Here is a 243793-nt window from a genome sequence, read left to right as displayed (position 1 = left end):
AATCCGTATTGCAATTCCAGGCTTTGCGTATTAATTGAGTTCCTTCAGCTTGAGAAATGTTGGACCCGTTCTTCTTTTCCGTTGTCGAACTTCAGGTCTTTGCACATTTCACTAGGAGATGAGAGTATGTAAAAGGCATTGCTACAATAGAATAGAAGTCGTTACTAAACAAAAATATAAAATCGTGATGCCACTGTACCTTGACATAGTCTCCATTGAAGTCCACATACCTCTCAAGGCAGTGTGTCCATCTTTCTCAGCATCACCTGTGCGCTTCACTTTACACCTTCAACATGGCAGTTGAGCATCCACAAGGAGCTCCGATTGTGCTTCTTTTCAGTATTTTTTTTACTTTGGGGACCCATGAAGTCACAAGAGGCAAGATCAAAGCTGTGGGGCGATGGGTGGGGCAAAGTTTTGCAATGAAATTATCTTCGTAGGGCCCTCGTGACCGTCAGAGACCGAACACGGGTGCGTTGCTGGAGTAGAAAACAAACAAATGAAACACAACTCCTTGGTGCAACTTCCTTGGTCCTTTCTGATCAATGCACTTTTCAGTTTTTATAATAATTGAATCTCGAGTTCCGCTCAATGAATGCATCATTTCTTCTGCACGTTGGCAACGGTATCTTCTATGGAGTCATGCTACACCGGTGAATGAAGGGTCTTGAAGGCCTGATTCTATCCACACCATGAAGTTCAGCTGTTCTTGGAGGAGACAGCTCTTCCTCGGTCCTATTTTGAGTGCCTTCCAAACGGAGGGGCTCCTCTGCTGGCATCATATGAGACCGTGCTCTGCTGCGATGTACAGGCTTTCATTGCCCACAAGTCTTTCAGAAGCAGCTGGGCAGATCCGTCTTGCCATTCTCTGTGTGTAAGCCCCCCAGAAACCTGTCCCCTACGGGTGACCCTGCTGACATTTAAAACGCCAGTCACAGAGCTTCCAGCATCACAGCCACATACGTGCCACTGCAGTACGACAAACGGGCGGACAAGCGATGCCGTTCTTCATTCAACCATATTAAACATCTGCAAGGACCACTTGCTATGGTTCCATAGACTCGTGTTTTCAGAGGTGCGACTCCGCTCACAGCCCTGCTCTCCTGGGAGCTTGGATGCACGTGAAGATCCTGTTGCCGTCACTCTTCCGATACTTCGCAAAAGTGGCTTATCTGGTATGTTCTCATTCCTATTTCGGCTAAAAATGGATACTGGTCACTGATGTTCAGCATTTGAGGATAGGGAAAGATCCTAAATGCCTTTCAGGTCATCAGAAAACGAGATAATTTTATTAGCTCTAGTTTCTTTTTCCTTTAAAAACTTCAATATTGTTTTAGCAGTATATATATTTTCATTCGTATGGGCTTGTAAAGTTTTTAAATTTGGGAAGCCACTTGGGTGGATTCTCTTCTGGGGAGCCTTTCACGAACCAGGAGACCGCATCCTCTCAGCCAGCACTCTTCTCAAAAGGAAATGTGGCCCGGGCAAAACATTTCCTCTTCCTCTCAGCCTGGACCGGAGAGCGTCCCTCACCAATTAGATGGGTCCCTGCGGGGCTCAGAACTTTCCACCGGCGCCCAGGTCTCTATGGCGATGCACCCCGCTGCTGGAGCGGAAACGCAGGTGTGCGGGCAGGCGGGAGGCAAAGCAGGCGGTCCGGCTGGAGCGCCCCAGGCCCCAGGCCGAGCCCTGCCGCGCCCTCCGTGCCTCCCCGCCCGTCCTCCAGGCCAGCCTCCAGGCTGGCGACCCCTAGGGCTGCTGCCCCGCCGGGGTCTGGCTCCCTCTGGGCCCCCACTGCCCGCGGGGCACGCTCCGCGTCTTTCCCGCGCCCGCAGAGGCCGCGCCTCGGGTGAAAGGCGTTGGCATTGCGCAGCCCCTTGGCCCCATGCAGCCCTTCAGCATCCCCGTTCAGATCACGCTCCAAGGCGGCCGGAGGCTCCAGGGCAGGTAAGTCTCCTCTGGTCCCGCAGCCTCCGCTTGGCCGGCCGCTTCTCCAGCAAGTGCCCCGCCGGGCTGCAACTTTGCTCGTTGGCTTTTCCCTCTCCGTTTTCTAAACGCTTGGCATCTCGGGCCTTTATAGAAGTCACCACGAGAGTCCTGCCCTGCTCGTGAAGCCTCGTGCGTCACAACGTAAGATGGGTGGTTCGACCCCACCAGCTGTTCTGCTGAACAAAAGGAGGCTGGACCCTTAAAGATGTGCAGCCTACCAAGAAAAGCTTTTGAAACGGGTGAGGGCAACATATATACCAATGGGCTGATACAATGGATGGATGGAGGCATAAAAGCTTTTAGTGCCCGCCAATAAAAATGATTTATTAAAAAAAAGATTTGCAGCCTAGATTATGAGTTGGAACGGAGGATTGTGGGATTTTTTTAAGAGCCCCAGTGTTGCACTGGATAAGTGCGGGACTGCTACCTGCAAGGTCAGTGGTTGGCTGGCAACCCTGCAGGGCAGCCCTGCTCTCTCCTACAGGGTCTCTAAGAGCCAGGATCAATTTAGGCGTGGGTTGCTTTGTATCCTCAGAATGGACCTTCTTGCAGTGCATGCTTAATAAAGTCTTTCTTTTTTAAAAAAAGTATTTCTTGAGGGAATGAAGGAATGCGGAGGTTATCACTGGTCCTAGTGGTGAAGCTTGCTTTGGCCTGGCAGTCACCAGGTCTGGATTCAGACCCTGTTCCACAAGCTGTGAGACTCTGGGCAAAGCATGTCATCTCTGCCTCCTCCCCATCTCTGTGCGCTGGGGAGAGCAATGGTTCCCACACAGCCTTGGCTTCCAGGGAAGGAATCCCAGCTAGAAGCTGTCACAGTTGCTGGCCCATTATCAGCCCACTCGACCCTAACTGTTGTCCATTCCTTAAGAGTGGGGGTGTCGGGCTGTTTTAGGGACCTCTTTTGCTCCCGGAGGAATGCACAGATGAGGGGCCTGGAGGGGGGGTACGCTTACTTTGGGGAGGGGCACATGTCGCCCTGGGATTCCCTCTTTCTAGCTGGAAACTGGGAAGATTTGTTGGCGACTTAAGTGGAGGAGCTAGGAGCCAAGAAGGCAGAAGCATTAAAGATCATAAGGGCGGTCACATCCGCCACTCCCCTTCTGTTTGCAGAGGATGGAGGGAAGGAACTGAGGAAGGAGAGTGAGAAACAGAGGCTTGTGTGGGGTCCGGAGTGGCTCTGAGCGTTTGTTCAGGTCACTTTCAGGGAGACTGGTTCGGAGCCCACCCTACAGCCCCGTGGAGGAAGACCTGACGCTCGACTCCCATAAAGCAAACCCTATGGAGCCATTCGTCTGAATTGGCTGGCTGGGTGGTGATATGTTCTATTTTTGTGTTGTGAGGGTGTGGAGTGGGGGCATGGGGCAGACAGATAAACGCAGAGATGAGGCAGAAGGACTGCTCTCTCGGAAACGGCTTTTGGAAAAGGACAAAAATCAGACCAAAGGCCCACGGACGAAGGGGCCCGGGAACACGTTTCAATGTCCCGTTCATAATATAACTGACCACGTCTAAAAGGGGGGGGGGGGCATGGTCTCCGAAGCGTTTTCCTTTCCGAAAGGCAATTGGACGATGACCCTTCCCTCTCGCTGAATTTGAACGCACTAGGTTGACGTGGCGCTTTCTCGATCGCTAGTTCAAAAGAAGCGAAAGCATTTTGTGATAGAAAACCAATGGTAAATACCACGATCAAAAGCAAGTGGCAGGGAAGCTTGACTCGTCAAACCAAACGTTTAGCAGCGGCACACACCCGTGAAATGAGTGCCGGGTGAACTGCAGCATCTTCTGGGACGCTTCTTGCACACATCACTGTGTGGGCGGGAGGGGCTGCAAGTTCAAGATCTTTGAAACAGAGTTGACCTCAGGCTAAGCCAGCAGGCACAGGTAGCCGTGTGTGTGATGCTAGCTGAGACTCGCCTAGGATGGGAAAGTCACTGAGCTCTGCAAGGTCATAGTCAAGGTCCTGCCTTGACTACAGAGAAAACATCTCAAGGCCACGCAGTGATTAGAAGGAGAAAGAATTGTTGGCAGGAAGGTATAAAAATGCTTTTCCCTCATCTCACTGGCTGCGGAGCCCATTAGCTCATACCCAATTGCTTTGAGGTCTGTGATGAAAGCTGCTTGTAAATACCATCCATTTAATGACAGTTAACGTTTTAAAGTTCCAAGTTAATTACACGAACGTCATGAAACAATATGTGCATAAATTGTTGAATGGGAAACTAATTTGCCATATACACTTTCACCCAAGCCACAATAAAATGTTCAAAACCAAAATAAAACAAAACAAAGAAACAACCCCACAACAACATCAAGTGTAAGCCTTTCGGGAGGGGGGGGGGGAAGCATCCAGAACTGGGAGGCAGAGGTTGCTTCAAAGATACAGGAAAAAAGTATATGTCAGTGACCATCACTGCTTGTTCTGGGTCCAGCATCCTGTTCGGAGCCTCCATCCAGCTGTGTGTGGAGCAAACAACTGTGCACACCACTGACCTGCTTACTTGTCCTCGCTCTGCCCACCCTCACTCGTATTTGAGGCTCTGCAAGAGGGAGAGGGGGAGGCAGGAGCACATCACATCGGGCACAGTGTTGGCAATTTGGACACGGTGCTCTCACCTAGAGAATAGGGACTCCTCCAGCATTAGCTCGGATGGCCCTTCAACGCCGCACCACGTTTCAGGTGCGGTTGAGAGGAGAGTGAATGAAGCCCGGGTGTGTGGTCCCAGTGGACAGTACAGGGCAGGCAAGACCAAGAAGGGAGTGGGAGGAAGCAGGTTGAAAGGGGGAAATGCTCCCTGGGGGTGAGCCCTGGGAGGAGAGAGAGCTTGCCCCTTTGAGCGTGCTCTTTCTGGGCTCAGCAGCCACCACTCAGAGATCAGTCAGACTGGATACTCCTTCCCAGGCTTCAGGAACCGCAGCGGAGCAGCTGCTCTCATGGAGAACCTGGGCTGCAGGTAGGTCTCTGGTGAACAATTCCAAGGCTCTTCTCTTCCCCACCAGTGAAAGGGACACCTTTTCCTGCCTGTGGCCACTGTTGGGGGAGCCTGCCCTGTGTGTGTGTCTCCTGGGTTGAATCTGGTGAACAGCTGTAGCCCCTGCATTCCCAGACACAGACCACAGTTTGAATCCTACTGGGATCTTATGCTTCCTCCACTCACCACTGCTATCAAGTCAATTCTGACTCATGGTAACCCTAAGGCTCTGGGGGCTATAAGTCTTAAGGGCAGCAGGTAGCCTCGTAAACCAAGCAGATCAAGGGCTCTAGCATCTCAGACTTCGGTTCCTTCAGCTGTCCCGAAGAGAATCTTGACTGCTGATCCACTGAGGGGGTCCTGGCTATATGCACAGCTCTGCCGTAGGCCCTAGAGGGAGAAGGAGGAAGAAGGCCTGATGCTTACTTAACAGAGCTTAGGACTCAAGTGCCCATATGCCATTCACCGCCTGCTGGTTCTCTGACCAAGAAGTAGGCCTGTTCCAAATATTTCCTTTATGACCAGGGGCACGCTGAACCTCAGTCTCCCCTCTGTAAAATGAGAGTAAGAAAGAATGCTTCATTACAGGGCTGTTTGTAGTTTCAGAAAACCTGAAACAGCCCAATCAATGGATTACTACTCACCCAACAGAACGATTGCAAAGCATTGTTAATGACATGCAAAAGTGCTTAGGACATGAGCGGTCATTTCTAGAAGTTCTGCTTGAATCTCTTTAATATTGGCTTGGTGCTTGTTATGTTAGATTCATTTTATTTCTTGAAACATATAAAATCTTTTTTTCTGCCCAAAGAGCTGAAGTTTTCATAGATCGGATCCCGTTATCTGTTTTTTGTTTGTTTGTTTTGGTGCCTTCAGAGGTCATTTATTTCTGTGTTTTAGGAGTTTTGAGTGGGAGCACAAGCTGTTTGGAACTTTGTCTATAAGAATCCTTTGAGGATGTTCCCCTAGAGAAGGCATCTCCGCGCTTTGGCGCCAGAGAGCACAATGCACTGGAAACAACAGTAAGCAAAATTCTTAGCTTGAGGTTTTTGTGTTACTCAGGCCTTGTGGATTCTGGCTGCCAACTCTCCTGAGGATCGCCTTAAGGTTATAAAATCTCAGGGGAAGCTTTAATTTTCCTCTCCTAATCACAGTCAAGATTTGAGAAAGGTGTTTTCCGTGTGTGTGTGTGTGTGTGTGTGTGTGTGTTGAATATTTGTAGTTCACCCCTTCATTGTGTCTGGGGCAATGTCAGAAAACCTCCTGAGAAGCCTTTCATTCCTGGATGTAAGGGATAGCTTCTGGTAAACCTCTAGGGTACCTTATGATGCAAAGCAACTAAAGATGCGGTTTTACCTATGAGGGAAGTAAAGGGTATTATGTATTGAAAACCTAAAGAGAATATCCAAACTGCACCATAAGATTAAAATGATCTCCTTAATCAGTCTGTCATATTTGATGTTAAATTATCCGATGTATGGACCTAAATTTTATGAAAACTCTTTTCCCTTCTGTGAATCAGGGGTATCAGACCCGGTGTAATCCAGGATAGGAGAGAGAATTAAAAACAGCATCAGGCCAAAGGCGAGGGTCGGGCACACTTCCTCTCTGCAACCCCCTTTTACCCAATCTGACACCGGTTGTCCCTCCCTTGACACACTCTGCTTCTCTAGTCGACTTGATAGTTCATTGCAGTAGTCTCCCAGAACTCAGACCAAACTCCCATTGTGCCATTGACCAGGGAAATAACTGGTTACACTTGAGAAACAGCATAAATCTGGAAGTAACAGAAACAATTTAGGATACAATTCTTTGCCTAAGACAGCTTCTTCTGGACTATGGCTTCAGGCATATTTCTGCCACTGAACTCTGCTAAGGCCTAGCATTTGCCACTTGCCGAGTGTTACAGCATTTTAGCTTGTTGATAAAACCCTGGAGACACCCCACTCTGCCTGGAACACTTCTACCTAAAGGCACTCAGCTCTTTGCTCCGTGAGTCAGCAAACCCACAACAGCCATCTGCTGGTCCCATGCGGCTGCCTTCTTGCATGGCTGCTCTGTTACTTAGACTGCCTCCTGCGGTGCCGCTCTATTTCGCGAGTCCGGGAGGTTCTCTGGGTTCAGAAGATGAGCTCTGCTCCACTCTTGGCTCTTCTTCTCAACGGTAATGGGGTTGTTTGTCAACTTTTGGCATTGGCTCTTTTTAAGATTACTGGGATGGCCAAACTGACCCATCATTTTGGTGCTACAGGTAACTTATTTGCATAGCCCCACTCAATTATTTTACCAACGTAATAAGACTTTGGCTAAAAGGACCATATAAAACAATTCAGGGAGGGCATAGGATGCCTGGTGGGGCTTAGTCAAAGGCAATGTAGCTGAGAGGAATTACTGAAACCTGAATGAAGGACAAGCATGATAGTGGGACAAGAGGAAAGTAAAAGAAAATAGAGGAAAGAACTAGGAGGCAAAGGTTATTTATAAAGGTCTGAATACAAGCATGTACATATGTAAATATATTTATATATAATGATAGGGATATATAGCTATAAAATGATAGGGAAATTATATATAATGATAGGGAAATTATATATAATGATAGGGAAATTATATATGTAGTATTAAGGTAGCGGATAGACCTTTACTCAAGTATTCCCTCAATACAAGAACACTTTGTTCTAATAATGGCATTCTGTGAAGTTCACCTTCCCTGACACAATCGCTGAAGACAAAATGGGTGCATTAGCAAATAGGTGAAGAAAGCTAATGGTGCCCGGCTATCAAAAGATATAGAATCTGGGGTCTTAAAAGCTTGAAGATAACAAGATGTCATCTAGCTGAGAAGCAATAAAACCCACACGGAAGAAGTACACCCGCCTGTGAATTCATGAGGTGTGGATGGGATCAGGTATCAGGCATCAAACAATACAGAACAACAAATCATATCCATGTGAATGAGGGGAAGAGTGGAGACCCAAAGCCCATCTGTAGACAATTGGACATCCCTTACAGAAGGGCCACAAGGAAGAGATGAGCCAGTTGGGGTGCAGTATAGCAGCAATGCAACATATGACTTTCCTCTAGTTCTTTAATGCTCTCCCCTGTTCCCCCCCCCCCACATGACCTCAATTCTACCTTACAAATTCAGCTAGACCAGAGTCTGTACGCCGGTACAGATAAGAGCTGGAAACAGAGGGAATCCAGGACAGATGCCTCTCCCCCAACCCGGACCAAAAATGAGATTAGCGATACCAGGAGGGTAAGGGGAAGGTGCAGGGAGAAAGGGGGGACTGATCACAGTGATCTACATATAACTCCTCTGAGGGGGACAGACAACAGAAAAGTGGGAGACAGTGGTCAGTATAAGGCATGAAAAAAAAAAAGATAAATTATCAAGGGTTCATGAGGGAGGGAAGGAAGGTGGAGGAGGGGAAAATGAATTGATACCAAGGGCTCAAGTCGAAAGAAAATGTTTTGAGAATGATGATGGTAACATAAGTACAAATGTACTTGACACAATGGATGTATGTATGGATTGTGATAAGAGTTGTAAGAACCCCTAATAAAATGATTTTTAAAAATGATAATAAATAAATTAAAACATCTCAGTGCACTTCACCCTTGGTCCATTGCTTGATGGTGGGATGACCCGGATGAGTATAATACCAATGGGGACCAAAAACCACCAATGGAGAGTCCCTGGTTCCCAAAGTAGTAGCCATCTAGCAATGCCTTTATCTTCCCAGGTTACTACTTCTCATTGTGGACTCCTGGGGCATCCTCTGTGGCCCGATGCGCCCCAGAACTCCCTCCTGAGTCTGAAGACGTTGCTTGTGAGAAAGGGAGCTAGGGAGGGGGAAAGGAAGGATGTGGGTCAAATAGGAAATAACCCCTTCTTGATAGTTTGTACCTGACTTCAAAGATTGTAAGCCTCTTAGGCAGCGAGTTTTTAACCATCTGAACTGCATTTGTTTGGCTTACAGTTTTGCTTAGTATTTGGAAATACTTGTGGGTCTCAAAAGCCTGGCCAGCGGGGAGCAGCAAACCAATGGAAATGATGATAAGGAAGAGCGTGGATGATACACCTGAGAACAGACACACTATGGGGCAATTGGGTGTGTGGAGGTCAGATGCTTAGACATCCTCCCTGGAGGCAGACTGCTGTTTCACCACACCATAGGAGTGGGCCTACTCCCTGCTGCTAGAGACAATGGACTATTTCTCCCTGAAGCTTGCAACCATTAGCTTGGTTCCTGTAGGTAGGGTTTACACCCTAATAATGGTTCCTATGGAGATCCAGAGAACAGATCAAAGTTAAGCTGCCATATTGACTCTAGGACCTGCCCATCTTGTCACATGTGTACCCCAATCCTTCCTCTTCCTATTGCATGTATGTCTGTAGACCACCCCTCTCATTGCTGTATAACCTATAGTGCAGCCCCTTCCTGTGACGTCTGTCTTTACCTGTAATTAGTGGGCTTGCATGCTCCCAAAGGTATGTAGGCCTGGGTTAGCAATAGAGATCTATCTTCCTCTCGCCACCTCACTCACTGTTTTCCCCCTCTCCTCTCCTGTCCTGTTCCCTTTCCCCTTGCTCTCCTACCCTTCCCCCTCTCCACATTTACCACCAAGCAGGGCTGAGGTGAGCAATGTTACCATGAAATGTGTCTGACCCCATTATTGCAATACCTCTTATCTATCATGCCCTTGATGACATATATAGATTGTGTGTGTGTGTGTGTGTATATATATATATATATATATATATATATATATATATATGTAATCTCAACCGTACAATTGTGCTTACTGAACCTGTGATTAGTGGTGAAGGGCTGGCTCCTCCCAACTCATACCACAATTGGGGATCACCTGGGCCATTTTTTCCTTAATGCAGGAATGAGGGTCTTGTGATTTTTGTTTTCTCCCTCCAGATCTAAAGCTAATACTTTAATGGAAATTTCATGGCTTTTAAAGTGTTAGCAACTATTTCCATATATTTTGTGAAACATTCTTCATTATTTTTTCAATTAATAGTTTTATTGGGGGCTTTTGCCATATATATGTTGCTATCATTCTTTTCTAGAAAATTTATTTTGTGTGGTTATGTGCTGATCATTATAATTGGTTCCCCCTTCCTCCTCACCCCACCTTTTCCCTACCCTTCTGGTATCGCTATTCCCCATTGTGTTCCTGGATTTCAGGGGTTGTGAGCTTTTATCTCTTATCTGAACCTGCGTCCGTGCTCAGATGGAGTCCAAAGCGAAAGGCAGCATTGGTGATGATAGTGAGGGGTGAGGAAGCCTCAAGGAACCAGAGAAATCTTGTGTTTCACCGGTGCTTTACTGCACACTGGTTGACTCAGTCCTTCCCTGTGACCCTCAGGTCAGACCTATTTCCACACTTTAAGAGAAGCCAAAGGAAGCCCATCTTTGGGGTGGATCCCTTTCACAAGGTTCCAGCTGGCAACGTTGGTGTTGGACCTCACTGTGGATGGATATCCACCTGGAAAGGATTCATTTGGCCCTTTGCTTGAGCAAGCTTGCACACAAAACAAGAGAGAAGAAATGCAAGGTCCCTCCTGTAGAAGTCTTAGTGGGCAGCGAGGAGGAATAGGGAGGGGTGGAGGTGAAGGTCTCATTACTCTGAGTTGAGTGAGTCACAGGCCAGAAAGCCTTTTAGGTACATACTTGAATATAAAGGAACAAGGAGAATTTTGCTCTTTTAGGGTGCTGTTAACTCTAGATAAATGAGCCCTGGTGATGTAGTGGCTACACGTTGGGCTGCTAACTGCAAGGTCAGCAGTTTGAAACCGCCAGCTGCTCTGTGGGAGAAAGAGGAGGCTTTCTACTCCTGTAAACAGGAGTTATCATCTTGGAAGCCCACCGGGGCAGTTCTATCCAGTGCCGTACGGTTGCTATATGTCGGCAACAATTCTCGATGGTGGTGAGTTTGGATTTAGCTAACTTCAAATATGAACCTTTGGGATGACTCTTTCCATATGGAATTCACAGGAGGTGGTGGAAGTATGTTTTCAGCAGGAACGTGCAATATCCCGGAAATACATCTATGAAGTTCATCCTCTGAACGGTAGACATTTGTAAACTACGTCATTACATAGAACAAGTGGAAGCTGTCATTGCGACTGTTCACGGCTGTCCGCCGGCCCATGCTGAGAACAACCCCATCCACTGGCAACATTGCTGTGCCATCCAGTCTTTTATGGATCTCAACATGGCGATCCAATGAATTCCATTGATTTTTCATGGCAGATCACCAGACATTTTCCACTAGTCCATGATTTTGGAAACTCTGCTGTAACCTGTTCACTATCATGTAAGCCTTCACCGATACACAGGCCGTAACTATGCAGGAGGTGCATTGGCCAGGAATTGAACCTCCACGGCCCCTGATATGAAAACTACTTATAGATGATTCTTCTCACGTCATGGATTAAACAGACCTCTACATTTCCACCTGACAATATTGCTTGATCTTGTTTGTTACTTTCCTTTAAAAACACTTGATAGCACATCATGCTAGATGACTTTTTCACTAAGCTGCAAACGCGAGAGATCAAGGGTTGCTATGAATCTGCTCAAGACCCTCAGATGTGACCCCTCACCCCTATTGGTAAGTGAATGCCCCTCTTCCTTAAGAGCATACTGCAACATCTTTTTAATTTCTTCTGAAGGACTGGTCTTTCTACTTCCGGGAAGAAAAGAAATACAGACCACCATGACGGAGAGCCCCTGGAAGTGCACAAGAAGCTGCCCTCCAGCGCTGGAGAAGACCGAGCCATGCTCCTGGGGTTTGCCATGATGGCACTCTCCGTCCTGATGTTCTTCTTGCTTGGAATAAACATGCTGAAGCCGTTCATGCTCAGGTAAGAGACAGAGGGAGACGATCCAGCGTTTCCCCTTCAAAACAGACACAGGTTCAGTGGTGAAAGATGGGGAAACTTGTTTTTTTCGCTCTAACCTCAGCGCTCCGGACCGTGGTCTGGAGCAGGCAGGAGATAGTCAACCATGCTGCTCAGGGATGGGTGTGGGCAGCCGGATGTGTGTGGGGAACGGGTTTTGTTGTTGATAGGTACCCTGGTGTTGGCCGCAACCCATATGAAACAGAATGGTTGTATTTGAGCTCCTGGTTGTAGCCGCTGTGCCAGTCTATCTCGGTGAGGGTCTTCTTTCCCCTGATCTTCTGTTCGACCAGGCATGATGTCTTTTTCTGTGGACTGGTCTGCCCGGGTACCATGTCCAAAGTATATCCAAAATATATTCCAAGCAGCAGTTTGACTGAACCTTTTATCCAAGACAGAGGTTGGTTCCTTTTGCTGGTGTGTGAGAATTTCGATATTCTTTACCGCCACTGCAATTGAAATGAATCAGCTCTTCTGTTTCCCTTACGAGTTGTCCTGGAGCTTTGGAGCCCCAGGACTGTAGGGGTTACTGATGGGGCTGCTAAACTCGAGGGCAGCAGTATGGAGCCACCAGCCTCTCTGAGGGAGGGAGCCTAGGCTTTCTACTCCTCTAGAGACTTACAGGCTCGGAAACCCGCAAAGGCGGTCCTACTCTGTTCTACAGGGATGCTGTGAGTCAGAATTGACTTGACGGCAGTGAGTTGAGTTTTAGTTCTTTAATTAATTTTAGAGCTTCCTCATGCATGTGAGGCAATGAAACCCCAGGGGGTGGATCAGGAGGCCCTTAGTCCTCCAAGTGACATATTTGTTTTTTGAAATCACTTGAACAAATCCTTGTGCAGCCCATTTTCTCAGTGCAAAACAATATCAGACTTCTGACTGCGGTTTCCAGGGGCAATGATTCTGGAACCAAGTAAAACAAAATCATTGACAACTCCACTCGTTTCCTTGTTTATCAGGATGTTTATTGGTCCAGCTGTGGGATTTTGTGTGTGTTGGAGTTAATCCACATTGAAGGCGGTAGTGGGTATTTTACATCTTCTGCACATCTGGGAAGCAAAGTTGTTAGTGAGCCTTCCTTCGGTGCTGATGTTCCATTTTTCCTCATAGTATCCAGCTTTCCAATTATTTGCTCAACATGCAGATTAAGTATGGTGAAATAATACAATCCTAACACAGCTTTCTTGCTTTTAATCCAGCTGATATCTCCTTGGTCTGGCTAAATGATATCTCTCGCTTTATGTAGATTCCTCACTAACAAAATTAAGTGTTCTGAAAGTCCTGTTTCCCCCTCCCCAATATTATCCAGAGTTTGTTAAGAGTCACATAGTTCAATGTTTTATGAAAGTCTCATTTTTGATTAATTTATATAAAATTTTAATAAATCATTTTATTGGGGGCTCTTACAATCCACATATCAATTGTATCAAGCACACTTGTGTATGTGTTGCCATTATCATTTCTAAAACTTGTTCTTACTACTTCAGCCCTTGGCATCAGCTCCTCTTCCCCCACCCCTCCCTCCCTCAGCCTCCCACCCTAATGAGCCCTTGATAATTTATCAATTATTTTTATTTTCATATTTTGCACTGTCCGCTGTTTCCCTTCACCCACGTTTCTGTTGTTAGTGTGGGGAGCGTGGGTCTATGTTGATGGTGTAATTGGATCCCCTTTCTTCCCGCTGCCCTCATGTATCTCTACTCTCATTATTGGTCCTGGGGAGGTTTATCTGTCCTGGATTCTGTGGTTTGAGAGCTTGTATCTGCACCAGTGTACATGCTCTGGTCTAGCCAGACTTGTAAGATAGAACGGGGATCATTATAGTGGGGGGGGGTAGGGGCAGGTGGAGGAAGCATTAAAAAACTAGGGAAATGTTGTGTTTCAGTGGAAAGTCCCATTTCTTAATGTTGTGCATAAGCATGTTATGATTTACAGTTTAATATCTTTGCACAATCAACAGAGCACAAGCAAACATCTTTCTGATATTCTCTGTTTCAGCCAAGATCTATCCGATGTCAGTAGTGATACTTTTTTTTAAAGCAAAAAAGTTCATTTAATAATTGCCTTAAATATTCTTTCCACATTCTTTTCTGAATCTAGCTTGAATTTCTCCCTGTCTGCATGGGCAGTTTATGACACTGATTCCATATTTCATGTGTCATCATTCTTGCTACCTTTCCTCCTGCCTCCACTCTTCTAAGCCTTTCAAGCAACTGTTTGATTACAGGAGCTCAGCGAATGCCTACAAGTAGTTAGTAAGTTCTTCTGTTTTTCTTTCCTGGCAAGTTTATTTTTTCTTCATGAAAGGCCGTAGATGGCCTGGGTAACTTGTCCCTTTACCCAGTCCCTCCTGGTCCAATTAAATGAGTTTTGTCACAGTTACGGGGAAATCCACGCACCAAATGCTGCTGAAAGGACGTGTTCCTTTTTAAAGTCTTAAGTGTAACTCTGGGCCTGAAAAAAAAGGGAAAGAAATCCTATTCTCTACTGGGCTGCTCCTGAAATCTTCGAGGAAGAGTCAGATCATAGTTCAATAGTTGGTCCGGAATGAAACACAGTTCTAACACCCATAAACAGGCAACAGTGTGAAAATAGTGTTTGAAATACGTCAAATACTGTTTAGATGAGGGTTGAGAAAAGCAATTAATTTGGCGGGAAAGCAGTCCAGTAGGGAAAAGCCTATGATGCCCTGCTAAGGCAAGTGTGTTTAAAAAAATTTATTTTTACCTTATTTTCCAATTTTACTTGCCCAGGTGATTGGCCTATCAAATGGTTTTTATGTGTGAGCATGAGATTATGTTAAACCCCACAGTGGATGCCAAGCTTGTTTTATTAATGAGGCTGGTTAGTCATGGTCCGGCTTCTTAAATGAGAGTGTGGTATGAACCTAGGTAAAGAATGGCTTCTGAACATTCAGAGTTTAGAACCTGCGAGTCATATGTCTCCTCTTGATGGGCCCAGAAAAGAAACTCCAGGCCCCACCTGCTCGTGTATGCGAAGGACAGGAAGAGCGCCCGTCCGATCTAATCCAAAGCACTTCTTCTCCCTCTCATTTTTATCTTTTTGGGGCATGTTCTCTAAATGTATATATATTTATTCTCTCCGAAGTACTCTGAGAGAAGAATCGAACTGCACCGTCATCCGCATACACATCATGGACAACTGGCTGGACTGCGCTTCCACCTGTGGAGTGATGTGCCTTGGGCAGGGGCAGTACCCGTGCCTCCAGGTGTTCGTGAACCTCACCCATTCAGGTCAGAGAGCTCTGCTACATTATAATGACGAGGCACTACAGATCAACGCCAAGGTAATGTGAAGTCCATTGTTAGTAAGGGGTCAGAAGAACAGCAACCCTTCTTTGCCAAGCTGTCTGCTCAGCAGAATGCAGCCCCCCCTCAAGCCATTTCTAATGCTAGAGGTCTTTCCTTGTCGTGAACACCCCACCCCCACCCCCACCAGTGGCCAAAATCAAGACAACGAAGTTAAAAGCATTCTTGAAGGAAAAATTAGGTATAAAGAAAGGAGAAGACTTAGTCCAATGTCACAAGTTCGTGCCTGACATCGACAGGTTGAGCCCCTGAGCAGCTTCACTGGAAGACAGCCTGTTTCTACATCAATGGAAATGTTACACTGTACTGACCATAAGTCAAGACCACACGCCCTGTCTGCTGTCCATTCAGATCCCTAGCCACCCTACAGGACAGAGTAGAACTGCCCCTGTGGGTTTCCGAGGCCACACACATTTACACATTTACCGGAGCAGACAGCCTCATCTTTTTCCTGTGGAGCAACACAACCTCTAACCCACTATGCCACTAGAACCCTTGATGTATGCACAAGCAATTTTTCTAATCAAACAGATCTGAGGATTTATTTAAAACCGTCCGTTTCTTTTTATTAAAAACCCTTTTCTCGTGCTCGCTTCGGCAGCACATATACTAAAATTGGAACGATACAGAGAAGATTAGCATGGCCCCTGCGCAAGGATGACACGCAAAAAAAACAACCCTTTTATTGGGGGCTAATACAACTCTTATCACAATCCATACATACATCAATTGTATAAAGCACACATGTACATTCGTTACCCTTATCATTCTCAAAACATTTGCTCTCCATGTAAACCCCTGGCATCAGCTCTATATTTTTTCCCTCTCCCTGCTACCGCTCCTTCATGAACCTTTGATAATTTATAAATTATTCTGTCCTATCTTTCACTGTCCGACATCTCCCTTCACCCACTTTTCTGTTGTCCGTCCTTCAGGGAGGAGGCTATATGTAGGTCCTTGTAATCAGTTTCCTCTTTCCATCCTACTCTCCCACCACCCTCCCGGTATCACCACTCTCACCACTGGTCCTGAAGGGATCAACCATCCTGTTTCCAGTCCCTATCTGTACCAGCTTACATCCTCTGGTCTAGCTGGATTTGTAAGGTAGAATTGGGATCATGATAGTGGGTGGGGAGGAAGCATTTAGGAACTGGAGGAAAGTTGTATGTTTCATTGTTGCTACACTGCTTTATACAATTGATGTAGGTATGGATTGTGATAATAGTAGTATGAGCCCCCATTAAAATGATTTAAAAAAAAGTTTAAAATTTCATTTTAAAGTAATGTCTTTAGAGGGTTATAGAGTTGTACGTGTAGGAGAAATTTATTTACTTACTGTAGCTTCTATAGATTAAGCATAAGGGTAAAAACTGAATATAACTTATTGTTTCTTATTGTGCTATTTTGAGTGTAACTGCGCATTGTACATATTCAGCTTAAATAAAATCCAAATTTTCCTGTAAAAAAAGGTCAGTTTCACTGTTATTCAGTTGACTTATAGATTTAAAGTTCTCATTCATACCCAATGATAGACTTACATCAGATTCATTGACAAGGCACCTTTTGTTGTCTTGAATTAAAAATTTTTATTTTTTTAATTTTTGAATTAAACATTTCAATGGGATGATTCCTGATCTCTATTTTGCATGTTCTCATTGTTAAGGTCTCAAACATTTCTGTAGGTCCGTGGCACAGTTCCCACATTTTCTCGTGGATATGGTCATACGCCTTCAGCTCTTTTGAAAAATAAAAAACAAAAGCAAAAGTCACCAGTTTCTAGAGGTCTCTTATTCTCCATTGATTTTGACCTTGTAGTACCACAGCCCAGGTAGGTCTGCCTTCTGTGGTCTAGGGCAAAACACTTCAAAGCGCTCTCCTTGAGAGAGAGAGCTAGAGCGAGAGCGAGCGAGCTTGCTACAGGAGATGGAGGCAAAGACATCAGGGCGTTCACTGGTGTTAGAAGCACAAAATTGGACCCAGTACTTATACTTGCTGGATGGATTCACTAGGTTACTGTCCAGGAAGCATATTCACTAGGTTACTGTCCAGGAAGAGGTCCTGAGCCATGGTCCTTAGGCTATACGTTACTGCCTGTTCTGAAAATGGCATCTCGCATCGTGTTCTAAGAATCCCTTCCCATATTCAAGTTTACAACCTGGGAATGACCATTCCGCTCTGCGTCCCCGCTGCCAGCCCTTCCTCGGGAGCAATACAACAGACTCGACTCACCTTCTGAGACTGAACCAGCTGTTGTGGAGTTGGCAATGGCCCAAGCTGTGTCAGAGTAGGATTGTGTTCTGGGTTTTTGATGTTTATTTTTAGAAGCTAAGGACTATTTAGAAGGTGTTTTCACTTTACTTTCTTCCATGGTGGGTGGACTTGACCCTTCCACCTTCTGGTTAGCAGCCAAGCATACTAACTGTTTGCATTAGCCAGGGAGTCCTCTGAGAGGCAAATGCCTCCCTCACAGCTTCGGGCTGAAGCTGCCTCAGAATGAACACTATGCTCAGTTGCTTTGTGTCGGTGACCATCTTTATCTTCCTTTCTCCTCCATATTCCTAGTGCTTTTACACACCGTGTCACGGAGATAGGGATGACTTGCTCAATAGTGCTCTGGATATGAAGGAATTATTCGATCACAAGAATGGGACCCTCTTTCCATGCTTCTACAGCCCAGACAGCCAACCAGAAGATGTGGTTCTCAGAAGAAAGTATGGCCAGATGGTGATCTTCCACTGTTTGTTTTGGCCCTCACTGACTCTGCTGGGCGGCGCCCTGATTGTTGGCATGGTGAGACTGACACAACACCTGTCCTTACTGTGCCAAAAGGACCGCACTACGGTCAGAGAGGAGGTAGGTGACCACATGCCCTTAACAGGAAAGCATCATTTCCAACTATGCGGCGTGAGGAGGAGCAGAGGAAGGCACAGAGAGATCGTGAGATGGTGGCCAAATTGAAGCCTTGTCCTTTAGGTACCCTGTCTGTAGTTGAGGATGGAACTATGCCTGCTCGCGAGTCAATCCTATCGAGGGTCAATAAAAGATACTGTTTTCGTATGGGAAGAAAGTTTTAGGATCTCATGAGCTATTCTATTATCTCAAGGCATTCCTGCAAACGTACCATCTTCCTACTCCAAACCTCTTTCCACGTGAGCTAAAGGAATGATTTTTTCCCCTTTCTCTTCTCACCTGAACTGAGAAAACAAGTTCCGGGGAGTTTCTCTGCTAATTTTAGCTCTCACTAGAATCCGTCCACCTGGGAGTAAATGGTGAGGGCATCCTCCCCATGGAGTGATCACCCACCCCAGCCCAACTCTTAACAACACAGTTCACATGAGAGCATTTCTCATTGAAAACAAAAACAACGCCTTCATGAAGAACAGTTTTACCTACATGGAGATAAAAATCTGCTGATCACTTAAGAAAAGGCAGTCCTGCCGTTATCTATCATAATTCATTCTTTCTTCACGATTCATAATGGAAGAAAGCCGTTGCCTAGAAAAACCATTAAGTTTAGTTATTTACATTTAACCTTGCCACGCACCATGTAATTTTTCTTTTGCAACATTTTTTCCCCTGGTTCATTATGCTTTTCACAAACTCACTTGTTCGTTTTGCATGTTCTGGCAGGGGTGGGAGCGATGCCACACAGTTAAGTGGGGGGATCAGTGCTGGGTATCAACCTTCGTCTCAGGTCATCCACCTGGTAGGAAAGTCCCATGTAGATAGTCAGCAACTCTCTGTACTTTAATGAATGAACCAACCACAGTTATTAAATCCTGAATGTCACAAGACCCTCTCAAAAGAGTGTTCTGGGTTACGCCGCACGTGTGAGCTGAAGACAGTCTGTTGTGACTTCCAGTGTGCCTTGCAGTGTCTTCACAATTTTACTAAAACAATCTTAAAAGCACAGATAAGAGGATGAAATTTCTCCAGCAATTTCTTCTATCTAGGAACCAGTTTTTGATTCTAAGCTGGCTTATTGCTAACGAACAATTCAAGTCACAAATGACAGAATAAAAGGAACCAAACAGAGCAGTCTTGGCTTGACTCCTGCACCGTGCTGGTGTTTCTCCTTTCCATTGTGGGAGGGAGAGGGGGCGTTTCTCTGAGTATGACTGACTTACTTAGAGTTGTGGGCCATGCCACCTTTTAGATAGAGCTTCTTTGGCCAATCAGCTACGCTGTCCGAGCCTCTCCTCACGAGACTGTAAAGGCTGAGGGAAGGTCTGTGAAGCCCCTGGCTTCTTTGCTGGCACATGGAGAGGTACACCCGAGTATTGTTAGTTCTCTCATGGAGACCCTATGCACCAGAGATGGAACACTGCTCTGGCCTCCTTCCTTACAATCGTTCAGTTTGAGCTCACCGTTGCAGCCATGATGGGAATCCAATGCATTGGGGGACTGCCTCTCTATTTTACCAGGCATTGTCCTTTTGCACAGACTGGTCTCTGTTGATGGTATATCCAAAATATGCGAGGTGACAAAAACACTTGTGCTCCGCTTCAATAGTCAGTCAGCAGTCTACCTTTCTTTGGCATCTACACCCTGATGGTTTCGTGGGTTACACGTTAGACTGCTCCCGGCAAGGTCAGCAGTTTGAATCCAGCAGCCACCCCTCCAGAGAAGGATGAAGTGGCCCGCTCCTATGAAGATGCATCGCCGTGGAAACTGGATGGAGTAGTTCTGTTCTGCCCTATAGGGCCACTGTGAGACCGAATCAACTTGATGGCAGTGGTTTTGGTTGGCTAAATGTGATTAACATTTTACGGCCCAGAACCTGCTGTTGAAAAGGTGGTCAATATCTTTTAAACCAAAGATTAAAAAAAAGTATAAATACACATTTTAAATTATGCTGCACAATTGAGATTCTGAAGTTTTCTTGTTTGCTGTCCATCTATGATGCTTAATTCTTGGGATTCTCCCCATCCCCCAACCACTTAAAAATGACTAAATTGAAAACATCAAGTTTGCGTTTGAATTACTATTGCTTTCCACTCAGACAGCCTCTGCTTGGTTCATCTGAGGAAAGAGACACATTATGCTTGGAGAACAAGGTCACTTTAGAACATTATTAACCCAAACCACTTGGCAAATAAACACAATTTAAGCAATGATTTGCTTAATTGCTCAGAAGATGCCCATGTGTTGCTAATCAAAGGAAGTCCAGTCACCTCTCTCAAGGTTTCTGGAGGGAATACAGCCCCTGTTTGTTAGGCCTGGTTCACTGCTGGGTTTCAGTCTTCGACTGATTTAAAAGCAAATGTATACACGAGGGGGGCTTCAAAAAGCCCAGTGAAAAAAAGATTTAAAAGATAATTTCCCTACACACCTTTCGAAGGCCCCTTATTTCTAAATGAAACAACAAGCCTATATAAACTTGCAATTTTTATGTTTAAAGAAAGTTAGTATTTAAATAGACATACTTCTCTAGTATTTATCATTGTATCAGGGCACAAAAATCAGCTTCTGTGAAATAGCTTCAGGTTTTCAATCAAGTCTTCTTGATCATTAGTGGTAAGAACTCCAGGGAAGCTACATTTTCAATATTAGTAACATTAGTAACCCTGATTTGCTTTAAAGTATTCAGAAGAAATGGCAAAACAGAATGATTTTTTTTGTTTAAAAGTAGTAGTATCATAGGTTCTCAGCTGTTTGGCTATGATCAAGTGTAAAAGTAGTAGTACACTATATATAAAAATAAACATGATGTTACAGACTGCAAAGTTAAAGAAAAGCAGACATTGACAGTTTCTGGTGAGCAGACAGTATAAGTACCAGTCACAGGCCAAGAACAGTAAGACTGGCAAGAAGTTTAAGTTTAGTGACACTGATTATTCTACATTCTTAATACAATAACACATGCATCTCAAGTACAATAACACATGCTGTGTCAAGTACTTTTTGGGCCCTAATTGAAAGAACATTAAAAAAACCCCAATTTTGTTGTAACTAGTGAAGTATACCACAGGATTTCAAGTTAATTGAATGACAAAATAGAAAGAAATAGATGTGCTACAATAAGAGGGGCGGGTGCTCTTTTTGGAAGCTTCCACAGCCAGCTTCTGATGTTCCGAGTTGTCTTCTGGAAATGTCACGTTCCCCTCAGATATTAACTGTGTTTACGTTATGCTCCAAGAGGCTATCCTTTTAGATTTTACACAGCCCAAACCTCACCCAGGGCTGATGACACTGAACGCACTAACTACACTGAAACGCATGTTCCACAGCCAGACACATGTCAAGAAACCAGATGAAGGTCAAGCTATTCGATCATTTTAAAGAATTTACACGAACATTTACGGAGAGCTTCTTCTTATGAATAATCATGACATTTGGAAATTCATACTGAAATTAAGGGATTTAGTCTTATTGAAGGTTTGAAGAAAATGTCGAATATAGATTGTTGCCTTTCTAACCCCAGAGGTACAAAAAAACAAGGAAACCCCACTGCCACTGAGTCGATTCCTAGTCAGAGTGACCCTATAGGGCAGGGCAGAACTGTCCCTGTGGGTTGCTGAGACAAATCCTTTACAGTAGAAGGTACGTTGGCGGTTCTGAACTGCTGACGTTGAGGTTAGTAGCCCAACTTGTCACCACTACACCATCAGGGATGAACACAAGGAATTACTTTGAAATTTACATTAGTTGTAGCATAACCACACAATTATTTTAGTGAGAGATTAAATGAAGTTTGGATAAATTCAGAGATCTTAGTAGGTTTACCAAATGCATTAGAATCATTTGTGTATGCACCAACATGAAGAACGAAGTCTCCTGTTGGAAGTGGAGATCTAGGTAGTCTGAATACAAAATGGATGGATATAATCCCCTTACCTGCACCTCTCTAAAACTCTCATCGGAGGTTGTATAACAATCGAGTCAGGACATTTTCTGTGGCTCACACTGGTCATCTTATGCTGAGTAGTTTGGCTGGAATAGTAACAAAACCAAGCAAAAGGAAGTGTTGCACAAATAGAAACAAAGTGAATTGTTTGATTGGAATATGCTTATTTAAAGATTAATATCCCAACTTGGGAAATTCCCAAGTGAATTTCTATATTCATCTGAATTTTTGAAACTCAATGTTTACACCTTTAATAAAAAATGTTTGATTATGGAAATACCCAGCACTATGTATACAAACTGATACATGCAAAAAATATACACATACAAAATGCATTAATAATGAGGGAGGAAAAAAAACCTCACAAAATTCATTTTAAACATTAGACTCAAGACCTGGCACCAGGGTCTTTTTCAAATGGCTATCACAATTAAATTTTAGCCAAAATATTATACTGTTTCCAAAGACATTTAAAAACAAAAGGAGCCAATTCTGACTATAAGTCTACAGTGCAGTGGTCCGCATTTTAATGTTCAAGCCGAAATTGTGACTAAAAATCTGTTCCCCTCCCACCCTGCCGCCCTCTCTTAACTGGTTTCTTATCACCAAGACTTTCTGAGGTAGAGTCGCCAGCCCAGTTTCATCAGGACTATTGATGGATGCACTGAGCTAATCCTCTAACCGTCGCAGGAGGTGAAAATAGTTTTCAAGAAAAAAAGGCTTCCCAAGTCATGGCACAAAAGATGTTTATAATTTTTATATAATAATTAAAAAAATAAAAATGACTGTGCATTAAAAAGAAAAACACAAAGACCAAAACAGCCCAGCTGTATTGTTCTGCCACCAAGAATTATCTTTAGGATTTGTCAGTGGTGACGTTTGTAGGTCTGCCTGCAAACCCCAGCTTGAGGGAGCTCCTTATCATGGGATGCACAACCGACTGGACGTTTAGCCTTCTCCTCTCCAGGGCCCTCATCTGAGCAGGATACGAAGAGCTGAATCCACTCACACCACCTTGCCCTCTTCTGCCCCTTCCACAGTCCTCTCTTCTCAGAAACGCCTGAAGTGCAAAAGTTGTCTTTAAATAGTGTAAGCACCACAGTCTATCAATACCAAAATATTGTTTTTAAACGGAAACATTTTAGTGATATCTTGGACTTTTTTTTTTAAGTGGGTCTGAGTGTGTGGGTCCATCCCAGTTTTGTAGGTTTCTGGGTATAAAAACAAAAGGAACTTCTTATAGGCAGAGGTCAGCATGCTGGTTTTAAGGTGATGATGGAAATGACATTATTTCTCCAGAGAGCTGGTATGCATGGATTATTGGTCAGAATAGGAGTTAGATGGATTTCCACAATCCCTAAGAGACACATCCACGTTTGTGCATTGAGAAATTTCCATGGTGCTGTTGAGATAGACAGGCTGCTTATACTTTTTTTTTTTAATGAGGCCAATTCATTCAATGGTTGCTGAAAAAAGGGAAATGGATGGATTGTATTTTAGCCTATGTGAAAATTCTCAAGCCATTAAAAATAATCTCCAAGAGGGTATCTGCATTCTAATCAAGTCATTGTTTTCCTGATTAATAAAAACTACACTGTACACAAAATACTTTATCAGCAGCTGTTTTCATCAAAAACAAACCTCCCCCAATAATCAGTTTCACAGTTGAAAAAGTTACACATTAAAATATTTTACAATTCATTATATTTCACCAGGTCCCCGTTTCCTAATGGGCTTATAATATAAAGCAGATTAGAAGGGGAAAACCTCAAAGTTGATTATTTCGATACTAAGTTTTACAGAGGACAGTAAGAACCCAGAGGAAGCTTAGGTTCTATGGTAAAACCACAACCACCATTCCTTTAAAAATCCAATTAAAAACATTTTCTTTAAAAAAAAACCAACCAAAAATAAAAACAAATTCCACAATACGATGAACAGATTTCAAATGAACAGCAGTCTAAAAATCTTCAAAATTAATGTTTTTCTGTAGCAGAAGAAATGGTAAACAGCCAGAGCATGATTTAACAGTTGATTATCTCTTGCTATAATGTGTTTACAATTCTTGTTTCTTTTAAACCTGCTCTCCTTTTTCCCCTCTATCAAAATAATCCCTGAAGGAAATATTTCTTGAAGATATAATGACTTTTTGGAGCCAATAATCAGCTACACCACATAAAAGGAGAAGGGTGGCTGGTCACAGAAATGGCCCAACCCGAGGATGATTGGTCCTGCTAACTCAAGTACCGGAAGCAGCTATGTTATCACTGCCTGACACAGATAGACCCTAGTCGAGCTGTGCAGCACATAGTTCATGTTCTGGTTCCTTGCTTCTTGTGTGTCTTTCCATTTTTAATGCTGTTTGCTTAAACTTAGCTTCGGTTTATTTAAAACTCATGTTGCTTTCAGATTATTTAACCCATATTCATTAGAGAATTTGTTGATGCTTCCTCAAACAGAATTTGGCTGTCATAACTAACACTTGAAAAAATTAAATGTACATTATGAAATGTTATGTGGCTTAGAGTTTTAATGGAGACGTCCCAGGGGCAAACAAACAAACAAACAAACAAACAAACAAACAAACAAGCAAGCAATCTGGACTGATGTGAAAAACACACACTTTTCTAAGTTTTATGCAAGGAGACTCAAAGCTTTTTTTCAGTGTTCAATAAAACCCAGATCTCTGTGAAGTCTTTAGTTTCCACCAGCAAAGCTTTAGATTTCGCCGAGTTTTCTTTCCTCGAACCAATCCCTGATAGAAAAAAGACTGGGATATTAGTATATTTTAGCTACCTACATCTAAAAGATAAAAAACATTAATTATTAAGTTTCAATAAGCTATTAAGATGTCTGTACCTGCAAAACACTCTATCTGGTTTCCTGCTAAAACAGAGCTTAAAAATTTCTGAACTCTTCCAAAGACAGTTTACAGATATAAATTTCCCTAATTTTCAGATTTATTTTTCTTGTTGGCAACATTATGTACATGCTTTAGTGACAAACCTAAGGCTCCAATAAGTATGCCCTTTAAGGGTTCTAAAAGAGCCAAATATTATTAGAAGTATTTGTATTAGAGTCCCTTGTTCCTTATTCAAGACTTCTACTATAGGCCACTAATTTCATAAATGGATATTTTAAAAGTGATACTGTACCTAGAGAATACGATATGGGTTCTTTATAAAGTTGCCCTCCAGTAATATGACTAAGGTAGAAAACTCTAGGTAAGTTATTGCACATTGCATGGTGGGGCACCTGGACACTTGCTAAAGCTAGTCCCCAGGGCATGAAGCACTCATTCCAAATACTAATAAAGTAACAGATTTCTATAGTCATGACTAACATTAGCCCTACAGCTTGGCTTAATGTTTTCCACAATGTTTAAGATTGTGTCCTGTGTTCAAAGGCAAGGTAATACAAGTGGAGAGTGAGCTCGAAGCACAGAGAAATGAGACATCATCCTAAAATGCTATACAATGCTTTATCATTGAGACATGGATAGATTGCTTAAAAGGTTAAAAAAAGTTCTTGGTTTATATTCCCCCATGTTATACAGTATTATTCATGAGTATACCTCAGTAGAGGGCTTTAAGCAATCAGGCAGACAGTTTAATTCACTTCATATGATTCAGCCATCCTCAGCTCTGGAAGAGGAGCTAATGTGACAACACAAAGGAGGGAAAGGAACAGATGGCGCGTAGTCTGCTTTCCTTATGCAGTTAGGTAGCTAGTGGTCACTGGTATGAATGGCACAGAGCCAGAGTCTCACTCTCAGACTGAAAATTGATCGTGGTGTTATGAACAAGAAATTTGGGGCTCAAAATAATGCATGAAATAATAATGGGACAGATCATGTAAATAAAGAATATATATTACTGATAGTTTCTATAATATAAATAGCCTTTTATAAAAAAAATAATCTTTTTAATAACATTAATACTCACTTCTATTTTCTGGATAACATGCATGAAAAATGAATTCAGTTCAATTGCAAAAGTAGGAAATAAAGAAAATCAACTTACGGTGACTACTGTACAATTCTGGAGCAAGAACTATTCCTGCTCCTTCTCTGTGACTTTTTCTTTTGTTTGTTTGTTTTGGGGTGAGGCCCAGAATTTCTCTGGGAAGTAAGAGCAGATGCTTGTAAACGCTGTCCAATAAAAAGTGCCTGCAAACACCTTAGAGCAGGTCTCATTTGTGACTGCTTCCAATACTCTGCGGTTAAGACCCCAAATCATTAAAAGGCGTATTTTATGAAAAAGGAAACACTTTCTAGTGAAACCTTATGAGTTTCTTCCACACCGAGTATTTTGCTTCATTAAACGAGGAGTAAACTAAAAAACAAAAAAAAACCCACTTCAAATTATAAATCCAACAGCCATGGAAAAATGATTTTCCATTCTTTTCCAATTGTATGTAATCTGACATCAATCTTCCGTTTACTTAGACCTAGTGTATTAACTGACTGTTGCATTCACATTAAAATATAGAACGTATGCAGGACAAAAAAGAACATCATTCTTTTTCCTTCTCCATCATTTCTATATATTTTGGGGATCTTTTTTGTTTTGCTTTGTTTTTTAAAAAAGGATACAAACAATTTTCAAAGTTTACCTTTTTGGACTTAAGGCATTACATAAAATTGCGCATTATTCTAAAGCTTAATTTTGAAATCAACTAGTTTAGTGCTATCAAACCCTGTTTGCGTTTACATTATTTAAATTAGATAGTATTTTATTTTTGTTCTTGTTGTAACTTGTAATGGGTCATGGATTGTGCAATTCCTATGCAGCCAGTCTTTGCCTGCTGACGGTTTTTAACAGTGCAGCGTAGACTCCAGCAACTGGACCTCAGTTTCTCAGTTCTCACTTCAGTTCAAAGCATGCTGCTTAATTGTGTGGAAGATCCAATCCATTTTTGTTGTCCAGCCGCCATGATGTGCGTCATTCATTTGTTTCATGAAGTATTCCAAAGCCTCCTGCTCAGTTTTATCCAAGGCTAGGGTCTTTCGGATGTATGCAATATCATCAAAGGACTGTAGTTCTGGCATTCCAGAGCCAAGCATCATTGAGAAGAGGTTTATGAAGAGATTGGCATGCTGCCGAATAGCTAGATAAGCTTTGTAACACATCTCCTGAAACCTGTCAGTAAGAAAAACAGTCGAGTCAGAAATGGAGCAAATGGGCCTTCTTACCTGTAGGTCTGTGCACAACAGTTACAACTCCAGAGAGGTCTTTGATAAACTTATATGAAAAACCAAACCAAACCCTTCTCTTCTGTCCTTGCCAACCACTTTCTATTCCCTTTACTTCACTAGAATGCGAGCCCCACGCAGAGAGGGTGCACTGCCAGAACAAGGCCTGGGACATTAGAACAATGCCTGGGACATTACTATTTGCTAAATGCCAGATGGGCTCAAACTAAAACCTTAGGGGTTTATGCTAGGAATGAGTTATAGATGAACTGACTTTTATAAAAGACTTTCTTCTCTCTTTTCCCCAGTACTTTAAGGTTGAAGATAGTCCTGATACACCAGAAGGTGGCAAGAATAATTATATCTAAGCATGGCAATTAATGTAGACCAATTTTTCTCATCTTCTACGACTAAACAAGGTTGTGGTAAGCACTATATATTATTGCCAACACGGAGAAGGTTGAAAACCGATTTAAGACGCAGAAGAAATAACTGTTGATGTATTCGGAAGTTTAAGGATCACTTCCCTGAGGCCTTAACTCAATACATTAAACTGACTTCCACTTCTATTTTCCATCATAGCATTAAACAAATAAACAACCTATTCAGTTTGTGCTAAAACGGTAATATGACACCTATTATTTTAAAATAGATGAAAAAGACCACGTGTTTTGGAGAGAGTAGAATTTTCGTCTGTGCGTTTGGATTTCTTAACATTTACCTTTCAAATTCTCTTGTTTTTGTGCATTCTTGGGCTCCTTTACTGATGACTATCAAGAAATCCTGTGTTAAAACAAACGGTACACGCTCTCGTTTGTAGCCAAATTTTTTCTTTTTGTGATCCAAAAAGTGTCCAAAATCTATATGAAACAGCTTTCAAAGATAAGAAATTATTACAGTTTAATGTATGCAGAAATGTAATACCCTGAATTGCTAGCTTTCATTTACTTACTGCCACTAAGTGGCTAGGGGTAGAAATGCCCTTGGGTTTCTGAGGTTGTTAACTCTATGGGAGCAGAAAGTTTCACTTTTCTCCCAAGGAGTGGTTGGTGGTTTTGAACAGCGCGAGGCATAACCCACTACACTACAAGGGCTCCTTAAATTTAGTTAGGAACACCATAGTAAAAAAGGAAGTTTTTATTACTTGTCCATCATCTTTAACCATGATGTTACTATTGTGACGATCTCCAATTCCCAGAATGAAGGTGGCGACACAATATCCAGCACACGAACGAGTAAACAAGTCAATGGCTGCATCATATCTACAGAGAACAACAAATACCCATGAGTCGCACAGAGGCAGGCACACAGCGATCCAGCCCACATCAGGGATAGACGATCGAAGTTTCTATCTTAACAATGGAAACAATGACATCGAGGGAAGGAAATGCTCATATTCATCAGATCTAAGGAACCCTAAAACCCCGAAGTTTTGAAGGGTTTCTAAGGAAGAAATTTCTAGATCTTCAACCAAAGCATACTTCTCATTATAATAAAAAATCACCGTCATTAAAAAATGTTTAAAAATAATCAAATAATAAATTATAATTGGCATTTTCCCCTAAGACAAACAATGAATAAACACATTTAGATATATATTATGAATGAGCATGGTTTTTAAAAAATGATAAGCAATTCTGAACATTTAAACACAATAATCTCAAGTATTTCAAAGACTGAAGATACCTTTTCCTAATATAAATAAAATTGTTGTCGTCTTTGGTCTAATTATGAAAAACCAATACAACCACTAAAAAAGCGGTCTAAGAAAAGCCTAGGCAACCCCGGGAAGAAATGCAAGCTCACATCTCTCCTTTGTTCTTGTCTCTGAGCCACTGGTGCAGCGTGTGGCTGTTGAACTGGAGCGCGCCTTTCAGGCCTCCTTTGCACTGAATCTGCATGATAGTGTGAGAATTTCTCACCACCTCAATAAGTCCCACACAGTCACCAATGGACAGACAACCATAAGGCAACATCCTGAAAAAACGAGCAAGACATTTACAATTAATTGAATGCCCTTTACAATAGTAAACACTTTAGTCTGATAAATATCACTTTAAAGAAAATCATAGTGGTAAGTGGAATTTGTTAGACATTGATGATTTTTAAAATACTGGTGAATTTAAAGAAGTTAAATTGACATCTAACAACTGGGCGTCTACTGGAGTCCAGCCGTTCTGGAGCTTTTGAGCTCTGCATCCCTTTCCATTCTTACAATTATTGAGGACTCTGAGAACTTTTGTTTATGCAATCATACATATTGCTATGAGAAATCAAAACAGAGTATAAAAATGTTAGGTATTTTAAAAATGTTAGGTATTTCTTGATTCATTTAAGAATAAAATAATTAATATAAACAATGTATTTTAATATATGAAACACAACATGTATTTTCCAAAACAAAAAATACCTAAGTGAGTAGGGTGACATTCCTATTTCTTTAAATGTCTTAATTTTCTGCTGGATTCTCATACCTGTTTCTGAATAAATCTAATGAGATCTTTAAAATGTATGAAGAAAACCCATCCTCACACAGGTGTGTAGTTGGAGAAGGGGGCCATGTGTAGATAATGTTTCTTTGGTACTTCAGGCACTCCTCAGATTATGAATGACATCTGTTCCCCCAAGTGTCTTTCAGTTGAATTTGTATGTAAGTTGAAACAGGTACATATGGTTCCTATTGAACTTTACCTTACTGCAAGGAAGAGATTTGGTGACTAGAGGGTTAAGCATGAAGCTTAAGAAGGTCAGTTGCTGATGCTTTAAAATATCCACATATGTCAGGCAGGTGATTGTGAAGGAAGAACTTGTTGAGAGTTGGAGCTGGGCGAATCAAGCCAAAGTGAAGGCCTATTTACATAAGGGCAGGTCTGAGTTGTGCGTTAAGTCAAAACTGGGCTACTGCCTGTATTCCAAAACTTGATAAATAAGCTGTAATATGAATTCTGAAATATACTGATAATTTTTCACACTGTTAGATTAAAATACATCATCTGCCTTGCCTTGAAATAGATCTTTGATTCATACATGGCTTTATAACACATTGTGCTGGCCATGTGAAAGATTATTTCACTGAGTTCAGATCTTTGAAATGCTGATACTTTTTCTTATGCTACATTAAAAAACCACAACTGTTAATATTACCACCAATCCCATTCGGGAAGTCTCTAAGTTTGGGAAAACCGCTATGCTTAGTGCGACTGATATATTTTTTTAATTTTTGAGATTCTAATTTTTGCTTAAAAAATTCAAATTTTAGGAACCGATTACAAGGATCTATATGTGACCTCCTCCCTGGGGGACGGACAACAGAAAAGTGGGTGAAAGGAGACGTCGGACAGGGCAAGATATGACAATATAAGTTATAAATTATCAAGCCTTCATGAGGGAGAGGGGAGCGGGGAGGGAGGGGAAAAATTAGGACCTGATGCCAGGGGCTTAAGTGGAGAGCAAATGTTTTGAGAATGATAAGGGCAATGAATGTACAAATGTGCTTTACACAATTGATGTGTGTATGGATGGTGATAAGAGTTGTATGAGCCCCTAATAAAACGATTTAAAAAAAAAAAGTTCAAATTTTATCACCGGCAACAAAAACTGAAGTACTCCTGAAAGATAGAGGTTTAGAGAACAAAAACGAAGTCTGCCAAATACGCATGCATAAATCAGTATGACTTGTCCGTTAGTTGTCCCTGAAGTGCGTGAGGAGTCCCGTGAGGAAGCAGCTGGCCGAGTGCACGACTCAGGTGCTCGCCCGAATGCCCCCGGCAGTGAGGGTTGCCATGTGTGGAGGAAAGGTAGGACTTTGGTATGTAGCAGGCTATTTCCATCAGCGAACAGAGCATCACAAAGACAATGTAATTAAGGGAAGCACGTGAGGATTGAGAGATCATGGAGCCAAAAAAAAAAAAAAAGGCATCTAATATCCCAATTGGCATAAACATACTCAACAGATAGATTTTCGTGTTTTGCTACCCCCATTGGCTACTGTCCATTCCTTCCACCTTTCATTTCCTTTTTAAGTTCCAGAAAGAATAATAATCTGTACTTATTGTCATTTTCTCATGCCACTCCTTGCAGGCTACCAGTCAACTTCATTTTATTTTTCCCATTCCCCATCACTTATTTAGCACTTACTATGTGCCAAGTGTTTTGTAAGTTACTAGCTAGCCCAGTTACTGGGAGGTCAATTCTAACTCATGGCGAGCGCCTAGGTGTTAGAGCAGTGTGGCCCTCGTGTGGGTTCCCCTGAATTCAGTTCTTTCTTGTTGAGTGTACACAGCAGCACACCTAACACCGATTCAAATACGTCTACATATACGTCTCCGGAGACTGGCTCCCTTCCTCAAGCTGTGCAATCTGCCTCACGCACCCTTCCCTGCCGCCCCTCCTCTGCAACATCAACTCTCGGCCTTGCAACGTTCCTATCTAATCTTCTGAGTTGCTGTGGTCAATTTTGATCCTATATAAGGAGGTTCTAAAACAGCATAATGCTCAAGGCAGATATTCCTTACAAGTTAAAACTAAACCACGGCTAGATTTTAAGAAAATCCCACGGGATATTTTTGGTTTAAGGCTTAGAAATGAGTTTAAGACAATAGTTTCAGAGGTCCATCTAGCCTGTATGGCTCCAGAAAGTCTGGATTCTTTGAGAATTTTCCATTTTGTTGTGCATTAATTTTAAAGTTAACCATGAATCACCTAAAGGCTTTTTCATAACCCTTAAGCACTTAAACACCACCCCTCACGCACCTGACACTATAGATACCTCTGTGAATCTCTCTGCCTCTCCGGTTCTGCTAACTTCAACTTCATTGATCATTTATTTATAGAACCTGCACCTGATAAATGGAGGAACTTCTTAAAGCTGTACTTCTGCAATTTGTTTTTAAGATAAATTAAAAATTTTTATGATCATCAAATATACTCATACTTTAAAGAATCAATTGTCCTAATCCTACAGGGCTTCTTGTTATAAAAAGCAAGCATTTTGTAATAAACCTACATCGGAGTTTTGTCAAGAATAAATAAAAATACCACTGAGAATTTATTTATGGACATTTAGAAAGTACCGTATATACTCAAGTATAAGCCAACCCCACTATCAACTGAAGTACTCAATTTTACCACAAAACTGCATAAAAATATGCTAAAAACTTGGTGTATACACGAGTATGTACAGTATTCTAATATTTACAATGATCTTGCTTATCTTTAGACATTTTACAAAAGTCATTAATTTACAATTCAATACTGTTAATTACTAGGATCAACTCTAGTCTTTTCTTTAGGCTTCCTAGCTTTTTACTCCTTTCTCTTCTCTACTCTACTCCCACGGAGGGTGATGGTGGTTAGTAGCATGAGGGGCTCAGAAAACACAGTAAGTCACTTTAAAAAGGAAAGTTCATTCATATATAGCATTAACTGCCTTTGAGAAGTAGCAGGAATTAAAGCAAAGAATCAGGAGCTAAAATTCTGCAGTCAATGAGTTACTTTTGTGATCTAGCAAACTACTTGAAATGCCTACCCCAGATCAAAGTCACTGCCATGGAGTCAGTTCTGATGCACAGTGACCCCAGAGGGCAGGCAGAACTGTCCTGTGGGTTTTTGAGGCAGTAAATCTTTATGCAAGTAGAAAGTCTCCTCTTTCACCAGAAGAATGGCTGGCGGTTTCGAACTGCTGACCTGTGGCCAACAGCCCAGCTAATAACCCACTATACCACCAAATTTCTTATTTCAGAAAACACAACATCAATGCCTCCCACCACCCAGATACGGAGCTGATTCTGATTCATGGTGGCCCCACGTGTGTCAAACCAGAACTGTGCTTCATAGGCTTTCAATAGCGCACTGTTTGTAGTAAGTAGATTATTGGACCTTTCTTACGACTCTCCAATCTTCTGGTTAGTAGCTGAGCACATATATGTTATTGATACACTTTTTACATACGAGCTACGTTTAGACATGCAAGTAAACCTCTTGTCTGGTGTCAGCTCCAGAAGAATCTTATACCAGTTACTGACAACAGCAACGGCACTTTCAGCTGGGGTTGTCTTTGACCGAGCAGGTCTAGATTTGTAGAGAGAAGGGAACTCTGGCACAAAACAATGACTAGGGTAAGATGAAAAGGTGACAGAAAACAGAGATCATGCTGATGACAGTGAGAGGCCGGGTGGAAATCAACAGATGGGCAAAGAAACCCTTTGTATTAGTCAATCTCACTCCAAAATTGATTCAAGATTAGAGGATTTACAAAGTTTTAGAACTAGGAAATTTGTATTATGAAGGAAATGCTTTTTAAGAACGCTAAGCCCCAAATGGATATAGGCTTTTTTATCTTTATGCTCTGTTCCTACTGCTGAGGCTCCAGAGACAGCTGCAGTACCTTCTGGTTTACTAGGGAGAGTGCTTACCTCAATCTCATCAGCTACCCCAAACCAAGTAAGAGGTGCACAAATCAAAGTACACCTGCAAAGTTAACTGTTACTACCATTGCATGCACTTTATGGATGTGTGTCTTTATGTGCTTCCAATCGCGTGCTTTTTCAGAATGTTAATGTTCAACACACCATGCTGCCTTGTTGGCTACCTACCGAAGATCAAGACCTTGATTTTGCCAGATATTTTCCATTATGCGAATAATTTGAAGTGTTAACATATCTTGCCGCAAATCTGAAATTAAAGCAGTATGTATTACCATTCAATGGCACAAATGAAAACCTGGGTAAGATGTCATCACAGTATTTTTAAACGGCAACCAGAGCTATACTTAACTCTTCAAAATTATCTACATAAAAAAGCCCTCGCCTCATTCCTTAACCTATTTCTAAAGTGTCTGCACAAGAACTTCTGAATAACAATGCAACAAAAAGCTAGTTGAGATTTCACATAATTAATTAAAAATTTCAAGTACTGGTTTTTCCAAATCCTTAAATACGAGTATGCATTTGTACTGAAAACAAATCAACAGAATCTGTCATTTCTTCAGAGCCCTTTCTCCAGATTATTTATGACTGTCTATTACAGGGTTCTTGGCAGACTTCATGTTTTCCCTTGTACCATCATCATGATTTTCATCTGGTAGCTTTGTGTTTCGTGCACCCCGTGCCCTGTTAGAGTGAAACTTCTAAGAAGGGAGGAGTTTGCTCTGATAGCCACCACCCCAGGGCCTACCACTCTGAACTACTATGGAATGCATAACACATACATATTTTACAGGTTAATACATCTGTGTGCTGTTATACATTGTCACATGTGCATTCCTTAAATGGTTTTCAACCATGGTCTTCATGGTTCATAAATAGCCTGTACAGAAAGGGACAGCTAAATTCATGCATCATGAGTTCATGAATACTTCTCCTTACCATCTCCATTTTTAAAGATGATCTCGTTGTTCTGAAACAGCAACTCTGACATGATGTCTGGGTTCTCCCAATTCAACCACAGTGGCCTTTTTGCCGAGGACATAATTCGACACTCTTCAAGCCTTTAGAATAGTTTAAAACTTTACTAGGCATTCGGTTTGGTTACTTTTTTTTTCTATCAATTATATTTTAAGATAATAAAAAGCATAGATTTCTGAAGTGATTCAAATTAAAAGCTTTCTAAATTTATATTTTATGAATTAATTTTTCAGTAAGTACAGAAAAATTAAATGAGTTTTAGAGTTTTTTCATATAATGGCAGTTGAATTATAAACAAATATTGGACATATTTTCTTTATAGCTATTACAGTCCATTTTTATCCTCTAATACGAGGTATTCTGCTACAGAGCATTTCAAATCCAAGTATTAAAATAGAAACAAACTCAGTTGAAATACAAGCAGTTCTGAAATTAAGATAATTTTTCTACTCTGACAGAGTAGAATAAAAGGAAGTATATATAATCAAACCATCTAGTTATTATAGGTATTTTGACTTTTCTTGAGGTTTTGTACAGAAAGGGTGCTTATTTAAATACTTCCACAAAACTTCCCATAGAGTCCCGTACCTGAGATTTCCGAGTTGGTGAGCAGGGTTCAGAGGTGAGAGAAAGCCCTGCAGAGCATCCATGAAATCGGGTCGCCTCATTTGCTCAACTAAAAACTTCATTTGTACCTGATAAAGAAATCAAACCAAGGTTCAAATCGGATTCCATGAAAGGTAAAACGAATTACGAGTCTCAGGTACACACCAGAACCTGGACCAACAGTACACACAAGCGCAGTCCTGTGCTCTCCGAATCCATATGCTGGATCAGCGGTGGGAATGCGGAGGGTGCTGTAAAGGAGAGGGTATGGTAACGCAGGACAAGAGGCAAGAGTGGCAGCACCTGGCGCCGCAGAAGCAGGGCTGCGGCTCTAGAGCAGGGGTAGGTCAACAGCGGCCTGCAATCAAGTTGTACTGGCGCACAGCCATGCTGGGTAACTGACATTACTGCCCCTGATCCTGGAGGACAGCCACGCCAGCACACTGGACGTTGTTGCCCAGCATTGCTTCTGGTGCTGTAGTAGAACTGAGAGCGGACAGAGACCACATAGCCGGTAAAGTCTCAAGTAGTTATCATCGAGCCTGTAAGAAGTTGCTCGGCCTGCTCTAGAGGAAAGGCTAAAGAGGCAGCATCTTAGTGTCAGGGCAGTATATTTAGCCTTCTGGGTATAGCCTGTTTTTAGCCTCTGTCGGGTATAAAAGAGGTCTAGTGAGGATTAAGGAAACCAGAGAAGGGCTGGTTAACAAACCTTGGTTACACTGTATTACACACTATGCCCAGGTTCTAGTCTGAGAGAAAAACTGGAGAGGAAAAAAAAAATCAGTTAGAGAGATTGAGCAAATAACACTGTTTGTATTGACATGCTTACTTCACCTATTCTAGGCAACTGAAATCTCAAACAGTTTACTGAACACGGTGAAGGGACTGAAGGAAGGGTAATATGAAAAACCAAACTCCCTGCCAGCGAGTTGTTTGATGCCTTTGACCCTCCAGTGCAGAGCAGAACTGCCTTGTAGGTTTCCATGGCAGCAGTGCGCCACATCTCTCCCCCTTAAATGGCCAACAGCTTCAAACTGCCTACCTCTTGGCTAGCAGCACAGTGCTTTACCCGCTACACCACTAGGGCTTCACCAAGGAAGGATAAAGAGGAGGGAAAGTTCAGGAGTAGGCATTTATATTTACATTTTATTTCCTACTCCTCAGTTAAATTAATCTTGCAGATTTTAGCTAGACTGAGTAGACTAGTACTATATAGATATACTATGTGACTATGAGTTCATTTTAAATTTAGAAACACAACAATGAGTTACTTTTTAGCCATTTTCAGTGTCACTATGAGGCACATGGAGCTCAGGCTGCTTATCTCAAGGTCACCAGTTTGAAATCACCAGCCACTCCAAGGGAGAAAGATGAGGCTTTCTACTCCTCTAAAGAGTTACACTTTCGGAAACCCACAGGAGCAGTTCTACTCTGTTTTATAGGGTTGTAGTGAGACATTTTTTATTTGATGGCAGTGAGGTTGAGTTTACTAAAAGATATGACACAGAACAAGGAAAGTTTACTTGAAAAAGCATATGGCCCTCTGAGATACAAAGGAAGGGAAGGAGGAGGGAACTGACATGTACTGGCCACCACTTATGCTCCAAGGGAGCCGTGGTGGCCCTTCTGAGCAGGCGTGGGACTCCTAACTACAAGGACAGCGGTTCAAACCCACCAGTTGTTCTACAGGAGAGAGATGAGGTGGTCTGCTGCCAAAAACATTTACAGTCTCAGAAATCCATCGAGGGTTTCTATGAGTCAGAATCAACTCAATGGCAGGTCTTTGAAAAAAAATTATTTTGGCCCATGTTTCAGGGTCTGAATAGGTGTTTCACAGCTCTCATATAATTTAATTCTCACAAAAGTCCTGTGAAGAAAGTATAGTTCCCATTTTACAGATGAGGAAAATGAACTTTAAAGCCTAAATAATATGACGAACAGTGCACAGCTGCAATGAAGTGCGGATCTAAATTGTAACCTGCTTGATACCAAGGATCATAATCGGCATACAAGGGGTACTAGAATAAACAAACTCGATGTTTATTTGCTTTTTGATGTGAGGGGCATAGTGCATTTGGAGTTCGTTCCATTAGGTCAGACTGTTAGTCAAGCTTTCTATTCAGAGGTTCTGAAAAGACCGCGTAACAGTGTGTGAAAAGGCCTGATTTGTGGCAGACAGGGAACTGTTTTTGCCACCACAACAAAGCATTTGCTCACACAGCCTTCTCAGTGTACCAGTTTTTGGCAAAAACAGCATGCCTCTCTTGTCCCACACACCTGACTCACCTGACCTCGTTACATGTGAATTTTTTCCCCACGAATGAAGAGGGACATGAAAAGACTGATTTGATGACAGAAGAGGTGAAGAAAAAACACAAGGTGTTTGGTGTTGTTTGGCGCTGTCAGCCATCCAAACAGATGAGTTGGAAAAATGTTTCCAAGAAGGTAATTACAGATTTGACAAATGTACTAAGTGTAATGGAGAGGACTTTGAAGGTGATAAAGTCGTTTGGTAAAAAAATTTAAATAGCTTTGAAAAAAATTGTTTTTTGGGGGGCCCCCTCGTATATACCCCGAATTCCCAAACCACCCTGTTGCCATGGCAATAACAAACGAAGGGGAAATACACTGATAAAGTCTGCAGTGAATCCCGTCTAGCCACAGACCAGGGCCGAGAACAGACTCGCCATCGTGCTGAATACACTGAAAAGTGCTTTATTACAGATGCAGTTAGGTTACCATTTGATCTCCCTTTTGATCCATTTTAAATTTGTTCTAGTTTTAAATATTTTCTCCTTCCTTTTCAATTGAAGTTTTAATGTCCTACTTCATTATTGTTGTCAGTTTTGTTAAAAAATATTTTTCTGTATATGTAATCTAGGACAGGCAAATCTACTGAAACAGTCATTGGATTAATGGTTCTTGGAGTTAAGGCAGGGGAGGTCGGGAGGAAACCGGGGAGCCGATAAGGAGGAGTACAAGAACAATGAAGTGATTGTTCTCAAACTCACTGTGGTGCTGTCTACCCAACACTTCTCGATATGACTGACCCGCTGCACTATATGACAGATCCAATATGCCAATAAAACTGTTAAAAAAACAAACGAGCATATGAAAACAAACTAACAAGTCACACACCTTTTGTGTTTCATCCTTCTTCTCCTGCTTGAGGATGTCTGTTAAGTTAATGAGCTTCTCCATAGCCTCGACTTGTCTGTTCAGGTGCTTCAAGTACATTCCACAGGCACGACAATAGGACTCCAGAAGCAGGCCAAACCTCTGACTTACTGTTTTATTGTGCATCTCAGATCTAAAACAAGATTATAAAATGTTTTAAATATGTATGATATACATACGAAATATAGATATATGTTACATGTATTTGGGTATTGGGTGCCCCAGGGTGCTATGCTGGTGGGTGTCATTGAGTCCATTCAGACTGAGAGGGACCCCATCTGACAGAGCAGAACTGTGCACCACAGGGTTTTCTTGAAAGCAGACAGCTAGGCCTTCTCCCCCCTGGCTGGTCAGGTGGGTATGAACCAGTAACCTTTTGGTTGGCGGCGAAGCACTTATCTGTTCTGCCACCAGGACACACTCGGGTGCTCGCTCTCTAATACATTATAAAAGGTCTTGAATGAATATGGTCATAATATTTTTTAAACAAAACCCATCTTCATGTGTGATTAATGTTATAATCGGTCTGACAATAAGAAATTAAGTTAACATTTGGAAGCAAAACAATCAAGAGATTCAGATAGTTCCTGAAAATGTACATTTAACTAATTTTTTCAGTTTATTTACAACTACTTTTCACTCATTAATTTAGGCCTAAGATATATAAACATGGAAACGGGAAAATGAAGCACAACAATGGTAAGGAGCTAGCTAGCAAAGGTTCATATTTGACTGAAACCCACAGGGGGCACTATGAGTCAGCACTGACTGGATGGCAGGGAGATTATATGTGCCCTTTTCTGCACTGTCTCTAAATTTAAGTGATTAAAAATGCAGCTTTCAGGTTCTATTTCTGACTTAACACTTAATAGTGTTCCGAATTCTTTATTTGGGAATCTTTTCAATCCACACACACAGTGAAATCTATTGCAGCATGACTCTGGACACAGTAAATTCTACTTTGTTTAAAGTAGCATAAGCTGCTAAAATTATTCCTGCTTTTGTTTACACATAAAATTCAAGTTTGAATTCCAAAGAAGAAAGTTGAGGTGAAGCTTATAAAATGCAATATTGTAGGAAGTCAAAATGTATTGCTAGGGTTACAGTCTAGATCTGCACTGATTTATTTAAACAAAATGTGTTTTAACGTGTCTGTGTGATCCACTGATGGCTAAGAACAAGTTCTCTCAGTAATAACACTTGTCTTAGTCTCAGAGGGGTACGTTTAGAAAAAAAAGGCACAACCAAATCAGTAACTTCCAAGAGTATCTACTTGGCCAGGTAATTCAAGGCAGCGAGGTCAGCTCAGGTTATAAAAAAACCCAACTCACTGCCAGTGAGTCGATGCTGACTCATTAACAACCCCACACGAGAGGGCAGAACTGTTCCTTTGAGTTTCCAAGACTGCAATTCTTACAGGAGTATAAAGCCCCTTCTTTTCCCTGTGGAGCAGCTGGTGGTTCCACACTGCTCACCTTCCAAATAACGCCCCAGTGCGTAACTACTATGCTACCAGGGCCTCCAGAAGGTTATAAAAACTGTTTTAGGCATACCAAAAAAGTCTTTTTGTGAATTAGGTAAAGGTTTACAGAGTAGACGATCAATTTTACATTAAACAATTCATACACCTTTTATTTTAACCCATCCATTGCAATCCCCTCGATGTAACATTACGCATGCCACTTCTTCGCTGTGCTTTCTGTTTCTCCCATTCTCCATTAGTTCCAAGCCCCTGGCTTTTGTCTTTGGGTAAATGCTGCTCTTTTGATCTGATGGGGTGTGGTAGTTATATAATCTGTTGTCAATTTGAGACTTAGGAGTGAAGGGGTGGAGTTTAGCCTGTCAATCAAGTTGCAGCGTGATGACCTCATGTGGAGGTGCTAAGGAGATAATAGCTCATGGGAGGTAGGACGGCTCACTCCCTAGGAGACATTCCTGTTGAGAAGATACATGGAGCTACGCTAGAGCCCTGGAGTTGGAAGAGCCACATGGAGACCCCTGTCAGCGCTGAGATGCTCCCACTGCCACTGGATCCAGAAGACTTTCCACCCACTGGCCTGTGATCTTCCTGCATTTGGCATCATTGCATGTGTTGTATGAGTCTGCAGAGGAAATTATAGATTGGTATCGGACATATGGGCCAATATTGGACTTAGGGACTTGTTCTGCACAGGTTGGGATGTTTTCTCAATACTCAACTGTCCTTGTATATAAAGCTTTTTTGTATACACTATGAGTCTCCCTGGATTTGTTTCTCTCGTCTACCCGTACTGACACATGGGGGTATTATAACATGGCCATGGGTTCAGTTCAAGACCTAAAGGGTGACGAAGGAGTCGTTGTCTTGGTGGTCCCACCTGTTGCTCTCTCTTTCATGATTTTGAATTTTGTTCCACATTTTTCTCCCACTCTTCCCAAGATCTTCTAATGTGATCTGTTTCAAAGTAGTTAGTTGGTATTGGAACCTGGATCCCACCTAGTTCTTCCCAAAGGGGTAATCCTGATAGATTTCTTTCCTCCAAAGGACAGGACCCACATGAGGGCTTAATATGAAGTGCTGGGAAAATTGAAAACTGCAGTGGTGAGAAAAAGGGAAGTTGTTCCAAGGAATTTCTTTCCATTATTACGATGCACTTGGCACATTCTTTCAGGGTAACAGGGGCTGTCCGAGGAAAATTTTGCTGGGAAACCTTATCCCATCTCCCCTACAGTCTTGATTTTTCCCTTTAGATTTTCTATTCCCAGCACTCAAAGAGCATACCCAAACTGCCATTTTGACCCTGTGTCAATTAAAGAGCACAGAGTAACTCGGAAGGGTTTGAGAAATGGGAACACTGCTTAAGAAGTGAACAGAGCCAGAGGGAGGGGAGGTCAAGAAGCTATAACCTCACAATTTGATATTTTTGTTGCCTAAATGCCTCTATGATTTTGGAGCAATATTTTTGGTAGCAATGTCTTACATCTGGGAAACTTTTTCAGTTAACAAAATCCAAAAGTACATATGTAACATGTGCTTACACATATAACACATGGTATTTACATATACAACACATTGTAATATAACATGTTATGCTGAATATACATACACACAATTTACAGAGTAACTATGTTAACATAAAATTTAATGGGAAAGTAATTTGACTTACTTCAAATGCCAAAAGAAAAAGTGCCCAATCCTTTGATTAGTCAAAGCTTTCTTAAGTAAAAACCTCACAAGCAGGTTATCCAAATATTGCTCATATTTTAGGACCTACGTGATTGAAAAATAAAACAATTTCACATAAATCAGGCAATGTGTTTGCAGCGCTGGAGTTAAAGTACATTTTCAGAGCGTAAATACTTCTTGAAATAAAATGGATTTTTCTTTTGCGTGAATTAAACACAGCATCAGTTAATACAGTGAGTGAATTTTGGAGGTAGCATGGATTTAGAATACAACTTTGCTATTTTACCTGCACTAGCTGAATCAGGTACTGAGAAAGCTTGTCATCTGTTAAATATTTTTCCAAACAGCGCACAGCGAAACCTCGCACCATGGGGTCTGGGTAATTACAGTCCAGCAGTTCCATGGCCTGCTCAGGTTTGATGGGAGGCCAGTCTTTCACCAAGCAGTACATCTGCATGTGGACAAGCACAGTTACTAGACTGGACATGCAAAGACAGTTTTCAATGACTCCTCTAAAACACTGCCGAAACTCAGCATTAATTTAAATAAAGACCCATTATTAACAGTGCTTAAAATAGTCCGTTTGGAATAATTTTATCTACGGAAGCAGCAGGAATGATACTTCCACTGTATTACCTTTATTAATGAATTCAAAACATAGTCTCTTTCATCTCTTATGTTTTTACAGAGTTTCTGATAAAAAAAGATTTTAGGTGAGACCATATTTGCCTAATAGTTACTCAGTAATATCAAGCATACATTTACCTGGGCTACTTCATCTCTAGAATTCCATTTAACAGACAGGAGCAATTTGGGCAGGATTTCAGGGATAGTTACACAATAGTGTCTGCATGGGAAAGGCAAAATAAAACACATTCTTGATGTTATTCAAAAGGCCTAGATTTCTAAATCTCCAATTACACAATCTTTGTGAAGTTCTAGATATTTTAAAAATCATTCTTACCGTGACTAGCTTTCTTAAACCATCAGAAGAAGTCTGCATTTAATTTTATAGATATTTACATATATAAAGGTACTTCAAAAATTTTGTGGGAAATGGAATTAAACTTTCCTTTTGAACTTCTTGAGACCCTCCTCATACACACTCAGACACAGACATAATAGCTAGGAAGTCCCCAATACTACTAGAAGCCAGGTAGTTAGTGGGGGAAAAAAGGTTGACAGTTCAGCAAAATTATAAATATATTTTATAGCATTCTTTATACAGCTCATATTATTTAATTATTTATGCAACATGAACCCTAAGAAGTATCACTAGATCATTTCTGGTAGCTAGACACAATTTATGTTTTTAACGGGCTCTCTGCAGAAATGCACTGCAATGGCTTTCTTAGGTGTCCTAGTGGACATCGACCAAATAGCAGGTTCACTCATTGTACTATTATTACTCTACGGAAACTTAAGGAAGAGAGTAAAACGAAAAGGAACTCCTGAAAATTATAACACTGCAATATCGAGACCACAGGTCAGCAAACCTTTGAGATGGAAGATCCAATCCGTCCCTCACAACAATTTAAAAATTATTCGAGAGCCCTAACAGATTTTTACAAATGAGTGAAATCACCAATATCTGAATAATACCCTCTAAATTTTTTCAATTTTACTTCAGAGCCACATGTACACACCAAAAGAGCCACATCTGGCCCATGAGCCGCCGTTGGCTGACCTCTGAACTAGACCAACTAAATCACAATTACTTTGATCTAAAACTGTAGGTTATTGGTGAGGGGTGGGGAAAAGCGAAGGGGATCTTATATTAAAAAAGCAATTCCTAAAGATGTCTTAGGGAATTTTTAAGGCGCAAGATAAGTATACCAGGTAGCGTGCTTTTCTAGAAATATTAATATATCTCCTAGTTTTTAAAAAAGATAATGTTTATACAACAATTACCAAAGATGTAAATTATGTTCTATTTACTCATATACTTATGGGGATAACATGGCAGGACCAGACACAGTCGGCTCTTTTTTTTGTAAGACAAGAAAGGACAGAGAATTCGCATCTTACACTTACCTATGGCTCCACAGAAAATCTTTTTCTTGCTCAGTGATTTCAGATAGAGGATCTCGTGTACAAATTGCTCGAAGCTGTTCTTTATCATTTTCTCTTAATTCATTGTCTCTAGCTAGTCTGTTACTCTGCAAAATAAAATAATTTCTTTATCCTATTTCCCCCCCGGATTCATGAGTGATCTATCAAAAAATAATCTTTTTAAAAAAAACATTTTATTAGGGACTCATACAACTCATCACAATCCACACATATACATACATCAATTGTATAAAGCACATCTGTACATTCTTTGCCCTAATCATTTTCTTTTTTTTTCCTACTCTTTTCTTTTTTTTTAACATTTTATTAGGGGTTCATACAACTCTTATCACAATCCATATATACACATACATCAATTAAAAATAATCTTTTTAATAACATTTGTATTGCTTAATTTTGAGAGAGTGTAATCTCATTGTAAAACTTTATTCTCAAGGACAGGAAAGCTCCAATTTAAGACAGCATTTGTACAATAAATCCAGTAAGTTTGGTCTTGGTTAATCTCATCATTGGTTAATTAGGGTAGTAATTTCCAAGGTGAGTCAGGGATAAGGCACTAGATACACTAGAGGTTAGTCATGAGCAACTTCTCTTCTTGATGCAGTCCCTTCCTATTACCCTACTAATTTGCTATTGTGCTAGAATAAGAGAGTAAAATAATAAAAAGCACACTCTTTCATGTTCTGCAAACATAATTACTGTTAATACTTTCAATTTTTAAAAGCAAAACCATTTATGAGAAAAAGGGAAGAAACTCATTAAAACACTGTATACTGAATATTAGAAAACTAATTTTATATCATTTTAAATAATAGATTTATTGACTTAAATAGAGGTATCTCAAACTCAAACCAAACTTGCTGCCATCAAATCAATTTTGACTCAAAGCGACCCCATAGGACAGAGTAGAATTGCTCCTGTGGGTTTCCGAGATGGCAATTCTTTATGGGAGTAGAAAGCCTTATCATTCTGCTACAAGGGGCTAGTGGTTTTGACCTGCTGGCCTTGAGAGTAGTCGTCCAAAGGGTAACCACTACACTATCTGGGCTCCAAATAGAAATATACTAGTTCTATTGTGAGTGGGGAGCAGTTAAGGATGCATTATGCAAAACAAGTAACTCTTTAGAATGGGTCATACAGATTTCTGAAGACTGGAAGTGAAATCAGAGCCCTGCTGGTGCAATGGCTGGGCGCTCAGCTGTTCACGCTCGTGTTGGTGGTCTGAAGTCATGCGGGAGCCGTGTGTGTGAAGGAGATGGAGCTCTGTTTGCACAAAGATGGCCGTCTCGGAAGCCCGAAGGACTAGTTCTACTGTCACCGGGGCTGCTATGATTTGGATTGATTGGATGGCATCTCAAACAAGAACAAAATAAAAATCAAACTGTCATGTTTCTTAGTTTTATATGCTGTCAATTTAACCAAAAGCAAAAAGAAATTTTACTGGCTCATAGTAACTCGGGAAGTATTTATTAAGCATACATAGTGTGCTTATTCTACTCTTGTTGGCACCGTAAGATGGCAGAGAGAATCTCTGTTCTAGGGGGACAGCAAGTAAACACTCTGAAAATACCAGATAGTTGATATGAGTAATCAGGGTGATGTGGCAGAGTAGGAGTAAATGGCTACTCTAGAATGGGTGTTTGCACATGTCCTCTCTCAGAAGGTCACATCTATGTGGTTTCTAAATAACAGGAAGGGACCATCCACACTAAGATCAGGGGAAAGGGCTATTTCAGCGGAGGACAACAGTTCAAGGGCTCTGAGGGGGAGTGTGCAGTGTGAAAGAGGAACAGGAAAAAGGGCAGTGAGACTGAAGCTCAGGAGACAATGGAGTGAAGTGCCAGGAGGTGGTATTCAGAGCATGTAAAATTTGCAGGTCAGAGTTAAAAAAGTTTTATTTTTAGGGAAAGCTATTTATAAGAGGAATGCCATGAGTTGACTTGTTTCATAAAGATTATTTTGGCTGCTTGGGGGAAGGAGGAAGACCTGTGAAAAGGCAATGGCAATAATCCAGGAAAGAGATAACAAATACTTAACCCTCTGTGTACCAGGAAGTGATAGCTAAATAGTTAATGCTGTTTATCATTTTTGGGTCAATGGACTTTTCTATATTATTTTGTTACCTTATACTTTTATAATCCTGGAATACGGATTCTAGGTTCTAAGTATATATTATTGCTTCTAGTTTATCATTACTTCTGGCTTTCTATATATTTGCATTGCCAACAAGCAATACTTTAGAAGACACTGGTGGCTCATGATTTCTTTGAAGAGAGAACGGGCCCCTTTTTTGCTTGATAACTGTAAAACAGTTCTCTTTTAGCACTTACAGACACTAAACGGAATGATGAACCTATGAGTTTCTTCTAGTCACCTTTGCATTTTGTCATAAAACAGTACAAGGCAAAGTCCTGCCTGTGAATATCCTATTTCCTTAGAACTAGACTCGTGAGTTTGAGAAAATTCACCTAGGATATTACTACTTTCTATTTCACTTATGATCAATTTCATCACTGCATTTAAAGAACCTTTAAAGGCATTAAAGAAGGAGAACCTTTAGTATGTCTGGTGAAATTTTGGTTGTCACAGGTTAGGGTGGCTGCTGGTGATGCTATTGGTACCTATTGAGTTGAGGGTATGGATGCTGTTAAGCACTGAAAATGCACAACACAGGCTCTATAAAGAGAATTACTTGCCACCACTCCACCTCCCTCCACCCACACTTAAGAAAAAGGTCAATAGTGCTGAGACTGAGAAACTCTGCTCTAGAAGTGCTGGCATCTCTTTCTATTAATATTATGATTTGTATAATACTGTATATACTCGAGTATAAGCTGACCAGAACATCAGCTGAGGCACCTAATTTTACCACAAAAACTGCATAAAATATGTGCCGAAACATCTATTGGTTTTCTTCCCTTTGGCATTATGGGTGGAAATGAGACATCCTGAATTCTCAACTGTTTCCAATGAAAGCCAAGAGAAAACAATGATCCTAGTCTTCCTTTGTATCTCTGGAAAGATACTGTAATATAGAGAAAAATGCAATTAAGAAAGCTGTGAATGCATGAAGTTCCTAAGTGCAGTGTTCCAGGCTGTATCTGGGTGCTGCTACATTACTGTTGATCTTGTTTCTGGGGATGGCTTATTTTAGGGTCTCTTGGCCCCTCTGTTCATTGGCTAAACTATCTGTCATCTCCAACCAGGCCAAAGAAAAAGCAATACATTTGGAAACAAGGAGAAAGAGATACCAAAGAGTAACAATATCCCTTTTCCTTAACACTGACACCTTTGCCCTTAAAAAGTAAGGAAGAATTAATAGCCTTTAGGCCCAGTTATATTGTGGTTACAAGGTTATGGCCCAGTTAACCAGATCAATGATTCAAATTACAAACATACTCTTTTCTGGACGTCTGCACTATCATGCAAAGATTTTGCCATTTCCTCTACCTCCAAGTTCGACTTTTCAGTATATGAAAAAGATTAATAATAATAGATATACTGTAGTCTCAACTTCAAAGATACTGTCTCAGAGATGTATTTTCTGAATCCCAACATATATTAATTTGGCCTTTCCCTTCTGATCCTCAGTTAGTCTCTCCAGGTACATGTTTGTCTCTTTCATTCATGACGTCTACTGTGATTTATAATCCTACTATGCGCTTTAACCTGTTTAATGTCTATTTTTACCAATACATTACAAACGTACGATAGATTTGCTTTTCCACAACTCTATTAGCTAATGTGTCTCACAATGCGTTATATACAGTTAGCATTCAATAAGTATTTGTTAAGTGAATGAGGGAAGGCTAGGACCCTGAGTAAATTATTAAGAGTTAAAACCACAGTGACTGATACTCCTAGAGAACTGTCAAACAATGCCTCACTGTCCAGGAGCCCCTAGTATCTCTACCAGCTTACTGAACATACACCAAACCGTTCTAGTACAAAGAGTCTGTATCTAAATGCCCTGATGAGGGCTAATACATAAGAAAACTCAGGGATCTGCCTTACCAGTCCTGCATGGGAGTAATTAAAGCCTGCTTCTCGGGACACAGACCAGTTGGCATGCTCTTCAATCACAGACATATCTGGAAACTTTACCACACTGCTGAACCAGTCAAACTCCAATTCTAAGCATGGAGTTTCCTATGAGAAGGAAAAGACGTTACCATATATATTGTGCTTGATTATCAAAAAAGGGAAATGTTCTCATTTATGTCAAAAAACATTTTGAAATAAAAACTTACTTTATTTGGGTTTGACCCAGTAACACCAATAGGGTTCAGTAAATCTTCTAATCCATGAGGTACTGGCCAAAGATTCAGAGCCATTTTCCCAGATACGAGAGTATCTGTGTAATCAAACAGGTTTATATTTCCCCAGGCCAATGGACAGTGTTCCTAAAAACCAGAGAAAAATATTCACTCCGTGGCATCAAATGATAAACAAAGTATTTCACAACATGTACTTCCCTAGAGAGAAGAATTCAACAACCCACTCTTTCTATAGTAATTTGACTATGGTATCTATAAACGGTCATCCTAATTTCTCAAAGTACAAACATGTTCTTTCCTCTTTTTCATTAGAAATCACATGTATTTTTATGTGTAAGTTGGAAAGCATGCATGACACACATTTGTATGCAAACACATAACAGATATTTGCTTGTGGTATTTTTATATTTAAAGAACTGGATTACTGTGAACTCAGAACTCTCTCATCATAAATAAACTGGCCTTCTCTCAGATAATCTGTAATGCACATATTTATTAAACCCCCAAAATACTTGATTTGTAAGCTTTTGTTTTAAATAGAGAAAAATAATTTTTGTTTTTGAAGAAAAATTTAACCCACAGAATCATGGGACTTTGAGAAGTTGCATGCTCCCTTCTGGAATCTTTACCTCCTTCGCGCCCTTGCGGCCTTTGACCGAACAAATGGAAAGGCAAAGCCGAGCAGCCCGCGGAAGATCAGGAATGTAAATGTCATAATTCAGCCATTCATTCCACCTATGGAAAAGTTCAAAGACAAAGAATTTATATATAAAAAAGGCTCTATCTAGATATGTAGACAATTCATATAAAGAAATAAAAACCTCAAGGAAAAACCAAACCAAAATAAAACAGGCAAGAGACTGAAAGGAACAGGCCGTTCACAATGCATATTCAAGTGGAGGCCAGAAATAAAGAGACAATGCTATTTGTTTGTCATCTAGGAAGCACCAACCAAAATCTCAAAAGAAACCCCAGACACAGGAGAGGGGCTATAGTTAGAAAGACAGGATGGGACCAAAGGGCGGGGAGCAAAAGGACGGTGCATACATGTCAGTGCTGGTGTCATTTGTTAACAACTCATTTGGAAAGTAGAATTTACTAAAACCACCAACTCTAATTTCTATATTTTAAGAGGAATGGCCAGAGTGCTTCTCAGGGCAAGGATGGCAAGACTTTTTCTGGCATACTGTGGACATGGTATCACGAGACATTAGTCCCTGGAGAAGGACCTCATGCTTGGTAAATCTGAGGGGCAGCAACAGAGAGGGCGGCCTCACAGAGCTAGTGTGACACAGTGGCGGCCACAATGGGTGTGAGCATAAAGGCAACGTGAGCATGGCTCAGGGCTTGGCAGCGTTTTGCTGTGTTGTGTTAGGGTTGCCATGGGTCAAACTGACTTGATGGCATCGAATGAACCTAGCTCTAACTACAAACAGAGTCCCAGAAATGTGCATAATGATACATGGGATAGTCACAGCAGAATTACTTACAATATCTGCAAACTGGAAATAACCAACACATCCAATAGTAGACTAAAGAATAGGATAGTAGACTAAAGAATAGGATACCAATGATAATAAGGATACCAATGATAATAGGATACCAATGATAATAAACAGCAGTTATTTACAACATGGTTGAATCGTATCAACAGGAGCTAGGCACAAAAGACTCCTATTGCTTTAATCTAGGTATAAAATATTCCAAACCAGGTAAAACAATTATTGCTACAAGTCAGGATATTGGTTATTTTGGGGGAAAAGAAAAAGTTAATGGATTGGGAAAGGGCTTTAGGAGCAATGATAATGTTCTGTCTTTACTAACACGGGGGTTTATATATAGGTCCTCACTTTGTGAAAGCTCACTGCGCTGTACAATTGTAATCTGTATACTTTTTATACATTTGTACTATATCTCAAGAGAAATTTCTTAAAAGGAAAATAATAAAGAGACATAAGAGAAAATGAGAATTTGTATTGATTACAATTAATTACTTTGATATATTATATAATTTTATTTAGAAGAAACAATTAAGCCAGAAAGTACACAGAATGAAAGAAAAACTACTTCAGACGAGCCAGTCAGGGTGCAGTAGAGCACTGATGAAACATACTTTTCCTCTAGTTCTTTAATGCTTCCTCCCCCCACTATCATGACCTCAATTCTACCTTACCAATCTGACTAGACCAGAGCATGTACACAGGTACAGATCAGAGTTGGCAACACAAGGAATCCAGGACAGATAAACGAACCCCTTAGGACCAATAATGAGAATAGAGACACCAGGAGGATAAGGAGCAGGTGAGAGAAAGGAGGAATCGATCGCAAGGATCGACATATAAGCCCCTCTCAGGGGGACGGACAACCAAAAAGTGAGTCAAGGGAGACAGAGGACGATGTAAGATATGAAAATAATAATCTACAATCTATCATGAGGGTGGGAGAGTGGGGCAGGGAGGGAAAATAACACAAGGAGCTGCTATTAAGGGCTCAAGTAAAAAGAAAATGCTTTGAAAATGAGAATGACAACATATGTAAAAATGTGCTTGACACTGGATGAATGTACGGACTGTGATAAGAGCTGCAAGAGCCCCCAATAAAAGTATTTAATAAATAAAAAAGTTTTAAAAGAATGAAAAACTACTTCACAGCGTGCAAAATAATGATGTTCATAATTAGGAAAAAGTTACTACAAAAGAGACACAAAGAAGTTATCCACAGCCCCCAATAAAATGATTTAAAAAAAAAGAAATTATCCACAATTTTATGGCACATTCCCTTCACCTTTACTGAATACTACATGTGAAATAATGTCTATATTTGGTATATGATTTGTAACGAGAAAAACAGTGTTTATTTGTGAAATACATCGTAGTAACCGTCAAGATTAATGACTCCTAAGTCATACTGCGTGCAGTAGTCTGAAGGTTTCACTGAATGTCTGAGCACCCCCCCATCCCTATTTCCTCATTTGGGAAATGGGCTAGCAGCTACACCTACCTTCATGAGGTTATTGTGAAGAGTAAATGATATAACATCAGTAAAGTGATTAGCTATAATTAACTTGGAAAACTTTTCAAATACCTTCTTAATAATTCTCTTCTATTCTTTGACTATGAACAGAATGAGACTAAATTAACAATAAAATGGTCTAATAATTCCATTTTGAACTTGCCAAACTAAGGTATAAATTTGATTGGTAAAATAAATTCTATTTACCCTAATAAAATGTAAAAAAAGAAAAGAGGAGAAAAAAATGATTAGGGCAAAAAAAATTCTATTTAATCTCTCATCTTTGCCTGACTATAGGCAAAGATTATAGGCAAAGATAGCATTAATTCTAAAGGTAATAACAACGGATGTTAAAGAAATGTTGGGAGGAAAAAAATGCTGAGGTGTCAGGGTGCAATGTATCACCGATGAAGAATACAGCTTTCCCCCAGATCCTAAATGCTCCCTCCCCACAACTACCATGATCCGAATTCTACCTTACAAGTCTGGATAGAGCAGAGGATGTACACTGGTGCAGATAGGAGCTGGAGGCACAGGGAATCCAGGGTGGATGATACCTTCAGGACCAGGGGTGTGAGGGGTGATACTGGGAGGGTAGAGGGTGAGTGGGTTGGAAAGACGGAACGGAATACAAGGATCTCTACATGTGACCTCCTCCCTGGGGGAAGGACAACAGAAAAGGGGGTGAAGGGAGATGCCGGACAGGGCAAGATATGACAAAATAATAATTTATAAATTATCAAGGGCTCATGAGGGAGGGGGGAGCGAGGAGGGAGGGGTAAAAAGAGGATTTGATACAAAGGGCTTAAGTGGAGAGCAAATGCTTTGAAAATGATGAGGGCAAAGAATGTACAGATGTGCTTTATCCAATTGATGTATGTATGGATTGTGATAAGAGTTGTATGAGTCCCTAATAAAAAAATGCTGTGGCACTTTAAGTCCACTGTGATTTAAGAAAAATTAAAGATATCTATTCTAACATGCCTAGGACTATTTACTATTACTAAATCTTTAGAATTGCTCATCATTCACAGAATATATTCTATATGTTCAAATAAATTTTAGTTTAGTAGTCCAGTTGTTTAATACTCTGTTAACAAAGCATGCTTCTCTCTTCTTCTAAAGTCCATCCTTGGTTACAAATAGTACACTCATTCTGATTTGGGAAGATAAACTAGTAATATTTAATAAGAAACCATCAGTATATTGGATTTACTTAGCATGTAGGGGGAAAAAAGCATATGGAACAAATACTTAGAATCAGCAATAATTTGTTCAAGCTACTATAAAAGCTCTGGATTAATTTCTCTCATTTTTTTTTGCTTTTGTAAACACATAAAATAAAAAAAACCCTTTACTTAACAGTTTCAAGGAATACTACCTAAGATACTCATGTTTTAGACTAAGAGGATTCCTGAAAGAAAAAGAAACCCTTCCTAAATATATGCTTTAAATGCCAACATTCAAATCATAATAAATTAGCTTGCTTTTAATGTAAAGCTAAGTTTATTTTTGGTACTTGAAACACCTAGGATAAGTCTACTTAATACTATTTTGGAATTTTTGCTTTGGGCCTGTTGAACTCCTTGTCTTAATGTGCTTACAGTAGTCCCTAAATTTGTAAACACCATGAGTGTTGCTTTTCTATTCCCTCCCATAATTACCTCTTTCTTCACAACCTGACAGACAGGCAGTATGCTTCAAGAAATAAACTCACGTTGCTTTAACAAAGATTTTGGAGTTGTATGTTGCCATAGCATAATTTGTATCCTGAAGTACTTTCTGGTTCATGAAGGATGGGGAATTCTCCCTTCATTTTCGGTTTCATCTCATTCACTGTAATCCTCAACGTAATATCATGGATTTCCTCCCTGGTTCCACTCCTTTCTTTCCTAACCCTTCTGAACTTTGTCCTTGGGTAATTGCTGCCCTTTTGATCTCAAATGATTGATGAGTCTAAGGTGTGCATATGCCCCAGGGTTATTGTTCCCCTATACAGACCTATTATTTAGCTGGAAATTGAGCCTGCATGGGTGACTGAGGGCTTTGGTTTCAGGAGCTCACCAGTCTCTGTCTCACAAGTGTGCCTGGGCTCTAACACTCCCTCCCTTCTTCTTGATTAAGGAGGGCTGCTGCCTCTTTGAACGTTACTCAGGTTCTAGAAGGGGTGGTTCCTACTAGCCACTTAATCCTAACATCTACATTAAAAAAAATAGATTTTTCAAGTACTCAGTCTAAATTCATGATGAGATTTAGTCCCTTAGTTTTACTGCTGTTCTCTTAATCTTTAATCTTTGATACCAATATGAGTTTCTTTAAAATATTATTTCTATTATATTCGTAAGACTGACTCTTATTCCCAAATGACTTTATAGAAAAAGACAAAGAAATGGCAAGATAGCCAGCTGTTAGATTATACGACCTTAAATCTCATTATATCTAGTTGATAATAACTTAAAAATATCCTCAGTAATATTTTCCCTCACAAATAAACTGATTTGTTCCTAAATGGCACAATGAACGTCATAATGACCTCTTCTTGGGATGGATTCGAAGGAAATCGCCTGGGAGGATTTGGAGTAGTTTGCTACACCTCACTTTTCCATGCAAATGAACCGAAGGTAAGAAAAGAATAAAACCCTAGGCTTATGGATCCAATATGCTGAACTGTCAGCAATGAACTTCAACCATCTTCCGTCCTTGACACAAAGGAAAGGAAGTGTCAAAAGGATCTTTCTGATACAGTCTGAAATAGAATGAATGAAGTGATCCTGTGATTGACATTCACTGGACAGAAAGTTCTTACATTTATCTGTCAGGTAATTTATATGATTTAAGTAATAAACTATATTACTTTTGCTATTATTTTGTCAAATACTAAAATGCCCTTTAAAACGACAATGCCACATATTTTCTTACCTGGGATTAGAGCAAGGTACTCTTTGAGTGTTTACATTGTCACATAAGGGTTCTCCTCCATGGTAGATACCTGTTCGAACATAGATCTAAAGGGGAAAAAAAAAGTACAAATGCAAACTCTATGGGCAGCTCTACTCTGTCCTAGAGGGTCACAATGAGAAAAAGTCTACTCAATGACAATCAAACGTAACCGGTGATATACGTGCAGGCACGCACACACTCAGACAAATACAGACACATAAGCACACGCATAATGCGACAATGAACCAAATACCAAGCAATGTAAAATGTAACTGATATGTATGAGGGAACCAATTAAGTTTTGGTAGTAGGCACGTCCGCTTTCCTGTTCTTCATATAAGCATCGAGCCCTCATGGACTAGAGGGCACGTACTGGGCTGCTAGCTAGCAAGGTGGGCAGTACCTGCTCCGAGGGAGAAAGATGGGGCTGTCTCTATGTGTAAAGGCTTAAAGTCTTAGAACACCTAGGGAACAGATCTACTCTGCTTTATAGGGTTGATCTGCGTTGTAATTGCCTCCATGGCAGTTGGTTGGTTTTTGTCACACATATAATTGGGTAATACTGATGTAAGCTTCTTCAATAAAATTTACTGGCAAATTAATTCATTCAGAAGAATGGGGTCATCAGACTGCTAGAGGTTAATATAGGCTCACAGACTTTCTCTCCTAAAACCTTGTAGGACAGATAATGAAGAATCCCACAAATATAATAATCTTTCTGTACAAAGCACAGAAGTATTCACAGGTAGGATAAATAAAGACTATAAAAAAAGCCCAAACTTCAAGGTGGGTCATATTTTGATGCCAAATTAATTCTCTAAAATTTTTGGTTTTAAAAGCTTAACACCATGGATAATTGAATTATTATATTAGAATTACAGGCATCAGAATTATGAATGAAGACATATGAGTTATGTAGAAGTTGAAGTATACAGAAACCCGAATAGAATTAATTATGTATTTATTTATACTTTCAGAGATTTGGGTGTTTTTCTAGCCATCTGAAAACACCATGCTGTAGGTCAATAGATTATCACTATTGTTCAATAAAAAGGCCTATATATGTTTTGATGCATTAGCATTTGACCTTACCTTGTCAATATCTCGAATATTTACATTCACATAGGTTGCACAAAGAATTTTTATTCTTAGTGCACTATTGATAACCCAAAGGGATTTTGTCGATGTTTCCCCATTCATATACGGTGTAGCTGTGGAAATCCGTCGGGAATAAGATGGCATTGTAAAACAGTCCATTGGCAGCTGGGAGTAGAGGCTTTCTTTAGCCATCAGCATCAAATTAGGCATCCTTCCAAGCATTATACAGCTTCGTATATACTGTAGGAGAGCAAAGAAGGAGGGAAAAGCAATTCCCTGTAAGGCTAGTCATTTAAAAGCAATATGTAGGAGGATAGGAGAGAATTTACACACTCAGTTAACAAAAAATCAAACATTGTAAATCAAACCATGTTTCATAACACTTGCTACATTTATACCATCTAAAGTATTACCATTTGGGAATAAGGTTCAGCACAGGATCAAACAAGTATTTATGAATTCAAATTATATATATGTAAAAAAAAGTTATGGTCAATCTATAGTTCAACTCTTAAAGGGAAATAAATAGGAAACCAGAATTAAAACAAGGAGCAGAGGAAACACATTATAACAACTGCTTTTGTTGAATGAAAAACAGTATTTCATAAGTGCCTATCAAAATCAATTTGATGGCAGTGAGTTTGGTTGCTTTTGCTTTTTTTTTTTTTTTTGGTCATTAGATTCTATTAAGTTATATTGATGTCCAGTTCCCAAATTGCTGCTTTTTGATGAAAGTATCTCCTGATTTATTAAAAACTAAAACACAACAGAAAAACCACAAAGAGTAGACAGGTTAAGTCATGGATATATTATCATTGGTCTGAATTTTGAAATGGCAGTTAAGACAGTTTCGATGTTAAGTGTTACTATGCACATATTACAATTGTCTTTCTTAGTCATAATTTCCTACTACAGCATTAAAAATCGAAAGATAATTATTTTGCACAATGCTTGTCTCAGATCTAAAATAATGCTTGATACATATATAATAGTTCTTAAATTATTTATTTAATAAATAAATATAAACAGTAAGACAGTATGAATAGTACATTTTAATAATTACAGAATAGATTTTTTTAAAAGGTCTATTTTAATTACATTCCCATGCCATTGCTTATGAGGGGAGAAAAATCAGGAAACAATCCATGTTTGGGGGGCAGTGTAGTAGCCAAGGAGTCCCAGTAGCACAATGGTTAAAGCATGTGGCAGCTAACTGAATGGTTAGTGCTTTGAATAGACTAGTCCTGTGTCAGTCTGCTTCTGTAAAGATTATGCCTTGGAAACCCAATGGGGCTGTTCTACTTGATCTCAGAAGGTTCCATGAGTAGGAATCAACTCCACAACCACAGGGTTTTGGCAACTGCCAACATACTCAGTCTCTCCAATTAAATAACTGACAAAATAACTTTTAAAATGTTGCTCAGTAATATTGATTATTTAGATTTCAAAAAGTATGCCCTAAAATATGAATACTGTTCCTAGTGTGACTACTTTTTAAATTTAAAATTATTATTGTTAAAAAGTGTTACTTACCTTATACTGACTCAGAGGATATTTTTCTAGGAAGTATTCATCACATCCACATACTTTTAAAATATACTTCCCCTGATATTCTAAAACACAGAGCTTTAATTGCTCAGATGACAGCAACATACTGCGAGTTTTTTTCCTGATTGCTTCGGCAATCACCTGTTCCGGCACACAGTCATGGCTGATTTTCAGCGTATACTTCTGCTTATCATTGTTTGGAGAAACGATTACCCAAATCACCACTATGATTTGCCCTAAAACAGAAAAACATTATTAGACGCAATCGCTACAAATATTTTAGGTTTTAAGGGAGAAATTTTCATTGGTCATTACTCAAGCCACAATGAGTCATAAATGACTTATCATCAACATAATTGACTCTCAGTAAATATGAGGTAGGAGCAGGATTTTCAATGTGTACTGTATAACAATCCCCCTAAGTAGTGGGCCACCAGCTCCTCAAACCAAGTGAATCTACATTCTAAGCTGCAGAGTACGTTTCAAGGGTGCAGCTCTGTGAAGTGAAGGCTCTAGGGTATCAAAGACTCAACAGTGGGGAAGTGCAATTGAACATTCCATTAACAGATGGGTCACAAGGAAGAGACAAGCCAGTCAACTTTCCTCTACTTCTTTAATGCTCCCTCACCCCCTCCAATCATGATCCCAATTCTACCTTACAAATCCAGCTAGAGCAGGGCATATTTACAGGTACAGATAAGAGCTGGAAACAGGGAATCCAGGACAGATAAACCCCTCGGGATCAATAATGGGAGTAGCGATACCAGGAGGGGAAGGGGAAGGTGAGGGGAGAAAGGAGGAACCGATCACAATGATTTACATATAACCTCCTCTTTGGGGGACGGACAACAGAAAAGTGGGTGAAGGGGAAACTGGTCAGTGTAAGACATGAAACTAATAATAACAATTTATAAATTATCAAGGGTTCATGAGGAAGGGGAAAAATGAGAAGCGGATACCAAGGGCTCAAGTAGAAAGAAAATGTTTTGAAAATGATTGCAACACATGTACAAATGTGCTTGACACGATACATGTATGTATGGATTGTGGCAAGAGCTGCAGGAGCCCCCAATAAAATGATTAAAAAGAAAAAAAAAAGACACATGGAGATCTCTAAGGCACTGGGAAGCAGAAGTTGAAGAGGCAAGACCTTCCTCCAGAGCTGACAGTGAAACAAAGAGTTTCTCTCAATTCAGTGCTCTAAATTTGGGCAACTTTTAGCTTCCTAAATGGTGAGAAAATAAACTTCCACTTGTTAAAGTTAAAAAAAAAGACTCAACATTGCCTAATGGGAAGGAGTTTCCAGTAAGTATGGGAAGTAAGGGAAGAATCAAGAGACCGATAGAAAGATGCTGAATTGGAATCACTGAGAGAGGGAGGAACAAATGAGAGGAAATTGATTTTATAACTTTCTTTTTTAAGACTAGTCATACTAATTGGTACACAAAAAGATGGTGGAAACAGAAGGATCAAAACTAACCTTGAGTGGTCCACCATCATGCAACACAGAATACACTCTTTTAAAAATTATCAGATTACTATGATCACACTTAATTATTGTATTTAATATTAAGAAAGCTATTTATCTTTTCATCATATATAACATATAACAAGAATGTATACCATTTCCTCCCAATTCATAAAATGTTTCAATTAAAAAAAGTTTTTCTTTTAAAGGAGAACATTTCGTAAGAGGGAGAAAGACAACAAACACAGGCCAAGGACACATCATCCGATGGGGGAGGCCATTCACATGCGGCTAAAATCTCACCCCTCAATTTTATTTTTGTTTTTATTTATGAAATAATAATCCATTTCTACACCTGTTGGTATCCTAGAGAAGTCGGCTCTTTAGTTTTAGTCTAAGATAACAATTCACCAAGGTTATCAGTACTGTGTGCACAAAGCTCATTCAGTCAGTATTTGCTGAATGCAAGCTGCCATCAAGAAGCTTATTACTTCCCAGCGAAATAGCGTGGGTACAAGAATACAGGCACAGGAAGAATTATTTCATTGCTGTAAGCTATTGTACATTGATCATTTTCTTACCTTTGTCTAATTTATTATATATGTGCTTTGGCAATTCTGGTGAAGATTCTACATTTGGAGGGTAGACATACATTGCTCTACTATGAGGAGAATTAAGATCTCTAAGATCCACAGCTTCTTTACAAACATTCAGAATATTTCTTCGGAAGTCCTGTACTTCTGGATCTTTAACCATGTCAAATTCACACACTGGCATGCCGATGGCAAAACCTTAAAAGTATACATATGAAGAATACAAGTCTATTAAATACATAGTATGAACATGTTTTTTATAAATTGTATATTTGGTAGAACTGGGAGGACATAACAGAATAAAAAGGTTAATAAAAATATATGTACTAATGACCACATAGTATGAGTTGACAAGGACCCAAATAGGTTTAAAACAGAACATGTTCTGAAGCTGCGAAAGGCAGCCAATATTATATATAGCAATTATATTTTAAAGAATAAGCGTGTGATATAACATACTTAATTCATCCTTATAAATGCTAGTTCTTCCATTCAAGTACTAACCAGGCCCGACCCTACTTAGCTTTCGAGATCACACGAGATCAGGCACGTTCAGGGTGGTAGGCCGTAGACTAAATGAAACTTCTTAAAGAAAACCTTATAGAATAATATAACAGTGTTAGCCAAACTTTTATAGAATAATCTGATAATAATAGCTCCAGCTTTATAGAATAACAGGAAGGAGTTAGCCAAGAGGTCAAACTTGGGGAGCTGTATAATGATTTGTATCAAAGCTTTTTAAAAAAGAAAGTTTGCAAACAGCACAAAAATGTTTTGGTACTAAGACTAACAGTGAAGTTCTATATTTGTCTCATTTTATATAAGATTTCAAATAGGATAATGCCAATTAGGTGAAATTATATCATACCAATTTCTCGATTGAGGATCTTTTCTTCACGGTTTCCTACTGGTTCAATTACTTTTAAAAAGGGTTGAAAAAGCCGAAGGTCACAAAGCCGTCTTGTTTCATCAAAAAATTCTTCCTTTTCTGCTTCTTGGGTAACACTTACGAAAATGTAAGAAGATTCATCCTGAAGAAGTTGATGGAGAGGATATTTTCTTGCTTCTTTAAATAGTTCATGCTTTATAGTTATTAATGTAGCCTCACGGAGGCATTCTAAAGTCACTATCATTCCATTTGGTAGTAGACATTCTACTAAGATTCTCGGGGGCATCAAGTGGATGCCCCACAGCTCTCCTGATGACGGCCTTGGGGGCATTGTTCTTCTGATTGCGCACAGTTTGACACATAAACCTACTTCAAGGAGTTAGCTGTGCGGCCGTCCCAAAGCAGACACCTACGTCCAAGAAGGAAAGGATTTGTTAAAGGAAACACAACTCTTAAGACATTTATGGCATTGCTAAAACATTCTTTTTCTGTAGCTTGAGTTGATTAGGTTAAGTAGTCATAAATTCATACTGTTGCCCCGAATTAATCTATTAAAAATTCATTCTGAAGGGGAAACTAGAAAAACTACTTGTTTCAATTAAATTTAATAAAGTTCACTTAATTGTATTAATAATAAAAGCCAGGTTACACATCAAGACAGATCCAAGGCTATGTGATGAATGAAAGCTAAGTTCTAATTCAAACCAACCTTCCCACCATATATCACCTTTATCATTCTCTTACATTTTTGGAGGAACAGAATTAAAGTTCTAGAGCAGTGGTTATTGACTTTCCTAAGGCCGCGACCCTTTAATATAGTTCCTCATGTTGTGGTGACCCCCAACCATAAAATTATTTTCGTTGCTGCTTCATCACTGTAATTTTGCTCTTGTTATGAATCGGGCGACCCATGTGTAAAGGTCGTTCGACCCCCAAAGGGGTTGCGACCCACAGGTTGAGAACTGCTGTTCTAGAGGCTCTTTGAGATCATGAAGTCCCTTGAATAAAGTAAAGCCTAAACAAGTCAGATGTTTGTCCTTGCCCGATCTGCCTCCCCGACTTTTGTCTACCACACAATACTGAGAAATGTCATGGTTTAGTCTGTTTTTCTTTTGTAAACTGATCTTTGTAATTCCTCTCTCCCGCAGCCATATCACGGTGATTATCTCAGACTATTCTTAGAAAATGGTTTAGGTATGTATTCACAATTACATAAAGCATCATCAGTACTTTTTTTTAAAAGTATAGTGATAAATTTGAAGTGACCTATTCACTTTCTCAATAACCCAGAACTAATACTTCTGATTGTAATTAATGGATCTATACACAAATGGGACCCACAACCAATTCAATCAAATCACTTGTCAACACTTGGAACTAGTAAGTACTATTATAAGTTAAAGATTGTACTGCTAATTATGAGGTCAGCAGTTTGAAACCACCAGTTGCTCGCTAGGAGAAAGAGGAGACTTTCTATGCCCATAAAGAGTTACAGTCTCTGAAACCCCTAAGGCACTTCTACAGCGCTAGAAAAGTCACCATGAATCAAAACTGATTCGAGCAGTAGGTTTGGTTTTGGTGACATCTTTAGACTTCAATAATCTTAGGAGTTTGTTCAGAAGACACTGTCAAAACTAACTGCTATGAGTTGCATTGTATCACCTTTAAAATAGTTTTAGGTAATCTAGGTGATACAAATGATTAAGCATTGGAATTGCAATGAAAGGCTGGTGCTTCAAACCCACCTCGAGGCACCTCAGAATTAAGACATGAGGATCTACTCCAGAAAGGTCAGTTTTGAAGTCCTATGGAGTAGTTCTACTCTGCACACTTGGTGGCCGTTGAGTCAGAGGTGATTCCGTGGCAATCCAAAACAACAACATAGACGGGAGAAAGACAAGGCTTCCTACTCCCATAAAGATTTACAGTCTCGGAAACCCAGAAGGGCAGTTCTACCCACCCTGTCTTAAAGGTTTGCCACGGAATTGACTGGAGGGTAGGAAGTGAGTTTTGAGTGACACCAGGAAACCTGGTGTTGTAGTGGATTAAGCACTTGGGGGGGGGGGTTTAAGGCAAGGCTGGCAGTTCAAACCCATCAGCTGCTTCTGGGAAAATGAAGTAGTGGTCCGCTTCTGTAACAACATCAGCCTTGGAAACCCTAGGGTCCTATGAGTTGGAGGTGACTTGACAACAAGTTTCCAAACAGCCAGCCAGACAGGCAGTCCACCAGGTGAAGTGGAACATGAGCCAAGGATCTGCACTTCTGGCAATGCTACCAGAAACCGAAGAGACCAAGAAAGCCCTGCCCCTGGAGTGAGATGCCTTGCATTCAGATACCCAGCTTCTAGAACCGTGAGAGAATAACTTTCCATCTTGAAATCACCCACTTGTACATTTTGTTGTGGCAACACTAGGGAAGTAAAAATAAACACAAGTTTATTTTTTGTTATTTACATTCCTATCTTCTTTTATTCAGTAATCTAAACTATAACGGTACAAGGAAAGACAAATTGGGACATATGAAAAACACAAACAGTTAAGCTATACAAATCAATCAAGACCACCCAGACATCTACCTATCTGTAATACTTTGCTTATACTCAAAACTTACTGTGCACTGACTTCAGGAATATATTAGGTGTTGGGAATATAATGGGAAAAAAAGATGTGGCCCAGGCTCCCTTACAGGACTTTGAAAGGTGAAGAGTGAATATGATGGTGGGAGTTGGGCAAGCTAATTAAACTTCGAATGACAAAACCAGATAAAAGCTTCATAGGAAATTGCCAGGTGCTGCAAAACCACATGACGATCCCCGGTGTGCTCAGCGGCACTGTGCTCCACAGGCCTTCATGACCGGCTTTCAAGGCAGACTGCCAGGCCTTATTTCCAAGGAGCCCCTGGGTGAGTTTTAACCACCCATCTTGAGCTTAGCTCAACACTTAGGTATTTGTGCTACCCAGGGGTTGGACTCGACCTCAAAAGCCCACATTGTGGGGTCACCAAATTCAAAGCAGATGATTGCGAAATGGCTTCCCGTGGCAGGGGACACAGAAACGGAGTCCTAGGAGGAGCAGGGGTTGAACAAATAAGAGGTGAGGATGTGAAGGCTCTATCACAGAAACTTGCCATCCCTGACTTTTCTATCTTTCACTCTGCAAGTCAACTATCAACAGATTTTGTTACAGCTACCTCTGAAATCTGTCATCACTCTCTCACCACCACACTTGGCACCTTGAGACAGGCCACCACTCACTCAAGTCTAGAACACTGCAAAGGCTTGTGTTTTCCTTGCCTCTAGGTTTGCTTCCTACAACCCATGGTCCATGTGGTAGCCAGTGGCTCAATCTGATGAGCCACGTCAGCTGCATCAGTCCTCAGTGGTGTAAGCACCTACTGCACATGCTGCAAGGCAGCTGGGCACGAAGGTGGCGAGGAGAAAGAACATCAGAGATCTCCAGCCTTCCAGCCATTTTTAGAACTACAGAAATTAATTGTAAGAGATGGAAGAGTGTAAGAAAATGGTTTATGACTTGAAAATATTTTTGTTCAAGTTTACAAAAGAGATCCAATGAAGTTCTAGAAGTTTCAATGTAATTATCCTGTTTTCCACACTCTGAAAAGAAAATTTACTGGTTAGTCAAAAGCCTAGATGGAGCAACCATTGTGCATAATTACAGGAGCAACGTCATCTTACAACAAATAAATGTGAAGAATGCAAGGGAAGTGCCAAATGACTACCTTTAAAGGATGACTCGCCTGTTTAAAAAGTTCAAATGAAAACAAAACCCAAACCGCAAGCCACACCAAAACAGCAGCTGTGTTTATGGTTTTCTTTGTTGAATGGTGCTGTGTGAATAAAAGCCGGCACAAGGCTAATTTCTAGAATGTGAAGATAACTAATATCTCTACTTTTGTACTGGATCATTCTGACTGTAGCTACCACGTGGCACTTTTGCTCTCTGACCTTAATACTCAAGAGCTGGATCCCTGGAACCTGCCAAGCTGGCAAACTTGTAGTCAGCTTCTCTGCGAGCACTCACTGCCCCCAGAGGCCTCTCAATAATTTTCTAGAATGAGTCACAAAACTCATGGAAATGATGACATATTACAGTCACCCATTTGTTACAACCAGAAAGGGTAGAATTGAGGAGAATGCCAGGCAAGGTCAGGAGCATACTGTGCATGGAGCTCCCCCCTTTTTACAGGGACCAGTCACAGCTTCCCTCTGCCTGCATGATGCTCTCACCAGTGCAGGACGCCCAAAGAGGGAGGTCTAGGTCCAGGTTTGCTGTCATTGGGATTTAAATGAGTATTCATGCCTGGAGCCTAATACATAGTTATGATGCATGAATGATTGCATCATGCTCTCTCCTCTTTCCGGGAACACATGGGGTCTGGCTATTTCAGAAGGAAAAGGAGCGCTTGAATTGCTTGGACTATTTTCAGACACCAGGGACAAAAAGTCAAATTCAGTTCTTTGTCTCACACGCACTAACAGCATAACTATGTTATGGAACCAAAGAGGTAACTATTTTATAAAATAAATGTCAATCCAGAGTGCCATATATTTTTTGTGAGTTTAGCAGGAGAGGAATCTAGCTCAAAAGACAGACTAGAGCTTTTATTCTTTATAACATAGTCTTCTGGACCCTAAGTGGTATAGTGAGTAGATGTGGGCTGCTAAGCACAAGGTCAGCAGTTGGAAAGCACAAGCTGCTCTGGAGGAGAAGAGACTTTCTACTGAGCTAAATAGTTATAGTCTTGGAAACCTATTGAGTCGGAATTGACTCAATGGCAGTGATGGCATAGTAACTTTATGGGCAACCTACTTACCCAATAAACATTCAAGACCCCCTTCTCCTAAGGACAATAAATGTAATTAATCCCAGTTATAGAATGCTTCTCACTCACTGCCATCTAGTCGATGCTAACTCGGCGATCCCCTGTAGGTGTCTGAGACTATAACTCAGTGGGTCTCAACTTTGCTAATGCCGTGGCGCTTTAATACAGTTCTCCTCATGTTGTGTGACCCCCATCATAAAATTATTTTCATTGCTACTTCATCACTGTAATTTTGCTCCTGCTATGAATCGGGAGACCCCTGTGAAAGGTTGTTCGTCCTCCAAAGGGGTCGTGACCCACAGGTTGAGAACTGCTGTAACTGGTCCTTCTCCTGAGGAGTTGCTGGTGGTTTCAAACTGCTGACCATGCGGATAACAGCCCGACTTGTCACCACTACCACCAGGGAGTGTACAAAATGCTTAGAGGTGTTGAAAGGCAGGCCCGGATGGATTTTCAAGTTAGTAATATGCAGCAGAGAGAGGATGGTATTACCTTATTATTTGTCTGATAGTTTTACTTGCCTCATCCTGTACCCCAGAGCTCACATAAACAGGTGTGGAAGAGGTAAATGGAGCTAATCTCTACTATTTAGTCTGCATCATGCCCTTCAGGAGGGCAGTGCCCTTTTGGGGTCTACCTTACTCTTTTGGGGTCTTGGGGGAGTGAGTCTGTCCAAAACTGTTTTATTTGCTTAACTTCTGTCCAAAAGGTTAGTGACCAAGCCAGTCAGAGGTGATGGTGAGGATGGCCCAAGGTTGGGTGGTTTTCGTTCTATTGTACACAGGGTTGCTGCTATCAGGCGGCCCTGACTTGACAGCACCTGACATCAAGAGTGGCACTAGATGGAGGTGGGGAAAGGGGCTTAGTTCTTTTACAAAGGGAGCTTCATACAGGAAAGAAGAAGTTTCAGGAAGCAGCGCCAGCTTCGAGTACTAATGCTGGAAGGCAGTTCAGTACCCGCTAGCAGACAAGATGGGGCTGGCAGGAAGTGGCTCTGGTGCTGCTCCTTCACCACACCTCCAGCTCAGCCTCCTGAGTCCCCAGGCTCCTCCGGGAAAGGGGCTACTATCAGCAGCTTAGGCATGAGGAACCTCTGCCGTCTCCCCCACACCTACCTTCCTTCCTTCCTTTGATTTTAAGAAGTTCCTGCTAGTGCCAGGTTCTATGCAATGTATGCTCCCAAGCAAAGGTAAGTATGTTGCATTCCCTTCCCTTATTGAGGAATTCACAGTTTACCGAGGAAAGAAAGACACAGGAACAACTTCAGCAATGCTTACTTACACAAGACAGAATGTGAACTATGGAGAAATCTCAAGAAGTTCCTGACTGCTGGTGGCGGGGTGGTGGTTAGGAAAGGCTTCAGAGAGGTGAAGTTTAAACAGAATATTACTGGTTAGCAGTCATTTGGAGACAGGGATTAGAGTGGAGGAGGGCGAACTAGAATGCAAGATTGAGTGTGCAAAGTCACAGACCATGAAAGAACGCAGTCCTGTTGCCAGCGGTACAAGTTGTTTTTTATTACTTGAGTCCAAAGTGCACACGGATAGGTGAGGTGTGTGACTCGGCAGGAGGGATTCAGCCATACTAAGGTGCTAAGAGTTCTACACTGTACACAGAAAGTAAAAGAAGTCTCTGAAGTACATTCTCTCAGATTTTTATAAGTCCTTTAAAATGTTGTTTTTCAAATTTAAGACATAATCCAATAAAATAAAATATAGGAAACAATAAAACAATTAAACTAAGATGTAATAACTATATCCTTAATTCCCATTTAGAGAAAAATCCCTAAATTAAGAAATCAGTATGCAAAATTTTAAATAAAAGGGTCTTTAGAATATAGTTAAAAATGAATGCATATAAAGATGACAGAATTATTCAAATTTAAGTATATATTTTCAGTGAAGTCATATAAAATGCAATAAAAAGAAGCCCAACTCAATGCCAATAACTGGTGTCAATTCATAGTGACCCCATCTCTCTGTCGCTGAGTCGACTGTGACTCACTGTGACCTAAAGAACAGTGGGGTGCTGCTGCTCCTGTGGGTTTCCAAGACTGTAACCCTTTCTAAAAAATCATTTTATTGGGGGCTCTTACAACTCTTATAACAATCCATTGTGTCGAGGACATTTGTACATATGTGGCCATCATATTTTCAAAAACATTTTCTACTTGAGTCCTTGGTATGAACTCATTTTTTCCCTTCCTCCCTCCCCCTCCTTCCTTCATGAATCCTTGATAATTTATAAATTATTATTATTTTCATATCTTATACCAACCGCTGTTCTCCCTTCACCCATGTTTCTGGTGTTCGTCCCTCTCTCCCCCGGTTATACATCGATCATTGTGACTGACGTATAACCATTGCCTCTTTCTCTCCCCACCTTGTCTCTACCCTTGTGGAATCGCTGCTACCATTATTATTCCTGAGGGCTTTATCTGTCCTGCATTCCTTGTGTTGAGAGCTCTTATCTATACCAGTGTTCATGCTCTGGTCTAGCCAGATTTGTAAGGTAGAATTGGGGTGATGATAGCAGTGGGGAGGAAGTATTAAAGAACTAGAGTAATAGTTCTCAACCTGTGGGTTGTGACCCCTTTCCTGGGGGTCGCTCAATTTATAACAGTAGCAAAATTACAGTTATGAATTAGAAACGAAAATGACTGATTGGAGGGTCATTACAACATGAGGAACTGTGTTAAAGGGTCGAGGCATTAGGAAGGTTGAGAACCAATGAACTAGAGGAATGTTATATGTTTAATTGGTGCTACATTGCATCCTGGCTGGCTTACCCATTCCTTGTGACCTTCTGCGTGGAGATGTCCAATTGCCTACAGATGGGTTTTGGGTCTCCACTCCGCTCCCCCACCCCCACCCTCCCCAATTCATATTGATATGTTTGTTCTAGGTCTTCTGATGCTTGAGACATGATCCCATCGACACCTCATGATCACAAAGGCTGGTGTGCTTCTTCCAGGTGGACTTTGTTGTGTCTCAGCTAGATGGTTGCTTGTTTATCTTCAAGCCTTTAAGACCCCAGCCACTTTTATCTTTTGATAGCTGGGCACCATCAGCTTTCTTCACATTTGCTTATGCACACATTTTGTCTTCAGCGATTGTGTTGGGAAGGTCAGCATAACAGAATGCCGGGTTATTAGAAAAAAGTGTTCTTGCATTGAGGTAGTACTTGCATAGATCTATGTCCCTATTATTATATAAATATATTTATATCTATGTGACTGTATTTATACCTCTATAATATCCTTTGCCTCCTAGTGCTTTCCTCCATTTCCTTTTACTTTCCTCCTTTCCCACTATCATGTTTGACTTTCACTCAGCTCTCAGTAATCCCTCTTGGCTATAATGCACTTGATCAAGCTCCACCATGCATTCTAAGCCCTCTTCACCATAGATTTTAGATCACTTGTTGTTCCCTTGTTCCTGGGTTTGTTGGCTTCCCCTCTCCTTTTCTCTACCTCCCCCTTCCTATGTCCCCCCAGAATCCTGTTGTTTTCTCCCCGGGATTGTTTATCCAGTCTTTCTTATATAGACAGACATGAACAAACAAAAACAAAAGCCTATGAATAGTTCCAGGTCTGTGTGTTGACCTTTATGAATGTGTTTTCCTATCGAGTTTGTCCCTAAAGTCTATTATTGGGATTCCTTGGGGACTTAATAATATGGCAGTAGAACACCTTATCTTTCCCCCCACAGACTGGCTGGCGGTTTTGAACTGCTGACCTTTCACTGAGCAGCCAGATGCATAACCACTATACCAGCAAGCCTCCTAGGGACTCCATAGAAGGGGGATTAATCACTATATGAAATTTAAAAACTCATTTCTGTAATTTATAGCTTTGAGGTCACAGATTGAAAAGTGTATTTACACAAGATATGACAAAACAACGATGTATAAATTACCAAGGGCATATGAGGGAGGGGGGAATGGGGAGGGAGGAGGGGAAAAAAAAGAGGACCTGATGCAAGGGGCTTAAGTGGAGAGCAAATGCCTTGAGAATGATTGGGGCAGGGAATGTATGGATGTGCTTTATACAATTGATGTATGTATATGTATGGATTGTGGTAAGAGTTGTATGAGTCCCTAATAAAATGTAAAAGAAGAAAAGAGAGAAAAAAAAAAAAGGATTTCAACTAGGCTTAAATTTTCAAAAGAAATGAGTTAAATTGATTAAAATCACCACAAGCTCAATAGTTTGCAACTGTAGATGTAAAAAAAAAAAAAAGAAAAGTGTATTTACTAAAAATGAAGCAATTTAGTAAGAGCCAGGGAATCATGAGTAGGGACCCACTTGACAGCAGGTAGCAACATACACATTTCAGAGAATACAAGCAGCCTATTTTAGCGTCTGCCATAGCTACTGGAGGTGATGAGATTTGAGTTTAGAATAATAGGATTAGTTAAACATATTGACAAATCATGAATACCCACAATTCTTAGTCCTCCAAGTGACATCTTTGCTTTTTAATCATTAGCGAGTCCCTGCCCAAGCAGGAAATACAATGCAGCATGTTTGGTTTTTTAACTGCTGCTTGTATGCATATGCATGGGTGTTCATTGTAGATCCAAGTAAAAAAAATTCTTGACACTTTCCATTGTTTTCCCTGTTTGTCACGGCATTTCTTACTGAATTGTGAGACTTTTTTGGTATTAGAATTACTTGATATTAATTGGAGAATTTTCTAAATACGTACGAATGAATCATTCTCAAGCCTGTCAATGCAATCACTGGGGAGAAGGGCTGGTATTAATGTAAAAGACAGTGAATTTTACCTTTTAAGATAACAAAGTATTTTAGTCATAATATAAGTAGATACTTGTGATGGGAGTTCAGTACATGATGAAACTTTGGGGAGCACTTTTATTAAAGTACTCTTTAAAAACTGTTACTCTTAAAATCTTTTTAATAATAACTTTCATCAGTTTTGTCTTCTTTCTCACTCCATATAATAGAAAGTTATGGGAACCTTCCTTACGCCTTTTTAACCTCCAATTCAACCACAACGCAAGCAAGAATGATTACTGTCACCTTCTCTGCCATTTCTGGATGTGCTAATTTTCATCCCAAACGGTGGCAACCAAAATGTAAAATCTAGTACAATACTCCGGAGTCAATATTACCAAAGCAGAGTACAGAAAAGGAGGACTTGATGATTCTTGAAAACAAGAATTATGATTCTCTATAAACATGATCTACCACTGCAGACTTGTTCTGATTTGAATTTCTGTTTCACTCTAGTTTCAATTTTAGAAGTAAAAACCCAACATTATTACAACCGCAATGGAAAGCATCAAGAACTGGAAAGCTCACACCTCAAACACATGTAATATGCTAAAATAAGCAACTTGGATTTTCTGGGTATCTATGTTCCACAACTGCTTCTCCAGTCCTCTGCCATCCGAGTGATTAACTGCAAACGGGGCTGTTGTGATACACATGATTTTCAGGAGAACATTTGTCAGGAGTTTCTTCCTAGACGGTGTTGTGTCAGTCTGGACACTACCGAAACACAGTCAGCACAATAACCAGCAAGCCTTCACTGACAGACAGGTGCTGATGACACATGATGTATGCTTACGGGAACTGAACCGGGGTCTCCCACATGGAAGGTGATAATTCTACCACTAAACTAGCAAGGACCCTAATTCCACAAATACAGAAGCTGTATAAATGTTTGCTGAATGATTCACGATATGCATATACTGATTTTTCTTGAATATATTAACCAATGTGATGGTTTAGATATGTTAGTGAAACAAGTCAACAATTAAAAAAAATGGCATATAGTTCTGTAGCTGTTACATCTTTTTATTTCCTTGTCATCTAAGATAATTTGTTTCTTTTACTTTTACATTTCAAAATGAATCTTAAGTTCAGTCTGATTTAGAATTAAAAAAACCCCACAGAAATACCACAATTAAAATTTGAGTTGCTAATTCTATGGTCTGATTACTCTCCTTGAGAGCTACTTTAAATACTTCTAGAGTTAATTATTCCCTTTCGTAATGTTATCACACTCTCTTCTACTTGGTTCTATGACCGTACTTTAACACAATCTTTATTAAAATGATCTGTTACCCGTGTTTGCCTTCCTGAATTGTGAACACTTCCAGGAAAGGGTCCACTTGTTTCTTTAGCCACGACAGTGTGGAGCACAGAGGAAGCAGAAAATGAAAGTACTGAAATTCTACCAGAGAACACGTAAGAAGGGCCCCGGCAGAGACAGGGAGCAGGGGGAAGAGCAGGCAAGAGATGGATGACTGGAAAGGTAACATCACAAGCACTCAGAGACCAGTTGGATTTGAGGAGCGAAAAACATAATCTTAAACTGCACTGTCGCGGAGATGCATGGGAAGCAAATGCCTTGCAGGGCACTTTTCTGAGCCCCTGTTGGGGCCTCTGAAATGTTCTTCCTGTAGGAGTCACTGAGCTGTTGTTGGAGTCAGTCCAAAGGGACAACTGTAATGCACGCTAGCTCTGAAAGGATGCACATTATCCATTTCTTTCAAAAGCTGTCCTTCACTGACCATGGGAAAACAGATTGAACTCATGATTTTTGTGAGACAGAGAGAACTTTATAGCTTCAGGGTAGAAAATCAAGTTCTTGTAACAAGTATGTAAAAAATGAAAATTCTATCAGTAGGGCTGTAATTCATTCTATTATCCTAGTGCTTATGAAAGGTGTTATGAAAATATATTTCAGATATTTAATGAATTATGATGGCATTGTTAGGTAAGCGTTAGACTGGTAACCATGAGATCAATGGTTCAAACTCATCAGCCACTCCAGGGGACAGAGAGAAGACAATCTGCTCCAGTAAAGATTTATAATCTCAGAAACTCGGGATTGGTTTTTGGTGTTTATGTAGGACACAGTTTCCTAACATGAGGTCCATGGATGGGCTCAGCAAGTACTGCTGTTAGGTGCCTTCGGGTTGGCACCTAATTCATGGTGACTCCTTGTGGTACATAACATCAAATAATCATTCCAAAGAAGGTCTAAGTCACCGATATCTACAACAGTGTAGGATTTTGATTATCAGTAAATGTGTACCAGGACCTTTATAAGTTGGGTTAAAAGGATTCAAAAGAACAGAAAGCAGGAATGTAACACTATCCACAATAGCCCCCCAAAAAGAAACAACCTAAATGTCCATCAAGATATAAGTGGATTAACAAAATGTAGTACATGCGTACAGTGGAATATTATTCATCTTATAAAGAGAAATGAAGTTCTGATACATGCCATGACATGGATGATGCTTAAAGATCATGTAAAGTGAAATAAAATAGCCATATAATAGGATTACTCTTACACAAAATATCTAGAATAAGCAAGATTTTGAGGCTAAAGCTTACTAGTTAGTGGTTGCCAGGCAAGGAACGTAGGGGTGGGAAGAAGGGAAAGGGGACTCATGGCTTAGGGGACAATGAATTTTTGTTAAGAGTGATCAAGAAATTTGGAAATAGATAATGGTGATGGTTGAACAATACAGATGCTATTGAATTGCATATTTAAAGACTGTTGGAATGGCAAATATTTTTATTATTTATCTATTTACTATTTTGTTACATATATTTATTTATCTAGATCTTACTCATTATATGCCATTAATTAAAAATTCTCTACTGTTTACTTTTTAAATTTTATTAAAATATTTTAATCATCCCCCGAGAAGAATTTGTTTCAAAGGACAACATTGATGCTGCAGCTCCAGGAGATGGACATATCCTATCAGAGCACACGAGAGCAGATGAAGGGGGAGGAGGAGAGAGTGGAATACAGCCTGGCCCACCAGGCCGTGGGGATGATGTTCCTGAGTAGAGCAGCCAGTCCACAGAGAGAACAACATGGCTGACCCCACTATGAGACATGATGCCACTCAGTGACTAAGGGCGATACAGGGGACAGCACCAGAGACACAGGGTGGGAATTGGACCTGACCTGATCCCACCACACCGAGGCAAAGCACTGGGGGAGTGCAGTGGGACATCAAGGGAATGTAGTGGCAAGGTCCCCAGGGAATGCTGAAAGTGGACTTTGGGGCCAGGGCGTGGTGTCCCAACAGACTGGACTGGAAAACACTCCTAAGGGCCAACAAACGATCCTTGAACTAACTACAAGCTTTTCTTTTGTGAAGTGTTTTGTTTTGTTGTCAGTGGTTTGTTTTTGTTGTCTGGTTGTATACTGTTGCTTTGTTTTCCTCTGTCTTGTTTTCGTGCATGTTAGTGTCTCCAAAGGTCTGTCTGAATAGGACAGGCTGGATGAACTACCTGGAGGAAAAACAATGGGACCGACAGTTCCAGGGGGACTTGGGGCGGTGGGGGGGGGGGGAGGCATGGGGTTAAGGAAGTGGTGTTAACAAACACAGGGACAAGGGAACAACATGGGACCCAAAATGGTAGTGAGAGGGGAGTGGCAGGCCTGGTGGGGAATGATCAAGGGTAAGGTTGCGTAGAGAAGAAGTATAGCTGTAGACCAGGTGGGGACGGAGCATGGTAGTAGGTCAGGAGGAAAGTCAAGGGAGATGGAGGAAAGAGCTAGGAGTCAAGGGGCATTTATGGAGGTCTAGACAAAGACATGTTCATGCAAATATGTATATGAGTATGGGGAAATAGATCTATGTGTCTATGTTTATAGGTTTAGTTTTAAGGTGGCAGAAGGACCTTGGGCCTCTACTCGAGCACTCCCTCAATGCATGGATACATTCTTTTATTAAATTGGCACTCTATGATGCTCATCCTCCCGACACAACTGCTGAAGCCAAAGCGGGTGAACAAGTAAATGTGGTGAAGAAAGCTGATGGTGCCCGGCTATCAAAAGAGATCGTGTCTGGGGTCTTAAAGGCTTGAAGATAAACAAGTGGCCATCTAGCTCAGAAGCAACAAAGCCCACATGGAAGAACATACCAGCCTGTGTGATCGCGTGGTCCCGAAGGGATCAGTTACCAGGCATCAAAGAACAAAAAATCATATCATTGGCTGCACACCTCCATGATACGATCGCCGAAGACAAATGGGTGCATAAGCAAATGTGGCGAAGAAAGCTGATGGTGCCCGGCTATCGAAAGAGATAGTGTCTGGGGTCTTAAAGGCTTGAAGGTGAACAAGCGGCCATCTAGCTCAGAAGCAATAAAGCCCACATGGAAGAAGCACACCAGCCGGTGCGATCACGAGGTGCCAAAGGTACCAGGTGTAAGGCATCATGCAAAAAAAAAAAGAATATATATATACCCCATAGTGAATGAAGGGGGAAGTGCAGAGTGGAGACCCAAGGCCCATTTGTCGGCCACTGGAGATCCCCTCATAGAGGGGTTTAGGAGAGGAGATGGGTCAGTCAGGGTGCGATGTAGTACCGATGAAGAACACAGCTTTCCCCCAGATCCTGGATGCTTCCTCCCCCCAACTACCATGATCCGAATTCTACCTTGCAGGACTGGATAGGGCAGAGGTTGTACACTGGTGCATATGGGAGCTGGAGGCACAGGGAATCTAGGGTGGACGATACCTTCAGCACCAGGGGTGTGAGGGAGATGCTGGGAGAGTGGAGGGTGAGTGGCTTGGAAAGGGGGAACTGATTACAAGGATCCACATGTAACCTCCTCCCTGGAAGATGGACGGCAGAGAAGGGGGGGAAGGGAGACTCTGGATAGGGCAAGATATGACAAAATAACAATCTGTGGATTATCAAGGGCTCATAAGGGAGGGGGCAGCGGGAAGGGAGGGGAAAAAAAGAGAACCTGATGCAAAGGGCATAAGTGAGAGCAAATGCTTTGAAAATGATTAGGGCAAAGAATGTACGGATGTGCTTTATACAACTGATGTATGTATATGTATGGATTGTGATAAGAGTTGTATGAGCCCCTAATAAAATGTAAAAAATTAAAAAAAATGATTAGGGCAAAGAATGTACAGATGTGCTTTATACAATTGATGTATGTATTGTATGTATTGTGATAAGAGTTATATGAGCCCCTAATAAAATGTTTTAAAAATATTTTAATCATTTTATTAGGGGCTCACACAACTCTTATCACAATCCATACATACATTAAAACTCTATATTTTATATATAAAGTAACCACTATGATTTTTGATACTGTGTGAGAAGATAAAATTTCTTAAAATTTAAGTTTAAAAAAAAGCTGATGATTAATAGATGAGGGTGAAGATTAAAGGGATAGACCTATGAGAAAAGATATATGCAGTTAAAAAGTACAAAAATACAAGAACTGTTTCATGATATGATAAAATTTAGTAAGACGTAAATTATTCGGCAGTGTTAAAAGAATTTTCCAGTAAATATTTCTTCTCATCTTTGAGAGGGAATAAGGCAGACTGTCGTCACAGCATCACACAAAACAAGCAGAAGGCAGGCAGAAGTAAACTGTAAAGTAGGCTAATCTAGAAACAGTATTAATTTTTTTTGACAACATAATAGTATTTGGTAAATTTTAATTTTCAAATGTAAAGTGGGTTATGAACTAGGCCTGTTGCTGTCTTTTAGTCAAATTTGTACAGAAATTAAAACACTTAGCAGCTAACATCAGTTAGTCAAAGGTTTGTCTTAAAAAACAAACTCCACTGCTGTCCACTTGGCTCTGACTCATACTGACCCTATGTAGGGCTACCGAGGATGTAAATCCTTATGGGTGCAGAAGGCCTCATCTTTCTCCCACAGAGCAGCTGGTAGATTCAAACTGCTGCCTTTGTGGTTAATAATCAACATGGAACCCATTTAGCTACCAAAGCATATACTATACAATGTACTTTTCTATGCATAAATTACACCAACAATAATAAAAGTAACAATACTTTTATAAGCCATCACAAAATTGTGCCCATTTGTTTTGAAGCATTTTATGTACTTCCAGTTTTTAAATGTAATAGGCTTTATGGAAGTTGGTTTGTGTGATGTAGAGAATTATTTATTATGCCTCTTTTAGCCATACAGTTTGTTACTCCCACCAAAAGACCTTTTTCCTGCTGGGTCTGGGTGAGAAGGTGGGGGAAAGATCCTGACTGAATTTATGACTCACCTGTGAGTGATGGTTAACAAGGTTGTGGTTGCCCTTCAGAAACAGGAGGGGGCAATTTCACTACCAGTGAAAAGTAAGTACCAAGAGTAGAGCACATCCCTTGGACCCTAATATACCTGTGTGATGAATCTCCTTGATTTAGTAGACAGGTCTGCATAAGGGAAGCGGCAGAAGAGCAGCAACACAGAAGTAGGAGCCAGCAGATGAGGCAGAGTGCTAAAATTCACAGCCCACAGAACAAGAAGAGCCGAGTAGTTTGGGGCAGAGGCTTGGTTTGTGGAGTGTGGTATCTCCGGGCACTTAATTGGGGAGCTGGGCTTGGTGACGCACAGAGCTACAACTGAGTGCCTTCAGGTTATGTATTGGCAATCCTAAGGGAGTTTGTAACAATGCCTGAGCAGGGGAGAAGGCAGGCCAAGAGATCGAGGTCCAGAAAGAGGCCTGTGTGGGACATGGTATAGAAGATATTGTCCTGACTGAACAACTGTTTCCTGATCATTTCTCATCTGAATTGTCACTTGTCAACTTCCCTTGTATGCCTAATGATCATGAACATGATCTGTGAGTTCTGTGCAGCTATTCCAGTGAATTAAAGAACCCCCTGGGAAAAAATACAAATTACTGTGGGACAGGCAATATCAGTAAGGGAAGATAGATGGTGAAGGCAAGTCTGGCCTCTACCTTGTGGCAATCAGCCTTGGGCACTGGATGAGGTCAGGTGTGGTTCCCATGCATTGCCATAGCTATAACTGGTGGTTGTACCAGAAGTTCATCAAAACTTGGTGAGTGCCTGTAAAGGTCTGAAACAACGACTATTACTTTAAATAAAAAGTGTACCAATATTTTGCCTTGTTTTTTTTACTGAAAGAATACCTTTGCTATAATTTTGATTCCTCTTTACTAACCAGCCTGTGCAGTCACATGGTAAAATAGGTGGACAGAACTCACAGGGGCACTTCTACCCTGCCCTAGAGGATAGTGATGAGTCAGCATCGATTCAATGGCAGTGAGTTTGGATTGTTTTGGTTCATCATCCTCAGCTCCACTGAGCACACTGTGAACTATGCAATTCTCAAGACTTTTTAGGATCAAGCTCATATTAAGATATTTTACTTATTTGCAAAAGATGAGTAAAAATAATTACCACCTTATTGTTATAAATACAGTCTTTAGCTTGGAGCACAGAATACATTCAATCAGGGCTTTCTTTACATTATCTAGAGGAGTTCTGGTGCCTTATGTGTTAGACTGCTAACTACAAAGTCATAGTTCAAAATCAACAGCCAGAGGAAGATGAGGCTTTAAACTCCTGTAAAGAGTTACTGTCTCAGAAAATCCCAAGGGTAGTTCTACCCTTCCCTATAAGGTTGGAATGAACTTGATGGCAGTGAGCTTGGTTTCATTTATTTTTATTGTCTACTGGATCAATTCGATCAAGACCCATGTCTAGGAAGGGGCTAGAATCTTAAGATTTCAGGGTTGCTGTAAAGCAATGTTATTTTGTAAGATCTATATTCATGAAGACACTTGTTTGGTGAAGCAGTATTAAAAAGATAGTAGATCCTGCTACGTAGAGCTTTGTGAGACTAATTTCTTAAAAAGGGAAATTAGATACTGTATGTGTGGGATAACTTTTGAATTAGAATAAAGGTTCTTTAGACAAATATTACAACTTAGTATCTTTTCATATAAAGAGAAAAACGATCATAAGGTATTTACGATTGGGGAGCTGTATCAACATTGAAAGGCTAAGGGTATAATTCACCAAAGCAGTGAAAATAGAAGCCTGATTATACACTCGATTGCCTCACTGATAATTTAACCACTATGAGATCAATGAAAAGACCAATTGCAACCAGGACACTGGGTCTACAGTAAAGGAAATGTAAAATGTGGAGGGGCTCTTGAAGTGTTACCGCAATTTCCTGCTAAGCAAAAATTCCAGTTCCCAAGGAACACAAAGAGTAAAGGTCCTGAAAGTTTAACCTTTTAAAAGGAGTAGTTTATAACTAAACCTATTACTGATAACCAGTGGGGTGGGGTTGTAGGTGTGGGGAACACACCTTGTTCTTGGCAACTCCCCTTCACAAATAAGACTTCATACCTCAAGTACCCCAGGAAAAAGATGGCTATTATTTAGGATTTCAAGGATGACACCAATCATGCTTGTTCTTTTCTTGATGGATGGATTCATTTCATAAAAATGTTCTATGAAGTTGGTATTAAAACCAACTGTAAGTACCCCCTTTGTCTTTCAGATGGTTGGGGGATTCACAAAAAATAACTTCACTCTTCCTTGCCATAGTGAAGCTAACATCATTCTGGACTTAGCTGACATACAAAATAATTGTTTCCTCGCTGCTAGTGATTTAAAGAGAAATTAAGAAGAGACAAAAAGAGCTCATCATCCTGAACCAAGGAGGATGAATTCATTAAAGCATTTAAGAACATCTAGATTCAACACTTTGGTTAAATGTTGGCTATTTATAAAAATAACTGTAGCTAGTTCACTTGACTTGAGTCTTCTAAGGATTTGTAATAAACAAGTTGAAGGCAAGATGTTTCCATAAGTCACCAGGAATGTGAACTTTCCCTTAAGTTTATCAAATGGTTTTTATTTGTATGGTTCTTTCTGATACAGCTAAGGTCACCATCATCTTTTCAGTGGCTTTGAATACTTCAAAAGTCTTCTTTCAGCTACTAAGGGTGAAGGTGGGTAACCTGTCAGAAAATATTTTCTTCACACACGATATCCTTCATAGTGTGTGTTCCCCACTCCAATAAGACTGTGGGACAACTTATTTCCTTTGGTTGGGATGAAAACATAATTCAGTCACTCTTTAGACTATATAGGTAAATACAATGTCTGCTGGGTGGTACCCTGTGAATGTTCATGTATTACAATTTGCCTGCATCCTGCTGGTCAACTTTATAATGTCTTGATAAAGGGGAGAAATGGAGACATATATACAAACCTGGTATTGCCATCATAAACAAAGAGAAACTTGGGGGTCAATCACAGGTTTTTCAGCAGAACCAGTTGCTCTATCTTCCTTTCACAGAACGGGCAATTTATACCCATAGGGGAAAAAAATCCAAAAAACCAAAATAAAAGATTTTCAGAGTCTCATCTGTTCCAGTAAGCAGGAATCTAGGAACTTTGATTGTAGGTTACAGTAGATGCAAAATGTATTCACCTTGAAACAAATTTGAGGGCGCTAATAAATGAGAAAGAAAAATTGAAACTACGCCCATACATACATCACACAAGGTCTCCTTGTTTTCATTTTTGGCCAACTCAACATTTCAAACTTGCTGGATTTATCTGTTACTACCTGTCCGAGGCCAAACATGTGGAGGTAGAGGGGGATAATCAGAGACCGATCACAGAGCTCCCTCATGGTTCACTGCAGATTTCCCCATTTCTGGGGGGGTGGGGGGGCAGTTTCATAAAACTGTAGGTCGGGTATCTGTGACTTTATCTACCGGCAGGTACAGAGAATGAGCAAGGCAGATCACCACATATCATTGCCCAAATTGTCGGTTGCAAGGAAAATATTTTCACAATTGGATGACAAGGTCTGAACTGTGCTGCAGTGTGGCTGTGGCGGTGATTCTGCCAGTACTGACAGGCTAAGGAGGAGGAGTAAATAGATTCCACCGATTTGTTTTTACAACAGGAAATCACCCTGGTGGGAAGTGAATCAGATAAAAATATTCTCTTAAAAATATGAAGAACTTCTTAAATATGTGTCAAGCCTGCACAGAGACCACATTAGTGCCAGTCCAACTTTAGTAGTATGCGGCGTGGAAACAGGCATTATCCAAGAAACTTTCATGATTAAGCCTCAATGTAATAAAGTGGGCATGAAAAATATGTTCATATACAATCAGGATTAGTTCAGGCACTAGAAAAATCTCTCTCAAGAAGTAGTTAGTATCCTCGTTATCACATTAATATTTAGGTCCCTGGCATTTTGATCTAGTTTTTTTTTAACCTGTCCTTGTTAACACTCCTTTGCTCTAATGTCATATAGTCTTAGCTTATGTCCTGAACCTTAGTTCATTTCTTAGAGGCCATTATGATTTCTTAAAGCTGTCTTACATCTTAAACCATGATCACTGGCACTATTACAAAAAGACACAAAATAAAGAATCACAGTAGATACTTAGGATAATCACTTAATACTCAACTTGGTCATTTCACATGCCAAATTGAACGGTCAAGCTGTTTTCCTTCAATTTTACATAAGTTAGTCAAGTAAACCATCAAGAGCTATGTGCAAAAATGATCCGGTTCCCACAATATGCTATAATCCCATGACTACATGACATATATATGTGTGTGTATACATATGTATATATACGTATATATGATTTATTCAGTGAGCACTGCCTGTTTATTTACAGATACCAATCCACTTCAAAAGTGCTATCACAATATTGGAAAAGATATGGACGAGAGCAGAAACCCAATTTTTACAATCTACTTTTCAATAATAAAGACTATACAGTAGCATTACATTTTGATGTAATTATTTGCCTCATTTTCTGATAATAATAGAATACTCTTGTTTTACATTAGTCATGGTGAAAATTCCATTTCAAATGTTATTGGCCAACTTAAATAGAGATTTATTGTCCTACCATACTTGACTTCTGGTAAAAGCTACTTCTCTAAAGGACAATTTTACGTAGGAAAGTTGATTGTTTAGCAAACAAAGGAATGAAGAGCTCTCAGAAGAGCAATCAGAGAGGGTGGCTTAATTTCAGCACCAGTGCTGTGAAGCAGTCCTCCCTATGATCGCAATAATAAAGGGGAGTCATGGAAGCACAGATTTTTTTTAAAAATCATCTTTTTTTCCAGTATAATATGGGCAAAGTACTTTATGCATCTTTATTAAAGTCATTAAATTGTCTATTATCCAAACAACTGCTTCACACACTTTGAGTTATTAGTTGACATTTACTGAAATTAAAAAGTTACAAAGATATAAGACAGTCTGAAAAAGGATTGGACTCTAGAGTAAAATTTGAAGCCTCCAAAAGGAAGTAGAGAGGTGTCCCATGAAAGGGAAAGAGTGCAAGGCTTAAAGAACTTGATAAAGAGAGGTCATAGGTTATACAGAGAGTGTACAAGACATGAGTACAGTAAGAGGCTTTGTGCATGTCTCCCAAATTGGCAATTACAGGGGTAGACTATGTGGATGTGGTGAAAATTCAGGGTGGGAACATGTATATGAAAATTTGGAGTGAATCATATTCCAACAATTATTTCTTAAACTATAAGATGTCTTGGTGGGTCCTCCTCAATTGAATGTGTCTCAACTTGGCTGGGCCATGATTCTCAGCATGTGGTTATTCTCCATTTTGTGACCTGATGCAATTATCCTATGTGTTCCAAATCCTAATATCTATGTTAATGCTATTCATAAGCTTTTCAGTGGCTAATTCTTCAGAAGTGGGCAGCCTATTCCTTCTTTGAGTCTGTTCTTGGTCTGGAAGCTCTGCTGAAACCTGTTCACTATGGGTGGAACTGGCTGGTATTTGAAATTCCAGTGACATGCTTCCACACAAGCCAGCACAGAACAAGCTGACAGAAATGTGGTGGTAAAGTAGAGGAGCAGCGAAAAATAGGAAGACAAGATGGATGAACACAATGGCTACAACAGTGGGCTCAAAGATAACAATTATAGGGATTATACATAGGATCATTATAGGTTTGCAAAGACACAGGGCATCTAACTCAGCAACATGAAGCTAAGAAGGCGGGGTGTAAGGCAGTTATGTTAATCAAGCAGGATACAATTTACAGGGTTAGTTTATATCTTGAGTCAATCTCTTTTGAGATATCAAAGTGGTTAAACAAATGAGAAGATATCAGATTGCCACCAAGAAAGAGAAGGTAGACATGGAGGAGGTCCCTGCACTGAGAATCTCTCAGGTCCAAGTCTGACACCAAGACACATAGAGGAATTAAAGGAACAGAAGGCCCACAAATGCTGACCCAGAACAGACCCTCTGAGTTCATACTTGTAGCTAGGAGAATAAATTTATTTGTTAAAATCATCAATTTGTGATATTTGTTATAGTCTCACTAGATAATCTTACATTTAGACTGGAAGTAGGATACAAACTTTCAGCTTTCTCTAGCTCAGATTCACAATCTCAATTATTTGACAGTTGCTCTGTATGATCATAATTTGTTAATCTCATACCAATTTCAATAACATAAGGAGAAAGCAAATGTCAACACTGGAAGTGAGATATTTACCTTCTAGCAAGACTTCTATAAAACTGATGTTTTTTAAAAGATGAAAGTCTGTCTGCTGCATGATTCATAAAATTGCAAAAACTAGTTTATTAGTATTTAAAAATACATACTTTCACTTCTGGCATCAGCCAATTAAAACTTGTGTTTGGTTCCTTTGCTACAGTTGAGGTGACAATATTAGTGTTCTTATCCATCATTAGTCAACTCATAACAGTATCATTAACATCATGCTCCAAATAATTGAGCTGTCTTTAGGACAGCACTTTCGTTTCCACAAAAGCAAGATCCTGAGAAGAACGAGTCATATTATACCCAAGGCAAACCGTAAATAAATAAACTTACTTTGGTCACAACATGAAACTTATTACTGAAACCAGCGATTTAGCTTATAAATTCCTTTTCTGAATAAAAGGAACAGAATGTTTCTTTTCTCTATTCAAACACGCCAAAGCTGTCCATCTGTCTGCTCTCCATATCTGGTGAATGGTGGCAGGAAAACCACCTCAGGTTCAGCTATTTTCAGTACTGCTCTTTTGTTCTTCTGTCCTGTCAGGGTGGCATTTTTTCCCAGGGGACGGACACACACACACACACACACACACACACACACACACACACACCCTCTCCTTCACAACCTGAGCATCTCTTCCAAAGTCATTGCTACTTTTGTTGCATAGAAAACACCCTAAAAATGTAACCGAGAAGTACTGTAACCCAAATGAAGGCTGAGCATTATAGTGGGACAAGAGGAAAGTAAAAGGAAATAAAGGGAAGAACTAGGAGGCAAAGGGCATTTATAGAGGTCTAAATAAAGGTATGTATATGTGAAAAGTATTTATATATGAGGATGGGGAAATAGATTTATGTGCATATATTTATAGGTTTAGTATTAAGGCAGCAGATGGGCATTGGGCCTCCACTCAAGCACTCCCTCAATGCAAGAATACTTTGTTTTATTAAACTGGCATTCCATGATGCTCACCTTCCCAACACGATCGCAGAAGAAAAAGCCCGGCTATCAAAAGAGATAGTGTCTAGGGTCTTAAAGACTTGAAGGTAAACAAGCAGCCATCTAGCTGAGAAACAAAGTCCACATGGAAGAAGCACACCAGCCTGTGTGATCAAGAGGTGTCAAAGGGATCAGTTATCAGGCACCAAAGAACAAAAAAATCATATCATTGTGTGTTCACCTTTCAGATACGATCGCTGAAGACAAATGGGTGCATACGCAAATGTGGCGCAGGAAGCTGATGGTGCCCAGCTATTAAAAGATATAGCGTCTGGGGTCTTAAAGGCTTGAAGGTATACAAGTGGCCATCTAGCTCTGAAGTAACAAAGCCCACACGGAAGAAGCACACCAGCCTGTGTGATCACAATGTGCCGAAGGGATCAGGTATCAGGCATCATCAGAACAAAAAATCCTATCATTAGGAATGAGGGGGAGTATGGAGTGAGGACCCAAAGCCCATGTGTAGGCAATTGGACATGTGGAAGGGTCACAGGGAGGAGACAAGCCAGTCAGGGTGCAGAGTAGCAACGAAGAAACATACAATTTTCCTCTAGTTCCTAAATGCTACCTCCTCCCCCACTATTATGATCCCAATTCTACTTCACAAATCTGGCTAGACCAGAAGATGTACACTGGTACAGATAGGAACTGGAAACATAGGAAATCCAGGATGGATGATCCCTTCAGGACCAGTGGTGAGAGTGGCCATACAGGGAGGGAGTAGGGAAGATGGGGTATAGAGGGGCAACCGATTATAAGGATCTACATATAACCTCCTCCCTGGGGGATGGACAACAGAAAAGTTGATGAAGGGAGACATTAAACAGTGTAAGATATGACAAGATAATAATTTATAAATTATCAAGGGTTCATGAAGGACAGGGGAGCAAGGAGGGAGGGGGGAAAATGAGGAGCTGATGCCAGGGGCTTACGTGGAAAGTAAATGTTTTGAGGATGAGGGTAACGGATGTACAAATGTGCTTTACACAATTGATGTATAGCTGGATTGTGATAGGAGTTGTATGAGCCCCTAATAAAATGATTAAAGAAAACACCCTAAAAGTAGATATTGACTTCCATGATATTACATTTTATAAAGTGATATTTTATATCTCACTTTAAAATATAAGTATCTTCATATGTTAAAAGGCAGAAGTCATACAAGTAAGAAATCCTTTCTGTTATCACTAATTTTATGAAAGCCCTAAAATTTTTCCTTAATAAAGTCAAAGTAATCTTCACGTGATACTCTATAATATCCTTTAACTCATGTGGGAAACTAAGAACCAGGAAGAAAGTGTATGTGGATAAATTCTCTATGCTCATGTTAGGAGTCTGGGAGGCCGAGACTCCCTTGGAGGGAGGCCTTCATGTTAGTGGGTGGAGATTCATCCCTGTTACATTCTCCTAAGTAAAAGTTGTTCCCTGGATGTCCCCCATAATAATGCCAATCTTAAAGTGCTGCTTGCAAGCACATGACTGCTACTATACACACTTGAAGTGCCGGGTGTAAGAAACTAGCAGTTCTAATGAAAGGATGCATTATAAAAAGAACTGGGGGGGGGGGGGGGAGGAGAATGTGTGTGTGTGTGTGTGTGTGTGTGTGTGTGTGTGTGTGAAAAGGCCAGAGATCTAACCTTATGAATTCATAATCTATAGGGTATAATGTAATTTAAGAAATGTGTAATAGGCATGTTTAAAGGAGCAATACTTAAAGCATGAAAAGGATTCCTGACAGGTACAGAATGAGAAGTCTCTGGGTGGTGCAACAGTGGTTAATATGCTCGGCTAACTGAATGACTGGAGGCTTACGCCCACTCAGAGATACCTAAGAAGAAAGGTCTGGCAATCTACTTTTGAAAAGCCAGCCGATAAGGTGATCCTGAGTCCCAACCAACTCATTGGTTTATGGAGGAGAATGGCACAGCAGGTTCAGAGAGTAGTATGAACAAATACAGAAAGCCCTGCCAGCACACAGTATTCCATTTCTCTCCATCCCAATTCTTTATCCATAATGCTACCAGAACTAGCTATTCAAAGCACACATCTAATCCCATCACCATGCAGCTGAAATAATAGGAATCTCTAAAGTACAGAGTGTAGCTTAGACAGAAACCCTCACCAACCACTCATATTCCGTCCTTATCCTTTATTTCCCACACTTCAAGCTCTAGTTTAACTGCATCCATCTTTTCCCTTTACAGTTTTCTTTGCCTTTGTAAGCAGGGCCCATGATCTTTCTGCTACCTCTATTCTCATTCACTGCCATTTCAATCACATCATGCTTTAAATTCAGCTCACAACTTCTTGCTTGGGAAATTGAGCTTATCTGTGGAACTTCACTGGAAAAGGCCCTTTGGAAGTTTACACTCCCATGTTGTTCACCCCTTTCTCCTTTTCCATTTGCTGCTTGCGCTTTGTATTCTTTACCAGACTAAGTCATCGCTTGCAGGACTAAATTTATGCCAAATCCCGTGAGAGCTTCCAGTGCTCAAAACTGGGAGATAGGCCTAACGTTATAAGAACCCGTCCAACCATTCTCCGAATTGGTTGCCGGTCTTGCATAACCATCAGCAACAACTGAGAGCTCCACTTGCACTGTCCTCACAACTGTCTTGCAGGACCAGTGTTTTTAACTTTAGCTATTCCAGTGGGCATGAAGTGGCTTCAATTCACATTTACCAATGACAAAAGAAATCTTTTCATGTGCTCACCGATCATTTGTATATCTTCTATCAAATGTCTGTCTGAGTCTTTAGCCAATTTTTATATTAGGTGCTAATTTTTAAAAAAGAAATATTGATTTGCGAGGTTTTTTGTATATGGGGTTAAGTAAAAAAGTAATGCTACGAAAAATTATACAAATCTTTATCAAACATATCAAAATGTGAGGCTATGATTTTGTGAAACATCCTCAATATAGATAACACATTTCTGAAGACAGTGTTTCTAACCCTGAAGAAGTCTGAGCTTTTCAATGAACACATCAAAATTGCAGTTTTGGCATCCTTCAGGAACTTAAATCATGCTCCTTTTAAGTGTTCAGTGTCGTCCGGTGGGGGCGGGGAGGCAGCAATCTGAAGAGGCAAGATCAAGGCTGTAGGGTAGACGGGGTAAGGTTTCCAAATGATAGTCGATGAAACAGCCTTTGCTAGCCTTGAAGAATGAGCAGGTGCACTGCTGGAAAGGACAAAATTCCCATGGGCAACACTTCTGGCCTTTTTCTAACCAACGTGGTTTCCAGTTTTCTTACAACTTATTCCTAACGTGCTCCCGTGATTGTTATCAAGATGATCCCTTGGGCATCCTGAAAAAACAGCTTCTCTGCCCTTCTGCATCATCAGCATAAGCCGTGTCTCCCAGATGGTATGGAAGAACGTAGTCCCTCTGTGGGTGGCCGTGAGGATAAAAAGGAGTATGGTCATGGCACATGAGGGCCCAGCGGAACACGCCAAGTTAGCAAGTGCTGCAGGGGTGAGACTGGGGGAGATACTTCCCTGGGACTCTCTTGTTTTGATGGCGTCTTTTATTTTTTAAAGGCTCCCTAAAGAGAGTAGGGTTCCATTTCATATATGTATAGTTTATTCCAAACAATGTGCTGAAACATGACTCTGCAATCAGTGGATGGCTGCAGATTAAATAAAAGTCAAAGATTTTATTCTGGCAAAAAGACCATAAGGTAAATTGAAAGACCATTGAAGATGCACAAAGACATAGTTACCACACATGCACAAGACTAAAATTTTGTTGTAATTTACAAATAACTCAGGTAAACCAGAAGAAAAAAATGAACAAAAGAGGGTATAAATACACAGGTTTTTGAAAAAGATACATAAATGACCAACAAACTTAATAAAATCATAACTTAAGATACACAAATCTAAACAACGATACACAGCCATTTTCCCCTAGTAGACTGATGGTGTAGTAGTTATGCCTTGGGTTGCTAACTATAACAGCAGCAGTTTGAAGCCATCAGTTGCTTTGCAGTTGAAAGATAAAGTTTTCTACTCCCGGAAAGAGTGCCAGTCTTGGAAACCCATAGGGGCAGTTTCTATCCTGTCCTATAATCCACTCGATGGCAGTGAATGAGACTGAAAAACAAACTAACAAAAACAAGCTTGAAGAAAACCCGTTACTGCAAAGATAGTACTCTCAGGTTGTTCATGGGAAGATCATACATATGACAGTACAGTTCAAAATTTATAATGCATATATTCTCAGACTAGGCAATGCCATTACTGGTCATTTATCAAATGGATCTGAACTTACCCCTCAATTGTCAACAATCTCATCAGATGAAAATTCGCATTTATAATAGTAAAAACATCTACTCTATGACTATTTTGAACATAAATCATGTATGTCTGGCAGTGAAATGCTGAGGTATGAGGCAAGAGTAACAAGACTGTGATGGCTATGATCATGTGTCATCTTGGCGGAGCCAGGATTTTCACTAGCTTAGCAGTTATGCAATTTGACAGGTAAAAAGAAATTTGACCACAGGCAAAGTAAAAGACCGCTGGAGAAGTACATAGATATAATCACTACACATACGCACAAGACTAAAATTTTGTTGTCATTTATAAATAATGCTGGTAAATCAAAAGAAAAGATGAACAAAAGGGGGTATAAATCACATAGTTGGGGGAAAAGAAATATAACTGACCAACAAACTTAACAAAATCATAATTTTAAGATTTACAAATCTAAAAAATGTCATATTTGTGATATGTACATAGTTGTGAATGATAAATGACCTAGTAAGCCTCCATTTTTTAATCTGATGTGTTCATCTTCCATTTTTGTATGTTTATTTCCTCACAATACCCTCATCATATTGATAAGTAAGGAGATGGTGTATTTGTAAAAAATTGCCAAAAGGGCTAAAGGACATTCATTTCAGCAATGTCCATGAAAGCAGAACCCCAGAAAATCCAAAGTATTTTCCAACAGGGGAATAAGAAAGTTAATTACAGTAAAGCACGACATAGAACACTATAATTGTGTCTACATGAATGATATAGATTTGGATGTACTACTATGAAAAGACTGTTAAGATAAGAGTAAGGGTGTCTTAAAAATAAACATGATTTCAACATTCAACAAAGAACAAAAAAATCATATCGTTGTGTGTCCACCTTCCTGATACGATCGCTCAAGACAAATGTGGTGAAGAAAGCTGATGGTGCCCGGCTATTAAAAGATATAGTATCTGGGGTCTTGAAAGGCTTAAAGATAAACAAGCGGCTAACTAGCTCAGAAGCAACAAAGCCCACATGGAAGAAGCACACCAACCTGTGTGACCATGAGGTGTCCAAAGGATCAGGTAGCAGGCATCAAAGACAAAAAAATCTTATCATTGTAAATGAGGAGGAGGGCAGAGTGGAGACCCAAAGCCCAGCTGTAGGTAACAGGACACCCCCTTACAGAAGGGTCACAGGGAGGAGCCGAGCCAGTCAGGGTGCAGTGTAGCAATGATGAAACATACAACTTTCCTCTAAATTTTAAATGCTTTCTCCCTCCCACTATCATGATCCCAATTCCACCTTACAAACCTGGCTAGACCAGAGGATGTACACTGGTACAGATAGGAACTGGAAACACAGGGAATTCAGGAAAGATGATCCCTTCAGGACCAGTGGTGAGAGTGGCAATACTGGGAGGGTGGGGTAGAAAGTGGGAACCGATTACAAGGATCTACATATAACCTCATCTCTGGGGGATGGACAACAGAAAAGTAGGTGAAGGGAGATGTTGGGCAGTATAGGACAAGACCAAATAACAGTTTATAAACTATCAAGGGTTTATGAGGGAGGGGGAGCAGGGAGGAAGGGGGGGAAATGAGGAGCTGATACCAAGGGCTTAAGTGGAGAGCAAGTATTTTGAGAATGATGAGGGCAACGAATGTACAAATGTGGTTGACACAATTGATGTATGTATGGATTGTGATAAGAGTTGTATGAGCCCCTAATAAAGTGATTATAAATAAATAAAGGACTTTGCACTCCTAATGTACTTCTGAAAAAAACAGAATGTGAAATGGAAAATGCCTTCTTTGATGAAATTAGAGGACTTTTATAACCTTGAATTATAATATATAAAGAGAGAGGGTGAGGAGAGAAAACCCTCAGTAGAGGTGAAAAGCATAAGTGATAAGAAGTAAACCAATGGAGACAGCTGTAACAATGGAAGATGCAGGAGATGAGTCAGTCAGGGTGCAACGTAGCACGGATGAAGAATACAGCTTTCCCCCAGTTCCTAAATGCTTCCTCCCCCCATCCACTACCATGATCCGAATTCTACCTTGCAAGTCTGGATAGAGCAGAGGTTGGACACTGGTGCAGATAGGAGCTGAAGGCACAGGGAATCCAGGCTGGATGATACCTTCAGGACCAGGGGTGTGAGGGGCGATACTGGGAGAGTAGAGGGTGAGTGGGTTGGAAAGAGGGAACCAATTACAAGGATCTACATGTGACCTCCTCCCTGGGGGACGGACAACAGAAAAGGGGTGAAGGGAGACGCCGGATAGGGCAAGATATGACAACAAAATAATAATTTATAAATTATCAAGGGCTCATGAGGGAGGGGAGAGCGGGGAGGGAGGGGAAAAAGAGGACCTGATGCAAAGGGCTTAAGTGGAGAGCAAATGCTTTGGAAATGATGAGGGCAATGAATGTACAAATGTGCTTTATACAATTGATGTATGTATATGTATGGATTGTAATAAGAGCTGTATGAGTCCCTAGTAAAATGTTTTTTAAAAAAAGAAGTAAACCAATGGAGACTGCTGTAACAGTGGAAGATGCAGAACTGGGATATAACCAAAACAGTGAGAGTATCTGAAAATTTGTTAATTAGAATTCTAGGTCTCCTCAGTCTTTTTAACGCTATAGTATAATGTATACTTTCAGGCAAAAAGCGAAACCTCAGGAAGTTATGGGACTTAAAGCATCAGACACAGATGTAGAGAAAAGAAAAGTTCTAAGTAAAATCAGGGGGTGATGGGAACGCTGACTGAGAACCAAGGGAGTCCTGGTGGAACAAGGGTTCAGTGCTGGGCTGCTCAATGAAGTCAGGGCTTGGAGTGCACTAGCTCTCCTTGGTAGAAAGATGATGCAGTCTGCTTCTATAAGATTTACAGCCTAGTGTTAGGGTTAGGGTTAGGAAAAAAAAAAGATTTACAGCCTTGGCACCTCTAGGTTACAGTCTTCCCTACAGGGTTGCCATGAGTTGACGTAGTGAGTTAATGAAAGTCAACACTCCTTTATTCAGTACAGCTCTAAAACAGGGGTGGGTAACATTTTTCTGCCAAGGGCCCTTTGGATATTTATAATATCGAATATTTATAACATTTAATTTATATTTGATTAATGCAATGTCTAGGAGTCCTGGTGGCATTTATATCCTTTAAAGCAGGGGTGTTCAATACGTTGATAGTACTCTACTAGTCGATCGCAAGTGTAGTGTGGGTACATCGCATGGCATTAAAAAAATAGACTTAAGCCTATCATCAATCCCATCACTTAATTGATATGTACTGCAGTCAATCAGATATAACCTTAGGTATCAAATACATGTGGAAACAACTGCACCAAGTGCAGCAAAACTGACAATCTAAGTTATTACCAATTTTTAGACCTTCTTTTTTTTCCCTCTTAAACGTAAGAAAGGGTATTAAAATAAGTAGGGAGCTGGACCAAGTAAAAAGACAAAAACATATCACTTTCATATGGAATGGGAGATTTTGACACTACATTCAGCTGAAGTCCAGAGCGCATGAACAGTTCTGGAACTTACTTATAGAGAAAGCACCCAAACATGAGAAAATATGCTACCTCCTTGACTACATTATTCAGCTCTACTTATTTCTGTGAGTCATCCTTTCCCCACATAAAGATTATTATGTCCAAGTCTGTTCCACCATGACTGATGATCATTTGGAAGTGTGCTTGAGGCTGGCTGTCAGCAGCTACTGTTCGGACTATGCATCCCTGGCTCATTCCATTCAGTGCAAGACATCAGAGTGAACTCAGGTAATGACAAAAAATGTACATAGTTAACTGTGTTGTTATACAAACTCATCCAGCTATACAAGGTACATGAACATACACTGTACATATAAAGAATTCTCAATGCATTTCTGACTAAATGAAAATAAATATATGCTTTGCATTTTTGTAGTTGGTAGATCATTTTGACTCGATCATTTTATAAGTAGCTCACATGCTGAGAAAGTGTGAGCAGCCCTGCTGTAAAGAATTGCAGAAATAGGAAGACTGAAGAAGAATCAATACATTTGAATTATGGTCTGGGTAAAAAAAATCCTGAAAGTATTATGGATTGACAAAAGGACAAACTTCTTGGAAGAAGTACAGCCAGAATGGTACATACATAGAAGTAAGGATGGTGAATTTCATCCCACGTACTTGGCGCACGTTGTCAAGCTAGACCAGTCCATGCGAAAGGACATCATACTAGGTAAATTCACGGAGCAGTGGAAAAAGAAGAAGCTCTTTGACAAGATGGACTGACACAGTGGCTGCACTGAGGAGCTCCAACATGAGAACAGAGTGAGGATGGCCCAGGACCGGGCGGCGTTACTTTTTATTGTCTTTAGGGTGTCTAGGAGTTGAAACTGACTTGAGGGCACCTAACACAACAACAATGAGTTACAGTCTCAGAAACCCATACAGACAGTTCTACTTTGCCCTATTTAGTTGCTTTGAGTCAGAATTGGCTCCATGGTAGTGAGTTTGTTTTGAATGTGATGGCCGGAAAGGCTTTTCTTTGGTGCGATGTGTGATGTTAGCAGGTATTAGTGATTTTGTGGACCTTACATCTCCCTAGGGATAGATTTCCCCCCCTTGTTCTAGAACTTAAGTATCCCCAAACAGATGATAATTTTCTCCATAAAGAACTCAACTGATTACCCTAAAAATCCTCCAAAAAACAAACAAAAGCCCACTTCTATTGAATCAAAATATGCTTGATACAATTAATGTAGGGATTGTTACAAGAGCTGTAAGAACCCCCCAATAAAATGATTTATAAGAAAAATTCTGATTGCCCTAGAAAAAGGTAATGACATCTACGGTTTCCTACTGCACACCCCAACAACAGAGTTGTGTCCTCAAGCTTAGACCTTCCAATCAGCATTCAATTAATGTTTTGCAAGTATGAGTGGTAACTAAGGATCATTAAAGATAGAGACCCAAACAAAACAGGATTGCTGAGGTAATAGAAATGATAGGAGAGAAAAAAGGCAAACTGTAATTAATACAATCAAAGATAAAATACTGTATCCTTAAGAAGAGAAACAATTAGGAAAATAAAGAGAATTAGAGCTAAAAAATCAATAAAAATATGATTAAAAGTCAAGGTACTTTTTCAGAAAGCCGATGAGATAATAGGAAACAAGGGTGAAAAATGGAAAAAGGAATCCAAGAGGTCTAATCTGTGATGAATGGCAGTTCAGGGACGAGAAAACAGTTGAAAATAAAGAGGATAAACTATCAAAAAGAGAAGAAACTTCCCCCAAATGGGAAGATACAAGTTTAGATACTACTGAGTACTCAGCAAATAAATGAAAATGATGTACCACTATAAAATTTCAGAAAGACAGGCATGAATCAAATAATCAACTCTAGAAATAGCAGAAAGGGGCGAAAGATCAGGAAACAGAATGGCAATGGGCCTCTAAATAGCAAATCTGAAAGCAAGATATTACAGTAATGTATTAAGTTTTTTGAGCAAAAATGATTTTCAACTTAGAATTATTTACTTATCTAAAATAATTACAGGAACGCAGAAGTCTCTGGATGGCACAATTAATGTGCTTGGTTGCTAACTAACAACTGGAGGTTCAATCCATACATAGGCGCCTTGGTAGAAAGGCTTTGTTATCTACTTCCAAAAAAGTTAAGTATTGGAAAATCTATAAAGCACACCTGGTACTCCAACAAACATGGGTTACCTTAAAGTTGAAACTGGTTCCTTTTAAAGGAGAATGTAACATATTCAGGTTTGAAAAATCTAAAATAATGACCTCCAGCTACCCCTCCCAGGAAACCACTAGAGCAGTGGTTCTCAATCTTCCTAATACTGCAACCCTTTAATACAATTCCTCATGTTGTGGTGACACCCAACCATAACATTATTTTCATTGCTACTTCATAACTGCAATTTTGCTATTGTTATGAATCGGGTGACCCCTGTGAAAGGGTCCTTTGACCCCTCCCAAAGGGGTTGTGACTCACAGGTTGAGAACTGATGCACTAGGAGGGGATATGCTCCTGTAAAACGAGGGAGTAATGACAAAATAACGAGGTATAAATTACCAAGGGCACATGAGGGAGGGGGGAAAGGGGAGGGAGGGGAAAAAAAAAGAGGACCTGATGCAAGGGGCTTAAGTGGAGAGCAAATGCCTTGAGAATGAATGGGGCAGGGAATGTATGGATGTGCTTTATACAATTGATGTATGTATATGTATGGATGGTGATAAGAGTTGTATGAGTCCCTAATAAAATGTAAAAAAAGAAAAGAGGAGAAAAAAATGATTAGGGCAAAGACTGTACAGATGTGCTTTATACAACTGATGTATGGATATGTATGAACTATGATAAGAATTGTATGTGCCCCTAATAAATTGTTAAAATTAAAAAAAAAAAACGAGGGAGTAAAACTATGCACACATAGGGTATAGGAAATCAGGGGTTTACACAGGAAGCAGGTGTAGGGAATTCCCAGGAGAAGAAAAAAGAGGTGACAGGACAACAGCTGTGAACAGACCCAAAGAGCAGTGGAGATTGAATGGGAAAGACTGTAGACTATAGGACAGAAGTCTTAGGAAATAATGGAACTACTTATGGCACAGGTAATACTGAAGACAGACTGAAGCCTGTGGGAAGACAGATTCAAATGCAAAGATAACGAAGCCAAACATTTTAAATGATAAAATTAGAAAAATATGTTTTAAGAGGAAACATTATACCACCATGCACTACTTATTATTGAACAGTATTATTATTTCATAATATCAATACAGTCATAATGAAGACCCTACATGTAGATTTAACTATGTTAATTAAATGTATCAGGATGATGAGATCAAAGGAAAGAAGATATAAGCCTTAAAATGACGTAAGAGGAAATTATTGGTAATGTCAAATATTGGTGAGCCCTTTATTATAATAAAATTTAAAATACAGTTAACGATCAGTGAAAATAAGCACTACTCCCAAGAGATAGAATACTTTAATAGCTACAACACTGAGCTCAAACATACCAGTGATCATGAAGATGGCAAAGAATCGGTGACGTTACATTCTATTATACATAAGGCGTATCATGATTCAACAGCAGTCCGACAGCAGCTAACAATACCATTAACATGGACTTTTCTACAACAGAGTCCGTTAACTGACACAATAAGGAGATAAGTACCAGAAGCAGCAGCTAAAGCAGTGAAAGTGAATTCTCTAAAGAATGACATGGGACAAAAGAAGAATGGGGTGCAGCAGAGGAGGAATTTCCTATACCCGTCTCTATTAATCTTTCAGAAATAATTTTAAGCTACATTAATCTATTGTTTTTATTTCAGTTTATTTCACCTATAACAAAATCTAGTTAGACAAATTTTGGTAAATGTATAAAGTTTTGAAAATGAACAGCATAATCAACTTTTAAAACAATTCCCTAAAAGTTGTTTTCTCTTTGTATTCAATTACCTACTCCTACCTTAGGTGCTGGGTAGCTACTACTGTAGTTTCTGTCGCTATAATTTTGTATATTCTAGAATTTCACACAAGTAGAAATATATAGTATGTAATCTTTTGCATCTGGTTTATTTTTTTAGCATGGTGCTTTTAGCACTTATGTTTTGGTCTAGGGTCAACTTTAAATAAATTTGGGGGTTTAGTGTGAGGGTAAGGTTAAGGATCTTTGTTTTCACCCATCAGCATTATTGTTTGAAAGGTACTATTCTTTGCTCACTGAATTAACTTGTTATCTTGCCAAAAATCAATCACCATATTAAATGAGGTTCTATTTCTAGATTTCTAAGTATTACATTTATCTATACTGTCCTTATACCAATCCATTCCTATTTTGATTTTTATAACTTTATAGCAAGTCTCAGGAACCCTGGTGGCATAGCGGTTATGAGTTGGACTGCTAACCGTAAGGTCAGTAGTTTGAAACCACCAGTTGCTCTGCGGGAGAAAGATGGGCTTTCTACTCAGAAACTTACAGAATTGCAAACTCACAGGGGTAGTTCTACTTTGTCCTATAGGCTTGTTATGAGTCAGAATAGAGTTAGTCAACTCATGGAAGAGTTCTGGTGGTGTGGTGGGTTATGCATTGTGCTGGTAACTGAAAGAGCATAAGTTCAAAACCACCAGCCACTCTGTGGGAGAAAGATAAGGCTTTCTGCTTGGAGGACTTACGGTCTTGGAAACCCACAGAAGATTTTAAGGCTAGAATACTGTGTTAAATGTAGAACACCTAGTAGAATTTCTGTGCTACAGTTGGGGCTTTCTACTCTTGTAGAGTGACACTCTGTGAGTCAGGATTGACTCAATGGCAGTGATAGCAAGTCTCAAAGGTGTTAAGTCCCTGTATTTTCTTCTTCTTAAAAAACACACAACATTTTATTGAGGGCACTTACAGCTCTTATAACATTCCATACATCAATTGTATCAAGCATATTTGGACGTATGTTGCCATCATCATTTCCAAAACATTTTCTACTTGAGCCCTTGGCATAAGTTCCCTCCCCCCTCACATACCCTTGACCAATTGTATATTGTTATTTCATATCTTACACTGTCCCATGCCTCCCTTTACCCACATTTCTGTTATTTATCCTCTCTGGCGGTATTGGTGGTGGCTATAAATCCAATCTTGTGGTGGGTTCCCACTTTCTCACCTTTCCTGACCATTCCCCTCCCCTCATGATATCACTATTCCCATTACTGTTCCTGAGGGGTTTATCTTTCCTGAATTCCACTTGTTGAGAGCTCTTATCTGTACCAATGTGTGTTCTTTGGTCCAGATTTGTAAGTTAGAACTGGGTCATGGTAGTTGGGGGAGGAAGTATTCAGGAGCTAGAGGAGTGATGTGTGACTTGTTGGTGCTATACTGCACATTGGTTGAATCATCCCTTTGTTATACCACTTCTGGGGGGGGGATATCCAATTATCTACAGATGGGCTTTGGGCTTCCACTTCATATTTTATTCTTTAAAACATTTAAAATTATGTTATAATTTGATGATTTGTATTTAATGTTCAAAACCAGCTTAGGAATTTCTATGAAAAATCTGTAGGATTTTTATTGATTCTACAGATACATTTTGTGTGAATTGTTATTCGAACAATTTCAGCCTCCCAATTCACAAACATGGAGAATTTGTCAATTAAGGTCTTTGCTGTGTTTTTTTTTTTTTGGTCAGCAATACAAATATTTTTTGGTATAGACACCTTGTATGTCCTTTGTTAAGAAATGTAACTACATCAGAAACAAAAATTTCTACATAAATAGGGAAAATACCATAAGCAAATGCAAAAAATTAACTTGGAAAGATTATTATTTGCTCCTATGACTGAAAATAATCAAATTCCTACTATATAGATGAAACAACTCAACAGAAAAATGGACAAAAGAGTATGAATTGAGAGTTCATAGAAAAAGAATCGTACACAGACAACATATTGAAATTTTCTCACCTTTACTTGTAATAAAAATGCCAATTAGTCCCTGGCTGGAGTGAATGGTTAAGCACTCTACTACTAGACAAAAGTTGGAAGTTTGAGCCCACCCAAAGTCACTGCAGAAGTGAGGCCCAACCATCTGCTTCAGAAAAACCTGAAACCAAAACACAAAACCGAAAATGAAAATACCATACCCATTACCATCAAGTAAATTCCAAATACTAGCAATTCTAAAAGACACCGAACTGCCCCATTGAGTTTCGAAGGCTTTGATCTTTATGGAAGTAGACGGCCATATCTTACTCCAATGGCATCCATGGTGGGTTTGAACCACCAATGTTTTGACTAGTAGCCACTGTGTCAAAGCCACTGTGACAACCTTGAGAACCTTCTGGAACAGTTCTATGTACACACAGGGTCTCTGTGAGTCAGAAACACCACCAAACCTTATTAAAAAGTTTAACTACACAAGAACTGTAAAAATATCAAAATATCAATCACATGACATAACATTTCACCTACCAGATTTCTAGAGAAAAAACAAAAATTGCTAGAACAAAAAGCAAAAAGACCTAGAAATTGAAAACAAGGGTAAAAATATAAAAGGATCCAAGAGGCCCAACAACCAAACAGAAGAAAGTAGAGAAAAATAAAAGATATAAAGTAAGTAAAAGAAGAATATGTCTGAACTAGAGACATTTATATGTTTAAATTAAATGAGGCGATAGAACAGAATAAGTGTAAAAAATACCCCCCAAAAATGTTACCAGCAAAAAATGAGAAATATGAAAGGTTTCATAAGGAGGGGGAAACAACTGATAACATGGAAAATTTTAACAATGGTTTAATAGGCAACTTGTAATCAGGCACACCAAGTAATGAAAAACTACACAGTAATTAAAGTCTGATGTAAAATAATGACTCGTATTTCTATACTCAACCCAAATAGCGTGTGTAACGAAAATATAAAGTGTGAAGGGCTGCAAGATGTTTGTGGAAAAATGGAATGAAAAGATAATGGAATGTCGTATTTCCAGTTCTTTAAATTCTTTTAAGTGTTATTTCCCATAAGCTAATTCTGAGGCAGTTAACTGAGTATTTCAGTCAACCAAATGGAGGGATCAAAAAAGGGAAAGCATACTAGAAATTGTAGAACTGACCTAGTGCTCAAAAGAAATTTAAATACCTAAGTTAGAGAGAGAAAAAAAGTCACGCCGATAATTAATCCCTTAATCAAGCACAGGAATAAGTGTCCAATTTAGAGGAAGACTTCTGTGTGGCCCAAATAAAAACATATTTAAGAAAAAGAAAATAAATTTTAAGCAGCAGATAAAGGAACTACGAAGTTAGGTAGTGTTAATGACATTTATTTATTTTCAAAATGGGAAAAATACGGTAATTGGCAACTTTGGGAAACAAACAAACAAAAACATAATAAAAATCATGCTCAAAATATGAAGCAAAACATGGCACAATTTTGAGTTTTTGGTAGAGTGCTTGAAAGGGAAGCTATGTGACCTGAATGCTGAGTAGTCTCTATGTGGTTCATGATATTGAACATTCAGAGAAAGACATCTAATTCTAGCACTTTAAAACAAAGATTTGACCTTTTGTAGCTTGTATTAGAAAATAGCCTGAGTCATTAAATGCTCGAAGACATTCTGAAATAGCCAGGCAAGTTGAGGCTGCATTGGACCCACACCTAACAACACACTTCAGGAAGAGAGGGAGCATGTGATTGAGTGGATCGGTATTACTGTGTAGTATGCTTCCACTAATACACTCATTGAAGTCCCGATGATTAGAAGACTGGCCCTTCGTTAGTGTTCGCTCTCCTCGGGGCTTCTGGGACTCGTGAGTACATCCAGCAGAGGGAAAGGTGTGGAATGGGGCAATGAAAGCCTCTTGGAGCGCTTGTTCCCAGAACCTTATAAAAAAATGAGTAAATATAATGTTCGGTAATAATTTCTTTGAAATTTGAGAGCTTGGGAACTGGAGATCACAGAAAGGCTGAAGAGGCAGTTGAAGAATGTAAGAGTTCTTCTAGTGCATGGCTGAGTCCTAAGGAGTGGTGGTGATTGGTAGGTGCCTTCAAGTTTGTTCTGACTCCTAGCAAACCTGTGCACTAAAGAATGAACCCTGCTCAGTCTGCATCATTCTCACAACTGTTCTTGTTTGATCCCACTGTTGCAGCCAGTGGATCAATCCATCTTGTCATCAGCATTCTTTTTTTTTGCACAATGTCCTTCTCAAGGGACTGGTTTCTACTGACAGTATGTACAAAGTACATGAGGGACAAAGTCTCACCATCCTTGCCTCTAAGAAGTATTCTGGGTGTATTTTTTCCAAGACATATTTTTTGTTTCATTTGGTAATCTGTGGAGTTTGCATATCCTTTGCAACACCAAAATTCAAATGCATAGATTCTTCTGCCATCTTCCTTATTCAGTGTCAACATTCACATGTATATGAAGTGACAGGCACTTCATGGTCCTCAAAATAACTTCTTTGCTTTTGAACACTTTCAGGAGGTCTTATGCAATAGATTTACTTAATGTAGCATTGTTTGATCTCCTGACTGCTGTTTCCATTTATACTGATTATGGATCCAAGCAAGATGAAATCCTTGACAACTTCATTCTTTTTTCTCTGATCCTAATGACCAATAATCTATTGATTTTGGTTTTCTGGTTAGCATATGAGACCTGGTGGTGTAGTGATTACACATTGGGGTGAGGTCCGTAGGTCAGCAATTCAAAACCCTCAGTGGAGAAAGATGAGGATTTCTATTCCCATAAATAGTTACTGTCTCAGAAACTCACAAGTATAGCTCTACCCTTCCCTACAGGGTTGCTACAAGTCTGCATCAACTTGATGGCAGTAAGTTTGGTTTGTTGTTAGTGTATAATTAAGTAAACAAATAAGTATTTGAAAAAAATATAGTATTAGGGTTACAGAAAGGCTTATTAACAACATGAAATATTCAGAAGACAAAAGCTTACATGCTGAAAGTGAGGATGACTTGAAGCACTTGCTGATGAAAATCAAAGACTAAAGCATTCACTGTGGATTGTTGTAACTCAATGTAAAGAAAACAAAAATTCTTACAACTGAACCAATCGATAGCATTATGAGAGAAAAAAGACTGAAATTATCAAGGAATTAAATTTTCTTGGATCTACAATCAGTGCTCATGGAAGCAGCAGTCATGAAATCTGCTTTCACAAGACCTCTTTAAATTGCAAAAGTCAGGCTATTTTCAATCACCTCATATGCACGAGAAAGCAAGACAGTGAATAAATAAGACCACAGGGGAATTGATACATGTGGATTATGGAGTTGGAAAAGAACACTGAAAGTACCATGGAATGTCAAAATAATAAATTTATCTCGGAAGAAGTACAATTACAATGCTCCTTGTGAGTATGACAACACTTCACTACATACTTTGGACATGTTATCAAGAGACCTGTTCCTGCGTTGGGCCTCCACTCAAGTACTCCCTCAATGCAAGAATACTTTATTCTATTAAATTGGCATTCTATTATGCTCACCTTCCTGACACAACCGCTGAAGACAAAGCGGGTGAATAAGCATATGTGGTGAAGAAAGCTGATGGTGCCCAGCTATCAAAAGATATAGCGTCTGGGGTCTTAAAGGCTTGAAGGTAAACAAGAGGGCATCTAGCTGAGAAGCAACAAAGCCCACATGGAAGAAGCACACCAGCCTGTGTGATCACAAGATGCCGAAGGGAGCAGTTATCAGGCATCAAAGAACAAAAAATCATATCATTGTGTGCTCATCTCCATGATATGATTGCTGAAGACAAATGGGTGCATAAGCAAATGTGGCGAAGAAAGCTGATGGTGGCCAGCTATCAAAAGATAAAGCAACTTGGGGTCTTAAAGGCTTGAAGGTAAACAAGTGGCCATCTAGCTCCGAAGCAACAAAGCCCACATAGAAGAAGCACATTAGCCTGTGCGATCACGAGTTGTAGAAGGGATCAGGTATCAGGCATCATCAGAACAAAAAAATCTTATCATAGTGAATGAGGGGAGGGAGGAATGCGGAGTGGAGACCCAAAGCCCATTTGTAGGCCACTAGATATCCCCTTATACTATCATGATCCCAGTTCTACCTTGGAAGTCTGGCTAGACCAGAGGATGTACACTGGTACAGATAGGAACTGGAAACACCAGGAATCCAGGGCGGATGATCACTTCAGGACCAGTGGTGTGAGTGGCGATACTGGGACAGTAGAGGGAGCGTGAGTTGTAAAGGGGGAACTGATTACAAGGATCTACATGTGACCTCCTCCCTGGGGGACGGACAACATACAAATGGGTGAAGGGAGACATTGGACAGGTCAAGATATGACAAAACAATAATTTATAAATTATAAAGGGTGCATGAGGAATGGGGAAGCGGGGAGGGAGGGGAAAAATGAGGGCCTGATGCCAGGGGCTTAAGTGGAGAGAAAATGTTTTGAGAATAATGAGGGCAATGAATGTACAAAAGTGCTTTACACAACTGATATATGTATGGGTTGTGGTAAGAGTTGTATGAGCCCCTAATAAAATGATTTTAAAAAAATCAGATCAGTGGAAGCAGATTGAAAAAATAAGAGACCTGTCACTGGAAGAGGAAGTTCTGCTTGGTAAAGTAGAGTGTTGGGTAAAAGAAAGGCACTATATTAGAAAGCTGTAACAATGGACTCAAACATAAGAACAATTGTGAGGATGGCATAGCTTCACGCAGTGTTACGTTCTGTCGTATATAGTCATTATGAGTCGTAGCCAACTCTATGGCACCTCACACACACACATGCACACAGATAAGGAGGCCAGTCTGAAGTACAGGGAGTTGTTGAGATGCCCGAACCTATGGCTAGCTCTTTGGCGACCTATCTGCCCAGGGATGTATTGACTTGACTCAGGATGACCTAACATTGGATAGTTAGGGTCAGAATGACAATTACCATGAAAATGGCTAGAGGAGAGGATGGGAAATGTGAGGTGAGGCGGATTGGATCCACTTCCAGCTGGAAATTGATTCATGCTGACCTTAGCTAGCAGTTAGTTATAAACAAGGGGAGGGAGACGAGCGGGGAGTAAAAAAATGCCACTTTAGTTGTGGAATGTCACAATTTTACATAATCATCATAATATAAACATAGCCAGCTTCAACCATTAAAACCTATCAAAAGCCAAAGCATCAGAGTATTAAACTACATCCGGTTGCAGAACAGAATTTGACTATTATCACTGATAACAATGTAAAAGCAATTGCATATCAAACGCATCGTAGAAGGGTAAGAAGTCTAGTGAAATGGGCTAACCAGCACTCTCTGCTAACCAAGAGATTCTGCTCCAGGAAGAAAGAGGAGGTTGCCTGCTCCTGTCAAGAGTGACAGCCTCCACAGCTCACAGGGGCAGTTCTGTTCTGTCCTGAAGGGCCCCTATGAGTCAGAATCAACTTGACAGCAATAGTTTTTGTGTTTTTTGGAGAGAGAGAGAGAGAGAGAAAGAGAGAGAGAGAGAGAGAGAGAGAGTGTAAGAGTGAATGAAGAGGTAAAACAAAGTAGTAGTTATTATTTAAGATAACAGAGAATCAGGAATATAACCAAAAGTTGATGTGGTAAGAAAAGCACATAGATTTGAGTATGCTGAAAGTAGAACTCAAAAGTCACTGTCAAGGAGTCGACTGCATACCGAGGGACCGTACAGGAGAGAGCAGAACTGCCCTCATGATTTTCTAAGACAGAAAGCTTCATCTGTCTCTTGTTGAGTGGCTGAACTGCTTGGGTTTGAACTGCTGAGCCTGTGATGAGGGGCCCAACAAGTAACACTCTGCCACCACACTGTGACACCACAGTACAAGAAAAACTAAAGAGAGGGATAAGAGAAGGATGGCACGAGACTGGTTAAACACACTAACAAAATTAAGAGACAGCAGGAAGTTTCAAAAATGGAATTAGCAAATAATCAAATTTACTTTAACAGTCTTCAAAACCAGTGACTATTACTAGACAAAATTCTTCATGTATCAAACATATCAATTATTTATAAGGTACATATTTTAGCTTAATATCAAGGGTTATTATTATATGTCTTTCATAAAAATCTTTTGACACATGTCTGAAGGCCACTATTTGGAAATCTTTATAAGATATAACACTTTTTCAAATGTTTCAAGTATTTCTAAGTACGGTACCCTAATTTCCATTTTCTTGGTTTCAGTTCCAGAAAAAGTATTGGCAGAAAGAGCAAAAAGCTGACAGCTGTGTATATGGATATTACCCGATGACTGTAATTATCGAAAATGTTTCTTTTAAAAGAACAGTTGCTACTAAATATTTCATCGCTAACATTTGGTTTAAACCAGAGCTGCATGTATTCGATGGCATACTAGATCTGAACTTTGCAGCTGGCCTCTGATTTCCATCAACACTTGAAGACTGAAGTTCACAGCAAAGTTAAACACACAGAAATTTTAGAAATCAAACTTTTAAAAGAGATATTCTGCAAACTCACTTGAATATGGATACATATATAGCTTTTTGCCTTACTTCCTTCAGGAAAAAAAGTTTCCTACATAAATGTCAGCGCAATGTAGTTAAGCAAGTATTTGTGGACCAGCACATTAGGTGCTACACTACAGATCCTGCCAGGGATACAAATTAGCACCACAAAGCAAGATACTGAAGGTTGGATCTGACTGAGGGACAAAGAACCTAATAAGCAGCTCTTATTCTGGAGGAATAGGTACTATTACTTAAAAATCCTAATACACCCAAACTTACTGCCATCGAGTAGATTCCAACTCATTTTCCCACAAGAAAGTAAATCCTCACAGGAATATAAAGCCTCATTTAGCTCCTGTGGAGCGGATGGTGGATTTGAATTGCTGTCCTTTTGGTTAGCAGCCCCACTCGTAATTACTATGCCATCAGGACTGGAAATATAGTCATGTACAAAAGAATGAGAAAGACAAGAAAAAAATCTACCCCAAATTATTATTACCACTTTCTTAGAGTTTCCCCTACCCTATCTTTGGTTTATTTGTTTTATAATAATTGGGTTCATGTAGTATAAAAAACTTTCTATCTTGCTTTTTCATTCAAAAACATTTCCTCAAATAACTGTGCATTCTTTATAAATACTTTTTCTATGACAACATATTTCCATGGGAATAAAGCATGTTTATATGTTGAATACCTGTCCTTGGAAATCTTGGGAGTTGTTATGGTTCTTAGTGACCCCATGTGACCCAGCAGAATTGCCCCATAATTTCCTAGATTGCAATCTTTATAGGAGCAGATGACCAGCGCTGCCAGAGAGGTTCACAGCCCCCACTTTTCAGTTAGAACCCAAGCACTGCACCACTAGGATGACCTTATGGAACACTGAAACTGTTGATACTTTCCAATATCGCGCATAATGCCACATATGGAATTATTAAGTCAAAGGTATGTTCATTTAAAGGCATGGTCAATTTGCTTTCCAAAATAGTTGAAATGATTTAGACGACTAGTAGAAATATGTGAGCATATTCTATTTATGGTACCTTTACCACTACCAGCAACAGCAGTATCAAAAAGACCTCCCGTTAACTTGAAAAGTAAAAATGTATCATGTATCTTTGATTACCTGTCAGGGCAAAAAATATTTCCCGACATGCTTGCATTTTGTCTTTGGTGAGTCTGTATCCTCAAGTCCTCTGCTCATTTATTTACACAGGTCTTGGTGCTTCAAGGTTCTAAGTAAGAGTCTAAACTAATGAATGTTTATTCCCTTATGGAGTACTTGCAGTTCTTTAAAGTTTGGAAAGTATTTCCCCATCCAGATAAATATCTTTAAAAACTGAAATTAGCCAAAAGTATTTATTCTTTGCCATTTTCCTATCCAAATTTCCTGGTATAAATATTGATAGATAGCACGAGTGATTCGAAGGGAGAAACCACCTCCAAAATACTTAACACTTCAATCATTTTTACTGGGCAAACAAGCTTTTCATTTTTCCTCTGACTTTTGATGACCCCTGTATCACACCTAACATTTCTATAGACCAGTGCTTGTCTCTGGGCTCTCTATCCTCTTTCATTGGTTTTACTGCCTGCATGTATGCCGGTATCCAACAATTTTACTGTGATTTTATAGTCTGAGGGGCCTCAGAAAGTAAGAGGGAAAACTTCATTCTGCTTCAATCCCACTTTTATTGAACTTTTTGAAGCGTTCTTGTAGGTCTAGTATTTAGACCAGTGAGCTATAGGACTCACTGTGCTTTTCCAGCTATAAGCTATCTCGCTTGTAGGTAACAAAGAGATAAAAAAGTTAACTGTTGCCTTCTCAAACCCATTAAAAAAAACTGAAATGTGCAAAACCTGTAAATTCATTTGAGAAAAATTGGTATTTGTAATTGATGGACTTCCCACTCAAAAACTTGATATCCTTTATTCTCCCTTTCCTGCTTAAATTTTCTGTTACTATTATAGATGGAGCATTGCTGAAAGGGTGTAGCGCTTAGTTGTTAATTACAGGGTCCGAGGAAGAAAGATATGGCCATGTGCTTCCATAAGGACTGTAATATTGGAAAACTATGGGGCAATTCTACTCTGTCCTATAGCGTTGCTATGAATAAGGGCCAATTCGATGGCAATAGTTTGTTTATGGTAATTCAGCAGCATATTTTTCAGTACTCATCTTTTTAATTCACATCTTATTATATTGGTCAGAAAATCCAGCACAGTTATATAATGTAGCAAAGTGGGTCTTCATGTTTTTCATAATGCTTACTTTCCCAGGATTTCACCTTTATTATTTTAGCTCTCAGTTTGGTAAACTTGTTAAAGAAATTTCTCTCCATCCTTGGTTTAAGAGACAACAGGAAATCATCAATGCCTTTCCACATTTACTGATAAAATCTTCATTACCCTAGTACTTTAATATTAAGCCATCTATGCATTCTTATAATAAATCCGACTTGGCAATCCTGTAAAGGAGTCTGCGGGTATAGTTGTTAAGTGCTTGGCTGAGGACCCAAAAGGTCAGTGGTTCAAATCCACCAGCCACTTCATGGGAAAAGGATGTGGCAATTTGCTTCTGTAAAGAGTAGAGCCAAGGAAATTAATTTCTAAAGGGTCATTCTATTTTGTCCTATTGGGGCACTATGAGTCAGAATCCACTGAGAGCAATGAGTTTTTTTCTGTTTCGGGTGATACGAACTGTTAATGTGCTCAGTTGCAAAATGGAAGGTTGGAAGTTGGAGTCTACCCAAAGAAACCTTGGAAGGTCTGGCAATCTACTTCTGAGAATAAGCCATTACAAATTCCATGGAGCACAATTGTACTCTGACACATGGGGCAGCTAAGATGCAGAGCTGACTTGATGGAAACAGTTTTTCTTTTAATCATGAAAAACTTGATTTGCTGTTGAATTATTTTTACTACCACGTTATTTAGAGTTGTTACTATCTCATTTGAGTCTACATTCTTAAAGTTTGTTTGCATAAATTGAATTCTGGATTATCTGGTTCTGACCTCAAATGACAAGCAACTGTCCCCTTTCAACTGTATTAACCTCTTCCCTGCAATGTATGGCAGTCCATTCTTCTTAAAAAAAAAAATTGATCTGGTAGTCATGACATATGCTGACCATTATGGAGGGAACACTTTCCTCTTTACAAAGATCTAAAGGAAGTAGTACCTCATACAGCAGATCAGACAGGGCAGTCATTAATTGGGTGCTTTTAAGTAGGGGATAAATATTACGTAAGAAAATGAGAGTAACACATAGATTTGCCCTCTTACTTACATTTTCTATCTTCTAACCTTTCTATTTCTGTAGGTGGAGGGGTCTTCAGAAATCTCAATGTATTCATAAAAGAAACTGCCCAGTATAGTTGTTTCTTATAGCAAATACCCAAGTATGTAAATGAACAGATACGACTCACAGGGCAAGGTATTGTGAGACGGTTGTGTTTTCTAATAATCTATTTTTCTACAGTTTTGCCATGAGTTAAATGCAATCCACTTAGGGATTGAAGCAGATTATTCAAAAGTACTTTTAAACTGTCTTAGAACTATTGTACTGAGATTCTCTTTAAACCTTGAACCAAAACTCTCCTGAACAAAACAGCATGTAAGCGTTCACATACACAGACATACACAGAGGTCATCCATTAGATTGGTATTTTACTAAAAATCAACTAACCAACCAAACAGCGAACAAACAAAAAACAACAACAGATGTATGACTCTAAAAGGTAAACATTTAATTCAAAATAGAGTTAAGGATATGAGGGGAACAAGGGAACGTACTCACTCATTGACATCTAGTGAATTGTGACTCAGACGGACCCTATAATGGGTAGAACTCTTCTTTGAGTTTATGAGACTGTAAATCTTTATAGGAGCAGAAAGTTTTCTCTCTCTCTGAGGCTGGTGGGTTTAAATTGCTGACCTTGTGCTTAGCAATCCAACAACACACAATCTACTACACTATCAGGGTCCCTTGCAAGGAAAATAGACTATAGGAAATGGAGCAAGTAGAACACACAGTGAGAGTGTTGACACTATGCAAAATATATTTAATGCCATGATCAATGTGTATGGAAATTGTCAATGGGGAACCATAACATTTCCCTTGACATTTCTCTGAAACCACCAGAGTACTATGTAAATTAGCTTGTACCTTATCATTTTTGCATGAAGACACAATGCATACAGTAAGAACACAGAAAACTTCTATAAGCAATATATCAATTATATGTGGCATTGAAAAATGCATGACTTCAAGAGTGTCTATATGTATCAGAGAGAACAGATTTGCTGTGGCCATCTTTGCTGGTCATCTTAAAGGCAAACATATTTGCTCAGCAAGTCTTGAAACAGCAATTTTTCTTTTGGAACAAATTGCTATTTCTTTGAGCACAAGAGACTTGCCATTAGAGGCTATGTTGTATGTGTATTAGACGTTTGCACACTAAGATCATACTGAGCATAGTGAGATCCCCTTAGCTAGGCAGTGAGATGGGTTCAGGGGAAAGGAAATTCTATCTTTAAGCTCATGGTTTGAAGGTAAACTCAGTAAATGGGACATGATTGCAATCTTCAAATTACTATTTTGCTGTGTTTTGAATTTTGTCTGAGTCCATAGTAGTTGAATTCATGGAAATTAAATGGGATGAGATTTACAGGACAGATTAGATGTGGAACTTCTGTTTCTAATTTGTGAAATGATAAGATTAAATGTGTACTACAGCGTTGTGGGGGGATCAAGAAAAAGCCTACCATATCCCCTTGCTAGTGACAGCAAAGCACACTAGGAAATAGTGAGCACACAATAAACAAAAGCCACTTTCTCCCTCCCCCAGATTCAATCTTAAAGTGCAGTTTGAGGCAGCTCAAAATATACATACTTATGTGTACATTTAGAAAACCCAGGAAACTTGTAGTTGGTTCTTTCTGATACTATTTTAAATTAAATAGTTATGTAAACTTAAATGTTGGGTTAGTCATAGATTCTTGGTCAGTACTAGAATAGTCTACTGCCAGACTATTTTACCATGCACACCATGGCAATGGATAAGCAGACTACCTCTGTGTAGTTCTACATTCTGAAAGAAAGCCTAACAGTAGGGTTAGGGTTAGGATAATATAAAAAGAAAAATAAAACGCCTAACAGAAATGATTCTCTAAATAAAAGTACAAATAAAAATAATTTGATCAATTAAACCAAAATATATAGACACCTTTTGGGACAAACTCTTCAAAATTAACAACACTGTGTAGTTTGAAAAATGTATGTGGATATTATCACTATTAATCCGAATTATAAGCTGTAGACCCTGTGATCATCATTTTTAGAAGAACAAGTTACCTTGTGTGTCTATCAAGTACATCTTAGCCAAAAGTACTAATAGGTAAGGAAACTAACTTATATACAAAGAAACAAAATTTAATTGAAAAAGTCCCATAAACTCTTAATTCCAATCAATTTAAATATGAAGGAATGGTCTCCCTTAAATTAAACACTGATAGTACTGAAAACGGGTAGATAACGCCATATAAAGTTGCCAAATAGCTACATTAATGATTAAAGGCAAAGACTTAAGTATTGAACTGCTTAAACACCTGGTTACTTTCCTAACTGTTACACAAATTACTTATAAAATTCACACTATGTTCAGTGAGAATAAACTATGTTACAAACAGAATGCTAGACAAGAGTTAAATATTGTTTCAATAAAGGCTGCAAAACAGGTAGAATGCACAATGAGTTATTAGCAGTTTCAAAGACAACATGAGAATTCCATGAAGGAGCTCCTAAAAGTCCATGGAAAAGCCACTGACTTTTCTTTTATTCCATTTGCCACAACCTTTTGAAGCCCCTTATGTATAAAAGTGATGGACTAGGGACTAGAGGACAATGCGAAGTAACTACTATCTGTACAACTAGAAGCCCTGGTGGTGCAGTAGCTACGAGTTGGACTGATAACTGCGGGGCTAGCAGTTCAAAACTACTAGTTGCTCCAAGGGTAGACGAGGCATTCTACTTCCGCAAATAATTACAGTTTTGGAAATCCATGAGTTGGAATCAACTCCATGGCAATGAGTTTGTTTGTTTTTATTGTCTTTATTAGGTGAAGAAAGACAGGGAACAGAATAGTTTGTGGCACAAACAAGTACTACTTTACTGGTAGAAATGCTCTTAAAATATCTGTAAAGATATTCTGAGATTCCAGGGGACAGGGGAAATCAATCAGCAGGAGGCTCTGACTAGTTCCAGAAAATGTATATTCATTTACTTCACACTTTCTGTCTGTCCATTATTCCCATATTCCTATTAAACTAAATTTCCATATAATAATTTCTCTGATGACTGGGCACCCAACCAATCAAATTCCAATTCTAAGAGTTAGAATGAAACTTAGAAAGTTGTTATAACACAAAAAGCGAGCAACAATGCAAAGAACTGATAACTACTACAAACTTGTTAGAATCAAATCTCTTTGTTCCCTGTCCAGAGATTAGATCCTTTAGTCCATCAGGAAAAACAGAGTACAGCATTGTTTTTGTTCTCAAGGAGCTCACAGATATTTCTTTGGGCTTTATTTTCCACATTAATTAAGTTACTAATTAATTAATAAATTTTATATTTAAAAGCATTTTATTGGGGGCTCATACAATTCTTATCACAATCCATCCATACATACATACATACATTGTGTCAAGCACATTTGTACATTTGTTGCCAGCATCATTCTCAAAACATTTTTCTACTTGAGCCCTTAATATCGACTTCGTTTCCCCCTCCCTCCCCACTACCTCATGAACCCTCCGTAATTCATAAATTATTATTTGCTCATGTTACACTGTCCGACATCTCCCCTCGCCCACTTCTCTGCTGTCCATCCCCCAGGGAGGAGGCTATATGTAGATTCTTGTAATTGGTTCCCCTTTCCACCCCACATTCCCTCCACCCTCCAGGCATCGCCACTCTCACCACTGGTCCTGAAGGGGTCATCTGTCCTGGATTCCCTTGTTTCCAGTTGCTATCTGTACCAATGTACCTCCTCTGGTCTAGCCAGATTTGTAAGGTAGACTTGGGATCATGATAGTGGGGGTCGGGGGGGGGAAGGAAAGAAAGCATTTAGGAACAAGAGGAAAGTTATATGCTTCATCGTTGCTACCCTGCACCCTGACTGGCTCATCTCCTCTCTACAACCCTTCTGTAAGGAGGTGTCCAGTTGCCTACTGATGGGCTTTGAGTCTCCACTCTGCACTCACCATCATTTACAATGATATGATTTTTTTTGTTCTTTGATGTTGATACCTGATCCCTTCGACAGCTCATGGTTACAAGGGCTGGAGTACTTCTTCTCTTTGGGCTTTATTATGTGCTAAGTGCCGTTCTAAATGCTTTAATGTAGTACTTAATCCTCAGAAACACATTATGATGTAGGTAATAATCTTTATGAGTGAAGAAATCTGCATTAACCATGGACTACTTAACCCAGACAGGTTAATTTGTCCAACATTATATATAAAACTAATAATTTCAAAAATCTAACTCCAGAGCACATGCATTTAACCATGATGGCATCTGAATCTAAGTTAAAAAGATAAAAATGTGACGCTATTGTCAACATATCCTCCAGCTAGGTCTATATATTTCTGAAGTCAGGAATGTCATTTCTCTAATCCTTCCACAAAGACTCTGTGCTCTTTGATTTACACCATGTCAAAGTGGCAGCTGTGGCATCTCGGGGAACTCAAATCATAGTCCTTTGCCATGTTCTTTGAGTTTTAGGGAACAAAAACTCTTTCTCAATGGGAAAGATCAGGGCTGTAGCACAGATAGGGTAAGGTTTCCCAACAACATTCTTGAAGGACAGCCCTTGCTACCCTTGAAGAACGAGTAGGTACGTTGCATAATAGAGACAATTTTCCGCCGGTAATTTTCCTGGTCTTTATCTTAGCACTGCAGTTTTCAATTTTCCAAAAATGTCTTCTAAGCCTCTGTAACCATCCAGTATCCTTCTAGATAATCTATCAAGATTACCCCAAACAGTTGCTATAACCTTCTGAATAGATCTCTCTACCACTATTAACTTATTAACTGGCCCAGTGGATTCCTTCCAAAGTCACTGTTGGATCAAAAAACGTTTTTCTTTTAAGGACACCAAATGAGACTAACACAAGGGTATTACTGAACTTGTCTGCAGCCATCCACTGACTAGAGACATGCGTAAACACGTTTGATTGGAATAAACCTGTGCATATATTCACTGGAGTACTAGCAGCAATACTTTAGGCTTACCTTCATAGAGTTAAGAGAAGGAAGGTAAAACTAAGGGAGGCCAAGAACACTAACCATATTTTCCCCATCACGTCAAGCACATTTGTAGCCATCATTTTCAAAACATTTTCTGTCTACTTGAGCCCTAGATATAAACTCTTCATTTCCTCCCCCATCCCCGCCCCCCACAAATGCTTGATATTTTATAAAGCATTATTTTGTCAAGTCTTACACTGTCTGACATCTCTCTTTAACCACCTTTCTATTATCCGTCCCCCAGAAAGGGAGTTATATGTAGATCCTTGTGATCGGTTCCCCCTTTCTAACCCACCTGACCCTTACCCTCCTGATATCGCTACTCTCATTATTGGTCCTGAGGGGTTTATCTGTCCTGGATTCCCTTGTTTCCAGTTCTTATCTGTACCAGTGTACATCCTCTAGTCTAGCCAGATTTGTAAGGTAAATTGGGATCATGATAGCAGGAAGGGAGGAAGCATTAAAGAACATGGGGAAAGTTGTATGTTCATCATGGCTACTTTGCAACCTGACTGGCTCATCTCCTCCCCACGACCCTTCTGTAAGGAAATGTCCAGTTGTCTACAGATGGGCTTTGGATTCCCATTCTGCACTCCCTCATTCACAATGGTAAGAATTTTTGTTCTTTGATGCCTGCTACCTGATTCCATCGACACCTTGCAATCACACAGGCTGGTGTGCTTCTTCCATGTGGGCTTTGTTGCTTCTCAGCTAGATGCCCACTTGTTTATCTTTGAGCCTTTAAGACCCCAGATGCTATATCTTTTGATAGCCAGGCACCATCAGCTTTCTTCACCACATTTGCTTATGCACCCATTTGTCTTCAGGGATCTTGTTGGAAAGGCGAGCATCATGGAATGTCAATTTAAATTTAATAGAAGAAAGTGTTCTTGCATTGAGGGAGTACTTGAGTAGAGGCCCAATGTCCATCTTATACCTTAATACTAAACCTATACATATATGCACATCAACATATTTCCCCATTATCATACATAAATATATTTACATATGTACATGCCTGTATTTACACCTCTGTAAATGCTTTTGTCTCCTGGCTCCTTTCACTTTTCTCTTGTTCCACTATCATGCTCAGCCTTCATTCGGGTTTCAGTTATTCCTCTCGGTTACATTGCCCTTGATCAAGCCGTACCAGGCCTCCTACACCCTCCTCACCATCGATTTTGGATTACTGGTTGTTCCCTTTTCCCTGGGTTTGTTAACACCCACTTCCTTTCCCCCGCCTCTCCCTCGTCCATGCCCCCTGGAACAGCCAGTCTGGTTGTTTTCTCCTCCAGATTGTTTATCCCACCTATCTTATCTAGATAGACCTGCAGAGATAATAATATGCACAGAAAACAAGACAGGGCAAAACAAAGCAACAGAAGAAAACAAAACAACAACAAAAAAACAATGACAAAAAAAGTCTGTAAATAGTTTAACGTCTGTTTTTTCATTTAGGGGTGTTTTCCAGTTGAATCTGATGGGTGCCATGCCCTGTTCCCAAAGTCTATTTTTGGTATTCCCTTGGGACTTCCTGGCTCTGCTCCCCTTGTTGCTCTGTTGCACACCCTTAGTATTTTGGCTTGGTGTGGTGGGGTCGGATTGGGCACAATTCCAACATTGTGTCTCCAGTGTTGTCCCCTGTAGGGCTATGGGTTAGTGGGGGATGTTGTGTCTTGTAGTGGGGCCGGCCACATGGTCCTCTCTGTGCATTGTCTGCTCTGAGCAGGGATATCGTCCTCAAGGCTTGGTGGGCCAGGATGTGCTCCACTCTCTTCCTCCCCCTTCATTTGCTCCCGTGTGCTCTGATCATACATGTCCCTCTCCATGAGCTGTAGCTTCAGTGCTGTCCTCTGAAGTAAATTCTTCTGGGGGGTGAGGGAGGCTGTCTAGGTAGTTGGGATTGGGGCTGGCCCCTCACACTAACCATATTTTGTGGACTTTCTAAGACTATTTAATCCTGTTGTTAGATTACTAGCCCCAATTTTCTTTGGGGGAAAAAACATTTTTTTAACAATTTATTGGGGCTCATACAATTCTTATCATAGTTCATACATATACATACATCAATTGTATAAAGCACATCTGTACAGTCTTTGCCCTAATCATTTTTTTCTCCTCTTTTCTTTTTTTACATTTTATTAGGGACTCATACAACTCTTATCACAATCCATACATATACATACATCAATTGTATAAAGCACATCCATACATTCCCTGCCCCAATCATTCTCAAAGCATTTGCTCTCCACTTACGCCCCTTGCATCAGGTCCTCTTTTTTTTTTGGAAAAAACATTTTTTAGGAGGAATGTACTAATTTATGTCATCTGTTTACTCAGATACAACCAGTACTTTTAACTGTGCCTTAAAAGCTGTACAATAGATCCATTTTACTGCACATTAGTCGTGTCAGTGAGTATCACATGGCTGTAAAAAGAACTGGGTGATGGCCTGAATTATACATACATAATCAATGGTATTAAAAGTAATTTTGTAGGGGATATTGAGCTTTATGTTAATGGTGGTCAAACAATGTGGATTAGGATATCAATAATGGTTATATAACAAAGAATATAATCCATGGCTCTGAATTATAATACATGTATAATTCACAGACGGGCCACAAGGAAGGAATGATATATTCAGGGTGCAGTATAGTACTGATACAACAGAATGGGAAAATGTTTTGCTTTTTATATTTTTCCATAATTAAAAAATACACTAATAACAATGAGTACAAGGAAGAAGAAATATTCTAAAATTGACTGTGATAATGACTGTGCAACTCCTCTTGACATGAATGAACCATTGAATTGTATGATATGTGGATTAACTGCCAATAAAACTGTTTTAAAAGATAAAAATAAAAGTGATTTGGGGGAAGCTTTAAGCCAACTGGTCATTTCTAGAAAGTGAAGAAAAAAACAACCAGTCAGTTTTGCTAGAAAATGACTAATATGAGGGGCCTTCAAAAAGTTCCTGGTAAAACAGATAATGGAACTGTCCCAGGAACTCTGTACAGCCTCTTAGATTTGAAACTGCTTGTAGCATCAAAAAGAGATAGAAGGTTCTTTTATTTTTATTTTATCATCTGTTGGGAGTTCTTTCAAATACTATAGCAATCTATAATTGAATTAGATCAAGCACAATTGTACGATTACTGCCACTATCATTGTCAAAACATTTTTCTTTTTGACCTTTGATATCAGCCCTCCTTTATCTACTTTCTCCTTCAGCTACCCCTAAGAACCTTTATTGCTATATTATATATCATTATTATTTATTTTATTTTGCTGTATCTTACACCATTCAATGTATCTGTTCACCTACAATTGCTTATTCATTCCCCTTGAATGGGGTTATCCAGCCATCATTGCTATTGGTGGAATCATTGCTCCCATTACTATTTCTGAAGGGTTTATCCATCTTGGATTTCATGTATCAGTACTATACTGCACCCTGGATATATCATTCCTTCTGTGAGGGACTGTCCAATTATTTTACAGGTGGGTTTTGGGTGTCTACTTTGTGTATGTTCATTCCCGTCAATTTGATTGTTTTTAAAAAAAATTTTGACACCTATTCCTGTTGACACCTCATGATCACAGACTGGTGTGCTTCTTCCACATAGGCTTTGTTGCTTCCCTGCTAGACTGTCACTCGTTTAACTACAAGCCTTTAAGACCCTAGATCTTGGTTCTCAACCTATGGGTTGCAACTCCTTTGGGTGTTGACCAACCCTTTCATAGGGGTGGCAGATTCATGACAATAGCAAAATTACCGTTATGAAGTAGCAATGAAAATAATGGTTATGGTTGGGGGGTCACAACATGAGGAACTGTAGTAAAGGGTTGTGGCTTTAGGAAGGTTGTGAACCACTGCGGGCCTAGATGCTTGTGGTAGGTACATAATCTGGTGTCAATTTGAGAGGATTATGAGTGAAGGGGTAGAGTCTGGCCTGTCAATCAAGATATAACTCTTTGTGTGGGCATGACCTTCTCCTGAGAATTCGGGGAATTCTGGTGTTTCCTCTTTGGAGGCGGGAAACAGTCTCTCACTCTGCAAGACATTCCCCCGAGAAGAAGCCACATAGATTTACCCTGATGTAGCCCTGGAAGCTGGAGAAGCCACGTGGAGACCCCAACGCCAGTGGATCCAAAGATTTTCTACCCACTGGCTTGTAATTGTCCTGCATTTGGCATCATTGCATGTGTTTCATGATTCTGAAGAGGACTTTATAGATTGGTATTTGACATATGTGCTTGGACTGGACTGGGCTGGGATATTTTCTCAATATTTAACTATTCTTGCATATAAACCTCTTTCTTATACACATATAAATTTCTATGGATTTGTTTCTCTAGTCTACCTGGACTAACACAATGCAATATCTTTTAATACCTGGGGGTTTTTTAAACCAAATTTTCTTATGAACCCATTTTGTCTTCAGTGGTTGTGTTGGAAATGTGAGTATCATAGAGTACTACATTGATTGAACAAATCATTTTTGTATTGTGGTAAGATTTAAGTAGAGGCCCAAAGTCCATCTAGAAACTGCTTTTAAAAAGCTATGTTTGGCTTTTAAATGTATATATAGTTAGGAAAAAGGAACAAAAATATCATTCATAAATACATTAAGATACTTTAAGATATCAGGATTTCAACATCAAGTAGTAATAGCAGGCAGATTTTAAGAAAATATTTTCATAGGGATACCTTTCAAAATACTAGCACAATGAATATTATAAGTATAAAAATGTTAATTTAAAATGTGATTCTTTACTGTCTCTGCAGTCTGATATAAAATTGGAGTTTACAGTAATATCTAATTTGCACTTTTTCTCCTACAATCTTTCCCATTAATGCTGCTTTATATCTGATGATGTGTCCATAAATCTCTATCTTAGAATGACAGTTGATTTAGGAGGAAAAAAACAACTCCACGCCACTTTTAACATGCTAAAATGCTAATCTCCTAAGTTAAAAGACACAATTCATTCACTTTTAGGCAGTTGTTTCAAACGCAATAGAACTTACAGGTCTACACTTGTACTATGTCCATCAGAAAAAACACTTGGAAAAACATGTTCTCTCCAAGAAAAGCCACAGAAATTTGCTTAGCTTGTTGAAAAATGAGTACAGACACAAAATAACGCTGAATAATGCTCATTACCTGGGCAGCTTGTTGGCTAAAAATATTTAAGAGCTGATGGTGAGTAAATTAAATTAACATTAATAGGAACAACAAATCAACAAGATACAGTATCACGGCTTTCTGATATATTTGTCTGTACAATTGAGGGCAGACTTTTAAAAAAGATGTATATTGTGCTGGAATTATGCTTCTAAGATTAGGCCATATTCCCTGGGAACCATCTACTGGGATGGGTTACCAAGAGAAATTATGGAACAAACTTTCCTAGAAGTTCTTAAGTCAGGATGGTGACCAGTGTCTGCTGGCCTTCATTCTTATGGCAACGGGTTTACAATGGATGGGCTACTCTGAGTGCCTGGCAGTCACTGAACTGCTCTCAGTGCCTGTACCCAAAAAGGCCACGGCTGGAGTATGGATGACTCTCAGTATGTTCACTATAATTTCAGACGGAAAGGAAAAATCACTTCATTCCATTCTTTTCCAAAGTCAGCTTTTTTTATGCCACAGAATGTCTCATAAGCATGCGTACATTTTTAAAGAGGCAGATGAATTAACTTTCATTCTGAAACCTTTGGCAGTAGACTAAAAATTGGGAAAGAAAGACAACAAACTGCACCTTCTCTAGGGAATGTCTTCCTTACTCTTCGCTAAAATCAGGAAGACTTTTAAATGCCGGACAGCTCACAGAAATTTGAAATTGTAAGGACCCTTAATTTTTTTCAGGAGAACATACCATCTCTGAGAGATGAACTACTTGATGGAAAACCAAATTTCTCGATTCCCAAAGCAAATGTTCTCTTCACTAAGGCACATACCTCTGCTAAATCTATTAACCTTTGTTTAGAATATCTCTAAACTTTAAAAGAAATATGCAACAAATTAAACGTAAGAGAAAAATGTTACTCACATACCTCAGATCTAACTCGGCTAATAAGGCTGGCAAATAGCAATTCACAGAGCGCAGATACAAGAAAGGACACAAACGGCCTCCTGCAACTCAAAAACCTATGTTTAAAATTCACAGAATTGCCTACACTTACGCAGTACTTTAAATTTAGAAAACGTATCTCTCCATTGAGGTTTATTGATTCCTCGATTCCTGATAGTACAGTGGGTTATGTTGGGCTATTAACCATGAGGTCAGCAGTTCAAACTACCAGTCATCCCTTGGGAGAAAGAAGAGGTGGTCTGTGCCTGTTAAGAGCCACGGCCTTGGGAACCTGAGAGAATAGTTCTACAATGCCCTATGGGGTCACTCGGAGTTGGAAATGACTCGGTGGCAATGCAGGTTTAGCTTGGTTTTCGTGACTTAGGTAAGAGCTATGATCAGAACAGAAAGAGCCCATCATTCTGCTGTAGTATTAAAAATGTTACAACACTGATTTCCTTGGCTTCCATTACACAAAATACTTAAAATCTGGAGTATACCTGGTAAGTACGGTCTGTAATTATTCTTGCTGAATTTATTTTATCTCACATTTATTTCAAATGGCAGTGCTGGCCCTGATACAAAGAGGGCGCTGCAAAAAATGCAATCACACACCAAAGATACTAAATCATACTCTCTTACAAGTACAATTTGGATACATTTTCAAACTCCTAAAAAATATAAAGGAAAAAAGCACTTGTCAGACCAAATATTAAAACATGAGGAGCTCTCATGCCACTATGGGGACTGATACCCATAGGTTGGTGGTTTAAATCCACCGGCTGCTCTGTGAGAGAATGCTGATACTGCTACTGTAGAGATTGACAGCCCTCCATGAGTCAGAATCTACTTGATGGCAGTGAGTTTTGGTTTTGCTTTATATTCTTGTATTAAACATATATGCAAGATAATAATTTGTATCTATTTTTTTCTAAAGCCGTTTTTATGCAATTTGGCCTCATATGAATTATCTCATCAAATTATACGAGTTACTTAGGAAAAAACACCAAACCAAACCAAGTGCTATTGAGTACATTCTGACTCAAGAGTGACCTATATAGGGTTTCAGAAACTGTAATTCTTTGGGGAGCCGACAGTCTCATCATTCTTGTCCAGGACGAACGGTGGCTTTGAACTCCACACTTGGTTAGCAAGCAGTCCAGTGCTTATCCCTTCTGCATCCTTGACTCTACATTAACAGAGTAGCAGTTAGGATTGGAAATTAGTTCGTTCAGAACGAGAATTCACTTCAAGAAATGTTAAACTTGAAACAAAAGACACCTAGCTCTAAGTCATCATTTTTATTTCAAACATACAGGGGTTTTTGTTGTTGTCGTTGTTAAATTGGAGGAGTTGCTGTTAATTTCCTGAACTGCACAGAGGAGAAGAGAACGAATACCTAAACATTCCTTAATCAGCAGATTCACACAAAAGATTGTGAATAAGGTAAATAGCAAATATCAATGATTTGAGAAAGCTCAAATTACAAAAGTTACCTGACGCTGAATCAGTGGCATCTTCAGGACTGGTGTCACCCAGTGGGGTCAGTAACTTATGTTGACACCCAAACAGGGAGAGGACACAAACTCCCCACCTACATGGGTGGAGGGTGGCCCCACCCTAACCTGCCCCAACACAGGGTAAGGTGACATACAGCATTCCAGCCCCCCACCTCCCAGCTTCTCCCCTCTCCCACTGGCCAAGGTGAAGCCACTCCTTTCTCACCAATAGATATCACACATTGGGTGGCCAGTGAAACCAAGTCTAATGGGGCTCTGCCTTAGTGGCCTCATCCTCTGTGATGCTAGCTTGCATTCCCACTGCTGGGGACCCTGTGACCTTTGCAAGTCACCCCCTCTGACAGTTTTGGGAGTTCATTTTGCATCCTTCTACCCCCTAAACAATCTTTAAATGACGGAAATCTCTAGCCTTCAAATTGGATGCTCAGGCTTCCCTGTGTACTTGTGCCAAGTTTCTCTTTCACCTCGGAGCCTTTCTGTGAAGGAGCCCTGGTGTCTGAGGGGCAAGGTCCAACGGTCTGAGCCCACCACTGCTCTGCGGGAGAAAGCTGAGGATTCCCGTTCCCATAAAATCTTACCTTTTCAGAAGCCCACAGGAGCCGTTCTATTCTGTCCACAGGGTTACTAGGAGTCGAATCTACTCGATGGCAACAGGTTTCTTTCGGTAACACTTAGGTTTATCGTATCCATGGGTTTTAATTTTTTACTATATGTGCTTTCCAAAAAGGGTCACCTACTTATATAGAATTCACTTTCCATATAAACTTTGGGAGAAACACACGTAAATCAAGCTGATTTATACCAAAATAAGACTGGTCATCAAAATACGTCGGCAGAACAACAGTATCCCCTTATGTGTGGTTACTTTTGATATTATCAACTTAATAAGACTAAGATAACTGTGTTGGTGCTAACTCATTTTGACCCTACAAGGCACTGGAGAACTGTTCCTTAGAGTTTCCAAACAATATTTATAGGAGCATGTGGCCTCATTTTCCTCTTACAAAGCAGCTGGTGGGTTTGACCCACCACCCTTGCAATCAGTTCAGTGTTTATTCCACAGCACCATAAGACCCAGACATCAATGTGTCTGCTAATTTGACATTGAAAATATTTGTTATGCCTATCTTCTGAAATTTTTACTGACCAGAAATATATCATATAGCACTTGGAAATTACCATGTAGTTACTCCTGAATTTCATGGCTTGATGAACAGTTTTCTTAGTAATCCTTGGTTTGTTCCCCATACCCCAAAATGGTCCAGTTTGATGTTACTACATTTTATTTATTTAAAAAAAATAATTTTATTGAGGGCTCATACAACTCTTATCACAACACATCCATCCATCCATTGTGTCAAGCACATTTGTTGCCATCATCACTTTCAAAACATTTTCTTTCTACTTGAGCCCTTGGTATTAGCTACTCATTTCCCTCCTTGTTTCCCCACCCTCCTTCCTTCATGAACCCTTGATCATTTATAAATTATTATTTTTTCATGTTTTACACTGACCGATGTCTCCCTTCACCCACTTTTCTGTCATCCATCCTCCTGGGGGAGGGTTATACTGCATTTTAAAACATAGTGCAAGGTCATCATTTAAAACTGTTCACTCCCCTACCATCCGTATACATAGTAATAGCTTGGCACTCAGCTGTCATAGTCCAGACTTCTGGAAATAATCATTTCCAAAGCAGTTTGAGCAATACTTGGGTGTTTAACATTGGATTGGAGTTCTAAGAAAATGAAACCAAATAAGAACCCCAATAAAGTGATCTTTTAGTAGAAAACAAACAAACAAAACAACCCTGCAAGGTTGACGGTTCAAACCCACAAGATGCTCTGAGGGAGAAAGATGAGGCTATCTGCTCCCCAAATGAAGCCCTATAAAGCATAGGTATGCGTTGTAATCGACTCAATGGCCATGGGTATTTATATTAAAAGTGTTTGTCAGACATTTAAAAAAAAAGTCCCAGTGGTTTTTGGTACTCAGTAACACCTGGAAGTCCCTGGTGTTGCAGTGGGTTACGTGTTAGGTTGCTAACTGCAAAGTCGGTGGTTTGAAAACACCAGTACCTCCATGGGAGAAAGATGAGGCTTTGTACTTCTATAAAGAATCAGTCTGGAAAGCCCACCAGGGCAGTTCCACTCTGTCCCACAGAATCACTATGAGTCAGAATCGACTCCATAGCAGTGAGGGAGTCACGCCAGGGGAGCAGTCACCAGGGTAGAAAACAGAACCTGCAAACACTTTGTTATTGAGGCGGAGACCACTCGTGAGGTCCACTGCCCTCTACAGATAAAGGAAGGGACATTTATTACACACCTGACTCAGGAGAGGAACTGTCTTGGACACACAGTGCCTCATTTAACCCAGCGACAACTGTCCAAAGTCATCCTGACAGTAAGTATAATAGCCTAGTTTTGAAGCAAGGAGTGTCATATTTCAAAGCCATTGTTTCTATTACTCACAGGCTCTTCAGGCTAGACTACTTGGTTAAATGCAGAACATCCAGTAGAATTCCTATGTTCCAGATGAGGAAGTTGATAGAGATTTGAGATGGAGACTTGTCCAAGGACACAAGAGGACTGATAAAAGTGGGCTTTGAATTCAAAACTCCTGTCTTCCACTGCAGTGCTGCAGTTATTGTCTTCACTTCTCCCTTTGTGTATGCGCATGCTTTGGAGTGGGGCGCCACTATTGACATAATCTATATAATCCCAACTGCTTCTAAATAAAATTCACATGCCTGGCATTTTCAAGGATCAAAAATATTTACTTTCACAAAAATAAAGAAATGTGCTTATGGAATATCCCACATTGTAAAGGACTCTGTCTCTGCGACCCAAATATGTACCGGACCCTCAGTACTGCGAACAGTTTGTGTTTGACTGCTACCATCTGGGCTGGGCGCTCAAATGTACCCATTACCGCCATGGAAGAAAGGCCTGGATATCTGCTTCTGTAAACTCACAGCCAAGAAACAACTGTGGGGCAGTTTTACTATGTAACAGAGTCGCTGTATGTTGGAATAGACTGGAAGGCAATGCTGTGTTTGTTTTTAAATTATGCCGAGTTGAAATCCGTGGGTGGTGTAAATGGTTAATGGACTCAGCTGCTAATCAAAAGGTATAGGTTCAAGTCCATCTGCAGGTGCCTGGAAGAGAGGCCTGGCCATCAGCTTCCAAAAAAGGAGCCACTGAAAACCCTTTTGGAGTACAGTTCCACTCTGACACACAAGGTCTGATCACTAAGGGTCAGACCTGACTTGACAGCAACTAGTCCTGGTACTGTGCTTGACACTGAATGCAGTGGCATATAATTCAGAAGGAGGCACCATCTTCACGAAATTTCCATCCTGATAGATGATACAGATAAATAAGTAGACAAGTGATCACAATATGGCGAGGATAAAGCTGTGACAGTAGAAGTACAAGGTGCCAAAAGAACAAGCAGCAGCAACTAAATTAATCTAGACTTTTCAAAGAAGTCACCTGAAAAATGAGAAGTCAGCTAAAGGGTACAGAGTGGACAAATGATCACCAGGAAACAGGATCTGCAGAGTCCATACAAGACCATGTAAATGCCAGGATGGATGCTGGAGGAGGAAGGAGAAATGAACCTAGAGAGACAAGGCATGGGCCAAATCACACAGTTCAATTAAAAGGCAGGACTTATAATTTGGTTTATTAGAATTACTTGGCAAATTTTCAAACAAAAGAATTATCTGGGGCCCCATCTCAGATCAATTAAGTTGGAATCTCTGGAGATGGCACTGATATTTTTGCAAGCTCTCTAGATGATTCAGGACTTAAAAACCACATTTAAGCAATATAAGAAATTAAATGTACACATTCATTATGGGAAAGGGTAATCATAAGTAATTAAACCTCTCTGGGCCTCAGTGTCTTTATCTGTTCAATAAGCTTACACAAATAAGATTAGAGGCAGCATAGTATGGTGAAAAGAGTCAGAAAACCTTGGTGTTGTCAATGAGTCTGTCACCTGCCACCTGTGTGACATGAGATTAGAATGCCATTTCTCAGGAACAGTAATATTGTCCTGTCTACAGGGTTAATATGGACCCCAAGACAAATGCTTTAAAAACCATCAAAAACACTTCCAAACAGACTAGTAAATGGGCTAATGGGTTATAAACTATGACATTCCAAAACTTCTAGGCTTCTAAAGTTGTACAATTTTAGGATCACAAATATACTCCCTGGAGATGAATACTTTTATGTTTAAGAAGCACATCTCTTTTAAAGAATTCCTCCTCCTTGGAACTCAAAACATAAAAATAACAGATCTGTTTAAGCTGTTCTAGTTGCCAAAGAGTCCAAATGGGATTATATTAGCTCTTTTCAAATACACAGGTCAACAGGGAAAATGCCCTTTAAAAGATAATCATTGTTTGAAGATCTTTATTCAGGAAAGGGCATTAACAAGAAATAAGCCACACCTAAAGTAAACGGTTTATAAGAAAAAATGATATATTATTATGTAAGTATTTTATTTACAAGTTTAGCTCTTTTTTCCCCTACTTGTAAGGGATGGAGAGGACCTTATCCTGACAGGAAGGAAGCTTTGCCTCTAGGACGGTTCCATTCACAGAACCAGGCATCTTCCCACTCTTTAGGGCTCCTTGGACTTAGACCTAGTCCATGAGAATGTTCACTTCAATGCAGCTTCCCCCCAGTTTCATTATAGTATTTGTGTTTAGTGACATCTATAATGCTATGCACAATATACTTAAAAATTTTTAGCTATGTAAGCACACTTCTGTATGCATATGCGCCTTTTTTTTAATCCTTTGACTAGAACCAATATGAATGCCTTGCAAACTTTATAAATCAATGAAAATAAATTATTGAAGTAGGGTTCATTTATTTTCCATGCCATTATTATAATGAATGTTTCTTTCAATCACCTATTATATAATTGTAAAGGAAAGCACTCTACTTTGCAATGATGAGAAAAGTCCAGGGAAATAACTTCTACTCAAGGAAGTTCGGGGCGGAATTTTGGTCTTTTAACCCAAAACATGAGATGAAAACACTTAAAACACACCAACAAAACGATTGACCCTCTTCAGATAATTTTGGCTGATGACAGTCACAACAGATAATCTGATCATGAAAAATTTCCAGAGCATGTAATGTGTAGGGAGGGGCTGCTGATTTCAATTAGAATACGATTCTTTAAAAAAAAAAATCTCAAAACTTGAATAGGTGGGCGTACCAGTATATTCTTAGACTGCAATTGTATCAGGGGCTCATTAATAAAACAAAGTGTTCTGATTTATCCGAATTAAATTAATGACTTATTTCAACTCAAGCAATTTCCAGGGCTTTTACTTATTAACACCCGCACCAGTACATAAACACATGTCGTATGGTGCAGTGTAGGCAAACAGTCCGAGAACCTAATTTCTAAGCAGGAAAACATGCGACTAACTTTGCCCGCAATGGTTCAGCAGTGGCAGTAGAAATCAGTCGGCTCAAGGTACGTGGAACGCCCAAATGCTCTGTGGGGATCTCCGGACCCCACCAACTACGGTTCAACACATCGCCCTGCAAACCCCTCTTCTGTATTTGCACAAAGGCGCAGTGCTGGAATGAAGAAGCTTCACTGGGACGAAATCACAACTCCACTTCGCCAAATGCGCAGGCTGTTTTCCACAAAGCCCCCTCTGGTTGCGCTCGCCGAGCCCTTGATACATGTAAACAGCGCCTCGATCATTGCCATATAAGAAAACGGCGCTTTCGCTTTCAAAGTCGGCGAACGGGGTTAGTGAAGCCACCATGATCACTGGTCTTCGGCACCCTAAAGCAAATCCCTGCCAGCCGCGCGGTCAAAACAGCAAAGCTGAACGTCTGGCGTTGACACGGCCCAATCTTGGGGCACGTTCCCTACCTTTCCAAGTCACTGAGTAGCTAGGAGACACGCATCACATAATAGACTCACTAAAGACACCGCTCACGCCGGACCGCGTCTCGGGTCTATGAATGAAAGACCCGACACGTTTGATTGTCTCGGCGAAGAGGAAAAAACAACCTCCAGAGGAAGGGTGGGAGGGGAGCGGGGTGGGGAGCGGCTTTCCTTCCCTGCTACCCCTGCCGGGCGATTTAAACCCCGTCTCGGGCCAGCGCAGGGCCGCGGAGCTGGCGGGGCCCAAGCCTGCGGGCGTGACAGCCCCGCTCCCAGAACTCGCGGCGCCGCCACCGGCTTCCAGCGCCCGAGGTGCTCGCCGCGCCCGCTCGGGTGGGCGTGCGGGTGGGTGCGGGCCACCAGGTTGTCGCTCCGGGGCAGGGGCCCAGGGAGCACTTGCTCAGCCCCATCCCCAAAACACCGAGGGAGGAAGGAAATGGGGAGCGCGGCGCGGCGCGGCGGCAGTCCGGCGGAGAAAGCAGAGGGCGAGGCGAACCTCCGGCTCCGCAGCCCGGAGAGGTCAGCGGCCGGCAGCCCAGCGAGAGGCGAGCGCGGTCCAGTCGAGCGCGGGCGGACGCCCGGCAGCCCCCGCCCCAAACGGCTGGCGCGCCCGGGCGTCCCCGGCACCTACCCCATCCCCGTCCCCGTCCCCATCCCCATCCCCGCCGCGCCCGCCCCGACCCGACCCGACCCTGCCGCGCGGTACTCACGCTCGCGGCTCCTCAGGCTCCGCGGCTCGAACCGCATCGGGTCCCAGCCCCGCGGGCGGCGGCGGCGCTGAGGGAGAGGAGAGCGGGCGGCCCGGCCCCCGCCTCCCGGCCCCTCTCCCCCGCCGCTCCGGAGCTGCCCGGCCGGGCCCGAGCCCTGCCTGGCCGGCGGCCCCAGTCCTAGCGGCCGCGGCGGCTGCAGCCCAAGACCTCAGCGGCCGCGGCGGCGGCACCGGAACTGCTGCTTTCCCCTGCTTACTCCCTCTCCTCGCCGGCCCCCGCCACACGCCCCCGCCCCGTCTCTTTCTCGGTCGCCCCTGTTTTTTTTTTCCTTTTGTTTCCAGAATAAACTTTATTGGTCTCTTTTTCCGCTCACATCGTGTAAACAAACAACGAACTCTTCCCCACCCCCTCGGCTCCCCCCCGCCCCCTCCCGTTGGCAGAAGAGGGTAGGAGCTGAAGAGGGGCGGAGCTTCGTATTGCCCCGGAAGCAGATGTGCGGAGCGGAAGTGAATTTTCAGAGCCGAAGGGGGAGAGTGGGCAAGCTAGGCAACAGAGTGCCAGTGCGCTTGCGCTTTGTTTTTCCGCCCGAAGTTGGGTGGTGTAGCATCGTTTCTGAAGGCTCGGGTCAATGCTGTAGTGAGGATGTTGCGTTTCATTTTAGGACGACGTGTGTGCCATATATTTGCTGATACGAACAGCAGGCGGGCCAGGGTAGAGATCTACGAAAGCATATTCGGAGCAAGTTCATTCACTGATGCCCTTAGATTCAGAAACGATCATCTTTGAAGCCCTACGGACCCGGACGCAGCGGTCGGTGGCTAATCAGAAGTGGTGATGAATTTTAAAATGAAAGTCCTTTGCAAAGCGTTTCTGCGCGACCTTCTGCCAACATTTGTGTAAGGTGTAGCGGGTGACGAAGGCAGAGTCCACTGTCATAGTCTTTGGCAGTCCTTTGACCTACTGTGTGGAGGGAGTCTTGTTGATAGAACTTTTGGGAATCAGCTTGCAGGATTTCAAAACTGACTATTCAGACGAGCCTTTTGTTGGTTTTATTTTCCGAGAAGGATTCCCCGAGACAACAGAAAAGCCACCTTAGCTATACATTACATTCAAGGTTCTGGTTTGTTTTTGTTTGTTTGTTCTCGTTTTTGTCACAGAAGTCTCTTTTTGCTTTACAATAGTAGTGGGATCTGCTGTCATTTGACGCTACCACCGAAAAGGATCCGGTGCCCAGCGTCTACTCCCCCTTGTGGTATTTAATTGTATTGAAAAAGCACAGTACTAGTGAGAAGTTTGAGAGGCAAGTTCTCCAGTATCCATTCCACCTTGAATTTTAAAGGGACACACTCGAGAGATGCAGTCCTACTTGTCATCCGGAGCAAAACCCCTCGCCAATAGCCAGTCTTTCACGTTACTGTATTTTTGTATAGTTCTGCGTTTTCGGTTTCTTTCTTTTCTTTAAAACTCTGGTTTTCATTTCATGTTTCAGGAGTCTGGGTTTGTATATATTTTTGCTTCACGCCATATTTACAGCAGTTTCAGAATGCTGTGCTACTTCAGAGTTGTTCGTTGCTATGCATTCCAGTGCATGGTGACTGCATGTGTGCAGAATTGAGCTGCTCCCTAGGGCTGCCCAGGCTGTGATGTTAGCCAGGCCTGTCTTCCAACGTGCCTGTCAGTGGATTTGAAACTACGTTGGCGACTAGTCTAACGCTTCATCTTGAGTAACCTAAGGATTCCACTCCAGAGTAGAGAATTAAACAGAGAAGAAGAGCATTGAATCGCTCATTCACTCTCATTCAATTGTGACTCATGGTGATCCTATAGGACAGGTAGAACTGCTCCTATGGGTTTCTGAAACTGTAAATTTTTACTGGAGCATAAATATCTCATCTTCCTCCTGAAGGGTGGCTTGTAAACTACCGGGCCTCCATGACTCCAATTAAAGGGCTAAGTCAAAGGTTCACTTTCAGATAGCATGTTCCAAACTATAAATAGATAGTCTTTGTTGGAGGGGAAAAATACATGCTAGAGGTTTTTCCCCTTCAAATATTAATTTTTTTAAAAAGAAGACTTTTTTTGTTAAATGATATTCTTCCTTTAAGAAAATATGTCTCTGAACATGATACTATTAATCTGTGCAGTGTAGCATTAATTGCCTTACTCAAAGTTGATATCGTTGGTATATTTTATGATCATTGACCTATTAAGTGTCTTATCTTACTTTCGATGGTGTTTGCAATATTAGGTAGTGTTTAAAGTGTGTTGGATGATAAAACTTGTTATCCACAGACCTGTGATTAAAAGAAGAATATTTTAAGGAAGAGTGTAAATTCTCTGACCTTAAATCAAACAATAAATAGAAAACTTCAGAATTAAACATTTGCATCTGAAAATACCTAAAGCCAGGAGGTGAACTAAACAATGCCAAACTGTGGTTCCATTCCAACACAGTTTAATTAGGATGGCAGACACTTGCATTTCAGATATATTTTGGTAGAAAATAAAGATAACTAATATTCAGTGCACACTGCTTACCACACCACACTCTCATAGCACTTAGGTTACTGCTGAGCTTTGAAGTCATTTGGAAGCAAGAATCACCTTAATTATGTAGCAACCATCTGCTTGGTTTAAGACACACGCTACCCTGATGGAAAATCAAACTCACTGCCATCAAGTTGATGTCAACTCTTGGTGATCTTCTAGGACAGCGTAGAACTGCCTCTGTGAATTTCCAAGACTATAACTTTTTATAGGTTTAAAAAGTCCTCTCTTTCCCCTGAGGAGCTGCTGGTGGTTTTGAACAGCTGACCTTGTGGTTAGCAGTCCAGTGCAAAGCCAGTATACTACCAGGGCTCCTTTAAAGTAACAAAGATGGGATTGCATTCACATGCATGTTATGCACTGTCCAGTTCATTCTAGTAGATAGGAACCCTATATGACAGAGTGCAATTGCCTCTATACTAATGAAAATAAGAAAAAATAAGCATCTGCAAATATAATGAAATAATCAGGAAGTGTAATGTATGAAGTATGAATCTAGGCACATGGGAAGTTATCAAAAAACGAAAATCAAGTGCTTGAAGATAGATATCATGGACATTAGTGAACTGAAATGGATTGACAATGACCATTTCGAATCAGACAGTCATATGACCTACTATGTGAGAGTCACATTCATGGTTAAAAAGAATATTTAAAATTTATCCTGAAGCACAATAATGTCAGTGATACGATAATATCCACCTGCCTACAAGGAAGACCTATTAATATTTTTCAAATTCACCCACCAACTACGAATGCAAAATATGAAGAAATTGAAGAATTTTACCAATATCTACAGTCTGAAATAAATCAAGTATGCAATCAAAATACATTTATAACTACTGGTGATTGGAATGTTAAAGTTGGAAACAAACAGTAAGGATCAGTAGTTAGGAAATATGTCCTTAGTAATAGAAATGGCACCAGGGATCCCATGATAGAAATTTGTTAGAGTAACTTTTTCAACAACCTAAACAGCTACTACACATGTATACGTCCCCAGATGGAGTACCGATCAAAATTGATGTCATCGGTGGAAGGACATCAGGAAGAAGCTCAATATGATCAGACAGAACAAGGCTGGCGACAACTGTAGAGCAGGTCATCAATTTCTCCTTTGCAAATTCAAGATGAAATGGAAGGAAATGTAAACAACACACAAGGGCCAAAGTATGATTTAGAGTATATTGCACCAGAGTTTAGAGACCATCTCAAGAATAGGTTTGATACATTGAGCACTAATGACTAAAGACGATAAATTATGAGATGATATCAAGGATATCATATAATGAGAAAGCAAAGCATCATTAAAAAGATGGGAAATACAAAAAAAGTGTAAGAAGAAACTCTGAAACTTGTTCTTGAACATACAGTAGCTAAAGCAAATGGAAGAAACAATAAAGAGCTAAACCGATGATTTCAAAGGGTGGCTTAAGAAGGCTGAGGTAGTTTATTGTGCCAGCCTGGCCAATAAACACATGTGGGATTTATGAAGGGTGGAGAGATACATGGCTCGGTGAGCCTTGCCTTTCTTGTCTCTTGCTCTTTGATCATTGGACCAGTGTGGGGCTGCCTTGCTTGTTCTGTGCCTCAATTTGCAAGCTGCACTCTCTGTGGGACACCTAACCTGTGGACTGTGTTGCTGTAATTTGAGGTTCCTTCAAGACCTACTTTGCCACACAATTGGAATTTACATCTCTTGAGCTGGGGACTGACTGTTGGTGACCTGGCCGTTGGTGATCTGGCTGACTGTTGGTGACCTGCTTTGTGGTTTCTTGCCTGTGCTGGGATAGCCTGAATCTCTCTACAGATGACTACCTGGCAGCCCTCAAGACTTGAAGGATTATCAGTGTCTCACAACTTTCTCATGGGAGTGAGTTGCACTGAGCCATTTGTACTGCTTTATAATTTAACTGTTCATTTCTTGTGTTATCTATATATCTGTATAAGTATATATATAAAATTATTAGCCATCTGGTTTTGTCTCTTTAGAGAACCCTGTCTAACACATTTTGGTACCAGGAGTTGGGTGTTGAAGTAGCATTGCTAGTGTTAAAATTAATCAGGCTGGAGAGCCAATTTAAGAAGCCCCTATTTATGATTTTATTTCTCTAGAAGCACTCCTGGTACCCAAATGTACCAAATTAAGCATTATAATGAAATGTATAAAGAGCTGGAGTTAGAGAATCAAAAGGAAAAACACATTTGACATTCCTCAAGCAGCAAGAATTGATGAAAAAATCTGAATATTGTTTTGCAGTATTTAAAGATTCTAGGGGCAAAGTTAGCCGTGGTGGGGCAGTGGAATCAGCATTCGACTGCTAGCCTCAAGGTCAGTGGTTGAAACCCACCAGTTCCTCTGTGAGAGAATGACGAGGCTGTCTGCTTCCCTTAACATGTACAGTCAATGGCAGTGGATTTGATTTGGTTTGGGATAGAAAAATTTTAAATGATTCAAGAAGCATCAAAAGAGAATGGAAGTAATATACTGAGTCACAATACCAAAAAGAATTGTACAACATCCAAACATTTCAGGAGGTAACCTAAGAACCAATGGTTTTGAAGGAAGAAGTATAAGCTAGATTGAAGACATTGGCAACAAAACAAAACAAAAACAAAAACCAAACAAACAAACAAACAAAGAACAAGGCCCCAGGCTTATACAGAATATATAATGAAAACTTTCAACAAACTGATGCAGCTCTGGAGGCACTGATAAGTCTATGGCAAGAAATTTGGAAGACAGCTACCTGATTAACCACCTGGAAGAGATTCATATTTTGTGTCTGTTTCAAAGAAAGCTGACTTAACAGGATTGAAAAATTGATTAATTGGTATCATTAATATAATGTTGTTGTTAGGTGTCATCAAGTCAGTTCCAACACATAGTGCCCGTATGCAGAACAGAATGAACTAATGCCCAGTCTTACACCATCCTCCCCATTGTTCCTGTGTTTGAGCCCATTGTTGCAGACACTGTCAATCCATTTTGCTGAGGGCCTTTCTCTTTTTCTCTGCCTCTCTGCTATACAAAGCACAAAGTCCTTCTTCAGGGACAGGTCTCACCTGACAACATATCTCTCCTGACAACATTTCCCGATAACAATTTTGCTGAAGATAATTCAAAATGCGTGCAGCATTATACTGCCAAGAACTGCCAGAAATTCAAGACTGAATTCAGAGGAGAACTTGGAATGAGGGATACCATGACTGATGTCAGATGGATGTTGTCTGAAAGCAAAGAATACCAAAGAGGCATTTAATTGTTTTAGTGATTATGCAAACTGTGCATATCATAAGAAATTATGGCTATCATTTCAGAGAATGGGAATACCACAACACCTAACAGTGCTTATGTAGAAGCTGTACTCAGACCAAAAGACAGTTGCTCAAACATAAGATTTGGATAGAATGTGGTTTAAAGTCAGGAAACGTGCATCATGATTGTATCATTTCACTACACTTATCCAATCTGTGCCTCGAGCAAATAATCCAAGGAGCTGGACTATGAAATAATCCAAGGAGCTGGACTATGTGAAGAACACAGCCTCAGAATTGGAGGAAGACTCATTTACAACTTATGATATACAGATGACACAACCTTCCTTACTGATAGTAAAGAAGACTTAAAGCATTTACTGACGAAGATAAAAGATTACAGCTTTCAGTATGGATTACACCTCAACATAAAGAAAACAAAACAAAATCTCACAATTGGGCCAATTAGCAGTACCAGGATAAACCGGCAAATATTGAAGTTGTTAAGGATTTCATTTTACTCAGATCCAGATTAAACATCTGTCAACACAAGTCAAACAATGTTTTGCACTGGGAACTCTTCCGAAGACCTCTTGGCTGTTGTTATGTGCTAGCAGGTCAGCTCTGACTCATAGCGATCCTATTTACAACAAAATGAAAAACATTCCCACAACTGTTATATTTGAGCCCAATGCAATAGATCTTTTTATTTCATGAGTACTGCTTCCCTGAGCATTGGTTGTGGATCCAAGCAAAATGAAATCCTTGACAACTTCTATTTTTTCTGTTTATCATGTTTTGTTATTAGAATAGTCGTGGGGTTTTGTTTTGTTGTTTACATTGAGGTAATACATAGTGAAGGCCCCCTTTCCTTGAGAAATTGTTACATTCCCTTAGCTCTTTGCATGTTGAGCAATTTTGGGTAGAATATTGGATTGCAGCCTTCAGTATGGATTACAAGTCAATGTAAAGAAAACCAAAATCCTCACATCTGAACCAGTAGGAATCATCATGTTCAATGGAATAAAGATGGATATAGTCAAGGACTTCATCTTGTTTGGATCTGCAATCAATGCTCATGGAAGCAGTAGTCAAGAGATCAAAAGACCCGTTGCATTAGATAAATAGACAGCACGATACCTCTTTAAATTCGTGATGAAAAGCAAGAAAGTTACTTTGAGGACTAAAGTGTGCCTGAACCAAGCCCTGATACGCTACATCACCTCAGATGCATGTAAAAGTTGGACATTGAATAAAGAAGACTGAAGAAAAAATGATGCATTTGAACTATGGTGTTGGTGAAGAACATTGAAAGTACGATAGATTGCCAAAAGAACAAACACCTGTCTTGGAAAAAGTATAAGCAGAATTCTCCTTATAAGTTAATTGAGGATGGTGAGACTTTGTCATTTAAAGCTACCAGGAGAAACCATGATATCAGGAGAAGCCTGTCCCTGAATAAGGGAATCATGCTTGCTAAAGTGGAGGGACAGTGAAAAATTGGGAGGCCCTTGATGAGCTGGATTGACACAGTGGCTATGACAATGGCCTCCAACATAAGCCCAATTGTGAGACTGGCACAGGATGGGGCAGTGTTTCACTCTTTGTACATGGGGTCGATATGAGTCAGAAATGAATAGACGGCACTAACAAGAACTAACGTTTTTCTTCACTCAGAAAATGCTGTATTTATCCAGAATAATTTTTCATGTAAATGGATCTGTTTCTATTCCAATTTTCATTTCTTTTTTGGTTCATTAATGTCTATGTAACTTAATAGTATTTGTACTATCGTCCCTTTGTTATTTTGATGTATGACAAATCAGATTCTGTTTACAACTATTTTCTTCAAAAACATATTGACTGGAGTTCTAGGTAATCTTAAATTCAGAAAAGGACAAGTATAAATAATAAGATAGCAAACACCCATAACCCTACCACCCAGAGTTAATAATTATTTCAACTGTAAGTGAAATCTATTGTTTTACATAAATTAAGTAAGCCATCACACGTGAAACTGAAGTGTCAATTTTCTACCCACTCAAATCCCATTCTCATCCTCTCTTCCCTAGAACCAATCACAATGTTAATTTATTTTCCTTCCCTACTTTTCTCTGCCTTTTTCATTCTTTTGTCCACTTTTATCTAGTAGCAAGAAATAGTATTACTATTTTAAAATAATTTAAAATATAGTATCATATGATACATTTACTTTTAGAGACTTTTTTCACTCCGCATTTCCTTTTTAAAAATATATCCCTAGTGGCACAGTGGCTATGATTTGGGCTGTAAACTGCAAGGTCAGCAGTTCAATACCATCAGCCACCCTGGGTGAGAAAGACGGGACTTTCTACTCCTGTAAAAAATTATCATTTCAGACACTCACAGGGGCAATTGTACCCTGTTCTATAGGGTGGTTATGAGTTGTCATTAACTTGATGGCAGTGAGTTGAGGCTTTTTGGTTTTATTTTCATTTTTTGTCCTTGTCAATAAATGTTGATCTAGTTTGTTTAACTATTGGGCACATTTCCCCCTTCACTGTCTGTATTCATTTGACTTCCACCAAGTCTTTGAAACCGTCAGCGTGAAAATTGCCAGGTCTGAAGTCCTCTAACTTTGTAAGAGGGACGATCAAGATCAACATAAACCCGAAGTTGATTCCTATGGGATGGCTGCCAGACATAGCTCCTTTTACCCATTCTGACACCAGTTGACTCTCCCATTACACGCTCTACTTCTCTCTGGTACTTGGTAATTTGTTACAGTGGTCACAGAGAATCCACAAACATGATTATGGGGTTTGTTAGGGAAGTAATAGATTACAAGAATCCCGGGTTGCACTGGAGACACAGTGTGGGAATTGCACCGGATCTGACCCCACCACATGGAGGCAAAACACTAAGGGCATGCAACTAAGGAGCAGAGCAACGAAGTCCCCAGGGAATACCAAAATTAGACTTTGGGGTCAGGGTTGGCACCCTGTCAGACTAGACCAGAAAACACTCCTAAAGGTCAACAAGTAGACCTTGAACTTTTACAGGCTTTTCTCTCTCTTTTTTTGTGATTGGTTTTTGTTGTTTTGTTTTCTTTTTCTCTGTCTTGTTTTTTGTGCATATTTTTATCTCTGCAAGTCTATCTAGATAAGATAGGTGGTATAAACAATCTGGAGGAGAAAACCTGGGACCAACGGTTCCAGGTGACATGGGAGAGGGGAAGGCAGGGGAAAGGAAGTAGGTGTTAACAAACCCAGGGACTAGTGATCTAAAATTGATGGCCTGGAGGGTGTAGGAGGGTTGTTAGAGCTTGATCAAGGGCAATGTAACGAAGAGGAATTACTGAAACCCAAATGAAAGCTAAGCAGGTTAGTGGGATAAGAGTAAAGTAAAAGGAAACAGAGGAAAGAAGTAGGAGGCAAAAGGCATTTAAAGAGGTCTAAATACAGTTATGTACATATGTAAATATATTTATATATTATAATAGGGGAATAGATCTGTGTGTATATATTTACAAGTTTAGTATTAAGGTATCAGATGGACATTGGGCCTCTACTCAAGTACTCCCTCAATGCAAGAATACTTTGTTCTATTAAACAGGCATTCCATGATGCTCACTTTCCCAAGATGATCACTGAAGACAAAGTGGGTGCATAAACAAATGTGGTAAAGAAAGCTGATGGTGCCCAGCTATCAAAAGACCTGGGGTCTTAAAGGCTTGAAGATAAACAAGTGGTCATCTAGCTCAGGTAACCCACCAACCACTTGGTGTGAGAAAAGACCTGGCTACCTGCTCCCGTAAAGATTTCATCCTAAAAAACTGCATGGGCCAGTTCTATTTTGTTGTATAAAGTCATTGTGAGTTGTAATTCACTATGAATTACAATTAATTTGATAGCACTGTATTAGGCCAGGTTGACTAGAGAAACAAATTCACTGACACTCATAAATGTATAAGAAAGAGTTTTATATCCAGGAGTAATTGTATATCGAGAAATCCTAGCTCAGTCCAACTCATGTCCATAAGTCCAATACTAGTCTATAAGTCTCACAATCATCCATAATTCCCTCTTCAGACTCATGCAGCCACATGCAGGAAGGTCACAGGCCAGTGGGTGTAAAGTCCTGTAGACCCAATGGTAGTGGAAGCATCACAGGTCTCTGGCAGGTCACAGCATGGCTCATAAACAGGAAGGTGAAGGCAGAGAGGTGAGGTTCCCAGGACCCACCTTATGAGAAAGTCATGCCCACAAGGAAGTACCACCAGGCTGTGACCTGATTGACAGGGTAAACTCTACCTCTACACTTCTATATCTTTAAGTTGACACAAAATTGTGTTCCTACCACAGGCACACACCACCACCACCAATGAGGCCAGGGAATTATTACAAAGAGTAAATGAGGTAAGGTACTCTTAACAGTTCCAGATATGGTGTTCTATTTCTTTCTCCTCTTATCCTTTCCCTTCAATTCCCTTTTGTATTGTATGATCATAATTTTTTAATATGTCTTGCAGGGATTTCTAGAATTTTGCAGTTTTGTAAATATTATTCATCTTTCATATCAAACGTAAGCTATCAGTATATATTTAATTAAATAAATCATTTTATTGGAGGTTTTTACATATACTATAAGAAATCATCTATCTGTTATCATAACTGGACATACACAATTATTGGCCTCAACAATTTCTAAGCATTATCTTTCTTCTTGAGCTCTTTGATATCAGCTCCTCTTTTTTTCCCCTCCACCCCCCACTTGTTAATACATATCTTACACTGCCCATTCTATCTTTCACCTTCTGTGGCAGTTACATAATCTGTCAACTTGGGAAGGGGTGAAGTCTAGCCTGTCAATCAGGTCTCAACCAATGAGGCCTCTGTGTTAGCATGGCCTTCTCCTGAGGATTCTGGGAACTCCTGTCTTCCTCTGTGGAGGTGGGGGACACACACTCTCTGCTTTGTCTTCCTTCTGAGAAGACACATGGAGATGTGCTGTTGGAACCAGAGCCCTGTACCTGGAGGAGCTACGTGAAGATCCACACCAGCACTGAGAAGCTCCCACTGCCTCTGGATCCACAAAACTTTCCACTGGCCTGCGATCTTCCTACATTGGACATCATTAAATGTGCTGCATGAGCATGAAGAGAAATTTATAGACTGGTATCACACATATGGGCTAATATCAGACATCTGGACTTGATCTGGCTGGGTTGTTTTCTCAATATACAATTATTCTTTTATATAAAACTCTTTCTTATACATATAAGTGTCTATGAAACTGTTTCTCTAACCAACCTGGATTAACACATTATGGTACCTTGGGAGTGGGGTACTAGAGAAACAAATCATGAAGATGGTGTGTGGATGCTTGTTTGACCTCTGCCTCATTGTAGTGTTTCTTCTTTGGTTAGCCAGAGGTCAGATATGTCCATGCAGTTCACTGGGTTGTTTTCTCAAAAGAATATGGAAAGCTAAACTTGTCCTTGGTTATTCGTGTTTGAAATGGCAAAAATGAATGTAATTGATGTGTATTTTGAACTCAGGGGATGAAATCCTCTTTTCAATTTCTCAGAGACAATGCTACTTAGTGAAAATGGCTGACAGAAGGTCAAAATGGCTTACAGAACACCTGGCCCTAGCTTGATTCAGTCAGAGGCCTAAGGCAATTTTTGTATCAATAGAAAAGTTTAGGTAAGGATTAGGAGAAGATAGATAAGGCTTGAACTTGACTGTTTTAAAAATTCACTTTAGGATCTGACTGTACTAAGTTTATATTGTTTTCTTCTGCTTATTGTTATTGATATAATGATTGATAGAAATTATTTTTGGGGAGTATGAAAGTAGAGAGTTGGTAAGCCCACTTACCCCAGCCATTAATTTGAATATTTAATTGGCTTAGGACACGCCTGCAAAGAAGGCTCTGAAAAACTGAGCCCCACCCAGTGTCTTCAGTGCTCAGGACATTCAATGGTGAAGAGACTTGCCTACAAGGCTGTTGATAGACAGAAAAAGGAACTCTTTGGCATTTTGAATTTTGAACTAGTGGTTTGTGCTGGAAGTTGGAAAAAATCTGGAGCCCTGAAGAAACTCCTTTCTAGGACTGAACTTTAAAAGGAGCCTGTGGGCAGGTTGAAATGCTTGTTAGGTGAGCACCTGGACCCACTTGGTGAGTGAAAGTGGGATAAATGCAGCAATAAAGAGACGGGTTGAGTCTGGCCACTGACAGCCATGGACCTGGTTCACAGGGACTAGAGGAGAAGATGAGAGTGGGTTCACTGGTCTCAGGTTCATGACTTAGCACAAGGGGTCAAGAGTTGTTGAGAATTTGTGATGTGACCATGATCTAAAGGCATTCAATGAGCACTCTGGTGAAGCTAAGCGAGGCAGCCCAGATTGAGTTGACCAGAACTGGACCAGATGGAGGAATTTTTGAGCCTGTGAACTGGTGCATATTGTTACTGACTTTATGGATGGCCTGTCCTGATTAGACTTTGCTTATGGATGCGGACTTCACAAGGTTCCAACTGGAAAGAAGATTCTTCACATCAAAGAATAGAATTGTCTCCTCAGAGCACTGCATTGATATAAAGGGGCAGTATAGAAATTGGATACCCAAAATTGCTGGACAAAGGCATGAAGTGGTTGGCTTACACACTTTCATAGTGGGGGAATATATTCATAGGATTAAGGTGTAGGTGTTACTTAACTACAATTGTTAGGCATAGAATATTGCTGTGTTGTTCACTCATAGAATATTATGTTTAAATGGAGCTGGCACATATTGAATTGTATGCTTTTTAGTTTTATCCATTTCATTACAGACATGATTTTATTATTGTTTTGATAAAAATTATGTATGCCTAAAGAGTTGTATAAAATTGTCAAGTTGACAAGGGGTGGTCTGTGGCAGTTATATAATCTGTCAACTTGCGAAGGAGTGGAGTCTAACCTGTCAATCAAGTCACAGCCAATGAGGCCTCTGTGTTAGCATGGTCTTCTCCTGAGCATTCTGGGAAGTCCTGTTTTCCTCCCTGGAGGTGGGGAACACACACTCTCTGCTTCATCTTCCTTCTGACAAGACACATGGAGATGTGCTGTTGGAGCCAGAGCCCTAGAGCTGGAGGAGCCACATGGAGATCCACACCAGAGCTGAGATGCTTCCAGTGCCACTGGATCCACAAGACTTTCTACCCACTTGTCTGTGATCTTCCTGCATTGGACATAATTGCATGTGCTGTGTGAGTCTGAATAGAAATTTATAGACTGGTATTGGACATATGGACTAATATCAGATTTATGGACTTGCTCTGGACTGGTCTGGGATGTTTACTCAATATACAATAGCTCTTCTATTTAAAGCTCTTCTTATACATATATGAGTGTCTATGAAATTACTTCTCTAGTCTACCTGGACTAGCACACCTACTATTCTGCTATTCTTCCCCTAAGGGAGGTTATTCTGCCATCATTGCTATCCATTCCTCCTTCCTCCCTCCTCCCCCTTCCCTTCCCTTATCTTCCTGGAATTGTTGCTCCCATTACTTTTTCTGAAGGGCTTTGTCTTTCCTGAATTCCATATATTGAAAGCTCTAACCTGTACAGTGGCCCAGTGGGAATTCTGAGATTGGACTGAGATCATAACAGTGGGAGGAGGAAGGATTAAACAACTAGAGGAGTGTTGTCAACACCTATATCTCTAGGTCATAACTAAACCTCTAACATAGAAGCCCAATTTTGTGTCACACACTTAATAACTCAACAAGCTTTACAGAAGGCCACTGTATGTCAGAAACTGCGTCAGCACAAACTATGACATGCTTCTTATTGGCTTTGGAGAAGGTAGTCAAATACTATACATCATGGAATTACACACAACAATAATTCTCAGATTGCTGTAGGGACCTAGAACAGGAGATTCTGATATGTTTAGATGGTCACAGGAAGCTTGACAAAAGAAAAAGTTTTGTAAAGGAGTGTGTGTGTGTGTGTGTGTGTGTGTGTGTGACAGAGACACACACACAAACACAGAGAGAGAGAGAGAGAGAGAGGAGTTGTGGGCATTGTTCTTTTATAGAGAATAACATGAAAAACTATAGTGATAAGACATAGGATATGGCTGGAGAGTAGTGAACACCTGAGTGTAAACACTACATATAATTTTTTAATTAAAAATTTTAAAATTATTTTTACATATTATAATTATGAGTAAACCCTGCAACTTCAAAGATAAAAAGCATGGTCCTTGCCTGCACAAATCTGCTGTAGAATCTGAAAATTCTAAAATCATTGTAATGATATGCTCAGAACCCTTTGTTATAGTATAAATATTTGTTCAAAAATTTATTAAATCTATTCATTTGTTGAACAAAGGAATACTTGAATGCTAAATCTTTAAAAATGTTGAGGGGCCCGCCAAATAGAGAGTCTCCCCCCCACCCCATGTGCTACCATAATTTCTCTGCTCACTCAAGCGCTTCTTTTTATTTGGCCCTTCTAATTGCTTGCTGCCATCTAGTGTAATAAAACTGATGTTCTGTAGTTTGTAATTAAAAGGACCCTTGAATTTTAAATTTCAAATTTTTTGATGAAAGTATGCACAGCAAATGATACATGGTTTCAACATGCAAAACTCTTTGGTGTTGTTTACATTCTTCAAATTGTGTTGCTGTCCTAGCTGCCCCTTTTCAAAGTATTCCACCCAAGCTTCTCATCCATCTTTCCGAGATCCTACTCTCCATTTGATCCCACATAGACACGTCTTTGAGAGAGCCCGTTGCTGAAGGCAGATATCCTTTATTAAGCAAACTAAACTAGGGTTGGTTCAAAGCAGACTTCTAGGAAAAAATTTTGGTTTCAGGTTATTGATGATCTCAGAACAATAGTTTTGAGTGCTCCTCCATCCTCAATGGCTCCAGAAGGTCTGGATTCTATTGCTAATTTGAAATTGTGTTCCTTCCCCATTATAGCTGAAGGGGCATTAAATTATTTATTGTGGACCTTCTAGTCAAAACCTCTACTCGAATGCCATAAATCTTGTCTGCGAGTTCTGTGTAGACATTGCAATGGATATTAGAACCCAGAAAAGTGAAATAGAGAACACTAATTTAGGAATGAGGAGCCCTGGTGGTGTAGTGATTACACGTTGTGCTGCGATCCACAAGGTCAGCAGTTCAAAACTACCAGTCACTCCACAGCCGGGCGATGAGACTTCCTACTCCTGTAAAGAGTTACAGTCTTAGGAACACACAGCAACAGTTCAATCCTGCCCTATAGGGTCAGTGAGGTGACATCAACTTAATGGCAGTGAGTTATCTTAATGTAGGATGCAATATAATAGTATGAATAAAGACTCAAGACTAAATCCTATGGACAAAGTTATGTCAATGAAAGAAACTGGTACAAAATTCAAGAAAATATGACTCATAAAATATAAAACCCAAAAACTTCTGCAATGCAGTATTTAATGAGATAAGGTGTAACTTCAAAGACCCACTGTCTACTGTGCTTACCTGCTAAAAGTTTATTGATGTTTTCCTTCGTGATGGTAAAATCAGGTAGGTCATATTTTAAATGAAGTGCTTTCATAAAATTCAAAATGAGGTTTATACATATATCTTAATGAGTAAGTATAAGAAAGTTTTCTTTAATTATTCTATATTTATATGTTCATTGCTTTTGAGTTGTGACCCAATGAAATGCAGCATAGAACTATACCATAGGATTTCCAAGCTTTCAGGAGCAGATTGTCAGGCCTGACTTTTAAGGCACCTCTTAGGTGGATTTGATCCACCAACCTATGGGCTAACAGTCAAGTGTTTAATGATTTTCACCATGCAGGTGGCCTGTAAACTTACATATAGTTATATGAGGGGGTACCCACCCCCCTGAAAAAAAAAACATTTTTTTCTAAGCTATGTATTTAAATTTTTTTATAAAAGAACATTATTCTTTTTACAAAAGAACTGTCAAAGTGCTCTCCATTACAATTAATGCATTTGTCAAATCTGTGATTTCCCTCTTGGAAACATTTTTCAAACTGTCTGGATGGCGACAGCGCCTCCCTCATTTTTCTCACCTCTTCTATGTCATCATATTACTGCCCTTTCATTTTCTCTTCATTTGAAGAAACAAAAAGAAGTCGCACAGAGTGAAGTCAGGTGAGTAAGGTGCGTGGGGCAAGAGAGACATGCTGTTTTTAGCCCCAAACTGGTGCACTGCGAGCCTGCACGAGCAGGTGCCTTGTTGTGGTGGCAAAAAGAATCCCTCATCTGCCACAAATCAAGCCCACACTTTATGCAATCTCTTCAGAACCTCTAAATAGAAAGCTTGATTAATAATCTGACCTGGTGGAATGAATTCCAAATGCACTACAAGTTGACATTTTTGTCCATTCAGAAAGTTGACAGACTTCTATCCAGAATGAGGTGTGTCATCAATTGGCATTTCACTTTTAAAAAAAGTCATTTTATTGGGACTCTCACAGCTCTTACAACAATCCATACATGCATTGTGGCAAGCACATTTGTACATACTTTGCCATCATCCTTTAAATATTTTTTCTTTCTACTTGAGCCCTTGGTATCAGTTCCTTGTTTTATCCCTCCCTCCTCAACCCTCCTTACCTTATGAGCCCTTGATAAATTACAAATTATCATTATTTTCATATCGTACACCTTCTGTTGTCTCCTTTCATGCATGTTTCTATTGTTCGTCACTCTGGTTGTGTGTGTGTGGGTTATACATCGATCATTGCAATTGGTTCCCCCTGTCTCCCCCCACCCTCTTCCTACCCTCATGGTATCATTACTCCCAATATTGTTCCTGAGGGGTTTATCTGTCTTGAATCCTGTGTGTTGAGAGCTCTGAACATGCTCCGGTCTATACCAGTGTGCACGCTCTCATCTTACTGGATTTGTAAGCTAGAACTAGGATTATGATAGTGGCAGGGAGGAAGCACTAAAGAAGTAGAGAAATGTTGGATGTTTTGTCAATGCTACTCTGCATCCTGGTTGGCTCATCCCTTCCCTGTGACCCTTCTGTGAACCTTTTTTGAAATGAGAAAACCACTCATACGCTTGAGTTTTTCCCTTAGTGTTGTCCTTGCAAACTATGTTCAACATCACAACAGTTTCTGGGGCATTTTCCTGAGCAGGAAACAAAAGTTCACAGCCCACACACTGTTCTCCTAAGTTAGGCAACACACACACACACACACACACACACACACACACACACCCCAAAACAAAACAAAAAACCCTGAGGTTTGAGCAAAACTGCTTTCATGAAAAATTAACTCTAAAAAGAAAAATTAACTCTGACCAGAAAGAACTTTCCTAGGCAATGCCACTGGGTACACTAAGTCAGAGTGAGTTGCTGGATGCTTGCCTGAGGTCCCCCCCTTTTATTGGGGGAAGTTTTACCCTTTGTATTACTTGTGGAAACTAAAACCCCTCCTTTGTATGAATAAAGTACTGTTTTCTATAATAGCTTATTAAAGTTATTCTTACTATTATCTTATAAGTAAGATTTTAAATGGAATGAACAGATTTGGGGTTAATCTGAAGAAGAAAGAACTCCTTTAAAAATGAGGCAATTTTACTTCATGTCAGGTAACAGCAAGGCGTCCCTTAAACTTACAAGGGAAATAAAAGTTATATGTCAGCGTGAGAGTTTGTCAGTGTTTAGAAACCTTCCCAGGAGCTTGTTTTATGGAGAAGAAGATTCAAGCAGTTCAGCATGCTTTCTTTTTCTTCCTTTATACCCCTATATGTTATATAAAACCCCCCATTTATTTAATGCTAGTAATCTCCCACTTTTAAAAAGAGAACTCACAGATTGGTACATTTTGGGGGTTGTGGTGTAATAGCACACCGTACAAGAGACTAATCTCTAAAGTTTATAGAAAACAGAAACACTTCAAAAAGAAAAAGACAACCCAATTTAAAGATGTGCAGAGGACACGAATAGCCAGCCACTTCACCAAAGATGTCCAGATGGCCAACAAACATACAAAGAAATGCTTAAAATCATTAGCCATTACAGAAACATTATTAAAACAATAATGAGATATCATCGCATCCCTGTACTAAGAGCAAAGTTCACAGACACAGAAAATAACAAATGTTGGAGAGGATGAAACCCTCATCCATTGTTGGTGGGAATGTGAAAGGGTGCAACCACCGTAGGAATAGTATGGTGCGTCCTCCTAAAGTTGGAAATAGAAATACCACATGGCCCAATAATGCTTCTTCTGGACACAGATTCCATTAGAGAAACAAGAGTTGCAGCACAGATAGATCATTGGTGCTTGATTCAACAGCAAAAAGATGAAACCCACCTGAGTGTTTATCAATGGAAGAATGGACAAATAAACTTTTGTTCATACACATAATGGAATACTGTTTGCTCTTATGACAGTCAACCGTATCTTCCATATTCTGCACCAACACCATTCAAATACAGGTGTTCTAATTGTCCAACTTTCCTATACATCTGAGGTGATTGAAAACATCATAGTTTTGGTCAGACATACCTCAGTTCTCAAAGAGACCCCATTACTCTTCAATACTACAGAGCTCTTGCACAAATACGTTGTCTTCTTGACTGCTTCTTCCAAAAGCATTGATTGTGGATCCAAGAACAATGAAATTCTTGACAAACCATTCTTATCTCTGTTAATTGTGATATAATGAAACATTACACAATGTTAAAGAATAATGATCAATCTGAAAAACACTTCATATAGATGCACCCAGAGGGCACTATACTGAATGAAATTAGTTAATCACTGAAGGAAAAATATGAAGCTACTATTGTGAAAATTTGAGAAAAGGTTTTTACACTAAAAGAAACATCTTGGATGGTGGTCAGGGAGGGAGGGTAGCCACTAGCTAGAGAGTAGACAAGTGTTCACTTAGGAGTAGGGGAAGGCTATATATAATAGCAGAGAGGTTAATAAAAATCATGAATGCAAGGGAAAACCTTAGGGGGTCTTGCAAGAGCTAAATGCAATATAGACGGACACTTTTATATACACAATCCTGCAATAACAAAGAAGACTTGGAATTTAAGTAGACTTGGAATTTCAGAGCACTTCAGTGCAAAACGTGTACATCGACCAAGCTGCAGTCATTTTAAACAGAATGAAGGAATACTGCATGCTTTGAAATCGAGAAAGGTTTATCCCATCTACCTTATCTAGATAGACCTGCAGAGATAATAATATACACACAAAAACAAGACAGAGCAAATCAAAGCAACAAAATAAAAGAAAACAACAGCAGCAACACAACAAGAAAAAAAAACAATGACACAGAAAAGAAAAACCTGTAAATAGTTCAAGGTCTGTTTGTTGACCATTAGGAGTGTTTTCTGGCTGAATCTGATGGGGTGCCACGCCCTGGCCCCAAAGTCTATTTTTGGTATTCCTTGGGGACTTCTGTTGCTCTATTCTCCTTGCTGTTTTGTTGCATGCCCTTAGTGTTTTGCCTCTGTATTGTGGGGTCAGATCGGGTGCAATTTCCCCACTGTGTCTCCAGTGTTGTCCACTGTAGGGGTATGGGTCAGGAAGGGATGTCGTGTCTTGTAGTGGGGCCTGCCATATGATCTTCTCTGTGCATTAGCTGCTCTGAGCAGGGATATAGACCTCAAGGCTTGGTGGGCCAAGATGTGCTCCACTCTCTGTTCCTCCCTCTTCATTTGCTCCTGTGTGCTCTGATCAGACATGTCCTTCTCCCTGAGCTGTATCTTCAATGCTTTCCTCTGAAGCAAATCATTCTGGGTGGAGGCGGCTGTGTAGGTAGTTGGGATTGGGGCCAGCCCCTCAGATTTCTCTATTGGCTCCCTGCTTCACAATCTGGAGGAAAAAACAACAGGCCTGACAGTTCCGGAGGTGGGGGGTTGGAGGTGGTGGGGACATGGGTGAAGGAGAGGTGGGGAAAAGGAAGTGGGTGTTAACAAACCCAGGGACAAGGGAACAACAAGTGATTCAAAATCGTGATTCAAAAAAGTGATTCAAAATGGTGAGGAGGCTGTAGGTGGCCAAGAGGAATTACTGAAACCCAAATGAAGGCTGAACATGATAGTGGTACCAGAGGAAAGTAAAAGGAAATAGAGGAAAGAACTAGGAGGCCAAGGGCGTTTATAGAGGTCTACATACAAGCATGTACATATGTAAATATATTTATGGTGATAGGGAAATAGATCTATGTGTATACATTTATAGGTTTAGTATTAAGGTAGCAGATGGACATTGGGCTTCTACTCAAGTACTCCCTCAATGCAAGAACACTTTGTTCTATTAACCTGGGATTCCTTGATGCTCACCTTCCCGACACGATCGCTGAAGACAAAGTGGACGCATAAGCAAATGTGGTGAAGAAAGCTGATGGTACCTGGCTATCAAAAGATATAGCATCTGGAGTCTTAACGGCTTGAAAATAAACAAGCAGCCATCTAGCTGAGAAGCAGCAAAGCCCACATGGAAGAAGCACACCAGCCTGTGTGATCATGAGGTATTGATGGGATTAGGTGTTAGGCATCAAAGAACAAAAAATCATATCATTGTGAATGAGGGTGAGTATGAAGTGCAGACCCAAAGCCCATGTGAAGGCAACTGGACATCCCCTTACAGAAAGAAGGGTTGCAGGGAGGAGATGAGCCAGTCAGGGTGCAGTAGAGCACTGATGAAACCTACAACTTTTCTCTAGTTCTTTAATGCTTCCTCCAACCCCCCACTCCTCATGATCCCAATTCTACCTTATAAATCTGTTTAGATCAGAGGATGTACACTGGTACAGAAGAGCTGGAAACACGGGGAATAGAGGACAGATAACTCACCCCCCCCGCCGGACCAATAATGAGAGTAGTGATACCAGGAAGGGAAAGAAGTTGGGGGTAGAAAGGGAGAAGTGATCACAAGGATCTACATATAACCCCCTTCTTGGAGGACGGATAACAGAAAAGTGGGTGAAAGGAGACATTGGACAGTGTAAGACATGGCAAAATAATAATAATGTATAAATTATCAAGGGTTCGTGAGAGAAGGGGGTGGGAGAGGAAAAATGAGGAGCTGATAACAAGGGCTCAAGTAGAAAGAAAGTGTTTTAGAATGCTGATGGTAACAAATGTACAAATGTGCTTGACACAATGGATGTATTTATGGACTGTGATGAGTTTTGCGGCCCCCAATAAAATGATTTTAAAAAGAAAAGAAAACAAAGCAAAACCAACGCCCCTCCAAAAACATATATCATCCTCTAATACTATCTCACTAAATACAATCATATCACTAAATAAAATCTCAACTTAAAAAAATCAAGAAAGGTATGTGTCAAGGTTGTTTTTTTCAACACACTCATTGAATTTGTATACTGAGCACATAATCCAAGAAGCTGGACTATATGAAAAAGGAAGTGGCAGCAAGATGGGAAGAGGCTTGTTGATAATCTAATGCAGATGACACAAGTTGCTTGCTTAAAGCAAGGAGGATTTGAAGCACTTAGCCTAGTCTCCAGTATGTATTGCAACTAGATGTAAAGAAAACTCAACTATTCACAACTGGACTAATAGAAAACAGCATGATAAGTGAAGAAAAGATTGAAGTTGTCAAAGATTTAATTTTGCTTGATTCCACAAACAATGTTCATGGAAGATGGAGTTATGAAGCCAAACAATGTATTACACTAGGAAAATCTTTTGCACAAGTCCTCTTTAAAGTGTTGGAGGACAATGATGTCACTTTGAAGATTAAGGTGCACCTGACCCAAGCCATTGTATTTTCAATTGCCTCATATACAGGTGAAAGCTGGACAATGAATAAGGAAGATTAGAAATGAATTTGGTTCATATATTTGATTTATGATGCTGGTAAAGAACAATGAAAGTACTGTGGACTGCCAGAAGAACCAACAAATCTTGGAAGATGTACATACATAATGCTCCATGGATATAAATAGGTTTAACAGAGGTTATTTCTAAATGTGTGTTTACCTCTGCTGCTCATATATCCATAATGTGGTAGAGCCTCGGGGGAGCACACTCACGAAAGCTTAGACATACCAAACTCCTTGAGGGAAAGAGTCATGGAGCCATGATCTGAGGGACACCAAGGTCAATTGGCATAATACCGTCTCCAAAAACAATGGAAATGGCAGTCTTAAGAACTCATGGTTCTTAAGGTTCAACTAAGGTTGAACTAAGTAAGGTTCAACTATTGATTTTTCCCCATGTGGAGTAAAATGTAGAGAAGAAAGTTGAAGGCACATTTAAACAATTAGTTCAATGACCTAATGGGCCCCATTGACCTCAGTTTTTATGACTCTGAGACCAGAAGAACCAGATGGTGCCCAGTTACCACTACCAATGACTCTAAAATGTTTCACATAAGAAAGTCCTGGACAAAGTGGTAGAAAAGTTTAGTAAAAAAATTATTTAAAAAATACCAGGCTTACTGTTCATTTAGAGACTGGTGGGCTCCCTGTGAATATGCCTCGTATCCATTCTTCAGTTTTGTAATTACTCACCTTCATGGCTAAGTTCTGAGCCAAATCATAGACAGAAGCTATTTAATTCTTAGAAAAATCAACCATTTGAGGTATAACGAGCAGCACTTACCCAAAGATACATTTCAGAAGGGATAGGAAAGAGGGAGGAAAAGAATTGGGAAACAGATAGGAAGTGGAATAAGTGAGTGATATTATAGGGGCTGCAATCATGACAAGATTTTTATGAATTTTTGAATGGAAAACTGATTTGTTCAGTAAACCTTGACTTAATTCATAATAAAAGAGCATATATATATGTGTATATATCTCAAAAGGGAAGTGTAAACATTCAGTGCTAGTGGGAATGTTGAGTGTGTCAATGTGTTGAGAAGACAATTTATAAAGTTTATTAAAAGCTTAAAAAGTCTTTATTCCTGGAAATTCCAGGATGATGGCGACTGAGAGACTCCAGAGAGACTCCACAGAAATCAGCTCGGGAGAGTTACTAAGAGGGAAATTCCACACTGCCAGGTCACAAGAAGAGCATCATAAAGATAAGTAGGCACAGATCCACTAGGTTTTGGGGAGCTAGGGGCTTTTGGCTTACCACAGTGGAGGCTGGCTAGGATTTGACCTTAGCTCCGCCACTGTCTCAGCCGAAGCTGGGATCATTTGGAGCTGGCACAGGGACTTTATCTCAACACAGTCACAGCTTGCTGCCACCTCGGGGCAGGGATTAAACCCCTCCAGCTCCATGGTCATGATCGGGTCTCAGCTATACTGTTACTTTTGTTTCCCTCTCTTCTCTCTGTCCCCACACAGTCTCAGCAGGTTTTTTTTTTTCTTTTCCTCTTCCCTTTACTCTTACATGCCACTGTCGACTTCTAGAACACTCGCCTTATCCTAGGGCATTTACGCCTGCTCTCTACCCAGCTGGGAGAGATCCACCCTCTGCAGCATAACCTGAGGTCCGAGAAAACCCATCCACCCCCACCAGGGGATATCCTGCCCAACTAATACCAGAGGAAATCCCACCCACGTTCCTCTGGTAGAAATTCTTCCCCCCTGCCCTCTGCAGTGCTTAACATGTGGCTGGGGAAATCCCACCCATTTCTTTTGGGGGAAAACCTACCTGCATGACTGAGGGAGCTTCTTCCTGCTCATGACTTAAGGCAACTGGGAAAACAATTGTCAATGTTCCACACTGCTGTGGGATCCTCTGCCCAACCTCCGCAGTGATCTACCTGACCATGGAAATTCTGTCCACCATTCCCAGTGCTCTACACCATAGCGGGCTACCCAACAGCCTTCAGTGGCACTCCCATTGTAGTAGGTACCCCTGCATGCCCTCTGTGCACCCCAAGCTGCTGTGGGTCACACCATCATGGCTTCTTGTGAGACCAGTACAGCACCAGCCTTGTGGGTCCACAACTACCCAACCAGTGTCCCCTGAGAGGACCATCCAACTTGCCCTCCAAATAACAGAATACTGTTGACTAGGAAAGAGAAAGGCCACAGGAGAATAAAGTGGTAGACAAATTCCATAGAGAAATTAGCTGCAGGAATATGAAGAAGCATTCCTATGAATCTCCCAGAGAGAGCCAGTGTTCTTCGACTCCCTGGAAAATGATACCTGGCTCCTCTAAAACAACACAACACAAACAGCAATCAGCCCCAAAAATCTCAATGAAAAAAATAGGAGAAACAAATGGCAATGGCAAGAGAAGTCCTGAACCTAACAATGTGCATAGAAGCAGACATCGATCTGCCACAGAAAGAAATTTTCAGAATGCTGCTTTGAGTCATAGAGGATATGAGGGAAATAGTATAGAAAAAGGATTAAATGATAGTGGAGATAAAGACCATATACCAAAGGGAAATACAAGAGCTTAGGGAGGAGAAAACAAAAACCAATAGCAGACTCACGGACTTTGCCAATTGTCTGGAGGAGGCGGAGAACTGTACTAGTGACCTTGAGGACAGCCAAGCAGATTTTTTAAAAAGCCAACAAAAATCTAATAAGCTCATCAGAGAAGCTGAAAAAAAAAAGATTTATGTCTGATGCTATGAAGAGGAACAACATCAGAATAATTGGATTACTGGAGGAAGACACAACAAAGAAGTCATCTGCAACAATAGTGAGAATTCTTGGAGGAAAAATTCCCCAGCTTAATGAATGAAAACAAGGCAACCATTCAGGAGGCTGAAAGAACACCAGCTAGACTGAACTCCCAAGAAGATTTTCACCAAGGCACATAATAGTTAAACTATCCAACTTTGAAGAAAAGGAGAAAATCATGAGCAGCTAGGGAAAAACAAGCAATCACAGATAAAGGTTCCCAAATAAGAATATGCTCAGACATATCAGTGGACAATATGTAGAAGAGAAAAGCGTGGAGTAACATATTCCAAAAATTGAAGAATACTCTACCCAGCCCAATTATCTAACAAGATAGAGGGAAAAGTAAGAATCTTTCCAGACAAGGGAAAAACTCAAAGAATACGTTAGAAGTAACCCAGCCCTACAAAAATCCTTGCTGACCTAGTATGGGAAGAAGAGCACTCATCAAACATAAATTATAGACCGGCACATGGAACAACCCTTCCCAGAGGGCAACAAAAAGAAAGCAGACCCCAAGATAGCATTGGCTTTAGGGTGGAAAGAAGTCAAGAATGAAACACACACACACACACACACACACACACACACGCAATAAAGGGAAGTAGGAAAATACCCAACACAAAAGGTATAAGATGACATCACAGAGTCCTTAGATGGAGATAATAACTCTGAATATCAATGGACTGAACTTAGGCATTAAAAGACTGAGGCTAGCGGACTGGCTTAGGAAACACAACCCATCAATCTCAGCCTACAGGAGACACATCTCAAGACTACAGACAAAAGTATGCTGAGAATCAAAGACTGGAGACAAGTACACCAAGCAAATAGCAATTCAAAAAAATCAAGTTGTATTCCTAATCTCAGATAAAAAAGACCTCAAAGTGCAAACCATAAAAAGAGATAAGGAAGGACACTATGTAATGCTGAAGGGAATGGTAGGCAAAGAACCCCTAAGCATTGTAAACATATATTCCCTGAATGAGAAACCCGCTGAATATGTCAACCAAACACATCAAAAGGTGAAAAAAGAAATCACAGTCTCAACAATTATAATAGGTGACTTTAATATACGGCTCATTGAAAAGATAGATCACAGGGAAAGAAACTCAACAGGGAGGCTACAGATATAAATACTACAATTAGACAATTTGATCTGATGGATATTTGCAAAGCTCTTCATCCAAAGACAAAAAAATTCATCTTCTTTTTAAGTCCACATGATACATATGCAAAGATAGACCACATGCTGGGGCATAAGGTGAATCTGCATAAATTTAAGCACATTGATATAGTATAGACCTCTCTCTCTAATCACTGTCCCATAAGGCTGTTAATCAACAAAAGGAAGATGAAGAAAACAAAAACAAACAATTGGAGGATGAATAACACTCTCTTGCAAAAGGAGTATCTACTGGCCCAGATCAGAGATGAAATTAGGAAATTTCTAGAAACCAATGAGAATGAGAACACGACATACCAGAACTTATGGGACACAGTGAATGTATAGCAGAGGAAGTTTCATAGCAATACATGCACACAAGGAACAGGAAGAGAGACTTATGATTGATATGCTGGCACAAAATTTACTGCAACTGGAGCAGAGTCAACAGGACAATCCTACTAATAGCAAAAGAAAAGACATAATAAGAATCAAGGTTGAGATTCAGAAGACGGAAAATAAGAAAACTATGGAAAATATTAATGCTGCTGAAAGTTGGTTCTTTGAAAGTATAAATAGAATAGAAAGACTACTGGCAAACCTGAACAAAGAAAGGAGGGAACAAATTTCAATAGCAAGGATGAGGGATGAAAGAGAGGACATTACAACATACCCTAATGAATTCAAAAGGATAATTACACAGTACTACGAAGTACTGTACTCCAATGAATTCAACAACTTGGAAGACAGGGACAAATTCTTGGGAAAACAATCCCTTCCTAGACTATCCCTGATGGATGTCAAAAATCTCAACAGACCCATAGCAACAGAAGAAACAGACAAAGTTATCAAGGGATTACCAAGAAAAAAATCCCTTGGGCCAGATGGTTTCACAGGCGAATTCTACCAAGCATTCAGGGAAGAACTGAAACCAATCCTACAGAAACTCTTCCAGAACATAGAACAAGATGGCAAACTCCTGAACTCCTTCTATGAAGCTAGTATAACTCTGATACCAAAACCGGGCAAGGATCCCCACAAGAATCGGGAACTATAGACCAATATCCCTAATGAACACCGATGCAAAAATCCTTAACAAAATATTGGCCAATAGAATACAAAAGTATATAAAACAAATAATTTACCATGACCAAGTGGGGGTATAGGAGGCTTGGTAGGGCTTGATCAAAGGCAATTTAACAGAAAGGAATTGCTGAAACTCAAATGAAGGCTGAGCTTGATAGTGGGACAAGAGAAAAGCAATAGGAAATAAGTAGGGCAAAGGACATTTATAGAAGTCTAAATAAACATTGTACATACCTAAATATATTTATATATGATGATGGGAAATAGATCTGTGTGTATATATATATATATATATATATGTTTAGTACTGTGGTAGCAGATGGACATTGGGCTTCCACCCAAGTACTCCCTCAATGAAAGAACACTTTCTTCTATGAACTGGCATTCCATGATGCACACCTTCCCAACAGGATTGCTAAAGACAAAGCAGGTGAATAAGCAAATGTGGTGAAGCAAGCTAATGGTGCCCAGCTATCAAAATATATAGCGTCTGGGGTCTTAAAGGCTTGAAGAGAAACAAGCAGCCATCTAGCAGGGAAGCAACAAAGCCCACATGGAAGAAGCACACCAGCCTGTGTGATCATGAGGTATCGAACAGATCAGGTATCAGGCAACAAAGAACAAAAAATCATATCATGGTGTATGAGGGGGAGCACAGAGTCGGTACCCAAAACCCATCTGTAGGCAACTGGATATCCCCTTATGGAAGAAGGGTAGCACAGAGGAGGGTGCAGGGTAGCAACGATGAAGCATACAACTTTCCTCTAGTTCTTTAATAAATCCTCCCCCCTACTATCATGATCCCAGTTCTACCTTATAAATCTGGCTAGATCAGAGGATGTACACTGGTACAGATAGCAACTGAAAACAGGGAATCCAGGACAGAGGAATATCTCAGGACCAGTGGTGAGAGTTGTGATATTGGGAGGCTTGAGGGTAGGTGGGGTAGAAAAGGGGAACCGATCACAAGGATTGCCCTATTTTTCCCCTACCTGGGGGACAGACAACAGAAAAGTGGGTGAAGCGAGACATTGGACTGTGTATGATATGAACAAATATTAATAATTTAGAAATTATCAAGGGTTCATGAGGAGGGGAAAAAACAAGGAGCTGATACCAAGGGCTCAAGTAGAAAGCAAATGTTTTGAGAATGGTGATGGCAACAAATGTACAAATGTGCTCAACACAATGGAGTAATGTATGGATTGTGATAAGAGCTGTATGAGCCCCCATTAAAGTGTTTTTAAGAAAAAGTCTTTATTCGCCTTCTCTAGTAATTTCATGATCTAACGACTCATTCATAATAATTAAACCAATCTGAACTTCAGATCGAACTGTAAGAGCAAAGATTAATATCACTGGACTGGTTTTAATCTTTTGTGAAATATTGGAAAAAATCCTTAACGAAAAGTGAATGTGTAAATTAGACTAAGTGCATTGACTGAAAGATGGAGTCATTAAAAGTGACACTTCCTAAGATAATATATTGAAAATTCTTATGATATAAGTGAAAATCTATACACATACAACATAAATTCAGTTCCACTGAAGATGTACATTCTTGAATCATTTTATTACAAATTGTGTGAAAGTTTACAGAGCAGATAATTCTTTTACATTCAATGATTCATACACATTTTATTTCATCTCTTTCATTGCCTTCCCCCGAGTAGAATCATCCATACTGTGTGCTCCTTGTGTTTCCTGTCTATATTTTTATATCCTTCCTAACTCTTCTGAACTGTGTCTTTAAGTAAATATTGCCCTTTTGATCCCAAATGGCTGATTATTCTAAGGAGTGTATACCTCCCTGGTGTTTTTGTTTCTCTTACAGACTTACCTATTATTTGGGTGAACACTGAGCCACATATTTGAATTCAGTTCTAGACTTGAAGGTGTGACCAAGGCCTATTGGCTTTAGGGTTCCACTACTCTCTATTGAACTGGCACATTTTATCTTTTTTGTTTGTAATTTTGAGTCTTGTTTTACATCTTCCTCCTACTCTACCAAGACCATCTAATATGATACCTTGCAAAGCAGTTGGTAGTGAATCTGGTCACCATGTAGTTCTTCTGGTCTCTGGGTTGTGGAGATGGACATTCGTGTGGTCCATTCATCCATTGGATCATTAGATCTTGCATTTCCATCACTCTTATTTCCTTTGAACCAATGGTTGCACCTTAAATGACTCTTCACAATCTTTTAAGATCCCAACCACTAATCAAAGTTGGATATAGATTTTTGTGGACTGTGTTATGCCAATGGATATTGATGTCCTTCAAGATTCTGCCTCTGAGCCCTCAGGCCAAGTGACTCATTCACCCAAGGGACCTTATTATGTCCTGGAAAATTTCATAATCTTTCCCCCTGTTTGCTCCATTATATCATGGATAAAGTTGTAGCAAAGGTAAGTAATACTCATGCACAAATATCCTCTGTCAAGTATATATCTACATTCCCAGTCTCCTTCCCACACCCACATAGTTCATGTCTATCCATGCATCTCCCCTGTCTATGCATCACCATTACTGCAGGATTGTGTATATGACCTGCATTGCCTTTAACTCTGCACTCCTCCCCGTGTCACCCCCACTTCCATAACTCTCTATCCTCTTCCCTCCTATTGGTTATTGCCTTCCCCTTCACTAGCTAACACCAAAGTCACTGCTATCAGGTTGATTCTTGACTTACGGTGACCCTTACGATGGAGTAGAGTGGCTCCTTTGGGTGTGCAAGACTTTAAATATTTATAGGAGTAGACGAGCTCTCCCATGGGTAGTTGGTGGGTTTGAACCACTGCCCTTATGGAGAGCAATTCAATGTATAACCCACTACTGCATTAGAGCTCCTCCCCTTCAGTGGGGTTCTTGACATTACTTGACTTCTCCATTGGGAACTTCTTCTCTATTCTCTAACAATACTAGTCCACTCGTCCTTCCATTTACTTTTTAATTTTCTTCATTACAAATTGATATCCCTGGTTGCCTATTTTTATTTTACCCTTCGATATCCCTAGTTGCCTAATTGTTGGTTTGTTTTACTTTGGCTACGTCTATTCCTTGGGTAACTTTGAGGTGGTGGTGTCATCTATGCTCCTTTCAGGTTCTTGCCTGTTGTTGTCGGTTCTCTGTCCATTTACTGTTTCTTGTAAGATTGGGTTTTACAAATTCCTTTTAATTTGGGGAAAATTTTGCGAGTGTGTGGATCTTGGTTGGCAACATTTTTCCTTCAAAGTTTTGTATGTTATTACGTTGCCTGCATGTTTTCTGCGGAGAAGTCAGAGCTTAGTCTTTCTGATTCTCCTTTGTAGATACCTTTCAGTTTTTCTGAGCCACTTTCAGAATTCATTTCTTGTCTTTGATTTTGTAAAGTTTGATTACGATATGCCTTAGTGATTTTCTCTTGGGATCTATCCTGGTGAGGGTTCATTCAACTTCTTGAAGGATATCGTCTTCCATTCACAATATTCAGGAATTTTTCTCCCAACAGCCCTTCTACAGTTTTCTCCATCCTTTTTGCAGTCTTTTCATGTTTTTGAATTCCAACCACACATAAGTTATTCCTCTTGCCTGTATCTCACAGACTTCTTATTAGACTTATTTGATATTTGTGTATTTTTCATTTATTTCATAAGTTTGTTTTTATAGTATTTTCCTGACTTCTAAAGTATTTTCTGTGTTTTCCTTGATGTCACCTGCAATTTTCTTAATATTTCTCTCAAGCTATTGAAAGTACCTAATTACCATTCTTTTAAATATCTTATCAGAAAATTTAATGTTATTTCTTCCCCATCTGGGCTTATGGCTCTGTATTTTGCCTGTGTGTTTCAGCCATTCCAGTTTCTTTGTGTGAACTGAAATTGCCTTTTGTTTCTGAGACCTTGCGGTGATGCTCTAATTTTATTTAATTGATGATTGTTTGTTGTTATGTTCTTTGTAAGCATTCACGATCAGTATCCTGGTGGGTGTGAGAGAAAATAAGTGAGTGTACAATTCTCTGATCACTATTTGTGTAGCACAGTTGAGGGTGTGTTGGCTGCTGTCTATTGATGATCAAGGGTACAGGAGTGGGTGGTGGCCCTAGTCCACTCAGTAGGGTTGCAGGAGGTCTGGGTGTGACTGGGCCATGTGCGTACAGTTGTTGTTTCCTACTAGGCAGTACAAGAGAAGAAAACAAAACAAAAGCAAAGATAAAACAATAAAGGAAAAAACCCCAAGTGGGCAAAAGTACAGAAGTAGGCAAATAACAAGAAAACATCATTCCCTGCCCCCACCCCTTGACTTATAGTGACAATGAGAAATCCAGGTGGCATAGTGATTATACTTCGGGCTTCAGTAGCAGTTCAAAACCACCGACCTCTCCCCAAGAGAAAGAAGAGGCATTCTATACCTGTGTTAGTTTGGGTACCTTAGAGAAACAAATCCACAGAAACTCATATGTATAAGAGAGAATTTCATATAAAGGATAAGTGCACAACAAGAAAACATCCCAACCCAGTGCTGCCCAAGACCACAAGTTCAACAATTGCCCATACATCCAACACCAATTCACAAAATCCACACAAAACACACCCAATGATGCCGACTGCAGGAGGAAAGCCAAGTCAGTAAATGTGGAAGCATCTCAGCACTGGCAGGGGTCTCCACACAACTGCTCCAGCACCCAGGGCTGCATCTGGGTTGGTCCATGTGGCTTCTCCTCAGGGATGTCTTGCAGGAAGTGAGCCTTACAAGCTGAAGCAGAGAACTGGCTAACGCAGCTGCACCCTGGTCTGACCATCAGAAAGCAAGAGATCCAAGAACTAGAAAGGTAAGGCTTACTGAGCATTTATCCCTCCGCCTTTCAATTAACCTCACGTGTGCTTATCGGCCAGGTTGGCACAATAAACTAACTACCTCAACTCTCATAAACAGTTACAGTCTTGGAAATTCACAGGGACAGTTCTACCCTGTCCTATAGCGTCACTATGGGTTGGCATCGGCTCAATGGCAATGAGTTTTTTTTACTGTTGTTGTTGTTATTTTGAGATAGTGACTCCACGTACGATGGAATGAAACACTGCCTGTCCCGGCACTATCCTCAGAACCTTCTTTATGTTTGAGTCCATTGTGGCTCTGTCAATTCCTTTCATTAGGGGTCTGTTTCATTTTTATTGACATAGACCGAACAAGGCTTTCAGGAGTACCATTTGCTGCTGGAGCATGATTCAAAAGGAGAAGAAATAGTAGCAAAAGACCAGCAAAAACAGATTGTAGAATGTATGAAGAATCTAGGGAAATTGGAAGTTGTTATGAATCTAGGGAAATTGGAAGTTGTTAACAGTTAACAAGGACTACATAAAGACTGCTATCCTGAGCTGAAATGAACTGGTAGTGGTCGTTGTGGGTTCAACAATCCTATGGCTTTTTAGGACAGGAGTGACAAATGAAGAGGAATGGCATTGCATTCATCATTAATAAGATTATTTCAAGATCTGTCTTGAATCGTAATGCTGCATGTGATAAGATAATGTCTATATGACTATAAAGAACACCAGTTAGTACAAGTATTAGTCAAATTTACACCTCAGCCACTAAAGCAAGTGATGAAGAAACTGAAGAATTCTACAAATCTCTTTAGTCTGACATTGATAAAGCATGAAATCAAGATACATTAATAATTACTGGTGATTGGATTGAAGTTGGACATCCTTAGGGGAGGAAACTTTAGCCCATTGAAACCTCGTTCCTTTTCTGTATTCACGTTCCAGTGAAATTACTTTTCCTGACCTTTTGAAAAGAAAGGTGGTTTAGAATACCTTTCTCACTGCAGAATCTGTAATCCCTTCTTCAATCTCCTCATGTAGTATTAAAAAAAGTAGAGTCTTACTTTCTGAGTTCTCTTGACTCTTCCCAATCTTCTATTTTGCACATCTTCTTTTTATCTATATATTCTATTTTTAGGTTTGTTTCCTCTGTTTGTGGAAGGATTTAGAGTTTTGAGTTCTAATAATTTATGGGCCTAACCTATTTCAGTCTCTTCAGAACTTTCCAGGTACCCATTGTCCAATGTGCTCTTGCTGGGTGTAAACTTCCTCTAGTTTTGTTCTCATTTCAATTACTGTTCTGAGATTGATTGAGATTTCAAGTGAGTTCCTGATAGCTACAGATATGTGCTGGTCTGGGGGCTGCCCTCTTGCTTCTCTTTATTTTCTCCTGCACAGTGGCTGATGCCCCACAAATTTTGCAGCTTTTAATAGCATGTCCCTACTTCCATTTATAATTTTAGGTTGTGGCGATGTGTAAGACTGTGTTGACTAGAGAAACAAATCCAGGGACACTCATCTATGTGTACGAGAGAGAGCTTTATATCAAATAACAATTTCACATTGAGAACACATCCCAGCTCAGTCTAGATTGAGACCCATACGTCTGATATTAGTCCGTATGTCTGATACTAGTCTATAAATTCCTCTTCAGATTCATGTTACCACTCACAATGATGGTGATGCAGGAAGATCACAGGCCAGTAGAAGCATGACAGGGTTGTGTCCCCAGGTCTCTTCCCCATGGCTTCCTATAATCTTTTTGGGATATGTGTTGGTGGTGTTGTCTATAGCTGTCTACCTTCTTGGAAGCACACTGAAATAAAGACCTGGTGATCTTTTGAAAAATCAGCCACTGAACACCATACGGAGCACAATTTTACTCTGAGAGAATTGGGGTCTCTCTGCTTGACGCCACAGCAATGGGTACCAACAATACTGTTACTTAACCCTTTTTTGCAATCAAGGAAATTTAGGGATGTTAAAAAATGAAGCCATAGCTATTTCTATTTCCCCACTCTGTCTCCATATTTTATTTTCAGGTAAAAAAATTAAACTGTCATTAAAATATCTGAGATTATTTTGTTTAACTTGATATTTGTGTGGTGTTTTAGATTTTAAAGGGAAGGAAAGAGTGATTTGGGTTGAAAATCAGAGGTTAGTGGCCAAAGACAAAATACTCTGAGTGCCTTCTCTCATGCTTGCAAGTAAAGAAGCAGCTCTAGTGGATGCCATGGGTCAGGGTCTGAGCGTGAGAGACAAGGATGTTGATCACAAAGGATAAAGCCCATTTCTGTGAAAATGGGATCAGACCAGATAAACCACATAGTCTGTGGATACGGAGTAGTAGTTCTCTCCTTTTTGACTTTGGGTAGAGCATGAAGTTGATCATATTCTGTAAGGTCACATTATGGGGGGTTAATAGACCTTAATTGCCAAATCACTGAGAACTTTCCTGGTCCAATTAAGTTGACCTAAAAGTTCACTATCATAATACTCATTGCTATGTGATTTACCTATGAAAACAGTAGTGTTCCTTTCCACTGACTTTGGATTTGGGTATATGAATGGCTTTGGTCAATGGAATGTGCGTGGACTTGTCAGGCTGCATTGGAGAAACTCTTGGAGGCTTTGCAGGCACCTACCAGCCCTTTCGGTCTTCCCTCCATGAGAATGGTTAAGATTCCATGCAGGGATTGTTTCTACATTCTGAACCCTAGACTGAGAAACCTATGGAGCAGAACCTCAGCTGACGCACAGTATTTAATACTCGCTTACATTTAGGAGGCTATGAGTAAGAAGTCAGGACACTCACTTTCAGGGAAGGCTTTCTGATGACTGTGGGAAAAGGATTTTGTCCTTTTACAGTTTCAATTCCTCAGTGACTTGCTGATTTCCATGCGGCCTGCATCTTCTCCAGGTTGTCTCCTCTTTCTTCTAGACCTGCTCTGCTCCTTTTCTGTCTTAAAAAACGAGTGGTTGAAGACACACACTATACTGATTGACCTTAGACTCAATACTGTGACTTTTTTCGTTCTAAAGGCAGAAGATGTAATTTTTCTTATGGGGTCTCATTAACCGAACAAAACCCTGTTCCCAAACAGGATATCATCATCACATGTATAGAAGTTATACACTCTGTTACGTACTCATCTTACATACCTGGGACATACTGTCAGGAGAGACCGGTCCCTGGAAAAGGACTTCATGGTTGGTAGAGGGACAGCCACAAAGAGGAGGCCCTCAAGGACATGAATTAACTCAGTGGCTCAAACACAAGAACACTTGTGAGGATAGCATAGGACCAGGAAGTGTTAGGTTGTACAGCACATATGTTGAGGAGACACAATTCAATCCACAGCATTAGATCTCTCTTAAGTGATTACAGTACAATATGTTTTAAGTGTGCCCTCAAAGGTACAGAGAACGGACTTCATTAAAGAAGAGGCTTCAAAGGAAATGTAGAGTGGGCGAAAGGGCATTACAAGTTCAAGATAAAGACCGAACTAAACCCAGAGGCAGGGGACTGAGAAGCATGAATGGGCCCCAGTGAGTACACATGGTTTAATGCTTGGAGGATGGGTAGAAAGTTGGTCTGGACAGGGCCAAGTGGTGGTCGTGGTAAAGAAGGCACAGGAAAAGGAGAGGGAAGGGGCTTTCAGCAGCATTACTTTTAAAAAAAAAAATTGTGGTCATATAAGATTTTGACAATGAGTAAGGAAGACTGAGAAGAATGAATGCCTTTGAATTGTGGCATTGGCGGAAAGTATTGGACTGTGAGTTGCCAGCAGGACAAACAAATCTGTCTTGGAAGTCGTACAGTCAGAATGCTCTTTAGAAGCGAGGATGTCGACTTCGCCTAGTCATGTACATTGATCGGATGTATCGGGGGACCACCAGGCTGGGTAAAGTAGGAGGACATCGGGAGAAGGACACTGGCTGGTAAAAGTAGATCAACAAAGAAGGGGAAGGCTCTCAGAGATGGATCGATGTTGGCTGCAAGTATGGGTTCAAATATAACAAAAATTTGTGAGGATGGCACAGGACCTGCTCGTGTTTCGTTCTGATTATGTGTATGTTTATGTATGTATATGTATGTCACTACGAGTCCAAATCGAACCCAGAGCACCTAGCAACGCCATCTCCTTTCACTGTATCGCAAGGAAGAGGGCAGGAGCGCTTGTATGGACAGGATTGTGTGAGATGGAAGACGACTAAACAGGCAACCTTGCTCTTTCCCCTCTATCCTGGGGTAAGGATGGCAACAAGGTGCAGCGTGTCGTGTGCAGTTTTAAGGTCCTGTGGCAGCAGGTTAAAGAATCCTGGGCATTTGCGCAATTCCACCCAACCACCATAGCCGGCCACCGGCAAACGAAGGCGGAGTGGCAATGAAAAGATGGGGCGCCCCTGACAAGGAATCCAAGTTGCGAGAGCTTTCTCGGCGCTCCGGCCGTGGACCCGCGCCCAGGGTTCAGGATGCCTTTGGGCGCGCGGCCTCGGTTCCGCCCGCCGGCTGCACACCAGCGCGCCGCTCACCGTCGCGCGGCCGGGATGCGGGAGCCCCGCCGCCCCGGGCCTGCTCGGCCGGCACATGCGCAGTGGTGACGCCGTCCCGGCGCCCAGTCTCCTCCTTCTCCGCCGCCGCCGCGGCCGCCGCCTCCCGGTGCCGCAGTCACTTCCTGCAGCTGTTTCCTCCGCTGGGGCCGGCGCTGACTTTTGACAGTCGGTCCTTGGCCGCGGAGGGGCTCGGCGGAGGCCAGCCGCGAAAGTTGCGCACGGAGAGGCGGAGCCGAGCCGGCCGAGCGGCCGCGGAGCCGGCGGCGGGGGCCCGGGCGGCCGCGGGGCCGAGCCTCCCGGCGCGTCCCGGGGTTCCGGTGAGTGCGGGCGGGCGGCGGGACGAGCCCCGGAGCGCCGGGCACCGGCGGCTCCCTCGGAGGCTGCCCTTCCACCTGCCCTGCACGCGAGGGGCTCGCGCCGCGTCGGTGTGTTTGTTTGGGCCCCGCCTTTCACGTGTACCCTTTGGGTCGCGGCTGCCGGCTGCTGCCCGGGCCCCGCGGGAGGCGGCGATCCCATCTTCCTCGAGGGCATCCTGAGGGGGCTGGAGGGTGTGTGTGTGTGTGTGTGTGTGTGTGTGTGTGTGTGTGTGTGTGTGTGTGTGTGTGTGTGTGTGTGTGTGTGTGTATGTGTGTGTGTGTGTGCGCGCGCGCCTGTCTCTGCACACTCATCTTCGGAATGCAAAGTGTCTCTTCGGAATGCAAAGTGTCTGGGGGCGATGCCGAACTAGAGGGAGTAGAGGGACTCAAATCGGGACAACGTTCCCGAGCATCCGAAGCCGTCAGGGCCGAGGTGGGCAAACGTCTGCCAGTTCACCCAGGCCTCTTCTCCCCCCAGGCTCTGGCGTTCTTTCGCATTCTTCCTTATATGATAAACCTGGTCGCCGCCGATCCTCGCAGTCCCCCCATCCCACTCGCTGTGTTCTGAGGATCGCTGAGTAATGCGCACCGAATGCCCAGGGAGAGACGGAGGGGCCGGTGTGCTGCTCCTTTCTTCTGATCTCTCTCCTCCAAATGAGAATGTAATTGCCTTTGATACTGTATGGCAAAGTAGGCCCCAGTCCAATCAGGGCAATTAAATGTGCTTTGGCATTTAATTCTTTAAGCAGGGTGCATGTTGAAGCTCTGATTCCCCCCTCAATCTCTTCCTTAAGCACCATCAACCCTTCATTTCTGGGATCAAGTAGAACGGCTTTTAAGATGAGTAATATTTGTTTACATCAACCTTCCATCTGTGCAGGTGCTGAACAAATTAAGCAGTCCACCATTCATGTAGCCTATGAAGCCTTGCTTTTATTTTTCTAGATTCATATTTCATGCTAGTTTAAGGTCATTTTTGTTGTAAGCCAAGTGATAAAAAATATATTTGTGATGTATAGGTTTTTTTGTTGGCATTACTATTTTGACTGCTGGATCTACCAGCATAAATCAGTTTTGAATACCTAGCTATTTTCTACAGCTTATGCAGATAAAATGATAATTCAGTGGCTCTCTCCATTGAATTGGGAGGGTGTGTACGTTGGTACCCCTGTGCTTTGAGAATGGCTTTTATTTTTATGGAAACTTGTGGCCTACACTCGGGGAGACACATCACGGGATTTCCTCAAGTCGGAGTGAGCTGGCAAAAAACAAGTTCAGACATGTCTCGGCAATTGGTGGCAGTTGATTTTTCTCTTTCCATTGCTCGTATCTTTCATGTAGATACTTTGCACCTTTGTTTACCTTCTCGTTCCTGAACTAACAGCACGTTTGGAGGAGCTTTGCATCAGTATGGCCTAGGACAGGTGTCATGTGGCCCTTCAACAGTGTGAATTATTATAATTAGTTAAACGTTTTTTTGTGTGTTAAGTGGTCTTTGTCTCCTTAGTTTCTCTGTCACCATGCTCACCTCAGCCTTTGCCTTCTGGGTATGTTGGCTTGGTTGAATTGAGTTGCATGATTATAGAGAACCTGACTTTTTAATTGTTCCAGATTTATGTTTCTTTACCATCATGTTCTCAGAGATATGGGCAGCATACTTCTGCTTATGAGTCAACTGATATTATTGTTTTTCTCAGTATGACGATCAGTTAATACCACGGTCATAACTGCATTGGTTTCCCTTTGCAAGGGTTTCCTCTGCTTCCCTGCCCCCACCCCTGATCCCGAATCTAGTATAAAAGCCATTACTTGAGAGTACTTCAGAGTGTACCTCGTTGATTGAAGCAAATCTCTTACTGCTTTAAAAAATGTACACATTTCCATTGCGGGTGGAAAATTTCAGCTGAACATTTTAGCAGCTTGAAATAGCCACAAACTATTGACCAAGAAAAGAGGTTTTAATAATGTTGAAAGATTGGGAGAATGGTGGATTTTGTAAGAAGCATTTCAATTTGGGTGAATTAGCATCTTGGGAACTGAAATTGTGTCCTGTGGTTCATTTTGAGATGCTCATGGTTAGAAGATGCCATCTGGGTAGGAGGCAGGAGAGTTCATGCATAAAGATGAAAGAGGGAGTAGAACATCTTGCCTCCTTTCTGAGGGAACCAGATTAGGCGCCATCCGTTTTTTAATAAAAAGGAGCAAGGAAATAACCTCAAGACGGGGGTGGCATTTTGTTGGCACTGATGGTCAAGTGATCCGTTACCTTGTTACTCATTTACTTGGTAATTTGTATCTGCTGGTGTGCATGTGGGCCCACAGATAATTTGCATCTAGAGGCAGAAAAAATCTTGTTCCTTTACAAGGGACTCATAAATACTATCTAAGGCTGTGTAATGCAGAGTCCTAAAATCAAGGCTCTGCAGGGAGCAGGTTGAATAGGGTCTGAGGTGGAGAAGACAGGCCTGGTGACAGGAGGCTGTACCTCTCAGAAGTAGCTCATCGATCTCCATGGAGGCACATGGGTGAGGCATTGCCCAATCCTCCCTCTAGCAAGAGAAGCCAGAAGTCTCTCAATTTTTAATGCTGTCAACTAATTCAATTTGAAACAGTGAAAGCAAACCAGAACATCATATATTACAAGTAGCCCTTCTGTGGCTGCGTATGGCCCGTGGGCCATCTGTTTGTCATCTCCGCTGCAAAGAATCCTTTGTCCGAGTAGTTAAATATTATTAGTTGATGAGAAGGAACATTTTCATTTATTTCCTGCATCTTTCAACTCTGGGTTAGTTTTTCCTAGAGCGCCTTGAAATTTTTAGTTAATCCTGTAACCCCTTTAAGCATCCTGAGAGATGTGACTCTTTCATTTCATTCTTTTTGGCCGTAATTGGGACAGAAAGACTAGTTTAGATGGAGAAGAGACAATGGCGAAGAGTCTTAGTAGTTGATGCTGTTTTTGCCTGTGCCTGATTAACATGAACAGAGTGTGAATGTAAGTGTGCCCGAGGAAAGGGGTCTGAATGAGGTGACCTTTGATGTCCATTTCAGCCACGTGAGTTTTAGATTTAATTAGCCCCGATGCAAAGCTATTAATGTTCTGGGGCCGGAGGGACAGCAGTTGGAGCTGGGCCAACCAAAATAAAGCCAAACCTAGAAAGCCTTTCTCAGTGTAAGGACAGTTGGGTCCACCTGGACTAAGAGTGAAAGTCTGCTAGGTGAGATGAACGAGAAAGATGCCATAAGGATGGGTGTGGAGAAGGAAAAAAAGGGGCCCAGTGGGCAGTCTTAACACATTGTGTTGCTAAGTCTGAAGGCACTTGTTTGAAAGCGAGTCTTCTTTCTTTTGTTGCTACAGATCGGAAGACTTCTCACTGTGCACTGGATTATGCCCCAGGCGTTCCAACCTAATGATCCTCCTGCAACACTCCGGGCTTCCTACACCTAAGCGATCCTCATCGTCTCTTCCTATGTCAGTGGCCACCAGGTCGACAGGAACCTTGCAGCTTCCGCCACAGAAGAGTTTTGGGCAGGAGGCTTCCTTGCCTCTGCCCGGGGAAGCAGAGTTACCGAAGGGAGGGGATCCAGACTCTGCCCTGGAGGAGCTCTGTAAGCCCCTGTACTGCAAGCTCTGCAATGTCACCTTGAACTCCGCGCAGCAAGCCCAGGCGCACTATCAGGTAAGAAAAGCACTCAGTTAATGCAGGAAACCTTTCAGGGCCGAACTCCATTTGTTCCCCCAGATATGACTGAGTGTGTCTGGACTAGCCAGTGTCGCTTGGTGAAGAACTTAGTACTTGTTTGCTTGACAAAAGCACCATGTTTCCATTTTAAAAGAAGCCAACACTTTTTATGGAATGGGTTCTCAAAGAACCTCCTACACTTCCCTGTGTGGCATTCGGTACATTACCAATCCCAGTGGCAAATCGGAATCACCTAAGCGGCTCTTCAAAACTGTGATCCCAAGAATAGACATTTGGAACATGATGTTCCAAACTCATTTCAGTGTCAAAAGTGGTTGGAAGTTAGCCTTATAAATACTACCGTCCATCTACATGGTTTATATCAGTTCAAGGGAATCACCTTGCATCAATTTTCCACTTTCCCTTTCCTGGTCTCTAACTCTTCCTCCATAGCCTATCACGGTTATAGAAAACGCAGGTCTTTCTCTGTAGTGAAAATAAAATAACCTGAGGCCACTGAACCCTCTCTCATTCATAGTCAGCACACTCTTTCTTTTAGTCCCCCGGTATGAGCTGATGTTTATTTGTAAGAAATAAGGCTTTAATTTCCATGTAAAACAACTAGATGGAATGATTCTTTTAATGAATGTTATTGTCTAAGGACAAATGGAAATTTTGACTGGAAAGAGAGAGCACCTTATCTTTCTTCCTCTTCTTCTTTACATTCTAGAATGTTGTTTATAAAATTACTCACTTTTCTTTTTGCTGAGAAGAGGTCTGAGCAAAGAGGGCAAATTCTGCGGGGCCATCTCTGATTTTGACTGTATCCTCTGCATATTTCTGAGGGTGAAACACCCCAAGTCAGTATGATAGAAAGTTGACTGTACCAAGGTAATTTCTTCCAATGTGTCACGATGGCTCCATTGGGTGCAAGTCTTCCCTCTGCCCCATCCCGAAGACTCAGTGGCCATCCATCAGAAGTACTCTGATGAGGCACTGGAGCTTAGGGAAGAGCATTCTATGTTGCTAGCTGAGAGGCACCTTGTTTGGGGTCCTGTTTCACCCTGGGGAACAGAGAATTGAGTTGGTTGTTTCGCTCATCATTGGTTCACGCAGGCCCCCTTCTGGTTTTATTCTGCCTGCTTTTCTTTTCCCCATCCCCTCTCCGATTCTTTCCTCTTTTGCCTCCTCCTAGCCACCGTGGTTTGCTCTACGGTCTTCCCTCGCCTCTCGTTCATCTGGACTGTTAGGATGATGCATGGCATATCCACGGCACAGGGATAGCTTCCCTCTTCATGTTATTCCTTCAGGATGCGTAGCTCTAGAGCCTCGCATTCACTTTGAAAAATCCGACCCATGCTCTAAACTTTTGAGATGGAGCTGAATAAAGGCCATAGTACAGCATGACAATCCCAAACCTGCTTTTGTGCTAGACACACATATAATTACCTTTTAAAGAAAAGCCGCTTACTGTTATGAGGAAAGAGTCTTTTTGGGCAATATGTGCTTTCAACAGGCAGGTGCAACACGCAGGATTGTTTGTTTGTTTTGTGTTCCCCTGCCCCCTCCTGATGCCAGTTTGTGACTGTAGGCAGTGATGGATGCTTGGTGAGAATTCATTTGGATGCAAGGTCATTGGATGATAAGGCTAAAGTGGATAAGAAACAGAATCTGGGTTCATTTAGCCTTTTTTTCTCTTTTATGGTACATTTTTGTATTTGTTCTACATTTATGAGTTAAGCTTAGTAATTCAGTCTAATTCCAGTTCCCCCAGTGATACAGTCAATTGTAACATATTAGAAAATACAAGAAATGGGAAGTAATATTTAGATAAAAATCCTTGATAGTCAGAATTTTAAGCAGTAAAGCTGGAGGGGAAAGGCAACCTGTTCTACTCTGATTAGCAGAAATTCTAATCTGCCAGCGGGGCAATTCAAGTAGGCGGAAAGCGGGGTAGAGATAGGGGCAAGAAGAAACATCGAGAGGACATTAAGGGAGTAGCATCTAATGGAAAATGAGAAGTTTGTGAACAATAAAGTTTGTTTCTAAGTGTTTAGGAGCTAAGGTGTGAATGAGACGGATGCGATTGGTGACTCTTAAAGAGGGAGAAGGTTCCTACCTGGAACCAATGTAATTCATGTATCAAAATACAGAGCCATCTCATCAAGGTAGCATAGAAGAAAGCTCAACTTGGCAGTGACATAGGGATTTCACCAAAACGGATGCTATTAAGATGAGCGAACGTGTCAAAAGACCGGTTCAGAATAATAAATAATGAGAACATGAAGGATGACCTAGACTTGGATGAACCAATGAAACAAGCCAGCATAAAAACATTGCTCTCAGAACTGTGTCAGCGTCTCCACGGAGGATACCTAAATAGACAGAGAAAAAGAAGGGAGGCCTACCTGGCATAAGGACTAGGCAGAATGACAATGATTGTAAACTGATGATCTGGGATTAAGGAATGATGAATACATATGTTCGATTGCACCTCTACAAACCCCCTTTTATTATTTTTAAGGCAGTGTAAGCCACGGCTGCATTTTTCTCCCTTCTTTTCAGCTTCAGTAAGGTAGCCTGCTTACAGGCTGTGAACACATTCACAGGAAATGATAACTCACTGTGATTACAGGACTGAAAACTCTCTAGTCAGTGGGTGCCATTGTTGAAGTCTGAAAGTTTCAAGTTGCCAAGGGCATTACAAACCACCTCCACCCCAGTCTGAGCAGACTCGTGTTCCAGTATTCTAGGCCACTCAGGGAAACTGCTCAGTAGATACATGCTTTCAACCCACTACCACCCTTCCCGGACATCCCTCGGATCCTAAGCCAGGTCTGCTGCAGAAATAATCCACACATACCTCAGGGTTTGTTTTATCCCCGGGACTTGGACATCTAAGACAGACGGATCCACTCCAAAATACTCTCTGCTGGTGTTTTATTTTGAATGAGGTTATTTTTGCAGTCTCAAAATTATGGCTTTGGTTGTAGTTTAATTTATAATAAAAACTTGGGAGGAAAACGGTGTCTTCGTTTGATTAAATTCAACGTGTGAGCTTTGTAGGTTACAGCGCAGAAGCCTGCCCTGGAGTATCAATGGATGGCTATTTCAGCAACAAAAACATATAGAGGGAGAACCACTTTGGGGTAGGTTATTAACGTTAAAAAAAGTACAAAACATGGATACATTTTGCTAAGGCAACCACGGTTGAAAGTTGATCAATTTGTGAATTTGCATATCCATTTGGAAAAGAACTAGTTCCTTCAGCACACATTTATAATTGTTCCTTAGCTGCATTTTTATATTTGTGAGGTGGTTAAGTAGAACGAGAACCAGAACCAAGAAGGAAAAGCAACTCTAGAGTGATGGTGCTGGGCTTGGTGGTATTAATTCACAGTGCAGAGCATGTCGGTAAGCGTTATCCCAACATTTAAAGTATTGATTTTAGCACACATACATTGGTTTGACGGCAGGATCAGCAACTCTAATTTCATCTAATTCTTTTTCAAAAGTCTCCCATTGCAGTGTGTCATAAACAGAGAAAGAACACCAAAGAAAACCAATTTGAAAAATGGTCCAGTGCTCTTCGAATTGAGTGTGGTGCGATGCCACCCAGCTGGCTTCTGATTCATGGAGACACCATGCCCAGTGGCCTGAAACATTGCTGGGTCTCATGCCATCTCACGACCAGTTGCAGAGCTGACTGTGGTGACCCACAGGGCTTTCGTTGCTTGGTTTTTGAAAGTAAAGTGCCAGGCCTTTCTTTATAGCCCTGGCTGGAAAGTTCTGCTGAAATGTGCTGGGTATGCCAGCAACATAAAAGCACTCACAAGTCTCCACTGGCCGATGAATGGTGCTGCGCACAAGGTGCATGCTTCATAAAATAAACTGGGTACTCCTCTTGGAAGGCAAGAGTTCTACCACTACCTCCCTCCCCCCCGCAACCACGGCTTCACCAAATTTAGCACTGCCTAGTATGCTTCAGACATTGTGTACTTCGTAATCAGGTGGATTTAGACTGTACTCTGGGTCTGCCACTTGTGATTTGGGATAAGATGCTTAACCTTTCTTAACGCAGCATCTGTGGAAAATTGGGATAATTATATCTTCTTTGTAGGATTGAAAGAATTGTATATGCCATTTTAATAAACGTCAGTCAATTTAAATACATTACTGAAAAGTGCTTGTACCTCAAATAGCAAAAGCTGATTTCATCTAGTAGTTTTAGAAGGATGTAAATTAACCAGGTAGGTAGACAACTTATTGCTATTAATTTTATAGCTACTAATTTGCTATAGGACCTTGTATAAATGCATATGATTTTGCCCTTTTCAATCAAAGCTGGCATAAATTCTCTGAGGATACCTTCCCAAATCCAGATGCCAAGTTATCAGCTACTATATATACCCTCCCAGGAAAGGATTGGAGTACTGGACAGAATGGGAGGAAAATGTGGACTAAAACTGAAATCATAAAAAAGACCAGATTTACTAGTTGTTTAGAGATTGTTGGAACTCCTGAGACTACAGCCTGGAATTCAGGTGCTGAAGTCACTCCTATGGGTAAATTTTCAGTCAGACAACATGAGGGTCTGTAAGGTAAATAATATAACATTGGGAGGTAGTCTCTCCTTAGAGTAATCAAGCAGGCATGATCAAAAGGGCAGTGTATGCCTGAAAACCAAGTTCAAAAGGGAGGAATGTCTAGGAAAGAAGGAAGAATGGAAATGGGAAAAAACACATGGTAGAAATGGTAGGGACTGCAATCAGTGAAGCAAAACGTGTGGGAATGTTGACTGGGCGCCTCATTTGCTCTGTAAACCTTCACCCAAGTCCCCAGTATATAGATTTAAAAAAGATTAAGATAAAACCTGATCCTGTAGATTGTAACCTACTTATGATGAGGTGAAATTTCTTGGTATGACTCTTCTATCCTTATCTTTATAACTCCTGCCAAATGACTGGGTAAGCCCATGCAAGTAAGGTGATTGAAACACTAAGCGATCAGTCAGTTTTGTGTCTCTACCGGGTATGTAAGCTCAGCATCTTAGAAACGGGGAGAAATAACACAGTGAGCAACAGGAAAGAAGAGCCACCAGTGGAGCTCACTGGAGATACCTGGTTGAAATGATGGAGGCAGCAGGGGTCCAGAGGCCTCAACCCTGAAATCATGAGACAGAGCAGAGGAGCCTCATGAGCCAGCAGGCCGAGCAGCAGGCTTCCTAGCCCACAGAGCAAGGCTGAGGTCAAGTGAGCGTATGACTGAGAGGCTGAGGACCAGAGAGACCTGCATGCCAGCATGAATTAGAAGAGATGTTATAGATAAAAGAACTGTGTTCTTGTAGCTTTCCTATTAAGTCCCATCATTGAGTATTATCTATGAGTTCCATATGGCCATTGCCATGAATTCCCAAACTCAACAGAGAAGTAGGGTGTCATAGGGTGTCAGAACAGGGTAAAGGAAGGTAGAGGCATGTCTAATCTCTGCCTCATAGGCATCATTCTTGCACACGAGTGGAGTTGGCTTCTTCTCTTTGATGCTGTTGCTGGAGGAGGTTGGGTGTGGATCCCAAATTGTTCACTCACTAGCTCCTGAACATTATAAAGAACCTATTTCTGTCTAGTCAGTTCCAACTCATAGTTACCTTCTAGAGCATAGTAGAACTGCTCCACTGGATTTCTCAAACTAAATCTATTTATTAGATTTATTTACTTTTTATATTTACTATAGAAAGATAGCCTCATCTTTCTCCTATGTACTGGTGGATGGATTTGAATCCGTAGCCTTACAGTTAGTTAGCTCAGGGTTGAATCCACTGCAATACAAGGTCTCTGTCAATGTCATAGAGGTAAGCATTTAGAACGCATAGATCCCAACATGGAGGATGATTGTGTACTACTGAGAATCATAGGCCAGACAAGGTGGCAGATATTTTTGAAGGGACACAATTCGAACTATAAAAAATGAGAAATTCATTTTTTGAGCTCTTGTGGATCTAAAATTATCTGCATTTTTAAACTTCATTTGATTAATCATTTACTTCAGTTCTAGGTTGAAATTATTTTCCCTCAGGACATGATTGGTTATACTCACTTATTTTTGGTAACCCAGTGTCACTAAAGAGAAATCTGACGGTGTTTCTTACTCTTTTGGGGGTGACCTGCTTTTAATTTTGGGTTTTTTTCCTGCTCTGGAGGTTTTTTGGCTCTCTTCTTTACCCTTGCTATCTAAAATTGAACAGTGATGGATGCGTCTAGGTCTGAGTGTTTTTCATTTGCCCTGGTCACCACTAGGAAAGCCTTTCAGTTTATACACTCCTGCGCCTCTTAGCTCTGGGGGTCTTTCTTTGATATTTTTCTTTGATGATGCTACGCTATATTTTCTTTGTCTCTCTTTCTGGAAATCCTATTAGCCTTATCCCAGACCTGCTGGATTGATATCTGATAATTCTTTTCTCATCTCTCTTTCATCATTCTTTTATTTTCATTTCCAAAAGGCGTTCTTGATTTCTAACCCTCTATTGGGTTTTAAAGCTTTTGACAGTTGCATTTAAAATCTTCACAATCTCTGGGTTTTAGAGAAGCTACCCACAGAGCATCTGTTTTACAGGGGTCTTTGTCACGTAGCCAATTCTAGCCCTGTGCATGAGAGAACGGATCTTCCCTTAGAGTTTCACAGGCTGTAATCTTTATGTGAGCAGGCTTCTGCATCTTTTCTCCTGTACATGTTGGGTGAGATCAAACCTCTGACCTTTCCGTTAGTAGCAGACTACTTAACCATTGCCCCACCAGGGCTTCTTAGGGAACTGGTTAAGAGTAGGACCCCGTGGACTGTAGAGTCAGACAGATTGTGTTCAAATTGTAGTCTCCTTTTCACACTGCCAACACATTGATGAAACACACTCTATAGGGTGGTGTAGAACTAAGTCATAGGTTTCCCAGGTAGGATTTCTTTAGAGAAGCAGACTGCTAGGTTTTTCTCCCATGGAGCTGCTCGTGGTTTGGACCTTTCACTTATCACAGTGGTTCTCAACCTTCCCAATGCTACGACCCTTTCATACAGTTCCTTGTGTGGTGGTGACCCCCGACCATAAAATAATTTTCGTTGCTCCTTCATCACAGTCATTTTGCTACTGTGATGCATCAGGCGACCCCTGTGAAAGGGTCGTTCGACTCCTAAAGGGGTCGCGACCCACAGGCTGAGAACTGCTGACTCAGCAGCCGAGGGTTGATCACCTGTACCACTAGGACTCCCTGTAGCCCTACTTCTCACTCCAAACCCGATTCTGACTCATGAAGCCTCCTTGTGTATCAGAGCAGAGCGATGGCCCATAGGGTTTGTGTGGCTGCTCTTTTGGAAGTAAATTGCTAGACTTTTTATTTTTTTATGAGCCACCTTTGAAGGGACTCAAAATGCTGCCTTTTCATTTAGCAGCTAACTCCTTAACTGCTTGCACCAGCCAGGGTCCCCTACTCCTGCCTGATTGTAGGATATGGGAAACATTTCCTACCTTCTCTGTGCCTTCTGAGGATGATGACAAGGAGAGGCATGGGGGAAGATACGCACGAGAGAAGCTGTGTAAGGTGTTTAGCACCGTCCCTGGCACCTGAGAGTCTTTAATACTGCTGAAGGGTCCCGGGCTGTGTGGAAGCCTGGGGCCTGCAGTCTCCAACTCTGGCACTGACTCATGGCTTTGAAGAAGGTTATTTTTTATGGTTTTAAAATTTATTTTTTTAGTTTAAATATTTCTAGATTCAGTAAACAGTTCCAACCTCAATGAAAGAATTTCTTTATACCTTGCACCCAGATTCCCCAAATGTTAATGTTTTTATTAAGTACAATACAATGATCAAAATCAAGAAACGAAGACTGATAAAGTTATCTGACATACAGATGTTTTTTATTTTCCCAGCTGTCCACTGATGCCCTTTTTCTAGTTTCCTGGATTCTACTCCAGATGAAATGTTGCAAGTAATCATGGAGATTCATCTAGATAATGCAAACTAGGTGCCATGGAATCTATTCTGACTCGCAGCCTTACAGGACAGGGCAAAACTGCCTCGACGGCTTCTGAGAGTGTAACTCTTTATGAGAGTAGAAAGCTTCGTCTTCTCCCTTCATCTGCATAGTTCCTTAGTTTTTTGCCTGCCTGTTACAATCGTGCCTCTCTCTGTCTCTCTCTCTCTCCCTGTCTCTCCATCCCTCCATCTCTCTCCCTCCTCCTCTCTCCTCTCCCTTCCTCCCTCCTTTCCTTCCTTTTCATAATCTTAAGATTTTCAAACAGTTGTCATAAAAGTGATGTTGTATTCTCAGTGCACGTCATGATCTGATATGTCATATGCTGGTGCTGTTAGGTCTGATCGCTCGATTAAGATGACTCCTCCAATATTCTCCTTTGTAACATTACTATATTTATTTCCTTTTGAGTTTAAAAAGTATTATATGGAGAGATATTTTGAAACTCTCTGACTCTGAGTATTAAATTTCTTTTCGTAGTTCAATTCAATGATTTTAGCGTGTATTGATGATTCTCGCCTGCAATACTTATTACTGTAGTGTTTACTAAAAGGTGATTTTTCTCTTTCAATTATTCTTCCTGTGTTTATTAGCTGGAGTTCTACTTTAAGGAATGACTTTCCTCTTTCTCATATTTATTTATGTGTTCAGTTGTTTATTTATATCCCTATGGTGTGGATTTATTCAATTATATCACTATAGATTTATAGATTCTTATTTTATTGTAGGATAATTGTCTATTATTATTATTATTATTATGTATTTGATGTTTATATTGTCCCAGATTTGGTAAGCTCCTTCTTCGACCTGTCTCCATTATTGGTATTGCATCTTTTTTTTTTTTTAAGTTTCCAGCAACATAAATTATTCCAAGCGCCTCTTGTACTTTTCCCATGCCCATTAGTTCCTTAAGGAGGTTGACTTCTTTTACTGAAGAATAGAATTTAGAGCCCAAGTTATGAGTGAGAATTAATTTCTTTGGTAGGAGGATGCCATTGGTTCTAGACCTTCTCACTGAGCAGAATTAGTTTATACACGCACACACATATCTTACTGGTTTTGCTTTTTTTCTAAGTCTGCAAAGCGTTAACATAGTTTCAACAAAATCATTTGTTTTTTTAAAAAGATAGTAAGAGAAGTTGTCAGACTCCACGATCCCTTGTAGTGTGTTCTCATTTCTCCAAGTCCCTGAATTGTTATTTAATATTTTACTCTATGGTTCAACAGTTTTTAATGGTATTCCAGCTCTTTGGAATCAATGAGCTGATGATACATTCCTCTTTTATTACACTTTTCTTGATTGCAATATTTACCAGTTATAATATATAACATTTGACTATTCATATTTGATCTTCGTATCTGCCTTTGACTTGATATTAGATAGGCAGTTATGGAAACGCCCTGAGATTTTTTTTGTGCGTGTGTCACTCCTCTGTTGGCTGAAGCTTGTCCTGTGGCGGGTTCTTCAAGAAGGACCCACGGCCAGTGCATTAATTCTGACTCACAGAGACCTTATATTGGGTTTCCGAGGTTTCATATATCTTTACAGAGACAGCAGCCTCATCTTTCTCTCATGAAGCTGCTGATGGGCTTGAACTGCCAACTGTGTGGTTGACATCACATTTACCTGTCAACACCACTAGGTTTTTAAAAGAAATTCCTAAGTTCCTGTATGTTTGAAACCATACCAAGCCCTTGGGCTCTCTTACAATCCTTGATGGTTTAGAACACTGCTTGTCACCTACATGCTCCAAGGAGTGTCAATCACCACCGTTAGTTTTATGGATACAAAAACTAAACCATAGCCACAGTTGCCAGTCGGTTCTGACTCAATGACCTTATTTAGAGTTTGTGAGACTGTACTTATTTTTCTCTCAAGAATTTTATTGACATATAATTTGCATGTCATACAATTCAGTAGTTCAGTCACATCAGCAAAAGTTGTACAATCATCACCACAAGCAGTTTTAGAGCAATTGTCTTCATTCTTAAGCTCATCCTTATTAACTCCCCGTTCTCCCCCCCCACCTCCCCTGGCACACCCCCAAGGAACCGATAATCTAGGTACTGTCTCTACAGATTTACCTATCCTGGATTTCACACTAAGAAAAACATCAAAAAACAGAACTAGCAAGAATAACAAAATGAAACACAAAATCTCAATTGAAAAGAGAGCATAAAATATTAAAAACTAGAATAACTGAAAATGAATCATAAGGTAGATCAAATGATAAGGTGCTAAAGTTTAACCTAACTATATTGCAGCAACCCACTTCAATGCGTTGTGCATGTTAGCCAGGCAATGCACATCCTGGTCCATGGTGGGGCTGTGACTTTTTTTCAAAACCATTTTATTGGGAGTTAATACAGATATCATTCCATCATTCCATCACATCAAGCAGTATCATACAATTGCTACCACAATCAGTTTACAAACATTCCTTTCTTTGCTGAACTACTTGACAGCGACTCCCCTTTATTCCCTATGGGAGCAGGCGGCCTCATTTCTCTCCTGAGGAGGGGCTGGTAGGCTTGACTTGCTGACCTTGTCATTGGCAGCCAAATGCTTAAAAGACCATCTTATTAAAAGACCATTTTATTGGGGGCTCTTTCAACACTTATCACAATCCATACATCAATTGTATCAGGCATATTTATACATATGTTGCCGTCATTCTTGTCTAGACAATTACTTTCTGTTGAGCCCTTGGTATCAGATCCGCTTTCCCCCTCCCAACCCCCCACACTCGTGATCCCTTGATAGATTGTAAATTATTATTATTTTCATATCGCACACTGACTGCTGTCACCCTTCCCCCATGGTTTCTGTTGTTCTTCCCCTTGGAGGGTGTGTGTGTTGTGTGTTGATCATTATGATTGGTTCCCCCTTCCTTCCCTCATTCTCCCCACCCCCCCAACCTTCTCCCTACCCTTCTGGTATTGCTATTTCCATTCCTGCGCCTGGATTGCATGTGTTGTGAGCTCTTATCTCTTATCTATACCTGTGCACATGCTCCAGTTTAGTCCGAAGTGAGAGCCAGCACTGGGGTCATGATAGTGGAGGGTGAGGAAGCCTCAAGGAACCAGAGGGATATTATGTGTTTCACTGGTGCTTTTGTGCACCCTGGTTGGCTCATCCCTTCCCTGTGACCCCTTTGTGGGGGAATGTTCCATTGTCTACAGATGGGCTTTGTGTCTCTGCTCTGACCCACCTCATTCTCAACAATATGTTTTTGTTTGTTTGTTAAGGGTCTTCTGATGCCTGTTACCTGGTCCCGATGACACCTCATGATCACACAGGCTGGTGTGCTTCTTCCATGTGGGCTTGCTGTTTCTCTGCTGGATGGCTGCTTGTTTCACTTTAAGCCTTTAAGACTCCAGATGCTATATCTTGTAATAGCTGGGGACCATGTACCTTTTTAAAACAAAATCATTTTATTGGGGGCTCATACAACTCTTATCACAATCCATACACCCATCCATGGTGTCAAACTCATTTATACATTTGTTCCCATCATCATTCTCAAAACATTTTCTTTATACTTGAGCCCTTGGTTTCAGTTCCTCATTTTTACTCCTCCCCCATAAACCCTTGATAATTTATAAATTATTATTTTTTCATGTCTTACGATAACCAATGTCGCATTTCACCCACTTTTCTGTTGTCTGTCCCCCAGGGAGGGGGTTATATATACATCATTGTGATCGGTTCCCTCTTTCTCCTGCCTTTCCTTTGCCCTCCTGGTATCGCCACGCTTATTATCAGTCCTGGGGAGGTCATCTGTCCTGGATTCCCTGTGTTTCCAGCTCTGATATGTACCCATGTACATCCTCTGGTCTAGCCGGATTTGTAAGGTAGAATTGGGATCATGATAGTGGGGTGGGGTGGAGGGCATTAAAGAACTAGAGGAAAGTTGTATGTTTCTTCAGTGCTATACTGCACCCTGACTCCATCCACCTAATACAAAGAGCACCTTTATTTGCCATCCAGTGTAAATGCTAAAACTATGAATTCAATTGAATTCCCTGTTTAGCCTTCTCTTATGTTTCCAGATATAATCACTGTACTGAGTTGATATTTTTCTTGTGTCTTTTGTGTACTTTTGCTATATATGTCTTTCCCTATTTATTATGTTTTAAAACCTTTTATGGGAGTTTCTTGGTGACCCAGTTGGGTAAGCACTCAGAGGTGCCTTGAAATGAATGCTTAGTGATTGGAGCCTCTGAAGCATCAGGTTGGAAGCTCTTGTGCTTTGCACAGCAGGTTTGCTAGGGCAAGGATCATGCAAAGACAAGGGCGACCGGTCTTTTACTTTGTATTCCTTTTAGTCAACATTTTGTCTGGACAGCCCTTCATGTTCCCAGATGTGACCCTATTTAACCTTACGATTATGTAGTTTTATATCGACGTTATTGAACAGTGTCACTCATGTCACATATAAGTAAAGTTTTTCTGAATGAAATTAAAATAATGGCTATAGCAGGATATTTATAGGGAACTTCCATCAGTTCAAGCTGGATTCAGAAGATATGAATCAGGGGAATCATGGCAGATACTAGCTGGATCTTGGCTGAACACAGAGAATACCAGAAAGATGCTTCCCTGTGTTTTGACTCTTTGTGCAAAGGCATTTGACTGTGTAGAACATAACAAACTGTGGGGAGAACTGGAATTCCAGAACGCCTCGTTGTGCTCACGTGAAACCTGGACGTAGACCAAAAGGCAGTTTTTCAAGCAGAATAAGAGGCATGGTTTGAAATCAGGAAAACTGTGTGTCAGGGTTGTATTTTTCACCATACTTAGTCCTTCTGTCTGCTGAGTAAATAATTCAAGAAGTAAATAATATGAAGAAGAACATGGCATTGGGATTGTAGGGAGACTCATTAACAACCTGTGATATGCAAATATCACTACCTTGCGTGCTGAAACTGAAGAAGTCTAGAAACTCTTATTAATGGCAACCAAAGATTTCAGTATAGACGACACCTCAACATACTGAAAACAAAAATCCTCCCAAGTGGCCCAATACAAAGGACCATGATAAGCAGAGACTGGCGTGGACAAGAATTTTATTTTACTTGGATACACAATCAACTCCTGTTTTAAAACAGGAAATACCTTGTTTTAAGCTTCTTTGATACCACCCTGGCCTGTTCACCTTAGTTCATAGTTACTGTAATTTCCTGTAGCTACATCTTCCATGACATGTTCAACATTGTACTATTCTGGAACTTTGTCTTGGCTTTCATCTCTGTCTTCACTTTGTCTGGGTAATCTTATCTAGTTCCAAGGCTTAAATACCATGGACATACTGATAAGTCCTTAGATTCAATCTCTAGCCTGCCCTCCTCCTGCATTGATTTTATCGTCTTCCGGAACTCTAAAGCTCTCTGAATTACCATGGCCAAAGGGATCTCTCGACTGCCAGCTTTTTTCTGTTGCACACTTGGATTTTCCCCCCTTTAGACTTCAGCTCACATTTCTCTGAGGATCCTTGTCCACCACCCTTGCGTTGCTGACCATCTTCATCCGCGTTCTCAGATGCATCTAGGGAGATTTTTACTTCTAGAAAATGGCACATGCAGCTGTAAGGACATGCTTCAGGCAAATGTGGTTCTTGCCACTGCAAGTGAGAAATAATGGTAACTTAGAATACCATGCCATCTATAAAGTCCATGGAGTGAAGTGGACATTGGAGTGAAGGTTGACAGGACTTGCTGATGTATTGGATGCATATAAGTATAATGGTGGAAGACACTTTGGCTATTTTTGTCTTCAGTAATTGGTGCATGGTGGTACCATGTGGACTGACATGTGGATGACCCATTTTGAGTGATGAGAAAGTTTTTTGGAAAGGGCTGAAAAGTTTTGTTTTCGATATGCTAATTTGGAGATACCTCTTAGATTTCAAAGTGTGGATGTCACGAAGGCAGATGCATAAATGGTTTTGAAGGTCAGGGGTGGAGATCTTCCCAGGGGTTCTCCAAAGATTATATTTTAAGTCTTCAAGACTGGGCAAGAATGTTTTAGAATACTGATCCTTTATACCATATTTGACATATCAGCCCAGGGAGTACCATCTTGATGCACTAAGTCAATAATAACTTATAGAAAACATGATGAGAAATGCAAGTTCATCTTCATCAATGTTTCCAGTGCCTCCTGAAACCACCAGGCGGTGGTAAAAAGGCCTGTGCTTTGCATTTGGAAAATCTGGCTCAGACTGTGGCTCTACTCCTTAGTCCGCTGGAGGTGGCTTGGGCCAGTTTTCCACACTTTCTGAATTGCAGTTTCTCTGCTGTTGCACATGGATACTATTAGAATATTCCTCATACCCGATTCTTTTTGTGAGCAGCAAATGAGCAAATGCATATGAAAGTCCTGTGGAAAAAAAGTTATTCTACAAGAATTATTTCTGTAAATATAATTGGAGTATCCATTTCATTATTGATTTATAGAATGAAGCAGAATGTCATGAAATTTGTAGTTAGACATTGGCTTATGAATAGAAACAAATTGAGAAAAGACATATATAATTGGAAAATGTACTTTCCCATAAGCATATAGAAAATTAATTTCTTCTGGCTTAATTCTCTTATTGCTCTCAGATAAATTTAATCATTTGGTTGGAACCAGAGAGTAGACTTTTTTATTTTAAGATATAGAGTAATTTCTCCTGTAACCTTTTTTTTTCTTAGCAAATAAGAAAGTTTCCCATTTAACAATTTTTTTTGGTTCATAGCAAATACTTTTTTTCTTTTAACATTTTATTAGGGACTCATACAACTCTTATCACAATCCATACATATATCAATTGTATAAAGCACATCTGTACATTCTTTGCCCTCATCATTCTCAAAACATTTGTTCTCCACTTAAGTCCTTTGCATCAAGTCCTCTTTTATCCCCTCCCTCCCCGCTCACCCCCTCCCCAATAATTTATAAATTATTATTTTGTCATATCTTGCCCTGTCCGACATCTCCCTTCACCCACTTTTCTGTTGTCCTCCCAGGGAGGAGGTCACATGTAGATCCTTGTAATCGGTTCCCCCTTTCCAACCCACTCACCCTCTACTCTCCCAGTATCGCCCCTCACACCCCTGGTCCTGAAGGTATCATCCACCCTGGATTCCCTGTGCCTCCAGCTCCTGTATGCACCAGTATACCATTTAACAATTTTTATATAAATTGTTTGATGACATTTCTTCCAGTTTTTATGATGTGTCAGTATTCTCATGAGTTCCATTTTGTTAGTGTGTTTCCATTGATCAAGCATGCCTGGCCCTCCTTTCTTCTCATCTTTCCTTTTGGGTAAATGTTGATGGTTTGATCTTCTATAGTTGATTTTTAAGGGAGCATATTCTTCACAGGTAGTATTATTTATATTTTTAGGTTTTTTTTTTTTTGGATAAAAGTGACCTCCCGGAATAACTTCAATTCCAAGTTCAAAGACTATCGTAGGGCAATAGCCTTGAGGTCCTTCAGTTTCTGGTGTATCTGACCCTTTTTGTTGTTAGGTGCTGTTCAGTCAGCTCCTACTAATAGTGACCCTATGGACAAGAAGAAAGCATTGCTCAGTCCTGTGCCAGCCTCATACTTGCTGCTATGTTTGAGCCCCTGTGGCCATTACCTTTCATTGTGGACCTTTTTCTCTTTTTGCTGACTGTCTACTTTTCCAAGCACAATGACCCTTTCCGGGGTGTAGGCCCACCTGCTAACATGTGCCATCTATATGAAATGAGGCTTGCCAGCCTTGATTCTAGGGAGCATTCTGGCTGTACTTCTTCCCAAACACATTTGTTTTTCTAATAGTCCATGGTAATTTCAATACTCGTCTCCAGGATCATAATTCAAATGCATCGATTGCTGTCTAGTTTTCCTTATTTGTGGTCCAGCTCTCACATGCATAGGAGGCAATGGAAAATACCCTGGCTTTGGTCAGGCACACCTTAGCCCTCAAAGTGACATCTTTGCTTTTTAACACTATTAAGGAGGTTTTTTTGTAGCAGATTTGCTACATTGTGTGATTTCTCGACTCCTGCTTCCATGAGTGTTAGTTGTAGAATCAAGTAAAATTGAATCCTTGTCAAAGTCAGCATTTTCTCTAGTTACCATGATGTCATTTATTGACTGTAAGGAATTTTGTTCTTTTGATGTTGAGCATTAATTCATAATGAAGCAATAGCCTCTGATCTTCACCAGTAAGTAATTCACTTTCAGCTAACAAGGTTGATTTATGTGCATATCATAAGTCTATTCTTGAGTTGTTCTTTAAGTTCAAGTGAGGTGTACTCAAGGTTGTACTTTATCTTTTGTGGACTAATTTAATTTTCTTTAACTTCAGCTTGAACTTGTGTGTGAAGAATTGATGGCCTGTTCTATAGTCAGCCCCTACCTAGACTTGCTCTAACTTATGATATTGAACTTCTTCATATCTCTTTCCCCAGATGGAGTCAGTTTGATTCCTGTTTTTTTTAAATCCAGTGATGTCCATGTGCATAATTGCCTTTCATGTAGTTGAACAAGTTATTTACATTGTATAGGTGCTTGGTCTTGCAAAATTCTAGCCTGTGATCTCAGGCTTCACTTCTGTTACTGCGGCTGTATTTTCCAACTACTGACTCTTCCTCTGGGTTTCCAACTTTTCAATCCCAATCATCAGTGATTACCAATATATCTTGATGATATGTTTGGTCAATTTCATACTATATAATTTGTAATAAATTTCATCTTTGGCATTAGTGGTTGGTGCATAAATTTGAATAATAGTCATAGTAATTGGTCTTTCTTTTAGGTATGTGGATATAATCTCATCACTGATAGAGCTGTACTTCAGGATAGATCTTCTTTTTTTTTTCCTTTTTTTTCTCTCTTATTAGTGAGAGAGTGAGTGAATTAGTGAGAGTAAGTGAGTGAATTAGTGAGAGAGTTTGAGTGAGTGAATTAGTGAGTGAGTGAATTAGTGAGAGTGAGTGAGTGAATTAGTGAGAGAGAGTGAGTGGTTGAATTAGTGAGAGAGTGAGTGAGTGAGTTTGAGAGAGTGAGAGAGTGAGTGGGTGAGTGAGTGTGAGAGAGAGAGTGAGTGGGTGAGTGAGTGAGAGTGAGTGAGTGGGTGAGTGAGTGAGAGTGAGAGAGAGACTGAGAGAGTGAGTGGGTGAGACAGTGAGTGAATTAGTGAGAGTGAGTGAGTGAATTAGTGAGAGAGTGAGTGAGTGTGAGAGAGTGAGAGAGTGAGTGAATGTCCAGGATAGATCTTAAAATGTTCTTCTTAGTGGTGAATGTAACACTGTTCTTCAATTTGTCGTGTCTAGCATTGTAGATCATATGATTATCCAATTATAATGGTCATATCAGTCTTTTTCAGATTGCTAATGCTTAGAATACTCATCTTTGTGTGGACCACTTCACTTTTTACAACTTAAAATTTCCTAGATTCATATTTCATATCCATTTCACATTGTGATTATTAATGGCTGTTTGCAGCTGTTTCTTTTTAATTTGCGTTATACCATATCAGCAAAAGAAGGTTCTAAAAGCCTTACTCCATCCATCTTATATGGTCAACTCTACTTTGAGGAAGTACCTCTGCTGCAGTCATCTTTCAGGTATCTCCTTTTCAACCTCAGGCACTCCTTTTCTGGCACGATTGCAGGCAGTGTTCCACCGCTATTCATAGGTTTTAATTGGTCATCTATTTAAAGTAAAGAAGTAGACTAATAGGATTTTCTTCATAATATGTCTTAGTCTGGAAGCATGTGAATTATGGTGCAAGGAATATTGAAAATACGATGGACTGCCTGAAGAATAAACAAATGGGAAGAAGTACACCAGAATTCTCATTAGAAGCATGGATGGTGAGACTTCATCGCACATACTTTGGATATGTTATGAGGAGACCCCAATCCTTGGAAAAGGATATGATGTTTGATACAGTGGAGGGTCATCAAAAAGGAGGAAGACTGTCGAGGGGATAGAGTGTCACAGCGGCTGCAAACACAGGCACAAACATAGTAACAATTATGAGGATGGCATAAGACTAGGCAGTGTGGAGTTCTCTAGCATAAAGGGTTGATAGGAGTCAGAAATGACTTGATGCCATCTAACAATAGCAACAGTGGCTAATGATCATGTATTTGTTGGCTACCCGAGTATCCTCTTTGGTGAATTGCTTGCTCATGTCTTTTTCTGATTGTTTTGTGAGTTATAGAAGTTTCTGTATATTTTAGGAATTGGAACCTTAGCAGATATGTTGTGAACAAATTTCCTAGTCTGGAGATTCTTTTTTTATTCTTTTGGTAAAGTCTTTTGAGTGTAAGCACTTATTTTTAGGAGGCTCCAGTTACTTAATTTATCTTTAGTTATTTGTGCATTTTTTAAGTTGTGTTTGAGAGACCATTTCTTTAAAAAATTAGATACCCTCACTTAGTTAAAGAATATCGAAAGTGCTATGGACTGCCAGAAGAACACCGGAATCTGTCTTGGAGGAAGTACAAGAATGCTTCTTTTTTTTTCTTTCTCAGCTTCCTCCGGGGTATGCTTTTCCTGTGAGTCTGGTGTGCCAAGGGTACTGCCAACCCTGGACGTGGCTGAGACCGCAGATAAGGATGCTTCTAAGAAACTAGGATGGCAACTAGGAAGACATACTTTGAACATGTTTTCACGAGAGATGAGTCTCTAGAAAAGGACATTATGCTTAGTGAAGTGAAGGGTTAATGAAAGAGGAAGATATGGATTGATGCGGCAGGTGAAACATTGAGCTGAAACAGAGCAGGAATCGTGAGACTGGCATAGGACCAGGTATTATTACTTGTTGTACATGAGTTGGAATCAACTGGATTGCACCAAGCAGCAGGAACAACAGCCATTTTGCTCCACATTGTTCTAGGAAGTTAGTAGTTGTAGCTTTAACATTTGAATCCTTGATCCATTTTTTTTTTGTGTGTGTAGAGTGTGAGCTATGGATCCTGTTTAACTTTTCTGCAAATAGATATCCAGTTTGTTTCAACCGTTTGTTGGGAAAGACAGTGTGTTAGTCTGGGTACTTTGGAGAAACAAATCCACAGAAACTCATGTATAAGAGAGTTTTATATAAAGGTTAAGTGCACTTCAGGAAAACATTCCAACCCAGTGCTGCCCAAGCCCACAAGTCCAACATTAACCTATATGTCCAACACCAATCCACGAAGTCCTCCTCCGTCTCACAAAACAGACGCAATGATGCTGACTGCAGGAAGAAAGCTGAATCAGTGAATGTGTAAGCATTTCGGTGCTGGCAGGGTTCTCCACATGGTTGCTCCAGCACCCAGGGCTGCACTGGGGTAGGTTCATGTGTCTTCTCCTTGGGGATGTCTTGCAGGAAGTGAGCCTTACCAGCTGAAGCAGGGAACTGGCTAAGGCAGCTGCACCCTGGTCCGACCATCACAAAGCAAGAGACCTGAGAACTAGAAAGGCGAGGCTCAGCCAAGCCATTTATCTCTTCGCTCTTCATTTAACCCCATATGTGTTTATCTGCCAGGTTGGCACAATAAACTTTAACTAACTCAGACGGTTTCTTCCCCATTGAACAGACTGACTCATTGTTGAAGATCAGCTGCCTGTAGATAGTTGGATTTATCTTTTGGTACAAAATTCTATTTAATTAGTCTGACTTGGTCATTGAATTATTACTAAACTGCTTTGATTACTCTGGCTATGTAGCAAATTTTGAGATTGGGAAGTAGGAGAACTCCTATTTTTGTTTAGTAATGCCGTAGCTTTTTAGAGTTGCTATATATATTTGGACATTAGTTTTTCCTTTTCATTGAGAAAATTGGGATATGGATGATGAGTATTGGATTATGACTATTGAATTTGGATTATTATATCTATAGGTTGCTTGGGTGTCACAATACTAAGTCTTCCAGTTCATGAGTTTGGAATGTTTTTCCATTTTTGGGGGGTAGTGTTTTATAGTTTTCATTGTATATATCTTTTAAATCCCTGGTCTGGTTTATTCCTAGGTATTTTATCCTTTGAGGACTGTTGTAAATGGTATATATTCTTATTTTTCTTGTTGGAATTCTTTGTTAGAGAAACCCAACTGATTTTTGTGAGTTGATCTTACATCCTGCCACTTGGATGAATCCTTCTCTTCGTCTCATCTATGGATTTGTTAGTGGGGGAGCTCAGGTGGTGAGGTGGTCATGAATTGAGTGGACCTACCAGTGGCAAAATTGGCAGTTTGAAATCACCAGCTGTCCCATGGGAGAAAGATGAGGATTTCGACTCCCTTAAAAAGTTAGTCTTCTCCTCCCTGAGACCGTTCTGTAAGGGAATGGCCAGTGGGCTACAAATGGGCTTTGGGTCTCCACTCCGCACCCCCCCCCCCATTCACTATGGTAAGAATTTTTGTTCTTATGATACCTGATACCTGATCCCTTGACACCTTGTGATTGCACAGGCTGATGTGCTTCTTCCATGTGGGCTTTGTTGCTTCTGAGCTAGATGGCCGCTTATGAGAGAGGCGGTACTGGGAGGGTGGAGGGAGGGTGAGTTGGAAAGGGGGAACCGATTATGAGGATCTACGTATAACCTCCTCCCTGGGGGACAGACATCAGAAAAGTGGGTGAAGGGAGACGTCGGACAGTGCAAGATATTAAAAAATAATTTATTAATTATCAAGGGTTCATGAGGAAGCGGGAAGTAGGGAGGGTGGGGGAAAATGAGGAGCTGATGCCAGGCGCTTAAGTGGAGAGCAAATGTTTTGAGAATGATAAGGGTAATGAATGTACAAATGTGCTTTACACAATTGATATATGTATGGATTGTGATGAGTTGGATGAGCCCCCAATAAAATGATTTTTTAAGAAATTACAGTCTTAAAATGGGTTCATAAGCAAATGTGGCAAAGAAAGCTGATGGCGACAGCCTATCAAAAGGTGTAGCAGTTGGTGTAAGACATGGAAACTCTCCAAAATAATTTATAAATTATGAAGGGGACATGCAGAGGGAGGGTGGGGGAGGGAGAAAAAAATGAGGATCTGATACCAAGGGCTCAGGCAGGAACAGAAATGAGCTGATACCAAGAGCTCAAGTATAAAAAAAATGTTTTGAAAAAGATAATGACAACATATGTACAAATATGTTTGACACAATGGATATATGTATAAATTGTGATAAGAGCTATAAGAGCCCCCAATAAAATAAAATTTTTAAAATATGTAGCTTCTTAAAGGAGTCTTAAAGGATTCAAGATAAACAAGCGGCCATCTTGCTGAGAAGCAACACCGCCCACATGGAAGAAGCACACTGGCCTGTGTGATCCTGAGGTGTTGGTGGGATCAGGTATCAGGCATCAAAGACTCAGAACAAAAAATCAGGTCGATGTGAATGAGGGGGAGGGCAGAGTGGAGACCTAAAGCCTATCTGTAGACAACTGGACATCCCCTCACAGAAGGGTCACAAGGATGAGATGAGCCAGTCAGGGTGCATGCAGTATCGCACCAATGAAACATGTAACTTTCCTCTAATTCTTTAATGCTTTCTACAGCCTTCCCCCCACCCTCCAGCCCACCACCATTATGACCTCAGTTCTACCTTACAAATCCGGATAGACCAGAGCATGTACACTGGTACAGATAAGAGCTTGCAACACATGGAATCCAGGACATATAAACCCCTCAGGACCAATAATGATAGTAGTAATGCCAGGAGGTGGGGGTAAGGTAGGGGGAGAAAGGAGGAACGGATCACAATGATTGACATATAACCACCACTCCTCAGGGGAATGAACAACAGAAAAGTGGGTAAAGGGAGACAGTGATCAGTGTAAGTCATGAAAAAATAATTATAAATTATCAAGGGTTCATGAGGAAGGGAGGGGGGAGAGGGAAGGAAAAACAAAAAGAGGTGCTGATACTAAGGGCTCAAGTAGAAAGAAAATATTTTGAAAATGATGATGGCAACAAATGTACAAATGTACTTGACACAGTGGATGTGTGGTATATACTCGAGTATAAACTAACCCAAGTATCAGCCAAGGCACCTACTTTTACCACAAAAACTGCATAAAAACGTGCTGAAAAACTCGGATTAAATATGAGTATATACGGTAGGTATGGATTGTGAAAAGAGCTGTAAGAGCCCCAATAAAATTATTTAAAAAAAAGTTAACAGTTTTCCTAAATCTACAGGGGCAGTTCTAGCTTATGCTATGGGGGTCGCTGTGAGCCAGAATTCATTGAGTGGCAGTGAGTTCTTTTTTTATTAGTAAATTTCTTATGGCGTTTCTAGTATTTCTTCTGTTTAGGATTGCGCCACCTGTTCACAGGACTACCGTATATACTCGAGTATGAGCCAACCCGAATATCAGCCAAGGCACCTAATTTTACCACAAAACCTGCATTAAAAATGTGTTGAAGAACTCGGCTTATACACGAGTATGTACGGTAGTTTTACTTCTTCCTTTCCAGTGTGGATGCCTTTCTTTCTCTCCCTTTCTTGTCCTATTGCTCTGGCTCATACAACGCTGAATAAAAGTGGTGATAATAGGCAGCCTTGTCTCATTCCTCTGCTCAAGAGGAATTCACGCAATATTTTCCCATTGACAATAAATTGACTTTTGATTTTACATGTATACCCTTAGTTATGTTAAGGAATGTTTCTTCTAGTCTTACTTTGCTGGGAGTTTTTCATTGGGAAATGGTATTGGCTTTTTTAGGCACCAGTTGAAATACTCATACAATTTTCTTTTGATTTATTTGTATGCTGAGTTATATTGGTGTGCTTTCTAATGTTGAACTACTTTTGCAACTTTGGTATAAATCTCATGTGATAATGATGTATGATTGCTTGTATGTCGTTGAGTTTTGAGGCAAGAATTTGTTTAGAATTTTTGCATTTATATTCATGAGAAATATGGCTTTTTAATTTTTAAAAATGCCTTTACCAGGTGTTGGTTTGAGGGCTTTGCTGGCTTCATACCATGAATTAGGGAGCATTCTTCTCCTTTCTATGTTCTAGAATAGTTTGACTAGAATTGGAGTCATCTCTTCTCTGAATTATAGACGGCAGAATTCTCCAGTAAAGCTGTCTGGGCTGAGACTTATTGTTTTAGTTGAGAAACACACACTTAAAAGAGAAGAAAAGTAATGAAATCTAGCTAGTGGTCTGTACGCCCAGTGCTGAGACTATCTGAAAGAATAAAATTATTTAATCTTGTTTTTATTTTTAAAGTCATTACATTAACTCAATTTGACAAAATGTTCTTGTGCTCACTCATTTTATTTCACTTCTAGGGTAAAAATCATGGTAAGAAACTCCGAAATTACTATGCAGCGAACAGTTGCCCGCCTCCTGCCAGAATGAGCAGTGCTGTGGAGTCCTCGGCTACTCCAGTTGTGCCAGTCCCTCCGCAGGTGAGAAACGTGGCATGAGGACTTGACATGTTGAACTGTGCCAGAAACCACAGCTGAGTAGCAGGGCAAATGGCATGAGGGTGGAAGGCCAGGTATTCGTAGACTGCCCTAAATGCCCTGCAGGGTAGACTTGGGCAAATGCTTTTGGACCACTGGTCTACTTGGCACTTCTGTGCGTCTTGAGATTTCTCGTTGACTTCAGTTGTGATACACGAAGTGATGAAATAAATATTGCTTTGTTACTGTCATCTTTAGTGTATGCATATCTCAAAATTCTAGGTTAAAGGACCCTAAATGTTCAGGGGAAGCCCTAGATTAAAAGAGACACTTGAAAGCATTTGTTTATTGTAATTTACTGCATTTATATTTGCCTTCTAGTTGCAAGATTAGTTTCAATTTGCCTCTTACCTCTACACAGAGAGACTACATACACTCTCTCTAGATTTCGCTATGAGGAAATTCTCTGGAGAGCTGCCTTCCTTTAGCTCTTTGGATGGCTTAGGGATGTATTCCTATAGTTTAGTAGCCTCTGGATATGGGCCTTACTCCTTAAACTTTTTGAATTATTATATATTGATAAAAATATAAATCTCATAAATAATAGTAGCTACCTATGATAGGCATTCTACTAAATATTTTTCCCGTACTAGTTTATTTGGGGCTGGGAATATGCTAAAGTGAGGAAAGTATTTACTTCAGGCAGAAAATTTAAAGGAGCGCCTAAAGCTCAGTTGTCAAGATAAAGAATATCTTACTGCAATATGTTAAGACATCAAAATTAATGTAAAATTCTATGGTGAGCAAAATACCAATGTTTTAGATAAGCCCAGGGGAAGTATTACCGAGTTTCTTATGCCCCAGATTTCAATGTGACTTGGCAGGGCGTTATTATCGATCCTGTCTCTATTTAAAATGTTGCCTTTTTGTTCATTTGGGTTTTATTTTTTCCAGTTAGATTTTATTTCAGAAAATATTCTAGTAAAGCCTGTAGTTCTACCGAAATAGTATTCCTCTTGGGGTGCTGGTTTTGGGTGCTTCCTTAAATGTGCCAGCAGTGAATGCCTCACTTGTCTTCCTCTAGTCCCAGGTAGAATGTTCACGAACTTTAGTGTGTTACCAAACCCAAACCCAAAGTGCTGCTGTTGAGTTTATTGTGACTCTTAGTGACCTTGTAGGCCAGAGTAGACCTGACCCATTTGGTGACAAAGCAGGTTATGTGTTGGGTTGCTAACAGCAAGGTCAGCAGTTCGAAACCATCAGCTGCTGCAGAGGAGAAAGGTGAGGCTTTTTACTCTCCTGAAGAGCTACAGTCTTAGAAACTCACAGGGGCAGTTGTACCCTGTCTTGTAGGGTTACTGTGAGTTGGCATCAACTTGACAGATTTTTTGTTGTTATTGTTTTTTAGGTTTAATTGAAATAGACTGTGACATCCTACTCCTGTGGAACATTGGATAGTTTCAGATGCCAACCTTTGAGTGAGCAGCAGAGTTCTTAACCATTGTGCCACCAAAACTCCTTTTAGAAGCTTAGGGCCTTTCTAAGGAGCCCTAGTAGTACAATGGTTAAGCGATTAGCTGTTTAGTGAAGGGTCAGTAGTTCAAAACCAGCAGCATCTCCTTGGGAGAAAAGCCCTAGCGATCTGCAAAAATATCTCAGCATAGGAAACCCTGTGGGGCAGTTCTCTGTCCCACGGGCTTGGCATGAGTTGGGATCCACTCGACAACACACAACAGCAACCACAGGACTTTATGGCACTGCAGCTAGTGACGTAGCAGACTGGTACAACTTGGGCTTCTTAGTGGTTCACATAAATAAAGTCACTTGTCCGTGGAGTTTACACATCGTGGTAAGGGGTGGAGCATGGATTTCTTTTGACCCCAGCTCATCAGCACCATGGTATAACTTTACTTAATGTCAGTTACCGGTTCTTAAAGTGTGGCTAGCAATACTGGGGGCTCCGGCATCCTCGTGCATCCCAGAGGAATGAGTTATGCTTTCATCAGAAGTGTTAGTGTCAGAGGGTGGGATGATGTTCAGAGACACCTTCTGGCTGGCAAATGATCACATGACTAGTTCCTGAAGGTGACGCTGGCTAGGATTTGATGGCTGGCCCCTTTTGGGGATTGCTTGCAGTTTACTTTGCCTTCCTGAGCAAACTGCCTAAACTGATGCACAGCATAGCCCTTTGTGATTTTAAAAGGCAACTACCCTTCCCCCCCCAGCCATCAATCTTCCCTACCAGGTATAACAGTTCTACTTCCTTCACCTGTTCCCGACAGACTGTGCTTTCCAGATTCTTATCACTCCGGGGTGGTGCTGAGGCATCTTGGGAGGTAGACCTTCTGGGAGTCCAGCCATAGAAACTCCTGCGGTGCCAGTTCTCTGCTCTGCGTGGGGTTGCCGTGAGTCAGAGTTGGCTCAACAGCAACAAGTTGTCACAGGCATCCTGTCCTCTGGCCAGTCTAGTTTGTCATTTGCATAACGAATCCAATGGTATTTTAGTACCTACGAGCTGCCAAAGAAGCTCTGGCAGGGTAGGGGATTCCATGTTGGGCTGCCAACCGCAAGTTCAGCAGTTCGGGCCCCCAGCTGCGGTGAGGCCGTCTGTTCCTTCAAAGATTTACAGCCTCAGAGACTGTAGGGCTCAGGTCTGCTCTATCCTGCGAGTCAGAATCAACTCCATGGCAGTGGCTTTCTGAGATTTATCTTCCAGCATTGAGTCAGGTGTCCTTTAGCATATTAGTCCCCAACCTGAATACAATTGCCTGACGCTGCCAGTTATTTCCCCCTGATTCTATTCTCTCTCTCTCTAGCTGGTTTGTGACTCATTGAAAGGTAGGGATGTGTTTAAGTTCAAATGATTAAATATGGGTTAAATATAAAAGCAAACAAATATACTTCTGTCTATTTCTTCTAGGCTAGGCTCACTCAAACTCAGTGCCATCAAGTTGATGCTGACTCCCAGCCACCCTGTAAGACAGGGTAGAATGGTTCTCTGCATTTCTGACACAATAACACGGAGAAAGCCCAGTCTTTCTCCCCCAGACGTGGGTTAGCAGCCCCACTCATAACCGCGAAGCCACCAGGGCTCCTCTGGACTAGGGAACAAGCTTAAAAAATGGTAGACATTCAGTAAATGTTTGTTCATGTCTTGGGGGCGGTGGGTGATTTTACTATTTCAGGGAGCTCCTGGTGGCACAGTGGGATATACACTGAGCTGTGAACCACAAGGCCACCAATTCGAACCCACCGATTGCTCTGCAGGAGAGAGTTGATAGGCGTCTACCCTTGTCAAAGTTTATAGTCTCAAACTCACAGGGGCGATTCTACTCTGGCCTGTCCCATCACTACAAGTCAGAATGGGCTGAATGGCAGTGAGTTTGCTTTACAATATTTTGCCATTTTTGCTCATTCTAGTGATATTATTTTAAGCATCACGTCCACTAGCCTTAATCTTCTATGATGGGGTTTTAAAACTCACTTTCTCATTTCCTTAATGGCAATAGCCGTCAAAACCATGACCATTTGCTAGCCCATGGTGATTATAATGCAGAACCATAATGAAATGCCTCTCAGGGAATTAGTTCCTTTGCTTAGAAAGCTCCGTGTTTGTGGTCATACCACGTTCTGTGATTATTTTTCAGCTCTTAGAAGGAACTTTGAGGGGGAGCCGGGGACATAGCTCCACATTTTAAAACTCTGTTTCTGCTTGTGTCTTTGATGTCAGATGGGCTCCTTTCAGCCGGGAGGCCGAGTGATCCTGGCCACCGAGAAGGATTACTGTAAGCTCTGCGACGCGTCCTTCAGTTCCCCGGCGGTGGCCCAGGCGCACTACCAAGGGAAGAATCACGCCAAGAGGCTCCGGCTGGCAGAAGCTCAGAGTAACTCGTTCTTGTAGGTATTGCTGTTTTCTCTGAGGCCAACGTGTTGTGTGAGCCTGACTGTCTTTAAAGGAACACAGTTGAAAGGGATCTTTGTTGAAAAGTCTCATTCTTTTACCATGCTTTTTCCTTAGGGACTCCTCGGAGGCGGGTCAGCGAAGAGCCCGGAAAGAAGGAAGTGAATATAAGATGATGTCTAATAGGAGAAACACACACACAGTACAGAACAATTCAGGTATCTTGTGTTGTCCCCAGTCCCTGGCCGGGTGCTGTACACGGTCTCCTTTATTTTTATTTCCTGTAACGGTAACAGATCGCCATGAGAATTTGGGGTTGGCCATTGTTTTGCTGAGATTGGCCTGGTTACTTTGCGGGCCGGTGTTCCTTTCCAGCTTCCCATGTGCTGTATTATTTACGTAGTTTGGCTGAAAAACGATACTCTCTCTTTTAGGGCTCCTTATCACCGTCCCTTTGTTTTGGTATTTGCCAGATGAAACATACATAATGCTTTGAAAGAAGGGGATATTCTGCTTAAAGTTGGACCACATTGAATTCTCACGGGGGCAGGGTGGTGGCGGCGGTGGCATGGGAACAGATAATTGCAACATGCTTTTAACTAAGGCAACTAGGAATGACCTGGGGAGGTTTTTTTCAACATATGCATGCCTGAACTGGGCCTAAATATATATATATATATATATATAACATATATATAGTGTATATATAATGTGTTTTTAAAAATTATTTTATTGGGGCTAATACAACTCATCACAACCCATCCATCCATCATGTGTCAAGCACATATGTACATTTGTTGCCCTCATCATTCTCAAAACATTTGCTTTCTACTTGAGCCCTTGGTATCATATGTATGTTTTAAAATTCTTCCTCCTTGACCCTGTATGTCTCAACCATTCACAACCATGAGTTCAGGGCTGTGTTTTCTACTCTTTTCTGGTTGTTTGCAGGAGGATCGAGCAGTTCTCCCTCTACAGATTTACAGGTTCACTCCCTGCCTGCCCCCAGCTTCCCTTGAGTACAAGCACACCCCCATGGATGATATGCATGTAAAAAGTAAAACAAAGAAATAAAAAAAGTGATTTGAAAAGGCATGAGAAGCATTAAAAAAAGATGCATGTGGGGAGCCTGTTGAAAACAATATAATTAAGGAGAAGCCTAAAAATGATAAGTAATTATAATTTATAATTCACATTTAACAGATGTGAATTTATTAAAATCCCAATTAAAAGTCAAATTTTCAGATTGGCTAAAAGAAATTCAGATAGAATGAAAGAGGTTGGGAGAGCTGGCTAATATCAGATTGAAGACGTACTAGGAGAGAAGGCACTGTTGAGAGCAGAGAGGGGAAGATTCAACAAGTAACAATTTTAAAGTGTATGCTCTAAATTTAAAGGAAAAAAGGTTTCAAAGTTATAAAAAGCAAAAATTAGTAGAACTGTATAGGATTATGTAGACAAATCTATCACCAAGTTGGGAAATTTCAAGATCTCTTTTCATTAATATGGACCAAGTTTAAAAAAAGTGACATTTTGAATAATACAATTAACAAAAATTACAAATATATTAGGGAGCATCAAAAATTCATGGAAAAATGGAATGAAAGATACTGGACGTTTTTCTATGAAATTTTTGAGCCCTTGTGTATTTATTCATAATATACGAGTGTTCCCAATAGCACCTAGCCATACATGTAAGTATATGTGGTACACTTACAAAAACTGTATTAGTAATAAAGCGAGTCTCAATAAATCTCAAATTATTGAAGCATATAGACCAGCGGTTCTCAACCTGTGTGTCACAACCCCTTTGGGGGTTGAACGACCCTTTCACAGGGCTAGCCCAATTCATAACAGTAGCAAAATTACAGTTATGATGTAGCAACAAAAATAATTTTATGGTCGTGGAGCACCACAACACGAGGAACTAAAATAAAGGGTCGTGGTATTAGGAAGGTTGAGAACCACTGGTCTAGACCCAGTTTTTTGAGTTGAGTTAAAGGAGACATTAGTAGTAAAAGCAGGAAACATCAACAAGGTATCCATTTGTTTGGAAATCTCAAAACCTTCTAAGTAACTCACAAGTCATAGAAGAAACCATATTGAAAATGAAAAGCTCTTTGAGCTGAACAGTAATAAAAATACTACATCAGAACTTCTAGATGCATGAGAAACAGTATGGTGAGAAATTCTAATAATACTTACTGCTGTATTAGAAAAGCAGAAAAGAAATTCTCTTGAGTCTCACTTTATGAAGTCGTTTATGTAAAAAGAAATAATGTTATCCAGAATTCCAATATTTTTGAATGTATCCTCCCAATCTCATTACATGTATAGTATTTCTTGATAATATAAATGGAATTATGTTTTGATAGGCTTATTGTATTAAGTAGCACTTTTAAATCAGATTTCCATGCAATTGAAGACTTTTCAATAGCATTAGTTTTTGTAACTGTTTCCGGTTGCAGTCACTATTATATTTTCTGTAACCCTATTTTCTCCCTCCGCTTTCCACCCTCCCTATTTTTGCTATAATAGTTCTTTTTGAAATCGAGATCCTCGCTAGTCCCTCTCTGTGCTGAAACCCTCGATATTTCTTTGGGATAATTTTAGAGAGAGAATTTTTTTGTGTGTGGGGGGGTGGGCTAAAGGATTACCATAGTGGAAATAATGTGTTCATGTTTAAGATTCATAGTTATCAAGGGTCTGGGGTTTAACTTAAAGGAGCTTTTCTGACAGTAGTGTTGGAGGGTTCATTCTTGTCCTTTTAGATTGAACCTCTATAAAGTTCCGATTGAAATTCACTCGCATCATTTTAAAGATGGCACCTGTGAGTTTCGAATGAGACATGCAGGCGGGTAATTAGAGTGACAGATTCCGACGGTAATTGGTCCAGCCCACTGTGCATTGAGGAGTGTTTTGAAGTGTGTATACATCCTTTTCTCCCTTGCCTTGGCAGGGCCGTACTTCAACCCCCGCTCTCGGCAGAGGATCCCACGTGATTTGGCCATGTGTGTTACTCCCAGCGGCCAGTTTTACTGCTCCATGTGTAACGTTGGGGCTGGCGAAGAGATGGAATTCCGGCAGCATTTGGAGAGCAAACAGCATAAAAGCAAGGTGTCTGAACAGCGGTACCGGAATGAGATGGAGAACCTGGGATACGTATAGTGATTGTCATGCTCTGATCAAGCAGCTTGACCTGCCTGTTGTTTGTTTACCTTCTGTCAACCTGCCTTGCTTTGTGGTCCTTTTGATATGAGTACATTCCTCTGCTTCACGTGAATTTGTGTACCCTGCAGTGGTGCCACAAGATGTCAAAGCTGGGGGGGGCGGGAGGAAAAGAGCGTGTTTCCCAGGTCATAATGCTTCTCCAGTACCGTTGAGTTGAGCTCTTCCTCCGCATGTGGCCTAACTGTCCCATCGGAAGTAACTGTTAACTTGGACCAAGTTCTGGGAGCTGACCACGCAGAGCTTTAGCAGTTTAGAAGTTTCATCTTCCAAAATGTTTTTAGATTTCAGTTTTCAAGTAAAGACCTTTATTGGGTTTTTAGCCCGTGTGACAGTGGATCTATGTAAGCAGAGGTTTGCGTGTCCCCAGGGCTCAGGGGAACCATCTTGGCGCATCCTCAGTGGGAGAGCCTTTCACCCGGTATTTCCCCCTTTACCTGTGTTCTCAGCTATTGAGATGTGGGGTTGCTTTTCTTGTGTGTTTTCTTCCCAAAGGCTCAGCTCCATTTCCAGGTGTGAATTTCACACATTTAAATGCAACCTTTCCCCCCCTTCATTTTTTTCCCTCGTCACTTGATGAAATCAGGCGGTCCATTAAACTTATTTCTTGTCACAGCCGTGCTGTGGGTCCCCCCCCCCTGCTTTTGAATATCTAATGAGTATAAAATGGATGATTTTTTTTCCTTTTAGATGATTTTTTTAAAGCATCTGTTTTCTGTCTGGTTTTTGGAGCTGCTCAAATGCATTTGATTTTTTGACTGAATGTGATTTCTTTGTTACTGGTGACATGCTCATTCTGTAGGATGGGCTTAATTCTTAAGGTCAGATCTCCTCTTGATACTTCATTTTGGCAGATTTTTAAGTTAAGATAATCCTTACACTTAAAAGCTTTTCTTTTCTACCATGTAGTGGCTATTCTGAAAATAAAACTACTACTATGGGATTTAAACATTTCAAAAAATTAATCAAATTCCAGTATCATCCTTTCCAGAATAAAGTATAGGAGCTGGTTTTAGGAGCAGTTTTATTCTTTATGATAAAAGAAATCTTCAAAGGATTTAGTGAAGATGCTGAGAATATATTACAGATGACTTTGGCATCTAAAAATAATAGCTATTATTTTTATTTTTTCTTTAAAAGCAAGCTGTAGAATATGTCTAAATTGACCATTTGAGTGCTCAGTGGACTTCCCTGGCCTGTGTTCTGTCTCGTTACGATGTTCTATTTCACCTGGCTGAGATTGGTGCTTGTTCATACATCTTTTGACAGACCACGGTCATCAGGAAATTTATCTTGAGCATTATCTTTCACTCCAGTAAATCCACATTTGATTGCTTGTATTACTCAGTAAAAATAAACTATCATTTTTTCTGAGAATTTTATAGGGAAAAAAGTAGGGACAACAAAAATTATAATCATATCCTTTCCCAAATACGTTTGAACAATTTAGAGCCCTATTTAAAGACGACTTTGGCTTCGACCCTCGGGTAGAGTGTCACGTTGAGGGTCTTCTGCTGAAGTGGCGGTTTCCTAAAAAGCCCAATTCTTCATGGAAAGATGTTTTTCTCCACGGTACTGAAAATGAAATCGAGTGCCGTGAGAGTTATCCTGAACCTGTGACTCCTAGTAAACTCAGAGTCCCAGAGGGGGTAAAAATGAACAGAAAACAAAAAGAACAGCGTTTTGCTTTGCTTTATTTTTAAAGTATCTACAAACTACAGCTGATTGGTTTATGGCAGATTAGGCTTTATCGGATTGCTCAGTAGGGTACTTGTGTGCTGTTAAGTATAATTTTGAGTAGTTTTAATATGATGGTGCTGGCCACTCATTTCTATGATTATTTAAAATGTTCATCTTCTGTCTTTATGCATAGAAATATTTAGACATATAGATGATGTCCCAAGAGAATTGTGTTGATTCCTTATTTTTTTCCAGAAACAGAAAGGATTGTGATTTTCAATTTATGTTTTACAAAAGTGGCATTCATCTCACTTTGTTTTCCCTTTGCAAATAAAGTTAATGGACAGGCTTCTCCCTATTTTCTGCATGGAATGGTCTTACGTGCATACAAAATTAGTTGGTCTGGAGGGCTTGATTTTTCCCCAGGCCTTGTGTATTCAGGTTTCCCAGTGCCCTTAATGGACGTTATGAATGCTTAAGTGCATTTTCTTTTAAAGAAAGAAGTTAGATTTATAGTGTGATTTCTTACTTGTTAGGGGTTGTTTTTGCACTAAAAAAGAGCGATGTGTTTGTTTTATATGACACTTTAGATGCCATATTGCCTACTATAACTCAGTTTGCCCTCTCATTTGCAAACTCTAAAAAGTACATCAGTAACCTCCATGATCATATGTAGAAGTTACATGCACATGTAAAACAGACAAAAATCACAGGTCTTTGTGACAGTTGTGTTTCGGGTTTTTCCCTTGCACTATTGTCTTGTGTTTCGTAACTTAACCAGAAGATGAAAGAAGTTGCCAGGCAGAAGATGCCTAGATGAAGCATCTCTGCGTGGTACACTATCTCATACTCATGCATTCCTGATAAGTAGTGTATTTTCTCCCCATTAAGCAGGTGACTGTCGCTACTGCCGTCAGTGATCCGTGGTCTCCATCGATTTTTGTGACGTCCAGTCAGATTTGTAACGTGCTTTAGGATTTGCAACCCATGCTCCCTGGGAATGGTGTTAGTATCTTTTCGTATGCTTTATACTTGGATGGACAGAGGCCTGAACAATAGAAAACTTTTAGTCAGAAACTGCAAATATTTCAAATAATAAGAATTTAAAGACAAGGTCATAGCATCCAAATCTCTTTTCTCTGTGACTATCTTTGTGTAAATTGTCATTCAAAAGCATTGTTGGAAGATTGCAGAAACTCTTTGAAGGTAGTCAGGCCAAGAAGTCATAAGGGGAAAGTTCTATATTCCAATTAAAAATTGGATTGCATATGCCTTCAAAGTGTTTGTCGTCGTTGCTTTTAAGTTGCAAATCTGAATGTTCCATATAATCCTTTTGACTCAAAGCTGACGAGAAAATACTTTGTTGGTCTTGTCTTTGTATGTCATGTGCTGCAACTTGTACATAAGTGCATGTTCTTTACTATGTTTGTCTGCTTGTCTCTTATTGCACTGAATTCTGTAAGGTGAATGGTTTTTTTATATGATTCATTTTGAAAAAGTTCCTCCCCTAACTCTTCCCCCCAATTTTCCCTTGTTTGTTAGTAAATTTAGAATGGTTGAAACTCTGAATGAAGAATCATGGCCATCTGATTTCATTCCTGTGTTCCTTAAACTTAGATAGCTAAAGGGAAGCATAGCACCATCTCCTCTGGTTTTTACTAACTTGTTCTACTGAGCTCCTATTGTGTACTTGTAATTCTACAGTAGGTAGGTTCTGAGGGAATTCGTGTCCACTTCACTCCTGAATTGACCGAGACTGGAAGCAGGGGCAGTCTGACGACTGCCTAGTGACCTGTGTCAGATGAGTCTTGCTTATGTTTGGGAAGACACAGAACTGTTTTGCATAGTATTCTCAGCAAAGAGGCCCCGGAATTGTGGATTTGGAACCTGATCTATTTTGTTTCCTCAAAGTTATAACCTGGGGAGACACATATGAAGGACAGTAGCACTTCTCTGGAAGTAAATTGAAGAATGTTCTGTTAGTGTAGGCAAATGTTCCATGTGGAAGGAAGCTTTGGAACAAAATATTTAAAATATTTTTTTTATCAGTCAAATCATTGTTCAGGAGTTTCGTATATAGTGAAAAATATACTTTGTTGGAGGAACTCCACCATTGTGAGCTCTTGCTATCTGTCTAGCTGAATGAACAATTAGTTGTGTAAATAGCTTCTCATAAGACATTTCTACTGATCGCTCTTGGACTTACTCTGCCCATTACGGATGGGGGTGGGAGGGGAACCATTTGCAAACCCCCTGTCTGGGTAGATACCAAAAAAGTACTGGCTTGTGGTCCCATGTGACCTGGTCTCCGTTAAGCCCAGAATATGAGTGCCTTTAGCAAGTGTTAGCATTTCACAGAGAGAAGACACGACAGAATTTTGCCATTCATTAGTCACAATTCATATAATAAGAGTTTGTAAACAGCAAAGGTCTTTGTGAATTATGTGTTCTAACCTTGTTTATTTAACTACAGTCTCAATGTGATATTGAGTAAAACTGTTATACTTATTGATCAGGAACTTGTACCCCCTGTAAACGAACCCAGTTGTCTCAGGCTGCCAACAATCATTGATTATTTTTTACTTTGTTCTGTGTTGCACTTGCAGACAGTGAGTGGGGTACGCTGGACTGGGGAGAGCTCAGGACTGTTGCTTGGAAAAGCTCTATGCCAGTGGTCTTTTAAAAGGATGTAGGTTCTGCAGAGAGGCAAGAATTATGCATTTGCAAATGAAATCCGTGAAGAGACTATTTAAGGATGTAAATTACATTAGTTTATTTCTACATCCTTTCAGGATCAAATTATTGTCTGCTTTTTTTGGTTGCTGATAGCAGGTTTTCAATAACCAAAGGCATGCTGAAATTAAAAGAAAAATTAATGTTGAGGTCATATAGATATTGATTTTGGGAGGCACGTTTGTCCCAGTTAGAGTTTAGTGGTAGAGGATTGGTGGGGGGAGCCTCTTTTTCCAGCTTCATGCAGTTATATGGCTTCCCTGCCAGGCAATAGGAATACTACACTTGGGATAGCAGCTGTCTAAAAACTGAGAGGCTGAAATGTTAGTGGGGAGTATATGTTCCACAGATCATGAAAAGGTTAACAAGGCACCTTCAGAAATGAGGTCTTTTAGAGAAAAAAAATTGGCCAATTTCAATTAATTTACAAGTCTAAACTGAGTACTTTGAGCCTTGAAAACATAATGCTAAATTAATTTCACTATGGGAATGTTGATATTCTCTTATGAAAAATTTCAACATACCTCTGAGTTGGAAAATGTTTACAATTTACTCAACATATAATTTATACCACTAATATCTGCTATACTTGGATTTTCTATCCCTCCTTGTAATCACCTGTTAATCCATTGTTTTAAAGCAACAAACATCAACCCTTTCATTGTAAATTCTCCTTAAATACTTTAGCATGGTGTCATTAATGAGGTTTAATATTTGTTTAAATATTAATATCATTTTGAAAATAGTATTTTGATGTTGATCACCTGAGCCTATTAGCACATTAATCTTCTGCGGACTTTAGTCTTCCAGTGTCTGTTTTGTTTTTGCTTCGAGGGTAAAACAATGCCTTTTCAAAGTGGTGTTTTGTAGTCTGCTTAATTGTCATACATTTAAAAGTTTCAAGATTAGAATGTTTTCTTTTTTTTTTAGAATGTTTTCTTTACCTCTTCTTCTGAAGTTGTAGTTTCGATGAACTGTGCAGCTTCTTTAAAAACAAAACACAGTTGCAAATTACTTATTGGGATTGATTAAGAGCTTATAGCTCATTTTAATTGATTGCTGCTGCTTTTCCTTAGCCGATCTACTGGGCAAGAGAAAATGGTCAAAAGTCAGAACTATGACTATTAATTTATATAAAGCCGGTGAATTCTTGAAGATGTTTATCACCTGTGCTTCCCTAGCCATGACGAGCAGGATCACAAATGATTGTACTGTATAATGAGTTGTTGGTGTTGTGAGGTCACTTAGTGACCTTCTTTAGCTTGAGTATGATCCAGAGGTTAAAATATAGATGTGCTCGAATTTTTATGTTTGCGTTCCGTGGACCGAATCTGAAGAATCTCAGTGGCTTGCTGGTGATTCAGCGGATAAGTGAGAATTGAAATTTAAATGCTGCTAACTCATCGTCTTTGATTTGTTTGATAACTGAAATCACGGAATACTTCCTTTGGGCCTATAAGAGGACCACATGCACTTTTGCTAATTAGAATTTTGTTTTAGATATTTCATGGCTCTTTAAACTTAACGATTTTCTCATAGTTAAAATCGATGCTAATTGCACCTGATGCAATTGCTAACACGTTCGTTCCTTGCACTGTGGAATACCCATGCATAATGGAGGTTTGATCAGGTTTCTGTTCACACGTAGATGACCTTCATGATTCACTTACAACTTTCTATGTAAGTGCTTACGTGACCCCCTCACTAGTGAAAACCACTGTTCTCTAAGCACTGATTACATGTGTATTCTTTACAGGATATATTTTTTTTTAAGGAAAAGTAACCCACGTGTGAAGATAGATGCTGGTAACCTAGGGCCAAGCACAGTAAAGCAGTTTATTTCTCTTCTGCAAGAGCAGCACTGTCTTTAGCGTGGCTGGTCTCTGTTTTGTGTTCTCCTGATATGTGGGTACCTTTCTGTGCTTTCGTAAATCGGCGTGTCGTTCTGTAAGACTGTCATGTTGATTCCGCATTCATTGGTGTGCACCTGGCGATATCTTTGGCCATAGCCATTCCATTTGGGGATGGTGTGTCTGCTTTGAGATGCCTTACTTCAGGATGCCAGGCTTTTCTTTCCAGCTCTCCACGCGTTTGCTAGAGCAGTGCGTTCATTGCCTCTCCTGGATGTATACTCCCGATCCAGAAACAAAACCGCCCTTGCTTTCCTTGTTAAACTTGCTTTATTGCGCAGTTGCTGCTTTAAAGTATAGCATACAATTGTGGAAAACCCAGGGAGACTTTAGAGTCCGCCCTTTAAAAGCATGACATAGTTACTAAGCTGCTTTTGCGGTTTCTTCAGAACAGCTTCTCTGGGGAAGTAGATGGCGGCAATACATGACTAGGATGCCAGCCTGGATGAAATTGGTGTTTTCCTAAAATTTCCCTTACATGTCTCACAGGGGTCTAAGATCTGTGTGTGCTACTGGGACCAAATGCCAGTCACCACTGTGGAAAACTGCTTGGGTTCTGGGTCTGTAGAAATGACAAAAAGTGTCGTGGGATTAAAACCAATCAACTGTGAATTGTGAAATTGAAACTGCTTCTTTAAGTTTTCTTTCTTTCTTTTTTTTAGCATATTGAATATAAAAATTAGAAAGTTATTTAAAATTCACTGCTTATGTTGATGGCTCCTTTTGGCTGTGTATCCTCACTTCTGTACTGATTTCTGATAAAGGCTTGATGTTACTGTAACAAGCATTTTGTGTTCAATTTAATAAAACAGTTTCTGAGTCTAGTCCACACATTGTTTGGGTTTTAATTGGAAATCATGGGAACAAGGTACATTGTTGGCCCTGAGCAGTGTTCTTTTCACAGTCGAGGACTGGGGTCCCATTCATCAGTTTGCACATAATCTGCTTGAATTTTGGAAACTCCTACAGAATAGACCATCAGCTCTTAGGCTTGCTCCTACCTTCGTTACTGGAGCTAGCCTGAGACAAGAGGGTGTTCTCAATTTTTTAGCTCTATTTTAAATGTCTATCTTCCCTTCATATTCTTAGAAAAGTTGGATTAAGCTGCTACTTTCGGAAACACACACACACACACACACAGAAAGGCATGGGATTATCCTCTTTAATCTTTGGGGTCTTGCACCCATAAAACATTCTGACGCACAGGATCAATTTGTATGTGCAATTGGACTGTGGTCTCTTAGCACTGTCGTTTAGTGTGTATTTTTGGTTTTGAACACTCACTTTTAAAAGTGGATTATAGGCCTGGAGGTTGCTGTTATGTTATGGTCATACACCTACTGTCGGGGGGTAGGGGGTGGGGGGAAGGGAGGACGTTCTTTTGTGTCTGCAGAAAAAAATGTTTCTGAAGGAAGAAAATCAATCATTTAAATTTGTCAGTAGGCCGTGAAATATTTGAATCATCACACACATTTTATTAAATCACCTCCTGAAGATTTTTTAGCTTAATGGAAAGACATGTTAATGGATATCTCAAAAAGTCTTAAGCTACTAGGGCTTCTCAGCTGGCTCTCCTCAGGCGGGTCTGAGGCTTACTCATTTGCTGAAAAATCTAATCAAGATCCACCCCTGGGTGTTATCCTTTGAAATGGCCTGAATGTAAAAGATTATAATGAAGGTTTCTCATCTATGATGAATGAGATAAGATTGAAACAGATCTCTTTGTGATGAGCCTTAAGATTTTTGTGATCTGAGTGGAGACTTAATCCACTGAGTTTTGTTCCTGTTTGTGGGATATGATAACTGTTGAAATTTGGGAACTTATAAAAAGAAGAAAGTCAAGTGTTTTATAATGTAAATATTAAGCAATAGGAATTTTATCATGACAAAAAATCCATGAAAGACATTTCATTCCTATATGTGTGCATTTGTGTATGAGGGAGAATATAGAGGGGGCAGGTGGAATACAGAAAGAAATATGTTTCAGGTGATGGAATACTAGTAATGAAGGATGGCCAAAGGAACAGATGTAGACTTGCCCCTGGAAGAAATAAGTTCCGCCATAGGCAGTATATAATGTCTGCTTGGTCTTTAGTAAATTCTTCAGTGCGTCCTTAGAGTTTCAAGTGTGTTCTGGCCAGCAGCTGACCCTCAAGACCGAAACCGGATGTCTTTCAGAATAGTTTCCATGTATAATCTTTGCCAATGCCAGCGGCTAGGTTATGGACTTTGACCAAAGGTATCTAGTGCCACCCAGTGGACTCTCTAAATCTAACAGTTGGCAGTTTGGTAGGTGAGTTTGAAGCAGAATCTGACCAAAAATCAAACTTTGCGGGCCTACGTTTTTATTCATGAGTGAAACAAAGGTGGATAGCATGTCTTTAAGAGAGATTGAGAAGTGCATTCATTTATAATGTCAGGTGCTAAAAAAATGGCAGAGTTGAGAAAGTGGGCATGAGGAGGAATCTGCTTGTAAATACAGGAAACATGAGAACAGGGACCCTGGGATGGCCGGGTTTTATGGGTCTTGCTAGTTTTCTGCCTTTCCAAGTATTGTCTTAACCACTTGTCTGTTGCTCTCTATTGATGAAAAGTATTTGAATTTTCCTTCGTTGGCATGCTCCCATCTTACACAGGTGCTGGCTTGTATATCCAAGTGTGTGTTTAGGTACTTCGCATGTACACATAACGACATCACTGTGGCGTGCTGCTTCATAAATCTGCTTCGTTTTAAAACCCATCATCCTTCCATCTGTGGACAGTTGAGCAACCAGAATGACGGCACTGAGATAAAATAAAGGTCAACGAAAACCCTAAACAGGAGAGAAAAGATTAGAACGTTATTTTATTAAAGGAGACTTTTGAAAATTAAAAACAAAACTATCCACAAGGGCAGATGTTACCAAACACACGTGAATCACATTGATACTAAAAAGGAAGGCAAACTGAAAAATACTAGCAATTTCCAACCATAATTCATATTGGTCCTTGGGTAACACAAATGACAAATCTCAACTGCTACCCTAATTGTTGGAAGAGAGGTCTGATTCTATACTTCTGAAAAAGCAGTCACTGAAAAGCATATGGATCACCGGCTTACATGGACATGTGGGATTGCTGAGAATCAGAGGCCGCGCAAGAGCAGCAAGCGGTAGACGGCAGGAGTTAAGGACTGCTACAAAATGAGTGGAACTTCTCTGACACAGAAGTCTCCAAAGGTGAGGCTGGGGTTTCTCAGCACATCCTCCGTCCGGGTGAGCCTATACACTCAGTGTTTGCATTTCTCTCATTCTTCCCCCAAGGGTTCTGTTGTCTTTGACTTACATCATGTCAAAACACTCAAATGGGGTTCCTTTTCCATTTATTTTTTGATTTTGGAAAACAAAAACGTCTGAAGGGAGCAAGATCAGGGCTGTGGGGCTGATGGGGTAAGATAGCCCAGCGAAATTGTCTTAGGAGGGCTCCATTCCCATAAAAGAATAAGCAGGTGCTATTTCAAGAGAGGGAAAAAAAATCCTTCACACAATTTTACCGACCTTTTTCTTGTCAAGGCAGTTTTCCATTTTTTTAAACCTTAATAGTAAGACCAAGTGACTTTCTTTGAGAAAATGTGTCAACATTACCCCGTGGGAATTTTAAAAAGCACTTGGCCCAGTTGAATCTCTCAGAAGCCACCTCTTTAGCTGAGTGATGCTTTCTGGATTGTATTGGTAAATTCAAGGCATATCCTCAGTTATAGTTTATTCCATAAAATTGCCTACAGTAGCTTTGTTCTTGCTTGAAGCGCTGATAGGGAAGATTTGCTCTTTTATCTTCATTCAGTGCCAGTGACCCCTGCCACAGTAATTCGTTTGAAAGGTTCCCAATGAGGTGGAAGTTACAGACATGTGCCCAGTGTCTGACTTTCCAAAAATGACTATTGCTGTTGTTGTTGGCCTTGGAGTTGGTTCCCACCCACAGCAGCCTTATGCACAACACAATGAAGCACTGACTGGCCTGGACCCAACTGTTCCCCAGTTTGAGCTCAATGTTGCAGCCATTGTATCAATCCATCTCGTTGAGGGCCTTCCTCTTTTTTGCTGCCCCTTTACAGTACCAAACATAACACGAGACCACAAACATAAAACGTTAGGCCACTCCTTTCTTCATGAGTCCAGTCCCTCAGTTTCCTCCCTCATGTCCCTGGGTTTGCAATTCACTGCAATGTTTCACAGAACTCATGAATCAGATTCACAAAGATAGATGATGCTGTTGTGTGGAGACTGGCAAATTTTAATTCCAAAGTTCGCATGTCTGGGAGTCTCCTCATTCACTCAAAAATGAGTGGATAACTCATAAGGCTGCAGAAACTGGTGAATTAGATCAAGCCTAGGCTGCAGGCTCAAGTCTCAAAACTTGAAGGACACGCAGGGGCTAGTCAGAATCAGGGTCCAGAGCAAGAGAGTGAACTTTTTCAAAATTGCTATGCTCAGGTAAAGGTGAGTGCCCACGTCCTAGATCGGTGGTTATTTTAGGAGGCAAGTGGCTTCTAATTGGTGTTTATCACTGGCGACTCATCATTAGTCTTCTGTGAATGCTCAGTGAAGAAGTAGGGCCACCAAGTACTCCCTCAACACAAGGGCACTTTGTTCTACGAACCTGGCATTCCATGATGCTCACCTTCCCAAAGCGATCGCTGAAGACAAAGCAGATGCATAAGCAAATGTGGTGAAGAAAGCTGATGGTGCCTGGCCATCAAAAGAGATAGTGTCTGGGGTCTTAAAGGCTTGAAGATAAACAAACAGCCATCTAGCTCAGATGCAAGAAAGCCCACATGGAAGAAGCACACCAGCCTGTGTGGTCATGAGGTGTCGATAGGATCAGGTTTCAAGCATCAAAGAACAAAAAGTTATATCATTGTGAATGAGGGGATGTGCAGAGTGGAGACCCAAAGCCCATCTGTAGGCACATGGATGTCCCCTTGCAGAAGGGACGTGGGGACGAGACAAGCCAGTCAGGGCACAGTATAGCACTGATGAACCATACAACTTTCCTCTAGTTCTTTAATGCTCCCCCCACGTCCCCCCCCACTATCATGACCTACTTCTACCTTACAAATCTGGTTACCCCAGAGCACGTACACTGGTACAGACAAGAGCCGGAAACATAGGGAATCCAGGGCAGATAACTCCTCAGAACCAAAATTGGGAGTAGCCATACCAGGAGGGGAAGGTGAAGTTGTGGGAAGATATGGGGAACTGATCACCTATAATCCCCTCCCAGAGGGATAGACAATAGAAAAGTGGGTGGAGGGAGACACTGGTCAGTGTAAGACATGAAAAAAAAATCTATACGTGATCGAGGGTTCGTGAGGGAGGGAGGGGAAAATGAGCTGATACCAAGGGCTCAAGTGGGAGGGAAATGTTTTGAGAATGATGATGGCAACAAATGTGCAAATGTGCTTGACACAATATATGTATTACGGTGATAAGAGCTGTATGAGCCTCCAATAAAATGATTTATTTTTTTTAAAAAGTAGGGCCATCACAATGATGACATCTTGCCCACATCCTTGACTTTGATGGAGGTGTGGTTTTTGTCTTCTGACATCACAAAGTTCGGTAGAGGACGTGGTCACTTCTGTGCATCGTTAGGCAGGCTAGGTCTAATTTCAACCAGCCTCGTGACCCCAGCACCCTGCTTTTCGTAATGAAGCTGGCAGCTGAAGGTTCACTTATTAACGGGACAGCTGAAATCAGATAACTATTTTCTTAGCACAGATATCAAGCACAGTGTCTACACTGCAAACTGGATCCTCAAGGAAACAAAGGGTACTTACTTGTGTCACATCCTCTAATAAATTGAGGACTCAGATCTATTCTACCTTAAGGCTGTCTCCTTAGTGTGAATAGATAACTCACTACAAAATGGAACTGAAACCATAGCTGTAGAGGCTAGAATTGATCATATATCACCAAATAGAAGTCTGTGGCTAGAAGGCTCATGTTAAGTAAGTAGCTATATCGTGGCATTCTTCAAGACAAAAGCTTGCGAAGGCTAAGATGCTTGCTTAAAATTGAAAATACTGAGCCATGGGAGATCCCAACTTCAGTAGCTATTGCAACAGTGGTATTTTGGCTTCTTCTTCCAATCGATTCCTAACTCCAGCCACACATTCTTCATTCCTTGAGGTTGACGATCTTCCCTCTCTTACTTCATCTTTGAGGTTTTCCCAACATTCCTTAAAATTCTTGACCCAGGTAAAATTTGCTCTTTTATGTCGGACAGAATTCCTCTGAATTGTTTGCAAAACTTAAAATGTTTGGTAAGATGTCCACTGCGGTTTTATTACAAATTTGATATGAACCCTGACCTCAAAATATTTTTTTCCTATGGCATAAACAGTAACTTTTTTTTAAGGCACTCTGAGATTAAAGCAAGTGTATTTCTTTAAAAAAAATCATTTTATTTGGGGCTCTTACAGCTTTTATCACAATCCATGCATCCATTGTGTCAAGCACTTTTGTACATATGTTGCCATCATCATTTTCAAAATATTTTCTTTCTACTTGAGCCCTTGGTATCAGCTCTTCACTTTCCCCCTCCCTCATGAACCCTTGATAAATTATTATTATTTTCATATTGTACATCATCGCTGTCTTTCTTCACCCACTTTTCTGTTGTTCATCCCCCTGGAGGGTGGTGGTGGTGAATATATGTCGATCATTGTGATTGGTTCCCCTCCCCCCACAGTCCCCCTACCTTCATGGTATGACTACTCTCATTATTAGTCTTTAGGGGGTTATCTGTCGTGGATTCCCTGTATTTTGAGCTCTCATCTGTACCTGTGTACGTGTTCTGGTCTTGCTGGATTTGTAAGATAGAATTGGCGTCATGATAGTGGGGCCGGGGGAGGAAGCATTAAAGAATTAGAGGAAATTTATATGTTTAGTTTGGTGCTATACTGCACCCTGACTGGCAGGCCTCTTCCTAAAACAATTGTATTTCTGAAGCACTTGTCTACAACCACCCATTGAGTGCAGCGACATGTTTAAACACATTTTGTTTGGAATAAACCTATGCATGTGTGAATTGCAGCCCTGGTAGAAAAAATTGTGGACTCACACTTGTGTGTTGAGAAAGAAGATAGTGTGTTCTTTAATAGGCTAGCAACACAGAGGGTGACATATTTTTAAAGGCCATCTTTTACTTATTGTTTTAAATATTGAGAAAAAGGACACACTGAGGTAGCTGGTCCCAGCTCTTTAATATATGTGTTCGTGGCTTCACCATTTGTGGTTAGACACCATGGAGTCACTTGACCTTTTAGAAATTCAATTTCTTAGAATTGAGATATTAGGTGTGAGATCCAGTTCCTTCTTTTCATCTGTTCCCTTGGCATAAATGGTTCAGAGAATTAATCTTTAAAAATTATTTTTAATGCAAAAGCTTTGAACGTACACTATGAAATCCATGATCCCCGACCTCCTTCTCCAGAAGAACCCTCAGTTATCAGCTTCTGGGAATGTTTTATGCACTGTTCATAGCCTTGGTTTACTTTGTGACTTCTGTGTCTTGGCAACTATTTTATGTTTACACACATGGACCTATTTAGTTTCATTAGACTGTGTACTGTTCTCTTGTATATTTTTCTAATGTTCTTTTGTTGTTCCTATTGATGGAAATATAGCATCATCATTTAACAACTTAAATTCTTTAAAATGATGTACTATTTATATAGTCAAATTATGAAGATTATTCACAAATGCACACCTGCTTATCAGTTCACTCCTCAGTATAACCGAATCTTAACATTTTCGCTCCATTTTACTCAAATAATTTACAAATAAACAAAAAATTACATTTCAACGGGAGCTTGCTGTATGCTCTTTCCCAATTCGAAACCCTCCTCTCTCTGGATAAACCTGCATTCTTGGACACGTTGTTAGATGCTGTCCAGTTGGCTCGGGCTCATAGCGACCCTGTGGATAGCAGGAAGAAACACTGCCCAATCCTGTGCCGTCGCACAATTGTTATGTTTGAGCTCACTGTGTCAATGCAGCCATTGTGTTAATGCATATCTTTGATGGTCATCTTCTCTTATCCAGAGTATGTGAGGCTAAGTCTTGGCATCTTTACTTCCAAGGAGTATTTTGGCTGTACAGCTGTGTTAGTCTGGGTAGACTAGAGAAATAAAACCCACAGAAACTCATATGTATACAAGAGAGAGTTTTATGTAAAGGGTAAGTGTACATTAAGAAAGCATCCCAACCCAGTGCTGCCCAAGCCCGTAAGTCCAACATTAGCCCATATGTCCGACACCGATCTCCAAACTCCTCCCAAACCTCACAAAACACACACCATGATGCTGAAAGCAGGAGGAAAGTTGAATCAATGAATGTGTAAGCATCTCAGCGCTGGCAGGGGTCTCCATTCGGCTGCTCTAGCACCCAGGGCTATATCGGGGCAGGTCCATGTGGCTTCTCCTCAGGTATGTCTCATAGGAAGTGAGCCTTGCCAGCTGAAGCAGGGAACTGGATAAGGCAGCTGCACTCTGGTCTGACCACCAGAGAGCAAGAGAGCTGAGAACTCAAAAGGCGAGGCTCACTGAGCTATTTAGCTCTCAGCCCTTCAATTAATCCCACATGTGTTGATTGGCCAGGTTGGCACAATCAACTTTAGCTATCTCAACAGTCAAGATAGATTTGTTTATTCTTCTCATAGTCTTTGGTACTTTCGATATTTTTTGCCAACACCGTAATTCAAATTTATCAATTTTTGTTTGGTCTTTCTTATTCATTGTCCGAATTTCTCATGTATATAAGGGTATTGAAAATTACATATCTTGGATCAAATGTATGTTAGTCCTCATAGTGATATCTTTGGTATTTAACACTTTAAAGAGGTTTTGTGCAGATTTGCACAAGGCAATATCTGATTTGATTTTTTGATTGCTACTTTCTTGAGCACGGATTGTGGATCTAACAAAAACGAAATCTTTGACAACTTCAATCGTTACTTAATTTATCATAATGTTGTCTATTAGTTCAGTTGGAAGGATATTGGTTTTCTTTATGTTGAGTTGCAATCCACACTGGTCTATAGTCTTTGATTTTTTCCCCACTGCTTCTTTTCCCCATAGGGTAGTTTATTTTATTGTTATTATTTTAAAAATAATTTTATTGGGAAGTCTTACAGCTCTTATCACAATCCATACATCCATTGTGTCAAGCACATTTGTACAAATGTTGCTATCATCTTTAAAGCATTTTCTTTCTACTTGAGCTCTTGTTATCAGCTCATCTGATTTTAATCAGCAAATGCTTTGAATCACTCTTGCTTTCAGCAGGCAAGAGTGTGTCACCTGGATGTTAACAAATCTCCTTTCTTCAGAACTATTTGTCCTTGATCATATGCTCCCTCTTGAAATGACTAGATCTTCTTAGTACCGTGACTTGGTGTATTCCTGCCATTAAAAAAAAAAAGCTTCTTGCGTAATTCAATATTTTGCCCATAGAATATTTCAGTATTTCAACTCGAGGCTTGAATTATTTCTTTAGTTCTTTTAGTTTAAGATATAGTAAGCATATTCTTCCTCTTTTAGCTTTTTTAACTCTACATCTTTGCACATTTAATTATAATATTTTACTTTGTCTTCTTGAAATTCCTGTGAAATTTTCTATTTAACTCTTTTATGCCATCATTTCTTCCATTTGCTTTAGCTGCACATTTAAGAGAATGTTCTGAGTCTCTTCTAAAGCCCACTTTGATTTTTTTTCTTCCTTCCTGCTTCTTTAGTGACCTTGTGCTTTCTTCCTGAATGATGCTCTTGATGTCCTCCCACAGCTCATCAGGTCTTCTGTCATTGGTGCTTAATGCATCAAATCTGTTCTTCCGATGTTCTTGAAATTCAGTTGGGATAGACTCAAGGTCATATTTTTGCATCTTATAGACTTGCTTTCATTTTCTTCAGCTACAACCTGAATTTACATGTGAGCAATTAATGGCCCGGTGCACAGTCAGCTGGCCTGGTTTTTGCTGCTGATATTGAGTTTCTCCATCATCGCTTTCCACGGATTTAGTCAATTTGATTTCTGCATTCCATCTGGAGAAATCCATAGCTATAGTTGCATATTGTGTTGTTGAAAAAAGGTATTGTGATGGCGAAGTTGTTGATCTTGCAAAAATCTAGCATGTGATCTCCAGTTTTGTTTCTATCACCAAGATCGTACTTTTCAACGATTTTTCCTTCCTTTTAATTTCCAACTTCTGCTTTCCAATTGCCAATGATTATCAATGCATCTTGATTGCATGTTTGATCAATTGCAGACTGAGGATGTTGGTAGAACTCTTCAATTTCTGCATCACTAGCTTCAGTGGTTGGTGAATAAATTTGAATAATAGCTGTATTGACTGGATTTTCTTGTATGCAGAGAGATATTATCCTATCACAGACAGCACTGTACTGCAAGATAAATTTTGAAGTGCTTTTTAAAAAAAAACAGTTTGATCTTATTTGGTTATAAAAATTATACAAAGATTCTAGAGAAGATTATGCTAATCAAATGAACAATATTTATTCTGTTTTCTAGGATTATAGGTGATTTAGATGACTTTCATTTATTCTCTATTTTGTAAAAATTTAAAAAACAGTTTTGTTGACATATAATTCCCATATCATAAAATTCAACCGTTTAAACATATTGAAATAGTTCTGCAAGCATCATCACCATGATTTTAGAGCATTTCATTCTTTCTTATACTTGTTGGTAGTACTTCCTCCTTCCCCCTACATCCCTTGCCATGCTCCAAGAAACTATTACTAAAGTTACTGTCTTTAGATTGATCTATTTTATATTTCTTTTAAAAAATAGTTCTATTGGCATACACATCACATATTGTACAATTAAATCATTTAATTGTTATTAAAAAGTTTTGTGCAATCAGCTCTACAATCAGTTTCAGAACATTTTCTTCTCCTACTTGTCAGTCTTCTACGTCCCCTGACCTCTCACACCGTGCCCCTATGTCATTATTAATGCGGTGTCTGTCTCTATAGATGTACTTATCCTGGATTGCATATACAGGAAAATTACTCAAAACATAAACAGAAGGAAATAAATAAAACCACCAACAAAGACAAAACAAAAAAGAGACAAACTTCAATAGAAAACTAAGCAGAAAATATTAAAAACTGAAAAGAAATGGGCCAAAAGGGAGCTCCAATGGCAAGGTGTTACTTTTTAACCCTATCTACATGTGCCAGAATCGACTTTACAGTGCTGTCCGTCTGACAGCAAGGGCACTCATTTTCTGGGCTGTGTTCAGAGGGGACTCACAGTAGGCTTAATCCATGTGGGGATGCTGCAAATGGATTTTGGGTTTCCACCATCATCCATAGCTTTCTGCAAACCGGGTGTTCAGAATTTAAGCCCTGATAATGTTCCCTTCAGTTTTGGACTTTATTATTTACAATCTTTCATCACTCAGATTTGTGTGAGTCTTCCATGTGGACTTAGTTGACACCTTACTTAGGGGGCTGCTTGTTGGAAGACAAAACTTTAAGACCCAGATACTATTTTTTTTCCCCAATGGCTGGGCACCATCTGGTTTCTTTAGCGCATTTATGGGTGACATAGCAGACATATCTTCAGTGATCTCTTCAAGAGGATGAGTACCGAGTAGGGCCAGTCATAATAACTCATTATTCTTAGATTGGGGCTTGAACTAAGTGTGAGCCCAAATCCACTTATATATATCTATGTCTCATATATGTCTCTGGTTCACTTTAGAGATATCATGATCATCATCCTCCTGGGACATAAGGTCATTCTATTGATAATGTAAATTTAGCCTGGTATAGAATTTAAAACACTTTTGGGAGGAGGAATTATACATATGCAGGCCAGAAACTAGGTACTTACTACATCACCTTGGGACTGGTTAAAAATGCAGCCCTCCCCTCTCACCCCACTCCAGACCTCCTGAATTAGCTCCTATCATTCACTCGATTACTAAAGTGCTTACTAAAGTTTGAAGGACACTACTCAGGGGGACTGGTTCTCAGTGTTAGCAGGACATCAAGCTCCAAAGATAAAAATTAAGAAAAAAATGTATGTGTTGGTCCCACTCTCAGAGTTCTGATTTACTCACTCGATGGAGTGCGTGCTCCTCTAGAGATTTAAGAAAGCCCCTGAGAGGATTCTAATCAATAACTAAAATTGTCATTAATATTTAGGTCAAAACATAGTGATGGCAAGGGTATTCATTTCCTGGTGCCCGTGGTGTGTGTGGTAGGTTTTTGCCAGAATGTTTTTTTTTTCATTTGCACAAGTATTTATAGACCAATTCTTCCCGTAAGAACTGGGTAGGAGATGTCCTATTGTCTACAGGTTTGGGGTCTGTGCTCTGACCCTACTCGTTCTCAACAATAGGTTTTTGTTGTTGTTTTGGGTCTTCTGATGCCTGCTACAAGGGGTCACAGGGAAGGGATGCGTCAACCAGGGTGCAGTAGAACACCGATGAAATGCAATATTCCTCTGGCTCCTTGAGGCTTGCTCACCTCTCACTCTCATGACCCCAGTCCTGCCTTTCAGTTCTGACTACACTGGAACAGATGCACTGGTAGAGATAAGGGCTCATGACACACGGAATCCATGTCAGATAAACCCCTCAAGAACAGTAATGGGAGTAGTGATGCCAGGAGGGTAGGAGGAAGGTGTGGGGAGGAGGAGAGGATGGGGAACAGATTGCAATGATCAACGTATTACTTACCTACCAACCCACCCCACCCCCCGGCGGATGAACAACAGAAATCATGGATGAAGGGAGACAGCGGTCAGTGCAAGATATGAAAATAATGATAATTTATAATTTATCAAGCATTCACAAGGAAAAGGGGTGGGGGAAAGAGGAGCTGATATCAAGGCCTCAAACAAAAAGTAAATATTTAGAAAATGATGATGGCAATATATGTACAAATATGCTTGATGAAATTGATATATGGATTGTTATAAGAGCCCTAAGAGCACCCAATAAAAATGATTAAAAAAGAAAACCGCAATAGGCAGATAGATTACAGTGGGAAGAATCACTCTTTACATGGCCTTTCTCGCCTGGCCTTGGAACTTGCCACAAATGGTTAGGTGGGTCATGCACACAAGGTGCTTGTGACCCACCAAGGGGCAGTACAACTTTCTCACTGCAAAGAAGGTGCAGGCCACGTTGTGATTGTGTAAGGGACCCTAATAAGGTATAAGGAACCCTAATGAGGGAATTGGTTAGTTTTCCCACCCTGCTAGGCATAACATGAGCCCTCCCAGAGGTGGTAAAGGAGACCTCACTATGGCTGCGTTCCTGTGCTGAGAACCCTGTCGGTCCAGGAGGGGGGAGCGAGAGAGAGAGAGAGAGAGAGAGAGAGAGAGAGAGAGAGAGAGAGAGAGAGAGAGAGAGAGAGAGAGAGAGAGAGAGAGAGAGAGAGAGAGAGAGAGAGAGAGAGAGAGAGAGAGAGAGAGGTGGCAGCGGAAGCAGGAGCCTGGCAGGAGTTGCGGCATGTCCTCCGGAGCCAGGGACAAGAGAGCAGAGGACTTCGGAGCTGTACTTTGAGCAGGAGGCCGACTGGCACAGAAGGACGCCTCCGGGCCCATCAGTGGAGCAGACAAGCCTTGCGGCACTGGCCCAAGCAGGATGGAGGTCAGGTTGGCCACGGAGGCTGAGAGGCAGGGAGGCTGAGGGGCAGGGACAGAGCGACATCTCCCCATGTCCCAACTCCACCTCAGTCTTCCCACAATCAGTATTATTAGCACAATACGTATCTCTTGCAAGCATTTTCTACAGGTTTCTAAATGTAGGCGGTGGAAAAGAATAAGGGCTTCAAAAAGTCCGTGGGAAAGTTTTATTACCTTTTTATTCCACTTTTGGAAGCCCTCTTGTATAGGTTTTACATTGAACTTGAGGGAAAAGGCCCTGAGGTGGCACAAGTGGTTTGTGCTCAACTGCTGACATACAAGTTGGTGATTTTAACCTCCACTGTGGCAACGGGGAAGCAAGGCCTGGAAATTGGCTTATAGTAGGAGATCACAGTGCAGCAGGCTGCTCTGCACCGTTGGCAACTGCCATGAGCCAGGGCTGGTAAATGGAGCATAGTCTCAGAGCTTTTGACTTTGACTGTCAATAGTGTTCCTTATTTAATCATATTTTCTCACTTCTCACCCTTCCGGATTTGCTCTAAATTCTTCCATGTGTTGTTACAGCTATGCATTTATTCACACAAGACACAGCTTTAAAATATAGTACGTCTGTATCCGAGTTATATTTCAAAAGGCCGACAGCAACTCCTTAGTTATCGCCAGCACTGGAGCGATAAAACGGCAAGGACTCCGCCTTCCCTGGGGGTGAGAAAAGTGTCTCGATTTGTGCATTTGGATTCCCTCTCCACAAGTCCTGTACCACAGCTAACCTTTCCGTCAGTCGCCCGGGGTGTTTTCATTTGAGGAGAGTGATGCTCTTCTTCCTCGGCTCCTTTGACGCACCTTTGCAGGGGGCATGATGGACTCTGTTCCTTAGGAGTTCTCTGCAAGAGCTGGCAGTGCGGTGTGGGCAGATGGGCCTGTGTTATCATCAAGGCCTTCGGGCATTTTCAGAGTGCTCTGCAGCTGTGCTACTAGATGGGCATTATCCGAATGGTTATTGTCTAATGCCATTATCCATTTCCCCAACACGCCTCGCTGCCAAGTCCTTCCTGGTGGATCACGGGATGGGAGAAGGGGCAGCTTGCTGCTTCTTCGCGTGTGATCGCCATTTTACCACTTGGTAGCTGGGGAAGAAAACGAGCTCAGCTGGGGGCTCAAGGACTTTTCAAAGTCACCACCAATTAGGAAAAGTGGCCTGTGCTCGATTTCAAGATAGAATGGGATGGTGACTCACAATTGTCCTACTGCACGAGGCTGCTCCCTAGAATTCATGGGCCGAGGAGCCAAAGTCAAGGTGATAGGCTTTTTCGTCATTTATATATTTCTTATTGATTGCATGTTTATTTTTCCTGGCTTTTTTGGTCTCACTTTTTGACCTGTCAGGAGCTCTGATTCTTCTTTTTTTTTCATATCTTTAGAATGCCTCTCTTCCTTTGTACTATTGTAATTGTTGCTCTTTGGTACTGGTCTGTGTGACCTTGGTGGTGTGAGTGGACTGGATGTGCAGAGGATTTAGTGGAGGGGCTGCCTGATGTTGAGTGGTACATGCTGGCGATCAGGCTCCCTTCGCAGCTTTTGTGGGATCATGGGGTTCTTCCAGGTCGGTGCTAAGAAGGCATCCACTGGAGAGCAGAATAGGGCAGGCAGGACATCTCTGTAGTCGCTGTCAGGCAGTGCTACCAAAATAAATGGGCATAGGATCTCTGTACATGCACAGAGGGACATCTAAGTAGCAGGTGAGGGGCCCAGTGCATGTGTCTTCAGGAACTCTCTGGGTGTGGAACCTATGAAGCGGTGGCTATGTGGACATCGGGGGAGGACATTAGGATTACCTGCTTGTCCTTGGGCAGAGGGACAGATAGTGACAGATGGTGTTCTGCTTTACTCTGGCTTTGGCTGTATAGCGTCTCTCACTCATCTTGCTACAGCTGTGAAGTTGCTTTTCTGTGTTTCTGTTCGGAGCGTGGTGATGGCTGTGTGTCAATATGTTCATGTGCCAGGATGGCTATCCCAGTGCCTAGGATCCGCAGTTCTTCTCATTCGCGATTCTCCTTCCGTTTCTCCTTCCATTCATTGTTCAGTATCATTCCTCATCCTTCCCTTTGATGCTTCAGGTTCCAAGATGGTCATCTACAGCCTTTTCTCTGGGTGTATTGGGTCTTTCCTGTAGGAGGCTGGTGTGCAGTGTCTGACCATGCTGCCATTTTGGGCGGGTCCACCACAAAACTGACCAATTTGAAGAAATAGAATATCTGCAGATAAGATCTGGTTGAGACATTATTTTGCTTCATAACTTTCACTGGTTCCCTGTTGCCTAACATTTAAATTATAATGTCATAAAATTAAATGTATGCCTTTCTTTTAAGCAGAGATCACAAACTAGCTATATAAATTAGGCCTGCTGATGTAGTTTGTCCAACTGCATGTTGCTTTAGAAAAATTAGAAAATTTCTACCAAGAAATCAAAATCAGACATTTGGATTTCTGGCCACACTGGCCATTTTTTTTACACAAATCAGATGTAAATTAGCGACTCACCTCTTTGGATGGGAATGGGCTTGCCCCTTTATTGCATTCTACTCTGTTAAATCCCTCTAGAACTACTTTTAAAATACAGTGCTGTTGCTGTTGCCATGTGGGGATCTTATTTTCTACCCCATTTGGAGCCAAACTCATTGGTAGTGTGAAGGTATTAATAGCATATGAGACAAACCCTTGATTAACTTAAGATCCAGTTGTGGAACAATCAAAACCACAAACTTAAAGCCACCAGGTTGATTCCCACTGACGGCGGCCCTCTAGGACAGGGTAGAACAGTTCTTGTGGGTTTCGGAGACTGTAACTCTTTAAGAGGAGTAGAAAGCCTCATCCTTTGCCCCTTGATGTACTAGAGCTTCTTTTGCGGCAGGTGAAGTATTGTGAGGTACACACTATCCATGTCTTCAGAGTCTTCAGTGAAACTGAGCTGTGGTTTCCCACAGATCCACCATTAATCAGATCCATCATTCATCCTTGGTATGATGATCTTCAATTTGCATACTAGAAAACGTAGTCACAGAGAGGTTAAGGAATTTGCCCAGATCCCAGAGCTGATAGGTAGGCAAGGTGACAGGTAGTCGGGGTCATCATTTCGTATACATTTTATATGAATTTATGCCAAGGCTCAAAATACAGTTAGGGCTGCAGTTATAGTCTGTAGCCTACCACAAACCAAGGGGTTTTAGACTCTCATACAGGTTGTATTTTGATCATGAAATGCATCTCCCACTTGAGTATCTATCCTCTTATGGAATGTTAAGATTAGAAGAAATCTTGAGTAGATACAAACTCCTGAATAGACATTTGTCCAGATTCAAGAAGGCGATGACCTCATTGAAGCCTGAATAAGTGAGAGTCTAGAAATCTGATATGGATTTAATTTTGTCTGCCAAAGAGGTATATTGAAGTCTTAATCCTTGTACCCATGGACGTGACCCTGTTTGAAAGTGTTTTTTTTAAAGCTATTAAGAGATTGGTGGTGCAGTGGTTTGTGATCTGCTGCTAATTTAGGGTTTTGCCCCCCCCCCACACCTTTTTGGTTATGATCTAGGTGAAAGTATACATAGCAAATCAGTTTTCCACTTACCATTTCATACCCATTTTGTTGGATGACATTGACTGCAATTCCCCAGAACACAGCAGCCCTTCTCCCATTTCTCCCTTGTGTCTCCTATTTTCATTAGTCTTTCTTCCCTCTCCCTTCCTTTCTTTGCGTCTTTGCTCCCTCTTGGACCTTGAACAGGTGGTTGTTATAAATGATGTAAACCCCCCTAGTGTTCTTGTTATAAAATAAGTGATGGACAAGTGGTAAGACTTCCCTGTCAAAGGCAGAAAGCGCGAGAGACCCAGAAAAACAAGCCAATTCCAGCAAGCTCCACTGAGTTTCACGATATTACCCTGGAGAAGCCCAGCCTTTCAGAAGGACTGATACCTGTCCTGATTTCAAAGATCTTTCATGGAGATTATTCTCCCTATTCTACATGTCCTTGGATCAGAAGACAGGCGCTAATGTGGAGGTAGCTCTAGCTCAATGTAAATATATATTTTAAAGTGTTTCCTTTTAAATTAGCATTCCACAGTGTAAGTTTGCTTTTGTCACGACATTTGGGACACTGTGTTTTTTAGGTCAAAGGGGGCAGGAGCTTGCTGAATAGATGGCTACATCTCTAAAACTGTTGGCAAGACTGCGAACCTATGGCCACTTATTAGTTCTGTCTTCAGAAGACATACAGGGTCAAAGACCGTCGGGAACTTCCAGTTTCTCTCATTAAGTCTTGGTATGACTTTGGTGGTGTCAGTTGGGACTATTCAAACATCTACTCATAGAGCACTGGTTACAGGATTGTGTGTATAACAGCGTTTGCTTCTGCTGTCTTTAACTCTTACAAACCTCCTAGTGGCTTTCCCTGCTTTCATCTCCCCACCAAGCCCCTAGCTCCTTCTTAGTATGTATTGCCTTTCTCTGCCCCCAAGTTAACAATTGCCTACCTTCTAGCCCATGACTCCCCCTCCCTTCTATCCCTCCCATCACTGGTAGCCAAAAAAGATTGTGTTATTATTATTTTTTTTACAGTGAAAATCTGTTTTTGCCCTCTAGGTTTCCTCATTCTGGGAGGTGCTATACAGATTCATCATTGTAGTGTCAGGCATGAAAAAATAATAATAATTGATAAATTATCAAGGAATCATGAGGGAGGGAGGGCGGGGGAGGGAGGAAAATATGAGGAGCTGATACCAAGGACTCAAATAGAAAGAAAATGTTTTGAGAATGATGATGGCAACAAAGTTACAAATGTGCTTGACACAATGGATAGATGCATGGATTGTGATAAGAGCTGTACAAGCCCCCAATAAAATGATCACAAAAAATATTGTGTCGTGTTCCCTGTGGGTATGTACCACAGTTTATTATCTATTATTCCACTGGTGGGAATTTAGGTTGTTTCCATATTTTTGGTATTTTGAATAATGCTGCAATGAATGTGGGTATGCATGGATCTGTCGTATAATGGCTCTTCTTTATCGGGATCTATACCAAGTAGAGGGATTGCTGGGTCATATGGAGCTTCTCTGCTCAGTGTTGTGGAGGCATCCCACACTGTATTCCAGAGGGCTTGCAGCATCTCCCCACCTCTAATGTATGAGAGCTCCAGTCTCTCCACACCCCCACCAGCATTTGTTGTTAAATTATTTTTTAAACTTTGCTATTTTTGCTGGAACAAACTGGTATCTTATTGTTGTTTTGATTGACATCTCTTTAATGACTAATGATGTGAGCCGTAATATATATATTTGCCTCAGGAATAGGTGAAATATCTGCTTATGTCTCCTGGCCAATCCAATTACTGTACATATTTGAGTATATAAGCCAACCTGACTATCAGGGGAAGCACCTAATTTTACACAAAACTGCATAAAAATGTGCTGAAAAATTTAGCTTATACACGAGTCTATACGGTGCTGCTTCTATAGATTTACCTATCCTCTATTCCATATACAGCAAAACATTAAACAAACTAATAAAAGAGCAAATAAGAATAAGAAAGCAAAACAGAAAAGGAAGCAGAAAAGACTAAAAAGTACAACAAATGTAAGTGGATCATAAGGGAGTTCAAATGATAGGGTGAGAAATTTTTACTTAGCTGCATCTGCAACAATCCACTTTCTAGTACATTCTGCATGATAGCAAGGCCGTTCACACCCCTGGCCCATGGCCAGAGAGCACTCAGCGGGGGCTTAATCCATGGGTATTGCCCCTTCACTTTTAAAAAAAAGAACTGAAACAGCTTTCTAATGGGTCAAAAGGGAGATCAAATGATAAGATACTATGCTTTTGACACACCTATGTTTGCCATGATTGACTTCACACTGCTCCCTGACTGCTAACAAGGCTATCCAAATCCATCAACTATAATTGGGATTCACTGAAGGTTTAATCTGTGTGGACCATGTAAAGGGATTTGGGGCTTCCACTGCGAGACTATAAATCTTTATAGGAGCAGGTCTCTCACTCACAGTTATCCAGGTGTTGCAGACTCGAAGTGATCCTGTAGGACAGGGTAGAACTACCCTCTGGGTTTCTGAGACTATAACTCTTTACAGGAATAGAAAGCCCTGTATTTCTCAAGTGGAAAGGCTAGTGGTTTCAAACTACTGACTTTGCAGTTAGCAGCTTAATGTATAACCACGACTACATCAGGGATCCTTCAGGAGCATATTGCCTCAGCTTTTTCCTGCAGAGCAGCTAGTAGGTTCGAACTGCTGACCTAAGAGTTAGGAACCCAATGCTTCTCTTACAGCTCCACCAGAGTTCCACCAATGAAAGGAGAGTGAAGAAAACAGAAGACTCGGGTGGACAATGAGTTTAATAGATTTATGAACTATGTGTTCTTATTGATGCCATATTGTTTTTATATAGGTCTTCAGATGATGCCAGGCTAGCACCACCACTCTAAAAGGGATCACATTAGAAAACTGCATAGAGTGGGCGAAGAAGATGGAGCAAAACTTAAAATTGAACAAAAAGAGAACCCAGGTACTGGTCATAGAGAGAGTAATAGAACCCCTGAGAACATTATGGCTCTTGATCATTCTTCAGGTTTGAAAATGGACTCATTTTTATGGCTCAATTTTTTAGCCAAACAATAGACAGGATTATAGATGAAACAATTTCACCAGGGAGGTAGGCATGTCTTAAAATAATCAGCTGTTTGAGATAGAATGGGAAGCATTTACCCATGAGCAAAATTCAAATGGGAAAAGAAAGGAGGAGGGATGGTTACAGGAAGCACTGGAAGAAGTGGGATAAGTGATGGTAAGTGTAGGAATTGCAATGGATGAGTGTGTGAAATGCTAAATGTAAAATTGATCTGCTTTGTAAAGCCTCACCCAGTACACAATAAAACCTTTTTTTAAAAAGAATAAAAAAGGTATTTCCTTAGCGTTGAATATGATGAAAGGACACTTTCATGGACCAATTATTTACCACTCTGACTTTTTCGTTGATGTCATGTGTTCTTATTGATGGAATATAAGCTGAAGAAAGGAGCATTTCTGAAATTTTATTGTGAAATACGGGTTGTGACACTAACACGCGCACTTTAGGGCAGCGTTATAGGAGACAGTCTTGTTACTCTGAGCTCGAGATTAAATTATATGAGTCCTGTATGTCCCTCTGGACAGAGGATATAGGATTAGTGGAACACCTGTATCCCTCTGGAGTCTGCATGGCCTTATAGTTCTGTTAGGTAGCCAGAATAGGGACCAACCAGGGTGTCTACTGGGCATGCTCCAAATTCAGGCTCTGAGCCAGGAAGGGGAAGTACACCTGGGGGGGGGGGCTCGATACACCTGAATTGGCCCAATCTAGGCCAGTTGGGCTTAATTCAGCCAATGGGGTCAACCAGCACCATCGACCCAGCGGAAGACCCTAAAAAAGGCTCAAACTTTGAGACCACCCTCTGACCTCTTTTCCAGATGCTCCTCTGGCTGGTCTGCAGGGGTTTCTCTGGCCTCCGCTTTCCACAGGTGGGTGTGAAGTGCCCTGTGGGTGCCTGTGTAAAACCTGAAACTTCTATCCTTTTTTAAAAACCCACTTGGATCACAAACCAGGTTTGAGCTGAATTCTTTCTTGTGCGAAGCCAAGGACCGAGGTGTTTTCCATCAGAGTCACCTCACAGTTCCTTGTATAGGTACATACAATTCAGGGTGCCTGCAAATACAACATTTGTGTGGACAAAGAACTTTTAAACAATACACAGGCACCTTGGAAGATACTTAATAAGGCTTATCTCCCAGTAAAAAAATTCTAGAAAGATAAAAAGAAAAGTTTTGCGAAATCACACCTCTAGGACGCATCACCTCATTCAATCCCCTGCAGAAACAGAAATATGTGACAACCACCATTTCTTCTGTTTCAAACAGTTTGACAGGTTCCCCAGACATTGTCAGTGGAAAAACAGCTCCCCAATCACCTCAGGCCCCACCAAACCAAACCCCCTAACATAGAATTGACTCTGACCCAGCGTGACTGTGGAGGCTAGGGTAACATAGAACTGCTCTTTAGGGCTTCCGAGACTGTAAATCGTCCCAGGAGCAGACAGCCTGATCTTTTCCTGAGGAGTGTTTGAACTGCTGACCTAGTGGTAAACAGCCCAGCGCTTTGCCCACTGTGTTGGACAGGGTTCTCTAGAGAGACAAACCAGATTGCTAGTAATTATGTATAAATATATTTATAAAGATAGATATATAATACAAGAAACGAACCATTAAATTATGTACAGATAGATAATACAAGAAATTAACAGTTAAATTATAAAGCAGTGAGACACTGGCTGTCCTTTAAGGCTTGAGAGCCGCCAGTTGCCGGTCCCTTTCTGTAGAGAGAGTTGGGCTATATATACCCAGGCAGCAAACAGCAAGGCAGGTCACCAACTGTCATCAATTGTCGGTTCCCAGCTCCAGAGACAAACATTCCAATCGTGTGGGCTTAAAGGGACCTCAACTTACAGTGACACAGTCCACAGGCTAGGCATCGCACGGATAGTGTACCCCTTTAAACTGAGGCACAGAACAAGCAAGGCGAGGCTCACTGAGCCATTTATCCCTCCGCCCTTCAGTTAATCCTGCTTGTGTTTATCAGCCAGGCGGGCACAATAAACTATCGCACCCACTATGACATCTGGGTTCCTACAATCTATCCCATCAGGGTGAAATACAGGTTACAGAAAGGATTTAAAGAAAGCAATGTGTTTTGATTCCGGTAAAGGCGTATGGTCTCATGTAAGGTCAGAATTACTGTCTGTAGTTGAAGGAGTTGAAATGAGGTTGTGCAGAGTAACAAAGATGAGAGGGAGCTGGTGCTGCAGAAAATAACGATTCTTTCTCAAAAGACCCCAGGGGCTCTTGGGAAAAGCAAAAGAAGCAGTTTAGAATCAAGGAGGAAAGAATCAATCAATTCAATTTAAAACTAAATAACACCTTCTTTATTCTTCAGTGTTAGCACCGAGCTTCTGCTGGAAATTTGCTTTGCTCTAAAATGGCCTCATTTTCCCTTTGAATTTGCATTTCCTTCCTTCCCAGATGCAACTGGCAATGGCCCAGTGACAGCTTCACTGAAACAATTGTGCTCTGGCACCTCCATTTGGACCATGGAATTGTCCTTTTACAATTCTTCTTGCATATTTTGTCAAATTTTGCATATTGCACTCCAAGGTTCTGCCAACAAAGCACAGGAAGTTTGTGTTTTCCTCCTGGGTTTACTGGCTTTCCAGCATCTGGAATCAAGCTCTGGGAAAGCACTAACACGTTAGCAATTTGGAATTGTGTTCAGGCTTCTGGGAAATGGATATATATTTTTAAAAATCAAACCAAAACCAAACTGAGCAACAAGAAGACTTGGACACAATTTTCAAATGTAGGGTGAGCTCATTCATTCACCCAGGGAGATCAGGCACATAGCCACACCTTCCAAGGTTAATTTTGCTTTCTGCTCAGCCAGGACCAGGGCGTGCTGTTACACAGAGAGTGGAATGGGGACCTTTGAACTGGCGAAGAGGAACTTCCACTAGGTAAGGAGGTATTGCAATGGCTGGAGGTCAATAAGTGCTTTTGGATGGTAAAATACCACTGTGCTTGCAGTTGAATGGGAAATTCTCCAAAGTGATACTGTTCCAAAAGACTTGCATTAACCTTCCTGAAACAGAAGAGGGCATCTTACCATGCCTTATGGTACAATTTCTTTTTTAAGAATGAAAAGGAATCTGGCCTTTGAATGAAAATACAGGCCTTTCCTTTTCTCAACGAGTGAATGAAAATGTTTAGTAATGTTATCAAGCTTAAATATGAATAAAAGTGCGGTATTCAGTTTCTATTTAAATGAAAAAATTTTTGCATGTTACTATACAAAGCTATCATAGGCTTTATTGTAACAAAACCCACTGTCACAGTCAATTCCAACTCATAATCCACTACCCACTTCCACTGAGCTGATCCTGGTTCATATAGACACTGTATAGGGTTTCAGGCAATGAATCTTTATGGGAGCACATAGCTTTATTTTTCTCCCGAGGAGTGGTTGGTGGATTTGAACTGATTACCTTGTGGTTGGTAGTTCAATACTTCAGTGTCAGTATTGTCGTATAAAGCGCTCATTTTATATTATAAAACCAAGAATATTATATTATAAAGTATAATATTTTATATTATAAAACCATTTTATATTATAAAACCTAGACTCACTGCCATTGAGTTGGTCCTGACTCGGTGCAACCCTATGGAACAGATTGGAACTGTTCCTGGGGGTTTCTGAGCCTACACAGCTTAAAAAAATTAGTTAAAAAATAGTAATATTGGCATATAATTCATAAGCTATACAATTTAATTGTTCAACTGTATTGATAAGAATTCTGCAATCCAAGGGCTAGACCAAGTTCAGGGATACATATGTTGGCCAACTAAAAAGGAAGAGAAAAAAAAATGGATAGCGGTAGAACAGGGCACTAACCTAACCAAGGGGAGGGTATTGTTTCTATCTCCACAGGGAAAGAGGGACCAGACGTCAACCTAGTGCTCCAAGATGTGAATGCAACATGCCGGCATGGAGTAGGGAACTAGTAGAGTGGTCTGAGGGGTCGGCCCCAATCCCAACTACAAGGACAGCTGCCCCTCCGCCCAGAAGAATTTACTTCAGAGGACAGCACTGAAGCTACAAATCAGGGAGAGGGACAGGTCTGATCAGAGCACAAAGGAGCAAATGAAGGGAGAGGAAGAGAGAGTGGAACACATCCTGGCCCACCAAACCTTGAGGAAGATATCCCTGCTCAGAACAGCCAATGCACAGAGAGGCCCCACTACAAGACACAACATTCCTCATTGATCCATAACCCTACGGGGGACAACACTGGAGACACAGTGTGGCCATGTCACCTGATCTAACCTCACCATACTGATGCAAAAAACCAAGGGCGTGCAACAAAACAGCAAGGGGAGCAGAGCAAGGATGTCCAGAGGGAATACCAAAAATAGACTGGGGCCAGATCATGGCACCCTATTAGACTTGACCAGAAAACACTCCTAAAGGTCAACAAACAGACCTTGAACTATTTACAGGCTTTTCTTTTTTGGGGGTCATTTTTTGTTGCTGTTGTGTTGTTTTGCTCTGTCTTGTTTTTGTGCATATTATTATCTCTACAAGTCTATCTAAATAAGATAGGCAGAATAAACAATCTGGAGGAGAAAACAATGGGACTGATGGTTCCAGGATGGGGTTGGGCATGGGAGAGGGGGAGGTGGGGGAAAGGAAGTGGTTAGCAAACTCAGGGACAGGGAACAACAAATGATTGAAATTCAGTGGCGAGGAGGGTGTAGTAGGCTTGGTAGGGCATGATCAAGGGCAATGTAACAGAGAGGAATTACTGAAACTCAAATGAAGGCTGAGCATGATAGTGGGACAAGAGGAAAGTAAATAGAAATAGAGGAAAGAATTAGGAGGCAAAGGGCATTTATAGAGTTCTAAATACAGGTATGTACATATGTAAATATATGTATCTATGAGGATGGGGAAATAGAACTATGTGCATATATTTATAGGTTAATATTAAGGTAGCAGATGGATAGTGGACCTCCACTCAATCACTCCCTCAATGGAAAGACATTTTGGTCTATTAAACTGGCATTGCATGATACCTTCCCAACACGATTGCTGAAGACAAAGTGGGTGCATAAGCAAATGTGGTGAAGAAAGCTGATGGCGCCCGGCTATCAAGAGATAGAATGCCTGGGGTCTTTAGATAAACAAGTGGCCATCTAGCTAGAAGATAAACAAGTGGCCATCTAGCTGAGAAGCAACAAAGCCCACATGAATGAAGCACACCAGCCTGTGTGATCATGATGTGCCAAAGGGATCAGGTATCAGGCATCAAAGAAAAAAAAATTATTTCATTGTTAATGAGGGTGAGTGTGGCATGGAGACTCAAATCCCATCTGTAGGCAACTGGACATCCCATTACAGAAGAGTTATGGGGAAGAGACAAGCCAGTCAGGGTGCAGTGTAGCAACGATGAAACATACAACTTTCCTCTACTTCTTTAATGCTGCCCCCACACCCCCCACCCCACACACTATCATGATCAGAATTCTACCTTACAAATCTGGCTAGACCAAAGGATGTACACTGGGACAGATAAGAGCTCACAACTCAGGGACTCCAGGACAGATAAACCCCTCAGGACCAGTGGTGAGAGTGGGGATACTGGTAGGGTAGAGGGAAGGTGGGGTAGAATTGGGGAACTGATGACAAGGATCTACATATAACCCCTCCCTGGGGGATGGGCAACAGAAAAGTGGGTGAAGGGAGACATCTGACAGTGTAAGATATGACAAAATAATAATAATATATAAACTAAAAAAAAATAATAATATATAAACTATAAAGGGTTAATAAGGGAGGGAGGGTGGTGGAGGGAGGGGAAAATGAGCTGATACTAAGGACTCAAGTAGAAAGCAAATGTTTTGGGAATGATGATGGCAACAAATGTACCAATGTGCTTGACACAATGGATGGATGGATGGATTGTGATTAGAGTTGTATGAGCCCCAATACAATGATTTTTTAAAAAGTGGATCAGAAAATAAACAAAAAAGAGTTGTGCAATCATCGCTATAATCAATTTTGAAATATTGTCTTCTCGTATTCATTGTTGTTAGCTCCCAGTGCTCCCCAACTTTCCCAGTCATATCACTAAGTAATAACTAATCCAGTTACTATCTTTATAAATTTACTTACCCTAGATTTCACATACAGAAAATCATACAAAACATACACAGGAAGCAAGCAAACTAACAAAACCTAACAACACCACCAACAACAAAACACAATGGAGAAAAACCTCAATTGAAAGATAGTAAAAAATATTAAAAATTGAAACAACTTAAAAGTGGGTCAAACATGAGGTCAAGTGATAAAATGTTACATTTTAACCCAACTATATCTTCCATAATGGAATTTAAATGCTCTATATCTTCTAGCAAGGTTATTTACATGCCTAGACTATGGTCACAGAGGATGCGACAGAGGCTTGACCTATATGGGGGACCCTGAAAATGGATTTGGGCTTCCATTGTTGTTCATAGCCTTCTGTAACTTGGGTAAATTCAGAATTTAAGCTCTGATACTATCCACTCCTTCAGATTTTGATTTATTTTTTACAATCCTTGGGTCACACAGGCTGGTGTGCTTCTCCCATGTGGATTTTGCTGATGCCTTATTTAGATGGCTGTTTGTTTGAAGACAAGCTTATAAGACCCCAAATTCTCTTCTTTCTGATAGCCGACACCATCTGGCTTCCTCACCGTACTTTACTATATCACCCATATCTTCAGTGATCTCTTCATGAAGAGGAGTGTTTAGTAGGGCCATGTCACAAGACTAATTGTTCTTATTCTGGGGCTTGAATTAAGTGTGAGCCCCCAATCTATTTGTATATCTATGCTTTATATATGTCTCTATTTCACTTTAGAGATACCACGATCATTTTGTGATAGAGAAAAGTATCAATCTTCTCCCTGGGACATATCGCATTATTAATTTAGCCAGTGGTATAGCTTTTAAAATACAATTGAGAAAAGGAAATTATACGTGTATAGGCCAGCTTTCAGATAGAAATACATGAGTTGTTGACTTGTACAGATTAAACATTGAATGAGTAGACACTAGGGTAAAACTTTCTATTACACTCATTCAGAAAAGCAGAACCATGTCTACCAGAGTACTATATGTCTTTCATTATAAAGAAAGTAGAACATTAAAATTGTGAATATATGGTAGTCTCGGGCCACTATTTATTGGGGAAAACTCAAAAATATCTGAATCAAAGTCCAAATACTACTAATTCCATGACCTTGGGATATGAGTCGCCTGCTGCTTCCCACACTAGGGTGTTTCAGTCTTAACTCCAAGGGCGTATATTAGTTCCTTATGTGCTACAGGTGAGGCTGAGGTAAAGACAAGTCCCTTAGTGGGGTTTTCACATCCATTCCTCCCAGTGTGGACTATGAAGGATGTGTGTATCTTAAGAGGACAGAATCTAAAGTCCCAGTAGTCTGTAGCATACGGCCTGGGTCACCAAGGGCTGGATAGAAACACGTTCAAAACTGTCCAATTGGGACAGAGTACCTGGCTTATTCTCCCCTTGGACTCTGTTTAAGAACAATTTAGCATCCTTTCCTGAAGGGAAGTTGCTGCGTGCGGTTTACCCAGCAGCTGAAGTGTAATCACCATCTCCTAGACATCCATTCACCTCTTCCCCTGCCCTTACTTGAATTTCCAGTAAGTTTCGCTTATCATTCTTACAGCTGTGTCTGTTGGTTTGGAGCGACCTTAGCATGATTTGTATGGCAGAAACTGAGTCATCTTTTCTTTTTCTCCCATCTTGAAAACCTGACTCCAGCTGAGGTGAGGTCTGCTCCGGCGAAATGGTTTTTCAGATGTACATATAAAGCGGGTGATAGATGGCTCACGGGCACTAGGCGGTTTCTCTGCCTTGTTGCTTGGGAGACAGGATTAGAAGATTACATGGCCCGAGAGCAGAAGACTGCGTTCATTTTGGTGTTTATCCATCTAGTAGTGGGCTCCTACAGTGTTTGTCCTTTTGACTAACTTCACTCTGCCTCACGTTTTTCAGGTTTCATGGTTTCCTTGCTGAATTTTTAGGGATGTGTAGTATTCAGTTGTGTGCATGTACTGAATTTTTAAATCCATTTTTCTGCTGGTGGGCATTTGGGCTGTGTCCAGCTTATTGCTGTCATGAACTGTGCTGCAATGAGCCTGGAAGAACATATGTACATTCGCGTTCTTGCTCTTCTTTGGGGTATATGCCCAGCAGAGGGGTTGCTGGGCTAGATGGTATTTAGTTAGCATTCTATTGTGAGGTTTCCCAAGTGGGTAATACCTTGATTCTTGGCTTCTCATGAGAAAGAATTTACACTGCAGCCTGTTTGTAATCCAAGTGGGTTATTATGAAGGGAGGGAGATGTTTCAGGTTTTACAGTCTCAAAAGGCACGCTATTTCAGGGAAGCGTGCCAGGCTGCGCAGAAGCCACCTGAGCAACCTCGGGGAACTGCGCACACACCTACGCTGAACTGAGGCCAGAGAGAGCACGACATGGCACGAACAGGTACTAGGGGGCGGGGAGTGGGGGAGGTTTGGTAAGAGAGAAGAGGAGTCCCCTTTGACCTGGCACTAACTGGGAGCAGGGTAAAAAGAGGACAGCCTTCCCGCCGCCAGGGTATTTCAAACCTTTGGCTGGGGAGGCGTGGTGGAAGGCATTGGTTGAAAGGGTTGGCCCATTAGCTGAATTAAGCCCACCTGGGTCTAGTTTGGGCTGCCTAGGTGTACCGCCCACCTGGCTGGGGGCTTGAATTGGAGCATGCTCAGTTAAGGGGTCCTCAGAGTTGCCAATGGTCGCCTGATTCCTTCACACAGGTAGGTCCCGTTGTGGAGGACTTCGCAGGCCTGGGAAGGATAGCCCCTGTCCTTGTCTCTAGCTGCCTCACACTATTACTTTCCACAAGGGTTGTACATATTTACAAGGCCTCAATGGAGAGTAAATGTTTTGAAAAGAATGATGGAATATATGTACTTATGTGTCGGATACAGTTGATTTATGGATTGTGACGAGTGGTGGGAGCGCTGAATAAAATGATCTAAAAAATAAAAAAGGGTTTAAAGAGTTATGTTGTTGCCCTTGTTTTAGCTGTTGGAGAATGTGGCAGTTTCACACTCCGCTGTCAATTTGAGTATTAGAGTGAATGGGGTGGCGTTTAGCCTTTCAATCAGGCTGCAGCTTGATGACCTCATTTGGAGGCACTTAGGAGATAAATAGCTTGCTGGAGGCAGGAGACAAGCTCATTCCCTGGGAAGCATGCTTGCTGAGAAACAACATGGAGCTACCCTGATGCATCGAGAGCCCTGGGAGCTGGAGGAGCCATGTGGAGACCCACTACAGCGCTGAGAGGATTCTACCGCCACTGGATCCACAAGACTTGCCACTCACTGCCCTGTGATCTTCCTGAATTTGGTGTCATTGCTTGGGTGCGTGAGACTGAAAAAGAATTTATGGACTAGTTGTGATATATGGGGTATATCAGACTGGCCTGGGATGTTTTCTCAATACTAATTGCTCTTGTATATGAAGTTCTTACACACATATGAGTGACTTTGAATTTGTTTCTCTAGGCTACCCAGACTAACAGAGGAGTTAGGTGAAGGTACTGATTTTGGATTTCTCCTTGTTCAAGTCGACGTTGATGGCTGTGACCTGTGCTCTGCTAGCTGCTTTTGCCGTGTCCCAAAGGTTTGGTGTGTTCTGTTACTGTTCTCATTAGTTTCAAGGAATCTCTTAATTTCATCAATTATTTGATCTATTAGTCAATAGTTTTTAAGTAATATGTTGTTCAGGTTCTATGTGTTTGGTTTTTGTTTCTGTTCTTTCTATGGTTGATCTCCAGTTTTATTATGTTGGGATCTTAGAAAATAGATCATAAGATCTCAGTGTTTTTTAATTTGTCGAGGCTTTCTTTGTGCCCTGAAATGTGATCTATTCTAGAATACATACCGTATGCAATGCAGAAGACAGTGTAGTGTGTTGTTAGGTGAAGTGCTCCGTATATGTCTAGGAGGTCGAGCTGGTTGAATGTGCTGTTTAGTTCTTCTGTTTATTGAGTTTCTTTCCTGAAGCTGTTTTTACTTGAGAGTGGTGTGCTGATGTCTCCTACTATTTATTGCTGAGTTGCTTATTCTGTGAGAATTTGATGTGTTTTGAGGGTCTTTTGGGTATCTATATGTTTATTAAGGTTATATGTTTTTGGTGTATTGTTCCTTTAATCACTATGTAGTATCATTTCTTGTCTCTCCTTATTCACCTTGAAGTCTATTTTTAATTATTATAAAAATCATTTTCTTGGGGGCTTGTACAACTCTTATCACAATCCATCCATACATCCATTGTGTTAAGTACATTTGTCCAATTATTGCCATCATCATTCTGAAAACTTTTTTTTAAGTCAAAAGAGATTGGAAATGAGAGTTTATGTGTTTATGTTTTTATATTTCACAGTAAATCTAAATTTTCTTGTATAAAACTGTTTTCTAATATTATATTGTGTTTTTTGTTTTAAAAAATAATTTTATTGGGGGCTCATACAACTCTCATCACAATCCATCCATCCATCCATCCATCCATCCATCCATTCATCCATCCATCCATCTATCCATTGTGTCAGCACATTTGTACATATGTTGCCATCATCATTTTCAAAGCATTTTCTTTCTACTTGACCCCTTGGTATCAGCTCCTCATTTTTCCTCTCCCTTCCCCATCCCCCCTCATGAACCCTTGATAATTTATAAATTATTGTTATTTTTTTCATGTCTTGCACTGTCTGATGTCTCTCTGATGTTACCCACTTGTCTGTTGTCCATCCCCCTTGGAGGGGGTTATAGTTGATCATTGTGATAGGTTCCCCTTTTCTCCCCCCATGTTCCCCTTCCCCTCCTGGTATGGCTACTCTCAATATTGGTTCTGAGAAGTTTATCTGTCCTGTATTGCCCGTGTTGCTAGCTCTTATCTGTGCCCATGTACACGCTTTGGTCTAGCCAGATATGTAAGGTACAATTAGGGCCATGATAATGAAGGGGAGGAAGCGTTAAAGAACCAGAGGAAAGCTGTCTGTTTCATTGGTGCTACACTGCTCTTGACTTGCTGGTCTTCTCCCCACCGTGACCCTTGTATAAGAGATGTCCAATTGCTTACAGATTGGCTTTGGGTCTCCACTCCACATTCCCCCTCATTCATAATGATATGTTTTTTTTGTTCTGTGTCTTTGATGCCTGATACCTGATACCATCAACACCTCCTGATCACACAGGCTGGTGTGCTTCTTCCATGTGGGCTTTGTTGCTTCTCAGCTAGATGGCCACTTGTTTATCTTTAAAACCCCAGACACTACATCTTTTGATAATTAGGAACCATCAGCTTTCTTCACCACATTTGCATTTGCACCCAGTTTGTCTTCAGCAATCGTGTCAGGAAGGTGAACAACTCAGAATGCCGAATTGTTAAAACAAAATGTTTTTACGTTGAGGGAGTACTTGAGTGGAGGCCCAATGTCCATCTGCTTCCTTAATACTAAATATATAAATATATTCACATAGCTCTATTTCTCCATCATCATATATAAATATATTTACATATGTACCTGACTTATTTAGATATCTATAAATGCTCTTTGCCTCCTAGTTTTTTCCTCTATTTCCTTTTACTTACTTTCCTCTGGTCCCACTATCATGCCGAGCCTTCACTTGGGTCTCAATAATTCCTCTCGGTTACATTTTCCTTGATCAAGTCCTACCAGACATCCTGCACCCTCCTCACCATTGATTTTCAGTCACTTGTTCCTTTGTCCCTCTGTTTGTTAATACCACTTCCTTTTCCCCCACTTCTCCGTCTCTCATGCCCCGCCCCCCAACTGTCATCCCATTGTTCTCACTTCCAGCTTGTTTATCCCACCTATCCCATCCAGATACACATGCAGAGACAAAAATATGCACAAACAAAAGACTGAGCAAAACAAAGAAAGAGTAGAAAATAAAACAATAGCTACAATAACAACAAAAAAGCCAAAGACAAACAAAGAAAATCCTATAAATAGTTCAAGGTCTAGTTGTTGTCCTTTATGAGTGTTTTCCAGTCGAGTGGGATGGGGCGCCATACCCGTTCCCCACAGTCTATTTTAAGTGTTCCCTGAGGACTTCATTGCTCTGCTCCCCTTGCTGTTCTGTTGCACATCCCCAGCTTCTTGCTATTCAGTGTGGTGGGGTCATGGAAGGCTCAGTTCCCGCCTTGTGTCTCCAGTGCTGTCCCCCGTTGTGCTATGGGACAGCGAGAAATGTCATGTCTCGTGGTGGGGCTGGCCCTATGGTCCTCTCTGTGCATTGGCTGCTCTGAGCAGAAATATTGTCCGTAGGGCTTGGTGGGCCAGGATGTGCATCACTCTTTTTCCCTCCCCGCTCGTTTGCTCCTGTGTGCTCTGATCGGACATGTCCCTCTCCTTGAGCTATAGTTTCAGTGCTGTCCTCTGAAATGAATTCTTCTGGGGGGAGGAGGTTAGTTGGTAATGGGGCTGGCTCCTTAGGCCTCTCTATTGGTTCCCTGCTTCATGCCAGTGTGTTGCATTCTTGTCTTGGAGCACCGGATTGAAGTCTGGTTCCTCTTTCCCTGTGGAGATATAAAAACACCCTTCCCTTGAGTGCGTTAGTGCCCTGTTCTCCTGGCTACCCATGTCTTTTTTTTTTCTCCGCTCCTTTTTAGGTGACTACCATATGTATACCTGGGTTTAGTCTGGCCCCTTCCATATTACCTGGAACTTACCCTAGGGGCGTATGTATGCAATATTTTCTTCCTGATGCCCCTTTTGGATTTTTTGAGCGTACTTCAGTGGACTCATGTAGTACTTGTCCTTTTGTGCTTGGCTTACTTAGCCAAGGATAATTTCCTCCAGTTCTTCCCATATGGCGATGTGTTTCATGCATTCATCACTGCTTTTTAGTGATGCATAATACTCCATTGTATGTATGTACCATGGTTTTTTAATCCATTCTTCTGCTGATGTAAATTTGAATCATTTTCAACTCCTTACAATTGTGAACTGTGCCGCGATGAACACTGGACTACCGATGTCTGGCCACCATGGTTTGTTTCTTATCTCTTCTGCTTATATGCCCAGAAGGGGGATTGCTGGATCATATGGTAGCTCAATTTCCATCTGTTTTAGATATCGACAAAACTATTTCCACAATGGCTATACATACCTACATGTTCACCAGCAGTGGACAAGAGTTCCAATCTTTCCATAGCCCCTCCAACATTTGTTACCTTCTGATTTTTTGAATTGGATTATCTTTGAGGGTGTTAGGTGGTATTTCATAGTTGTTTTAATTTGAATTTCTATTATGGCTAGAGATCCGAAACTTTTTTTCGTATATTTATTGACCATTTGGATTTCTTCACTTCCTCAGTGGACAATTTTTTTTCTTGTTGTATGTTAGCAGAGTTTGTAGATTTTAGTAATAAAGCCTTTTTCTGATGTGTCATTTAAAGATGTTTTCCCATTCTGTGGTCTCCCTTATTACTCTCTTGGTGAATTCTCTTGATGTACGCAAGTGCTTTATCTTTAGTATATCTCACTTGTCAATTTGTGCCTCCTCTGTGTTTGTGTCCTTCCCTATTTCTGATAGTCTATGTACTCCCTGAATCAAAGTTCTCAAATTTGTTCCAATTCTCTCATTGATAGTCCTAATAGTTTGGGTTTTACCTCTGGGTCTGTGATCCACCTTGAGTTTATTCTTGTGCTTGGGGTGAGGTAAAGGTCTTGTTTAATTTTTCTGCAGATGTGTATCCATGCACCATGTATTTAAGAGGGCATCCGCTTCCCATTTAATATTTTTTGGGTCCTTATTGAAGATCAGTTGTCTGTATGCTGATGCTTTATTTCTGGGTGTTCAATCCTTTTCCATTGGTCTGAATATCTGTCATTATACCCCTACCACACTGTTTTGACCACTGTGGCTGTATAGTAGGTGTTAAGGTCAGGTAAAGCAAGCTCTTCAACTTTGTCCTTCTTGAGAAGTTCTGTGCTGATTCTGGGTTTCTTCCCTCTCCATATGAAGTTGTCAATCTGTTTTGCCAATTCCTTGAAGAAAGATGTTGGTATTTGGATCAGGATAGCATTGAACTTATAAACTGCCTTGGGTAGAACTTACATATTTACTATATTGAATCTTCTGATCCCTGAGCATGGGATGTCCTTCCACTTGTTGAAGTCACCTTTGGTTTCTTTTAACAGTGTCTTGTAGTGTTCCTTATACAGATCTTTTGTTCTTTTAGTCAGGTATATCCCTAGATATTTCATTTTGTGTTTGGCTATTGTCAATTGATCCCCTCTTCTTTGGCCTTGTCCGATATGTATAGTAGTTTGATAGACTTCTGTTTGTTGATCTTGTAACCTGCCACTCTGCCATAATCCTCTATTGTTTCCAGTACTCCTCTTGTGGAATTTTTGGGATTTTCCATATATAAAATCATATCACCTGCAAATAATGATAGTTTCACTTCTTCCTTCCCCAGATGAATACCTTTGATGTCTTTTCTTTGCCTTAACTGTTAGCTAGAACCTCCAGCATGATGTTAAGTAGGAGTGGGGACAAGGGACATCCTTGTCTACTCCCCTTTTTCAGAAAAATTGATCTAATCTTTTCTCCATTGACTACCATTTTGGCTGTTGGTTTTTCATCTAAAGCTTGAATTATATTGAGGAATTTTTCTTCCATTCCTGTCGTCTTGAGTGTCTTAAACAGGATTTGCTGGTAGATGTTGTTAAATGCTTTTTCTGCATTTATCAATATTAGCACATGATTCTTATAATTTTTTTTTCATTTCAATGTGGTGAATAATAATAATGGTCTTTTGCATGTTCAACCATCCCTGCATCCCTGGTATGAATCCCACTTGGTCATGGTGAATTATTTTTTTATATATACTTTTATATTCTGTTGTCCAGTATTTTGTTAAGGATTTTTGCATTGATGTTCATTAGAGAAATTGATCTGTAGTTCTTGATTCTTGTGGGATCCTGGCCTGATCTAGGTATCAGAGTTATACTAGCTTCATAGAAAGAATTTGGGAGTTTGCCATCTTCTTCTATGTTCTGGAAGAGTTTTTGCAGGATGTTAGTTCTTCCTTGAATGCTTGATAGAATTCTCCTGTAAAGCCATCTGATCCAGGGGAGTTTTTTTTTTTTTTTTTTTTTTGCTGGCAATCCCTTGATAACCTTGTCTATTTCATCTATTGATATGGGTCTGTTGAGATTTTTGATGTCCATCAGGGATAGTCTAGGGAGGGATTGTTTTTCCAAGAATTTGTCCATGTCTTCCAAGTGTTTGACTTCTTTGAGTACAGTCCTTCAGAGTACTGTGTAATTATACTTTTGATCTCACTAGGGTCTGTTGTAATGTGCCCTCTTTCATCCCTTATGCTTGCATTGAAATTTGTTCCTTCCTTTCTTTGGTTAATTTCACAAGCTGTCTGTTGATTCTGTTTATCCTTTGGAGAACCAATTTTTAACAGCATTATTTTTTCCTACAATTTTCTTATTTTCCCTGTCCTGATTCTCAGCCCCAATTTCTTATTATGTCTTTTCTTTTGCTATTAGTGGGATTGTCTTGTTGACTCTGTTCTAGTTACTATAAATTTTGTGCCAGTGTATCCGCCATAAGTTTCTCTTCCTTTCTCAGGTGTGTATGTATTGCTATGAAACTTCCTCTGATAAATGCCTTTGTGGTGTCCCATAAGTTTTGGAATGTCATGTGCTCATTCTCATTGATTTCTAAAAATTTCCCAATTTCATATCTGATCTGGGACAGTACACACTCCTTTTGCAATAGAGAGTTATTCATCCTCCAATTGTTTGTCATTGTTTTCTTAGTCTTTCTTTTTCTTTTTTTGATTTCCAGCTTTATGGCAGAGTGGTCAGAGTGAGAAGTCTGTATATCAATGTGCTGAAATTTATGCAGATTCAATTTATGCCCTAGCATGTGGTCTATGTTTGAATATGTGCCGTGAGGTCTGAAAAGACTGTGAATTCCATCACTATTTTGGACATTGTGCATTTATCTGGTAATCTAATTATTCTGATGTTCATTCTCATAGCATCAGACATACCTCTGATGTTTTCTTCAGCTTCTTCAATGGGCTTGTTAGATTTTATCCCACATTGATTAAATTCTGCTTGCGAGTCCTCTAAGCCATGGTGCAGTTCTCTGTCTCCTCCATTCACTGGGGAAAGTCTGTGAATTTGTTATTAGTTTTTGTTATCTCACCCCTTAGCTCTTGTATTTCCCTTTGGTGCATGGCCTTTATCTCCTCTATCATTTCACCCCTTTTCTGTAATGCTTCCCACATGTCCTGTATGACTCTAAGCAGCATTCTGTAGATTTCTTTCTGTGGGAGGTCACCGTCTGCCTTTTCTATAACTGCCGTTAGGTCCTGGCAGTCCTCTGGCATAGGATTTTGTTTCTCTTGTTGAAACCGTGGAAGAAGCTTGCTGTTTTTTGTCGATTTATTGGAACTAGGTGCCATTTTCCCAGGTGTCTCAGAGCCCTAGGCTCGCTCATCGGGAGGTTGGTGTTGGTGTTCCTGTAGGCTGCCTATAGCCAACTGCCTTGAGAGGTTGTGTTTCACCTTTGTCCTGCTGAGGTGTCCCTCTCGCCTTGGCCTATGCTTTGTTCTCCAGCCACCCTCAGTTCTCCTTAGGAAAGTATTGGCTGGAGTACAGGGGAGCATATTTCTTGGATGGGTTGGGGATTGGGTGATCTGTTCCTGGCTAGGGGCACTTCCCATAGGTAGGCAGGTGGGAGGGAGAGCATACTACTTCTGTTAGCATATAGATCCACTGCTCAGAGCACAGAGGGGGGTGGGGATTGATTAGGGAAAAGGGAGAATACAGTAGACAAACCCCAAAGTTTTGGGTCCCTATGCCACAGCTGCAGAAGCTTCTGCCAGAATTATGTCCAACACCTGGCAGGCCCAGTACATTGTGGCAGGATGTGAACCTCTGTGTGTGGGGGTGGGGGTGGAGGTGAGGGGCTGCTTCTGGGTCTGTAGGAGCACCGAGATGGGGCAGGGACCTCTGGGTGGAGACCTCTGGGTATGTGTGATGGTCTGGTTGGTGGATCTGCATGGATCACCAAGGCAGGGCAGAAGCCTCTGCCATATGCCTGGCTGTCTTATGGGGTGTACTGGCTGGTGGGTCTGTGCAGAGCTCTGAGGCAGGGCTGAAGCCTCTGCTGTACACTTGGTTGGCCTGTGGCACCAGTAGAGGCAGAGAGGGTACCCTGAGCACCATGAACGGAGTACCTGTTGAGCCTGAGATCACAGGTGTCTGCAGGGTGTGCAGGCGAAGGGGTCGAAGTTAGCTTCTGGTCCAGAGAAGTGTCTTGAGTTGTCTTGGGAATCAACAGACAGACTTGATACCCCTATTCAGCCCCCAAGTCTCCCCACTTACCCATCTCCACAGAGCTCCAGTCGTGAGCTGTCTATCTGGTCACCATCTTGGTCAAAAATTTCTCCCTAGTAGGCAACATTTCAGTGGATCTTGTCTTCTAATTCAGTTTTCTAGTCTTTCTCTATTGATTGGTGCATTTAACATAAATTTGTCCATTGACATAAAATATCACTATTAATATATTCAGGTTTGCTGCTGTCATTTTGCTGTGTTTGTATTTGATTTCTCTTCCCACTATTTTTTTAATAGGGGAAGTTTATTGGCATCTTTGTTCCTCTTCTATACCTGTGTTGTTTTTCGTACTACTTCCATTGTCTTGGTTTCTGGGTGCTGTTGTATTGTGTGATGCTCTCAGGTTTGTGTGCTGCTGTTGATTCTTTACCCATTGTGAGTTCATTAGTATTCTTTTGGTAATGCTGGTCTTGATTTTTGGAATTCTTTAGAGTTTTTTGTTGTTGTTGGCTGGACATAACTTTATTTTTCCCTCATATGTGAGGAATAATTTTGTTGAATATAGGATCCTTGGTTGGCAGTTTTTTCTTTCAGAATTATAAATATCACTTTATTTTCTTTTTATGTACATAGTTTCTGATGAGAAGTCTGAGTTTATCCTTATTGTAATTTGTTTTTTGATAAATGACTAGTTCTCTTTTCTCTGTCTGCCCCAAAGATTCTTCCTTACTTTGAAATCAGAGTCTGATTGTGCTCGTCTGGGTCGACTAGAGAAATAAATTCATGGACACGTATATGTGTATAAGGAAGAGGTTTATAGACAGGAGTAATTGAATATTGAGAAAACATCCCAGCCCAGATCAAGTCCATATGTCTGATATTAGCCCATATGTCTGATATCAATCTAAATTTCTCTTCAGACTCACACAACACATGTGGTAACGCCAAATGCAGGAAGCTCACAGTCAGTGGGTGGTAAGTCTTGCGGATCCACTGGCCGTGGAAGTATCTCGGCACTGGCATGAGTTTCTACGTGGCTCCTTCAGCTCCAGGGCTCTAGGGTAGCTACAGGTATCTTCTCAACAGGGATACCTTGCAGGGAAGTGAGCATGTGTGCCAATCCCAGCAAGCTATTTATCTCCCTAGCACCTCCAAATGATGTTACCAACTTGCGACCTGTTTGACAGGCTAAACTCCACCCCTTCACTCATAAATCTCAAGTTGACAACAGATTATGTAACCACCACACTAATTATGAAATTTCATGATCCTTTCCTTTTGGGGTCTATCCTATTTGGGGTCCTCTCGGCTTCTTGAATAGCTATTTTCCCCTCCTTGGTGATGCAGGGGACATTTTCTTCTGTGGTATTATGTACTATTTTCTTTTGTTTTTTCTTGCTCTGTGATCTTGATGAGATGTAGGTTGCTTCTCTTGATAGTGCCCTACATAATTATCAAGCTTTCTTCTGATGCCATTGTTTTTTAGTTGCTTTAAAAAAATCATTTTATTGGGGCTCACACATTTCTTATCAGAATTCATACAAACATTCATTGTGTCATTTGTACCTATGTTGCCATCATAATTTTCAAGGTTGATTATTTCTGTCATTGATTGTAGTCAGAGTGTTTGCTTTCTAGGTCTCTGATTTGATTTTACTTTTATTCCATTTTCCCCTCAGATCTTTGGTTATCTCATTGTTTACTTTTTGGGAGTCATTTTGGTATAAGGTTTTAGTTTTCATTTCTTCCTTTGTTCTCATGAGTGTTCTTCCTATCTGTTGAAGGAACCTAAACGCCATTCTCCTTAATTGTGTTTCTGCTAGTTAGAGGGTCTCTTTTCCAGAGTACTTCATTGCGTTTGGGTGGTTTTAGGTTTGTAGTGTTCGGGTTTATTTGTTTGTTTTTAGTTTACCGTGTGTGATTGCTTTTTCAATGGCATTGTGGTGCAGGAATTAATGGTGTGTGAGCTACTGGGTTGGGCAGGGGTAATTGCCTGTCTAGTGTCATGAGAGAGGTCGAATGGGAGCCAGAAAACATATGGTGATGAAATGGAGGAAAAAGCGAGAGAGATGTATAAGTATGGAGAGTGGCAGGAAGTTGGGGTGGAGGGAGAGAATAAAATAAAAGTAATCAAAGTAATAATAATAATAATAATAAGTGGCCTCCTGAATAGGTCAGCCGATTTGTAAAAATATTTGGAAACTATGTTTTAAGAGAGATAGCCATATTTAATAGGTTTCATGGACATATATTTCATGACAAAAGAGAGAGCAGAAATAGATAATAGTTGGATCAGGAGAAAACTGTAAGCAAATATTCAGACAAGAAGAATATATGTCTATAAATGTTTAGGAGAATAAGTATAATTAAAGAAGAAAAATGGAAAAGAAAAAGAGATAAGGGAAGAAGATTAAAAACTAAAGAAAAAGACAAGGACAAAAAGAAGGACAACATATTGTGGATGTGCAGAGAAGAGGAGACACATGAGCGACAATAGACTGGAATGGGGCTTGGGTACGCGTGCTCGAGTTTTGTGCTATGACTGTGTGAATGTGGGCAGGTTTGTGCACCCTGATGGAAACGAAACACAACAAAACAAAAACCCTTGTGTGGGTGGATATTCCCCAATATACAGGCCTGCCTATTTTTGCCTGGAGGAAGTCTGTATTCCTGGTGGTGGGTGAAGGCAGAAGGTGTGCACCAGAAGAGGAAGTGAGAGAAAATTATTTAAAATATTGTAATAGAACAAAAGTGAATAAAATAAAGTGAAAATTAAGACCACCTGTAGATGAGGTGTGTTCATGTGTGCTGAGTGGGGTGATGGAACTATATTGGGTGGGAGGGTGCCAGAAAATAAACTGAGAATGAGGAAGGGGGGGAAAAGGGCAAAATATATAGCTTGGGCACTGAGAAAGTTGGCATCAAACTGCCCACATGGTCTGCTATCCACACAGAGTCTCTAGAGGGCAGCAAGGTAAGAGGTTTGGCTGCCTACATTGCCACAGGTCCGGGAAACATGGGCAGTTCCAGGGAAGTTCTGGGTGCCCAGAAACAGCTCATGCTACTGGAGACTGCATCTTTATGGGAGTAGGCAGCCTCATCTTTCTCCCATTGGAGATGCTGGTCCTTTTAAACTGCTGACCTTATTGTTAACAACCCAAAACATAACCTACTAAGTCACTCGGGTTTTAAATACAATGCACCCAACTTTTAAACAAAGTCCCGCCATGACCATAATATTCACCGTGAACTAGGTAACCAGCTCATTCTGCAAACTGATCTTATTTCATTACACGAGATAGTTGAGGTTTTAGTCAAAATGGAATCTTTCTTAAGGATCCTATAATTATATGCAAAATGTTGTGTTTATACCTTTTAAAGGTTATTTGTAACTTTCATCTTAGGCTCTATGCCCTTGTCCAAATTAAAACCCCAGGACATTTCCATATGCTATTTCTATTTTGCACTAATTATTTCTTTACTTTAAATATGTAGTTAGCTCTGCAGAGTCAGCATCAGTTCATGGTGACCCTATTGACAACAGAATTACATGATGCCAGGTCCCATGTCAACCTCATAATTGCCGGCCTATGCAAGTCTATTGTTGCGGGTGCTG

At 40.6% G+C, this 243793-nt stretch overlaps 3 protein-coding genes, 1 non-coding gene and 1 pseudogene across 6 annotated transcripts; 3 read left to right on the top strand and 2 right to left on the bottom strand.

The window, feature by feature from the left end:
• Positions 1-1885: 1885 nt before the first annotated feature.
• On the top strand, positions 1886-18170 carry KCNMB3 (potassium calcium-activated channel subfamily M regulatory beta subunit 3). The gene is made up of 4 exons (XM_075556063.1): positions 1886-1947; positions 11656-11847; positions 14992-15190; positions 17775-18170. Exons 1-4 carry the CDS (start codon positions 1886-1888, stop codon positions 18168-18170), a joined length of 849 nt encoding a protein of 282 aa, XP_075412178.1.
• On the top strand, positions 15798-15898 carry LOC142455702 (U6 spliceosomal RNA; annotated as a pseudogene).
• A 5495-nt stretch (positions 18171-23665) lies between the features above and the next one.
• On the bottom strand, positions 23666-125740 carry PIK3CA (phosphatidylinositol-4,5-bisphosphate 3-kinase catalytic subunit alpha). 3 transcript variants are annotated; one of them, XR_012785710.1, is made up of 22 exons: positions 125482-125739; positions 59483-59912; positions 58603-58812; positions 56539-56789; positions 55000-55245; positions 53887-53972; positions 48585-48690; positions 47929-48081; positions 47693-47827; positions 43640-43764; positions 42371-42452; positions 41892-42056; positions 41586-41689; positions 38401-38572; positions 35245-35351; positions 34618-34739; positions 33847-33925; positions 29060-29230; positions 28398-28515; positions 27975-28126; positions 26082-27200; positions 23666-24814 (listed from the first exon to the last, which is right to left on the bottom strand). XR_012785710.1 is itself a non-coding variant. In XM_075556062.1 (21 exons), the coding sequence occupies exons 2-21, from the start codon at positions 59832-59834 to the stop codon at positions 26930-26932; spliced, it is 3117 nt and encodes a 1038-aa protein (XP_075412177.1). In that variant the 5' UTR covers positions 59835-59912; positions 125482-125740; the 3' UTR covers positions 23666-26929. The 3 variants fall into 3 exon arrangements, 2 of the variants coding, with proteins under 2 accessions (XP_075412177.1, XP_075412176.1); XM_075556062.1 differs by having other exon boundaries at positions 23666-27200; positions 27975-28036; positions 125482-125740; XM_075556061.1 differs by having other exon boundaries at positions 23666-27200.
• Positions 125741-161590: 35850 nt separating this feature from the next.
• Positions 161591-203222, top strand: ZMAT3 (zinc finger matrin-type 3). Its single transcript, XM_075556060.1, has 6 exons — positions 161591-161815; positions 165210-165531; positions 188830-188949; positions 192677-192843; positions 192965-193065; positions 195807-203222. Exons 2-6 carry the CDS (start codon positions 165262-165264, stop codon positions 196013-196015), a joined length of 867 nt encoding a protein of 288 aa, XP_075412175.1. The 5' UTR covers positions 161591-161815; positions 165210-165261; the 3' UTR covers positions 196016-203222.
• LOC142455809 (small Cajal body-specific RNA 13) lies at positions 183915-184155 on the bottom strand. Its single transcript, XR_012785934.1, has one exon.
• Positions 203223-243793: the final 40571 nt, after the last annotated feature.

This window comes from Tenrec ecaudatus, chromosome 8, assembly GCF_050624435.1.
Source record: "Tenrec ecaudatus isolate mTenEca1 chromosome 8, mTenEca1.hap1, whole genome shotgun sequence".
Classification (NCBI taxonomy): Eukaryota; Metazoa; Chordata; class Mammalia; order Afrosoricida; family Tenrecidae; genus Tenrec; species Tenrec ecaudatus.
The sequence above is the reverse complement of the archived record's forward strand: the minus strand, read 5'-3'. Positions and strand labels throughout refer to the sequence as shown.

Bases quoted from the DNA above. Each gene is read 5' to 3' on its own strand.
- ZMAT3 (XM_075556060.1), top strand. From the start codon at position 165,262: ATGATCCTCCTGCAACACTCCGGGCTTCCTACACCTAAGCGATCCTCA. The intron at 165,532-188,829 runs GTAAGAAAAGCA...TTTCACTTCTAG, and splicing joins AAGCCCAGGCGCACTATCAG to GGTAAAAATCATGGTAAGAA. The intron at 193,066-195,806 runs GTATCTTGTGTT...TTGCCTTGGCAG, and splicing joins CACAGTACAGAACAATTCAG to GGCCGTACTTCAACCCCCGC.
- PIK3CA (XM_075556061.1), bottom strand. From the start codon at position 59,834: ATGCCCCCAAGGCCGTCATCAGGAGAGCTGTGGGGCATCCACTTGATG. The intron at 42,453-43,639 runs GTAAGTGTAAGA...TTTCCCATGCAG, and splicing joins GATTTTCTGTGGAGCCATAG to ACACTATTGTGTAACTATCC. The intron at 28,516-29,059 runs GTGAGCTTGCAT...TGTTCTCTGTAG, and splicing joins GACAAGAACAAAGGAGAGAT to ATATGATGCAGCCATTGACT.
- KCNMB3 (XM_075556063.1), top strand. From the start codon at position 1,886: ATGCAGCCCTTCAGCATCCCCGTTCAGATCACGCTCCAAGGCGGCCGG. The intron at 1,948-11,655 runs GTAAGTCTCCTC...TTTCTTCTGAAG, and splicing joins GGCCGGAGGCTCCAGGGCAG to GACTGGTCTTTCTACTTCCG. The intron at 15,191-17,774 runs GTAATGTGAAGT...CCATATTCCTAG, and splicing joins CACTACAGATCAACGCCAAG to TGCTTTTACACACCGTGTCA.